This window comes from Cyprinodon tularosa, unplaced genomic scaffold, assembly GCF_016077235.1.
Source record: "Cyprinodon tularosa strain WSP-4 unplaced genomic scaffold, ASM1607723v1 ctg37, whole genome shotgun sequence".
In the NCBI taxonomy this organism is placed as follows: Eukaryota; Metazoa; Chordata; class Actinopteri; order Cyprinodontiformes; family Cyprinodontidae; genus Cyprinodon; species Cyprinodon tularosa.
In genome coordinates, this window is record NW_024039085.1 from 421,163 (window position 1) to 631,885 (window position 210,723).

The 210,723-nt window shown below is 36.9% G+C and overlaps 10 protein-coding genes across 20 annotated transcripts; 4 read left to right on the plus strand and 6 right to left on the minus strand.

Moving 5' to 3' along the window:
* Positions 1-3,414: 3,414 nt before the first annotated feature.
* pyroxd2 (pyridine nucleotide-disulphide oxidoreductase domain 2) lies at positions 3,415-11,246 on the minus strand. 2 transcript variants are annotated; one of them, XM_038296229.1, is made up of 16 exons: positions 10,937-11,244; positions 10,725-10,744; positions 10,543-10,636; positions 10,070-10,143; positions 9,195-9,350; positions 7,805-7,958; positions 7,658-7,719; positions 7,485-7,582; positions 7,271-7,412; positions 7,051-7,185; positions 6,902-6,974; positions 5,191-5,344; positions 4,714-4,865; positions 4,399-4,505; positions 3,963-4,083; positions 3,415-3,750 (listed from the first exon to the last, which is right to left on the minus strand). In XM_038296229.1, the coding sequence occupies exons 1-16, from the start codon at positions 11,052-11,054 to the stop codon at positions 3,671-3,673; spliced, it is 1,740 nt and encodes a 579-aa protein (XP_038152157.1). In that variant the 5' UTR covers positions 11,055-11,244; the 3' UTR covers positions 3,415-3,670. The 2 variants fall into 2 exon arrangements, 1 of the variants encoding a protein (XP_038152157.1); XR_005281748.1 differs by lacking the exon at positions 3,415-3,750 and having other exon boundaries at positions 4,050-4,083; positions 4,689-4,865; positions 10,937-11,246.
* Positions 11,247-21,041: 9,795 nt separating this feature from the next.
* LOC119790712 lies at positions 21,042-22,362 on the minus strand. The gene is made up of 2 exons (XM_038296388.1): positions 21,700-22,362; positions 21,042-21,629 (listed from the first exon to the last, which is right to left on the minus strand). Exons 1-2 carry the CDS (start codon positions 22,310-22,312, stop codon positions 21,541-21,543), a joined length of 702 nt encoding a protein of 233 aa, XP_038152316.1. The 5' UTR covers positions 22,313-22,362; the 3' UTR covers positions 21,042-21,540.
* A 2,930-nt stretch (positions 22,363-25,292) lies between these two features.
* Positions 25,293-34,561, plus strand: slc25a28 (solute carrier family 25 member 28). The gene is made up of 4 exons (XM_038296403.1): positions 25,293-25,802; positions 29,826-30,054; positions 30,515-30,571; positions 33,022-34,561. The coding sequence occupies exons 1-4, from the start codon at positions 25,458-25,460 to the stop codon at positions 33,570-33,572; spliced, it is 1,182 nt and encodes a 393-aa protein (XP_038152331.1). The 5' UTR covers positions 25,293-25,457; the 3' UTR covers positions 33,573-34,561.
* A 12,685-nt stretch (positions 34,562-47,246) lies between these two features.
* nkx3.3 (NK3 homeobox 3) lies at positions 47,247-49,668 on the minus strand. Its single transcript, XM_038296239.1, has 2 exons — positions 49,168-49,668; positions 47,247-48,752 (listed from the first exon to the last, which is right to left on the minus strand). Exons 1-2 carry the CDS (start codon positions 49,463-49,465, stop codon positions 48,223-48,225), a joined length of 828 nt encoding a protein of 275 aa, XP_038152167.1. The 5' UTR covers positions 49,466-49,668; the 3' UTR covers positions 47,247-48,222.
* A 3,136-nt stretch (positions 49,669-52,804) lies between these two features.
* Positions 52,805-55,575, minus strand: nkx2.3 (NK2 homeobox 3). Its single transcript, XM_038296225.1, has 2 exons — positions 54,860-55,575; positions 52,805-53,911 (listed from the first exon to the last, which is right to left on the minus strand). The coding sequence occupies exons 1-2, from the start codon at positions 55,257-55,259 to the stop codon at positions 53,268-53,270; spliced, it is 1,044 nt and encodes a 347-aa protein (XP_038152153.1). The 5' UTR covers positions 55,260-55,575; the 3' UTR covers positions 52,805-53,267.
* Positions 55,576-78,550: 22,975 nt separating this feature from the next.
* got1 (glutamic-oxaloacetic transaminase 1, soluble) lies at positions 78,551-84,085 on the plus strand. Its single transcript, XM_038296401.1, has 9 exons — positions 78,551-78,737; positions 80,230-80,411; positions 80,499-80,622; positions 80,913-81,025; positions 81,103-81,207; positions 81,319-81,469; positions 82,240-82,405; positions 82,513-82,655; positions 82,790-84,085. Exons 1-9 carry the CDS (start codon positions 78,629-78,631, stop codon positions 82,927-82,929), a joined length of 1,233 nt encoding a protein of 410 aa, XP_038152329.1. The 5' UTR covers positions 78,551-78,628; the 3' UTR covers positions 82,930-84,085.
* On the minus strand, positions 84,086-99,742 carry LOC119790717 (metal transporter CNNM1). Its single transcript, XM_038296402.1, has 10 exons — positions 98,287-99,742; positions 93,290-93,433; positions 91,625-91,765; positions 91,340-91,509; positions 91,115-91,214; positions 89,803-89,948; positions 89,080-89,323; positions 87,749-87,853; positions 87,126-87,221; positions 84,086-86,763 (listed from the first exon to the last, which is right to left on the minus strand). The coding sequence occupies exons 1-10, from the start codon at positions 99,701-99,703 to the stop codon at positions 86,684-86,686; spliced, it is 2,643 nt and encodes an 880-aa protein (XP_038152330.1). The 5' UTR covers positions 99,704-99,742; the 3' UTR covers positions 84,086-86,683.
* On the plus strand, positions 98,348-184,775 carry hpse2 (heparanase 2). 4 transcript variants are annotated; one of them, XM_038296399.1, is made up of 13 exons: positions 98,348-99,767; positions 103,274-103,431; positions 104,694-104,848; positions 105,986-106,147; positions 154,370-154,543; positions 157,378-157,549; positions 162,083-162,130; positions 170,266-170,359; positions 171,362-171,468; positions 171,601-171,715; positions 176,329-176,474; positions 179,529-179,675; positions 184,199-184,775. In XM_038296399.1, the coding sequence occupies exons 1-13, from the start codon at positions 99,702-99,704 to the stop codon at positions 184,359-184,361; spliced, it is 1,707 nt and encodes a 568-aa protein (XP_038152327.1). In that variant the 5' UTR covers positions 98,348-99,701; the 3' UTR covers positions 184,362-184,775. The 4 variants fall into 4 exon arrangements, 3 of the variants coding, with proteins under 3 accessions (XP_038152327.1, XP_038152325.1, XP_038152326.1); XR_005281753.1 differs by lacking the exon at positions 98,348-99,767 and having other exon boundaries at positions 102,989-103,431; positions 184,199-184,473; positions 184,561-184,775; XM_038296397.1 differs by lacking the exon at positions 98,348-99,767 and having other exon boundaries at positions 102,989-103,431.
* A 6,561-nt stretch (positions 184,776-191,336) lies between these two features.
* Positions 191,337-201,465, plus strand: hps1 (HPS1 biogenesis of lysosomal organelles complex 3 subunit 1). 2 transcript variants are annotated; one of them, XM_038296436.1, is made up of 18 exons: positions 191,338-191,496; positions 193,884-194,074; positions 194,163-194,285; positions 194,634-194,776; positions 194,865-194,973; positions 195,939-196,099; positions 196,210-196,312; positions 196,387-196,471; positions 196,557-196,612; positions 196,687-196,854; positions 197,211-197,390; positions 197,607-197,683; positions 197,777-197,908; positions 198,051-198,116; positions 199,259-199,403; positions 199,802-199,915; positions 200,713-200,795; positions 200,881-201,465. In XM_038296436.1, exons 2-18 carry the CDS (start codon positions 193,958-193,960, stop codon positions 201,041-201,043), a joined length of 2,025 nt encoding a protein of 674 aa, XP_038152364.1. In that variant the 5' UTR covers positions 191,338-191,496; positions 193,884-193,957; the 3' UTR covers positions 201,044-201,465. The 2 variants fall into 2 exon arrangements, 1 of the variants encoding a protein (XP_038152364.1); XR_005281769.1 differs by lacking the exons at positions 198,051-198,116; positions 199,259-199,403; positions 199,802-199,915; positions 200,713-200,795; positions 200,881-201,465 and having other exon boundaries at positions 191,337-191,496; positions 197,587-197,683; positions 197,777-197,805.
* A 276-nt stretch (positions 201,466-201,741) lies between these two features.
* On the minus strand, positions 201,742-210,410 carry st3gal7 (ST3 beta-galactoside alpha-2,3-sialyltransferase 7). Of its 6 annotated transcripts, none has more exons than XM_038296438.1 (9): positions 210,294-210,410; positions 209,481-209,523; positions 209,066-209,228; positions 206,256-206,382; positions 205,832-206,169; positions 204,256-204,442; positions 203,999-204,139; positions 203,579-203,743; positions 201,742-202,181 (listed from the first exon to the last, which is right to left on the minus strand). In XM_038296438.1, the coding sequence occupies exons 3-9, from the start codon at positions 209,209-209,211 to the stop codon at positions 202,095-202,097; spliced, it is 1,191 nt and encodes a 396-aa protein (XP_038152366.1). In that variant the 5' UTR covers positions 209,212-209,228; positions 209,481-209,523; positions 210,294-210,410; the 3' UTR covers positions 201,742-202,094. The 6 variants fall into 6 exon arrangements, with proteins under 6 accessions (XP_038152366.1, XP_038152370.1, XP_038152367.1 ...); XM_038296442.1 differs by lacking the exons at positions 209,481-209,523; positions 210,294-210,410 and adding exons at positions 209,384-209,412; positions 209,524-209,617; XM_038296439.1 differs by lacking the exon at positions 210,294-210,410 and adding an exon at positions 209,384-209,412 and having other exon boundaries at positions 209,489-209,583.
* Between the last annotated feature and the right edge of the window lie 313 nt (positions 210,411-210,723).

Sequence of the window (210,723 nt, forward strand, 5' to 3'; positions counted from 1 at the left end):
CATGATCCAGGGGTGGAGCTAGATGGGGGGCCATGGCCACCCTTAGCTAATCATTGGCCACCCCTGTGGCAACCCTACCAAAGGCGTAATGACACAATAGGCCCGTAAGCAACATTATCTGGGTGGGCCCCATATAAAGTACAACACCGCCTCCTCACCCATGCTCTCTCCATTCATCTCCTGGTCAAAATCTTCACTGACTGTAGAAGCAACGTCCGCCTCCTCCTCTTTGGTCCTTTGAAAGAATGTGTTTATTTTTAATCGACACTCTGGATTACCCATAATTCCAAGTCATGGTTTAAAAACTAAAATACTCAAATACATCGTTCTTTAAGATCTTTATTGCAGTTTGAAACATATTATATGAGTGTATTTTTTTACCAACCATCTAATGAACTATACAGTTATTAAAATAGTAATTAAAAGCACCACTGTCTGCTTTGCTGTTGGTGTCATGTTTAAACGGATCACCATCCTGTTGAAATCTGGCATGTGTTGAGGTACAAGGTCCGGTCAGTCAAACTAGTATCAGGTGATTACATCTGCAAAGAGATGTCCTAGTCCTAAATTCCATAGGGGGCCAACCAGGTGTCAGTGACGGGGCCCCTAATAGGTCGGGGGGCCCTAAACAAATGCAGTCTCTGCTTACCGATAGTTACGCCATTGAACCCTACCATTTATTTCCCTCTAATACAGATGGTGGCAACAGTAATACTCTCAAGTGGAATATTCAAAACATTTAAATTTTTCATATATTAACAATTACTTGACAACAAAAACACTGTGGTTAATTATGCTCATTAATATACTAACATTAAAGATGATAAATAAAGAATTTAAGCAGAAATAGATTTTGTGTTTTATGGGGTAGAGAAAATTATGTGTCTGCAAGTCATCTAAGAGTCTTCAGGGAAATCATAGATAAATCATCGATTTTAATAAAAATGTATTAAATAATCAAGTCATGTAGATATTAGTACTTGTAAATATCTATTTTATGCAGAATGATTATTGATAAAAGTAGGTAAGTAAAGACAATGGAAATGATTTTCGCTCCATTTTATCCACTATACCTTTTATCTAGAACGCACGGATGTTTGAATATATTCATCTATTTGGTAGCAAAGGCTGTGGAAAAATATAGTTCGTCTTTATTTAGAAAATATGTTTTGCTCATTAATTTTCCTGTTGGAACAGTGTAGATTGACTGTGAGGTTCTGTGCCTATCCACTGTCGGCCACCCCTGAGTGTACATTGGTTATTGCCTGTCCACACTTAAAAAAACACCTACGCCTCTGACATGATCCAAATATATAATTGGCAACGCATTTAATTTCCCTAATTGAATAAAACTTTAACCCCGTGACAGACTTCCATAATTAAGCATTTATTGTAAAATTTGCTCAAATATATTTCAATTTCATGGCAATACTTTTCTCCCAGGTAAGTTAGTCAAAAGCATGAAATATTTCCATAATGGGTTACTGCATTTGCTTTTGCATGCATACAATTTCTCCAGGGAATCATGGCTTTTCCCCACGATACAAATATTTTTGATCTTTCTAATCCTCCTGGGTGTACGCATACATAGATTTTCCCCCTGTGTATTTCTTTGTTGTCGAGCAGTTGATGGGGCCCTCTAGCTCAGCTACTATATAATTTCAAAAATTGACATTGCTGACTTCCTCTGTTAAGTGAATATTGCGTTATTTTTAAATAAATATTTAATTCCATTCAAAAAATACTTCATTGATCCAATAGGAAATCAAATAACCAATACAACAGGAAATCATTTGGAAGGAATTAATGCTTTTAACCCCCATTTTCTTCAATCTTTTTCTTGATCTGTTTATTTTCTATCACCCATCCTACTAATAGGTAACCTTTAAGGTCTAGATAATAAGAGTCTATATAACTCCATATTTCTAAATCCATCCTATTGGTTAAGAATTATTTTCATGCAGAGCTTGAATGTTTGACGCTAAATATAATTTATTCCATCTAAGCAGTCCCAGACAATTGCAACATTTCACACACTGATAAAGTGACGTAATATATTATGCGGCTCTAAATGGAAGCTTTATAGCTGTTAAAGTACCGGACTGATTACTTAATGGCTTGAAACAAGCTCCACTATCACAATCTGAAAGAAAAAAAAAGCAATAACCATAAAACTTCTAACCATACACCAGTTGTAATAATATAAACATTACAAAACCAGTTTCATGTAATTTATTTGTTTACTTATTTCACATACTTTGAAGTTTTGTGATAAATCATTTCCATGATTGAAAAGTCTTACTTTTGTTAAAGATTACCTTAAAAATGTTCTTTGGAAGAACAGTTAAGTTTTGTACCAGTTTTATACATTGAGCTGCAATTTCTATAATAGATCATTAACATTTGAATAGATTGGTACATATCAGTTACATTCTCCAATCAAAATGTGTTTTTCAGAGTTCTAATAATCTATAAAGCAAGACATAGCCCAGGACTGATATGTTAGGGACAAGAGCATTAATCAGAGAAATTCAGGTGGGAGAATCTGTTGATGGGAATATCATCAGTTGAGCTCCCCACAAATCTGATCTTTATGGAAGAATGGCAAGAAGAAATAAGGAGAGACAAAAATATGTGGGAGAAGGTGCTCTGCCTAGATGATAACATTTTAAAATGTTAAGTTACATGCAAAATGCTTCATATCATTCAGAACACGCTCTCTCCACTAAGAATCATGGTGCCGACAGCATCATGTTTGGGGCTGATTCTCGCCAGCAAAGACATCAAAGCAGTTTAGAGTAGGTCTGGGCAATTAATTGCATTTGCAAAATAATTCCAATTGAACAAAATGCAATTTTTGAAATGGCTGAGGCACACATTTTTAATCACACTGTATTTACCAACAGTAAGACAGTAAATGTCACACTCGAGGCCTTTTAGTGGTGGTAAAATGCTTGAAGTGGGTTCGTCGCCACACAGAAAGGTAGAGAGAGTTGCAGCTGTCACGCAGATGCATGCATGCAAGTAGAAGTAAGTAAGTTCTGCAACATTGGACTCTGTGCAAGCAAGCTTTTGAATAATAATAATTCAAACTTTATTGATTTAACATTGGAGAAATGTACCTCTGCATTTAACCCATCCCCTTGTGGAGCAGTGGGCTGCGATCGGGGGAGCAATCGGGGGTAAAGGGTCTTGCTCAGAGACCCAGAGTGGCAGTCTGTAGGAGTGGGGCTTGAACTCAGAACCTCAAAGCTCCAAGCTCTATGCACTAACCACTGGCCCACCACTCCCCAGTAAAGGACCGAAAAGCCTGGGGTGAAACATGTACAAAATCTCTGTTAGTACAATTTTACATAAAATCATAATTTTGGTTAGAAATAATCACAAATTTCAGAAGTTAAAATCAAAGTTCAGAGTTGATGGGAAGATAAATGGAAGGAAATACATAACAATACTGGGGTCACACAGTTATACTCTATGTTGTGTTGTTGTATCAGATAACCTCCCAGTAAATACAGTAAAAAATCCTCGGTGAAGTATTACCAAACTTGAAGTTCAAAGGGTATTAGTACTTATGCAAGACTGACGTTTGTGTTGCAGTTTCATAAAACTGTTTTGCTGACATACGCATACAGTAATGGAAGGGTTTATGAACCCAGCAATAATGCAGTCATATATTTCTGTGATGTTTCAGATCAGATAGAACAGTTAGTGCTGCGTTCCACCCAGAAGAGCCCATCACGCCGCCACCTGGGAATCACCAAACACATAAAAATCACTCACTGTTTAGTCATCTGAGCAAGTAAACAAAGCAACAGTTAAAATGCAGCTTTGAATGACTGAGTAGTTATTTTCTAATACTGTCCAAAAATAAAAACAAAATAATAATGACTATAATTCCACAATATAAAACAACAATAAAGCAGTTTATTATCCCACTAGGAATAAATAAAAAATTCTACCTGGGTGACAGCCACTGCCACACAGATAGAGGCCTTTAACTGGTGAGCGGTAGTCAGAGAGTGAGGGCAAAGGTCGTGCTAGGTAGAGCTGGTCCAAAGACATTGATCCATGGAAGATATTCTGTGAAAACAGGCTCAAAATGTTTGCTATTGTTTGTGATTTTGACCTAAACAGGTACAGAGTTAAAACACAGAAATACACACATACAGTGTCTAGAAACAGATCAGTTAACTAAAAGAGCTGATGTGAACTTTGATTCTGACTCAAAAGTTTGAAATGTGCCTCTAACCATTAACTGCTTAGGCAACAGGCTCTGTGACGGACCAAGATTACTTCCCCCTTCAGCAAAAAGCTGACTGTGTCAAACAAATGAGCTGCGTGTCAACATTCAAATGGCTACTCAGTTTTAGGATGTGTGACGTGTACAGTCTGTACCCCTCCGGTGAGTCCAAAGATCCTTTCCAGGTCTGGGGGTGACAGGATGTCTCTGCCGACGACAGAACTTTTAAACCCTGGGGCATATTGTTCCACCCAGTCAAAAACTACAAAAACAGACAGAGACTTTTTAACTGAAGCTGGTGCAATCAAAAGGTTATCCATATGTCAAACAAACACCTTTGTTTAAGAATTTAAAAGGTCTTTATAATAAACACTTTCTGCCGACTTGTATTCACCAGATTTAAATGTAGTCCGCAAGAGAAAATGTTAGCAAGGCATATTTTTACCATAAATGAAATTTGTGTCTCTAACCAGTGTCTGCAAATGCCTCTCGGTCCTGTTCGGTCCACTCCCTGCCTTCTATGTGGTAGGGGGTAAACTGGGTGAACAGTGACACTACATGGCAGCCAGGGGGAGCTAAAGTGGGGTCCAAAACAGATGGAATGGTCATCTCCAACATAGGTCTATAGGAGAGGAGAACATAATACAGTACAGGTTTTATACAGATTACTCTTCACTAGCTTTTTTAATTAGCTATTTCATATGGTTGGCAGGTGATTTCCAACTATCTACTTATAAAATATTGAATCAGTATGAAATCATATTATATTAATTAATCAATCATACTGCATATATTTTTCACAGAGTAGAAGCAAAAATATTCATCCAATCAAAGGCTAAGCAGGGTAATATTCTGTGTTAAAAGTACCAATTTATGTTTCAGAGTAATAAAGACTTGCAATGAATATGAATGATTCTGAAACAGAAGAATGGAAAAATAGGATATACCTTGCTGAGGGGCGCCCATTCATGGCCTCCTTATACGCTGCCTCTAGTACATCCACATGTTCACAGTTTAGATGTATTGAGCACTGATGATGGGGTCCAGGTTTATTATGTGGGGTGGGTGATGCCAGGAAGTTTGGAAGCTTGTCTACTGCCACTAAAGAGGTAGATGCCCAAAAAGAACAGTTTTGTTTTATAGTTGATGAAAAGGAGAGAACTTCTGCCATTTCTTAAGACATTTTAACAAATCCCAAAGGTTAATAAAATGCAGGAATGAGGCATGCAAACTGCTTCGATAAAACATGTGTAAACTGATCATTAGCTCTTAGGAGCTCGGCAAATTAAAGAGAGAGGTCATATGATGGGATCTAATCTTTCTAATAAATTCAACGGTTACATTCTTTCATCATTAAAGGAGCCAAAACGCAGTGACAGAGAAGAAGGGGGGCAGTGCCTTTTAGGAGGAATAGTGAAAAAGTTGCCAATTTTCTGCAAAGTCACAACCTACAGACCTGCAAATTTCATGTGTGCATCAGAGTTACTCAAGTATAACATGGGAATCAGTGTTCAAAAAGCTGCGTTCAAGTGGAATAAATGAAGTGGTTAGTCCAGTGCAAACATGTTCTGTGGAGGGATAAACAATATCTTTCCATTAGGCAATATGGGTCTGGCAATTGTCAGGTCTTTGTCTGCTCTTCCTCAAGTGTAGAGTTGGGGCAGAAGGGACCTAATGTGAGATCATACCTAGATAAGGGAGTTTGGTGCAGAAGAATTTGATAGGCCTGACCTCCACCCTATAGAACATCTTGGGGATGAATAAGGGGGCGGAGACTGTGAACCAGAGCTTCTGGTTCAAAAATCTATGACAGTGTATTAGTGTAAAGAAAAGAATAAAATGTGGCCAGAGAGGAGCAGTAAATATGCCAATAAACTTTTAAGTTCCTAAATTCAATTAACATGTTAAGAAAAAAAAACATTCAATGTCAAACTGTTGGAAATTTGAAAGATGAAAATTATGATTTTACAATTTTGCAGGCATGAATTTATGGAACTAAACTTAATCTGTGACCCATAGTGCAATGCTTTTATATCAGTCGATTTTGATATGAGCCAGAATTAAAAATGTAACCCAAACCTATTTAATCATAACCTTTAGAATAGGCCAGCCCTTCAGCCAGCCTTGATACGAGTGGCCCTGAGAGGTTGGGAGACTGAATCCTTTTCTCTTACCCTAATTCTCCGTAATGCCATGTAGTTCTGATCACAATATATACCAATACTGTATTATTGCACATCCCTAGGTTAGTTTCAGGTCATCTTTTAACTTTGATGAATAATTTTGTTCTGGAAGTTCACTTATTTTCTTTTTCTACATTAAAATTAGCTAATAATTCTTTAATATTATTCTTGGAATGTGCTGTAAAGGACTGATCAACCTGACTGTCAAAGTAGCTGCGTATTGGCTTCTTTTTCTCCTTCCTTGTTCACATTGCAGTCTCTAAGTAAAACATTTTCACACGTTAGACAGTAACTACAAATTCCTTTAAAGTGAATACATTTCTGTCGGATTCTAAAACCAAATGCAAATAAAAGAAGCCTTACGGAAAATAAGAAGGTACTACACCTTCAACATAACATCCCTTTTAGGATTCTGCTATACTTCAAAATAGGACAGATTACAATGAAGGCTGTAACAGAAGCAGGACAGGCTCACCATTAATCTTCGTAACAGGTGACGTATAGTCTATCTGATCTACAGCTTTCATGAACTCTTCAGAAAGAGCCTCCTAATGAACAGAAGTTAGGGATCAGCCATACAATTTCATGAGCAATGCCAACATAAGATGCAATTCTCAGTATTACCTTCGGCGTCAGGCTCTTAAAGGTAATATAGGGGGTGGCATTTGATAAAACCACTTTACTGTGAATTTCTGTGCCGTCTTTTAGGGATACTCCTTTAGCTGCACCCTCTGAATCAATGAGGATCCGTCCTACATCCTGTCAAAGACGCAGTGGAGAAACATCCAACCAGGTTCCTCAAGCAGAAATTGGAAAATATAATCACTTTTAACAACCACCTTACCTTTTCTGTAAAAATGTCTACTCCGTAAGACTGAGCAGCCTTTGCTATAGCACGGGACACACCTCCCATGCCTCCCTCCACATAACCCCATGCTCCTTTCTCTTTCTCCAGTTCCCCCATTACGTGGTGCAAGAGTACGTACCTTGTTTGAAAGCATTTGGCATTTAATTCTGCTCCGGTACATTTATAATGGTGAGCAAGAGATGTTTCTCACCCACTACCGGGGTTACTAGGACTGGTCATGGCTCCTATAACACCGTCAGTGGCCAATGTTGCTCTCAGTGGCTCTGAATCGAACCACTGAGTGAGAATCTTTGACACAGAAGAGACGAATAATAAAGACACAGTCGAGAAGGTGCGCTTCATTTGATAAAAGATCCAACACACCTTCATTATTGGTGCTGTTATAATCTGATAAAGGTCTGGAATATTTCCTCCAAGTTTGAGACCTTTGGATCCAAAAAGAAACCAGTTAAAGCACTGAAGTTAAAGGAAAATGGAAAACAATCATTTATCATGGATTGGTCCACGAACCACATTTGAGAAAAGGCAGCAGTGTTTTGGCAGCGGTCAGCCTCTTCCTTGGTGATCCAGCAGTAATTCCTCGTATATCTACAGGTGGAGCGTCTAGTAGAGGGTGGATAGCGCTGGCTAACTTTTCAAGGTATGCAGCAAACTCTGGATAATTCTAAAAAACAATGGGGAAAATGTAGGAGAGTAAAGGGAAGCAAAGCAAATGACAGTCTAAGGAGAAATCTAGTGATGGGTCCAGAAACTCCAGTGCGTCGGTGCATACGTCAAGCTCCTAGAGTAAAACCCTGTATCACCGCACGTATCGTTTCAAGAAAGTCCCATGACTGATACAGGAGCTGTTAAGAACTCACTGCGCTACATTTGTTTATAAGTGCATCTGCCAAAAAATTCCTCTGATCTTTTGAGGTTCATTATCAGATTCATGAAAAATATGAAGCAGCCTCAGGAAAAACAGGTTTTAGCTGCCTGGGGCCATTTTGATCGCATTTTTGTTTGAATTTTCTCATTGGACCATTCTTTTCCTCTCATTATCACTCGAGTTATTGGAATTTAAATTAAATTCAAATTGACTTTTAATTTACAGTACTTTACTTATTGTTTTCTATCATAGTCCATATTCTCATTAAGGTCATGGTTTTGGTTCTGTTTAAGTGTTTATTTCCATTTTGTGTTTTTCTGGTATTTTTTGGTTATATTTGAGTTCTTATGCATTTTTTATTTACCCTCTGTTTCCCTCTTGTGTCAGTCTCCTTCTCCTATCTAATTTCTAGCAACTTCTGTCCACACCTGTTCCTCATCTCCTAAGCTAATTTCTCTTCCCATTTTTTCTGTCTCCCTTATATATGCCTCCTGTTTGGTTTCTTAGTTCCTCATGTTTTTCCTGATGCCTCCTGAATTTTTGGTTTTTGGTATTTTTTTTTTTTTTTTTTGTTTTTTGTGGAATTTTGCTTCTGTTTTCCTTTAAATCATTATTAAAGCTGCATCTCTGCCGCCTTCCGTCTCTGCATTTGGGTCCTCAACTAACTTCCACTAAAACTGACAATTCACATGTTCAGCTAAATGTTAATGTGTTCACACCATTTATTGACTGCATCTAAAAATATTAAAGCTATTTTCATTTGAAACGAAGATAAGAAAATATACTATTTAACACAGAATTACTTATTATTGTACTAGTTTATCAAATCAGTGGTAGTTTAGTCTGTCAAATAGGCTGGATGTAGGGATTTTAAAGGTCCAGTAGGTGTCAGTATTGAGTAACATAGAATCAAGGCAGTATCAATACAGTTTTCAATCTTTCATGACGCCTCATCAACTCATCACTAGTTTTCATGCAGCAAAACAGGTCACACACAGCACACAGTCATTTATTAAATATGCTTAAATAAACCTTAGCGTCCTTTTGTGAAAACTTGCCAATCTCATCCTGGTTTTTTGCCAGATCTGAACCCAGGATAAGGGACCTTGGTGGGGCCCCCTTTACACCCTCCTCCAACATGGGGGTGTAAGAATGGGGGTCTCTCATGAATACATTCAGCCCATGTTTCTGCACACAAATAAAAAACAAAGAAATTGAGAAAAACAGGGATATCACTTGTGCATTCATTTTAAGAGTGTAAGACATCAGCAAAATGCAGTTGAAACCAGAATTTTACATAAACTGAATAAAAAAACACTTTTTTTTACATCTGTTATCAGAAGCACTTATAAACAGTATGTCAGCTTTCATACAAAAGGAAAAGCAGAGAGTGTACATTTCCCAGAGAATACAAATTTTAGGTAAAACAAAATTATTTCTCCCTTGACCGTAAGCAAAGTTAGCTCTTAAGATGCTGGCAACCATGGAAATTCCCCCTACAAGGAAGAAGCATTGAAAGTCAAATTTGAGCATGAAAATACACTTATGTATGTTTTTGTAGGCAGGATCTGTCATTTTATCAAACAATTTTTTATTATTTTTATTTATTTATTTTTTTTCCCCTAAAATAATCACAATTACTCATAGGGAAGTGCAGGGGTTTGTTGCATTATGTTGTGCAGCTGCTGGAGAAACTGTTTCCCTTTAAGTTAAATTGCATCAAGAGAAAAGAACATCTTCTCACATTGAGTAAACCAGAAGTAGATATAAAATCTAAACAGGGAATTTAGACTAATTTAATGTCTGTCAGTGACAAATGGAATATCGAGTACACTTTTATACAGTTTATGTAAATATCTGGTTCAGACAGTAAATGAAATGTTTGGAAGTGATTTGGATCTTTATACCTTAAGCTCGAGATCCCTGTAAATGTGAGGTCGTAACAAACTGAGCAAATAAGAACACCTGGAGAAGTGAAAACCTGAAGACAAGAGATTTTCTTTTAGACTGAATGAAAACAGTATAGTAAGTAAAGCGAAAAACAGATAATTGAAAAAAACTAAATATTTTAGCTGTTTTTTCTTTGCTTCTACTTGGAAAGGAAATTAATAAAAATACTTCTTCCAATGTTCATGAATAAAGAACGTGCCATGAAGTGATACCTAGAACTGCCCAATAAGCCACTGCACTGAGTAAGCTTATTACCTCATTCCTTTAGTTTATATTATAAGCTGCAAAATAAAAACTCATGAGCTGATACTATGAACAATTAAAACCTATTGCTTTGTTAGTTCACATAATCAGCTGTTTATTGTAATTGCATGACTCGTTTCTTGTGAACTAGTTACGCAGGTTTGTTTCCTGTTTGGATCCATCCTACCAGGAAATATCTCCTCTGAAACAGCAGCTCCTCCAAGCACATGTCTGCGTTCCAGCACTGCAGTCTTCACACCTCCCTTCTGAAGATAGGCAGCCTGCACACACATAGTACCTTTGATCCCATGCTGGAAGATATACAGGTGTAAAGACTAAACAGGTTAGGAAATAATTGCATGAACTCACTGCCACCAGGCCGTTATGCCCTGCAGAGAAAACAGGTTTTGCATGTGATTACATTTCAATTGCATGAACAAAATAAAAGCTTGGTGTTTAGTTGCATCTGAATTGTGCAGGTTAAAAAGCAGGTAAAATTAGACATGCTGAATTCAGCAAATCCAAATCACAGACATGGCACTCCAAGTTTTAGTTTCCAAAACTTTGTGACTTATTTTCACCTCCTCCGATGATCAGCGCGTCATAGTTTGTTTTTAAAGCGGAGTGATTTGATCTTGATCCTCTCAGTAGCAGAGCCTGGAGCCGACGACCTCGATTCGTCCACACAGCTGCAGCCATGGCAGTACAAGTACCCCTTTCTGTTTGCTGCAGCGATGTGCTTTTCTGGCAGTAGGGAAATGATCATGTTATCTAACATCGATCCCGCCTCTTTTCCTTTTCTGTGCTCGGAAAATTTGGTCCGGGTCTCAAGCTGCAACAGCACCTCGCTCTGTCCACTTTTTTTAATCCCCATCTTTGCCGCTGCAGCCTCTGAAGAATCAACAGTCTTCCGTGTATGGCAAGCCTTTTTAACATAAATTCGGTTTCGTCTGACCATCCATAATATCTTAAGATACATTTTGACAAGAAAAAAAACACACTTTGACAAGTCAGAATGTCAATTTAAGATATCTTTAATGCAAAAAGCTGAATAATTTAAGATATCTTAAATTCATTTAGAGATATCTTAAAAGGAATTTCGAATAGTCGAAATTACAAATCAGGATATCTTTAAATTTCCTAAAATACATTTAAGATATCATAAATCATCGTGGCATTTGAGATATATTTAATTATTATGACTAGTCAAACTGAAATCGAGATATCTTGAAATAACTTTACGACTTGTCGTAATTTAATCGTAGATATCTGAATGTGTATTTCAAATAGTCAGTAATTCATTCTAGATATCTTAAATTGACGTCTCCATACAAGTTAAGGGTAAATCTGACGTCATTTCGACTAGTCTGAATGTTATTAGAGATATCTGGAATAGGTATTTTGACTAGTCAAAATATAATTAGAGATATCTTAAATCGCTAAAACGTCTAGTCTTAAAACAATTACATCTTGAATGGTTGGCCCCCTACGCAAATGTGGACTAGGACGTCTCTTTGCAGATGTGAAGGTGTGAAAAATTCTTCTCAAACCCCTTTGACAAAGTGGTGCCTGACCGGATTTTATTTATACCCTAACACTTAGCAGAATTTAACAGGATGGTGAGCCGTTTAAACACGAAAACAATAGCAAAGCACTATTAATTACTATGTTAATAACTGTGTAAAGTTCATTGGACTGTTGGTAAAAAAAAAACACACCCATATAATATGTTTTAAACCGCAATAAAGATCTTAAAAGAATAATGTATTTGACTATTTTACTTTTCACACTGCGACTTGGAATTATGGGTAATTCAGAGCGTAGATTAAAACCAACCCTTATGTAAAATGTGCGTAATGGTTGGGCGGGGGGGATGGGGTGTTGTACATTATGGGGCCCACCCAGATAATGTTGCTTATGGGCCTATTCTTGTGTCGTTACGCCATAGGTTATTATATAATAACTTCGACGGTGGGCCAAATATTGCCAATTGAAATATTATCTTGCAAAATATTCAGTGGTGGACAAAGTAATCAACAGTAGTACTTGAGTTAATTGATACTGATATTTTTGATATTGATACTGGTAGTCAAATCTTACTCAACTACAAGTAAACGTTACCTGATAAAACATTTACTGAAGTTGAAGTACTGAAGTACTGTCTTTTAAAAATAGTTAAGTAAATTTAAAAGTATTTAAGTATTCCAAAATACAAATCATATTTTGTAATATCAGTACATTTCTGTCTAATTTTAAAGAACCTTGTAACTTTCAGAAACAACCCTGTGTACTGGCCCCTTGAACCACTCTGCCACCATTTCTAAACCACCTGTGAAGAACTTTAGCATATAAATGCCACAAAAACATAAGGACAGCTATTTTGATTAGTATTTCATATTTAGAAACAAACCAAAAAAAAAACAAAACAGGAGTGTCTTGCTTCTCCTCACATTGAGCCTATGGATAGAAGTTTAAGATAGTCTGTTAAAACAAAGAAACTACAACTCTGATTTGAGAACTCCTCCTACTGAACAACTTGGCCCACATGGCAACAACTAACACTGTAATAACATTTATAAACTGCAAATAATATCTGCCCTGAGTTTCTCACATTTGTGGAATGTCATGCTAATCTGTAAAACAGTGGTGTCCAAATTCAGTTCTAAGGGCTACTGTCTTGCATGTTGAAATCGCATTTGAAAAAAAAAAAAAAAGCAACAGTGGATTACAAAGCTAAGCTGAGCCAAAAGTAACAAGTAACTAGCAGCGTTCTCGAATATAGAGGAGTAGAAAGTACAATATTTCACTTTTTTAATGTAGTGGAGTAAAAGTCATACGTACCCCCCTCCCCCACAAACACAAAAAAAAGACTCAAGTAAAGATACTCAAAAAAGTTCTTAACAGTAATCAAGTAAATGTACTTTGTTACTTTCTACCACTGAAAATATTGTATTTGATTATAATACGTTTTACTTACTATAATCTGCTTTACTTACTTACTTACTTTGAAACCAGTAAGTTGATTTTCCTCTAAATTTACATGTTTAATAAATGAAATCCACCTCTGTGTATTAGATTCTCCTTATAAGTCTGACTGATCTGTGAAGATCTTTGGGGTTTTTTTTAGAAATAATTTGTGAAAAAACAGATAAATTATTTTCAAGAAGCAGAGCAGACATGTCATTGGTTAAGCTGTAGAGGTTTTAAACATTGTTTGGTTAAAAATAAAATCCACAAAATTGAAATATGTTAGAGAACACTGTTTTCTCTAGCATAGAAGCCCCAAGACACATGTAATGGGACATACTCGACTCAGATTAGACCAAAATTTACCTAATGGCCTGCAAAAGGTAATGTGCAGTGGAAACTGAACTGAACACATCACCCACAGTAGAGATTGCATTAGGTGCGTACTAGGGGTGTAGGAAATAATCAATTTGGAGAAATATCGTGATTTTCAGCTGCCCGATAGGATATTGATCTTTCAGTTGTTAGTATCAATTTCAAAGAAACAAATACATTTTACCTAAAACAATGAGGGAGTGGCTGTGCAAAGGTAGCCTAGTGATGAGCCCTTTTCCTGTGCAGCACCATATCTGTAGTTAAGGCAATCACAGTGCAAGACATGGACTGCCACAAACCCCAAACAACGTAACTGAAAGATCAATACCTTCTGATAAATATATACAGCACTTGCTTTTTTATGTATTCATTTAAATTCGATAGCTGGGAACAAAGGTGTAACTTAGTAAGGAAAGTTGGTGGGGACACTAAGGGTGGCAGCTGATGAACTTACACTTACTTGACAGAAACGCTTTCAAAAGGGGTTGTTTTTTCCAAAAATTAGCTCAAACATATATACTGATATTTATATTTATAGGTAGTTAAACGTTATTGGAAAAAAAAGGATGTATAACAGCCAATTCTGATGCCAACAGCAATAAATAATGCCTCCCTAGAATGGAAACAATTTCAGTTTCATTCATCCATCAATCCACCCAGAAAAATGTGGATGGATTGACGGATGTTTTCCCTTTCAGCTACATCAGTGATGATCTTCCTTCAAAAGCAGCAAAATTAAATTTAGAAATTTGACCCAAATATTTTTGAGAGCCAAAGTCTATGTATTGAAAATATTGGTGGGGACATGGCAGCACCAGTTCTTCAGAAAGTTACACCCATGGCTGGGAAAAATATCGCAGTGTATACTGTTATTACAATATCATGATAATATCGTATCGTGATCCAAGTATTGTGACATGTATCATATCGCAACACCCATGACAATACTCACCCCTAGTGGGTACCTTAGGGAAGTAGGTCAGAAGACATATAGAACTAGAACCAAGAATACAGTGAAAGAAAACCTGCAAAAGATTGACATTAGGGCACAGGTTCAACCTTCCAGCAGGACAGTGAGCCCAAAGCTGGAGTGACAATGTGTGGTTTAGGTCTACCTGCTGGGCCTAGACCCCAATCTAATTAGAAATATTGGATAAAGATATAGATAAAAGCTGAAATTACAGTTCATAAATAGACTTAATCCAATATGATTTAGCATTAACTATTTTGCAATAAATATACACACACAAAAAAAAAATTCCAGTTTTTGGATGTGAAAAGAGAATTACAACAAAAGTCTGTAGCTTTAATGGAAGGAAAGGATGACTCAGCAAAGCAGACAAAATGATAAATATATGTGCTAAATCATTTTCATTTTTAAGATATGATGAAATACATATATTGCTTTCACCACAAAATCTTACTTAACTAGAAAGCTTCTAAATGTGAACAGTTATAGATCATTTTCTTTGCAAGAGTGCTACTTTTATGATAAATGAAAGCAGTAGATTATGCTGTAAGTATCCAAAAAGACCAAAAGGGGGCAGAGCGGACAAACCTTTAAACCCATTTTAGTTTGACAAATCTCACTAATTTTAGCATAATGTGGAAATAGCTAATAAATAAATAAGGAAAGACCTTCTGCTGATATTCTTGTGAATGTATTAATGATTCACATTTTCATAAAAGTAAAGGGGGAAATAAACAGGAAACATATACAGTACCTGTTTTCCATACTTTCTTCATAATGCAATTCATTTTCTAACACTAACAAATTGCAAACTTCTAAAATACGAAATTTCTTCAAGGCAATCATTTCACAGCTTGTCCGGATGTTCACTCAAGTCATGTCAAGGTATAAGAGCTCACCTTAAGAACTTTTAGAGGGGCTCTTAACGCAAAATGGTTTCCTAGTGCTGCTGTTAAAGGTGTCATCTTGGCCTAGTGGTTCATTTACTATACATTAATGAGGTAAGAGGCCATAGATCATGATGTCCACCTACATAGCTGCAGTCTGTTAGGTCAAGCTGGAGATTGCCTGTCAAAATCTGAAGGAAGAAGTAAATACTTTTATTGGGGGAAAAATAACCAAACACAGCAGAAGATAAGCAAGTTAGAGTCTCATCTGTTCCATATAGTGAGGATTTTGACTGGATTTTGCTTAGGCAGCGTAAAATAATTCCTGAGGTTTACTGAGATTGTGCACTCTCTCCGCAGGAGGGGATGAAATAGGAAGCTACTGTGATCTAGGGTTTCCTAAAAGACTTAACCCCCCCCTTCCTTCACCATATTAGACTAGCATTAGTTTCACGAATGAGAAATGATCCTGATATTGTGTCTGCTTGGTTTTCCTTAAAGGAGCGTCTGCGGCAGCGGCCAATCAACCTTAACTGGATCAGACTATCCAGGCAGGAGATTTTGTTCTTGTAAGCAGAAATTAACACTTCATTCCCCTTTGTCGGCAGAAATTCAACACTGCAGCCGTTGAAGGCTCTCTCAGGCAATAAAGGACCAAAATCTAATTACACTTTAACAGCTCTGCACCAAAACACAATTACCCTTTTTTTAGTTAAAACGAAAAAAAAAAAAAAAGTGGGGGAGGTTGCAGGGGCAGGCAAATACATTCACTGGTGATGTTATGTTTCTGAGCATTTATCAACAGTAGTCAAAAACTATAGTTTCCCAGTGATTCTAAAATGAGCTTAAATAAATGTTCCTTACTTTCTCGGTTCATTTGGATAGATAGTAACCGAAAACCTGGAATGGGCTTCATGTAAACAATTAGTCTCAATTAACAAGTGGACACCGGTCCTTATGGAAGCCTAACGAAAAAATGAATAATGATAAGTTTGAGAGATGCAAATCATACAGGATCTCTTTAACGTCATCGCATATAGAAATTAGAAATGTGGGAATTCCAGCATAGCACCCACCTTTAAGGATAACACTGCAGTAGGAAGGGGTTAGGGCTACTGTCCTAGTGTATAAAACCCTTCGTTTTTCCCTCTTTACTACATATTCTAATTGAGATTTTTTTAAATGATCTTGCGAATTATTCTTTAAGAATAATCGAGATCTCAAATCTTTCTTTATGCGGCTTTTTCACTTGCTTTATATCCACTCCCTGTTTAGTTTGATCTAATATTATTGTTATTTTATTATCTTGTGTTTTTCCACTTGCTTCTGCTATAAAACATACATAAATGACCTGGTAAACTTATGAGAGAAACACGCATATTGTTTATGAATAACAGAGAATTTGGCATAGAAACGCATTTAAATTTGAATTCAAGCCTGGTGGTATACAGTCACAGTTGACTTGGTGATATTCTTAGACTTTTGTTGTCCTTTTGTATACACAAAGTGTATAAAAAATAAAATTTCATTTTGGAAAGCTTTCATGACATTTACATTTCTTAAAGTACAGCACTTACCAAATTGAAACAGTGTGGGAGTAAAACATGGTGCAAAAAAACCGCATTGGTATGGAAGTTCCGAGCATTAAATATATACGGTGCAATCATGCAGAGTTTTGGTTTCATGTTGTCAGTGTGATGCACAGTCTGTGACATGATTTAGAGTGTTTTTTAACAGTTCAGCTGTCTGATGGCGGTGGGGAAGAATCTATTTCAGAATCTGCTAGACCTGCATCAAATGCTGCGAAGCCTCTTCCCAGAGGGCAGCAAGGAGAAGAGTCCATGGTGGGGGTGTGAGGGGTCATTTATGATGTCACGGGCTCAGGACATGCAGCGCTGGGATGAAATGTCTTTAATGGAGAGAAGAGGAGCCCCAATGATCTTCTCTGCTGTTCTCACCACTCGTCTCACTTCCTTCCAGTGTGAGGCGCTGCAGCCTCCACACCACACAGTCTAAAACTATACATAAAAGTCTGATTCCTTATCCTGATCTACCTTAATTTCGGGGTGTGTATGTGCATGATCGTTATTTTGTAACCATTAAGTCTAAATGAAGCAACGGACTCCCTGCTGCCTTAAAGGGATTAAACCTGTAAAGAAAGGTTTCTTTTGGAACTTTAGTAGCATACTTTCACTAAAACATCTGCTTTCGTTATATGGTAATTAGCCTGTATTTATATGGAAGCTGAGCAGCAGCCATCCTGTCTCATTATATTTTTCAGTTTTTAACAGAAAAAAATACACTGAAGAAAATAAATGTTTTATCCATCCATCAATCCGTCAATCTGCATTTGTATATTTACAATTATCATAAAGAAAGATGCAAGTGAAGCTTTTTTTGCTTTGATTTGATACTTTTAAAGTTAAACAGTTTCAATAATTTTCTAATTAAAAATCCACAACATTCTGTGTGAGATTAACGATCAAATATCTTGGTACCACACAAAGGGAGCAGAGTAGTAAGGGAGACAAAAATAACTACAACAACAAATAGAAAAACAAACAAAAAAACAGGGAGCTGCAGGAAAAAAGCTGCAGCAAATTGTCATAGCAACTACTTGAAGGTATCTTTATGCCAACCAGCTGTCTGCAATCTCAGATCACAAACTGCTATCATGTGCTTTGGTCAAATGAGACGCAGCTCTAGCTTTTAGCTAAAAAAAACTCGTGATGGATATATTCTAAAATAAAGAATTATTTTGTGGAAAAGCACCTCATTCCCACTGTGATTTATATAAAGGTCTGTTTCCCTTCTAAAGGCATCAGGGACTTTGTCAAGGTGCAGAAGCACATGGCATCATGCAATCTCTAAATACCAGGATTTAATGAAATATCAGGTGGATTCTAAAAACAAACTAATAAATGGATCGGCAATAGGTCTTTCAACAGGAAAAAGAGCTAAAAATGGCCGAAGCTACACATAGAGTGTTTACAGGCCTTTCCCAAGCCTTTCACAATATTTGAATTGAGATCAAAGGTCACTCTCTTTAAGCTGCAACCTTTTAAATATTATAGAATAGTAGCGTTTGACTGTAAAAAAAAAAGAAAAAAAAAAGGTCAAATTCTCATACTGTGCAAATATTTTTTTTTTGTTTATTTTGTTTTTTGCTATTAAATAGATGCACACAAAATTGAATTGTAGTTGTTTTTTTGCACTGGTGCACTACAACAAAAATAATACCAAAAGGTCAGACCACTTCTTGCATGCTATTAGAGCTAGATACCCTGATTTAGCAGAAATTTCTGAAATTAAATATACATTACTGGAATCTAGTAATACATTACTACAACAAGTATATGTTGTACTTTACTTTTACTTTGTCTTAGCTATTTTAAATTTTAAATATTTCAGAATGTAAAATCAAAGGTTTATTATTTAAACTATTATTTAGCTTTTTTAATTACGTGGGTAGTGAAATGGAGCCTACTTACTTTACTTCAGTAAGTAAGAAAATTACTTTCATGTATATGTATTACTTCGATGTACTTTTTATTATTTATTTATTTATTTATACTTTAGTAATATACTTTCTACTCGAGCAACTCTACCCCAGGGCGGAGCTAGATGGTGGGCCAGGGGTGGCCATGGCCACCCTTAGCCAATCATTGGCCACCCCTACCATTTTTTCCTCTCAAGTAGAATATTCAAAACATTTAATTTTACAATTACTTGTCAACAAAAACGTTGTGGTTAATTATGCACATCAATATACCAACATTAGATCATTAGTACAGAATTCATGCTCTTTCAGAACTAGATTTTGTGTTATATGCTGTAAAGAGAAAATTATGTGTCTCTGCAAGTCATCTAAGAGTCTACAGTGAAATCATAGATACTATAAATAACTATTTTAATAAAAACATATTAAATTATCAATTTAAGTAGATATTAGTAACCATGTCTGTTCTACCACATATAGTCATTAGAATTTCTGGCCCCCATTGGCCCCTGTGTAGAACCAGCCATGGTGAGGAATGATGACACTGTGGCGATGTGCACTGTATGCTGAAGTCCCATGAAAAACAGAAAGCACAACCGATGTTCAAGGATACAAGATTGAAAGTATTGAAAATTGAAAATAAAAGACCAATACTGCTCTGTTTTGTGTTTAAGAAATTACTGTTAAGTAATAAACAGTTGTTGAGAAGTTGCTGGCCTTAAGTGTGTATGTATGGTGCAAGTTGCTGATCTGTTGTACCCGGGGGTCGGGGGGTTAAGCATCTCCCTGAAATGAGTTTTTGGAGCTTGGGATGTCTGTTAGTACTTGTAAATGTCAATTTAATGTAGAATGATATTGATAAAAGTAGGTAAGTAATGACGATGGAAAAGATGTTCGCTCCAGAACTCAAACCAAATAGAATTTTATCCAATATAGCTTTTATCTAGACTGTGATGGACCGAGTTAAAAACACAGGAGGAGTCACAGGATATTAATTAGAAAAATAGGGTTTTTTATTTTAACCCAAAAAATAGATGACAAAAGATAAACTGAGCTCATAAAAGAGGTCAAAGAAACAAAACTGAACTCAGGCAAAAATGTAAACAAACTGGCTGTACAAACAAACATAACTGACCTACAAAGAAATGACAGACAGGGGTATATATACTGGCTGATCAGACCAATTTAGACACAATAGGGGTAACTAAACAGAATACAATTACAAACAAAACAAATAACAGTACAGCTAAGTTTGACTAAACTAAAGACTCACAAAATGAAAATCAAAACCATTAAAGTCCAAATACCAATATTCACCTAAATGCAAAAACTCATCTAAAGAAGGAAACTACACATTCCCCCGCCAGCAAGGACCAGTGGTGCAGTCCAATCAGCATCCAAATTTGCTGAGCCCTGGCCCCCCCATCTTTTGTCAGCTTCAGAGTGTGGCCATGGATTTGGCCATCACACACTCCCCCACTTCCTGATCTTCCCTCTGGCTCCGAGAAAGGTAATCAGCAGTGGTGTTGTCCTTGCCGGGGATGTAGTGAACCTTAAACCGAAATGGCTGCATAGCAAGGTACCATCTGGTGATTCTCCCATTAGTGTCCTTCATTCTTTCCAGCCACTGGAGGGCTCTGTGATCAGTCTGAAGTGTGAATTCTCTTCCTAGCAAATAATATTTGAATGAGTCAAGGGCCCATTTAATAGCCAAGGCTTCCTTCTCCACGGTTGCATAGCGCCCCTCTCTTGGCAGCAGCTTGCGGCTGATGTAGGCAACTGGATGTTGGTCCTCCGGTGGTCCCTGCAGAAGCACTGCCCCAAGGCCTCTTTCAGAAGCATCAGTCTGCAACACAAAGTCTTTTGCAAAATCAGGTGAGTGCAAAACTGGATTCTTACTCAGAGATTGGCTAATGTCCTTAAATGCTGCAATAGCCTCTGCTGTCCACTGAATTTTAGTGGGACTTCTGGAGCCCGTCCTGTCTGTTAGGAATGCTGCTCTAGCTGAAAAATTAGGAATGAATCTGTGGTAGAATGCAGCCATGCCAAGAAAAGACCGCAGCTGTTTCCTGGTTTGTGGGAGCGGACAGGATGCTATCGCATTGATTTTATCAACTTGAGGTTTCAGAGTACCACCTCCAATGGTGTACCCCAAGTACTGTATTTCTGTCCTGGCAAGAGCACACTTTGCTGGATTGATGGTAAGGCCTGCTAAACGCAGCCGATCCAGGACCTCCTTTAGATGGTGAACATGCTCTTCCCAAGTTGCACTGAAAACCACAACATCATCAAGGTATGCACAGGTGAATGCTGAGAGCCCAGAGAGTACCTGATCCATTAGTCTTTGAAATGTTGCTGGGGCCCCATGGAGACCGAATGGCAGGACTGTGAACTCGAACAATCCCCAGGGGGTGCGAAACGCTGTCAGCTCCTGGGACTGTTTAGTGAGAGGCACCTGCCAGTACCCCTTAGACAGATCAATAGTTGTTAAGTATCTTGCTGCCCCCAGGTGCTCAATGAGGTCATCAATACGTGGCATTGGGTAAGAGTCAAATTTTGATATAGAGTTGAGGTACCTGAAGTCAATGCAAAATCTTATTTTGCCATCCTTTTTCGGAACCAACACAACAGGGTTGCACCACTCACTTGTTGAAGGTTGGATGATTCCTAGAGACAGCATGAGGTCCATCTCCTCCTTCAGCTCCACCCGGAAGCGTTCGGGTATCCTGTAACTCATACGCTTTATGGCAGCATCTGGTTTTAAAACAATGCTGTGCTCCACCAGAGTGGTGCGACCTGGACACTCTTGAAATATGTCAGAAGTAATAAGAGGTGTTACCTGAGACTGTTGCTCGCTGGTGAGATGGCTTAGGTCCAGCACAGAGGATGTTACTGAGGGCAAATAGTCATTAACTTCTTCCTCCTCCTCCACTCTGTGAATAAGCAACACCTCAGTTTCATTCTCCTTCCTTGGAACCCACTCCTTGAGAAGGTTAACATGGAGCACTCGACTCCCTCGCTGGAGACCTGGTGTAGAGACTTGATAGGTAGTAGGTCCAGTTTTCCTCAGTACTTCAAAGGGTCCCTGCCATTTTGCTAGCAACTTGCTGTCAGAAGTTGGCAACATTACCAAAACCTTCTGGCCAGGAGCAAAACTTCTGTGGCGAGCTTTCTTGTCAAACCAAACCTTTTGGTGTTTCTGAGCAGCTGCCATGTGACTCTGAGCCAACTCACTCATTTGCTGCAGTTTATCCCTCATATGGAGAACAAATGAAATAATGTTGACTGGATCCTCTTTACTCTGATCTCCCTCCCATGCATCTCTTAGCAGGGTCAGAGGGCCCCTCACATCATGACCATAGAGGAGCTCAAATGGGGAGAAACCAGTGGAAGCCTGAGGAACCTCCCTGTAGGCAAAAAGGAGGTATGGCAACCACTGGTCCCAATCAGAGCCTGTATCATTCACAAACTTACGTAGCATTTGTTTGAGAGTTTGGTTAAAGCGCTCTGTCAGGCCATCCGTCTGTGGGTGGTATGGTGTTGTCCTCATGCTCCTGATGCCCAACAGCTTATAGACCTGTTTCAAGAGTGTGGACATAAAGTTAGTGCCCTGATCGGTTAAAATCTCCTGTGGAAATCCAACCCTTGAGAAAAATTGAACCAGTGAGGAAGCCACATGTTTTGCTTTAACAGTCTTTAGTGGAAAAACTTCAGGATATCTTGTTGCATAGTCTGTGATGACAAGCATGAAGCGATTTCCAGATTTACTTTTTTCCACCGGGCCCACTACATCCATCCCAAGGCGTAGAAAGGGTGTACCAATAATGGGAAGGGGTTGAAGTGGTGCTTTGCTAGGGACTCTCATTGAGGTTTTCTGACACTCAGGGCAGCTTCTGCAAAATAAAGCAACATCTGATCTTAAACCAGGCCAGAAAAAATATCGCTTGATGCGAGCAGTGGTCTTATACTTCCCAAGGTGGCCAGCCCAGGGAATAGAGTGTCCCAAAGTCAGCACTGTTTCACGAGCCTCCTTAGGGACAACTAACTGCTTAAACTGGCCATGTTGATGATATAAAATGCCATCTTGCAGTATATACTGCTCTTTATTTGTGTCAGATCCTACAGAGGCCTCCCTCCTAGCCTTCAGCAACAGGGCAAATAAAGTTGGATCATTCTGCTGCATTTGTCTGATGTTTGTGGGTATTGAAAAACCCAGTGGCATATCTGGAGCCACTTCAACTGAAGTCTCACCCAATGCATGTTGAAATTTCTCACGCCTTCTTTGACTGCGTGGCTTCCGAGACTTCCCAGGTTCCGTCTGCAACTCAGCCTCGAAAAAAGGTAAAGCACCAAGTGTTGCAAAATGCTCATCTTGATTTTTAGCTTGGGCTCTGGTTACAGCCACGTTACAGCTCTGCACATCCCTCAATAAGTCATAGATGACAGGCAGATCCTCCCCCAAAACTACAGGATAGGGTAGGTTATCAGCTACCCCAACCTTCAACAGATAGGGAGCTCCCTGCACCTCAACAAACATATCAGCAGTCAATTTTTCCAATTTAGGATGAGGAAGGTGCACAGACTGACCTGTTGAGCTGAAAGCTGAATCCTCAGGTTGAGATGTTGTTTGAATCTGATCAATTTGAGTTGTAACAGGTGGTGGATCAGTTGATGTGGGCTCAGGGGGCGGGGTTGTCCTGGCCTGTATTTCCATCTGCAAAAGCCAAAACTGATGTTGCAAGCTCCTAAAGCGCTGTTCTTGTTGTGCAGAAACTTCTCTCTGCTTTTTCTCCCGAACTTCCTGTTGTCCCATGAAAGCCTGAAGAATCCCAGCAATATCATGCAGAGTTGGCTCTCTGGGCTCCTCCTCATCAGTGGCTTCAGCTGCTGCTGCTGAAGCTCCTCCTTCCATTTCCTCTCTCTCTGATTGCTGGGAAGCCTCTTTGGTCTCCACCTTATTTCCTTTTCTTGGGCGCAGACCGTTCTGCATGGCTCAAAAAGTTTGTTGGTGGGGGAAAAATTGCTCACACAAAAAAAAAAAAAACAGAAAAAAAATCCTGGCTCCTCAACCCAAAATCCTCACTTCTGACACCACATGTGATGGACCGAGTTAAAAACACAGGAGGAGTCACAGGATATTAATTAGAAAAATAGGGTTTTTTATTTTAACCCAAAAAATAGATGACAAAAGATAAACTGAGCTCATAAAAGAGGTCAAAGAAACAAAACTGAACTCAGGCAAAAATGTAAACAAACTGGCTGTACAAACAAACATAACTGACCTACAAAGAAATGACAGACAGGGGTATATATACTGGCTGATCAGACCAATTTAGACACAATAGGGGTAACTAAACAGAATACAATTACAAACAAAACAAATAACAGTACAGCTAAGTTTGACTAAACTAAAGACTCACAAAATGAAAATCAAAACCATTAAAGTCCAAATACCAATATTCACCTAAATGCAAAAACTCATCTAAAGAAGGAAACTACACATTCCCCCGCCAGCAAGGACCAGTGGTGCAGTCCAATCAGCATCCAAATTTGCTGAGCCCTGGCCCCCCCATCTTTTGTCAGCTTCAGAGTGTGGCCATGGATTTGGCCATCACATAGACGAATGTTTAAATATATGCATCTATTTGTTAGCAAAGGCTGTAGGAAACTATAGTTTGTCTATATTTAAAAATGTGGTAAACAATTGTGCTTGTTCCTGTTGGAACAGTGTAAATTGACCCTAAGGTTCTGGTGCCTATCCACTTTTGGTTATTGCCTGCTGGCCACCCTTATGAAAAGTTTCTGACTATGACTCTGACTCTACCCACCATGCGTAACTTGATCTAATCAAGACTGAATTTATAAGTTTATGTTGAAAATGTTGACTATATCTGATACTGTGAGCCAACAAATTCTAATTAGTCCTTGAGTTGCCATTTTACCAAGTAGTTTGAGATATTTCTCGGACTGCTGCTTTCTATTTTTACTTGCTTACATTTTTTATTTATTTATTAATGTATTTATTTATTGGTCCTCTACCGACCTCTGCTTAAATCTTATGTAGTTTTAAATATTTTTTTTGTTTTTAATGTATTCTGGGGGTGTGCCCTTCAAGTGCGAAGCCATGTGACAAAGTGAAGTTTTCAACAAAACCAGTCATGATTGGCATATGTTTCATCCAATAGCGTGAAAAGGTTAGGTCTCCAATGGGCGATGACGTCTTCATCCCGCCGTCGGTCGGAGCTGGATTTCGGCCTTCCCCGCTGTGCTGTTTGGGAACAGGCTGTAGAGGCGGGGACTAGAGAGTTGTAGTAGGAAGGGAGCTGCGAAGGAACCCCAAGGGAATGTGAAAGTCAAGGCCTGAAATTCCCCACAATAAGACTTCTCATACGGCCTGGTTTCTCATGGAAGCAGATGGATTTGTAAGGAAACGTCGGATGACAGCGGAGAACGCGGGCAGCGATGCCGGGGTTGCAGGAGCCTCTGCAGGGGCAGAAGTTCGATGGTTCGGGGGCAGATTTTGGGGAGTTTCTGAAAGTATTGTGAACAGCTTAACGCCCCGCATCGGAGGGGAATCGCAGCTACAAAGGGTGGATGCAGTCTGTGCACCTCAAGACGCTCTAACGGAGGACTCTGAACCTGACTATGAAGGTCTGCCACAGGGAGCTTCTACTAGCACCCACATGTTGGCTGGAGCCGTTGCTGGTATCATGGAGCACTGCGTTATGTTTCCCGTCGACTGTGTGAAGGTAGCAAGGCTCACTGCTATCAGCTGAATGATAACTTCCTATAAATGTTGAATTTTTCTGCAATGGGGTTCCGTTATGATCTCTGGGCGTTATGTCAGGCAGCTTGTTTGCTAGCATAGCACATTAGCATTCAGGCTAACACGTTGTAGACCTGTGACGAAGGTCAGCTGGCTCGGTTACATTATACAGCCTCGGCTAACTGGTTAGCATGCTATTTTCTTCATATTTTTTAGTTAACGTTTGCTTCTGGTTCTATTTCACAACTTTAAACTTAGTATGAAGTGCATTTTTTTTGTTTCTAAATATTAAATTTAACTTCAGCTGCTGTCAAAACTTAGAAGGAAACTGTTATGCAACTACTTAGACCTAAAGCAAGCTACGGCATCCCGGACGGTCAAAATACTAGCAACTATACTAAACATTTGTAATCTAGTTATGTGAGGTCAAGAGAGTAAATAAGAAAGAACAAGAAAATAGAAAAATGGCAAAATTCTATAAAACAAACATACGGTGATGTTCAAAACACAAACACCTTTTACAGGTTGTTTAGCAATGTAAACAATCTGAGAAAAATGAGATATTTGCATGGTTAAAAACCACTGTTTTTAGTTGTTCATTTTTAATTCTCTCCTCAAATATAACTTTATAGTAAATATTTGTTTTTACATTATTAGACATGTTCCTTTTTTTTTTTTGAATAAATTCAGGTATATAGTGCATCTTAACATTAAAACCATTACATATTTTTCAGATTGTTTTATTTCATTTATTTCTTTTATGATAATTTACACCTATTTCGTAAAAAAAATAAATAATTTGAACTAGAACCATAAAAACGCCTACTGTCAGAATTATTTTAGATTTTTGCCTTTAATATTTCTGCTGCAGTTCTGTCCAACAAATTGTTAGTTGACAATCTTATTTACAACTTTGTAATGTTTTTTGGAGTTGAAAGCAGAATTAACCTTAAAATACATTCTGGTGTAGTATTGTTAAATGCTTTAAATAATTTTGCTTTCTGGTGGCAGCCAAACATTGGTAGGGCATGACTAAAGTCAACATGGATCGAATAAGTTGTGTTTTGGTCTAAAGGGACATTGTGTAACTTTTTATCAAAATTCAAAGGCCAGTTAAAATATTTGATAAAGTTGCACTGATTGAATACAAGAATGTTTCTTAGTAAAGCTTCATAATGGAGAAACATTAAACCCAGAAACAAAAACATTTCAAGAGGATAATCTCAAAACAGATATCAGTGTTAGAAAAGGAGTGAATAGCTCCACCATTCTTGTTGTCCACTTCAGTTGTTTAGGCATACTACTATTAGAGGTATAGGTGTTGAAGAAGGCTTCATGAAGGTGGCAATGTCTTGAAAATTTTTTGCAAGCTTTTCCTTTTTTGTTAGCAAGGGGGAATGGCGTCCTAGTGGTTGGGGCATAGAGCTTAGCCCTACTCTCACAGACTGCCACTCTGGAGCTCTGAGCAAGACCCGTAACCCCCGATTGCTCCCGGGGCACCCCACGATGGCAGTCCACTCCTCCCCAAGAGAATAGATTAAATGCAGAGGTAAATTTTTCCAATGTGAGATCAACAAATTTCAATTAGGCCTATTATTATTATCATCCTGCTGTTTATCTTCAGGTACCCTCTGTAGAGCTAAGATCGGGGTGACACACATAATTCTCCAAAAGTTGGATGTTATTCTCGGGAGGAAGTCCTTGTCAGGCTTGCATTGTGAACTGCAGCCTTGTCCTCTTAAAAAACCCTTGAAAAAGGCCCCCGGTTATGAAGGAAGCCCGTTGCAATATCTCCACATAACTAGCTACTATTTAATAGTCCTGCACCACCTGAAGTTCAGTTTGAAAGATAAAAGCCCCAAACCATGCTTACCTGCACCATGGTGGCACCTATAGATCATCTCAGGGGGATCTCTATGTCATGTCTGTAATATTAGGACCCATCAAGGTTACTTTTTTATTTCATCCTCTCAGTGTCCTATAGTTGGTGCTCTCTGGCAAAGTTTATATTCATAATTTTGTGACATCGAAGCAGATTTTTGAAGCTGTTTCCTCAGGGATGGCGTCTTTTTCTTTGGCGCTTTCGGCAACATCAGTATCCATAATTTAGATCGAGGTCTATCCCGTTTCTTGATGGATAGTAAATTGGATCCTGTGGCTCATCTGTGCTTTTTTTCTCAGGTTTTTTTACTCTTAGGATCTTTTAAGAATTTTGTATTGATCGTGTTACTTAGTCCAATTTCTACCATGATGACACATTATGAGAGGAATTGTTTGTGCAGCTCAACTACCCACCACGTTCAGAGTCTATGAGCTTGTTTATCTTCACCAAACAGGGGTCTAAAGACTGAAAATATTTAACCAAAAAAACATGGAATCCAAGGTTTTGTCCAGATTTTGGCTTTTGAGGGGCAGTGTCTTAAGGTTTAGATCACCTCATTAACAGCCTATTTAATTTAAATTGTTTTCAACAAACTGCCTTTCTGAAAAGCTTTTTTTATTTTTTATTTTGCTCTCTTTTCTTTAACATTGTGAAGCTCTACTTAAAACCTTTTTAAGATCCAGCAGTGCATACAACTGGCCTTTTTAACTGGACTTAAGGTTCAAATTAAGTTTTTATCAACTGTAAAATCAGGTGATTTTTATGAAGCTGATTTCAAAGTATATCAAACATGTTATATTGCTATTCTGAGCAATTGAGAAAGGAAGCATATTAGTATGGGTGCATTTTACCTGCAAGCCTGTTTCTAAAGCCCCTTAAACTCTGCTGTTTATGTAGTTTTCTGCCTTCCACATTGCAGATAAACTGCTGTTTTCCACATTACCAGTGTGGTCCGGTCAGTCAAGCAGTTTTTCACAACAAACCCGATTGTTTGCAGGAGTGTTTAGATCATCAGTCATGCTAACTTTCTGGGTCACTGTCTCTCGTGATTGTACCACATGACTGAGCTTCAAGTGTAGTTTTTATTTCTAGTCAGAAGCCAACAGACCTCTGTTAGGAGTTTCAAAAAACGTGGGTTAAAGTCATTTAAAGAGAGACCAGATAACTTCTAAAGTGACCTCGGATTTCTAAGGCTGTTGGATGGATATTGTAGTGCAGTGCTGCCCCTCCCCCACTCATTGCTGTGCAAACAATAATAGGTTGAAGCATCAGCACCTAATAAATATGTAATTTTTTGTTTTAAACGATTGTGTTGTAAAAATAATAAAAAATCGTAACCAACGTTATCGCACTGTGAGAATCTCATGCTAGTCCGTGCCTTGATTTTAACATGAACTTTAACCCCTAAACACTAATGATGAGCACAGCAGGCCTAGGATGGCTCTGTTGTGGGTTTATGCAAGTTTGACTCTTCAGCTGGAAGTTAGGTTGCTAATCTTCAAAATTCTCTGCTTCAGAGTCTGTTTATCGGTCACCAATTGAAATCAACTGAAGCTAGGAAGCATCACCTTCATGTATGGCAGGGTGCCTTAAGGACCAAGGTTGAAAAACGCTGATCTACGTGCTCAAAATACTTGCAAGAGTAAAAGGGCTGCGGGCTAAATATGTACTCATTTATTGGAGAGTTTCACACCCATGACCTGCAGTATAGCTGGCTTCATACTGATGCGGCGTCCATAGAGCTATGTTGTTAGAACAACCAAAAAAAAGAGTTCAGGTTCTATGTAAAGGAAAAAAGTGTATGTCCTCTCGTGACCCAGAGCTTGTAACAGCACACTTCCTCCTATTCAATCATTCATGTACACAAACATGAACCCCACCCTGTGTCACAAACCTCATTTCCCACATTTGTCCTCTCAGTTGCCCTGAAGGCTATTAATCAAGCACTCGTATTGCAATATTTTGAAAAAAACAGCAACTTTAATCATTCATTCGTAACACAATATTTATATCCAAGGTCAATATGTTAAAAAAAAGTTGTTTTTAAAAAAATCCCTATGGTATGGCATGAAAGGTGGATTTTTTATTTTTTTTTTTACAAATATGACCACCTTTCTTTTGCAGACAAGAATGCAGAGTCTCCAGCCTGACCCCGCTGCCCGCTACAAGAATGTGATGGACGCGCTTCGCCGGATTGTAGCCGCTGAGGGTGTCTGGCGACCGCTAAGAGGCCTGAATGCTACAGCTGTCGGCGCAGGACCCGCACACGCTCTGTATTTTGCCACCTATGAGAAACTGAAAAGGACTCTAAGTGATACCATTCATCCAGGCGCTAACAGTCATTTGGCTAATGGTACCATAAAACACCCCTTTGTATTTATAGAATGGTAAAAAGTTGTACAAGAGTTCAAGACTATTATGAGTTGAAAATTTCAACACGGTGGGTCAAGTCAAAGCTTAGTGCTCTACATGTTCAGGGTAAATTTAGACTATTTGTTTCCAGTTTAGTTAGTGGCTGGGTAAATGGTTTCTCATCTTAAATGCTTCGTTTTAGAGTTTGTCCAAAATGCTTGTCCACCAGGGGTCACTCTTTGCTCAGGTTTGCCCCCATTGGAGGTGTCTCCTATGTTTGTATTTGCAAACTGTGCATCAGTTTTTCAGGGTTAGTGGTTTTGCTGAATTGTAGAGAACTAAACTTTAAGGGGCAGATGCTGTCCATGTTTTGCTGCAAGTGAAATATTTTCATCATTGCTATGTTTTCTTGTTTTCATGTGTGGTAACTGCAGAAGTGTGTCTGTCGGTGTGTGTTTCAGGAGCAGCTGGTTGTGTCGCCACTTTGCTTCACGATGCAGCCATGAACCCAGCTGAGGGTAAGGGCAAAAATCTTTAAAGCACGTTGTCTCTAACTGGGTTTGAGTTTTTTTTTCTTCCTTTCATTAAACAGTAGTTTTGAGTTTCAGAGGAAAGTTGCAGGTGCAGAGGCCCCCTTGAACTGTCCTCCATGTCGGCGTCTAACCGGTGGTCTCGCCCACCTTTTTTCACAGCTTTCTCTGACCCACCTGCCCAAACATGTCACAGGAAGGACACTGGCTGGAGTCCCCTGTGCAGCTGTTGAGTTGGCTGCAGCTGTCTGAGCAAACTGAGTGGAATACTGTTGTTTTCTAAATAACAGAACATCAACTTCTGTTTCTGTGTATTTTATTTAGATGGTATGTCCTAGACCAACACAAACTAAAGGAAGCATGTGATTGGTGTGGAAGGGTTAGGAAGGTTTTTGTGTGAACCACATTCTTATATATATTTCTGGACTTTGCCATTCTACCTCATTAATATCCTTTTATCCAAACAACCAAAGTTTTTTTTCATTTGTTTCTCTGTATTAAAGAGTTTTTATTATCCCATGTACTCTAATGTGCCTCCAAGTCCACATCTGAGGGAAAAGCTTCAGGCAGTTTGATGCTGCCATCATTCTGTTGGGATGGCTTTTTTTTTTAGGATGCTGTGCCGTCTTAGTTTGTAGATTTAGATTCAAGCCAAAGGGTTATATGTGATCTTCTTGACTAGAGATTCTTCCATCATGTTTTCTTTTGCCCTAGATTGCCCTCAATAGTGCCCCTGTCAAAGCTGAGCATGATTTGAGGAGGGGGCTCTGGCTCTTCTCAGCTTATGCTGAAAATAGAGATGTTGTTGAGCTTTCCTGGGCAGTGATGCACTGTTGCTGGACCAGGAGAGATCTTCTTAGATATAAAGACCCAGGAGCTTTGTGCCGCTCAGCCTCTCCACAGCTGCACCGTTGTGTAGAGGAACATACTGTGTGTGAAGTCTCCAGGTCCACAACAATCTCCTTTGTCTTCTCTACATTTTAAAAGAGGCTGTTGGCCCTGCATCATCCTGCCAGGCTTCCCACCTCACTCCTGTCGTTTCTTTTGTCTCTGTCTGATTAGACCCACAGAGACACCTATAAATCTAATGAAGTTGGAGCTATTTGTTAGTGTGAAGTCAGAGGTTAGCAGGTGGAAAAGTAGTGTGCTTTGTGGGCAGGTTCAGAATGAAGGTGCTGCTTTACTGTCACAAAAATCCAACAGCCAGTTGCACAGCGAGGTGCTGAATCCCAGCTGGTCCAGTTTGTTGGTAAGCTGATGGCGGATGATGGTGTTAAACACTGAATTAAAGTCTATGAACAGTATTCCAACATAAGTCTGTTATCTAGAGGTGTGAGGGCTGACCACTTCATCAGGATGGGACTGAGTGACACTCGGTAGTCAAAACATTTAATAGACAAACAGGAGCTGATAACTGCTGCAATGGAGCTCATCCAGTATTGGATAATAAACTAACTAGCCTTCTCTGCTGGGGGGACACGTTAACTTACGCCAAATATAACTTTGCTGTTATATTAAATTACCTTACCTGCCCAGCAAAGAGCCTGTAGTCTCTGGGTCCGTTTTGAAGCCCCTCCCCATTATAAATTGGTTTCTACCTGCTTAAAGCTGCACTGATGTAGACACCTGTATTCCTTTTTTTTTTTTTTTTGGTTTGTTTCTCTTAACCCCTCAGTGGAAAAAGTATGGATGGTCCTTTATTCTAACAGAAAGTGAAAGGTAGAATGGTCTATGGCTGTTTTTGCTTGTTGTAATCTCCCCCACCAACAACACATTATCAGGTACAGGTAAAATATTTAAGGCTGGCAATCTTTGTCCTGTTGGGTGCACCAAAGTGTTAATAAACCACAAATTCTAAGCTATGTGAAACTAAATTAGTTAAACACACCCCTTTAATTCTTAATTATTACCTCCATTCTGCTCATTTGATTGGGTGGAACAGAACCAGTTTGCATGTCTTAACGTTTGCAGCGATCCTTGTCGATCACTCACAACATGCCCACTTATTGCTCGTAGTTAACAGTGTACTCCTAGAGGTCTGGATTCCTTTTTTGTTTTTGGTAGCCTGTTAAATTAAATCCCAATCTTGATGAGACTGATGATAATACTTCTGGACAGTTTCTGACCTGTTTTCCTATTGGTGAGGTGACTATAACTATTATGCTGATTGTTTTTTTTTTTTTTTTTGTTTTTTTTAGTTATCGTACTTTGTGTTGGTCATGAAATCCGAACAAAACACATAGAAAGCATTTTATTGACATAATCAAGTAACATGGTGTTTTACTTGATGCATCTGTGTGATTCTGTTCTTAGGGAAAAATAGGTTTACTTCACATCTAATATTGACTGCATTTGTTTATCTGTTTCCCCTCTGTGCTGTCATGACTGGACCTACCTGGCCCTCTCCTTCATCAACACATCTATCCACGTGCTCCCAGTGGTGAAGCAGCGCATGCAGATGTATAAGTCCCCTTACAGGGGCGTGTTGGACTGTGTTCGCACTGTGTGGCAAAGAGAGGGTCCTGCTGCCTTTTACCGCAGCTACGCCACACAGCTCACCATGAACGTGCCCTTCCAGGCGCTCCACTTCATGACCTACGAGCACCTCCAGGAGCAGCTCAACCCCCACAGACTGTACAATCCGTCATCCCACATGCTGTCAGGAGCCTTGGCCGGAGCAATCGCAGCGGCAGCAACAACGCCACTGGACGTCTGCAAGACCCTCCTCAACACCCAGGAGTTCCACACTCTCCGCTCCCCCGGCCAAAAACAAGGAGCCCACATACGCATCTCAGGCTTGCTCCATGCCTTCAGGACAGTGTACAGGCTGGGCGGCCTGCAGGGCTTCTTTAGAGGAGTCCAAGCTAGGGTCATCTACCAGATGCCCTCCACAGCCATTAGCTGGTCGGTGTACGAGTTCTTTAAATATGGACTTACCAAGCACCAGCACAACAATATGAAAGTTCAGCATATGAAGGCTGAGGTGTAGGTTTCATGTCAGTTTCATCACCTCTTAAACATCTGGCAAGGCTGTGGCCACATACGCACATTAAACTAGACTAAACATGCCTCAGTTGTCCGAACCTTCTCAGACAGGGCAGTTAAGAAAGACACTTGTAGTTTTAAATCCTCTAAACATTTCAGCATAGGAAACAACATTTTCATGGTAGTATATAGCTTCATCATTTAAAAGTAACTGCATTAGAGCAGAAAACACATGCATAACCAGCAGGGGGCAGTCACGTCTGGGCTTTGGTGTCATGAACCTTAATCTTTCTGCTTCAGTTTCATTAAACTAGATCAAGCTGCAAAAAAAAAAAAAAAAAAAAACCTCAGTTGAATCTACAATACAAATTATTCAGTTTTTTGGGACAAGCATCCTAAACCTGAGAAAAAATCCCTCAAATTGTTATATAAGACTAAGTTAAAATCAGTTCTTAATCACTTACCTCAATCAAATACTTTCTTGGAGACTATTATAGAATAACCTACAAATTTATTGATCAGTGAAGGAGATTCCCAGAGCTATTTTGAACAACAGGAATCCACTGTTTGATATGTCAAGCTACAAATTAATCTTTATTTCACCTATTTCTTATGTCATAGTTAAAAAGAAACAACTATGAACAACCTGTTGGAGAAATACCCTTTAAAGTTCAACCTTATGTTTGTTTATTATGGGTAAACATTTGTTTCAAAGCTTAGATTGAATGTATTTTTCCTTTTCCTTACTGCTGTAATGCGTACTGATTGATTTACTTTTCTTTCAGTCTGTAAACTACTGAGGTTAAATGTTTGTTCTCAGCAGCTGTGAGAAAGTTGTGTATTTACTGCAACCTAAAGATGACCCGATCACATAACATTTCACTTTCATAACTTGAAGCTGTTATTCTTACTGGCTGATGTCTGACTTTTTTTTGACACTGAATTGCACAGGCTGAATAAAACCTCAGCAGTGGAGCTCTGCTCAAAGATCAACATAGAGAAATGTTCTCCTTTTTTGTTATTAAATATGATGCATTTATTCTCTGACTTTTCATGGCTGGATATACAGTGCAGATGAAGGCTGGGCCAGAGTACTATGAAAGACACAGTAGTTTATTTATCCATAAAGATATATTTAGCTTAGCTCCATGGGTAATGAACATGTCACACCATGCAAAAGGAAAAATGAAAATATTGTTGAGTGCCAGGTTTTTGAAATTCCATCATCCCACAATCTGTAGTCCTCTTTTCCATGTCTCTATGTACATTATAACTATACAAAAAGATGCATTTTATAACTTAATATTGATTAAGTTTTATCTTAAAACCGAACCTTTATAAAAACAACAAAAAACCCATGGCCCCTTGTGAAGCCTTTAATTTATCTCTATGCTCAAACCCCTTTGATTAATCATCCTAACAAGATTTTATCACAAAAACATTTCCTCATACAAAATAGGAAACCTTACTTGTTCCAAGTTATTGCATTTCTCACCGCAACTGCTGCCTGCATGAGGAGCATGTCAGTGCATGGCATTAAACTAAAAGCAACATGCTAGTCATTACATCAAGTATGCAGTAAATAATTCAAAGTTCCTGTGCAAACAATTAGCATTATTGAAATCTGTTTAACATTAACTTTCAAAGGAACTAGTACAGTAATAGTAATAATACTTTTCAGGCACTAATGAAGATCACTTTGTTACAACTCCTGAATATATTTTATGGCTGCAATTTAAACCAGTTCCTAAAAGAAATTGTTTAAAGATCATAGAAATTTACAGCTCCAGCCCGGTGGAAGCTCCATTTGCTCTAAAGCTGACATTTTGTACCGGTAGTCTGTCTGCAGTCTTTTGTTAATCATTTGAGGCAGGTACAGTTGTTTTGTCTTTAGCACAGGTGCAGATTTCAACTTTGACCCTTTAGACTTAAAAAAAAGGCTCTTGAACCAAAGGGTGCACAGCCTGCATCCAAACAACTGCAAGAGTGATGCTTTGGAATTCTGCAAATGATGCATGACTAAGGACACTTAGATAGGGAGATAAAACTGGGAGTAATGAACTGGAAGGTGTGTTTAAGATAAGATCATAGCCATCTCTGAAAAGATGGCATGGTTTGAAAATCACTTCAAGTTTCAGAGTAACACAATTAATGCTCTTTACAGACTATAGCGAAGAGTGACAGCTCCTCCTAACCTGCCTTTATACACAACATGGCTTCACAGCAATGTTTGTCAAGGAAAACAGCTGTTTAAACAGATAGGACCTGCTCTCACTGTCTGAAAGCATGAAGAGGTTAATTGTAACCCTCTTCTCTTTGAATACACTATTCAACATCAATGAGGAGAAACATTTCTAAGAAAATGTAGAAGGAAAGTACTTTTTGTCTCCCATGATAGTTTCTAGTTTTATCTTTAAAGCTACCTGGTCAGGTATCAGCAGAAAAAAATGCAGATGCACATAAGGAGTCCATAAAGAATTAAGTAAAACTTAAACGTTTTTGGATTAAAAGCAGGATATAAAATGTTAACTTACAATTTACACATTTAAAAGAAATAATTTAATACTGTAAATGTGAAAAACAGATTAGCAGTAAATGTATATATATAAATTTGTTAGAAAATGTGTCTGCCGTACGCAGTAATGACATCACATATAAAAACCTCTGCTGTCATCCTCTGATTTTCTTCTCTGTGTCGATGGAAGGTTGAGCTTCAGGCTTGATATATTTCTGCAAGCAAGGAGGAATATATTCTCCATTAGTTTTGATCTATGTTAAAGCTTTTTTGCCCTTTAAGTATCAATGACTTTGTCTTTTCAACATTGCTTACAATTCCTTAAATCAAACTAAAGCAATCCTAAGCACTATGAAAATGCTCAGACATCCTTTTACTTTTTTAATACACTTCAAAGCAAAAAAATTGATATTGAACAAATAATAAAATGAGTAATTAAGAGTTTTTCTTTTAATCATAATTTCTCTTATACTAAATTATTGTATTTATTCCAGTGATCACTGCTTCAATTTTAGAGTTGTTTTCTCATGCATATTGATATATTTCCAAGACCCTTTTAATTTGGCTTGAGTAGGACAATTATAAATGGTAACACCAAAATGCATACTATTGTTCTTAATCCAATATACTAAGTGTCCCTTTCAGTCCAGCAGTGCCTTAGCCAGTTTTTCCAAAGAACAGGAAACACACGCACACTCCCTGTAGTGTAATATTATAAGCCGGTGTTTTGAATCTCAAGCCTGCATTTAAAGACACTTACAGAAGCACCTGGGTGTTCGCACACAAACACTCTCACTAAGACCTAACAAATGGGACCAAATATCTCCCAGGCACTCCCTTTCTCTCCTCGTTTGTTCATTTTCTCTCCTCCTCTGTGCTTTCTCCTCTTAGATGTATCTTTGTATCTTAGCCTTCCATAACTTATTCTGGGACTGGACCTCTCAGATTAAGTTATGGAGTGAAACATGATTGTGCCAAAAAACTGTTATCCATTTTTCCCAAGGTCAGAAGTTGATGGATTGGGTGTGAATACCAACCATTGACAAGTAGTCAGGGAACTCTCACACATGCCGACTATGATTCTCAGCTCTTTATGGGTACTACTGAATAAAGAAGCTGTCGCTGTAATACCTTAAGCTGCTGTAGTGTAAAACTGAAATTAGATGATCTTTGTGAGGATTTAAAATTGTATGTGCATATTTTAGTTCAAAGTTGATTAAGTCTGATTATGAGACATTTCAAACTGCTTCACAACATCAGAATCGTTATTTTCTTTAGAGAGCATTATGTTCTTGGAGAATCCTTATTATAGCCTAATATTTTTATAGCCTAATACTTAAATTGGATAAAATTCATCCCTGCAAGTGCAGCTTTTCTAGGTAGTGTGCCATTAGATGCAGAGAGCCAGTTTTCTGTGAATAAATTCAACTTTTTATTACACCGATGTTCTGCAGTCACAGAAAATATAGTAGTTTTGTCTAATTCCTTAGTGATGCTTTGGGGGACTGGTGGCCTAGTGGTTAGGGCATAGAGCTTGGAATCCTGAGGTTCTGAGTTCAAGTCCCACTCCCACAGACTGCTGCTCTGGGTCTCTGTTAGCTCCTCTGCTCTTTGCTGTTTTGAAAAACACCATTTTTCATGAACAGAATAACTCCTGTTAGTCTCCCCTCTGCTTTTGCATTAGGATTCACCCAAATGGTTCCAGAAATTCTTCTCTTGCAATACGGTAAGAGATGCCAGCTTTAAAGTTTATTTTCAGAAAAGGCTTTTCTTTGTCCAACCTCTGAGCTCAGGTTGATGACTACATCTTGGTATATTTCACTCCAGGATAAACATTCAGTACTTTAGCTTGTTTTACAAGTTAAGCCTGCTGTAAGGACTTTTTTTTTCTCTGAACAGTGTGGAGAATAAAAAACTGGAGTCACAGTTGTGTAAAATAATGCAGAGGGGAACTTATCTATCCAATACTAATAAAATAAATGTATTACACAGCATTTCCATAAGAGGTACAAAGGAGTACTGAATAAAACATTTTTATTCGTAGAATATTGAAAATATATAAATTGTATTTCCAACCTATACTTGCGTGCTATGTTGTTTTGTTTCTGTATAGATACATATATTAAAGTCTGTCAATTGACTTTGCTGGTTATAACTTAAGGAGGAATGAAAACATTCAAGTGGTGTAAATATTTTGCTAGACTTCTTTCCATACGCCTTTCTTCTGAAAAGCCACAACTTTGCAGTTCTTAAAGATCAAGATGTCGTACATCACGATCGGGTCTCAGTAACTGCATAGCACTGAACTCCTAACTGTGGGAGGAAACTCAAAAAAGATTTAACTAAATCTACATATTGCAAAAAGCTGTCACAATTGCCTTCATTACTGAACTACTTTTACTTAGTTCATTCTAACTGTATTATTAGATTAAAATCCAGTTAGGGTCGTCTTTAAATTGTATAATTATTGGACTTAAGTGACAAAGCCAAGAGGTCTGTTTGCAGTGCTGTATGTTCTGCTATGAGGGATGAGGAACAATGCATAGAACTGGAAACATCTTAGAAAAATATTTTGTTATAACATTTACTATATTGAAGAGTTGAAAGATGATTCTCTGCTGGTTTTTTTATTTTTCATTCTATCGCACTATTGCAGTTGTACTTTAATGTCTCCCACAGTTGTGCTGTGAAGAATTTGGATGTGGGGGAGATTCAGCTCCTGTCATCACTTAAGAGAACAAGCTTGGAGGAGGATTCTTCCCACAAACGCCAAGGATACCAGATGATCACTGACACAATGAATTGTAACTTTGTAAACATGCACACTCATCAAGCCATTTGTCTGTGGGAAAAAGAAGAACAGTGAGTGATGAGATACTAGCGTTTTTATGTAAGATACAGAACTATTTTGAGTTGTTAGGCTGGCTTTGTAAATTATGTTAGCTAGAAGGAAGAATCTTCCTATTTCCTGAGCAATAAAAGATTCTGCAAGACTGAATTGAAATCCTTTATATCCTATATTTATAGCAAGATACCCTAACTAATGAGGCAGAGAAGACAAAACGACATCCAGCACGAACAGTATTCATATTTTCATAATAGCTTCTATTGAGATAAAAAAAAGGGAGAGAAGAAGAGTTCAGAAGCGGGTCTGGATGTACTAAGGCGAAAATATCTTTGTTGCCCGAGGAGCATCCTTCAATTGGAAATTTACTGCATCATGATCAAAGCAAAAGACACAAAAATGTACACAGAGGAACTCCTACAGCCCAAAGCCTGAGGGTGTGAGGCCCTGTCACATTCTGATGAACTGCAGCATTGTTGCTGATAATTACAGGTGTCCAGCACTTTCCCTCCTAGTTTTCATCTGTTGTGACAGTTTCCTTTTAAAGCTATGCGAGGTCACAAAATCATCATAGACATGCTTCCTTTAGTGCATATGCAAATGCAAAGACAGACTTAATGTTTTATACGCCTGTAGCTGGACACCAAAAACCTTAAGATATCTGTCATTGGAGAGATATCTTCCATGCATTTGCAAGCATGCTCTCCTGCGTGGGTGTGTGTGTGTGTGTAAGTGTGTGTTGGGGCACCACAGGTGCAGTCAAGGACACTGAGGAAGAAAAAAATGGCTCCTGCCCTTTGAACTTGATCTTGAAAAGAAAGCTGTCTTTGCTTCCTGTCAAACTTTCCTTAACGACTCATGCCTTCCAGCTCCAGACAGCAAAAACTGGTTACAACAAAACAAAAACATTTAAATAAAATAAAGCACCTATTAAGTAATTAACCCTTTATAGGGCACTCAATGAAATATCTAACTTATTTAGATATTTTTCTTGAATTGAGCAGGTAAGTGAGACACTTTGCAAATGGAATAAGAAATAATTTAAAAGAAGTGCAGTCTCCTATTTCAAGTGCATAATATCAAATAATCTGATTTTAAGAATAAAAATGCTCCATCCACTGGGAGATTTTCCTATTTACCTACTCAAATTAAGGGTAAATACACTTATTTTAAGACATTTTCACTCATTTTTAGATCATTTTTGTAGTGTGTTATTGGAATCCAGGACAATACCTTATTATCTTTGTAACATTCAAAAGGTATCAATCTTTTGATGGGAAAAACTAATGTCAATGTGATAACAAGAAACGCCAACTTGCCGGAATATATTAAGAAAAATAACAGTGTGTTATAATAGTGTTTCTAGAAGAAATTCATGAAAAACACTCTGAGAGTAAAAGAAACAATTTTTTTTGGTACAACATAACCTTAGAGGCTTATTAACACTTTAGATTTACTAACTTTCTAACTTCAATTACCTTTTTACCTTTTTTTCTTGTTATTCTTTTTTCCAACTTAATTTACAGCAGGCAATATATCATTCAAGGGATCATCTAACTGGTCAAATGCCTAAATAAAATGTACAGCCATGTAGCAGTATCTTTGCTGAATAGCTGGATAAAGACCTAGTGCTTCTAGACCTCACTGAGGGACGGAGGGGACTCCATTTCTAAGGGGCATGCAAATGATCAAAAACGGTAACTTGTCCTATAAAGGGTTAAATGAAACTAGCCTGATTGTGCAGCGTTTTAATGTTAATTATTTTAATTCCTGGCTACAGCTAAGAAGAATTATCATTTTTGAACTTTTACGGAATATAAGAAGAAGTAGCAGATTATCTAGAAATCGCTCTTTTAAAAAGTGATTTTATCTTCCAGTGACTTCTCAGAAAAATCTACAGTTTCTACTATATTCTCTCTGTAACAGCATTTCAAAACTTAAACACGCCTTAATCTCAAACTGGAATAGTACTGGTTCCAGGTTGGGGCGCTTTGCTGCTCTCATTGTTACCCTGTAGTTGTTTAGTCATTTGAACTGTTAGTTATCAATGTGGTATTAAAATATGAGGCTAAGTGTTAAACATAAGAGCTTCCTGCTTGATTTTATCCAACCAATAAGTAGGAGACAGGAGAATAAAAAACTGTATTGGTCACTGCTATTTTACACTGCAGTGATAAGTCTCCTGCAGAGGATGTGTAGGAGTTAGAGGGAAGTTCGAGAGGCTGTAAGTGGGGACTGAGTAGCTGCATTATCAGCAGTCTGATAGAAGATGTCTGTGTTTGTATGTGTGGGTCAGAAGGGCTGGGTGCTTTTTCTGCCTCTGCTTATCACCACTAATTAAAACATTTGGATTTCCCTGGCCTGCTCTGGAGGAGTTAGTGTCTGTCTGAGCATGTGTGTGAGAGATGTGAGGCTGATGAGGGGTCAAAGAAAGAAATGCTACAACTTAAATAATTGCTCATCTCCATCTATTGACAGTATAGAAAAAAAATCTCCACACTGTTACACCATTTCTCCACATACTTATTCACCCACATTTTTTTTCTTCATTTTTATGTATCCAAAATTTACATGCCTGGCAATCAGTTTCTGGTCTCAGGTTCAATGACTTCTTCAGTAGGACATCGATCCAAAGCTGAGCAACAAATCCATCTCCTAATCCACCTGGCTTTGTCAAAGTCCCAAATTAAATCCGTAAGAAATGCTGCTGCAAAACCTTGAAAATGGCTGTTCAAGCCTAAACTCCTCCCATGAGCAATGATACATAGATTCTACAAAGAATAGTGGACCACAATTCCTGTGACCTGTTTTAAAGGCAAACAGTCTAATCAAACAGTTGAAGATCAATCAGCTGCTCTTGATGGAAGTAAAATATATAAATTGAGAAAAGAAAAGATTGTTATAAATTGCTCACTTTGTACACTGTTGTTGTTTAATAGAGCTGACATTAACGCCTTTAAAATGACTCATAGTTAAAGTTTTAACAGTCCTTCTTAAAATAAAATAAAATAATAGTAACTATGCACACCATTGGACGAATCATCTTTAACATGAAGCTGGAAGCAGCTGTTTCCAGTAGCCCTTATTCAGCACGAAAAGGAAAGCTGGTCAGAGTTGGTGGGAAAATGGAAATTCTGGGAAAATTCTTGAGGAAAATATGCTTGTGCACCAGTTGTATGGCAGTAAAATCTTATTGAAGTGATAAAAAACGAAGTACAGGTCCCGACCTGAAACCATTTCAGAAGTTGTGACAAGACACTATTTGTCCAGTCCGACTGACAGTTAGCTATCTGTCATAAAAGAATGGGACAAAAAATCCATCTCCATATAGTCAAAGCTGGTAGAAAAACATGTAAAAAATTCTAAATGCAGCAAAAGTGATTCTTATTGATAAAGAACAATAATTTTTTTTTGGATTTTCATTGCTAATAAAGAAAGCCATGGGTCTTTTCAGCCCATTTCGATATGTTGAGCTGCTGTGTGTTTTTTGATCATATGAAAAAAGCATAAATATAATGTTTAATAAAAAAAAAAAAAAAAAACGGGTTTCAATTTAAATACTCTAAAACATAAAAGCTGGTCAAATACGAATCTAACCAGACTCAACTTACTGCACAACCACGCAGAATGCTTCTTCCCTGCAGCATATATTGATGCATTTATTTGAAGTTGTTGGTGGGCTCGTCTCTTTTTCCTCCGATCATTTTTCCTCTATTCTTAGAGAGATATAATCCCTGTGTCTTTAAACGGTGACCAGGACACCTAGTTTTCTGTATCTAATTTAACTTCCCTGATATGAAATGTATTATAAATGATAAAACTCTTTTTACATGGCAGCTGAATTACAGTGAAGCAACATCACCAACATGTCAAACAGGACAATAAGAGCTGATTACATGAAATCCCATTAAATTGTGCAGGAAGGTGGGATGTCTGATTCCTTTTGAAACCAGGAGAGCTTATAAGCGCTGATGTGGTTCGCTGTGTGATGGATGCGTCTCCTCCCTGGGGGGAGTTGATGTCTTTTAGCTTTACTGTAAATGTTTACATTCCGACATTCAGTGACGCTATCTGCTAATAGTTTGTAGAACTAGCCCAGAGAGTTCTCTGGGTGGGATTATATGTGAAGTGTGTGTGTGTGCGTGTGTGTGCATGTATCTGTGGGTCCAAAGGATGCAGATATGACTTTAAACAGAAGTATTTACTGTCACCCCTCTTTTTCCAAAGACTTGGCCTCCATCTGCAGAGGGCCAGCATAGTCACAACAGAAACACTCACTGCTGCACTATATACATTCAAAACATCTATAGGTTTCTGATGCTATGAATTTTAAGTAGTCATAGTTCAAACACTTTTTATGACTAGATTCTTACTCAGTCATGTGAGCTCTTAATCATTTAATTTAGGCTAGCAGCCTTTGCTCTTATGTGTAATCCTACATTAAAATGAGCTCCCTTGAAAATATATTAATGCAACAAAGGGTGCATTGGGAATTAATGCTCTACTGCTGCTCAGGTGACATGTGAGGATACTCAATCAATAGATGTGTATCTTGAAAGTACAGCCAAGCGTGGATTAGGTGGGGAACGTCATTCCTGTGTTGCAGAGCAGAGAGGTCGCCCCACCCTGCAAGCCTTTATCTTAGCTGAGAAATCTTTAGACACACAAAGACAACAGGATATTACTTGTTTCCACTGGTTTTAATACTCATTGTTCAAATCTGCCTTTTAATACTTGTTGTTTTTTATAAGTTGCTCAACCTAGTTTGGAGAATTCAAAGGACCAAAAAAAAACATTTTGTTCAAAGCTTTGCTTTATATCCATATTCCTCTTCTCTCTCTGCTTCCTTGTTACACTGAAAAATGAAGTGCAACGCAAAAATTGTAGACATGAGCTACATACACATTTAAACACAAGCTATGTTTTTTTGAGTACTTGCTGAAGCACATTCCTGTGCAGAGACAGTTAGCGCTGACAGTGCTGTGACCCCTGATGGAATCACAGTAAACCAGCTTAACTGGAATGAAGTTTTACAGTAAGATCTTTTATCTTTGCCAGATTAGATTAAATGAAGCTTAAAGAAAATGTGATGCATTAAAAGGTGTGGTGCATGCTCACCAGTGATGCCTGAACTGATATACAACCTGCAGCTGAATGACTGAGCTCTGAGCACTAAACACTTAATCTTTTATTACATTTTTCAGACTCGTGATAAATAATCTTTTCCCTCTTTTATGGTAAAGATTTGGAAATACCAGTCTCACTCCATTATGATTTACTTTTTAGAGCAAATGATTTGAGTCTCAGTAAGTTTTCATCTTATTCAATTTAATTCAAAAATACTTCTTTAATCACAAAAGTGTATTAAATGTTGGGTATTGAAGGATGTCATTAAAATGTAGGCATCAAGAAGTACTTCATGCAGGCTGGACAAGTGTTCTTCAGCCTTGCCAGCCTATTACCATGCAAATACAATAACAAAGTCAGTGCTATCTGATATCAACCAAGTGACGGTTGTGTTTATAAGCTGGAAGTGCATTTGAATAATTGCATTGCTACAGAGGACAAGCATATGTCATGCATGAAAAACAAAATGATGACAAACACATTTACTTGCAGACTTTCTTATCTTTTGACTCCAAAGACATTTCATGTCAGTCTTCACTCATTCTAAGACCAACATTGCCAATTTAAACGTAATGCTTTGTCAGACTGTTCTTTTGAATCTGGCTACAGAGGGTTGGGGCGGCTAACTTAACAACATATACAAAGGAGTTATAATGGGGTATTAACTGTTGAATTGTCTGTTTTTATTAGTATAGTGCACGTTTTTTTTTATTTGTGTTCTGATATTTTCTTCAGCCCAATGTTTTTGATCTTTACACTGGAATCTGAACTGGAGCTAAAATCAACACAAAAAAGAACAAGGATAAATGCATTAGTGGATCTCGGAATGTCTTATTACTGTTACCTAATTCCTCCAGCCACCAAATATCAATTGTTTAACTTGTATGATAGTTGCACAAATCATATAGACAGAGCTCCTAAATTTTATTTAATTCCTTTTCAAAAAAGGAAAATAAACTGTAATGACACATATACAAGGTTATCGTTTGTTTGCATGCTCAGTAACAGTAAATTGGCACTATGGTGAAACCTTTAAACCCTAAAAATGTCCATGAAATTAATTCTTGTGAAATAAATTCTTCAACTAAAGCAACTAAACATGTAAAAGTAAAATGATAAACAAAGCAGAATACCTAAAGTGTAAAACATATTAAAATTTATGACCTTCCATGCCCTCCTGCCTTTAAAAGCAGATTAATAACCCTCTAAAAACAAACTCTGTCTGCATGCAAAGTGTTGCAAAATATCACGTTGAAGTTAATTCCTTGGTGACAGGTTGACAAACTGCTCTCCCACATGATCCCTTTCTCCTTTGCATTACTGTAATAACTAAATCCCTTTGCTAAAAAAACTTTTAATATCTTCTGCTTCAAAAAATGCAGAGGAATGTTTGCTTTCTCCATGTGTATAAAGTCCTTTGCAAAAAGTATTTCTATCGGTTCAACTTTTTTTCCCATATTGTCACGTTACAACAGACTTCAGTCTGTTTCATGGGGATTTGATATGATAGATGAACAATATTTGATTATCTTTTACAACTAAAACTATACATTCAGTTTATTTTATTCTAATATTCCATCGTAAAAAGTAGTGTAACAAACAGGCAGAAATCAACTAAGTAATCTGTAAAATGTAATTCTTGCCATGGGGCTGTTCTGTGAGGAGCAACATAAGTAACCAAACAGCATTTTAGACAGTTTAGAAAATATTATTTTTTTTAAAAAACACTGAATATATGCATCACATTTCAATCTACATTCGGGGAACAAAATCCAAGAGAGCTTTGATTAGAGAGGAAGCCAAGAGACCAATGAAAACTACGATTGAAAGCTCAGGTGAAAGAAGTAGCTTCAGCCTAATAATTATGTTAAATTATGTAAGGTTATTATATGTTTTATTGTTATTCACAACATTACATTTAACATTAAACATAAAATCCATTGATGTTCTCTTAGTGTTTAATGCAGTTCTCCAAGCTAGTAACAGATGGTGGAAATGCTGAGGCACGTTGATATACTTGAGCATCTATTATCTGGTCCTGAGCTTCTTGGCATAATAAGCAGATATTTAAGGTGGGCAGTTGAATGTCTAGATCAGTCACCAGGAACAAATATTAAGGATGTGTTCTGAGCTCCTAACTTGCAGGAATGCCCAAAGTTGGTCCTGAAGGTCCACTGTCCTGCAGGTTTTAGAGGTTTCCCAGCTTCAGCACAACTGATTCTGATCTTTTCAGCTGTGCTTAAGAAGGGAAACCTCTAAAACCTGCAGGACAGCAGTCATTGAGGACCATCTTTGGGCATAACTAAGGGTTTGTCTGCTTATGCACAACTACTAGCACAGACCAAATTGTTTATTACACAGGGTACATAACTATTGTCATCACTGGTTATAGTCAATCTTGGGAGTAAGTGGGGCAGCAAACAACATTTTGCAGAGGGCTTCAGAAGGTTTATCAATGAGGAGTTTGTCCGAGTTAATATCTCTCGTGATCTGATCTACACCAAAAGATAATAAGATAAAAAACAAAAACAAAAAAAACCACAACTGTTGTCAAAAAAAGCACAGGAACAGATTTACCTTCTCTGAGGCCTAAACAGGAAGGAATTATATCCCACATCTGGTTATATTTTACATGCATGTGCTTTAACCCACTGCTTCTCATCCTGTTTTAGAGCTAAAGGGCCTGTAAACAATAGCAGCCCAACAGGATCCTAAAAATGTTCATCAAAATCACTTATTCCCTTTTTTTCTTTCCTGAAAGAGATCCTTAACATGTGCTGAATCCACAGAAACACATCCATTATCAAGGATGCCTAAAACAGCTTTTCCCACAACTCATTTTCCTCCTCCTTACTGAGAGAGATTCAGAAGCATCAGCAGCAGGTCCTGTTGCAAAATAATAAAATCTACAAAGGCGTTTCACACTTCTCAGTTTTTTTTCTTTGTAAATCAGCTAAAAGTAACATGCATCCTTCACCTTCCACTTCAAAGTGTTGTGCTATATCGTTCTTTCTCTTGAAAAATTCCTAATAAACAAATTGCAGTTTGTTATTGCAATGCAAAATCTGAATAGCTTTGCTGTGTAGGAGTGAAAGACTCTGAAGTAGCTATTTAGGAAAATTATGCAATGTCACAATATCTTACTGAATAACACCTCCTGACTACTAAACAAAACAAGGCTGAGTTCAGGATACACTTTTCCACTTGAGTAGGAATGATGTTTTATTTCCATATCAGTTGTGGTCGTTGTTCCAATTCCTTCAACATGTGGGTATTTTACTGGAAGCCAAACAATGAATAATGTGTGCTTTACAGATAGCGGGGAGCAGAGTGGTGCAACATGGTCTATTTAGCCTGTCTGAATCATCTGAAGCACACAACAGCAGAATAACTAAAATATATAATTTGCACACATTGGGATGTATAAAAAAAAATCATTAAAAGTAAGATTCAAGATAAAGATTGAGTCAGCAAGATATGAATATCAACAACCATTTGGAAACCAAAATCTAAAAATATCAGTCTTTGTTGTTCATGCACAATTTTGTTGGTTTAGAAGAGTCAGAAAAGGGGTTTTACAGAGGACAATTGAGTAAAAACAACAAAACATGATCTTGTATTGTAATGCATAATAATAAATATAAACTGAAGTGTAACCCCTTTACATGGTAAGTTTTATATTATTCATTTTGAGGTAGGTTGCATGGTGATGCAGCTTTTAGCACTGTTGTTTTGCACCAACAATGCTTAAATTCCAGTATTGGGTCTTTCTGCATGGAGTTTGCTTATTGTTGGCATCATTCTCCTGCTCTCTCACACAGTCATGTATATAAGCTCCTTTCAAAGATGGACTGGAAGCTTGTTATCCCTGTTCCTGCTTAGTCACTACATTGTATCTGAATATCTCTTTTTGTTAGAAGCTCTTGGCTAAGGTTTTTCTGCCCTAACATTTCTTTCAGTTTGTCCCTCTGCAGGAATAAAAATGAATAATTATTTCTTAAACAATCTTTGTCCAACTGCATTAAATGCTAAATTAAATGTTCATAATTTTAATTAATACAATGCATTCAATTTGGAGTAGGCTGTCATTTTACAGAAAGGCGTCAAACACACTACAAAATGCACACATCTCTGTGTAATGCATTGATCTTTGTGTTTTATGGGACATCAGAACATTCCTCCACCCAACCTCCTGCCAATGCTGTGTGGCTGGTACCACTGATGTGAGTAGGGGTGGTACTGATAGCCGTGGTATATTGTAACAGTCATGGGAAACTGGGCTCCACTGCCCGGAATCCAATGCTTTTGCTCGTTTCTCATCAGCACTTTAACCGCTACAGTCTTTGGAGAGCTCAGCGCTGTCAGGTCTGTTGCCAACTGGCGCCGTTTCGTTTTGTATCTCCGGTTCTGGAACCAGATTTTCACCTGGGTCTCTGTAAGCTTCAGGGTGCAGGCTAGTTCTGCCCGCTCGGGACCAGAGAGGTACCTCTGGGTGCTGAATCGGTGCTCCAGCTCGTGGATCTGCGTGTGGGAAAAGGCCGCTCTGGAGCGCTTCTTGGCAACCTGCGTGGAGCGGCGCTGCTCGTGGGAGCAGCTGAGCGCCTCTCCGCCGTGGTGGAGGTGGGCCCCTTTTTTTCCTGAATCCACTTGGATCCTCTGCCGCGTATCCTGCTCCACACACTCCGCTTTGGCACACTCTGAGGCACATAATCAACAAACTTTTTATTCCCCCCACATTAAAAAGTGAAAAAAGCAAATAAGCCTATATGAAGCATATATTTAAAAATAAAGTAATACATCTAAATAAAAAAAAAAAAAAAAAAAAAAAAAAAAAAATCACAGTATGCTTTAAAACAACTCATATATTGTGTTTCAAATTTATATTACACACATACTCTATGCATATTTCTCAACATATTTTTTCTGCACATATTAAATCCAAACAAGGGTGTAAACTTAAATGACAAATGCATGCTGTCATGTTTTTTTGTTTTTTGGATTTTAGTATTTTTAACATAGGTACACATATAAGCAAACAATTAAAATTTATATGATTTAAACGCATTTATTTAAAAAAAATAAAATATAGGAAATTGTAAATTTAAACCTTACCTTCTCCAAATTGAGTCACAACCCCTCTCTCTGCCCTGCAGCTGTTGGATAGGTGGCTTTGAGACACGCTTATACCAGGAGAAAGACTTTGCTGTATGGCGCTGTCAAAGCCAGTGCGTAAATTGCGCGCAAGTGCGTGAAGCTCTTCAGTAGCTGTACTGTTGGGTTTCTTAAGAGGAACATCAATGCCAGTAAGAATGTCTTTGATTAAGAATGGTGAAAATTTTGATGCCATGATGCAGTGTAAGAGTGCAAGAACGTATGTCCAAACTCTGCCCCGCGATTCATGTGGTGGCATGAAGAGATCAGCGGTTCCAAAGCGAAGCCAGCTCTCGCTGATTTGATTTTCTGCTTCTTTAAATTATTGGCGGTCAGCTTGATCCATTCCCTTAATAAGCGGACTGAAGAACCAACTGCCAAGAGTTTCAGCGCTCCCAGCTAGAGCTTTAGTGAGATCTTGATAGGTTGTTTCCTTCCCCCGCTCCATCCATGGCGCCGCCCCGTCAGAATCTGCTCTCGGTTGAACTTCCACACAAGCAAAATTTATTCTGCCAACAAAAGAGGCAATTTGGAGTTCGATTTCGTTCAGTTATGTCTTATTAACCCCATGTCAATGTAAGAGCACCACAATGTAATCTGTACAAAAATGAAGATAATACAAATTGTTATAAGAAAAATGTGCTTTAAGCCGACCTGCTGAGCATCCTAAATGCTGTGATGAAACAAAAAAAGAAGGAAAACATATATATATATATATATATATATATATATATATATATATATATATATATATATATATATATATATATATATATATATATATATATATATATATATATATATATATATATATATATATATATATATATAATCTAAAGTTTGTACTGCGTAAAAGACTGCGTAAAGGTGCGACACATTCATCTTTAAATATAGATTGATAAATCTTATTTTAAAAGTTAGTTACTATCATAATACTGTGTATTTTTTTTCTTTTTCTTTTTTCTTTTTTTTTTTTTTTTTACCAATTATTGTTGTTTGTCAATGAAGCTATCTTCCAATAACTTTACATTAGTGTTTCTAGCGCCGCCACGTGGAAAGGATTCTTGGTTTATAAGCTAAGTGCTTCTAAACACCTCAAGGCTTTAGGAAATAAGTGATAACAACCCCATCCCAGATGGACACAGGCTATTACACAATCACCAAACCAAGCTCAAATTAGGAAGATGTGATGACAGATGCAGAGATCTGTCTGCTCCATTGGTCTTTGTGTTCTTCCTCCAACAATCCAGATAAATCTACTTTCCTCAGAGCCAGATCAGCTCAGTGTGTCACAGCCACTGGGTAGAAATTTTGATTATCTCATCATCTTATATTGTTTTGTCTAGATGTTTTGTAGTGGTTGTATTTTAAACCTTATGCGACAATCCTTTTTTTGATTGCTTACATTAGATTCCACTAAAATATGTCATATTGTTTTTGAAAGACATGTTTATGTTTAAGAGAATATACACCCCTGATTTTAATTTTTAAAAATGTAAAAGGAAAAAAAGGATTTTGAGATCAAATCGAAAAAACAAAAATAAAGTTCCAAAGCAAAAAAAAAAATGTCTTTAGAAATAAAATTGTTAAAATGTCAATGAGATCTGTGCCATTTTATACAAATGAAACAAACTGATACCATTTGACCGATTTTTGATAAACTTGTTAACTAAATTAGGCAAAATTATAAAGATAATTTATCATAAATATTATATTCACTTTAGTCTAAGATATAGCAAGTTAATTTTCACACTTTATCAATCAAACAAAATTATATAACAAAACGATAAAAGAGCTTTGTTACATGAAAAGGTTAAATATTGCATAAAATTTATTATCTGCTTTTCTGTTATTATTATTGTTATTGTTAGTATATGGGCTCTATAGCTGGCGTTTGGGTCCAATCAAGCCACGTTTACAAATGTGATGTGACTGTTATAACTGTATCAAGTCATCTTTTCAATGTTTTCATGCTTCTTTATGAGACATCACCAACTGATAGATACAAATTATACACAGTTATATCACGCAAAAGGGAAACAAGAAAAAACTAAATAAAAGCACAATTTAACTGATGTTTAATTTGAAAAGAATGAAAGATAAATGTTTGACTTAAATGCGAATGTTGTCTTTAAAGCCCATTAACCGACTTCCATTCTGACAGCTGCAAAGTCAGGCTATTCATCAGAGATCATTTCCTCATTTTAATCTTATCTAGAAACTGTTTTGAAAAGATCATTTCACTGAAAGCTTTCACATGTTTCATAATAAAGTGTAAACTTTCAAATTCCTATCCTAAATTTTCCTTATTGTCTTAATTTTCGGGAGTATTTATCTTTTTATTTGTATATTCTTGTCAAAATCTCAACACAGAGATAATGACTAATACTTGAGTTTATACTGTATCTGTCATGTGGGCAGTGAAGCTTTATACAGTAAGAAATAATTATTTAAGTTTCCGTATTAAACGAGTTTGCTTTCCCCTCTATATTTGGACCGTGGGTATTTTTTTTCCTGCAGTGGTTGCCATTGGAGACCTTTCTGTTTTGGGAAACTCCGCGTGCGCGCAGCCCAAACGATGAGCAGCTATCTTTGGAGGCGCGCGATAGTGATCGCGGGCGCCTGCCTGTCAGAGCGGCGGTGGCTCAGGCCGCTGCGTCCTCAGGCATCGCCGTCCTGTCGCCAGCTCTATTTACACTAGTGACTCTGCAGCACTTAAAGCTGACACCAGGTATGTCCTACACCGGCAGCGCAGTAGCCAGAGGAAGTGTCCAGGGAGGCCATCAGAGGAGACAAACACTCTGTTTACTTTGCAATTCATCTCCATTAATAGGGTCTGAGCGTCCTGGCATGCCTTGTAGGTAAAGGTATTTGCTGAAGTCCATCTGTGTGTTTATGTGTGTGTTTAGGATGGGTGATGCGTTGTGTTTTTTTTATTTTTATATTTTTTTCCCCATAATTTTTTTTATTATTTGAGCTCTGCTGGTTTACAGGCTGTGGGTGTTCTGATGATGCCTTCTGTCTGGTTAATGTCCATCTCTAAATCCTGACCGGACGTGAGCTCCCTTTTACATTTTCTCTGTTTCTGGTTCGTGTCTCAGACTTTCTCACAGGGGAAAAAAATGCTTTTTTTGCTTGAGAAACTGTTGTAGGCGATGAAAAATGTTGGAATAAAGCTGACTGGATAACAGTTTAGAGGAGGAATCCAAGTTGATAGCGTTCCATTTGGCGCAGAAAGAGACGCATTAAAAAAATCGTATGGCACACTGCAAAAACGATCTAGAAATGAGCAAAAAATTCTTAAATTAAGTCAATTTACCCTGAATTTGATTAAGAAAATAAGATAAGTTGCCAAATGAATGGGTATTTTTACTCTTAAAATAAGATAATTAGATAATATACACTTTAAATAAGACAATGCTATTGTTTTTCCTTATTTTAAATGTAAATTGTCTTTTTTCATTGGCAAAGTGTCTCACTTACCTTCTCAATTTAAGAAAAAAAATACACTTAATGTAAGAAAGAAATGGCTTATTTAGATTTAAATTTTTTGCAGTGCACTATTTAGTTGGATGTTTCATTCAGCCCCCATCAATCATTTATATATCCTGTTAATTGCCATATTTATTGAAGTCAAATACGGTATAGGCTTCATTATCATTCACAACAAGACAGAAAAATAGCATTCAGTTTTAACAACAAGTAAGATGTACAGTAGTAAAATATCAAAACACGTTTTTGTGAAGTCGCACTTTTCAGCGATTGCAGTGCATTTTGTGGTTTTGTTCTGGCTCGAAGCAGGGCTCTTCCATTTCTTCCGACATTTATTCTATTACTTACCCGATATCACACCTAAAAAGCTAATGCTCATTTAGAAATGTACAACTTTTGTGTTATTTTTGGACCACATTTGAATGTTTAAAATTGTCCAATACTGCAGTTTAAAAGTTTTCTTTAAGCAGTCTGTTTTAGGGTTATTTCAGGATACAACCCAAAACATTCTTAGAGTTTGCAAGAATTGCATGCTTGAGGTCCATCCATGAATCCAGGAGAGTCTGCAGCTACCATGCCCGGATACCCTGTAGAGTTCCCTGGCATGGTGGGATCACCGGTGCTTGAGGAGCCTGGTTTTGCGTCTGCGCGCCTAGATTCCCCAAATTCATGAACGCATTAGGAGTACTGCTGCTGGGTGGAAGTGCAGGCAAACTGGAATAAGTACAGGAGTAATTGTTATTGTACACAGAGTTGTTGTAGCTGTAGGATGAGTAGTTATAGGTGTAAGGGGTCGGAGCTGCGACTGTGTAGGGGTTATTATAGTTCTGAGATCCTGCAAGGCAAGGCCTCCCGTCCCGGACCAGGACCGGGACAGCCACCCTCCGTGGTGGAGGTGGATGGTGATGATGATGGTGATGATGATGGTGACCTGCGATCTCCAAAGTCTTGTCCTGCCTCTGTCTCTTACATTTGTACCTCCTGTTCTGGAACCAGATCTTGACCTGGGTGGAGGTGAGTTTCAGGGTGCTGGCCAGGTGCTCCCTCTCCGGGGCGGACAGGTAGCGCTGCTGCTTGAAGCGCCGCTCCAGCTCGAACACCTGAGCCTGAGAGAAAAGGACGCGCGGCTTCCTCCTGGTCCTCTGCTGCTTGGTGACGGGCTTCTCTGGCTCGGTGTCTTCTCCATAGTCGCCTTGCAAAGCGGCGCAGCTATCTGTTTTAAGAACATTAAAAAAATATTAATAAAATAATAATAATAATAATAAAATTAAAAATATAAACAGTGAAAAGGAATAAGAATACGACTTTCATGATTGGACCACATGACTAATTTATTTCTGTTTGTCTTATAAATTTTATTGCTGTGAATCGACGTTATAAAAAAATAGTCCATAAGGTTAGCTGAACCTGCCTAAATAATTAAATTGTATTGGAAAAGTTTAACTACGTTTTTGCATATAGATTTGATAAATTTGCCTTTAGAATACATTTACATAAACTTTGTTGTAAACTGATGCTAAATAAACGAACTGAATTAAGCACTGTGCTTTTAATCCATCCAAGTGTTATATTAATTTATTAATTGATTTGTGTAAAACGGAAATAAAACTAGAAAATAACAAAAAAGCAAAAATTAATTTGCTTAAAAACAAACAAATTTTAAGCCCATTCAACGTGAGTTGATCATAATTATTCAGGTAGATGCAGGTATTTTCTAATGTTGGTAATGGCCCTATTAAAGGTTAGAGCAAGGGTATATAGGTGGACACTAATTATTTTAAAGAGCCACAGAGCATTGTGTTTTAATATGGAAGAGCTGCAGAATCTTGTACATGACATGTACTTTTCTCGGCGTGTTTTTGATGTGTAGAATTATTATTATTTTTTTTTTGTTGTTGAATTGATATGATGTGAGAATCAACACCAAATCAAATAGACATTCATTTTGATTTGATTTGAGCTGCAACAAAATCTTATTTGATCGCATATCGAATGTCACTGTGATTACATATATATATGTATATTTATCACATCTGATAGTATTTCGTATACTTTACAAAATTACCATGCAATTCCAAAAATCTTATGTGATCGCATGTGTTTCCATTCCCTTATGTGTCTATAGAATCGGACACTAATAACCATTGAGCTTTCCACTCACTGCTGTCATGCTCCTCCTGTTCGGTTTCCAGGCGCGGTTCTACGGAGTGAATCGATGCAGCCTCTCCGAACATCTCCCCAGTCAAAACAGAATCAGAAAGTCGCTCCTGGACGCTCAGGGCGCTGAGGTAAGACATCCTCTCCTCGCTCTCCGACAGGCAGGAACTAATGGGGCTGGGGCTGTCCCTTCCCGCCAGCATGCAGGACGGCGGTGACTGAGAGCCGAGCGGCTTGTTTGGGAAGCCTCTCGGCTGTGGCAGCGCGCCGGAGAGGCCGAAGCAGGAGATCAGCTGAAGTTGGTGCTGCTGAGACTGCTGCTGCAGCTCCAGCTTCAGAATGTCCTTCACGGAAAAGGGCGTGGTGGACGCAGCAACAACTGGACTGGGAATCATGTTTAACATAAAGGTGACAAAAAAAAAAGAGCCGCAAAACTCAGAAGCGAGTTGATTTCTATCAGGATTTCGAATGGAGATGGTTAAGAGCCCGTGCGTAAAGCTGGGAAATGGTCGCGCCTTGCTTGCTTTCCACGCAGATCAGAGAAATGCTGGCTTTCTTTCAGCTGTGACATACCTCTCCTCGGACTGTGCGCCCGTGGCTGGAGGGGGGACAGGAGAAAGAGAGAGGTCGATCCTGTTTGGCTGGCTAAATTCAGTTATCTGTAGAAAGAGCTGGGTCAGCCAAGATGCTGCCCTCTCTCTTTCAGTGACGTCCCGGAGCGGGGGGGGGGGGGGGGGGGGGGGGGCAACCCACGGAGATTCTGTGCAGACTGCCCTGTATATCAATGGGTTTATTCCTAATTTATGACATTTTATTGCAACCAACGACTCTTCTCAGAGGAATAATTCATTTTGACGCATCTTATTTTCTCAGCGGACACGCATAAGGATTTCATTTTATTTCTCTGGCATAATTAACTTCTTTCACGAAGGAAAACTCTTGTTTTTGAATCTACTTTGATTAAGTAGCACATTTTTTTTATTTTCATGAATTTTAAAAAATGTGGATCAGAGTTTCTTTGCTCGATGGCCATCCCAGCACTTCCCATCATCACCGTCGTGGTTTGAGATAAGCGGTATCCTCATTTCCTGACGAAAAATAACAAGGATAAGATAATCCATCTGTGGATGGAAACCAGGAGGCCTTTTTGGATACAAATCCAGGACTTAAGAAGGTTTGTTTTCCATAGACCAGTGGTCACGAAATGTTTTCAAATTGAATCAATAAACATAAAATAACTTCCTTCAAATATGTATTTTATGAACTGTGTAAATATGCACATACATTTCCATCTAGTAGAATACCTGTAGACTATAGATATGATATATAGTTCCTTAATTTCTTAGGCTTCCTTTTGTGTCTGATTATTTTGGGAAAATGATTCCTCTGATTTCACTTTGCTTTACTCTGTCGATTTAGACAGAGCATTGTTTGAATTGTAACTTTTCACTATTTATTGTCGAATCCTTAATAAAGATAGAATATTTATAGTAACGCTTCTCATAAATATTTGCATTTATTTGGTCTTTAAATTGTTTTGAAATGCCTGGTAAAGCCCATTAGGAGAAACATATGAATGAGTCGGAATATTTGTTTCCTCCTCTTCAGTTGTTCCATGGTCCTTAAAGAACTGAGTCCTTTGAACATGTAAACAACAGATTTAACCAGTTACTGTTTACATAGATCTTCATAATGATAATAATAAAAATAAAATCCATGCATTATATTTTTGGCATATCTCATTCTCAACTAATGCGTTAGAGGCTACCCTTTTTTTTCAGTTTCACTTTAAGTTTTTCCCATTACTAGTCTACCAATGGCTTACTACTACTGCTACTACTACTAATAATTATAATGTAAATAAATAAACAAATTAATAAAGGTGTTCAATTACGTGTGTCTTTTGTTGCTATTTCATGGACCAGAGACCTGTGCAGGACAACACAGAGATAAGACAGCCTTATCCAAGTCTGCAGGCTTGGATACACTATTATTCTACTTGTCTTTTTCTTTGCATTTATTAATTATCTGCTTATTGCAGTGTTATTAACGTTTTCAAAAATATATATTTTCAATACAGGCATAAATAGGTGCTACTAATATTGTGACTCTAACTACTAATAGTAACAATATTGGTTTATTATTGTTGTTTATTAATTTAAGGAAGAAAAAGTATTTACATCTTAAAGAAAAATCTTGAAAATGTGTGGCGGTGAAACAGGACACCTGTCTCCTGGCCGACTATCTGTAGCCAAGTGCAGGCGCCAGGGTCTGAGGGCCTGTTGCTCTTAAACCGTGTGGAAAGAAAAGGAGAGAATGTCCACATAATCTCATCCGCTCCCCATCAAGGACGATGTTTAGATTAGAGCACTGTCCTGTTTTTTTCTTCACAGTTTTTTCTTTTCTTTTGTTTTTCTCCTCTTCTTTCAGACATTAGTGGCATAATAGTTCAGGTATATACTTAATTTGGTCTCTTATGGCGCCCATACTTTTGATTATGACAGACCTGGGGATATTTTATAGATTTATTTGCGATCTAAATAACTACTAAAGATATCTCGGCGTGTACATGTCCATTAAACGACAAGAAACAGAACATATTTTATGATTAATTCCAAATATAATTTTTTCGGTATTTTTAAGCAGTCTGTAAAATCCTCTTTATGGAATGAAGGGACCCTAAGGCTGAAAAACAACTCATCCTCCCCCTAATACCTCACTTAACAGGCGCGTCTTTGCGCTCAGCCTCTCCACTGACCGTCATCTTCATCACCATCCTCATCATCAGCAGCGCTCCTCGCGTGCCACCGGCAGCCCGAGGTTGCCCAAGCAGAGGCGCGTGTTTACGGAGCGGAAGAGTCTGTTTCCTGCCTGTAACAAAACCCAGACTCTCGGAGAGTGTCAAGGAGCTCCTCGGTGCTGAGTGCGACTCCCCCAATACATCATCTTCATCCCAGAATCAGCGCGATAAGATGGGTAAGGTCAGAGCTGCTGCAGAGGTCAGCCAGCATTTATAGAGGTGTGAGAATAACAACCTCAAGGAGAGATTCAAATAAAACATGTTTTTTAAACCATCTGCTGTATTGCCTTTTATTTTGATTTCCATCTTCTTGATGTTAGTGCTTTGCCAGGTATTGATGAACATGTCTCTTCTTGCCTCTGCTTATCTCTGGAAAGCTAAAAGCTCTTTGCCCCAGAGTGGCAGGTGGATACCAGTACAGCCCCAGAAACCAATCATCTGGGAGATGTAGGGTTGCTTTTTAAACACACAAAACCCCTTGAGCAGAAAATGTAATTGAGAAGACTTGAAAGTGATTGAAATTTTTTTTTTCAAATATGGCTAGTTTACAGCCAGAGACCGTGCCTTGCAAAAAGCATGCATACATGTGTTTATTCTAATACGTCTTGTATTAGAACCACAACATTTATTGTGAAGTGTGAGAAAAATTGGTAAAAAAAAAAAGTTGTGTACATTTTTTTCTGCAAATACAAGTCATAATTTTGTGGGATTGACATAATATCACATCACACTTGATGAAGATTTTTTGCTGTAATGTTCCAGTGTACCCAACATATTTATTTTGGGTTTTTATTTGAAACATGAATAAGCTTTACTCTACACCACTGCAAAAACAAAGCAAACTCCAGATTGGAGTTATGAAAAGCAGCCCGGGCCACAGGCGGCTACGCTCTACTTCTTATATTCATTCAGCTAGCTAATCTAAATCGTTCAATTCCATTTAAAGAGCGAGATCATCTGTGGTAGTAGCACTAGACATCTTCCAGGCATGTGAGTAAAACTAGTAGCAGTTCAGCGGACAGGATGAATGAATGGTAGCCGGCGCGTGCGGATGACATCATACACACTCCGCTTTGTTTTAAAACAATATAAATATAAAAAATATAACCGTGGATGTCTGGGGGACAGTGATTCTCCTACATGTTATGAATGCTGGCGTAGCATAAATGATAAATTATGAAAAGTTTAGTTTGTGCCTTCAAGTTGTTGCCCATAGGAAGACGCTATTTGGATTACAAAACCGAATATCTTCAGAAAAGCTCCAAATGACACAAAACTAATATGGGTGAGTGGAACATGATGTAATAACGTAAAATCAAGGTGCCAATGTAAAAAAAAAGAACGAAAAAAAACGTTTTCCCCCTTTAAGGTTCCCATAAACTTCTAGATCTGCTTTAACATGCAGGAATTACAACATCAGGTGATTATCAAGACCTTGTAAAACATTATGACATGTTGAGGAGCAATTCCAGTATGTTGGACTTAGAAGATGTCAACTGCTGAAGAAAAAACAACCCTACAGCATGATGCTACCATCATCCTGTTTCACAATTTCAATACTGAGTTCAGGATGAGGATCTGTGAATTTTGTTTTTTTTCTTTTACAGCCTAAGAGCAGAATGTGGGGCAACCAGACCAAGTGTCAGAGCAGATCACCTTCTTCAACATTTTTGTTCTAAGTGGTTTCTTCTTACTCTTCTTTTGTAAAACATAGATTTGTTAAGTGCACAACTGATGCAGTAGTTATCCTGCCAAGAGGTCCACCTACTTTAGCTACTGTCTTTGTACCTTTACCACATTACCACGACACTCAATTTAGATTGGTCTTTTTGTTCTCTATGTTGCTTTTTGGTCACTAATGTTGTCTTGTTCTCTACAACCTGCAGACCAACTGTATTCATGCCAACATTAAGCTATAAGGAAAGTAATTGCACAAGGTTGAAACATCTATGAAAATAAACAGATGAAAGTCAGACATCCCTTTGCAGTCATCTTTCAACAGAATAATTAAAGGGAAAAAAAACTTATAAGAGGCCTGGGGAAATATGATGGTATTCTTAGCTTGACATTTTGTTGCACAACCTTTAAAAGCAATTGCTGCAGTGAAATAATTCCTGTAACTTTTAATAAGACTTCTGCACCTCTCACCAGGCATTTTCTCCTGCTCACACAAACCACTCCAGTTGTCTCATGTTTAAAGGCTGCCTGTTGCAGATAGTATGTTTCAGCTCCTTCAAAAGATGCCCAATAGGATTTATGTCAGGACTCATAAGCCCCATTTACACTACCCTTTTGAAACCATACAGAGAATGGTCCGAGCACAGTAACAGAGATAACTGTTGAGTCTAAATAGACTCAACCCAATAGAAAACAACCCAACGGTGCTAAACTAGTACTAGTTCAGCAGCAGGGCTTGGCATGGCTCATCTGTGGCTCGGTTCTCTGATAACAAAGAAGGCATGGGCAGACCGTCTCATCTCTTATTTACAGTCAGCTGACTGATTTTGCGGGTTTCCGCCATGTCGGGCTTTTTAATTCACAGATCTTTTCATCTGTTCACAACACAAACTTCTTCTCAGCCTATAAACAATAAATGGCATCAAGTAGGCAGTAGGATGCTATCAAGGCACATAAGTTCCTGAATGTTATTCACCATTTTTGTGTTCGTAATTCCTGCCTTGAGAATTGTAGCATTTTGGACCGCCGATATGTGGCAAGGAACCATGCTAGCGTGATGTGTAAACTTGGAACAGTTAACTGATCCAAGTTGGTCCGAATTCGGCATGGATCAGAGGGGTAGTGTAAATACGGCAACAGAAGACCACTGCAGATTAGTCCAAGGTTTTCATTTTCATCATTGTTGGGTGTTTTTAGCTGTGTGTTTTGAGTTATTATCCTGTTGAAGACTCATGAACGCCGAATGAGACCAAGCCTTCTGACATTAAGGAGAATATTTCTCTCTAGAATCCCTTGATAGTCTTGAGATTTCGTTGTACCCTGCAGAGATTCAAGACATTCTGTACCAGAGGAAGCAATGCAGTCCTAGAATATAACACAACCTCCTCTATGTTTCACAGTAGGGAGAGGGCTCTTTTCTTTACATGCTTCATTTTCCATCTGCGAACATAGAGCTTATGTGTAATGGGAAAAGCTTCTATTTGTCCATAAGCATCTCATTTGTCCATAGGAAATTCTCCCACAACCTTGTGGCTTGTCAACACGTAGTTTGATAAATTCAGTCGGTTTTTTAAAAGATTAGTTTTCAACAATAGTGTCCTCCTTGGTCATCTCCCTTTAAGTAGAACTTGGCTCAGACAACAACCCGTTGATGCGATCTGACACTGGTATTCCCTGAGCTTTAAGTTCACCTTTAATCTCTTTGTTACCATCCATATTATCAATCTCTTTGTTTTGTTGTCTATTTTCCTGCAGTTGCCATATCCTGGGAGGTTGGCTACACTCCTATTGATCTTACATTTCTGAATATGTGCAACTATAGTCATAGGACATCAAACTGCTTGGAGGCAGGCTTATAGTCTTTACCTTTTACATGCATGTCTACACTTTTCTTTTTATGCTCCTGAGACAACTCTTTCCTTTACTTTCTCTGGGTTATGTTAAGTGTGATATCTCTGAGTCCATTGTGGGTTTTTCTTTCATGAAATGAGTGGTATCAACAATTTTCCATGTGTCTATGCTAGTTTTTGTTCCTGATTTAAAATAAAAAATAAAAAATACTCTAAGGATTGTAAAAAAAAAAAGAAAAAAAGAAGAAAAAAATTAAATTAAAGAAGTATATATAATTGTGAAAAACGGTGTATGCTTGCTCTGTGTTCCTTGTTAGTGAGTGTGGGTACAGTCAACGCAAGTAACAGTTTTAGATTGAATAAGCTGGCTTGAGATATGTAGAAATATGAAATAAAGTCCAATGGGATATTTTACCAGTGGATGAGCCAAATGAAAAGGGTACACAGTCAGTTTTTCCAAATATGGTTCCCCTTATTTAATTATTCTGCAAGGTATAAAAGTTCCTCCTCTGAAAATTGAATAGGAATGCTGAATATAAGTGTTAATGTCCCTGAAAATATCTAAAAGGCAAAACCTCATAACAAGTATTGCTGAACTTTCCTTTTTCCCTTTCCCTTTATTTCATGGTCTTCAGTAAATATGGAACAGGACCAACGTTTTGTGTATCAGCAAAGTCTCAGTTCTTTCAGGTCCCGGAAGTTGAGTCTTATCAGCAGCCCATGTGATGGTGTCAGTAGCCAGAACCCAGGCTTGTTCCATTGTGCCTCTGCCTGGGTCTAAGTGACGGATGACAGCGGCTTCTCCTCGAAGGAAATGAGGAGGCCAGAGGCGAGCCCAGGGCAAGATTTGAATTTTAGCTAAATCTTGTTCTCACTCACTTATCAGCTTTGAAAGTGCCTATATTCCACATTAGGGCCTAGTTTACAGGTTCCTGCAGTCCCTCAGGGCTCATTGAGATAACCAGGTTGGGTAAAAAGAGACACTAATTAGGCAGTTTACTTGAAAGACTGTGAGAGAGTGAACTGGAACCCTGCTCTGTGTAACTCAGAGACCCTGAAAGGAGGAAGTGAGGTCAGGACCGTCTGGGTCTCCTGCCCTTTGCCCTCCCATGGGAATCATAAATTAGGCTGCTGTAATTCTCTCCCAGACGGCCTTGCCCTAGCAGGTGTGTGTTTGTATATATGAACATTAACAGCGGGATGTAAGGGCTGTAATATATGTGATATACGGTGCTGAGACTGTGTTTTAAGAGGAAGCATGCAACTTAAATAATCCCATCCCCTTGCTGCAGTCCCAAAACCCCATAGATAACGATAGTGCTTGGAGTAATCATTAGAACATTGTTGGGGAGTTCAAATGCGCTGTTGTTTGTGGTCAGACTGGGGTCAGTTCCTGCTATAGAGGTATGTCAAGACTGAACAAAAACATAGTTTTAGAACCTCTTAAATTTCACATTACACCATTGTGTAACGTCAAAATAGATGTTTCTGTGCAATGTCAATCAGTTGGCTGAGATAAAGCTACAACTCATCTCTCATGCTCACAAGGAAGACAAATTTAGCTCTTTGAATATAGTTTTAGTAAAAAAAACAAGTGATATTGTAGAAGCCATCAGCACACCACCTTACATTCTTGTTTGTTTAATGGTACAGCTAAGAAGCATCAATCATCATGTCTGTTAAAGAGCTTTGTGCAGTTCCCTCTTGCTTTTCTTACTTATTAAACTAATAAAGGCATTTTACTCAGTGTGCAAAACGATATTTTGTGAGACCCCCTAGTCATGCTTGTTACCCAAGAAATATTTAAACATGCTAAAAAGTTTCATGATAAAATTGCTGTTGGGATTGGCTTAGAATGTCAAAATTCTCCTTAAAGAAAAACAAAATGTGCATGCACAACCCTGACCCGCTCCCAAGAGGGAAAGCTTACTTGCAAAAGCATAATCCCATTTCTGCTCGTGCACGCTCTGTTTAAAAGTTGCTGTTTGCATCGCTCCTACAAGCTTACTTTCCAAAAGAAGAATTCCATTTTTTCACTATGTCATACCTACCACCGGTAAGTGAAAATATGGACGAGCATATAGGACAGCCTTACGTAAACATATCACCAGAATGTTGGACAATTAGGAGGACCACTTATTTAGATGATCCACCCGGGAAAAGAACATCCTCCACTATACCTTTAAGTCCATATGCTAAATGACAATCATACTCGACATCAGAAAGCTGCAATCAACTGCCAAAGTGTTTGAACAGCCTTAACTGAATACAGCAAATCGGTAAGGACTCATAAGCCAAAGTAGAAGTGAGTGTTGTGACTTTCCTATTTGGGGTAAAACCTAAAAGACCTAAAAGGACCTAAAAGGAATCCCACATTCCACTGGTTGACTCATTGTATCAGCAAGGCAATTTCCTGGCATTTAACAGAGTACATCACTATTTCATGTATACTGTGCATGACATATGTTAATGTAGACATTTTCATGTTTTGGACCTGGCTTCCAGGCTTTCAGGGTGCAGCTCTTGAGTGAGAACAACAGAAGCTGAATCCCAAACCGCCTCCTAACCACTAACCCTTAACTATCAAGTGTCACTCACAATGAAGTCACACTCACTGGTGTGGAAGGTGCCTGGATTGTACATGGGGGGTATAAACATGAATGGGACAACCTCTTCCCTCCAGCAGACAGGGAAAGTAGTCATTCCTATTCCAACAAGGTGGCCCTGCATGTGCCTACCTGTAGCTATGTGGCGCAGGTTAACATAACATCAAACATTTGCCATTTTCTTAAGAATAAGAGTATCCAGTCAATTAAAACTACTTCATAGAGGGCCTTCCATTTAGGGATTATTTTATGTCTGTTTTCCTTTTCCTAAGTCAGTGTGACAAAGATGCAGCAAACAAGCAGGACTTACATTTGAATGCACGTGTTTCCTCTGCCACTGGTTCGCCGGTACACCAGCTGTCAAATTTCAGTGGGCCTGCAATGATGCAGACTCATTATTTAATTGCTGAATGGTCCACTCGCCCTACCCACTACATGGTTTGGGACGGGCCTTAATGTGGCAGAGGGTAAGTGCTTATAGTTAGTGTTCAAGTGCCGGTTTGGGATTCAGCAAGACTGTGCAGGAGCCGGGGTAGGCACTAGGTTCTTTTCTGCCCAAGATAAGAATGCCTTATTTTCTAGTTACAGTTAAGCCCCGTTTTTCCTGGTTACTCTTTGCTGCCCCCTATTGCCCCTTTACTATCCCCTTAGCTCCTTCCTAGCTGTTTTATGTCCGCACCTGCTCCCAGTTAACTGATGACGCCATTCATTGTTCTGTCTCACATATAGGGTGTAAAGGGTGTGTTCGATTTCAGCGGTTGCATCCTCTAAGGACCAGGTCTATCTGGACTGGGTCCTTCAAAGTCAGTGAAAAGAAGGAGGAGCTTGACTATGGATTCAAACAGGTCCATCTCCGGCTTTCACCGCCGGTATGCTCTGTCGCCTAGCAACCGTAACAGTTGATACACAAAGCAGGAATTGAATGGATGCCGAACTTCTCACTGTTGTTCTATTTGCTAAGTTCATTTTTGAGGAGCTTCAGCAGCAGTACAGTTGTCACAGATATCAGATTGTAGTCTCCATTTGCACAGGCACAGCTTAAAAACGTTTTAATAAACCAAATATTACCCTCAACATATCTGACTCAATAACAACTTAAAACATATATTTTTATTAATTTCTGATGGAACAATTATATATTCACCACTGTTTGGCGTCAGTTCCCCTTTGCCTCTGAGCAAGTTGCAGGTGGCTTGCTGAAAGAATCTCGCCTTCAGACGACGCAACTACAGAATTTTAATTCTGCAATATACTCCTCCCTCTGCAGTTAATCAGGGCTAGATTCTCTTCTTTTTTTTGCATTTGTTTCTCCCGTGTGTCTCCTAGATTTGCTTCCTGAGTTCTTTGCCTGTATTTTCTGGAATTATGGTTATGTTAACATCTACCTGTTCATCAAATCTACAAGAAACCAACTCTACCTTCCATCTCTACAAACACCCGCTGACCCTGACAAAAACAGCTTTTTTCCATTTTCCTTAAAGTCATAGGGAAGTGGCTATTTCAACCGTTGCATTTCAGAATTCTCCCCAGTGGTGCCTGACTTTACACGAGTGAATAAAGTGAATGTGATTGGTTGTTTATCAAGGGGGCAGGATTGTTGTGGTGGAAGGTTAAAAAACAAGTTTGGTTTCGGACAGTGTGTCGGGAGCATCTTTCTAACCAGTTAGCAATTTAGTGCTAGTAGGTTCCCAATGGGAAAATACATTGGGACCAAGTAACACTTAGAAACAACACTGTCAAGGATCAACGTAACTCAATGTTAAAGTAAGTGATTCTTATTTCAACCTTTTTTTTTATTAGCTGCAATATATGTATCAAGATGCTACTGACCAAAAAAAAATTAATTGACAGATGACCGTTCATATATGATTGGCCGAATTTAGGTGTATAACCTGACATATACCTAACTGGCCTGCATAAAATAACGAAAAAAAACCCCTACAGATTTTAAGACAGGATTCTATTAAAAATCGAAATTTTCTCACTTTTGGGACAATATGGTCTGATAAAGAGTACATTTATATACATGTTTAAGCCAGAATGATTTGAAATTTAAATATGACTTCCCTACGACTTTAAAAATTATCAATTTAATATTAAAGCAACAAGATTTTCAATAGAAGATTCCTTCATTAAGGTCAGAATACAAGGCAAAAATTAACTACTCTGTGGGCCAATACATGGATGAAAAAAAGTCTCCCTAGTTTTTACAGCCCAATATTGGCAAGTAAGAGCTTGCACTCTTCCCAAAAAGAAGTTCAAAAGCAAAACTAAAATATCAATGTTGAGACGAAAACTCTGTAAGGCAAATTCTTAAGAATAAATATAAAATTGAGAGAGAAGTACCCATAGAAAACTAAAAACGTTAAAACTGAAAAGGAATTAAATGTATGCAATATTTAAACATGCATCCATTAAATTTCTATTTTTCATTCTGCAATTTTGCATCCTGTTGAGCAGATGGTGACCCATACGCCGCATCTGCCTGTGTCGCCTGTTAGCAAAGCTGGCCCATGAGCTGAGCGTTTTGTTTTTTTCTCCCAATAAATATTTAATCTGAACTACATAAGAGTAAAATGAGATACATTTCACAGTCATACACACTAAGAAATAGAGGGACAAGAATGGACCAAGAAATTTACTCAGGCTTTGTCGCTCTAGCTGTACCCTAGTGGAGTACAATATTGTACCTATGAACCTTGGAACAAATCTATACCTTATTGTCTGTACCTTTAAAATAACATTTCTGTACCTCTATAGTGACAAATATGTACCTTTATTTACAGGTACAAAACTGGTCCTCTTAAAAAGGTACAGCTGAAGCAACATGGGACATACATTCAAGAGAATAACACAAACCTTTATGTTCAAAACAATCGTATTTATTTATTAAAATGTATTGATTTACAATCAATTCATTCAACTTAAAACAATATAATTAAAACTAAAACCCACCTTTATTCCATTGTAAAATGTATACAAGTGTTTATGAAGAACATCTAAACTAAAGATACAAATTGTCAACAATTTACATGTCAAATGATATTCATCCTTTTAGGCTCCAGGTTTAATCAATATCCACAGACTGTCCGCTCTTACACAATATGTGTGGACAATGCAAGTCAATTGGAAATGGATGCAAAAAAAAAAAAAAAAGAAACAACATGGTGTCAATGTTAAGGGGGTATTTCATCTGTCAAAAAACTGGATGTTTTTTCCTTATGTGCAAGGTCTGCTGTCACCCAAAACAGTGAAAGTACAAAGCTCTCATTATAATACTTTACTCAAATAATACAATGAAATACTGAAATTGCAGTGAAGATGAGTAACGTCCTGCACGTATAACATAGTAAGTCAGCTAGCTAATTAACAGTGCATTGCTAAAAGATTAGGAAATATTTTTATGTTTGAGGACTTAGTATATGAACATAAATAGTGTTATAGTTCTGGTTCTGTTATGTTTTTTCTTTTGGATGTTCAGTTTTGCTTTGCTCCATGTTTTCTATTTTTCTATGGTTAAATTCATATTTTATTGTGTTCTTTGGTTTTTACTCAGTTTCTGTCTTAGTCTTGGTTCCGTTATGTTTTCTTTTGAGTGTTCAGTTTTGCTTTACTCCATGTTTTATAGTCGTAGTGGTTTAATTCTTATTTTGTTGTGTTTTCTGGTTATTTTCAGTTGTCAGGTTTTTATTTGTTGCCCTCTGCTGCCCTCTTGAGTTCTCCTTTTTTCCCTTGCCCCTTTCTTGTTTGTGCTCCACTCACACCTGCTCCTAATCTGCTCGTTAGCTCTCCCTTTGTTTCAGACTCCCATAAATACTCTCTCTGTGCAGTTCTTCAGTGCTGGTTCCTCGTCAAACATGCTACAACTCATTCTCTCTGAGCCTTCCCCCTCTTGATAGTGATTCCCTTGATGTCTCCTTGGTTTCTGGTATGTTTTGACTAGTTTTCATGTTTTGATTTTTGGATTTTTGGACTCCTGGGGCCTGTTTCAGAAAGGAGGTTAAGTGAAAACTCTGAGTTTGTTAACCCTGAAATGAGGGAAACTCTGGGTTTTCTGTTTCAGAAAGGGAGGTAAGTTAAACCTGAGAAAGCAGAGTAAGTCAAGCCCGTTTCTGAAAGAGAGGTAACTTATACTCAGAGTCAGTTACCATGGCAATTTACTCTGTGAACCTAACCTGGTCGGGAGCAGGTTTTCTTCAGAAAATCCAGAGTTTATTTTGGTCTCCTCCCCTTTTTTAAAGAGGAAGTGGTGTTTAAACACCTCATTGATTCTTTGGGGTCATACAGTATTCATTGCACACATTTCAGTCACGTAGAGCGCATCAAAGGGAATGAAATGGCATGTCCTTTAATGGATGATCCTGTTTGTGAAGCCAGGTAGCTACTCTACTCCCATGATGTGCTCAAGGCTTACCTGCTTGAATTTTTTTTTTATATTTCATTTTCAGCTGCTGCCATGTTCTTTTGATGCCTGCAGGATTGCACCTATCCATGAAAACTAAATTAGGTTTAATAAAATACTGTTCTTCCAGTTTCACTTCTGATATTATAACAGTTGGGTAAGTTACTCTAAAATAGTTCTTAATTACTAACTACAAATTTTATCTTCAACAAGTCTAATTAGATTAATGTAATAATTACTGTCTCTAGAAAGTATTGGTCTACTTACTAATTTGTTTTACTTACTTATTAATTACTTTCTAAATCCCAAATCAACCTCAACCACTTGAACAATACAAGGAGAGACAAGAAACTGCACTTCTAATGCTTTCAAATAAACAATATTCAATTGCATGAATTAATCTTAAATTGACCAAGGTGTGTAACTAGAGGGAGAAAGTTCAAATCAAAATATACCATTTAAAATTTGATATTAAATCCACTATTGTTTTATAGTCTTTAATTTAATTACAGTATTTATATGACTTAAGTAACTTAATTCATTACACCCAACACTGTATAAAAGTAATAAAAATGTAAATTTACGCATTGACTCGAGCAGCTATTTTCACCCAAGCTCACTCTCTCTCCTTCGCCGCTGCAGCCGTGTTGCTTTTAAAAAAAATACATGTTCAAATTCTGCATATGCTTGCATAAGCACATCCAGTTCTGCTGGTGAGAAATATGCACACCTTTTTTTGTCTGACGCTGTTGCCATGGTGACTCGTGATATCTGTGCTCCATTGAAATGGCTTTTTATAGTTGTGGTGCACGCGCTTAACTCAGAGTCAGTCAATTTAGAGTTGATTGAACTAACTCATTTCAGCTGTTCTGAAACCCAAAACTCAGAGTTTCCAATCTCAGGATAAGTCAACTCAGAGTTCAAGTTTTAACTCAGAGTTGGTTGAACTTCCTTATTGAAACAGGCCCCTGGTTTCATGTTTGTTTGGACTTTGTTTTCTTTTTGGATTTTTGGATTACCTGCCTCCGTTTTCAGTACACTCATTATTAAATCCACAAGAAATTCACCTCTGCCTCCCCGCCTCTGCTTTTGGGTCAGCTAACCAAAACCAAATCCTGACAAATGGGTGAAATAACTTACCTTGCTTCTTCATAAATTTTCAACTTCAGATATTTTGTGGATATAGTTCATAAAACTGGACAGTCTGCCATTTCACATTTCTGGCACCTTTTCTAGTTCATTTGACAGGTAATACCCAACACTGACTCTGGTACAATTTTGTAACATTTTCCCAAAACATTGCTAATTGCTGTGTTAGATTTTGGCAGCTGCGTTTTCTGAAGGACCCGGCCTACCTGGACTGGGTTCTTCAAAGACCGTTAAAAACTGAGGGGAGACCGGAAGAGTTCGGCTATAGATTCGGACAGGTCGAGCTTTCCCCAGCTTTCACCGCCTCTCACTTAGCGTAAGCTCTGTCGCCTAGCAATCGTTACAGTTGATTCACAAAGCGGGCAAAGAATGGATGCTGAACTTCTTTTTAATGTTCTGTGGACTAATTTAAATCTTCAGGATCTTCAGCAGGGGTACTGTCCTCACAGATATCAGATTTATAGTCCCCATACTGCAAAGATATTGGAGCTTAGTTAAAATACAGCCAAACCCATTTGCAAAGGGACAGATAAAACCTTTTAATAAACCAAACATTATTTGCAACATATCTGACTCACTGACCATTTAAATGAACTGTTTTCATTCATTTTATTCACATAATTGTTTTATAATAATGCTTCCTACAATATTCACAACTGTTCGTTTCCATTTCCCTTCTTCCTCTGAGCACGGAGCAGCTGGCTTGCTTGGACTTGCAACGAGTCACAGCATACTGAGGATACAGGGAACCTGTCCTTCCAACCAGTTGAAAAGTAGGCTGCCTTTTTCAGCTGCATACAAAGAAGTCTTCTTATCCAAAGAGACCATGGCACCTGTGAAGTAATTGGCTGACAAATCTGGCCTTCGGAGGATGCAGCCACCAAATTCCTACAAAGCCGTTGTACCTCTGAAGTAATTCTTTATTATCAGGAAGTCCACAAACTTTAGTTAAAAGCCTTCAGCTGATCCAAAATGCTGCAGCCAGAGTTCTGATGAAAATTCAAAAGAAAGATCATACATCCTCTATCCTAGCTTCTCTTCGTTGGCTTCCTGTTTAACCCAGAAAGGAGTTTAAAATCCTACTTCTCATATATAAAGCCTTAAATGGCCAAGCTCCATTTTATATCAGAAATATGACTGTTCCTTTTGTTCCTACAGAGCACTTCGCTTTAATAGTAGAATGGGAGGCAGATCTTTTAGTTATTAGGCTCCTCTCCTGTGGAACCAACTACCAGTTTTCGTCCGTGAGGAAGACACCCTATCTGCTTTTAAGGGAGGGCTTACAACCTTCCTTTTTGATAAAGCTTATAGTTATAATGGCTTAGGTTATCCTGTGCTATCTCTATAGTTATGCTGCTATAGGCTTGGACTGCTGGAAAACAGAGTCACTTTCTCATCATTCTCCTTCATTCTATCTCTTTCTATTCTATTCTTCCTTTCAGCAGTATTTGTTAGAGAGTTTTTGTATTCACTGTCACTACAAGCATGCTTGGAGTGAGGTATTGAGTCACTGAGTCGATGCAATCAACTAGTTTTCCGTAGGTAGAAAACTTTGAACCAATTTGACTGTATGATCTGGTTGAATTATCTTTAGATCTAAATCTCAAGTGCCTTTAGATGACCCGCTATATCAGTAAACTGGATTGAATTGAACACGATTCCTACTTCATACTTGACTGTGACAGGATAAAAATGTACTTGTATAAGACTATGATGAAAACAAAAGTCAGCTGTACCTTTGAATAAAAGAGGATAACTTCGCTTAGAGTGTTAATTTGGTTAAACAGTGAAACATAAAAATACATCAATATTAGATGCCAGGGTTGACCAACTCAGATAACTAACCTTGAATTCAACCTAAATTTTGTTCAGACAAATAAAAAGTCATATTTTCTATCTTTCTATTTTGGGTAAATATTGTCAATGGTAGGTTGACTTGACAGGGCCACATATAAAAAAACAACAACACATGGTGTTAAAAAGAATATGAAGCAATGCCCTTAACTCCTGCTTGGCCTCTCTATAGAGCAGACGGATATCATGACACCGTTGTGGGTTAATGCACATCTCACACACTAATTGAACATAAAAGAAATGCTGTTAATAATTTGTTGTGTATCTTTGGAGACCATAGAATTGACACCCTAGGTAAAAATTCAGACACAAAACGCACGCTTCCTGTCTTTGTGTCTTAGCATGCATGTTTGTGTGGAACTGCATTGCTTCAGTCAGCCAAAAGACAACATCAATCAGTCAGAGTAGCACAATGTAGTCCTTGTGTTCAAGTTTCCACCCAACCTCATGGCCTGAAGGCCACACCAAAGTGGTCAATGACAAATTCCGTCAGGGAACTGTTGTTGAAATTTCTCTGAACAAAGTCTAATCCCATTATTAGAGATTATTTTTCTCTGTTCTTTCATTTTGCTTTGATATTGTAGCAGCTTCTTTATAATTCCATCTGTCTAAGTCATGTTTTAATTGCTGATGACCATAAAGGCTTAGATAATACAAATTCTGTTTTTTGAAATGGACACCCCCAGTTCTGATGAAACAGTCATTAGTTTTTAAACATAAATCACCAAATACATTTAGATCACTGAGTTGACTTTGAAAGCCACCAGTGCTATAAGTTCAGTTGGAGATTGAGGTTAGATTAAGTTTAGAAGTAGATGAGGTCATAACAACATAAGACATTTGATCACATAATAAAAAAAATGAAGCAAAGGTATTTTACATTCAAAATTGAAGCAGATCTTTATCTAGATTTACTAGCTGGTGTACTGCAATAAATATGGGCCCTTGTCTGGGCCCTTGTTAGAGAATTGATGACACCGTCTTTCAAAACAAACAAAGCGGGAAGCTAAAAAGGTGGTCACTCACCAAAGATCCATGACCCAGAGACACAGGGGCCACAGCAACATGCTAGGTGTGCAGCAAAGACAACCAATCCCCCGCCCCCAAACACACGCCATGGAATGTTCAGCTCTGTTTGAGCACACGCTCTTGTTTGTGTTTCGGTAACACCACAGTTGGAATGTGAGTGTCTTGTGCCTGAATGTTTGCCTTTGTGTGTTTCATAGAATTAGACTTATTTTGCTCAATAGTGCCTTAAAAAAAATGCTTTTTTTATTCCCATTAAATTTTGTCAATGCAAAGATAAATGTTGCATAGAGGGAGCCAAGGAGTGTTTGACAGAGTGACTCAATAATCTGGACCTGACAACCTCCCCCCCTTGGGCACTATCTTGCCAGGGGATAGTCTTGTCACTCCCTGCTCTAACTCAAACTTCACATCACAGCTCTGACTGTGGCCCTGAGGCATCCTCACAGTGTGTACACCAAACCCTGCTGCTGGCCCCAAGCCTTGTTCTGGGAGCTCAAATCCCATAATTGCAGGGTTGACAGTAATAGCTAACATACGAGACACCCTCACCTGGTCATAAAGAATGAAAACATCTACTGTTAGTGTGCAGCTTAGAGATTGGTGGGGGTGGGATCAGCTGTATTGAAAGTGAGAAGGCTAATATTTAAGGACAAAAAGAAGAAAACTGTAACTGTGTTTGGCAATGAGTACTTGGATTATTTGCACATCTTTTGTTAGAAAAACTTTGCTGTGGGTTTATAAGGCTTAAATTATATGTTTGTGACTGATGACATTAACAATTACAGAAATGACAGAACCAATTTTTTTTTTTTCTTGGAAAGCCTTTAATTTAACCTTTATTTAACCAGGAGAAATCCCATTGAGATTAAAAACCTTTTTTTCAAGGGAGTCCTAGCCGGAATGAAATAAATGTCAGAGAGATTCAATATTTGTAAATCCTAACTGGTCACGCTTATTTTTTAATTTATTTTTCTTTTTAGATCATCAAACAAATTTTAATATCTGACAATGACAACCTAAAAAATACAGAACTCTTTCTATAAAAAAAGATATTTGAAAACAAAGGGAACCAAATACTATGAACAGGTAAATATTTCCCAAAAGCCAGCCGCTTTCCCCACTGTTGATGGAAACAACCATTATCAAAGGTTTGCATTGACTATGACTCAACTTTTTCATGTGAAAGAATTTTCTCTTCTTTGCAAAATAGATTTAATTGATCCACATTTTTAAAGTTTTTTTCAGCATGAATTCACTTCAGAAATATATACAGTATTTCAACTCTGACTTTGTCTTGGCTGCTCCGAAGTCTTCATGTTGAAGGTGACTTTGCTGTACAACCTAAGAGTGCTTCAGTTTGAGGAGACAAACGCATGGATTGACATTCTCCATAATGATATTTTGTTTTGGAGCAGAACATGGAAATGTTATAAATCATAAGTTGTTCTTATGCGTAAGAAGCAAACCAACCCAGACTAGCAGACTATCACAAAAGTCAAAGTTATGATCAAACAGCATCATCAGTGGAAGAACACCTAAGGTTGGGACTCCTATTGGATTCAAGTCTGGTGAATGGCACTAAGGGATTTGTTCCAATTATAAAACTAATCGCGAAAGGTGTAGTTTGATATTTAAAGCTGTATTTGAAAAAAGAAAATTAAGGATTATGCTTCCTGTTGTCCATCATAAAAAAAATGTTTTTTAAACTCCCAAAAGCCTAAAAATAAATATGCCCCCTATGTCTTCTCTTAAGTGATCTATTCAAAAAGATTGTTGCTTCCTCACTTATCTGTCTGCACCATCATATGTTATCACTTAGTTTACTCTAATAGTAATAATACTCTAATTGTGCTTTCAAATGTTATCAATTTTATTTCTACTATAATCCGGAAAGGAGGGTACTTACTGCTTTTTATGCCTGAAAGTAGTAATAAGGTAAGTAGTAAGGTTTAATTGAATTCCCCCAGTATTTCATATATCCCACATATATCAACCATTGCATAATGCAACTTTATCTGAATGTTTCCTTATATGTTTGATTAAATAGATTTCAGCACCATTTTGTTAGGATCTTTATTCTTTTACTCTTGCAGTTCACTTGTTTCTCACATTTCTTGCTTGTTTTGTTGACATGTGCAGTCAATTATTTAGGCTTTTGAAAAAGTATGTATGTCTCAATCCTTAAGGTTAGGGATAGTCTAATGTTATCTAGAATGTATGAAAATAATCACTAAGCTGAGAGGAGAACCAGGTGAAAAAAGCAAATTTTTTTAGAGGGATCCACAAATAATTCAACATGTTGGCCTAAATATAATGTACATTTTCTGTTAAATAAAAAAAATGGAATGTGTTAAACATGGAAACTCATAGTTACTTATCAGGTTGACATACAAGTTTTATTTAGATGCGGTTTGGTTTAGACACAAGTTGGTTACTTTTGGATCAGAAAATATGGATCATGCTAAAATAATGCTAAAATAAAATATTCATGTTTGTCGACTATTTAACTTTTTTCCTCAGCAGATAAAAGTTTTAAAAGCTATACTTTTTGGCAATTCAACAACATCAAAAATATTTTTCTTTGGAGATCCAAACTGAAGCGAAGAAATGTACATTTAACCAGGTGATTATCTCTCCCTCCTCATATTTTACAGCTTATTGCCGTTTGCCTCCCTCACAGTTTTTCTGTCACTAACTTCTTTTTTTTGTTAGTGGTCAACATTTTTATGTCCAAAGTGAGTTAGAAAAAGCACCTAAAGCTGAAAATCAAATCTGTACAATATGGTAAATGGCCTGTACTTATACAGTATGGCACTTCACTTATAATGAATTAGCCAAACCTTTCATATTGGCCATTAGAATTCAAACTAAATGCCCTTCTAAAGCATCTAAGTTTGGATAAACCCTTACTGCCATTGAAGGCAGCATTTTCACAAGAAGTTTTCCTTCTAACTACCCTTTTTTTGTTAACCTCCCCAATGCTAACCCTGTGCTCTATTGCTCTGTCTCTAGAAGCTCATATTTTGTAAAAGTTTTCAAAATTAGTATTTTTTCTGGCACAGGAGCTAAATGTTTATAAACCTACTAATGTTTCCTAACATGAGTCAAACCTTTATCCTTGCAAGGATCAGCTGCAAGGATAAAACAGAAAATCTGCCCTTGAATCTTAAAGCACACAAGACCACTACATACAACCCAATACCAAATATATTTTAAGCCTCACCAGAGAAACAGTGAAATAATGTAAACAAAGAAGCAAACTTACAGCTGGTCGAGGCTTAGTCCTGGCAAACCTTACTGTCATTTTTCCATATCTAGTTGCATTTATAATTATGAAACGTCTTCACACAGTTTTGTTGGTAAATCTTTTCAGCTTTGTCTTAGTTAATAAAAGGTTGTTGTTATTGGGTCTTCTAAATAGCTGCCTTAACAGTTTCTGTTCGAAGGGACATGTTCACATTAGTCTGTTTCACAGCTACTTTAATAAGGGTTTATTTGCAACTTATTTCTCTCATTTATCAGATGTAAAAATTAGGGACATTTGTGGAAAACAGGGATGTCTGGTCACCTTAGGTTAGGGCTTACTGGATTTAAACCTACAGAATAAACCCAGGAAGGCTAACGTTACCCGAACTATTTGTGATCTCAGAGCCATCATATATCATAAACAACATGGTGATGTCCGAGTGAGAATATTTTTATTTAGATCTATTAAAACTTAACAGCCTACAGTATTTCTACTTTATTGTATTTACATAGACAATATACATTTCTCACTTAATTTCTATTTTTACAACTAACTGTGGATCCCTTTAAGTTTTGAAATCCTACCATTAAGTTGTTTTTTTTTTGTTGCTCCAATTTATTTACTCAATGTGTAATTCTATCCTGGATTTTAGAATGCTTCTATGGATTTATACAATATGACCTTTTGGGATTAAAAAAAGAAAATTCATTTAAACCTGCTTTAAGTCAAATGTGTTTAATTCAGTTTTTTCATTTTATGTTGACCTTAGTTAGTTCAGTATTGATCATTTTTTCCATGAAAACTTCATCATAAAATTATATGTTTTAGATCTTTCAACATATGATTTTATGTCTTGGTTAAAAGGCACACTATTGAAACAGATTTCACCCACAGCCCCACCCATCCACCCCTATGTAGCTGGCTATGGCCTTCATTTATCAACCACTTCAGCTACTGCAGGCAGCTGTGGGGAGAAAACAGGAGAGCCCATTTGTTTACATGATTCTTAGCCAAGGCCCTCAGGACAAAACAGATGAGGATACTTACACATTGAAACAGAGTTATATGCAGCTGCTAAATTGGCATATAAAGCCAGGGCATACAGCTGTCTGTATCTTTTCTGCTTGAGAAGTACCGGTAGCAACAATTTATGATGGGGTGTCTGGCCTCTCCTTCTAAAAGACTCTAAGCCATCTTACATGGCCTTTGTCTCTCGGATACAATTTATTATTTTTTTGTCTGAAAATTGAAATACATGACAAAGACTGTAAAGTCTTACAGAAGTATTAATGTCTTTTGAACTTTTTTACATTTTGTAATGTCACAGTCACAAACTATATTCAGATGTTATCTGGTAGATCAACACACAGGTTGGGATTATGGGGTGGAAGGCAATATATTGAATATTCTTAATGGGGAAAGCTTAAAAAAAGGGGCTTAAATGCATTCATATTCAGTCCCCATTACTCTGACACACCTAAATAAATCACAACAGGACCAGCACTGTTTAGGGGTCACCTTGTTAGTAAATGGAATCTACATTGTGTTTAATTAATTCCACTTTGGACCCCAAAAAAACATAGAGCTCCTTCTGTCTATCTTAAATAGACGGCAGCGCTTTCTTTTTATTGTCTAAAGAAAAGTAAAATGATGCCCCGAATAAAATTCAGTGCAGCTACCTGTAGAATACACTGTTCTGTTAGAAATCATCTTCAATTTTATGGGAGAACAGCAGTAAATAAAACAGCATCATGAAGGAACAAACCAGCTTGAGCAGGAAAATAACTTCCAGAGAAATTTTAAATCAGCCTAATTTGCCAACATGATACCAAGCTTCAAACATCTCATAAAGCACTGTCAGATGCACCATCTAGAAAAGGAATGAACATAATACATGCTGTGACAACAAATCTCATCTTTAAATGAGACTGAAAAGAAGAATGTCACTGATGAAATAATGTTCTAGGAGGTACCATTTGCACATTACGCTTTCCAATATATGACTTACCAAAGAAAGCATTTAGAAAAGGTGCCCTGCTTAGATAAGAAAAGTAAGTTTTTGACCTATGTTGAAACGTCATGTAGTAGAAATCCTTTTGGCTTTAATCTATCACATTACAGCCCAATAGAATACAATGAAGGATATAATCTTAATTTGGGGTAAAATATGACAGCTGTGAAGGTGTGCGGATACTTTTGCCAGGCACTGTAACTTATGTTGTACTCTACCAAACTGCTCTTTTCCTCAAGCTTGGTCAGAGAATTTTGTGTTTCTCCAGTCACCATGATTCAGTCTTACTGGATCCCATTTTGGCATCCGTACAGTATTTTAGCATTGCTATTATTATCTTTTTAAATACAGATTTTAATTTCTATTTTTTATTCTAGTTTTTCTCTTTTTTGTCTTGTTTGGTGTTGTTGTTTTTTTCAAAATGTGAAAGCCTGTGCTTGTATTTACCTCTCTGTATATCTGCTTAGCCTGTGACACACCTGCGCACTGAGCGACAATAAACGACACTTCTATTCTATTCTATTCTATTCTATTCTATTCTATTCTATTCTATTCTATTCTATTCTATTCTATTCTATTCCAGATGGTTTTAAAAAGAATTAAGAATATTCTGGCACCATCTTGTGGTGGCATATTGTATTGCAACAACAACCCAACCCTAGAATATACATTTAGATTAGTTGTTCATTAGTCGCAGGCTTCGATTGGACAACAGTCCTTTTATTAGAGTACAGCAGCAAATGAAACAAAATCATGAGAACAAAGGAATATGGATAGATAGATAGATAGATAGATAGATAGATAGATAGATAGATAGATAGATAGATAGATAGATAGATAGATAGATAGATAGATAGATAGATAGATTTTTTTAGTATGCAGACATGTAGGCCTATCGGTTTTTATAGGATTGAGACAGAGAGGGTAAGACATGCGCCTAAGGTCAATGGGCCGGGAATCGAACTTCAAACTTTAACCTGCGAGAAATCAATGACGACATACCCAGGACACATTCTTATTGGTTAATCGTCTCACACCCACTGTAACGCTACAGAAAGCCGGGTTGAAGGTGAGACTCATTTTACATCTCCTTAGCTAGCAGCTCAGGTGACAGCTCCCCGCTGCTACAGCCATCTTTAAAGGAAAACATGTCACTGTTTTGTGAGGTTCCGCAGGCAGTCCCCGTTGCTGTCTTTAAACTAACACAGGACTTCAACAACGACCCATTTCCAAATAAGGTGAACCTCGGGGTGGGAGGTAAGCTGTCCGCTGTGAAGCGTTAACCATGGTAACGGTAACCAGGGGCACCGGCTGCCGCTGCGGAGTTAAATGAGGATGTGTCATACCTATTTCTGAGACCCTTTAAACTTGGTTATCTCTATAGGGACGTTTATAAATTTTAAACTAACTTTTTTTTTTTTTCAAATAAATATAAATGAATTGTTACAGAAGTCAATATAATTGAAATTCCAAGAGATTGCCAAATTCATTCTGCTCAGGCAGTATGTTTGGGGAAGTTGTGACTCGGTTGAATCATATCTCCTTCTTTTTTATTTATTTATTTTTTATTTGCTGGCATACTTTAAAGTCTCCTCTCTCTCTGTGATCAACATCTTAGATTGGGGTTTAAATATCCTAACAGTGCTTTTTATTTTATTTATTATTTTTTCTTTATTTCTTTATTAATTTTTTTAGGGCCAATCTATCAATTGAGTCTCCATGATGTTTTTTTTTTTTTATCTCATGAAAATCTTGTTGCAAGATTAAATTCCTCTTTTGTAAATAAGTAGTGTGATAAACATTTGGCTCAGTCATGGCAGGACAAGGCCAGCCGAGTGCCACGATTAGTACTGGAAGCTGAGGCTATATAATCCCCATCCCTGTGCAAGCCACACAGTGCTACAGATGGTCAAAAGCTACTGCGCAGCTGGTCAATGTAGGCCACACAGTGCCTAATGTCACATGCAAAAAGAATCATTTGCAAATCTGAAGCAAGTAAAGTTAAAACAAATTGGAAATGATATATAAACAAAGTATTTTTCTCACAAATGCTGCAGCTTGCTTGATCTATTTTATTATTAAAACATTACTCAAAATTATTAAAAGAAAAAAAAATCAGTATGGGAAGGTTTAGTTGAACCTGATGAATGCTGCCAAGTTGAAAGGTAAGCTGATAATCACTCTTGCTGGGATAAAGATGATCTAGTGTGTTCCACTCCTTATCAGTTGTTTACATGTACTTCATCAGGAAACAAAACACAATAGAAGAAAGTGCGCATATGTGAGAATCTTGCGACAGGTACCAGCTGGGGTTACCTTCATGCGGCTGTTACTTGTTTAGATGGCATGCATAAGGCCATTCAGTTTCATTTATTGTTTAAAATTACAGTATCTCTTATATTATGATGGAAATAACTTATGACAAATAGTCCTTAACCTGTAAAAATAGAAATAGCTAATAATTCTTAAATAAAATTACACTCTAACTTCTGTTATTGTTTAGTCCAATTAGAGCAATGTTTGTTTGTTTTTTTCTTACAGACCTAGGAACCATGAAACGAAATACTTTTCTGTAAAAAAAAAAAGAGAAAAAAAAAGAATAGTTTTTTGTCTTCTCATTAATTAATTTTTAATTTTTCATGTTTTTAGACAGTAATACATAAAGGATATACATGCTAATGTAGGATTTTGGGAGGAAAGATGCTGATGATTATCTGGAATAAAGATAAAGATTTTTTGTTCCCTAAAGCATACAGGACAGATGAAGGAAAGCCATGGGTTTTACCAGTGGTGAAAAAAGTGGAGAAGATCATCGTTCATGACGACAGGCTAAACCATGAGTACCTGCCCATCCTGGGCCTCCCTGAGTTCAGATCATCCTCCTCAAAGATCGTATTGGGAGATGACAGTCCCGCCATTCAGGAGGACAGGGTTTGTGCTTAAGATAAATGTTCAACACTTAAGTTTTGAATCTTTTTACCAAAAAAATGAATGATAATCTCTGTCTGGTTCGATCAGGTGGGGGGTGTCCAGTGTCTCGGTGGTACTGGTGCTTTGAAGATTGGTGCAGAGTTCCTGAGGCGTTTTTACAATGGGAACAACAACACAAAAACACCCGTCTATGTGTCCTCACCTACTTGGGGTATGCCCTGTAATACTATCATATAAACAATGGAGCATCTAAGATTGAAATGAGAATTGAATCTGCTTTATCTCTAGACAAGCCCCTTATTTCAGGACTTTGATTGGCTTACAGGTAGATATTTACACTGAGAGGCACTAGGTCTGCTAATATAATCTCTTATCAGAGATCTTTTTTTATTATCAGTTGCTAGTGAGTAACAGCACTAAATCAATCTTTATTTATCTACAGGAAGCTTTAGCAATAAAATGAACTTGTGTTGTAACAGCTGTATTTAATGTCTGTTTCAGAAAATCATAATGCCGTGTTCAGCAGTGCCGGTTTTGAGGATGTCCGTTCTTACAAATACTGGGATGCAGAGAAGAGAGGTCTTGATCTGTCTGGTTTCCTCAGGGACTTGGAAGTAAGCACATGGATATTACTTAAAGTGGAAATGTGATTGTTATTTTTAATTGTCCGCTCTCACATCTTTCCCTGTAGAGTTGTCCTGAGCGCTCCATCTTTGTTCTGCATGCCTGTGCCCATAATCCCACTGGAACTGACCCCACACAGGAGCAATGGAAGCAAATAGCTGAAGTCATGATGGTATTTCTCTTAAAAACACACATACTTCTAACATTTTTTGTTTGTGCAGTATTGCTCTATGAAGGGTCATTTCCGCTGCTTTTAAATAATGATTTATGTATTTCTCACCAGAGGCGAAAGCTGTTTGCGTTTTTTGACTCGGCCTATCAGGGATTTGCCTCGGGTAACCTTGAGAAGGATGCTTGGGCTGTCCGCTACTTTGTCTCGATGGGTGTGGAAATGTTCTGTGCTCAATCTTTCTCAAAGAACTTCGGGCTCTATAGTAAGTAACCTGCTGCTCAATAAAGCATCCATGCTTTTCCTGATTTTTTTAGATTAAAACCACATACTTCAAAAGGTTTTATTGGTACTTCATAATAGAAATAATATTAGTCATTGTGAAGTAGCATTTGCTGTAATTCCAGCAACAGATTTGTTTCTTTGGACACCAATAGACTAAGATTTTAATTTATTTTTTGAAAATTAACTCAGAATAAATGCAGACCTTGTGTAAAGACTATTTTTCCAGTTTCTAATTAGGTTTAGGCTTTGATTGGTCCATCAATTGATTAAAACAGTTCTATTTTAGCTTCACTATTCCATTTACTATCATTGCTTTGCAAGACAACAGACCTCTGCCCGCCTCTGTAGCCTTTCTTTCATTGTGTAAAAGGTCATTGTTTAAAATGTCTCTGTATCTACAGTCACCCCATTAGAATCAATGCAATCAAGGAATTTGGGCCCACTGTGCATAATGTTTTCCATGTAGCCCAAAATATTCTTCTCATTTTACAGAATAATTCTTTTGGGATTTCTACTTTTGGAGGCAGTTGGTTGCACTTAATTTTACCTAAAAGCGATTCATGTGTTACGTTGTGGTGGATTATCAAATAAAATCCCAATAGAATATAGAACTGAACAAAATTTGAAAAACCTTGAAAGTTAGTAAACTTTTGCATTTGCATTACAACACTTGCCACCTTTTTATCATGCTTGCATTATTTTATAGTATAGACATCACATTTTAAAAGGGAACTTCTGCTCATTCACCAGATGAGCGTGTGGGCAACCTGACAATCGTTGCTCAGGATGCAGATAACCTAAAGAGGGTTCTCTCCCAGATGGAGAAGATCGTCAGGACCACCTGGTCCAACCCACCATCTCAGGGAGCTCGCATCGTTGCGGTCACACTTAGCTCACCAGAGCTATTTTCTGAATGGTCAGTGTGAAACCTTCTCATAGAGTGACTCACCAAGGCTTTTCATGAGTCACAATAGCCACCCGATTTATGTTTGCTTTCAGACTCACCTGTTTTTATTAATTCAGGAAGGATAATGTGAAGACCATAGCTGACAGAGTCTTACTGATGAGGGCTCAGCTTAAAGCCAAGCTTCAGTCTCTTGGAACACCGGGGACCTGGGACCACATCACAGAACAGATAGGCATGTTCAGCTTCACGGGCCTTAACTGTGAGTTCCAGGACGTATACACACAACACTGGGGGTTGGGGTAGCCGAATGTATAGAAGCCTGCTTGGAAACATTCACCACGGGCTCTGCAAAGAGTCAAGTGAGTCAAAACCTCCTGCTCTTTCCCTCTGCAGCTAAACAAGTGGAATACATGATAAAGGAGAAACATATCTATTTGATGGCCAGTGGTCGCATCAACATGTGCGGTTTGACCAGCAAGAACATCGACTATGTGGCCGAGTCCATCCATGAGGCAGTTACCAAGGTCCAGTAGGAAGGTCTCCCAACTTTGGTCACCTCCTGCTGCCCCGCCCTGAGGAGACGACGTTTGTCGCACAGATTTTGTTATTTGCTGACATTTGCAGATGGCTATCTTGAATTTAAATTCACTGTTTAGATAGGTTGAACACATTTTGAACAGAGATACTGATGCAAGTATAGATTGTGTCCCAATACAACTTTTACATTTCCTATATGATACCAATACTGCAGCTTTGAGTATTAACCAATACGGATGTACTAAGCTGATAAGATATTAGCACAAATCATATATGTTTTTCTAACTCACTTTATATTGTGAAATTTTAGCAAAGGGCTGATTTAGTTAAATTATTTAAACAGAGAACAATAATCAACAGCATTGGTTGACCCTGACCCGTGTGTTATTAACCAATGGGTTAAATAGACTTTAAACAGAAGCAGATAGAAGGAACGGAACATCCCAGTTTCATATACCACACATGTGGTAATATATTAATTTTCATACGTTAATTTGAATGTTCTTTCTCCTCCTTTTCTTCTTCTGTTTGTATGAAAATATTAAAACATAAGAGCAGATTTACCGGGACCTGTTTAACTTATAATGCAGCTATTATGAATGACTGTTTTAAAAAGATTCATATCTGAATGACATTTTAAATGTTGTTCTCAGGAATATATTTCAAGTTTACCCATTTAAATGTATTAACCAGTGGAATCTGTAGTTACCTCCCTTGAAAATCTGCATTCATAGTATTTATCTCAAGTCTGAGTCAGCACAAACAGCATCGATTGGTCCTAACGGGTGTCATGACTTCATAGAAATGTGTGCTCAGTGCTACAGGCTCAATGTCTCGATGTTTCCGATCCTGTCAGGTTCTTACTGGTTATTGTTTACCCTTCACAGCACAGACCAGCTCTTGTGTAATAGTGTTGTTCCTGAAAAATAAAAAACTAATGATCTACCAGCCTGCTATCACCTCTCTATGAGCAGCACAGTTATAAACAGACTGATAAGTGATTTAATTTAGGTGGAGAGTCCTGATAAGTAGGCCATTCTCAATAAAAACCCAGTGTTATGTTTGCATTGTTTCTAAATCTGTTAATGAGAGTCTGTCTTTTGCATCTATCTTTACAACCTTCCTGTAAATCAAATAAAAAAATATATCAAAGTTTGCATTTCGAAATCAATTTAATTTAGAAAAAGTAAACAGTGGAAACAAATCAAACTCAACAAGAATAACAGGTCACTACATTTATTAATATATTATTTATTTAATGTCAAATGATATGTTTCTTTGCATCTTCATATAATCCCCTAGTTTTCTCTTTTATAATCCAAAACATGCTACCAGTCCCAACTAATCTGAAAAATCTCTAAATGCATTTGACTTCACACTCAAATCCTCTGAGTCAGCTGTCAAATCAGGAAACTTTCACCCTTGTGTGTCCTGTGTCTGTGGGATCATTCTGAGTAGCTTAGCTGTGCAGGAGCCTTTGTACGTACGCTGTTGTACCAGGCAGAATGAATGAAGTCACAGAACGTCCCTAAACACACAACCTCCGTTTGAAGGGACGGGGCATAGGCTTTTGACGTCAGTGTGTGTTCAATTGCTTTCGTCAGTCAAATCTCTGTCTGCAATGCGTTATGCAGAAATCCAGGCACAATTTCAGAATGCAGATCAGCAAAACTCCAACCTAGATCTCTTATTTTAAAACACTGCATTATTGTAGTAACACAGGATTATGTGAGTAGTTTTACTGACATTTCTTTCAAACAACCTCTGTCCTCTAGTCCCTAATTATGATCTCTTAAAGCAACCTTTAAATCAAGGTTTCTTTGTTACATGAAGGCATTGATTGTTAGCCTGCAGTCTTTGTCAGACTTATAAATTCCACTCCGACTACAGACTGTGCTTTAATAGGGAGTTTCATATCTTTTTACATTAGCATGCATAAGAGAAACAGGACCTTTGTGGGGTCAGTCTTATGGTATATGGAACAAAGACAGACATGCAGGTATACAGTGGTTTCCAAAAGTATTCACAACTCTTTCCCTAAACTTTTTATCAGGCTACAACCCCAAACTCATATATGATTTATTGAGATTTTATCTCTTAAAGCAACAAAAAGTAGTGCACAACTGTGAAGTTGCAGGAAGTCAATATAAATTTTTCAATTTGTGTTAAAAGAAATATGTAGATAGTGTGACAGTCATTGGTATCAAGCCACCTTTTACTTGATACTTCGAAATATAATCAAAAATATAGCCTTAATTGGTCACTTAAACATTAAATAATTAAGTGGATTAAGAATATTAATAACTGAACCAGAAACAGCATGAAGAAATCTATGATGAATCTGGAAGAGTGAAGTGATTCATGTGGGGTTGGATCCACTGAGGTTTAGGTTCACTTTCCAACAGGACGGTGACCCTAAGCATACAGTCAGATCAAACATATTCATATCCAAATCCAAGAATCTCCAACTCAAGGTCTAGACCTATAGAGAATGGTGGACTGCATCTAAAACTTGAAAGGTTTGAGGTATTTAGTGAAAAGGTAAAGTCTTTGCATGTGCAAAGCTGGAAATGCATGTTCCTCTGGTTATATATATGTATATGAAAGCCAGTCTTCCATTTTACAGTTATTCACTTTTTTTATTGAGCTATTTAATAAAATCTGAATAGGTAGAAAGCTTGTGGTTGCACCATGGTAAACTATTAAAAAGTTCAAAGGCTGTGAATACCTTTGATGGCACTGCAGCAGATACTTCTTTAATAATATCTGTGTGGATCCAGAGATCCTTAGCTTATTATTAGCTGGTGTCTACAGCTTGAATGAAAATGATGGGAACATTTAAAACTCCCTTAAAACAGACTATATGCAGGTAAACCAACTGGACTGTTTTATTAAACGTGTTCAAGTTGGTGGAAAGATGATTTTTTTTATGGATAAAAGCTTTGCAGTTCTGCTCATTCGGCTACGATAGACATAATTATTGTGATGGTAAAAACAGAAGAACTTTCAGAAAAGAAAGTTACGTTCATCTGAATCTGTGAGATTAAAACCTCACATTGTTATTTTTGTATCGCATTCATAATTCTGACACTTTCATATAAAATTAGTTAAAAACAATATTCAATTTCACCTCATTTCATTACAGCCAGGCTAAAGTTTGGCAATTTTATGGCTTTTAGAAGCTAAGTAAAAATTGTGCTCCCGTTTTGGCGGCCCCTTCTATCTGCCCTTGTGTGCTCTGCTGTGCTGGCAGTATTTCAGGCCCCTTTTGGTATCATCTGAACAGCTCCTTGTGCAAATATTTTCATAATGTGAGTACTATTGCACAGTTGTTGTAAAGCGAGAGAAAAATAAATGAACCCTGTTTATATTTAAATACTTTGTTGTTCCAGTGTAAGATACTTAAACTACAAATGACAACTTAAATATGGCTATCAACATCAGGAATGTACGGTACCTACCATTAAAAGGAATCATGGACAAGGCTTGCACCGTAAATGTGGATAAAACTGAAAGGGTTTCATGCAGCCCAGTGAAAGACTTCAGTTGTTATATATGCTTTTACAATTTGTCTCACCAAGTTCTAAATTTTAGGCAAACGGGGCAGAATGTGTTGATGGGGTCCTGAGCATTTATAAGTGGCTGAAGAGAAGGTGGATCAAGTCTGAAGAATGTTTAAGTACAAATAGCATCCAGGAAAGGACCAGTAGGAAAGGGGGTGATTCATCCTTCCTTCCTCATGTCGCTGGTCTAGCTTGTTACCGATGGTTGCTCCGAACCCTCCTCCAAACTCTGCTCTCCATCTCGAGACTTTTTTCTCCTCTTGTTACCTAGAAACAGAGGGGAATATGGTAATCTGACTGGCTGACATCACTGTCTTTCTCCATATGCCATCACTCAAATGAAGTATATTCCTTCACTTTAACATTTCTCTCAAATGGTTGAATACAGCTGAAGCAAAAATGGAAAAATAATAAGAAAGCATGAGTCATAAATCTGTGCCAACAAGAACAGCTGCATCTGGAGGAGCCGCTCTGTAGGAAGCAGTGGGCTGCATTATAGAGACACGACACGTCACGTGTTGCTAGGAGACGCTTGGGAACATTGCTGCAGCTGGCAGAAAAGTTCAGGCACATCTGACAGCGTGTGTGTGTGGTAGCTGTGGTATCGCTGCTCATGACGAACTACTCACTCAGTTTATGGAGGAGCTTCTTCCCGATGTTCTCCTCTGAGCTGGACAGAGACAGGGAGCTGATGAAAGGGGAGGTCGACGGCTCTGTAGGCACATCTGTAACAAGCATGAAAGCCGTGACATTATAAACTAAAGTCATACATAGGTCTGAGAACCAAATAATTAGAGTATAGAAACAAATATAACAGAGTACAGAATTAAAAGCCTAATGAATCTTTAAATTAAGAATTGATTTAGAAATATAAAGCAAAACCAAAGCCCCAAAGATCATGAGAGTTAGGCTTTTGCACTCATGTTTTTTTCACAACCATTATTTATAAATTGATATACATTTTTGGACTTCTCATTGAGCATGTGTTGATTAGATTTTACAAAACAGTGTTTCCATTCTGCAATTTGATTTTGGTCCAATGCTATCCGTGTATTAACAAAAATACATTTGGCTGTTTAGTGAATATTGGTTTTAAATTTCAACTTTTTGATTTGTCTATCTGTTCCAACAGATATTAAAAAAAATCTACAAATGAGGCTAATCTCCCCTCACTTAGTGTAAAAGTCATTGAAAAAAAGACATTTTCCACCAGTAGAACACAAGCTGCTTATAGGAGTCAGCAGCATGTTACCATTGTCAGGTGAATTCTCCGGTCGGTCCTCATGGATGTAGGGGATCTCATCCATGCGAAGGAAAACTGTATCATTTGGACTCCTCTGCCCATCAGATTTACTGCCTGTTTGGGGGAAAAATAAGACCAGTTAAACAGGTAGCATGAAAGCAGCAGCTTGTTTGTCCCTCTGCCTGTAGAGGGAGGTAAAGAACCACCTATTTACTCTTAAATTAACTTCTGAGTGGTTGAGTCAAAGATTTAATATGAGAGAACAAGAGTTAGGATTGTAGACTGATCTGAAAGTAGACACTGCAAGTACAAAGGGTTGTATCTCTAAATACTGTAACTTACTGCTTTAACTACTTTCTAGTTAGATGCAGATCTGTCCGATAAACAAGCATCAGCACAGTCCCAGCAACATAGTAGACATATTGAAGGTTAAAATGTTCATGGAAAATTGAAAAACTATAGAAAATGGATCTATACCAAATTTGAAAAAGCCTCCATGAGAATACTTCCCTTTAATCTATATTTCTGCTGAAAAAGAAAACATTTAATTTCTTTGCAACTTCATTACTAGTTTTTTGTTTTGTTTTTCTGCAGGTATTTAATATTATTATCTCCATTATAGATAAGGTAACTGAAATTAAACTCAGTTAAAGGTTATGTGTGCGGATAAAATGATGGTCAGATGGAAGTGACATTTTTTTAAGGGCAAATAATTTCAAAACCATTTTTTTCCATGCATAATTTAACATTTGTTCTGCACAGTTGCAGTGAATAACAACAAATCTCTTAGGAGGAATAAGAAAAAAAATGGAAATGTGGAATAGCCCGGTAGCACAAGGTTAACATTCTTAAACTAATGCTTTGCAGATTCATCTGATTTGTTCCTCAAGCATTTATTATGAATATTCAGTTTAAGTCTGACTGTCCTTTGATTTAACTTACATGTTTTTATATTTTCAAAACATCTTTTTTTATATTTTCTGGAAACATCAACAAGTGATGTCTGTGCAAAATCAACCTGTAGAAACTATCACTCTATTAAAAGTTAAATCATAAATATTGTTGATACAACAGCTTTTATTGAATGTCAAACATTTGTCATAACTATTTCTTTCAGTCCCCAATTTTTTTGTTTGGTTTTATTATTATTGTATTTTTTTTCTCTCTGTTCAATGCTTAAACATTAGTATTTTTATGTTGTTGTATTTCTTCCCGGTTAAGCAATATTTTCCACTTAGTTTAGTTTTTTTCTTATAAAATCCTTATTATCTTTTGTATAAATCAAGAAAACTTTACAGTCAACTCTTTTTGTCAAAGTTTACTTATTGTGAATAACTTACGAACAATGCGGTTTCTCTCATTGAGCTGCGAGGTGCTGTGAAGGCCACCGTATGGATGGAGGCGTGTTAAGCGCCCCAACCCCAGTCGAGTGTGCATGCTCATAAGCGGGAGGGCGATGCTGTTTGAGCGAGCCTCTGGGCCCTTGGGTCTTCCTTTAACGTCAGGACCCATAGTATCCGGGGTCTGAGGAGTGCTGTCCATCCGCGTGGCTGTCATTGCATTCTGGTAATGGTTCCTGGTGATCTGTGGCATTTAATACATTTATCATAATTCTGTTTGCATGCAAGACTTTTGTCATTACTATAAATCAATGCATCCACTAAAATATAGGCCATATTTGCACAACAAGGGTTAGGAGAAAGGGCATATCCACTAGGTGAAGTCAGTACAGTCCTCTTGAAATGGAGCTCAATTATCCTTGGTGATTAGGGGAAGGAGGCTGTGGGGAGGAAAGTCTGAGGCACAGGATGTCTGTGTAAAGTCAAAATCTACGATTCGGACATATCAAAGGCAAAATCTGCACCGGAGAAAGAGTGCACATTATTCAAAATTCAAAGTGTGGTAAAAGTGTGGTTTTCTTGTTTATGGTTGTAAGTTATAGCCCTTAATGTACAGGAAGTTAGAGATTTGAGGTTATAATTACAGGAAAATTAAGGTTTAATTTAGTGAATAATAATAGTGTTTATTTTCCTTTTGTTTCTGTGCATTTAAAGACCCCAAACCTTGATGATCTGCAGGTCTGTGAGCTGCCGTACTGAGTAGTCTGGTAAATAAGCCCCTCCGCCTGCTGTGAGCTGACCCACGCTGCCCCCATTCAGTAACGAGTCTGACTGGTTCAGGCCGCTGCTCCGAGAACTGTATCTCTGGGCTGAAAAGAAAAGTGAAAGAAAACACAGAGTTTGTCTGTGTAAAGTAAATCGCCATTAAAGAACAGCATTACTTTTAAGTTTTTAGGTTTTATTTATCTATTTTTTGTTTTAAGATTGCATTGTCGCGATTAGGATTTGTCTTCCCTGATCAAGCTTGGCAGGCAGCTTCAGGGAGTCCTAAAGAATGACTGATGTGTCTGTTTTTAAGCTCCTAAATCCTACTGAAATATTTCTGCATCATTCTGTTGAGCTGTGAGTTTTATCTGGTAGACTATACCAAATACATTTGTAAATCCTTTATTTAGCTCTAAAATAGGATAGGAATGCATTCTCTTAAATATGGTCCTAAAATAATCAATTCTGTAGACATTGGATCCATCCATGTAGAATCTTATGTGACATACCAATACAAATTAATTACCGGTAAGCAAAAGCAATGGGATACGCTCCCAACTTTGCAATATCTCTGTGCTGTTTATCAAGTAAAATACAAATGAAAGATTTTAAGGAAAAAAGCTTCTGGTTATAATGTGAGTAAATATAAGAAAGGTCAAGATTTATTTTGCTCGGTGCTTAACCACATCTACAATTTTAGTTTGACATAAAACATTTGTGCCAGTTCTATAAAATTATTTTTATAATTCAATGTCCATTGTAATTTCAAAAATGTCTTTAAAAATCCCCCTTTGACTCAAAAAGAGAAGAAAAAATATAAAAGCTACAGTTTTTACCAAATCATATACCAGTTTCTGCTTCAGTGAAATTTTAAACATATAATCTACTAAAATATGACTTTCTGAATATTTAATAGGAGCTTACAAATATATTTCGGCTCAACTTAAGGATCAGATGTTAAAATGAGCCTGCAGAAGAGATCAGAGAGAGAGACTGTATGGCAGGATTCTGCTTGCTCTGCAATCTTAGCTGGATTTCCCATAATCTTGAGCAGGTCAGGCCTCTCCACTGGGAAATTCTCTGAAAAAGCTTCATTTAATTACTTTCTTCTCACGGCTTCTTCCACAGCTCGTGTATCCTGACAGATACCCAGCTGTATTAAGACAGCAATATTGTTCTACTCTACTGCAGCAGTGAAAACCAAAGTCTCCTTTATGCTGCCATCAGCATCCCTTTGACACCAAGTTCCCTGTAACATGTTGATTCTCACCAGTTGGCGGAGGTGGGATGAGTGCTGGCATGCCATAGTAGGAAAAGGCTCCATTTTCAAACCGAAGAGCTTCCTTCCCTATTTCCACCTCCACCCGTCCCTGCATTGAGAACACATTGATATGGATTAAGCTACCTCAGTAGTCCTTATTGATTTTATTACTCATGGAATGAAACATCCTTATTCGACATAAACATCTATATGAAGCAGTGAACTGAAATTGACCTGCAAAATGAGGATGAAGTAGTCAACGGGTTTGTTTCTCTGATAGAGATAGTGTTGAGGAGCATGTTTGTTCTTGGAGTCGAACTTGAGTTCCTGCACGACACTTGGATGTTTGATGAGGCGCAGCAGGATCTTTTCTGAAAGGTGACACAACCTGAAGGGCTCCACTTCTACAAAACAAATTTAGAAAAAACACAAATCCATGAAAACAAGAAGCAGAGACACATTTTTTTTGCACATCTTTTTCTTATCTTTTTTGTGAGGTGTTAACCCAGCTCATATTACCTGTACTCAAGAAGCGATGTGTTGCAAGCAGAATCTGGGGAGAGATCTTCACCTTTAGCTCATTTTCACCAAGTTTGAATATAGAGAAGTCCTGCTGCTTCCTCTCATGGTGGGACACCCTCCTCTTGGTCCGATTGTCAGCTATGAACCAGATATTGGATGCATATTTTTTTTTAAAAGGACGGTATATGCTGCAGATGGAAACTTTTCACTAAAATGCTGCCGTGGTTTATGATTTTAGAGATATAAGGGACAGAAAACGCATTTATGAGTAAAATAGTTGAGTGACAGCCGTTCTGTGTGTACTGATACTGATATCCTTTAAACATTTTAACAACCACAAATTTAAATATCATTTCTAAGTTGCACATTATTGCAAAGTGAAACAAAATATGGTTTCCAATTTTGTTGGATGTAAAATTACTACTGAACATTTTAAAGCATTTTATTACCAAATATCTACGTGGTAAAACAGTGTTTATGATGCCATCATGCTTTTTGATAGTGTTTCTTATAAGGTCTTTATTAATGGTAGGTCGAAGGCATATTTAAAAATACCTGCTTAGATAAATGCAGCGATAAATTGTTTTGTAGAGTATTACCTAAAGTGGACCAAATAATCTTTAGATTTTGATTTGTTAAAACTATGCATTGATTTGTTCCTTATGTATTTGTTAAAACAATTTTGTTATTTTACAAAATAAAATCTCAATAATACAATATGTATGTTGTCAATGGTAAAAACTAGAAAAATTGGCATTAAAACATATGCAAGCACTCTACCTGAGATTAACCCTTGATAATATATCTAATGCTTTTAAACATGGGAGTTTTTCAGCATTACCTGAACAGTTTTTACAGCTGCTGTTAAACTGTAAAAACTGTTCTCATCGTAATGGCAGTGAAGGATGGATTAGATATGAAATTAAGTGTGTTTAGCATTCAAATGCCTCGCTGTCAAGAGCTTATCCAGCCAATTAAAAATGAGCCGCTTATAGTGCTTATCTGTGAGACGTGGTCATTTATTTACGTTAATTAATTGTGCATCAAAAAGGATAAGGGGATGTCAGGCTAGATGATGCAACACCAATAAATTGATTTAAAAAATGAGAGCGTGTGGGGAGAGGATGATTCTGATCTAAGTACTGTCAGGTCCCAAAGGTTGAAATTAATAAGCTTTTGAGAGCGATCCATTGTTTCATAAATAACTGTACGATCTGTAAGACCTGTCTGCATGCTCAGGGGATTTATTTTTTACGTCATGAAAGGGATTGGAACATCTGTTTTGTGTCAATGTTTTAGGCTGGAGTAATCTGTAGTGTAACGATATTAGAGGTATTTATTTTCCACAAACTGGCCCCACTAAAATCAAATCATTGTTGTTTAAACACGACAGCCTACTTGGGTATTGTTGCAAATCATGTCTACCTCTTTATGAGTATATGTAGAGCTATATAAAGAGGAGCTCGCATCATGACAGATTATATGATGCCAAATCAAAACCTTGGAAATGTTTCCTGCACTTCATTAGTGAAAAAATGCTCCAACCTGTTACTAGTAAGGTGTACCTAATAAAGTGAGCATACTTTTGTGATGGAAGTCAGAAACTATAAAACCAAAACAATGACATTGTGATTGTGCTTTATAAAGTGTGAATATACGTACTGTACAAGTCTGTCTCATCCACAATCTCAGACTTGATGATTTCTTCAATCACATCCTCCAGTGTCACAATGCCCATCACTTCATAGAAAGGGTCCCCCTCGCCTTCACTGTTCACCCTCTGCACAACAGCCAGGTGAGACTTCCCTGCATTCATGAGAACAGACAGAGGGAAAGTAAAGCTGAGCTAAAATCTGCTTGTGCAATGTGTTGGAGCGGGACATCACTGGATTAAAAATAGCTCTGAGCAAACAGCCTCCAACTGGTCAAGATGAAAATCAACACAGACTGTTGAGACACCATGAACATTCAAGGGTAAATCTAGCTCAGATGTTGAGCTTTGAATAAAAGCCGTATCAGGATTGTGCTCATGTGTGTTCTTAGGACAAACAATCAGTCTTGAGCAATTTTTGGCAACTGGGAAAACCTGACCCATTACATAAAACACTGAGATTGCAAAGATTTATGATGCCTGCATGTGTCAAATTAACTTAGCAATGCTGCTGTCACCTCCGTAAAAACAAAACATGGCCACTTTGTGCACTCATGAGCAAACCTTCCACTCAGAATGCCCACTCACAACATGTCTTCCAGACCCAGTCACACAACTAGCCCACAGCATCCCTGCATGTAGTCTGCAAACTAAATGTGACAAGAAGTCAATGTTGCCACAACCTTGAATATCACAAAGGGAAACAGGAGAAACGACACACAGCTTTTTTTCATTTCATTTCAAGGAAAAATATTTTAAACATGCAGCTGCAATAATACAGTTTAACACATACCTTTTTTTTTCTCAAGAAACACGTCAGCTTGGTGACTAGTAACGTTACCCAACCAGATTTACGTCATTTGGACACACATTTCATGGAAATAGTCTCCAGTCTTGCATAGAGGCTAAAACTGCAGGAGAGGGGCTGATTTAGGGGATCTCTGCCAGAGGATAAAAAGAATGCTTTAATCCAGTCCGACGAGGAAGGACAAAAATCTGATTGACTGACTGACATGCAGCCATCTTCACATATTAGTCTGTAGCAGAGTGAGTTTAGCTGAGACAGCAAGGCTGTGCCCAGAGCTCAGGTCAGCATGTCTGAATAGCACAGGTGATGCACAGGAGGGTTTGCCATCAGCTGCTGATGCTCCCATGAACTGCATTACATCATTCACGTGTTACATAATGCTCATGCATAGTGACACACACCCAGCACGCTCACAAGTGAAGACACTCTTGCCTGGGGTGAAACTGGGTCCTCTGTGGATGTTCTTTTCACAAATACTTCTGCTCCAGCAGTTTCCCAGACTCCTGTGTTCTATTTTTGAAAATCATCTGTTCTTGTAGGCTGTGCACTTATTTTTGGTTACATTTTCTGCATAAGAATATCCATAAAAAAAATGTTTGTTTAAATATGCAGGAATAGAACAGCTTACGGCAAACATTCAGTTGGAACTGAGTGTTGTCTAGTTATTCATATTTGTATGAATAACTAGACATGGTCAAACTATTTATACACAGATAATAGTTTCACCAAACTAAAATAACAGAATCTAAGTGATTTTTTACACACTGAAGAATTAGTAATTTCAAGCCAGTAACATATGCTGCAAAACTGCAAAATTCTTTAATTCTTTAGGTAACACGTAGAAGCCTGTGTGTTTAATAACAATCCTAGAGAATGAATAATACCCTTCTAAGGTATTTTTCCACTTTTTTAATGAAATAGTTTATTGTTTATTTGATTTTGAATTTGGGGGGATAGCTCTTTTTTAATACAATGGATAAAATCCAATATTACCTGACTTCTGTGGTTCTGGTTTAACAGGATTTTGCATCATTTCATTAGTCACCCAAGGTCCTCTAACAAAGAGATTTGTGAAAATCGTTTTTGACTGTTTTTTTCTGAATGAATTAGAAACTCTATCATTAACAAAACAGCTATCTTGCTATCAAAGTTTCTTTAGATTCCCCCCTTGGTTAAAAAAATGTCTAATTTGTGTTTTTCTAGCAACTGAATGCACCAAAGATTTAAATTTGATAAGAAGACATGATTAGACTGAGACTGCAGACATTTTCTGCAGATCAAACTCAATTAGTACTGCATTTGAGAGAAAACTAAATAAGTTAATAAAAGTTCCTCCGTATGTCTCTTCATTCTGTCCTCGCTTATTCTTTTTTAAATTACTGATGACATTTTCATTCCCCGCTGAAGCTCCAGCCTGACCGAACCCCTGCTCATCACCCCTCTCAGTGAGACATCAGGTCAAGCTTCCAGCTGAGCTTCCTGAACAGCAGGACTGTTAATCCTTGAGAGAACAGAGGGAAGCGGGAAAGAGGGAAAGCAAAAGGTTGGAGTTGAATTTTTCATGATTTACTCTGCAGGCTTAGCAATGAAAAGCGAAAATGAAAGACCCTTAAAGCCTAAGTGGGTTCAGATATATTGGAAATTTAAAGGTGAATCTTGACTTTACCGTTTATAACTCTGACATTCAAACAACAGGAATCAACAAATAGAGAGAGAGATAGATGTATAGATATATATATATAGATGGATAAAGGAAAAAAAAATGTTTTTCCAAAAGTTGAGCTGATCTCTTTCCCCTAAATGCCCACTTGCCAAAGCTTAATGCTGCCGTTATCATTCTCAACAGAAAAAAAATTAAAGTAAAAGCAAAAGAATTAATTTCTGTTGAACGTTTTAATTGCTGCAATGAATTTTAATGTATTTTGTTGGGTTTTTGTGTGACAAAGTGACATGATTATGGAAGAAAAAGTATTTTTTCCCATTTCCATAAATAAAAAACGGAGGTATAGCATGTATACTGTAATTGTTCCGCCTTCAATTAATCAACAAAATGTAGATTCACTCTGGAGCGAACAAACTGGAGACTATGTAACAACATCAATTTTTAAATTTTTCCAAAGATTGCTTGAATTATTCCATATACTGGTTGTATGCTGAGGGTTTTTTTCCCCCTGGAAGATGAACCTCCAGCTCACTCTCAATCCTTTGGAAGCCTTTAAAAGGCTTTCTAGTGTTGCTCTACATTTAACCTCCTCTATTTTCCCATCAACTATTACCAGTTCCCCTCTCCCTGCTAAAGAAAACAATCCCACAGCATGACACAGGCTAAAATATTTAATTTTGAACACATCCGACCGCTTGGCCTCCTCCAAATGAATGCTTCTCTAACTTTGTCTGTAACTGCCTCTAAGTCTATATTGGTTTGAGTTCTCAGACAGTTTCCAGAATGTCTGTATCAGCGTATGAAGGGCTGTATATCATGGCATGCTGCGATTCTCCACATTTTTATTTGAAAACCACCTTATAGAACCATGCAGTCTTTTTTTTTTTTATCTATCTTAGTAAAAGACTGTACTTGGTATTGGGCTTTTATAGAAATTTCAGTACTATATACAGTAACACACTGAAGCCAATATTTATAAAGTTTAATGGGTATCAATAATTTTGCAAGGTACATTGAATTTCAACCCTTAAATAACAGTTATGCCTCATGATTTAAGTTGATTTTATGCTGAAAGTGTAGCAGCATAAACTGTTTAACTCAACATCTACTATACATATCTATACATAACGATATCTTCAAGCCCTGAGACATGTTCTCCCCAAACTGAACAAATGTCATCTTTATAAGAGTCAGAGTCCCACAATCAGTCAGCATAAATTATTAATGGGCAATGCATGTGTGAGTAAGAGGAAGAAGTGAAAAATATAAGTTTGTAAAAGTTGCATTTAAAAAGAAAGTAAAAAGAAAAGAGCTAAAACCAAAAACAGATCTTTGAAACAGTAATTGGTTGTGCTACCCTTAAAGGCAAACGCTGACATAGCATTTATAACTGTCCTTTTATGGCACTTTTGTTCCACTCATCTTTGTAGAATTATCTTAATTTTGTTGCACTGGATGTTTTTGGGGTTTTTTTAAACATGAATAGTCTGTTAATTGTTATGGGACAACATTTCCATCCGATGTAGATTCTGACTTGATTGGGCTACTTTAAGAGACTGACTCAAGAGCTTTAAGGCAGCATATAAAAAAACAATAGCTGGAGGAGCTGCTTCTGGGTGTTCAAAAGTATGGGGTTCTGAGGTGTACAAGCAACCCAGTTCATCCCACTAACAACTCTATAGTTATCTGTACAAATAATGCTTCCTTTTTGCTATATCTCAGATGTGTTTATGGTACGGCACTCACTTCTACGGTCCCTTTATTTCTTATTTTTTCACCAAATATTTTACAGTCATGGAAATTGTCAAGATGATTTTGGCCAATATGGCTTTTGTGTTGCTTTTAATATACAGCAGAGTATAGGACGGCTTGTATGGAAGTGCTCTTTGACCTGTTTCCTGACTGACTGATTTCTTAACATTAATAGCATATATTTTAATGCACTTTATGCAGTTAAACAGATTTAGTATCTCAGTTAAGGAAAGTTTTTTTGTCCAGTGAAGCAAAAGATGTGGTTAGGTACAGTTCAATCTGATTTAAGGTAACAGGATTAGTCTGATGATCTATTTATTTGATGATCAGGAACATTTGAGTGTGTGTGTGTGTGATAAAAAAAGGGACAATAAAAATGAGAAATGGTTTAAAATGAAGTTCAGGGGGCTGTTCACTCATAACAAATTCTTAAGATGTCTCCACTATGGTTCTTGGTATTTTCTAACCCCTGGCTGAACCATATGCACTGTGTGACACTGTCTCACATTTCACATATGGCTTTCAGTGTTCTGGGGATCAAAGTGCTTTACTGGTAGATGAACTTTAAGCCAATGAACTGATGTATACAATGACTTCTGTGGGGAAAATTTAGTTTTTAGAGCACTTCAAAGGACATTGAACTCCTAGGTGGAAGGATGTCTCCAGTGGTTTGCTTCAAACCATGTGGCGCCTCACCCATTTTAAACTGATTTCTCACTCATGTGAAACACAGAGGAATTTCCACAAAAAGACCTCTTGAGTTTTTTTTTTTTTTTTTGGTTTACCTCTCTTGAATTCTTCCAGCATCACATCCAGTTTGGTGTCATTGAAGACGCAGTGCATGGGATGCTTGTAGAACTGCGTGATTGTTTTAAGGGGAGTACAGTCATCCGGATCAACGAACGCCAAGTCTTTAACGAACAGAATGTCCACGATGTTGGACCTGTCGTTCTCGTAGACCGGAATTCGGGTAAATCCGCTTTGCATCACATCGGACATGGTGCAGAAGTCCAGCACTGCGTCTGATGAAAGCATGTAGCAATCTGACAGCGGGGTAAGCACATCCTCCACGGTTTTTGTCCTCAGCTCCAGGGCTCCCTGGATGATGTTTAGCTCCTCCTTGACCAGGTCATGATAAGGGTCGGTGACGCGCAACATAGCCACCAACTTCTCCCTGGTGTAAAAGCTGCTGATCTCTTGGTGCAGCATGATGTCCAGAATCTTGGAGACCGGGTAGGCGATGGGAAAGAACACGAGCATCAGAAAGCGGGTGGCGCACAGAGTTTTGGAGGCGATGGCGAGGCTATGCCTGGACGCAACGGAGTGAGGTAATATTTCCCCGATAAAGAAGATCCCCAAAGTGCATGAGGCCGTTGACAAGGCAGTCATTCCTAAAATCTGACACATCCACACCACAAAACAGGTATTTGTGAGGACGTTACCCAACACCACTGTGCAAAGGATGTAGTTCCCATGTTTACGCACGGATTCTATTTTCCCTGCGTATTTCTGCTCTTTCTCCGTGCCACTGTTCTGCAAGACCCGGAGCTCCACTGGGTCAAGAGCCAGCATGCTGATGTTCAGCCCACTGCACAGGGCTGACAGCGCTAACAAAAGCACAGAGACCCCGGTCTGGAGCCAAACATCTGGCTCCGGAGGTTTCTCCACCACAGCCAACCAGAAGTCTTTGGTCCTGAAGTGCTCCCATTTCACTCCATCAAAGGCGCACATGGAGTAATATTTGATCACCTCATCTCTGCGCAAGTCTTTTACCAGCAGTTCAACCAGAACAGAGTTGTGACTTGAAGCGGATCTAAAGGAGCCCATGAGTTCTATGTCGGAGCTCCGGGAGCTTTCATCCTCACACAGTTTCTCATCGGACCGGAGCCCCTTCCCCGCATCCGCAGCGATGCCGCTCGGTTCTTCTATGAAGGCGATCCACGGAGCGGCAGGTTTCCCGCTGATATTCCCGCTGTTGGGATGCTCGGAGAAGTAAACCCTCAGCATGAAGCGCGTCCCCTCTTTTGCTCTCAAAATCCCGTCCTGCACGGACAGATCCCCGCTCTGAGTGTCTTCGGGCCGAACGCCGAGCAGCGCAGCAACTGGAGCGGGCAGGGATGAGAGAGAGATGGTGAGGAAGAGGAGGGAGAGCCGGCGCGGATGCAGGATGCAGCAATGAGCATCCGCAGCATCCACAGCCATGGTGCTGAATGAGCTGAAGGACGAGGGAGAATTAGGTCACGTGGTGGGACGGATGGAGCAGCTGGTAGGTTGTGTGTGTGTGTGTGTGTGTGTGTTTGGGGTGGGGGGGTGGGGGGGGGGGGGAGTAGGGAAAAACAAATATAAATGACCAATTCTGACGTATGCTCGATTTCTAAAAATAGATTAGAGTAAAAGCCCTGACATACATAATGAATGAAGCCTGAAGCTGGGCTGCAGAAAGTTCATTTGGTGCAGGATTTTATGGGCAAAGATAAAAACTGCAGAACCACAAAAAAGCTCCAGCAGCCCTGAGTATTTAAAAAAGGCTTTAGACAGTCGGAACTTATGTATCTGTTCTGCGGTCACTAGATGGCAGTATTTCCCTTTTTTAAATTTAACTGGAAAATAACGCTGCAATAAATAAATAAATAAAAAAAAAATCAGAATTCAGTTCAAGTGTAAACTGAAGACACTATTGAATTGCAACCTGCTGTGTTTGACATAAAGCATTGCTTCGAATAACTTCAAAATAAAGAAATATGCATTTGCACCCTGCAAATGTATCTTGTTACTAATATTATGAGTGAAGCCAGGATCATGGTCATTAATATTTGACTTCAACAAGAATAACAACATACCAGATAACCTGTAAGAAACATAAGGGCTATGATTATTATTTGTATTCTTTCATATGTTTTTGGAATTATTTATTTCGAAAATACTGAGTTATATGTTCATGTGCACGTTTTACATATATATCTCTAGCTTATCCCGGAAAAAAAGTTTGAGTTTAGGTTTTTCTTTCTTTATGTTCTTTTTATAAAAACAGATCAGTAGCAAATATGACAAGAAGACTCCATGAAAACAGACTTTCATACATTCATAAAAATATGCAACAAATGCGCATCTAGTAATTACATACCAATTAACACCGACATTTATGCTCAAATTATATATAAATATATTTTTAAAAAAGTGTGAGGTAATCCAATGTTCCCCTGCAGCCTGTATCAACCAGGTGAAAATAGGATTCGTATTCCTTAAACAAATGCTCTTCGGGTGTGGCTTTAAGTTGTGAAAATACAGAGAAACAAAAACCTTATGTTTGTTTGAAACCAAGGCCGCTTTATATTGGGGAAGAATATTTTTTGTTGGTTAAAATCTATGTCAGTTTAAGTCTTTTAAAAGTAGAAATATTATATTTTTTTCCATTTTTATAACGGTCGTCATTAAAGAATTTTTTTTATGTTCAAATACCAGCTTTAAGAAGAAACGATAGTTAAGTTTTAAGATTTGTCAGCTCGGGGAAGCAGTTTTTAAAGTTTCTTAAAAAAGAAAAAAGAAAGTTGATTCGGAGCCAGTTTTTGGAGAGATTTAGTTTTTCGCCATGAAAACATCCAGTTTACGAGGAGAGGAAACATAGCGTGTATGGTGCCAATACAAAAATATTTGTCCATCGGAGACATTTCAGTTGGCGGTGGAGTAGCTACTATGCGAACAAAAAGAAAAAGAAAGAAAGAAAAAATAATAATATTGGACTTGATATATAGGTATGCATGAGAATAAGAAAAGCTGCAGACATTTCCATTAAAAGTGTATAAATATAAAATATTGTTTATTTGTAAAAACCGACATTCTCTAAATTTCTTAAAGCAGATTCGAATCTTGCAAGATTTTAAGTGCGAAAGGAAACTTTCAGGGAGAGAATAACATTTTAATCTGATAAAGAAAGGAGGCTTAGAATCGAACTGCCCCAGCACAGCGCGACGCATGAGTAGAAGGCATATCAGATCCAAAATATTGTCATTTGGAAACAGTTAAACTATTTTAATCTGTTTTGAAAATAAAAGCAGACAGTCTGAATGAAGCGCACAAACTTCAGCTCCTGTTTCTGACTTTACAATTAAGTTTATTACATTTGGTTTGATCTGTTAACCTCATCCTTCGCAAGGCCTCTGAAATATCTCCTGCTCTCCTGCGCCGCAGTTATGTTATTGTTCTATCAAAAGACTGGAATAGATCTATAAATGCATGCAATATAAGACAATTTTATGACTAAAACTTTATTTTCAATATTATCTTCAGGACTCTGTTATGAAAGAAGTGAAATATAAATGAGCACACATGTAAAGTTGTTTGAAAAACTGGTTTGGTAAAGTTCTGCCTAACCTTATTTTTTACAGCCATGACCCCAAACCAGCACATCTCCTTGTGATGTCTTTCCTTATTAGAGCGTGGTTCGGTGCGCCTTAGAGAAGTCATCTATACAGTATTTTTTCTATTTATTTCTTTTTTTGCGTGTGTCTGTAGAGAGGGCAGCTGCTCGTGTTTCCGTCTCCATAGAATCCAAAACATGTGTTCTGTTTTCTAACTAATTTGAACCCTTTAGTCAAGATAAAATATGTAGATGAGAAGATTGTTCTGATCGGAATTTCTCATTTTTAATAGTTTCTGATTGATTTCTGTCAGGAAAATTAGATTCTGCTTGAATTTAAATGCAATTTACCATCTTATCTTAATGCCAGCAACCTTGGCGCCTCTATTAGATACTTTTTGGAAGGTGTGATATTAGCTAATTCTAACGCGAGTAATTATTAAGGTTTGTGTGAGTTTGCACAACAGTTAATTAGACAGAAACCTCTCTGGTTCATTCTGATAATATCCTAAATCATACATGTAACGTTTGTAACACTAATAAACTTCCTAAATGTGTTTGATCCGACACTGGAATGATACAATACTATCTAATCGGTTATAAATACATGGGTTAATTCTTAAGTATACCGGGTTTGACTACATCACATTAGGGCTTATTAAGGTTTAAGAAAATGTGATCAGATCACCAAACTCCCAAATTATGTACTTGGAATGAACAAACAAATCTCATCCTAATCCATAAAACGCGCGTAAATGCGCGCATCTTTTTGGACACATTGCCTTCAGATGTTATACCAACTGAACACAGCTGTATTTAAGTTTTTAAACTACACTTTACTTATATATGAGGTAGTTCGAAAAAGCCAGGTGTATTTTTTTATTTATTAATTAATTTTTTTAAACGAAGCACCTCTATATAGTCGCTTTTAACAATATTAGGTCTCTCTTCTTCCCCTCTAATCCACGTAAATGGTAGAAAATTAATCTATTTTCTCAGTCTTATACCTCAGAGAACCTTAGAGGGGCGGTGCTGCTTCCTCTCCTCCTCCCAGTTTCCATCTCTCTCAACCGGGAAGGCTGGCTTGGGGCGTGCGCTCTTGTTGGCAGCTCCCAGAAATACGCAGAGGGGCGGGGGGCAGAGGGGGTGAGAACACCAGACAGGAAGACTGATCCATATCGATGAGAACTAAGTAAAAGTACCGCCATAAAACTCTGTGGCATCATAGCTTTTATTTTTCCAGTCAGCCTTAAACCCTAATTACGCATTCTGATCCCCCCCTCTGTGGCACCGAAAAGATGCCCAAATGTTCACCCTGTGCGTCTCCCTGGTCCTCCCTGTGGCTGACATCTTTTGTTATTTTGGTGGTGCAGTCGGTAATCTCTTCCTCGTACTCTTCCTCCTCCACATACCAGAGAACCGCAGCTGGAGGGAAGCGACCAGGCTTCTTGAGGAGGACGCTGGTTCTTTTGGATGTTAACACCCGCAGTCCGATCAGAGTCCTCAACGACAACTTCTTATCGTTGCAGCTGGACCCCGCGATCATCAGAGACGGCTGGCTGGACTTTCTGAGGTACCAAAACCATCACCATAAGCACCGATCTGCCCGAATCTCCACCTCTGAAATGTCCAACAATAATCTGTAGAAGCCCACGTCCGAAATGCTTCGTTTTTTTCCTCTTTCTGTTGTTTTATATTAGTAACGCGCACAGCCACGTTGTATGAATTGTCATGGAGTGATCAGGCACGTTTCCTGTTTTTCCAAGAATATTCATAATCCTTTTAATAGAGAAACAATAAGCCTGTAGGCCCACTGAAAATCAAAACATGTATTTTTATTTTGTATTATCCCCTGTATGTGCAGCAGTCACATACTAAAATGATTATCAAGTACATAAAACTGTCCCTCTAGTGCGTTTATTTATCTTGCTTACTGGAAAAGTGGCTCCAACTGATACCTGGAGAAACATCAGGGATCTGAGCCCAGAAAGGTGTGTGTGTTCTTTTTTTTTTTTTTTTTTTTTGTCTATGTTTTAAGATGTTAGACCTTTGTTGTGTTATTCACTGGTGAATTTGAGAGACGTAAATGTTTGCATTAGATCACTTACAAAAACCCGTACCGTATAAATCTTTCAAACTTATGCATCCTTCTTTTAAAACGAGGAGCTAAAGCTTTTTCGCTTGTTTACACAATTATTCCGTCACTTAAAGATAAGTTGATATTATATATATATATATATATATATATATATATATATATATATATATATATATATATATATATATATATATATATATACATATATTTATATCTATCTATCTATCTATCTATCTATCTATCTATCTATACATATATATATGTATATATATATATATATATATATATATATATATATATATATATATATATATATATATATATATATATATATATATATATATATATATAGCTACATATGTATATATATTTCTTCTTGAATGTTCCTCCGACACTTTTTCGGCACTGATATCCTCAGTGCCTACTTTTTACGAGGGAAAGTCAAAAGGCTTTGTTACAGACAATATAGTGAAATAAAATAGCCAGGAAAGACATAACGCATATTATTCACTTTTTTTTTTTAAATTATTGCTTTTAAAATTATTATTTAAATTAAACGAGTCTAAAACAGAGCCACATACTGCGCGTCTGCTCCTATCTCTTTCTGTGATTAAAACATGTATGAAACACGCTTTCTGCAGAAGATTGTGACGCACTCCCTCCTTATGAAGTTTTTGTTTGTTTGTTTTTTTCTAAAAATGTTTTTCTTCTTCTTCCTCTGTCTCCTGTCTTTGCAGCTCCAGACGGCTCGTGACCTTGGCGCGCGGCCTGTCTCCTGCGTTTCTGCGCTTCGGCGGAAAACGAACCGACTTCCTGCAGTTCAACAACCAGAAGAACCTTGCCAAGTTCAGGGGCCCCGGTCCAGACTACTACCTGAAGAACTACGAGGACGGTGATTAAATATGGCTTCTCTCCCCTCCTCTCATTTATTAGTTAGTTAGGTTTGTGTTTAGAACATGGCGTCTTTCTCTCGTGTCCACGCTTCACCTCCTCTCACTTCTAGTAGGGAAAAAAGTGTTTAGAGCCAAAACAATTATTCCTTAACTCTGCCCCAATTAAATGGGACTTGGCATCTACCATTAACACTGCGACTATGTTTTTATCTAAATAGATACCGCTTAATATAAGACACGCTGCAGAGAAGAAAAAACAAAACAATATAACACTGTGATGGATAAATTTATTCCCGTTCACGTTCACTCCTTCTTTGAATTAATGCTAGCCCAACATTCATTTAATGAGCTTTCATAAGCCAAGCATAATTCTCTAATTATTTAAGTAAATAATGTCCACTGTGTGAATAATTTCAAAACAAGCTCAGAAAGTCGGGGTCGGATCTCAGCTGTGTTGTAAAACGTCTTGAAATAAGTTTTGCAAATATTATACTTTGCTTTAATTGTGGTTCAAAACACTGACCAATTAATTAACAATGCGTGAGAGTTATTTGTTTCAATTTTGTTTTTGCACTTATTTCAATTTCCTGCCTTTTAGTTAAAGTTGGGAAAATCTGCTGCTCCATGATCTTAAAATTGAATGCAGCTGCGCCACTATTAAAAACATTACAGCAGCAGTGGATAACGCAAAAATACAGTAGAAATACCTTCCTCGTATTTACATTTCATTTAAAAGCACTTTTATTGGTTGTTGTTGCTGATATTACTTATTGAATCCTAATGGGTTATTAAAGTTTGAAAATTATTAAGGGGGCTTTGATAAAATTCCAAGATTGAATGCTCTTAATCCATAATTTTTGTAATTTTCAACCCAATATCTAAGCTTATGAGTCGGTTATTTTGTGGGTAAAAATGTAAGTATTTATTTGGTAACCACTGTACTATTTGTCTTCCCACTCTTGAATATCACCAGATGAAAAATAGATATACAAAAAAACGTGAACAGCAAGCTTTCCCACAATACCAACATTTTATTTTTAATCAAAAATAGAGTATATATATATATATATATATATATATATATATATATATATATATATATATATATTCTAATTTTTATTTTTTATTTTTGGTAGATATAGTGCGTAGTGATATTGCACTGGACAAACAAAAAGGCTGCAAACTGGCCCACCATCCTGACATCATGCTGGAGCTGCAGAGGGAGAAGGCAGCCACCACACAGCTCGTCCTACTGAAGGAGCAGCTGTCCAACATCTACAGCAACATAACAATAACAGGTAGGAGATCAAAAACACAAACTCCCTGTTTTTTGAACACCTACTCATGTGGCAGCATTTTTCGGACTCTGTGGGTCAGGCTTGGGCTCTCACAGAACGCTTAAGACGTGTAAACCATCAGCTTTTAGAATGACAAATGAATTTTCTAAAGGAGGAATGTGGGGATGGTGGGGGTTCTGTAGCAGAGGGTTGTAAACAGTGCATTGACATCTTCACTTGTAACACTTAACAGAGTCTGACTGCTGTAGAAACTGTGGGAGCCCTGATTTTGGGTGGGCTGCATACCTTTTAATGTGATTCAGTAATATTTGAGCAGGAAACTATTTATTTGGAGGCATTAGAAATTCAAGACAATGCATGGTGGCATGCTAGGAACTATGTATTGGAGGGGTTTTGTAAAGCTTAGATTGTCAAATAAAATTCATGTGTTTGGTGAGCTATGGAGCTCAATATAAACTTGAGATATACCCAGTATAATATACTGGTAAAGGTTTAATTTTTCTTCTCTGATGTAATCTTGCCTCTTATCATACCTGCCATCATGAAATGTCAAGGGTGGGAGGTTTTTGTTTAGACAGGAGTTTTATTTCAAAATAGAAACCCACCCCAACCGTAACTCCCAAAAGCCAAAGAGCCATGGAAAAATAATTTTGAGCTTTGGAAATGATTGGCAACTATGTCTTAGAGAATATGTTAATTCAGTTTTGTGATGGAGCCAATATCATTTCTAAAAAAAAACAAAAACCCTTGGCTCTAGATCCAGCACCGTATGAAATATTTGGCCGTGTGCTTTAAAAAAGAGTTGATTAATTATAGAAAAAAAGCTGAATTCATCAGACACATTTTTGGTCTGTAAAAGCCCTGAACCGGTGACCTAGCTTCATTTGGCCTGTGGCGTTATGTTCATGCACTTTGTTGATTCCTATATTCTGGCGCAAAATGACCTTCTCAATGTTGCTGCATAAATGCAAAGAGGAGACATAAGCGTCATAGATCAGATATTTGTTTTTTAAATGGTCTCAAGTGCAACAAAAAAACCTGACCAGGTAGCATTTTTTAAAGTAGGCAAATACAGAAAGAATTCAGACCTTGATAAAGACATTTCTTTGCAGATCTAGTCCAGAATTCATACTTTAGCACATCTATTATCTTTAGTGTCATTAATGCTTTAAGAGAACTTTGATCTTCATGTCTTTAATTCTGTCAGAACTTGGCATGAAAGATATTCCACATGTTCCCAGCATTTTCAATTGGTTTCTGCTTTAATGCTTAGACTTAGCACTTGTAGTAAAATCTCTTTTTAAAGTCACGGCAGCTGTTCTATTTAGCTTCTTTAGAGCAGTCATCAGCAACCTGATAAGTCAGCCCGTTTTTGCCCTCAGTCCTGCCAAAGAAACATTTTATAGAGCTGCGCAATTTACACAAGCCGGTGGTAATAATCTAGGCTATCCCTTTATATGAATGCAGACTGTAGTGAACAATGAATATATTTTTGGAAAAATGTTTACACAAAATGAAAAACACACTTTGGGAAATCTCTCAAATAAAAATTAATAAATGCATTAAAACTAAAATGTTGTAAAATGTTCTGTATATAAATACTTAACAACCTTTGGTGCTCGTTTAAAGGAAAGACTGTGCCCAAACTCATATAACCATCTTGATTTGAATATAAAACTACTATCACTATTAAGATGCAGATGCTTCACCACAGACACAGCAGACATAGAAAGTAGAGCAAGGTTACTTAAAGCCATGTATTTATATTTATAATTTCAGCTAAATGAAAAAGAAAGAAAATTGCTAAAAAAATATTTCTGTTCTCATACGAATCATGCAAATGATTTAAACATTCTACTTCTTCAGTCATCCAGTAGCGGCCAATGCTAAGTGAGTTAAGTTATTGCTTCATAATGTAGAAGTTTCTGTGTCAAACTTACCACCAGCGTGTGAGGTTTCTGTAGGCCCTTACAGAGTAGAATAGCCAAAACATCTATATAGAACATCATGTCTGAACAGCTTGACAAAATTTTTTCTTCATTTAAAAACAGCTGTACAGCAGATGAAATGTATAACCTTAAATAAAGCAGCCTTTGCTCATATAACACGCAGCAGATGGAAAATTGTAGGTGATGTCAATAAATAAAAAGAGCAGTTCTCAAGTATGTTTGTAAAAACAAACAAAACAAATAGCTTTTTAGTTTTTTTTTCTTTAAGGTGCACCATGTGTGATGCAGAATTTTTAATTATATACATTTTGATATAGAGCAGTTGTCAATTCCTTGTAGCCATTTCCAACATTTATGGTTTAATATTTCACATATCTGTTTATTACAATGGAAAAAGTCACAGTGCTCAAAAAGTTATATGCAAGTTTAGCAAATCATTTATAAGTTTTCTTATTTTTCTTTAGTTATTTAAGGTTGGTGTAACGTAATGTAGAAGCCGCCCTAAATCACAGTGGTACAGGGCGATGTAACCAGTGCAGAGAATCCTTACATAAGTAACATGATGAAAAATACTGTTAAACTGCAATTACAATTGGGTCCAATTGTTTTCGTAACCCTAGCAGATGTAGATGTCAAACAATTTTAGTTAAACAAGACGTTTTATCTGTAATGGATGAAAATGGTATTTGTTAGTAATTAAAAAGTAAGATTGCTGTTTTTGTCAAAATTTGAATAAAATGGCTTGTCAAAATTGTTCATATCCCTAAAAAATCAATTCTCTGTATCGGCACTGCATATAATTGCGGACCAGCTTTAACATGTTTCCACCTATATTTGGAAGATTTTCTTTTCCTTATGAGGTCCAGGTTGTGATACAAATGCCTCTTAGAAATAAGGTTATTAATTCAAGGACTTTGGCCACTTTCAAAACATTAAGACTACATCCACCAAAAAGAATTTTTAACTGTATGCTGCAGGAAATCAGTGAAACTACTACTTCAGTGTTGGACAAAATAAACAATAAAATAAAATCAATAAAACAAAAACAGGATTATGTATTTCACAGCAGAATATCTTAATCATTTCCACACTGCAAATATTTACACCTATAATTTTTCCTCCATGTGACAATAATTCAGTCTACACTATATATATCTATACTGCTAGAAAGGTATATTTACAACCAATTCATTGCCACAGTCTACAGCCTCTAAACATATAACATTAGACAATCTCCTGTCAGTTGTCTGCTTTTCTATATTTCCTCTTGAGCAAAACAACCAAACACTATTAAAGTTTTTTTCAATGTATACAATAGTTATATACTATAAATGCAATGCATTAAACCATGTTTATTGTAAAGTATAGCTGCAGATTACCAGTGTTTTCCTAAAGCTCTGTTATATCCATGTACTTTTTGATGGCCCATTTTATGTCGTTTTTTTTTCTGATTTACATTAATTCATCCAATTTACATTAATTTTATCCATAAAAGTCCAAGTATGTACTCTGGATGCTTGAAGAAGTCCTTTTTTTGCTCATTAAAAATTTTTTTTTTCCAAACCAGTGTTGAATTAGGAAACAATAAACATGATACAGCATTTTACAAAAATACAGCTGACGCATACCTTATGATAATAATTCAAATGATTTTTCCGTATTTTTCTTGAATGATAGCCTTTTTCATATGTTGCTCATCTATCTGCTAGTCTCTTCTTTCTCCTTTTCTCAATATTAATCTCGTAGGCCTGACATCTTGCCTAATATGACCGTATTTCACATCAGCCACATGCTTCTTTTACTAAGAAGCAGTGTGGAGGCCAAGCTGCCTCTGTGATACTGAAGCCAAAGAATGAAAAACATAAATAATTTATGGTTGATTAAAACATGCATACTTCCTTGAAGCTCATTGTGGGTTCTGTAATTACTTTAGTTTAAAGGCTAAAATCTAAAAGCAAAAAGTAAATCTGGCTGGACATATCGGGGATGGGGTGGGGGTGCAAGGGATGAAATATAATTTGGAAATATTGATACAGTATAAATAATGTCCAAAATGAATCCCAGCTAATGTTATTCACTCCACACGATGGATGTTTTTTTTAATATTTCACTGATGAATTAAGACCCAAGGGTATTCCTGATGCTGAACTTTTGAATTAATGGTTTAAATTAGGAGGTATGGGATGATGATGAGAGATGGACAGATGTGTCATGCTGCATTTGAATGGCTGCAGTGGATGTTATGAGGCCATCAGACATAAATGGGGAAAACAAGGCAAAGCAGCAGTAGATTTTCTACCAAAACGCGAAAGTATTTGAGAGTCTTTTGGATATTCTCAGTCTTTTATTATAAGCTTCGCTGGGAAATCTTACTCAGAGCTATAAAGAACAAGTTGAATGATGTACGTAATGGTGCAGCTGCTGTTTTCCTTTTACATTGCAAAATGTCTGAGATGGAATTTAACACATATTGCATTAAAGGGAATTCAGAGAAGCACAGATGACACTGAAAAAGTATAAGAAGTGTTCAAATGCTTGAATAATGACCTCACTATTATTCTGAGTTCAATTGAAAGCATGTTGTGTAAACTGGAATCTGTGTAAAGACTTGTCATCTGTGGGGAAGAAGCAGGGGTCCGGAGGCACTGGGGATACGTTTGAAAAATGGTCTGGTAACAATTAGTCAAGATTCTGACTGCGCGGGTGTGTATGTGTCTGTGTGCAAAGGCAGGTGGTGTTTAAAGGACCTTTAACAGTCTTGCTCCATCCTTTTTCACTCACCACTGTCTGGCCTCTGACCTAAGCTTGTTAGAGTCATCAGTAATGGGGCCACTATCAGTCAATGTGCACACATGCATGCAGCAGGGCAGCTAAGTTGAGAAATTCACCTTAACCTCAGACAAGGTCATGGTCAGGATTATTCTATGTATCTCCAAATAAAAAAAAAACATCCCTCCTTTGGATTATACACATTTTTGTTCCCACTTTATTTCCATTATTACCTCAGCACAACCAAACATGTCTTTAGTTTTTATTTCTCTTACTATTGTTTTGATCTAGTCTAACTTAATGTTTATGTTACAGCTCAGAGAATGAGGTCAAAGGTTCGGTTTCAGTTCTTCAAATTTCATTCTTGCTACTTGGGCTCAAAGAGTAAGTAGACGTTGTACTCAAACTAAGTTGAAATTACAGTATATCACATTTCAAGTTTAAAAATAAATATGTAGTCTGTTAGGTTTTTGCAAAAAAACTCAAACTGGGGTGGAAAAGGAAAAAAGAAAGGCTATTATGTAAACTCTCACCATGCACAGGGATGTCATCAATAAAGAGAAAATATTTTTTTATTGATTTGACTTTTCATTCTAACCCAACCCATAATTTACTCAATAGGGAAGTGGAATGGATGTACTTCAAGTTGTGAGATGTAAAACTAACAATAAAAAAAAAATACATTAAATCAAATTGATTGAAAATAAAAATAAAAACACTAAACTTTCCTTTCCTCATTTCCTTATTTGAAGAGGTAATGTAACTCTTTAGATTACCTCTCGGTGGTATAGAGAAAGTTTAGATAATTATCAAATAACAAAAGAAAGGCTGTGGGAGGATGATGATGCTATTATTTATCTGCTTCAACAGTTTGTGATATAATTAAAGATTTGGTTTTGACTGTATTGACTTTGCTTTGGAATTAAGTCAAACAATTGACAAAAGGAAAGAAAATTCTAGGAAAACTGATTTTCGTAATTTTAAACAGATTAATTGATAAACTGATAGATGCTTTAAGCTGATTTAGAATGAACTCCACTACTCTGTTATTTGAAGAATGACACAGCCCAAATAAAGTCATTGTTCAAAATAATATCCAGCATATTCATCACAAAACTCAGTTTTAGTCTCACATCTAACTTAAAACCCTGAGCAATTTAGAAAAAACGTCCTTCAGACTGATGAGGGTAAATCAAAACCTTCTGGCTGCAATGAAAAAGGTGAAGCTCTGAAGGGGAAAAAAATCCCTTTAATTTAATCCAAATATCTGGCACATATGTGTAACTCTAGAACATGTTCTGGGTTTATATGTTGAAAAAAAAATTCTGGTAGAGTGTTGATAAGAATTTCATTATTACTCCTAAATGTCCATCTTTTTTAAAATTGCATAAATGCCTTTCTTATCACTCACTTAGCTAGATAAGGATTATAAATGTATCTCCAAATTCATAACGATGATACTCTACAGAACATTTCCTCTCAAACAGCCCAAATATGATATAACGAGAATTATTGTGTACTGCAAGTTCTTCTTCTCAGATTTTGAAACCCTTAAGCTTGTGAGATTCAAGAGCTGTGTGAAATAGCAAAATTCCTATCTGAATCTTGCTAAAGTGGGAAGATTTAAAAGCACCTACTTGAAACTCAAAAATAAAAAGGATCCAGATCCAACAGCCGTCTTGCTCTGATACTTTAAATGGATCGTTGCATATGCCTGTTGTCTTGTACATATGGCAGTAACAGTTTTAAATGACCAGATCCATTCATTACAGAGAAACCTGCCAGTTTAAATAAACACTGTGAGACAAAGTTAGCAGGTCACTAGGTAGGTTTTTATATCATAAAGTTCAAAATGAAAAGTAGGATTCTACCTTAAAGTTATGGCCCAAACCCTGACATTTAGCTTTTCTTCCTTCTCTGTTCTTTAGTCTGATGTCATATATGCGGTATCATGTGGCAGGGAAGTTTGCATCTTATAAACCCTGTGAAGACTACATTAGACACTAAGACGGGAACCTTCTCTGTTTGAAATGACACAGAGGTGCAGCACATGTATCCAGTAGCAAGAACAATAACAAGACTGACGTTAACAAATACTTATATAGGACATTGTTTTCAGCCGTTAAAAGGTTTTTTGGAAGTCTCTAGAAACCTAATATTTTGCAAATTTAAAAAATCCAAACAAGACTTTATAAGGAAATTCTAGAAGTCAGTGGACAGGGTCACCTGGTTCAGGGCTGAATCTACAGGGACCCTTTCAGTTATAGGATTTATTTAAAGTATTTTTGCTGGTTTAAAGGGATCCTTATGGTTTGACTACATCAGGGTTTGTATTTACTGTACCGGTTAACATCTAGAACATAGAGGCAGAAGCCTTTAGATGTTCCAAGATTTAAAATAAAAAAACTAAACGTCATAATACCTTTGCGTTTGCTTTTGCTTTTATTTGAATCACTTTGCTTTTCTACAAAAAACATCCTAGATGTTATCCAACTAACCTGCTTTTAAAGATTCCTCTACTTCAGAAGCAGCTTAGCTTGATTGCACCATCCATCCATCCATCCATCCATCCATCCATCCATCCATCCATCCATCCATCCATCCATCCATCCATCCATCCATCCATCCATCCATCCATCCATCCATCCATCCAGGTCATGCTGATTATATCCAGCAGCATCTGTTGAGGTGTGGGGTAGCCTAGGCCAGTTCATTGCAGGGCAACACAGACATGCAATCCCACAATATATAAAAGGAATTTTGAGAACCAAATTAAGTGAATCTAAACATCATGGTTTTGAAATTTGGGAGGGGCCGGAGAGAACCCACGTATGTATTGGTTAGGGTTTTATTAGTTTTTATCAGTTTATTGGTAAAAACTCTATACTGAAAGGGTCCAGGCTTGGAATCAACCCAGGACTTTCTTGCTGCAAGGCAACAGTGATACGAACTGAACCACCATACAGTCCAGTATTTCATTATGTTTATGTTAATAATTTTTTTTTTTTTATATAATTTTGTCCGTTTTCTTTTGATGCTGTATAATGTTACAAAATGGAACTCTCTTTTAGCTCATACTGTACTGTAGATATCTGGTAACATTGCCATTACACCAAATGGAAAAATCAGCCTTTATTTGAATGCACTGTACTAATTATTAAAAATATCCCTTTGTGACGCTTATGCATTAGCTACTGACAGGTTAGCTCTTTCTGATGTCAAGGGAACTTTGTAAGGAAAAATACATTTTTGTAGCTGATGACATGAATGCATGTCAGTTTCTGAACGCATGCCAATTTTTGGCAGGCTCTCTGTACATCAGCTTGAGTCAACCCAGACCATTTTGACATTTCCATTAGTGTTACAGATCTAAATAGGCCTGAAATGTCACATCAACAGACTGCTGTTCATTGAGCAGCCATGGGTGTGATCAGCTGTATGTTGGTGGCAGCATGATTGGTAGAAATAAATTAAGTTCAATGAAGTAGTAGTGATAATGTCAATCTACGGATTGTAAAACACACCTCAGTGCAGGGAAAATCAATCCCTCTTAATTCTCAGCAGGAGATTGCAGGAGACAGGAATTGGGGCTAAAGCCATCCGTGACTGAAAGGAATAGGTTTACAATAGACCAGAGTGAGGCAGCAGAGACTGCAACTGAGTGGGGTCTGTGGGACCAATAGAAGAGGGTACGAGACATGTGTCACCAGTGGAACTTCCCGATTAGTCATTCCTACACTCGTGTTTGTACCAGCAGTGTCTGCTTTCTATTCCGGTCAGACAATCTGTGTTTTGCATTCTGATGCTAGGAGATTTCATCTGAACAGTTTCTTCTGTTGCAAATTGCCCCAGCTTCAACTACTTTAACTGAGAGAAAGAAAATACGAGAGGGCCTATCTGAAACTGACTCCAAGGAGCTCAACAGATAGAAAGGATGTGCGTGAGCCCGGGAAGGAACTGACCAAGGTAGCACTGTTTTTGTTGTTGACACAACAAGATTGACAGATTGAAAGAATTAATTAGGTTGCATGGGACTGAACCCCTGCTTTTTATTTCCTCTGGTCTAAATTTCTCGATTGTTAAGTAAATAATAATATGACAGTTGAATAGTCTCCACACAATAACCATCCATACTCAATACAGGCAGATGAAAAGAAACACCTTGCCTGCTAGCTGTTATGGTTCTCCCCTCGTTGGACTTTTGAGTTTTTAGTTTTCATTTTATCCAAGTAATTCTGTTTGGTTGATCTTTGGTTTATTTTCCATTTTGAGTTATATTTGAGCCAGTCTTTATTTACTCTCTGTTTCCCCGTTGTCTCTGTCTCCTTTTCCCTAGCTCCCTTCTAGTCACTTCCATCCACACCTGCTCCAAATAATCTGATTACCCCAGTCTTTGTTATGCCTGCCATATATACTCTCCCTGTGCATTTCTTCAGTGCTGGTTCTCTGTTGTTAGTTGCCTCGTCTCTAGCTCCCCACGTGAGTTTTCCATGATGTTTCTGTTTTTTTGGTTCTTTTTATTTTGGATTTTTGCCTGTTACTTTATTAAACCTGCTAAAGCTCATCTCTGCCATACTCATCTCTGTATTTGGGTCCTCAAGCAACCTTACCCCCCATGCAATGGCAAGGTATTTCAAACATCCTTTGTTAATGATAATGATAAACAGACGTATGTAAGCCTCAAACAATTCAAATTTTGAGACATTAAATGGGAAAACACATTATTGTGTTAATGCTGCTGGATTTTTAGAAACGTCTAACATCTGAAAGAATTATTCCTTCTGTAATACAGTAAAAAAAAGCACCTAAGGGAAGTTCATTCCCCTTACAAAACGTATGAGCAACAGGCTAGGACACACAGGAAGACAGAAGGTGGAAAATCTGAAAAGACAAACATTAGAAGCATGCACATAGAAGAGAATTCCCTAAACATCTGCGAAGAGCTTGAAAATGTTTTCATCAAACAAACTGGCACAGCTGTCCACAGATTGCTTCAAGTTATAACTTTCTGTTTGTACTCACTTCAAAATCGAAGCATATTTTCTTTCAGCTAAGAGAAACATGCTCCGTCTTTCCTATTAGTTCTGCTATGCGATTCCTTCCTCCCTTTTCCTAATGTCCTGTTAAAAACCCTTTCAAGGTCTGACATAGTTCTATGGTGTCTTTCTCTGTTTAAAGTTTTTTTTAGTGATTATGCACTCAAAAGGTGTAAATTTGCAAAGAATTTTTTTTTTTACTTCCAGCTGCCTTAGTGCGGGTATTTCTCCATGTCATTGCTTAATATAACATGCCAAAATATACAGAGTTCTGTGTCGCAGGAAGAATGAGAATGATATGCCCTGATTCAATGATATCTGTAACGATATTATTGATTTGAGCTCTCAGTATAGATTATTGGCAGACTGTGGTAACACAAGGAACATTAAAGGTTGTGCATAGGTTTTACACAGAGTAGACTGCATTGTTTATTACTGGAAGAGGAGAAGCTAGAGTTCTGCTGTGCTGCTTGGCCAGCAACTGAGGCATGTCACAAATACTGTATTGTAATACAAAAACCTTAATCTATGGAGCATTATCAAATAAATAAAAAGATTGAAATCGGCTGTACCAAACAGGCAGCTGGTAACCAGTCTGGGATTTAAACACTAGCCCAGTTTTAGGAAATTCAGAATGATTGTTGTCTTGGGCAGAGCACGGCACTCAGAAAAAATAAAGAAAAAAGAATGATACGGCCTAGGTTTACATAAAGTACTTTTCTTTAAGAATACACTTTTATAAGGTTAATACTTTTAAAAATATTTTTTACAAAACATTTATTTTTCACCATTCTAACATTTAACCTTACAGAATAATAATGGAAAAATTGAAGCACATGAGTGTTTCAAAACCTGAAAAATAATTTTTTTAAATTGTTTTTGCATAACTGTCATGATGTTTAGTATTTTTTTGTAACCCACATGCAGACAATCACATGGAAAACCACTTAGTTTTAAAATTTTATTTTCAAAAGCAGCAAAAACCTGGAAGCGTGGAACTACAGGAAGTCAGTTGAACTTTCTGGTTGTTCTGAGGGGAGAAAACAGATCAGCAAGGAGTTGGTTGATGACAACTGATGAATGATTGATTTGCTTACTTGAGAGATGAAGGGGAGGTAGCATGGACCTGTAGGGGTTTTATTCCTTGCAGATTGTACCCCAGAGGTCCAGGGAATGTGAGTGAGAGCCGAGAGTGTTGGTACTTGCAAGAGACGCCATGCTGGAAAGCAGGCAGGCAGGTGATGAAGACGGGGAACTGCAGCACACAGATAAGACCTTTTCTTAGAAGATTGGAAATTAACTGAGGTTTACTGGTTGTCTGGAACAATAACAGAGTCCACATTAAAAGACATTCAAAAAAGACAAGTATATTCTTGGCTTACCTCTTTGGCAGGAATACCTTCAGGGGTAATCATCTGGTAAAGAGAGATGATCCTTTGCCTGCTTATTTACAAGCTAGTCATCTTGATAGAGAAATTTTCTCAGGTGTGCAGCAACACAGGTCAGTCCAGCCACCAGAAAATGTCCTCTCTGTGACAGGGAGCTCATTTACAGAAAGACAGAACAAAACCCCAGAGGGAATTTTTTTTTGTCCCCACACATTGTTTCATTTGCTATATATAGACTAAACAGGGGTAAATGGCTATTTTCCACACAACATTGTTAAATAAGATTTGACTTTGATCTTTAGCAATAAACTACAACCATTGGTTAAATCTGAAAACTCACATGAAGTGAAAAGAAAATTAAGAGAAATTTATTGATACAATTACTTTGTCTTTGGCACTCAGACCTCGGCAGGAAACATGGCGCTTAATTTTGATAGATATGCATGAACAAGAGCAAAGAATAGGGCTGTTTGCTGTAAGAGTCCAGGAGGAATGACACTCTAATGAAGCTTTAGCTACAAAGGTGGAGGAGGGGCTGGAGATGGGTTGAAACGGTGTAATCTGAATGAGGTCACACAGCGCATTCGCCAATTGCGTGCAGGAGCAGACAGTCCGGATCGAAGGCCTTTAAAGATGAACAGGTGGATGTAGGAGAGCAATGAGTTTCTGCAGTTGAACTTTTGCCTAGGCTTAATTTTCAATATACCAACTACAACATAAATCAAAAAATCACTGCAAATACATTAAAAAGCTTGAACTGTTATAGCTCATTAATGAATTTAGCTAATAAAAACTTTTGTGTTCACTCAGGGGGGAAAAGGGACAGAGGTGGGGATTAAAATCCTTTGTTTTATTCCTAAATCTGTGACTTTCTCTCTGTGATAACTGTGTAACTAAATTCTAATCCATTTAAATTCCGAGAAAGTTCCCTTCAACGGTTATTTAACAAATAAAACCAGAGCAATGTGTCCCAACAAAGCATTTGCGAAACACATTCAACAGCCATCTTTTATTAAAACTGTCAGCGGTTTGCCTGTCTTTATTTATGCATCTCAGTTTAAATTACTTAAAATCTTAAAGATTTTTTTTTCCTGAATAATTATTTACCTTCTTCCCCCCTGCATATATTTTTAAACAGACAACCAAGATCCTGTTACATTTAAAGTTAATTGAAAATATAAGCTATAGACATGTTTAAACTGATATGAGTGCATTATAAAAGCTAAAAATAAAACAAAACAACCAAACTGAAATGTGACCTGTCTTCTTCCACTTTTGTGTTTGTATGTGGTGGGTTTTTCCATTCAGGTAACATGGTTTAGTCCTAGTAAATGCAGAATAAATGTAACAAATTGTCCTGGTTCTTGGGAAAGGTCCTTGTAATGAAAGTGAATCTTATGTGTAGAGAAAAAAAAACCTCATTGACATACAGTTGTGGTTTTATTAGTGAAAACATCAACTGATCCCCTATGTGTAGTTTAATTTTAAAGTTGTGTTAAAAGTCACATTTGTTTTAGGTCCATTTCTAAGAGCAACCATGCTTTGAATAACTTGGTTGATTAGATTACTTATGTTCATGTACACAGTGACAAGGTTTGGCTCCAAAATTAAGCCCTGTGGCTCAACACTAGAGTTTCACACATGGAGGCCCTTACGGTGTAACACTGAGTAGTGTCTTCAGACAAAGGGTCCCTTTTAGAACATGACTACATATAAAATTACATGACCTTCTGTTTAATCTTTGTTTGGCTAAATTTCTTACATGCTGTTTCTTCCTCCTTTCTATACCAGTCAGTATACAATTATCAGGAGTGATGTAATCTCAGTGAAACAAACTCTTGATTGCTGTATCGTCTGTTTTTTCTTTCTTCTTCACTCTTTCCACATGGCCTTCAGAGATCCAGAAGTGTCTGTTTTTCTTTGCATCAAAGAATACCTAGTGTTTAAATCATGCCTGGACATATCATGTACTTCCATGTGTTTGCAATATGCCCGAGACAAGTGCCAGCAACCTGCAAACGAATGTCATTTTAATAGCCTGACGCATGGGAAATGTTTGAAAGCAGCCCTTCCTCTTCTAAGTTTGTTTGGCATGACATTGAACCTCCACATTTTCCCTGAGAACTCCAGAAAGCATACGTTTTGTGTCGGATTTCAAATCGTGAAACTGTGTTCTTGACTACTTCGAGCCAGTTTGGAACTGATGGGACAGATCCGGAGCTGAAATGCCGGTGCCTCTTTAAAAAACTGCGTACATATCCACATAGTGTATGAGTCTTCAAGCTAAGTCCAGATGAAGTTGTTTTTCTAAGAGGAAAACATGCCTCATTCATTAAAAACTGAACAGATTTTATTTCATTTAATTTGACTCATAGGTTCCCATCATTTATTTATAACTTTTAAACATGTTTGTGTGTGTATTTTTGCGCGTTAGAGACTGTTGTGAGAAAAATATGTTCGACAGGGAAAGCTAGTATGAGGCTAGGAAGCTGTTACAACTGTTTGGAGAAGTGATCCGACATGGTGTTTAAGAATGTTACACTAATATTTCTTCTCTCAACAACTTGCAGAGGAATTTAACACACTCATTAGTATCTTACAAAGGTTTGGAGGATTTCTTTGTGTGCATGAAGGTCGAAGTCTGCGTCCCCTTAGTTCAATCTGAAAAACTCACACGAAGAGAAAAGACAATTAGGAGAAATGTATTGATACAATTACTTTGTCTTTGGCGCTCAGACCTCGGCAAGAAACATAGAGCTTAATTTTAATAAATATGCATGAACAGGAGTAAAGAATAGAGCTGTTTACCCCCAGGCCTGAAACTGGTGGTGGAGTGGAGATAGATGTACAAAAGTTGGTCAGACTGTAGCCTGCTGGTTAGCGAGACAGTATACTGAGCTTTATGGGGAGATCCAGTGGATTGCGTGAGCTGATAATAGAGCTCTGTAGACTTTTAGACACTTATACACCAACTTTGATGATTTTGACTTGCGATAGTATAGTATGGAATGAAGGCAATCAGCCTGTGAATTTTTAAGGATGCCCTAGTTGCTTTAATAGCGGCTCCTCTGCATGGCCTAGTGTTGCTCATCATAACACTGTAGGGTTTAGTTAAGGCATGTTTGTTGACTAATCAAGCTATTTATTATCATGGTCTCTTTGAATCACTCTGTAACACTCCAGTCATTTTTCTCCTTAGATTAGGTAAATTTTTTCTAACACAAGGAATGTAACAATTGTAGCCCTTGTCAAGGTATTTCCTTGCATAGTTGTTGTGGAAGCACTGATTCTAATTATTTATGCCTTATGAATCTTCTCCATATTCTGCTGTCCCTTGTTATTTGTGCATCCATTCCTGCGTTTGACATCGGCAGACATCCACTTGCATTGTGTTGTTGACTTTGCAGCACTCCCTTGCTGATCATGCAAGCAGCAACAGTAGAGAGAACTACTTTTGAACAGGAAGGAGCCTCTTATAGGACCAGGTTCAGTGTGAGTGGCCTTTCTCCCTGGCTGACCCGGATTTGAGAAGACGGAGGGAGGCACAAAATGAACCTAGAAGCAATGATGTGCTACTGGCAATGCTTTCTATAATAGAGAAGCTAACGGTGACTCTCACTTCACGGGTGGCAGGAGAAGCCTAGGAAAATATTTTGTTAAGCAGATTAATTCTGAGCTTGTTTTCATGTCAAAACGATGAAAGTGAGAACATGTAACTAGTTACAGTGAAAGTAGAAGCATTGCTATGTCTAGCAGAGAAACGGGTTTAAACACTGAAAAAGAGACGTGACTGTAACATATATTGCATTATGTTTTTGACAACAGGAGGTCAGCTGATGCGTCCCTCCTGGATGGTACCACAACTAAGCAGTGTGCCAGGCCAGATCTCATAGTGGTATAAGAGAGCAGAGGAAAAAGAGGGAAAATAATGTTTTTTTTTTTTTGAGGTGTCAAGTAACTAAACATAAATACTTTATGTTCTTAACTAGCTTTATTCAGTATCTGAACTTGAATATTTATTTCTCTGAGGACCTTTTTTCACTACATTTTAACACAAGTTGGTGTACTTTCTACTCACTACTTCAAAAGTAACTTTTAATACGTATTGATAAGGACTTTAAAGAACAGCTGCATCGTAAAAGAGAGAAACCGAAGAGCACACTAAAAACAACTCATTAGATTTACTTAAAAATATATTGTAAGTATTTGCACACAAATGTTTTAAGTAAAATTTAATGCTGCAATATCAAGTAACACTCACTTGCCAGTATCAAGTGAATTTTATGTAAATGTTATATCCCTGTAATATTTGCTGTTATGGAGTAATTAAGTAGATATTAATTATTTTCTTGTGCTTGACATATTCATTTGCTTTGTTGCATTATGTCACATTATTCACTAATGTTAGGTAATCATTGCCAGTTTTCTTTTGATAAATATGACCAGATAAAATAATTTCATAGTCTATACATGTAATATAAATGTATTTTTCATTTTAAACCATATTACAAAGAAATAAATACCGTATTGTATTAAATTGCCCAATCTTTCATGGGCCAGCCAGAAATTTGACAGTCTTAACTGGCATCCATCCATTTTCTGTCATGCTTAAACCCCGTTGGGGTCACGAGGTGCTGCCTATCAACAGCCGTCTGTGGGCGAGAGGCGAGGCACACCCTGGACAGGTCGACAGTCTATCACAGGGCAACACAGAGACAAACAGGACAAACAACCATTCACGCACACACTCACACCGAAGGAGAATTTTGAGAACCTAATTAACCTAACAGTCATGTTTGTTGGAGGAAGCCAGAGTACCCGGAGAGGGAGCACATGCAGAAAGAATTAAACCCAGACCCTTCATGCTGCAAGGCGGCAGTGCTACTTACTGTGCCACAGTAAGTACAATTCCAGTTGTGCCACAACTGGAATTGTACTTTTCAAATATGTAACCCCCTGAAACTGAGAGTTTCAATATTTGTTACAGAAATATACTCACATGTAAGATCAAGAACATTTGACTTACACAAACATGCTCAAAACAACTTCTGGGTGAGGGTCAGAACAGTCAGTCCTGCTGTGAGCTACAGTGCTCATGCGCCGTGCGTGCGTTTCAAAATGCTAAATTTTTAGAATAAAGTTTATGTATTATTTTTAGGTTTATGTACATACTGCTATGAAACATTTAAATAGTATAAGGAAATCTAAGTAAAATTTACTCATTCCACAAAATTCATGTATTACATTAAAAAGGTTTAATTTTCCTTCAGAAACCCTAGTTTTTACTGAAGCTTAAAAATAAAGATTAGAAATTATGAAAAATTCTTAGTAGAGTTTACTACACCAAAAAGTCCCTTTTTTCAGTGCAGGAAGAGAATCTGTCTAATTGCAGCACAGTTGGTTTTTGAGGACAAACATTTTTAGGTAGAAAAATAGGAAAATTATGAATAGGATCCTGATGTGCAAAACATTCCAATCCCACCTCCCTTTATTATATTTAAAATTACACTCTGACTATAGCCTTTAAAAAAGAAAAAGCTGTGAAGATTGAAAGCAACATAATTTGCTTGGAAAATAAGAAACAGATTTTTGATATATGATGAAGTTTGTTTTTATGTGAATTTATATGTGAGAACAAGAATTTAGGAATTTAATTGGGAGCCAATGAATGGAAGTTAAAATAGAAATATATATATATATATATATATATATATATATATATATATATATATATATATATATATATATATATATATATATATATATATATATTTCTGAACTCTGGCTGCAGCATTTGGGATCAGCTAAAGGCCTTTAATAGCATTTTGTGGACTTCCTCATGGTAAAGAATTGCAACAGACCAGCCTTAAAGTAACAAATGGATGAACTTTTTTTAGCGCCACTCCTGAACGAGATATTTCTATTTCTTTTCAATATTTCAGAGGTGAGAAATAACACCAAATAATTTGTTTTTCAATGTTTTTTTGCTTTCCTTGAGGACAGTGCCATCGCTCACAGGAAAAGTGCCTGCAGCACAACTGGACAGCAATCCTCCTAATGACTGTGCAGGCCATAAAACGGCCTACAGATAACATTCCTGGTTTAAAATTCCTTTTTTATTGGTTTAAATAGTTTGATTTAGAGAGAAATATTTTTTTTTAATCTTAAGTAGCTGTAAGTTATGAACTTCAAAATAAACAGTAATGAACACTTGGAATGCATTTCTGTTTTAAATTAAGCTACAAGATATATTGGTTTTATATTTTGAAACCAATTGGGGATTGAACCACATTTTCAGCTTTGTCTTTGCTTCTGATCTAGTAAAATAAAAAGAAATGGTTCTTTCAAAATTTGCCAGTTCCTGTATAAACAGGAACTCAGATACTAGCAGTCAAATATGATTTTTTTTGTTTTTTTTTTTTTTTTTTAGTGTGGGAAAATATTTAACATAAAAAAACGCCAGGCATTGCAGTTATTCCAAGAGTTGGGACAGTAAACTGTGTCGAAGCCTATCGTATTCTGAAAACCCATTAAAATGTTGCTTGCCCAACAGTTTGGCATGTTTCTCTCCTAGCCACTTCTGAATAGTTTTTAATTTCATGTTATGTTTTTCGTTTTTTTTTCCTTCTTGGAGCATATGGCTGGTTGGATTGTGTTGAACCTTGTCAGAGGCCATCTATCACTCGATGATGTCCCGCTGAGCAGCAGATTCACAGCACAGCTTTCAGCTCTTAAGATGAGAAAACAAGAGCTTGGCTGCACTAAGTGAGATTCAAACAGTTGTGAAGAAAAGAGGAGTGGAAACAGTGAGGAATGTGCAACAGTGTGGCAAAGGGGCAACAAAAGAATTAATATTTCCCTGATAAAAAAGAAAGTTTTAGATTTCTTTTTGTCTTTGTGCTGGGATTTTATACCCACTGATCCAGCCAAAACCTGTTGCGGAAAAACTGCCTAGAAGGTTTAGAAAAAAATAGCAAATACTTATAATACAGTAGCTTCAGAAGACTTCCCAAGCACAAATAACAATGTAAGGCTTCTAATGGCGGAAGAATATTATATAAAGACATTTTATACATCATTTATGTATTTTACAATTTGAAACTTATTTTCAACGATTTTTGTTGATGTTGACATTTTCTTGAAAAATGTAACAAGGCAACATTATAAATAAAAGAGATAGAAAACTTCTCCTACTTTGTTAAACTGTTTAGCAAAAAAAGCTTCTGATCTCAAGACATTGCTGCAAGTTTCTGTGATCACTGACCTTCACATGAAACAAGAACATAGATTTTCCTTGAAAGGAATTTGAGAAAAAGCTGCTTCCTAATTATCCTGAGTTGAAAATGCTGTCTGAAGTGTTTCGTAAAAAAAATAAAAATGTTCCATAACAAAATGTGGGATATGTATGAACATGAAGACATTATTGTTTACAAAAAGACCTTGTTAATAGTTTATCATTTGTAACTTCCTCAGTTTTGAAAGGCTGTGTTTTAATGCAGTCACCTATGTCCATTTAAAATATTGTGCCAGGATAGATTTACTTTGGGTTGGAACAACTATTATTAAGGGGGAGAGAGAATGTTTAACACAGTCACAGTTGCCATATTAACAAATAATATATCCAAGTAAGTTAGGACACCTCCTCATTATCAGGAATAAATGGGCAAATTGCTCAAAGTCAGTTCTTGTTTTATAAAAAGCTGTTGAGGTTAGGAGCAATTTAAAAGTTAATTTGCTCCCTGGTTTTCATATATAGCAACGACTACTTTGATATACTGAATAACCAAAAGAAATGCTTCAAAGTACAAAATATGATCAACAAAATATCTTCACTTTCTGGTGGAATACTTCAGTCAAGTAACTCTTTTACAAGGCTATTGCCAATTTACAAAACTACAAAAAAAACTAAGCACATGTTAATATGAATGATAACTTAATCTTGCATTTCTTAATTCTAAAGTTTTATATTTCTATATCTATGTAAACTGTATGGTCGCTTGTCTAGTTGTATCACCTAATCTTCAAAATAATTTCCTTGCACATGTAGAAACACTTGGCAATAAAGCATATTCTTATTTGCAATGTTAAAAAGGAACTAATAAGTGTATAAGTAATTGGTAAGTAATACAAAGATGCTACAATATTTCAGTTGATTATACATATATTTGTTAAAGAACCCAGGTTCTCTTTGACACACATTTTCTTTTCTCATATAATCAACTTTATTAGTCACTGCAAATATAGATTACAATGAAATTTGATCTCTGCGTTTAACCCATCCTTCAGTGGGCAGCTTGAAGCTACCTTAGGAGAAATATGGGGCCAAGGGTCTTACTTAGGAACAAAGAAATGGAGGCTCTTTGATTTGAACCAGGTACTTTAAATCTTCACAGAACACAAGCACCTTAGGGCACCTCAGTTTTTTATTATAAAAAGCTAACAAAGAGAAAAAACAAACAATAAAATTGTAATGTCTTTAAACAACCAGTTTACAGTGCGAAACAGAAGAGAAAGTACAACAATTTTAATGAATAGTGTGTTTGACAATAAACCATGATGTTATCTGTGGACATGGGGGACTAATGTCCATGCTGATATTTACCGTAATAAATCGTGTAGGAGGATACAGTTTTGCTCTACTGTGGGAGTCTCCTCTCCAATTCCTGCAAACCAGAAACGTCCACAAGACACTTTTACGAGGGCATGTGACCTTGCCCTCACAATGCTTCAGAAAAAGAAAAGTTTGCTGTGAAACTCTCCTGAAAATCAAATGAGTAGATGCCATCATTAAAGGCCCCATGCTAAGGATCCAGATCTGCAGAAGGATAAAAGGCTAGGTGGATCTGGTGGCTAACTTAGGAGCCAAATCACTGCAAAATAGACCATTTGCAGCACTTCTCACTGAGTTACAGGGACTCTTCAGATGACTAAAGGTACTGGAGGTGTGGAGCACCTGAGAGCAAAGTGCTTCTCTGCCATGGGTCTGTTATGCTAAGATACTAAGTGCAGGGTTTGCCGTGCAGGTAGCGCAACAGTTAGCACGCACAACCCATGTACAGTACAAAGGCCTTAGTCCTTGATGCAGCCGACCCGGGTTCGAATATGATCTGTGGTCCTTTGCCGCATGTCTCTCCCCCTCTCTCATACCCCCTTTCCTGTTAGCCTACTGTTTAAAAAACGAGCCAATAGTGCTGCAAAAACTCAAAATATAAATAAATAAAAAAATAACAAATTTGCAGGGTTAAAACACTAATATAATATTAATATGCTCATCAGATTTCATTACCAAAATTTCATCAAAAAGTAATTTAAGATGAATCCCCTCCTATCTGCTCGCTAATAGCGTACCGGTAATCACAGAAGGTTAAGCATCAGTTACCTAAAGGGTATTGCTTTCTGTTAGGTGTGTATTCACAGAATATTTTATGACAGAATATTATGTGATTAAATAACTAAAATTCTGACATCCCTGGGCATCAAAATATTATAGTCTTTCAAAATCATTTGTTGAATTAGAATTTTTGTTTTAAATGACATCACACTGACTGATTGGAAGGACAACTAAGATAGTGGCAAAAAAATAGTGAAACCTTTTATTCTTACTACATTGTTGTAATAAAAAGCAAAATTTTAATCTTTAATAAGATTTTTCATCTGATCTTATGCTTTTATTTTAATGTGATGCTTGAATTACTGCACTTTAAAGCAGAATAGCCTATCCATCACAAAAAAGAGGGATTTGGAATTTGTAACATAGCTGATTTACAGCATATCTCAAAAGAAGGATGTTAGCTCTGTTGGAATTCCCTGCTGGATTCAGAGATGAGGCCATTTAAAAAACGCAATTCACTTTTTTATCACAGTTGCAAATGTTAAATATGTTCTGTGACTCTATTTTGAAGATTTACTTATTCGGTGATTGCAACAAATCTTTTGCACATTTTTTAGAATGAATGTAGATTTCTTCAATGTGGGATTTAGCCAATGGGATTTAGCTAATATGGGATAAAACCAATTGTTATACATCCTTTTTACTACTTATAATCCCCATATTCTCTCCATATAAAGTAATCATTAGGAAAAATGACATGTATGTCTAGTTATACTTTAAAACCCGGTAAGGTAGTTTTTTTTCCCATCATATTGAAATTTGGCCCCAATAGTGCATAAAAACTATGCAGTTGTTAGAGTTGTGGCAGCAGAACACCCACAGCTGCTTTTAAAGAAAACATGACTAGTTTTTCTACCTGGATGAAAACTTCTGGCAAGCTATTTCTGTGAAATAAATGTAATTACAAAAAGATTTTACATTTAAAGGAAACTCTTTTAAATTGCTGATTCACCATATGAATATGCAGCACCATGCACAACTTTAGGTAAGCCACTTAGGTCCATTTATGGTACCAGAAAATACAAAAGCATAATGTTTTGCAGAAACCACAACCTCAAAAACAATTGACTGCACTATAGCCCTGCACTCTTTTTTTTATGTTTTAAGTTGCATAAATATATGTGGTTTGATAGATTTTTGCAGGGTTTGGATTTCTCTATAGTTTAGAAATTAAGCTCTCCTATCTCTCCTACAAGTGTGTGTGGTTTTTCAATGACAATGAGCAAGGTTATACCATTTTAGATTGAATTATGCAAAAAGTAAAATAATTTTTTGCCCACCTGATTTGAATGTCAGAGTCTAGGGATTGCTACAAACTCCACAAGAAACAAAAAGCTTTTTTTTTTTCACTTTCTCAGCTGCAACACCAAAAGAAGATCGCTTGGGCTGGATTGAACATTCAGATATCATTTTAGAAGTGAAAATCTGTACAATGATCTGTGTTACAATGTGATGTGATGAATAGTTTGAGGTATTGCTGGCAAAAGTGGTGAAAAAATACAAACATTAGTATTATACATTTTCTAAGTAATTGAAAGCATTTTGCTCTTCACCTCTGAGTAATGCCTCCTTTCCCTTTGTGTTGCCATTGTGTTTTCTTTTGTGGGTGTGCTGTAAGCTACAGGATATGGGACTGTGGCATGAGTGTGGCAGCCAAGCTTCTCACGAAGTATGAGTTCTTGGGGGCAAAAACAAACTTTTTTCTTGCTCTTGCTACCTCTAGAACAAGATTATATTACCTGGTTCTTGCAGAGTATGTAACCAGTTTAAGTTTAAGTTTTTGTCCAGGATGTGTAGGGTCTGCAGATTTTAGCTGCTGCTTCCCTTACTAGACCTGCAGAAATGTATTGTCTAATGGTCTCTGCAGATCTAATTATATGTTACATTTTAGTTGTGATCTATTTTATTGGGGACTTAAACCACACAGTGGTGAACACATTTCAGACTGAATGATAGCAGCGTAGAAGATGAGTAGCAGCTCTGGTAAAAGGTTTTACTCTCTGAGTTACCACAGGAAATAAAATCTATGCTTGGCCTTCCACCAAAAATGTTTCACATTAAAAGTGCTACATGAGGTCCCTGGAAATGGTGGTTCCTAGGAGTCAAAGTTGATTGACAATAGACGGTGTTGTTGTGAATAAGAAAGGCAGGCAATGTGGGCAAAGTTCTCCAAGATTCTACCATTATTGTCACTACAGGTTGAGCTTTATGTGCCAACTAATGCACCTTCATACGTTATGCAGATTCCAGACCAGGGGTGTGCAGCCTTTAAAATCCAAAGAGCCACATTGCCCTGAGTGAGCTGAGTAAAAGTCGAAATTACAGAACCTTTTAATAAAAGTTGCTGGTGAAGATTCTCAGTCATCTAGATTATAGTAATTCCAAAAAAAGTTTAAAAAGTCAACAAAAAAAACAAAAAAAATTACTGGTCTTTGTTTTTCAAGTTTGAAGATGTTTTGCTTCACATCCAGGAAGCTCTTTCAATTCAGCTTCCAGGATGGGAAGCGAAACATCTTCAAACTTGGAAGCAAAGTCGAGTGGTTTGTTTTTTAACTTTTTTAATAAAAGACAACTTATTATTTTCATTGAATATCTAATATAGGAAGGTTGTCACCATTTTAAATAAACAAAGGTTAATATATTACATTTGATTAAGATGAAGCATGAATTTTCTTCTGTAGGATATTATTTGATGTAAAAAAAGAAAATAATTTCGATGCTATCAAAGAGAAAAGAAAATATATCTAAACACATATTTTTGGTTATTTTAATATCATTGTGTTATTTTCTTAAAAAAAAAAAACATACATTTTCCAAGACTGGTAATATTATCATACTGTACATCCCTTGGTTCTTGATATCATTTTAAGCCCCTATTAAGAATCACTGTGGAGGTATCAAAAAGCCACTTGAAACTGTAGAGCTGCAGGGTGCAGACCCCTGTTCTAGCCCATACTGGATCAGACCAATAACAGTTGGGTCAGACAGATAGCTGGTGATTCAGAGACAGGTGGAAACTAGAACTGTTAGATGCATTGTCCACAGACATCAACTAAGACATTGTCCAATAGTATTGAACGTCACACTGATGTCAACATATGCCAGGAAAACAGGCATGCTTGAATAGTCAAGGTGGTGAAGAATGAAGTGTGTCCACCGGCTGACTGCATCGTCTGTGGACCTGTTTTCCCATTGGCATAAATGCAGGGAGTCCATTGTGGACCTTGAGAAAATAAAATGTTTATTTTTTGTTGAAAATCTAAGACATATTTTAAGTTGGTGTCAGTGGTCTATAACAGTCCACAACGCTGTCCTTACTTCTTGCTGCAGGTAAACTGGAGAGAAAGTAAGACAAATAGCATTGTAATTACGAGTGCGGAATATGTTGAGATGGATTTTTCCAACCCAAAGACCATGTCTAATTTAAGTGAATACATTTTTTCCCATTGTGTTTCCAATTAAACAAATTGGGAACACAATTAAACAAATTGGGAACACGATTAAACAAATTGGGAACACAATTAGACAAATTGATAACACATCCGGAGAAAAAGGTTGTGTGACTATAAAAACAAGTCACAATAAAAAGCAAAAGCTTTTAAAACCATCTTTAGCATAGACAACTTTGCTTATGTTTTATGTCTGACTTTAACAAGCCATTTTTCTGTTTTGGAAAAATTCTTCTTGAGTTTTTAAACATTGCTTTCGGTCACTAAGATTTGCAGGCATGGTATAATTTACCTCTCTATTAACGTTCCATCAAACATTCCACTGAGTTGAGGTCTGCCTTTGACTTGGCCAACACAACACCTTGATTGTTTTCTTTCTCAGCGATTCTGTTAGCATTTTCTCTTTCGATTAGCATGATTCTGGTTTTGCAAAACACATTTAGGGTGAGGCTTTGGCCATTGGGTAGATGGCCTCAATTATAGCTCTAGAATATGTAGGTATACACAAATGTTAAAATCCTTCTTAATTTACAGCTCATGTTGCTCTACAGTCTTACTCCCTCCCGCATATAATATGAGGACCTTGGAAGCTTGGTGGCCATAGTCTTGGTTTTGATTAACAGTGAAACACTGCCGTTTACATCAACACAATCTTGGTGGTCAGAGCAAGATGAAAGTTATACAGAGTGGCGATTGGTGCAGAGGATATCTCTCCATTGTTTCTAACAGAGACTGAGAAAAAATGGGGGAAGAGAGAAAGGTTCTGTGGAGAAGGCCAGAAGCCCTAAGCAATTTGAGTCGCTGGCTCAAAGATTTTTTGTGGCTGCTTCAAAAAAACTGAATAAATTGGCTGAAGTACCTCCTTAGTATGCAATCATGCTCAACGCTGTTATACCTTGAACATGCGTTGAAAATGATCAGATTATTTGACTCAGGTGAGTTGCAGCAGAGACACATCTAAAACTCAGGACACTGTCCCTTAAGGCTGGAGTTGAATGCTCCTTGTATGCTGTAGGGTATTGGTGATGAGATGCTGTGTGTTTTCACAAAACATTGCACTGTTCATGTGGCATTCCAATTAGGGAATAACCGGTTATGATACTGGTTGGATGATAATGGAGTTCTTGCAGTTCATTTGGATTTGTTTTTGGTTAGATCAAGCAGGCTTTCTCTTTTAAACTCTTTTAATCAATTTTTACCTTTTTTATCCTAATTGTGTTAACATGACCTTTAGCATTTTGCAAACAAAGTAAGGTCTGCAGGATTCGACATGAAGCTTCACATTTTACTAGAATTGTCCTGTGGTTTTTACAGTTTGTGCTTGGTGAAGAGTGGTTACTGTCCTAAATGTTATTTGTTAATTAGCTGACTGACTGTAGAACAAGTTAAATTGACTGGAATTGTCTTTTTAATTCCTCCTTCGTTTGATTATCAGCAGCAGTTGCTTGTTCTCTTTTTGCGCATAGTTGTTTAATACCTGGCTGATTCTGAAGATACTTTTTCATTTTCTTCCCACAGAAGAAAAACAAAAAAAGAAAACTTTCACATCAAAAGGTGTTGTGGTTAATTAGACCTGGCAGAGGTTGGGTATGGTTTGTCTATTGAGTGGAAAAAAAACTTTATTTTTTTTTATTGGTAGGTAAACAGTTTTGCTCTGTGAAACTATTAGTTATGTGATGTTTCAGGTGTCAGACTGTTTCTTTGGTTTATTTTCATTAGACATCAGCTTTTTGAATGCAATGTTGCAAATCAGCATCCACTTCTATCCTCCCTTTCAGTTACCTTTATGAAGTAGAATACTGATGCCAAGATGTGATAGATTTGAAAAGATTCGCAACAGAATGGCTGCACTTTTGTGCAACATCTCAAGCAGTCACTTCAAAAAACGGACTGTTTTTGTTTATTTTTAATTTTTAAGTAAGCAAGGTGGATATTGCACATGGAATAAATGACTTCTGATTAAATTGATTTACCTGCTTGAAGGGCTTTAGACCTTCTGCCTGAAGGGCAATGAATGAAGGGAGGGAATAGAAAGATCTTCTGTGATCATATTGTGGTTGCAAGAAATGTTTAGTGCTAAAATACTAGGTAAAAAATGATTACTGATTCAATTAATGATTTATAAAACAGTTGAATACAGTCCTTTTTCATATTAAAAGACTACTGTTAACTCAACAGGTGCAGATGTGCTTTTTCAAAAATGGAGTCAGTGGAATTTTTAAAGTATTAGGTGTAAGATGAACTCCTCCTTGCAATTCAGTGGCACACTCACTCTTGTCCACTCTCCTATGTAACGTTTGCCAGCCGGTTGCCAGGTCTGCTAATTCTGATTCAAACCTTTGGGCAGTAAACGTGTAAATACGGAATCCTCTCTGGCCTCTGAGCCCTTCTTCATTCTTAAATCAGATCAAAGGCTCCAAGCTTAGCAAATGTTCACTCTTGTTCCACCTCTTTTTTTTTTTTTTTTGGTTTTGTTTAATTGTGAAAAATTATAATGCCGAAAAGAAGCCAAGTCACTACTATTTATATGGGTCAGAATCCTGAAGTTGGCATCATTAATGACTTATGCACCCATAAATAACCATAAGTAAATATTTTGATATTTTGACACTTTAAATATAAAGTTAATTTGCATAGAAACTATTTTTGCAATAAAACCGTGTATTTGAAGTGTCAGAGAGACAGAAATAAATTGTAATTGCAGTTTTTTTTTTCTTTCACGACTGCAAAAAGTTTCACCTCCTCAAATTGTTGAGTAGAAGTATCCACACTGAGTCACAAATAAAAAAACCTCTTACATTCTCAGTTTTGCTCACATTGATCTAAAACTATTGTTGCAAAATTATATGTGCATTATAACAATGGTGAGCCAACCCAAAAGGACAGCATGGGATGTTTATTTTAAAAATGTATATCTGGTTCTGCCCCTTGGTGACAGTCCCTGCCAGGTTTTCAGGAGCAGCGGCACATCGTGAACGGCCCAATTGCCAAAAACTATGATACAATAATGTATCTTGAGCTGCTAAAAAAATAAATCAAAAGGATGGCAAGCTTTATAGCACAGTCATCACTGTCAGTATTATGTTTGCACTGTTCCAACATTGCTTATGGAATTATATTTATGACAAGTTTCCATAAATTTCTATCAGTTATTTTTCTGACATAAATTAAGCGATATTTTATAAAAACAAAAAAAAAAATTTGATGTGTGTGGTCATCTCCTTTTTAGAAATGCAGCATTTTTTTCTTTGAAAAACTCCATGCATTGCAGGCACCGGGGCATCATGCCACTGTCTGTCCTATCCAATTATTTAAGGATTCAGGTAGCTTTCACTCAAAAGAGCAGTTTTTTTTCACAATCACACAGGTGCCTACTATGCATTATGTCTTGTCAACAAAACAATGCTGCTGTTCTAATACAGAATGATCACACACATCTGTCAAAATTAATTTTGTAGCACTTGGAGCATAACAGTTGGTCACATGAGCTAACAGGGCCGTGATATCTGCAAATTTAAAAATGGTTACAATAATCAATTCTTCTCTGTTGCAGGAAATGCTGTTGGTATTTACAGAAAACAGAGCAGGGGATTACACCCAACCACTAGGGAGCCCTTTGGTCAAAACCAGCTTATCTGATTTAAAACTGGGCCTGTTGTGGTCTGGTCTGTTAAAAAAACTATGAGTCCATAAAATCATTGATGAGTGATCCTTTAGGTCTAAAATGTGCTGCAGTAAAATGGTGATTTTAACAGGGTAAAAAACAGAAGAGAACACCCTGAATAAAATCCTTGTGTGTGGCTGCAGGGGGTCCAGATGTTGGTTGATGGTGTCTGAAAGCATGAAGGTGGGTTTTTCCACCCCTCATCTTACCTTACAGGCAAATTGGGATGGGTCCAGTTTATACGAAGCAATAATTTTACACTGGTCAAGTTTTCTCCCTACGTTTTCTTAGAAGGGAAAGTTACACCACCAGTCTTTAATTATTTCTGTCTTTCAGGTCGGTATTTTCTTTAAAGGGCGTGATAACAGATTGTTTCTGCTGGTTGGGGCCAGAACAAGAATCTAGAAAATGCTAAAGCAGTCTCATCGACAATCTATGTGACTGACCCAAGTTGTTCTGTAGCACCCTGCCTCTGAAACTTTAAGGGCCAGGCACTGGTGTCATACTTATCAACAAATAGTAGCAATTTGCTCTGGACCCAGTCGGGTTCTCAAGGCCCAGTCACAAAACTGATGCATTACAAATAGGTATTTGAGATGCACTGATCCAATAATTGGCTTCAATAGTGACTAATTATCTAATTAGCTTGATTGGATTTCAGATGAATGACACTTATTTAGCATTATAATATTTTGTTATTGATATCTTACACAGCAATATAGTTAAAGCAATCCAGCAACTGATGATTATGTAATTACAAAGAGCACGAACAGCAGCTTGTGATGATTTAAGGATCACACTATGTGGTCCAAGAACATCAACCAAGACAATTTCCAATAGTTCTGTGAATGGAGTTGAAGTCCACAATCCTCCTAGCATACGCTCCAGGAAAGTCAAGATGGCAAATAATGCGGTGGAGTGCAAGGTTGACTGCATCTGATTCTGATCATCTGCACATTTGATTGCTAAATGGTTTCAACTTTAGCCCTAGAATATTTCTAATGAGTGCAAGAAGCCTCAGTGATCTTGGTGCAAGACAAGCCCACATCATCAACTCTGTGTTTCATCCTCAACCCTATGCTTCATAGTTGGTATTCAGCAGTGGTTTTTCAACTTCAGTCTTTAATGTTCAATATCCTGCAACTTTTACAGTTTGCTTTTTCATAAGTTTTCTTCTGAAGACTGCAGACCTGAATCCAGAAGCTGCTGCAAAGGTCTCATGAGTGGCCCACTTAGCTGACTGTTGCAGTTCTTTAGCCTCATGCCGGTGAACCTGTCCAGGCCAGGGGGTTTGTATGGATTCACTTACAGTGGAATCGATTTCATATTTGACAATAGACATTGAACCAGTTCTCTCTAGACCAAACTGGGTTGATCAAAGTCCTGTTAGACATGTGATACAATACAGATACATACAACACTGCTTTTGGGTAAAAAAAAGAAAAACAAAAAAAATAACCCTTTTTAAAGGAAATACATTTGATTCATCTTCAGTTGTTTCTTCATTTTTCTTTTTGTTGAGTTAGGTAAATAATTTGTCTGAATTAGAATACCTTCATTAGGAAAGTCACAATATTTACTTATTTTGTTGTTTGAAAATGAAATGCCTAGCTCTTACCCATGATAATGCAAAGCAATAATGTAAATATTTGTTCAAACAATATAGATATCACAGAGTGTATCACTCATTTTACTGATGTCACTGTCAGCAAAAGTCTTTCTATTCTGTGATATTTCTACATTTTTTCATATACTATGGTCAGTGTGTCTATAGCTGTTTGTTATTGGAATTTTTTTCTATAAGTCTATAAGTGTGTAATGAAATTTGTTTCGGTCAGAAGAGTGCAGCACGAAAGAGAAAAGTGGAATTAAATTTTCCGAGGAATTTTCCTCCGACCTGCTTTTCCTTAGGGAGCTTAAAAGACGGCTTGAAGTGGCCCAGGCAAAAAGAGGTTGAGTAAAATCTTTGTGAACCTTTGCTGCAAATGGCAGGGGACGACACCTCTAACCAGGAGCAGATGTTTGCCTGGCTTTGGCTCAATCCAATCCCTCTCCTGGCAGAACCTTCATGTTTCTGCCAGCATGCCCTGATATCAAAACTAATAACCTGGTTCTGCAAGCCTCATTGGTCCGGTTAACTTCCTTCAAAATAAATTAGCTCCAAAAAAGACAGGAACAGAGCTGAGATAAAACACTAATATTATTACCATAGCACCTGACCTTTGGAGGTAACAATACCTGATCTCAATTTGTAGATAAAACGAGCCACCCACTTCACTTGCATATTATTAACTGATTTATTTGATCTTTGATTGACTGACCTTAATGAATTACAAATAACTCATTTATATTTATTACAGTAGATAGGTCTATACACACTGTACACCATTATACAATAGAGGTGAGCAAGTTACTTTTCTCTAGCCCCAGAAAATGCATCCTAATTTGTGTAAACAACTTTTTCAACTAGGTTAGGACAAGGTCCTAATGTGCACGCAAGATTAAATTTTTCTGATCTATTTCCTATGTACAGTACTTACCTTTCACTGTTTCAGAGACCCAGAATTAGATGCAGAAAACTGTCTTTTCTGTGCTATTATCCTCTTTAACAGACAGAGCTGCCCTGTCCTCTCCACCACATGGAAAATGATTGGCATGTGTGCAGCCACATCAAGTTTAATTAGCCGCCCCTAAATTTGGGGCACACTCTAGACTCTGATCATTACAGTGCTGTAATGCAAACTGCAGTGCTACTATTTCCTTTCTATGCCTGCAGCGGAGAAGGGGGTGGGAGATGGTGCAGAGGACTGGGACACTGCGGAACTGATTAGTTTAGAAAGTTGCCAGCCATTTAGCTGGGTATCATGTTTATATAGAAAAAGAAATCATAAAAGTGTCTGCCAAGCCTCAAATAAGCTTACTTGTCAGTGGAATGTTAGCTAGAAAGCTTTGCCACGTTTTGTGTGGTCTTCCTTTTTGTGTTTTTTTAAATCACAGCCTCCTTTTCTTTGTCTGGCTTGCAAAACAGAGCTGAAGGCTTTGCACATTATAAAATCACCAAAAGAACAACAACAACCAAACATAAAAGAACCACAATAACCCAGGAAATCATCAACAGATAGACTTGTAAAAATTAAAACGTAGGCTGTCCATGTTTAGTGCAAAGACCCCCAGGTCATTTCAGCCAGTGGGATGCAATAATTCAAAGCAACAGACCTCATTGGATGCTTTCATTTTAGCCTAGGCTGAATAAGTGGAGAAAAGCGTATAATTCTTCTTAATAAATTAGAATAATCACACAATATTAGAGATCTAAGATCTATTTTTCACATGTAGTTCTTTCTTTGTTTCGTACTACATTTTCAGATTAGGGCTTGCCCTTAACACTTAAATTCTAAGACTTCATCTAAGTTATCATCAGTTAAGTTATTATATATATATATATATATATATATATATATATATATATATATATATATATATATATATATATATATAAAAGACTGATGACTAACTTGATAGTTACTCCAATTTTAGCAAATTTTAGACTTTTACAAAATATTCATTAGTAGGGTGCAGTCACTCTGGATATTAGTTAGAAATGTTTACAACAGACTGTTATCAACTTCCTTACTCTTACCTTAGATGAAAATATCGTGTTTTACTACACTAAAGCATAACTTTGCAAGAGACTGTATTTGCAATACAGTGGAGGCTTTTCGTGAATTTTTAAAAGACCCGCCCTCTCCACTTTAAATAAAAAATGCACATGCACAACCCTGTACCCTCTCCTGAGAGGGAACGCCTATTAAACATATGTGAGAGCATGCACAAGCCCATTTCTCCGCTCATATAAGCTTACTTTGCAAAAGAAGATTAGCAATTTTTCCACTATGTCAGACTCACCACCAGGAAGTGAAAATGGAGATGAGTACATATGTAAACATATCACCAGAATGATTGACAGTTTGGAGGACCACTTATTTTGATGATCCACCCAGAAAAAGAATATCCTCCACTATACCTTTAACGTGCCTTATCAGCCAGTAAGTGAAAGCCCTTTGGGAAACTCCTCCAACTCCCATTGTCATTGTGACACAGCACACACAAGTGAACACTGCACACCATGAAATTGCATTTATGCCTCACCCGTGCAAGGGGGCAGCCCTCAATGGCGCCCCAAGGGAGCGGTGTGGCGGGACGGTACCATGCTCAGGGTACCTCAGTCATGGAGGAGGATGGGGGAGAGCGCTGGTTAATTACTCCCCCCACCAACCTGGCGGGTCAGGAGTCGAACTGGTAACCTTTGGGATCCAAGTCTGACACCCTAACCGCTCACCCACGACTGCCCATGCCCAGTAGATGTGTAATACCCATTATCTTCTAATAGTGTTGCATCCAATACATTCAAAGACATTGCTGAATCATTTGAAATTTCTAACAGCTGCAATGGGAGGTTTTTTAAAAGCTGCTAGCCTACCACAATCAGAGGAAATATTTTTTTCACATGCCTGGTAAAATATGGCAAGTACCATCATATTGTAAAAAAAAGCAAGGGAACCTTTTTTTATGCATGCTAATTGCTGGGCATGGTTTGTCACCAGGGACTCTAAAGCACGAAAACAAATCTGAAGAGATAATGAGATAATGACATCTATCACAACTGATCACCTAATTTACATAACATATGTGTTTATACAGTGGAGTGCATAGTGACAATGGACACATGTATGGGATATATACACAACCTATACGTAGAACGAACTGTTGTGTTATGGTTCTAATGGTTCTACCTTCAAGCCAATCTGGTTAAATTGTGCACATCAAATCAATGAAACAATGTAATTGTAAATGAATTTACACTGAAATATGAGCTTACGGAAACAAGTTGACAGATCAGTGTATGTTGAGGTTTTAAATAGAAGTGTAGTAGTGTTTTCTTGTGAAACTAATATGATGTGATCCAAATTGATTTCAAATATCATTATTTGTTTGTTTTTTTAGTGAACTGAAAATGCTACCACAACTTTTAAACAGCCAGAAAATGTTGCCTGTTTTCAGAACCACAAAAATAAATGTCCAATCATTCTGATTTTAAGAGAAATGATAAATAAAACACCTCAAACTGTGACTTGTTTTAGAATCTGGAAAGATATAAGTGTAGGATCTTGCTAAAGTATACATATTGCATTTATTTTTTTCAAATTTAGAGACATTATTTATCAGAATTTTCGGGGGGAGTTCTACAATGACCGATACAAAGCAGTGCCAAAAGGAGACCTGCAAAAACTTTCACAAAGCACTGTGTGGTTTTGTTATTTTATTCAAATTTCTTTTAAAAAGCTTTGGTGACCAACAGACAAGATCTGAAAACACAGCAGCTGTGGCCACACAAGACTGAATAGAAGGCCCTTGGGAGGTATTTGATAAGATGAATGGTTGGAAAAAGTCAGATTCTCTCACTACATAAACATCTGGCCGAACTATTCATCACAGTTTGTCATAACGCGTTGCTGCAAAAAATCAGACGGGACTAACCATCGTTTTGAAGGTGAACTGTTATATTTTCCTTTCTTTTTACAAGAAACCTGATGCTGCAGCGATACGATGAAGCGTAATATCTTTTCCTTTTATAGGCTTAGCGAATAATTGCGTTTTACAGGAAACTAATTCTTTCAAAAGACTAAACCTTTCCATTAGTTAATAGAATAATTGAAGGTAGGCCTACTTGTCAGGCATTAAATAACTTATAAAAGATTTGTGATTTATCTGGCCTTAACTTGGTTGCAAATGTTTAATTATGTTTGTAATAGTATTGCAGTAAAATGATTCAGAAAATATTTAAATTATTAAGTATCCCATCAGTCAATCAATTATGTCTAATTGAATCATTATCAGTCATTATTTTAGAACTGAAAAACAGCAAAGTTTATCCTGGTTAGTTAACGCCGTTATGATTTATAGTCATATGGAGCATTTTACAATATTTCCCACCATCTCAGATTATAAAAGCTCACATACTCTTAAACATTTTTCAATGTGACTCTGTCAGTGTTTAATCTGGCTCTTTACTTTATGCCCATCTGAAGACAGACTCTCATTTTGACTGAAGTGCAAGTAATGTGTGGGGATATAGCTTGAGAGCAGAGGATGATTGCTGTGATTACGGTGATTATTCCATGAGTGAAAAGGAGTCTGGGATCCTGTGTGTTTGCATTGCTGCCCTGCTCGGGATCTGGTCTTCATAAGCCTCATTCATCATAGAGCCTGGGATTAAACATAGCCTTCCTAAACTGCAAATGTAGCAGATGTCCTTTTACTGAAGTCAGTGTTTTGTTTTCCTAAGACTTGATTTGCAAGTCCTTTTTCAATACAGTAAAGTACACGCTGTTGAAAGAGACTGTTGTTAATACCTTGATTAATCCGTAATTCATACTTTTTGCTGCTGAAGCAGGTGTTTTGTGCAAAGAGGATGTTATAAGTACAGAACTCTTTGATGGTTCAGGGTTTTAATGGCCTGGGGTTAGGATCATTTTTAAAGAAGTCTTTTTTTCTTTACAGTGACAAGAAATTCTGCTCACAATTGCAGAATTTCCAGAGGTGTGTGATAAGATGGTGAACCAAGTCAAATCTGGTTTATTATCCTGTGAGAATTATTTAGTTTTATAGCTCAAGTAAAATAATGTTGAAGATGACTCGGCAAAAAGGTAAAAAGCACTCACAAAAATGAATTCCCATGTGCAGAAGTGAACATGAAGATAGCTCTCCTAAATGCAGCTTATGAGTCATTCCATATAATTCTACAGTTTTAAAATAAAAAAAACTCCAAAAAACAAGTGTGGAAAAGGCACATAAAATCTGGTTTCCATCCATAAAAAAAGCTTTTTAGCTAATTGCCAGTGTTACTAATTTTCAATAGTAATAATTTCAGATATGGCACTGAGCTTTTCAAACTCTAACTTGAATCAGTAAAAGACTTTGAAAAAATACAAATATTCTTTGCTTCAGTTTTATTTTTCGCTCTTGTTATTTAGAATGGAGTTAAGAAGCACTCATCAATAGAACACAGATAAAATGATTCAATATTCCTTAAAATTATTCCCCATTGGTTTTCATATTCTGTAGGGGTGGGCCACAGTTTGCGCTGTTAAAGGAGCACAGATTGGTGGGATATCTTCCAAACATTTAGGTCTTAGATTTAAATTTTACATCTAACATGTAAGATAAACATTTAAGGTAAATATTTAGATTTTATATATATTTGGATATACAGGTGCTGGTCATAAAATTAGAATATCATGAAAAAGTAGATTGATTTCAGTAATTCCATTTAAAAAGTGAAACTTGTATATTATATTCATACATTACATACAAACTCATATATTTCAGATGTTTATTTTGTTTAATTTTGATGATTACAAATGACAACAAATGAAAATCTCAAATTCATCATATCAGAAAATTAGAATATTGTGAAAAGGTTCAAAATTGATGGCCCCTGGTGCCACACTCTAATCAGCTAATTAACTCAAACCACCTGCAAAAGCCTTTAAATGGTCTTTCAGTCTAGTTCTATAGGCTACACAATCATGGGGAAGACTGCTGACTTGACAGTTGTCCAAAAGACGACCATCGACACCTTGCACAAGGAGGGCAAGACACAAAAGGTCATCGCTAAAGAGGCTGGCTGTTCACAGAGCTCAGTGTCCAAGCACATTAATAGAGAGGCGAAGGGAAGGAAAAGATGTGGTCGAAAAAAGTGTACAAGCAAGAGAGATAACCGCACCCTGGAGAGGATTGTGAAACAAAACCCATTCAAAAATGTGGGGGAGATTCACAAAGAGTGGACTGCAGCTGGAGTGAGTGCTTCAAGAACCACCACACACAGACGTATGAAAGACATGGGTTTCTGCTGTCGCATTCCTTGTGTCAAGCCACTCTTGAACCACAGACAGCGTCAGAAGCGTCTTGCCTGGGCTAAAGAGAAACAGGACTGGACTGCTGGTGAGTGGTCCAAAGTCATGTTCTCTGATGAAAGTAAATTTTGCATTTCCTTTGGAAATCAAGGTCCCAGAGTCTGGAGGAAAAGAAGAGAGGCACTTCATCCACGTTGCTTGAAGTCCAGTGTAAAGTTTCCACAGTCAGTGATGGTTTGGGGTGCCATGTCATCTGCTGGTGTTGGTCCATTGTGTTTTCTGAGGTCCAGGGTCAACGCAGCCACATACCAGGAAGTTTTAGAGCACTTCATGCTTCCTGCAGCTGACCAACTTTTTGGAGATGCAGATTTCATTTTCCAACAGGACTTGGCACCTGCACACAGTGCCAAAGCTACCAGTACCTGGTTGAAGGACCATGGTATCCCTGTTCTTAATTGGCCAGCAAACTCTCCTGACCTTAACCCCATAGAAAATCTATGGGGTATTGTGAAGAAGAAGATGCAATACACCAGACCCAACAATTCAGAAGAGCTAAAAGCCACTATTAGAGCAACCTGGGCTATCATAACACCTGAGCAGTGCCACAGACTGATCGACTCCATGCCACGCCGCATTGCTGCAGTAATACAGGCCAAAGGAGGCCCAACTAAATACTGAGTGCTGTACATGCTCATACTTTTCATGTTCATACTTTTCAGTTGGCCAACATTTCTATAAATCCTTTGTTTTTATTGGTCTTCAGTAATATTCTAATTTTCTGATATGATGAATTTGAGATTTTCATTTGTTGTCATTTGTAATCATCAAAATTAAACAAAATAAACATCTGAAATATATGAGTTTGTATGTAATGTATGAATATAATATACAAGTTTCACTTTTTAAATGGAATTACTGAAATCAATCTACTTTTTCATGATATTCTAATTTTATGACCAGCACCTGTATGATCTGTTCGGTAGATAAAAGATTTATATGTAAGATATAGATTTAGATATAAATTTAATATTTATAGATAAATATACATTAATAAACAGATTTTTTTATTTGTTTGTTTTGGATTTTTTTGTTTTGATAGGGGGTTTTAGTTAAAAAAACATCAACAAAAAAAAACAGAAATGTTCACAGATGTTTTATAATGTTAAGGTTGGGACTCTGTGCAGACCAGTCTCCACAGCAAACTTTAAGAAATTCCCAAATTTCTTTCATGTACACTCAAACCTTTGGCATTATGTTGTAGTTGCACTTGGCTGCTTTATTTTGTAATCAATGTTGATGGTAAAGTACAATGCTAATAGCTTTTTTGACTGGGATCGGTTTAGGCACCCTTGGAATTTACACCTGGTTCTGATAGATTAAAAAATGATATTTGTTGGGACCAAAACTTCCAGCTATGGAGATATCTGTCCAACACCTACACTCAACTACATTATACTATTTATTGTGATTTTGCACCTACATCACACATTTTTATCGGCCCATCCATGTCTTGTACCATTGCATGTAGTATGTTTGCAAGACATTCCTAACCTTAAGGGTGTGTAAACGTACAGGCTAAGAAAATTGAATTTTAAACGTATATTCAACTTTTTTTTGCATAGGAAAGGTAATCCTATGCAAATTCCAATCTTTTGTTTAATGTATATTTTTACATAGGTGTTACATACTTTACAAAGACAAATCATATTTGTAACATTTTAACTATAAAGTCAACAGATTTGTTACATACTGTAGTTTAGGGCATGTTTGTCCTCAGTTGATTCTAGTATAGTGCACACTATAATAACAGACATTAAAATATAAATACCAACTGTTTGGCATATGATTTTCTGAAATAATGCTATTACCTACCAAATATGTTTACTGTCAAATTATACAAATTAAGAGCTAAAAAGGGCTTCCTTTAGCTATTCCCATCTGCTCTGTAAACAGTTTTTAGAGCCAGACGCCAATCAATGGAAGTGTTCCTGAGGAATCTTAACCCACCCCTGCTGAGCAAAGCTCTCTATTTTAATATTCCTGGGTTTGCATGCTGTAATTACTTATCTTAATACACCCCTAGAGACTTTAGATGGATTTCTGATCAGCAAATTGTAATAGTCACCATAGCTTCTTCCAGAACATGTTGTGAATCCACCATCACTGACTCATCACCATACTGTTCTTCTTTTGTAATTATATTGGTGTACAAATGGTCTCTTGGGATGTTTATTAGCAGGTGACATAATCCCTCTATAATTAAAAGCTTATTAGGCAGTGGTGTGGTATCTTCTTTCCATTCCAGAGCACTCTTTAAGAGATGTGCATGTTAGGAATGGCTGTTTGAATGAACGAATCGAGTGCAACATGCAAAGAAGTTACAGAGGTTTCCAAATACAAAAAAACATTGATAATTAAGGTGTTGATTTATGGCACACAGAATTCTTCAGTTATATTTAATAGTTACTAAACAGCATGTTACTCTGTAATAAAGCCATCATTCATAAAAAGCTTTTGCCCATTTTGCAGCTTGCAGCTGCTAAAATTCTGCATTTGGTTATGTTTGGTCGTGGTTTATAGGTAGCTCCAAAGTGAAGGGAAAAAGGATAAGACACGATGATGTTTCTCTCCTGGGATAGGAATACCTTCGCACACCTTGTTTCTTTACAAGCCAAACACATCGAAGTCATTAGTATCTAAAAAGCGTACTTTTCCCATTAGGGAGTGATAGACAGCGACCACTGCCAAACAGATGTGAAAACCTCTCACACCCCATACACATTTCCTTACACCCTCTTTTCCCAACAAATGGTTTGAGTTATGGAGGCCACAGCTAGTGAAAGACAGTTGATGTTATTTTGTCCACTTCTCTGTCTTTGAGTTGTTGTCTGAAGGCTGTTGCTTAGGCTTGAACACACACACAGACAGTCACAGCGGCACAGACTGGCTGTACTTTACCTCCAGAGCAATGTATGTTAACATACCACTCATCTTACTCACTGATCTTGTCAACTTGCTCCACGTCTCCTGACACAGGGCTCACAGGAGGGGGCCACACACAAGTCTACTCATAGCAAATTCACAGATTGAGGTAATCCCTCGATCACATTCTGTTTTAAATACTCATACACAACATGCGCCCATTCATTGGTCCCCCTCTACCAACTGAATTGAAAACAGGTGCCCACCACATATCTTACATTCTTCAACGGTACAAAAGTGGTTTGATCTGAATGATTTTGCCGGATTCTGAGCCCCTCTGTATCGAAGAAGAGTCCATGTGGAGATGTGTGTGCAAGTAAACATATAGGCATTAGGTTTTGTGTAACATGCCGGTAAAAGAAGCCAAGGCTCGCTCTTTATTGAAAACACATTTCTCTCTCTGCACAATCCGAACATACAGAGTCAAGTTAACGTCTGGATGAGCCGCAGATACACCAAAGCTAAGCTCACAAAAACACCCGATTCTAATAGCTTTTTTTGGAGTAGTAATTGTATCACCGTGTTGGCTCGAATTTTTTCCCCTATATGGATGAAGGAGCGAACTGCGCCCACTGCTCTTTAATAACATTTTGTGACTATCTGCTGAAAGAAGTGCAAATTGGAAACGTGAGGCTTGAGATGACCTTGCCTCAGTCACTGTATCTTTCTCTGCAGCGGCGAAAGAATCTGGTTAGCAGTGGAATCGTTCCAATGAAAAACAGAAGGCAGAGAGTTGCTGGATGATCTGAAGGAGCTAGTTGGGAAAGAGATTGAAACCATAATGGAAGCACTGATGATAAATGTCCTACACTTCACTTTTTCTACGACATATTTTTAGTTTATGTCTAAATCTTATAGTTGGTCTTGGCTATTTTCTGCATGTGATGTTTGTTATAAAAATCCATTGGTTCTCATTTGTCTGGTAAAAACTTAAAATGCCATCATTAGAAATTATACCCAAGTGTATAGTTTGAACAGTTTGATTCATTTATAGTTATTGAGTGGAGCCTCTCAGCTGACCATGCATATTTTACTAAAGCATGTATATGTATATTTTACTGAACGCTGCAAGGATGAGCAATGCAAGTTGACCCAACTGAAAAAAATGCAAGCTTTTCAAAATATTTTCACTTACCTATTCTTTGCTTCATTTTTTAATAAGTTTTTTTATTTAATTTTTTTTTTTATATGAGCTTTGTTTTTTTAGATAATGTTAAAACATGTTGATACCTCCAGTTAAGAGTTCAGGAAATCTAAATGTTCAATATGTGTTTTTTTTTTAGTTATGGAAAGACATGCTGTAGCAGGAAAAAGGGCTCATAATTAATATCTCCAAACGGCTTTCCTTTTTTTGGCTACATGTATCTCATGAGCATTTGGTTTTGATTGGGTTTTTAAAACTACTCGGAGCTCAGCAAAGATTTTTTTCTTATCCATCTATGTGTGTGTGTGTGTGTATGCGCTCCATTTAGAATTTGATGCAACTAAACATTCAAATCGAGGTTTTCCATGGCAGTATGTTGTTTCTGGCCTGAATTCTTTACTTTTTGTACTGAATTAAGCAAGAGAGCAGAACAAAAAGCTTGCTATGTCTTTTTCTCCCAAGGCGTAAGTCGTGATGAACACAGGAGCGAATTAGCAATGCTAAAATCTTATTTCGAAAACCAAAACAGGAATAGTTTTCACAGATCCTCTCAAATTAAGTTTGATTTTTGATGCTCCTTTCTTCCAGCTGGAAAGCTCGTTGTCCTATAATTCCTGAGCACTCCATCTCATATGTCTTTTGCAACTGTTTGGCTCATGCAATTGGCTTTATTTTGTACTTTGCATGGATTATTTCAGTGCTGTTTATTCTGACAGGAATTTACATGTTATGTACATAGTCAGACTTTTAAAACACAATTTAAATCTGTAAAGAGATGTGTTCTATTCTCTGCAGCACCACCATCGACAGAAATCTGCTCTGCATCAAGATTCAAGATTAGCAGACTAATCTGCTCTATATGTGCAAACCACCATTCTTAATCTGTGCAAATGTCACAGTGAAGGATTAAAAAAAATCTGACATTTTAAAATGTATTATTATTTATTATGGATCTTTGATCAGTACAGATGTCAAACAATTGTGAAACTACTCATTAATATTAGTGAAATGCAAGTTGGATTCAGAAATTTGTTTAGTGATTTGTAAAAAAATAAATAAATTAAAAAAAGATTTAAAAAAAAAGTGAAGCACTGTAAAAGTTGCATTCTGGAGGAAAAAATAACTGGTTGTAACTTCTAACTTCTAAACCATCCCTTTAGTTGCATCAACAGAGAATGAACACCTGTCTAATCAACCTACTGTAACTAATTAAGATGGAGCCTGAGCAGCAGATAAAAGTGTGGTTTCGTTTGAAATACAAAATTGGGTATCTGTTTCACTTGGGTGGTATTTGAACCAACAAACAGTGTTTGTGTGAGTGCATGCAAACCCAGCATACATGGATGTGTATGTGTGCCACAGTGTTTAAAGGAATATTCAGAGCTCTAGAAATGAGGCATAGCGCTGACTGATGCAGCGGCCTCTTTACTTCACAGAACTGGCTTTTCTATCAGATGGACAGCTTGACAATATCCAGACCCCACTCTTTCCGCTGCACACAAACACACAAGGGCACGCTAACAGATGCGCACACAAACATGCTCATATACACACAGGGCTTTCTTGGTTTTCATCCGCTTGTTTTTGGCTGTACTGTTTGTAAGATGAAAGAGAAACTTTGAGCTGAGTTAGTACAGTACAGTCTGACCTCTCAGACAGGCCTTCTTTGTGCGCAATTAAGAAATTTTGTGACTAAATTTAGACAATACTGCAATGTAGGATTGTTTTGCATTAAAAGCAGAAGTCAGACTGATCTCTTTTTTTTTTTTAAATAAGTGAATCCTGACCAACCAAGCTCATATTTAAGTTTACCAGAGCTCTATTCTCACCTAAAAACATCTCTCAAATTTATTTTGGGTCATATAAAGCATAATGTATACATTTTTAATGACTTTAACAATCCACTTTGACCTGCAATGACTCATGAGAAATGGTGGTCAATGAAGGATAATCCCGAGTCATCCTTCAAATTCAGGAAAAAAGGAAACCTTTCTTGGCCAGATAATTTTTTTATCCTATTTTATATGTTTTTATCTTTACTATCGGGCAGGTGAATCTGTCACGGTTGGGTGTATTTTATGAGGACCCAAATGCAGAGATCACGAGGCAAAGGTGAGTCTTGAAGGTTTAATAAAGCAACTGAGGCAAAAATCCAAAAATCTGCAATACAAAAATAACCAGAAAACATCAGGGGAAAACTTACGTTGGGAGCCAGAGATGAGAAAGCAGCAAAACAACAACAAGGAATGAGCACTGAGTGACTACAGAGGTGGTGTAGTATATAAGGGGAACAGAAAAAAGGATGGGCTAATGAGCTGAACATGGAGAAGGTGTGAGTTGAACTAACTAGAAGGAAGCCAAGGGGAAAAGAAACAAGCACAAGGGGGCAACTTCTGACCCATCAGGCCATCCCACTGGTTGTAGTTATTACTAGGACACAGAACATCACCGTACAACTCTTGAGATGTAATAGTGTAATATACAGAATATAGCACCAAAGTATTTTGTTTTTATAAGGATATTGCAGGTGTTAAGTTTAGTTTTTTTTTTTTTGTGATGACTGTGATTCAATACATTTTTCACCTTTAGTGGTGACTGTAACATATACCTGTTAACATTATTTAAAGCAATACACACACGTTGATTTCATGCATGTTTCCAAAGTACTAACTTCTAAATGACTGTTTCTCATAAACCAAACATAATGACCTATAAAATTTTGCAATGATTTTAACAACTATATACCACTCTATAAAGTTAATAAGCACTCAAGAAATGAACAAACCATTTGTAAAAAATATTTGATGCCTTAAATTATGAATAAATGAAAGCTAAATAACTGAACAACATATTGTTCTATTAATTGTCTATACCCATTGATATGTGCAGGATCACAGGGGATGTGGTGTCTATCTTTGGTAGTCGTCAGCTCAGGGCTACCACGAGAAACGGAAAAACTGTTAAACCTACTAGACATATTTTTGAGGATTATGTGAGACACCTGGAGAGAAATAGGTGAATGTGCGTCCCCACTTTATATTACCATTTTACAATTCAAAATACTGGTTGATATTGCTAGAATTTCAGTAGGCTACTCAGCAATACAAAAACTACTCTCCTAAATAAATAAAGAATATTTTGTATTTGATCATTGGATGAGTTGTGTGTATGCTCCCTTTAAATAGAGCTGGAAAACGTTATTTGTTAATTTAGGGGAAAAGAAAAGCTCTAAATTACACCAAATTTGTTTAGGAGCAAGGCCAACACAGGCCAAACATTTGGAAGCCACTTCAGTTTGTGTTTCTTAATGCCTTTAATGAAATCTAGCATTACTTTTGGGATGGATTTACTGCGAAATAAGAATTCGCTTTCAGTCATAGACTCCCTTCTCATTATTGTTATCCTAAGGTACATAATTATGTTATCACCATTTTTGGAAAAAAAAAAAGGGAAAACAAGATTAAGACTTCATTTTAGGGTTGATAGATTTTCAACTGCTTCTGAGCAAAATTAAGAAACAAATGTATATTTAACTTACCGGTAAAAGAAAGATATTGCTAACAAACAGAAAATATTAGATGATTTGAGGAAAGAGTGCATTCTTCATATGATGATTTATTTTTGTGCTATGTAAAAAAATTGATCTTAGCTCCAAATCTTCTCTGCAAGACATAGTTATCCTGCATCATAAACTGGTGCCATTATAATGTTTTAAACGTCATTTTTGGATTTAAACCAAATTTTTAGGCTGGCTTGAAAAAAGGGTAAAATCTCCTTAAAAACAATAAAGAAAAAGCATAAAATAATAGAAGCAAACATTAATTCAGTTTCAGCTTCAAAGTAAGTTACTGTCATTAATTTACCAGCAACTATCCAATGGTTTTTTGTCTCTTACCATCATTGTTTACATGAAGCTGGTTAAGCTGAAATTAGCCAAATTTGCATGCTGTACTCTAAGTGAATAGCTGTTTATTGACTACATGCACCCTTCAACAGGGAAAGTGTACCTTTGGCAGAGTAATTTCTCTAATGATGCATTGATTAAACCTTTGCCGGTTTGCTAACTTTGTCTTTCTACAAGACTGGTTGCCTTCTGCTCAGCTCTCAGGTGAGCAAAGGCCTGGAATCACTCATCCTGACAGCCACATCTGGTGCTACTTTCTCTGTCCTGTTGCCCTCGATTCTGCTCCTGCACACAGAAACCTCTTTGGTTAAACCACAGAAGGGAAGGAGTTACAATAATAGCAGTTATGATAATAGCATTATTGTTGGTTATTAATAAGATGGAGAACAGACAGTTTACTCTGGAGAAATATGCTTGTGAACTCTTTCAGCAATAAGCCTTTTCTTGCTGCATACATTTTATTCATGCTTTGTCCTACCGATAGCTGATTAGTACCAGGTGCAACAAGCATCACGCAAGCTGCTGTCTTTTTCTAACAGAGTGGGTCACTCAAATCTAGTGGTCTTTTAGAGATAAACGTAAATAACCAATATTGGAAAAAGGGCCGCTTCAAAATCAGACTTTAGTTTAGAATAAAGCAGTGTTCTCGCTTAAAGCCATTTAGTTGTCTTTTAGAGAAGGAATATTGAATAACTTTGCCATTGTCAGCAGCTTGAAATCTATCTGCCTTTTTTTCTTCCTGTCTTTTAAAACTGCTCGGAGAAGCTATCATTTAGCAAACTCAGATGGTCCTAAGACTTGAATTTTGGATGGATTTTAGCAGCAACCATCAAGAGAGTCTTCATCTGGTTCCTATTGAACCTAGGAAGTGTGGGTCACAGTTCAGGGCAATATTTAGGCTAATGGAATGATCCCAAACAGATTAAATTTCAAAACAAAACTCCAAGGTGTCCGCGAGAACCTTGCAATCACACCTTAGAATATAAACAAATACTTCTGAGACTTGTACATATACCAACAAATGTGGTAGGCTTTCAACCTTTCCTGCTCACGGAGAAGATTGTATTCTAATAGAGACAGCAGACATTAACATGAGTGAGCACTCAGCTGCAGCACATAAACGTCCAGAGCTTGATGCTCTGTGGGGCACAACACCGCAGGAGTCCATGATGGGAAAATCATCCTATGTGGATTCTCACTGAATGTCACAGAGAAAGGATCTTTAGTGGTTTGCTCAGATAAACTTAAACTCACCAAACCAACATTCATTCTTTGGTTAATGATCTGTTTTATATGTTTTTTTTTTCTTTTGATCAACCCTCAAATGTTTCAAATGATCAAACTATGTTATTTTTAAACAAACGTAATCTGAATCAAATGCAAATCTGGAATTATGGGGGGAAATTGCTTGTTAAATAGCAAGTTTGGTTTAATTGCCTGATTTCTGGGGATACTAAGACTGCACTGCAATTAACTAATACCAGATTAGTTGATCTAAGAAATCAATTTTGATATAAAACTCATCAGCTAAACGATTTCAAAAAGGAACACACACTTTCCAAAAAAAAAGAGTTTAAAAAAAGACATTAAAGCTGTTGACATCACTTTCTTTTCAGACTAAAGCAAACCGCTGTGAGCGCCTCTTTCCACAAATGGAAATAACATGAAACAAGAGGAGAATCTTCCCCACTGTTTTATGTTTTTTGTGGCCTGCCTATCAAAACTACCCCAAGAAGTCTCATCCAGATTGTCACAGAAGAAACTAAAAGAGCATCTAAAGCATTGCATTGAAAGCCTTGAATCCTGATGTATCTGCTGTCAAACTAGTGCAGCATTTAGTCAGAACTGACGGTCAAACTTGATGGTTGTAGTTTGACACCTATGGCTGTTTTGCTACTTCATGGTCTGGATAACATGCTATAATTGATGGAAACACAGATTCTGTTCTCTAGCAGAAATTCCTAAAGGAGAGTATCAGAATTGTTAATCACCCATTTGGGATCTTAAGCTCCATCGCATTTGGGCCATGCTGCAAGACAATGATCCAAACAGACCAGCTAGTGTGGGCCAGCATGTCTGAAAATAAAAACAAAACTGTTTTGGAATGGTTTTTCACATCCAGACTTAAATCCACTTGAGGTGCTCTGGCATGTCTTTAAGCAAAGTATTCAAGGTCAAAAACCTTATGCAAAGAAGAGTGGGATAATCTTCCCCCAGAGCAATGTGAAGGTTTGAAGGTGTATTTTAGCAAATGGCAGTTGTTGCTGCCAAAGGTGGTACAACCACTGCTAAAGTATAGAACACCATCCCTTATTGAAAAACTACAGATTTATAAAGTTATATTATATTCTTTTTCAAACAAAACTAACAATTAAAGGTGACCATATCACTTGAAATAATATGAGTTACAGTGAAGTTTCAGAAGTGATAAACCACTAAACACAAATGTTTCCAACATGACTTTTCTGTGTATTAGATATTTTCACTGTTGCTTAAAATCCCAGCCACAAAGTGCTACTCAACAAACCTCTTTCTTTGCAAAGTCTTAAAGTGATAAATTAACATTAGAATCTGAACAGCCTCTCCAGCTAATGTTACATTCTTTACACTCATTTTAGCTCCGCTGCTCTCCTCTTCAAATGACTTGTCTGCAGCCTGGGGCAACTTCACGCAGTGCTTGTTGACACACTGGAGAGGCTGCTGAATGACAGTGCAGACTACTGGAACAACGTGCATATAGGGTTTACAAACACAGACCAAACTATCAACATAAAATACTCCACACTTTCAAATGAATTAGCCACTATAAATGAGCTTGACAGATTACTAGTTTTAGATTTGAAAAAAGACAGATTTTTAAGTTGTGGTCTTAGGTGAGAAACTTATTAGGATGTCTGCCACCCAGATCCAATGTTTTTTTCAGTGAATATAGTCTAAGAATGTCTTTACGTGCTTATCCTTGCAAGGTTATTCTGAAGTAGTTATTGAAAGAGAGGTGGGATTCAGCCTAAACAGGTCACCAGTCTATCCAAGAAATGCAACTGAAAGAAATAAAAGATGAAGTCAGAAATGTATACACTTGTATTTATAGCAAAACAGCAACAAAGATTTTACAGAGATCATACATAAAAAAATGCTATTAAACATTACACAATAAAAGTAATAAAAAAGTATGAGACTACATCTCAAGATAAAAAACTATATATTAATGATATAGTTACGAATATTAATAAATTGTTTCTTAAAAGGAAAAATAAGATATAATAGTTATAAGATATAATTTTTCTTTGAGTTGTTACAGCACTAGTGACTCGTTTTATGAACAGTAGGCTGACAGGAAAGGGAGTATGAGAGACATGCGGGAAAGGACCACAGGCTGGATTCGAACCCGGGTCGCCCACGTCGAGGACTAAAGGGTTGGTTATACTTCCCACAGCATTGTGTCGCAGTGAGCTTGACGCAGACATTTTTTATTTATGCTCAATTTTGAAGTGTGGACTGCGCTATGTTATATATTCCATGCCACAAAGCAAGAGGGGCAATCACAAACTAGCTGTGGGTCTAGATACGGCCGAAGTGGTGAGGAAGTGGGGCAAGTTTGTTTGACAACGGAGGGACATGAGGGCGAAAAAGAGCGGGGATCCAAGAGGAAAAATGGTCCCTCTTCTAGGTCGTCCAAGTTCACTAGTTGTTTTACGCAATTGTTGTCATACAAACAAAAGAAGCCGGAAAGCGGATGTAGATTTGACCAATCGGAGGCCTGCTGTCTGCGGCACTGTCTGCGGTCACCTACAATTTGGGAAAGGTGCTGAGGGGGTTTGCGGAAGGGGGAAGAGGTATTTTTGTTCACTGCTACACCTACGCAGATGACCTAGTTTCGAAGTATAAATCCGCCTTAAGGCCTCCATACATGGGTAATGTGCGCTAACCACCGCACCACCAAAGCACGCCCTGAAAATGTTCATGTTACACAATGGCAAAAAGGTTTCTCTGCCTTTTAAGTCTAAAAGAAAATACTTTAGTTGTTCTTTTTTTTTATCTGACAGATCTAGTTTAAAAACTGAGTCTGATATATCAAGGTCTGTTTTTTTTTTTTTAACAGGATTTAAATAAAGACTTGAAAGGTTTCTACTCATGAAATCTTGTGATTACTAAATTTGTCTCTTGGTACTTTGAGTGATCAAGTGCTTTAGTTTATTTTGTTCATAATCTCTTTATACGTCAGTAAGTGTAATCCAGGTTCATTTTATTTTTTTTATTTAGTGGTGGATGTAAAATAAGAAAGTTGTCAGCAATTGTGATTTCTTATTTTTTATCTTTATTATATTGTGTAGTTGGATGTGTGTATATATTATATAAAACTGTAACTGGAGCGTGTAACAAAAGTAATTACCCTCTGGAATTATTAAAGTATTTCTGATTCTGATTTCTGGTTCTGATTCTGAATTGTGACGTAGTTTTTATGCCAAGAGCACCACTGCTATAAGTGTAGAGCTATAGTCAAGCATAAAGAATCACAGAGATCAAGAACCAGCAAATCCTTAACTTCCATGTGGCTTCTATTATGGTCATATGATTCCAAATGAATCAAAAGAATCAAAGTTACAACTGCTTTGTGGGTTTCTCCCAGCCAGGTCTTTAGACAAACTGTACAACTTTGCCGACTGCGCTGGTCTGCACCTGATCCTGGGGCTCAACGCGCTGCACAGAAACCCAGACAACTCCTGGAACACATCCTCCACACTGAGCCTCCTGAAGTATGGTGCTGGAAAGAAGTATAACATCTCCTGGGAGCTGGGCAACGGTCAGTACAGCAGCATACCACATGCAGCCTTGTCAGTAGTCATTTAACAGATTGTTCTCTGTAGTAAAAAGTAAGTTTTGGGGTTTTTCTTTACCTCATCTACCGAAGAGTTGCTGACTTTGATGTATGGTTTCCAAGTTTCTCTGCTTCTCTTAGTGGCATTTTCTTAGCAATTACATACAAAAGTTTTTTTTTTGTGTGTGTGTATTTTTTTTACTTTGTTTGCTTCTAAATTACATTCTAAATTTCATTACCATCCATCTCCACAAGCATAGTTCTCCAGTGTAGGACAGAGCCCTGTATGATATATACAACTTTACACCAAACAGAACATTTTTACACTTGTTTTATATTTTAGCCAAAAACTTCAGTTTATTAAAATACGATTTTCCTGTATACAGCAACACAAAGCAATCATATCTTACAGACACAGCAAACATGAGGAGTAAGGATGTTTGATCAGATAAAACTGAGGCAGTACAGTAGAAAGTCTAGTGATGATGATAATATTGTGATATAAGCTGTATTGTTTTCCAGTCCATCCTTTCCTCTGTTCTTATCTGTGCTTCAACTCTTTGAACTTTAGCATTTTTAAGCAATGTAGTAATTATTTTCCAGTAAAGGATCTACTGCTCTGTGACTGTTCAGAGACGGAATATAAAATTACCTTGTAAACTGCAAATTCATATCCCTTGAAATACTGAAGGAAATAGTTATTAAAACTCTAAACAGTCTTTGTGATGTGAATATTGCTCACACTGATATTGAGATGACAATAATTACCAAATTTTTTTTGGCATCATTGCAAAACATTTTAGAGTTACCAAAGGGTCAATGTAATACGGCAGATAATTTTAAAATCACCATCAATACCTTGACCAATAAACATAGTAAGGGCAGAATCGTGCTGTGGGGTTCTGTCACTTTGACAGTGGCAGTTAAAGATATAGTGGAGGGTGTTAATTTTACTGGGTGGATCATCTAAATAAGTGGTCCTCCTAATTGTCAATCATTCTGGTGATATGTTTATGTAAGACTGACATAGTGGAAAAATTGCTAATCTTCTTTTGGAAAGTAAGCTTGTATGAGCAATGCAAACAGCAACTTTTAAACAGAACGTGCATCCGAAGAAATGGGCTTGAGCATGCATTCACACGCATTTAATAAGCATTACCTCTTGGGAGCGGGTACAGAGTTGTGCATGTGCTTTTTTTTTTTTTAAGGGAGAGGGCGGGCCTTTTCAAAAATTCATAAAAATCCTCCACTATACCTTTAAGCTGTTTAAAGTTGATGGATGAAGCTGAATGCATGTAAAGGCTGGAAAAAAATTGGTTTGAAAAAAGACTTGAAGATGTTTTTCTACTAGCCAAACACACAGATAAAAAACAATGAGATTATTTTGTTCAAAGAACATGCATGTAATAAATTTTGCCCAGTCGAAGTCCAAGTTTAATTATATTTGCAAATCTGTGGTGTGTTTTTAAAATGCTGAAATTATCTTTTGAATATTACAGAACTTTAGCAATTTGGCAAAGAAGAGTCGGTAAACTATCTCTAGCTGTATAATAATAGAAAAATATTTAGTTACAACTTGACAGTAGCAAAAGATGATTCTACAAGGGATGGTGTTCGAGGGTTGCATACATAAGCACAGCACACCTTTCAGATTAATGTTTTTTTTTTTTTTTTTTTTTTCAAAACCACATAGACTTCACAAACCAGCATTACTTTTTGTTTGTTTATATGCAGGGAGGAAGTGTGAACACAGTTTGAGAAGGCAAATGTTTGTGAAATACTGAGATCGCAGATAAGGTAGCTGTTTGAAAGAGATCTGTATTTTTGTTTATCAGCTGTCCACACTTGTAGTTAAACATTTAAGGAGATGGTAGGGTTTAAGATTCCTCCATTTCCTCTGTCTCTTTCAATGATTCCATGAGGTTAAGATCAGTCGACTTCAGGAGATATTCCATCTGTCCCAGGGCTTCTTTGTCATCAAGATGTAGCTAAACATTTTTGAGCTTGTGCTGTGTTTGGAATTCCTGTCAGGAAGAAAAAATAAATGAAGATCAGATGCCTGTTGGTAGAGATAAAAATCCTATATTTAATTTTGGACTTTCATAGCTCAAATGCACTGAAAAAAAAGATTCTAAATGTAAAATCCAGGAAGCACTGAATGCATAATATGAAAAAGGTTAAAAAGGCATATTTAATGCATCATTTAAACCCAAGTTTCAATAGTTTCATTAGAATAATACATTCAAGGTTTAAAAACTCTGGTTCATTGAAGGATAAAAGAAGAAGTGTTTCACTGTTGCATGACCCATTTTGTTTCTATTAACTTGATAAGCAATAATTCTCCAGTTAGAAACTTTATTTCAGACTTAGCCTTAAAGTATCATGCTAAATCCATTTTTCTGAGCGTTTCTAAAAATTTATGAGAGGACTTGAACCGTAGCGAAAGCAATAATTTTAAGTAAATCGTCCCAGCAATGCAGACAAAGAGACAAATGTACAGAGGATGAATGAACGGTAAAGATAAATTGTCTAAGCGATTAAACAGCAGTGGGTCTGCAAAAGCTTATGAGTCCTCCTTTTTGGGCAAACCTTTTCCTTTGGTGTTTGTTGTAATGAATGTGCAAGGCCACCATGTCTGCTTACACTATTCCCTTGACATTGAATCCATTGGTATTACTGTGAATTGCCCAATTACTCTCCCAACCCCTCTTTTTTCCTTTTACCGCTTGTTGGATTCTCTACAATAGCAGTCTGACTACATCAACAATAGTCCTTTCCCCCTCTCTCTCGTCTTATTGTGCTGCTTTCCCTCTCACCAGAGCCTAATGCCTACCGAAGCATGGTGGGTCGTGCGGTCAACAGCACCCAGTTGGCTCAGGACTATGCCAAGCTGCGGACCCTCCTGCAGTCTGTACGCTACTACAACCGAGCTCATCTTTATGGACCAAATGCCGGACGACCCCGAAAGAATGCTGTTGTCTTGCTGGATGGGTGAGTATAAGAAACCGTTCCTGGCTCAGATTCCATTCCTTGTTAGGCTGCCCTGTAGGTGGAGAGTAATTAGGAAGTGTAGTGGAAAGTATCTTGCAGCAGCTTCAGACTTTATAGAGCTTTACTCATTTTCTCATTTTAACCCCCCACCTAAGCCAACAAAGTGAGGACTAGTAAAAAGTCCTCTCTTTACATCAAGGTCCTCACTTTACTACTAAAATGTGCCAAAAATGTCCTCACTTTGTAGCAAATACAAGTACACACACCCCCACATAAACACACATGGTGTAGACCTGGTGTTTATGAATTTCCACTCTTTGCGCCTCAGGGTATTAGCTCCACTCAAACCACGTCAACCTAAATAAAGTGTCATCTGACTGATAACGTGGCGGCACAATATTCCACCTGCTGGTTTCAGCCAGAAGCCGCAACAGCTTTAGCTTCACGCCAATTGCTTATCCAACAGCACCCTCCCAACTGAAGCCTGCATCAAGAAAATGTAAATACACCACTGGGTCATCTTACTATTAAAAGAAGAAAACACTAGGTTTTAGAGTTCCTGCTTTGAAAAGTCAGTAACACTTGTTTAATATTTTGTTTTATCTTGAAAGGTAAATAAAAGTCAAGATTTTGCAGAGGAGTGAAGTTAACTACTATTAGCTTCACTCTTCTGCTAAAGCTGTGCCCCATTACTGTTGCAAGGAGGATCTTTTATCATCATTTCCCTTTGATATCAGTTTGTTTTACAGAGTAATTCTGCTCTCCCTCCTCTTTTAGTCAAAAAGAACGGTAAAAATAGAGAAAATACTGTAGATCAATGCAGTACAATTAATTGCAGCTCATTGCAGCAATTGACAAATGTAATCCTAAGACAGTTGGAAAACAATTTTATCTTGTTGAAAATAAACCAAGTCATGTTAAATAAAATGAATGAGAATCTCATGCTGTTATTTTTGAAAAAAAAAAAGGTTCTCTAAAGAAAATAAAAATATAATATTTTCCATTTTATTTAAGGGGGAAAAAAATGCTTCTAAAGGGTGCAAATAAGAGGCTTCCTCAGACACTTTAAAATGGGAAAGATGAGAGAACATGCTGCTAAAGCAATGCATTTCTACATAGACATTCATGTGTTAGGAATTTTTTATATACCTCAAGAGTTTATTTTAGTTGGAGCTGTATAAAATATGGGCCGATGCCTATCATGCCTCTAAGTAAAATGCGGTGGAATACAGTATCAGCCATTCAAAATGCCCCCTCCCAGTCAAAAGACAGCCGAATGGCAGCAAAATCCCCTCCAACTTTCAGCCCCTGGCCTTCCCCTGGGCGTGCATTCTTTTTACTCTGACTCCACTGACCAGGAGTTAATGCATTATTTTAGATCTTAATGTCCAAAAACCATGACAGAATAAATATTTTAGATGTTTAAAAGGGAATTGTAGGGGACTAGCCAAGGACCCATTAATGAAAGTGGGGACATTTTGAATGGCTACCTGAAATAATCATTGTTGTTAGAAGCATAGTAAGAAACAAAAATCTTGAAAGCTCACTGCCAGGATTCCATAGCAAAAACTACATTTTAAGGTCATTTTTTGCATGCCTGTATGGAGGAGGTTAATCATTGTGAAGGGGGATGTAGAGTAATGTAATCAAAACAATCCTTTTTTGGTGTAAGCAGTTTTGCATCTGTTTGATGTGCGTTTGAATCCACTTAGCTGCATCGCCATGTGACAGCAACCCACTCTACCTCTTCCTTGACAGTATTTACACTATGGGAAGTCACATTAGCTATAGCATGGAAGATACTTCTTACATCTCAAAACTCATTTTAACAAAACAACTTCAGTTTGTTTAGTCCATCAGGTGACAGTATATTAACATTTCTTTTACTATCCAGAAGTAAAGACTTTGTAAATATTTGCCTTCTGAAATGGAAACAAAATTCACATAATGGATGCATTATTGCTACTGTACGACAAACACAAACTTTGACTCAAGTTAGTTTTTTTTTCCAACCCTATCAGTAATGAACACTCCAAATAAGTAGTTTGTTTAAGGTGAGCTTATATATTTTTTGATTGTATTGAGAGGAAAATTAGGAATTGTATTAAGAAATTTAAACATTAGATTATCCTACTGGTAAAGGAAAAAGTCTTGCTGTTTAAAACAGAAAATACTACCTCCATTTAGACATATTGTTGTACTAGGGGACATCTAAAACTCAAAGACCTGTCTCAACAGATACAAGTGATTTTTTTCTACAGATAAGGATTATTTTCCATGGATAAAGATGCATTGCAGAATTATGTTTAGAGGTATTTAATGAAGGGAGCAATAAAAAAGTCACACACACCTATTTTGAAAGTCTGCAATTAATTGCACAGCAGTAAGCTGATAGTATTTTTAACTTTTCATTCAACAGATATTGTGGTAAACGCACATATTTTTAATAAAGAAGAAGGCAAATTATGCTACAACAATTTTTTTGAGCTTTTGTCATTCTTTTACTGCAGATTCTCACATTATTTAAATAATCAAGAGCCCCATTATAGTTAAAGTATACCAAAGTATAGGGCTGTAACTGACGGTTATATTGCAAATCGATTAATATGTTGATTATTTTTTCAATTAATCGATTAATAATAAGATAGACAAACGTTCCTTTAAGATGACTTTTTGCTAAATTAAACAAGATCCAGAACTCAAGATTTTCTACTCAAGGAGGGAGCATATTGATGGACAAAATGATTTTTATCTTAAATGCTAAATGTTTACATACTTTTTCTTTTGCAGTTTTGATATAATTGCTGCTTAATGTGTGTTGCTCTGTCAACTAAAGGCAGGCTTTAGAGTCTCTGTACTCCAGTTTACGATTAATCAATTACTAAATTAGGTGACAATTATGTCAAAAATCAATTAATCACGATTAATCCGATTGTTTCAGCCATACCACAATATAAAGGTTAAATATTTGTATATAACTTTGAATATATTTTATATTTATAAGACCAAAGATTGAGCCGCAGTCAAATGGTACAGGTTAAATGTAGAATAGGATAAAGCCCAGAGAGCTGGAGTTTCTGCGGGTCACTGGTTTCATATTTAACAAGCGACATTTCTTGTCTGGTTGACACCGTTACGAGGTGGGCAGCTCCAGTGTTTGACAGCATGTGCACTCTGCTGCTTTTAGCAAATAAGATTAATTTGATTCCAAAAGACTTAACAGTCCAAATATCAGAGCCACAAGACTAAACAAGCCACATTGGAGAAAGTTGTGTTATTGTGACAAGCTGTGTAGACACATCTTGGCGTTTTGTTAGCCCCAAATATGGAGCGGTTTTGGTCAGGTAAAAAAAAACACACAGATTTAGAGCCTGAGATGTAGAGAGGAAGATAGCAGGGGGAGCTTTGTTTATATCAGTTTACAGGATAAGTCCTTTTAAAGAAGATGAAATAATATTTTTAAATGTTTGAGGATTATTGATTTAGCAAGGCTCAGAAGCACAGGCTTTAAGATGTTTACTCTTCTATATGAATTATGAATTCTACTTTATAAATCTATAATAAGCAAAATCCTCATTTAAAATAAAAAAAACTGAATTTGAACACTAACAAAGGTAGAATTAAAGTCTCTGTAAACCTTGGACTGGACATTTAAATCTAAATGTATTTTTGATGCATTTACTCTACATATTTATCTTACAATCAAAGCTTTTGAAGCTATAGAAATATGCTCCTGTACAAAAAGCATATTTTGACCACGTGGACAGCAGCAACAAGCTTAATTCCTAAATGTGTTGATTGTGAAACAGATGCTGTCCCCTTGCTTCCCTGAGCTTAAAAGCCAAATTCATGCGAAGAAAATAGAAAAATGGGGAAATCTTTTCTAAACAGAATAGAAGTCAAATATCAGGCAAGCACCATTGAAGACCTCTCCTCTTATCTGGGTATTCATGGGGATATATTTCAGCCTGTGTGTAAACCTTTAGAGTAAAAAAATATGTGTTAAAATAACAATATAGAACAGTTTTTGTTTTTAAAAATCAATATTTCTATGTTGTTTTTCACCAAGGAAAAAGTTGTTAGTGTTGATGATGATTGTGTGAACTTCTGACCAGGACTGTTAAGATTATAGCACTTTTGAGCAGCTTGTGAGTTAAGAGAAATAACCAATGCACTGCAAGAAAAGAAAAAAAGCAACCATTTTTGGCATTTTCTTAATCCTATTTAGTTACTCTAACACAATTATTTTATGTCCTACCATGCTAACAAGAAAAAAAGTGTTACAGTAACTGAATATAATTGAATGCCAAAAACGGTTGCATTTTTTTTCAGTGTGGCAACTGATGTTGATATATTGTTTAATAATATAAAACATTATCAATGATGATATAAAACAACTAACTTTTAGGTCTTTTTAGTTAGTTATAATAATTATATAATACGATAAAATTGATAGCAATACCTTTAAGAATGAGACTCATGTTTTCTTGGTGGATAAAATATATTATAACAGTTTATTTTTCTAAATTCCAGGTTCATGAAGAACAGCGGCTCAGTTATAGATGCAGTTACGTGGCAACAGTAGGTATTTTACCCTTTTTTCTCTATTCTCTTATCAAGCTCATGGAATTAATACATGAACATATGAATGAGTGCATGATGAATGACCTATAGTCTTCTTTAAAAAAACTGTTGAAAGGACACATATTACTTCAGTTTTACATTAGTTTGATGAGTCAGGGTATTAGTTAATAACATTGCTCTCTAGACAGATTGATGCATGATGTTAAGAGTCATTTTGCAAATGAAACCTCTGAAAAGAAGAAGCGTGGAAAATTAGTACCACCTGTCATCGTTTTTTTTTTTTTTTTTTTGGTCCATTTAGGAATGTCTACAGATCTATTTAGTGGGTTTTTCTCTAGGAATTTTTGTAGCATCTACCTGAGGATTTTAGTACGATATTTACAAAAGGAAACACATTCACCTTGTGTTCAGGCGACCCGAAAGTGGCTGTGAGAACTCATCAAGGTGAAGGTCAGATGTAATTAGTAGAAATTTTAAGAAACGGAAGGTGGAGGGGCTGTCAGTAAGACTTGGAAAACACCACCCACAGTGTTAAAATCAAACCATATGCTCTGGCTCATTCCCTCTGTCAATTAGCCCGTTTTACACTCAAGGTCCAGATTCCTATCTAACCATGCTGCGTGACAGAAACTCTGACCTCTATAAAAGAAGCCAACCTAACAAAAAGGGAGCACACTCATTGACATGTCTACAGCGCAGGTTTTACACCACTGCAGCTTGTCTGAAGCTGCTTTTAATCCCATATCAGAGGAAAGAAACCTCACACTTAATTGGAACTGGTTTTGTTAGTGGGATTTATTCATCTTGGTGTGTGGATAACGTCTTATGATGCTTTAGTTTAGCTTTAGATTAGCTTGTTATTAGTTTGAAGGTGACATGTTTTCATACCTCCAGATCATAAATAATAGTTGTTGTTTTTTTACAGTTTTACTGTTGGGTTTTTCCTAACCAGAAAGCTTTTTTCTTTTCAAAATTCTTTGTTGAAACAGGAACTTTGTAAAATTCAAGCCAGTTTAAACTTTGTTATAAATTTAAGACTAATAGTTTTGTACAAATTGTGTTTTTTTTCGAATAATGATTTTCAGGGAAGTCAGAAAAAATGTATCCAATTGAAAATAAGCCAAGTCTTCAAGCTACACTTCGTTAAAAAGAAACATGCTAAGTGGAAAACCATTTCATGGACCCGATGATTGCTTATATTATTAAAATAATGTGCTATGGCACAAATTCATATTCTAAATTAACCTGGGGTGGAAAACATTTACTTACTATTATTATTAGTAAAAACATATTTCTAGATGGCAATAAAACAGTGTAGGCTTTTTTGCAAGGCACAAAAATGACCCATGAAGCTTTTTTAACATCACAACCACAAATTTTAATATCTCTTATTGCCATTTAACACGATACACCAAATTGGATCATAAACAACGCATTGCTTTTAATAATTTTTTTATGATAATAAAACCAAAATGTAATGTCTCTTTAATAATACAGCCCCTTTTAAACAATAAAACACCTTTCACATTGATTCCTTTTTTTCTGAGACCGCAGTCGCGGCTTCTTTCAAAAATAAACGCTTTGATTGAATAGGAATAGCTTTAAATCTGCGATAGCTATAGGTGTTTTTTTTTAGCTATTTGTATTGATATTTGCAGAGTATGATATTATCACCACCGCCATGGCTTATAGCCGGTCACACAATGATACTTTACTTAATGCCACCTTTCTTTTAAAGCCAGATGTGTGTATTGCATGACTTTTCCTGTTATCAGACAGAGGTTTCTGTTGCTTCTTCACATTTGGATTAGACCTCTTAGCAGTTTCCTTTTTTGTTTTATTTTACAATTAATTACAGGTATGGTTCCTTGACACAAAAGGTGTTCTTTTTAAGATCCAATAGTTTTAAAAAGACAAACAAGACGGAAAGAAATGGTAAAGAGTATATACTGAATACATTTCATACAACACATTAACAGGAAAATTAAATAATTTAGCAATAAAACATTAACAGGAATAGTTATCAATGATGTTCTGTCCTTTGTGATTAAAATAGGCTTAAAAGGTATCAGAATAAATCTCCTTAACTGGAGCATCATGTTAGGTGATGTACAGCTGGGTCAGATGTTATTTCCATTTTCTGACTGTGGATTAAAGACATTTCAGTTACATGTTCAAAGCTTCAGATATTGTATTAAAACCTAAGCTTTTTTAAATGCCTCCACATTTTATCTCTGCTGTATTCTTCGCTCTTAATAATTCTTTTTGATGTTTAGTGTTCTCCAAAAACCCTCCGCTTGAATCCCTTTGAAACTGTTCTTTGTACTGACATTAATTGATTGGATTTACAATAAAATGCTCAAACTCCCTTATTATAGCAGCAAAAATTCTTAAAACTGTCTCAATTTCCTCTGTTTCTCTTTATGCTAACCTTTTTGTGTTTCAGTCTTTGCCATATTTCAATAGGTGCATTGGAAAAGAATATGAAAAGGTTTTATGGATGCAAAAACTTCTGCAGGGAAGGTTTTGGTTTTATTTGCTTTACCTAACAAACAGTTTTTCTATTGCAAAAGGACAACTGCCTGTGACACTGGTTAGGAATCCAAACTGGAAGTTTAGATATTTGAAATGCCTCTTTAGCGGTGGTATTTGTATAACCTTAAAAGCAGCAGTGTTGGGCTATCCCTTCGATTCAGGCTGACAAATCTCAACAGCTACATGATAGATTGCTCTGAACCTTTTTGCAAACATGCAGGATCCCCAGAGGATGAATCTTAGTGTTGGTTCCATGACTTCTCCTCCAGCACTACCATAAGGTTGACATTTGTGGTTTTTGACTAACATATACTTCAATCAAACACTTAACTACAGCCAGGCCCTCCAAGCATATATACAGTCAGATCTCTTACCTACAGGGGTTGCTTCATGGTGAGAGATTTCAAACAGCCAAACATGTGTCACCAGGAAGCTGGCTGTGAAAATATGAGTGAGTAAAGGTAATGAGACAAATTTACCCTTTTCCACAAGAGTCACTGTTTAGATGCCCCTAAGCAAAGCACATAATGTTAGCCTAACTGTTCCAGCTGTGAGTATTAGCAGCAGAAACATCTGCATGGGAAGCAGCTTCCTGGTGTTAAAACTCTACCTTAGCAAGAGGTGCACTAAAATGGCCATTGCTGTAAACATGCCAACAACATATTATTTTATAATAATTGCTCCAGGAACACTGTAGGTTTCTGGACATTGACTGGACCTGGTAAAGCAAGTGTGATGTCAGTACTGAGCTATATCAATACATGAATTAAATTGGATGAATATTAATTTAAAAAAAGGGCTGTAGTAAAAACATTGCAGAGATGTGTGTCATTTATAATAGCTTACTTTTAAAGAGATGTTAAAGGTTGGGAAATTTGTATCTGACAGGAGCTCTAAATTTCCGGGTGTCGTTCTGCAGGGAGGCGAAAGGATCAGGTGATTTTTTATTTTTTTTAGTGGATAACACACTGGTACTGTACATAATGTCTGTATTTTACACCCTAATTGTGTTGTCACAGCAGATGGACCTTTCTTGATGCAAAATGTACCCCACAAAATGTTCATGATTTGATGCGTAAGATAAATAAATGTTTGCTTAAATATAAAACATATTTTTTTTCTTTTTATCTTTGTCTATTTTAAATGTAAGACAGACATTTCATTGAATCCCAATCAGTCTAACAGCAAAACAAGGATCTTGGCAAATGCTACAGGAACACAGGAAGTGTTTTTGGTTCTGCTTCAGCTGCCAGATTCAATAAACCAGCAACTTCCCTGTCAGTTCAGGTCAAAACATCAAAACAAATGTATTTATGTACATTTTCTTTTGTGTTATTTACATACAACAAAACATCAGTTTTAAGCTCAAACTTTTTTTTTTTTTTTTAAATCAATTCCCTTTTTTTTTTTCTTTGTTCCCATGTATGATGGGAAATTTCCTTCTCTGGGATCTGGCCTGAAGAATTATTGTGAGCGCCCAGGAAAGATGAAAGGATAGCCACATAACTGGTATGACTTAATCCCTGCATTGTTTACAGTTTGAGGCCAGGAGCTAGGGGCCTTTCCAGTGCTATGAGGAAAATTTCAATGAGTCTTAGCTTGGATTGCAACACTGCTTTACCCAGCATGAACTAAATGCAGCTCTGTTCACATAACTTTCACTCACCTGTTTGTCATTTCCACAGATTTTCCATCACAGGTTTTGTAGGAACCTGTGTTTCCAAGATCGTATTGTCTTGTTGTCTGTTTACTTCCGTATTAAGGAAGAAATAGAGTCCCTGCCCGACCCTAATTTTCTTTTTTGGGGCTAAAGATTGCATTTTTGTTTTTGGTAAACTTTAATGAGTTAAACTTTCTCTCGAAATTTGAGAAAGTTTATATTCAGTAAATGCTTTTAAGATACAAACCCACAACTTGGTAAAAAAAAAAAAAAGATAGTACTATTTAAAACATTTTATGTAGAGATCGTGTAAGGGTTGCACTGAGCAGAGACTTAAAGTATCTCAAAGAAGTAAAAAAAAAACAGTCTAAAACTAAATTGTACATCTTCACAATACTTCAAAATAAATAAAGGATATATCTCATGGCCCAATGTCTTATGGACTACACGCCAATGCAGTCTGACGCCTCTCACTCACACTCTTGTACTTTGGTCCTCTTGCACCTTAGCCCCTGGCTAAAGCAGTCACTCTCTCTTTAGCTTAAAAATCCTGCAGACCTATTTTACATAGATATTTATTAGAGATTCCCCTATTCCTGAATGAAGAAATGCTAGATAGATAGACAGATATTCAAGTTGTATCAATTAATTTTATACCCACATCCTTTGAGCTGTTGACTTGTCATTAGATCACAAGTTCAGTCACTGTGCCTAAATACAAATCCACTACATACTTAACAAATTTCTAAAAAAATATATATGGTTTTCCTTAAACTTTAGCATCTACTGCATTGTGTCAGTCTATCACATAAAATCCCAAATTTTTGGACTTTATATGCCAGCCTTCGTCATACAAAATAGACGCTGTTGTATTTTTATAGTAACTGAAACATGAACTACAGGCTGCGCATAATGCCCCCTTGTTTTCTTTCCTTGAACTTTTGAAACTGATTTTGGAATAGCTTTTGCTCTGCCTGCAGGGAGATCTTACAGAGATCTTTGACTCTAAGTATCAACAAAATTCTCTCTCATCGTGGTCTTTTAACATCATTTTTCATTTTCATTTCTTAGTATGACTTTATCTTGAGACCATTGCAGATGTTTTTTGAATTGTTCATTCTGCTAAAGCACAGGACTTCCAGGTTCTCTGCTCATGCAGTCCAACATTTTGACACAGAACTGGATTGTCAAAGTCCTGAAGCAAAATTGATTATGTCAGTTATGTCAGTGTCTGTTTATACAAGTAAAGTGAGCTGACATGTTTTTATAACAAGTTAAGTCCAACGAGGATGAGACTTTTTTGATTACATTTTAAAGTGCTGCATATGTGAAGTTGCTTTATTTATGCAGAAGAAACGTCACTGACAAACCTTATGAAATGTGATTCCGCGCAAAGGGCCAGCTAGAGGGATAAGCATATTATATTGCTGCTCTGTGGTCCCCCTGCTGGCCTGGAAGACCTACAGACTTTTAAGGTTGGCAAATTCTTTTTCATTTAGACTAAATTAAAGAATTAATCAATAAAAAAAAATGTATAGTTAATTACTTTAATGTTCATTAATTTTTTTGCTTTGTTAGCCCTGCCCCTTTTATGCCCCAAGTGTAAATACTTAACCCACAGATAACATAAATACAGTATTACAAAGCTAAAAATGGAAAGGAATAAATAAAATTAAGTTAAGTTTTTTTTTTTTTTTTTTCCTGATCTTGCTGCTTCACATCATGTAATTATTTCCTCCAGCAGTCTAATTGATAAAAGCAGTGGGCAGGGCTTAGATGATTATCTTGAAGTTTATTGGTTGATTTTGTTTCCAGGTTTACTAATCAGTTTTCATTGTCTACTCGTCAAATTAAAGAAACACCTTTAATTATCCTTTATTGAGCTTCAAACAATTAAAGAAACAGTGAGTAATAATGACACTGATTATTCCTAATTAAAACAACACACAAAAAGATTACCCACACCCCATCCCATTGGAGAGCCTTGTGCAACTTTGCAAGTACATAGAGGTGGACGTGGCACAGTTAAACTGAGGATGATGAGTGAGGAAGATTCAGACACAGTAAGTTGTTGTTGTGAATACTTTTGGAGGATATTAGATATTATTCAGAATATTCCTGGTTCGCTTCTCTATCTGGCTTCCATGTTAGCAGGTTGCTGCTCTTTTGCCAACAAAAAAAACAAATGCTGTGATCAGTTTTGGTAACCATGGGACAGTGGTGTCAAAAGTACACACATTTGTTACTTAAGTAGAAGTATAGATATTGCAGTTTAAAAACACCGGTCAAAGTTGGAGTATCAACTTGACCTCTTCACCCAAGTAAAAGTGAAAAACCATGTGCTCCAAAAACTACTTAAAGTATAAAAGTATAAAGTAACCAATTTTTCGACTATTTCGAAAAATTCCTTTAGATAGGGCCAAGGATGAGGGAGATCTTGTTGGTCTCCATTTCCATCTCCCGATATGCTCTCGCCTGTGTCCTAACTTTCAGACATGTCAACATCTTTTTCTGAATCTGAAATTGTAGCATGGAATAGACAATTCACGTTTGCAGTTTGAAGAACAGCTGCTTGCTTCTGATTATTTCCTTTAACTAACCAATGAGTGTTTGCGTTATGACTCATCCAATTGCACTAGTTTTCACTGATGATGTGGATGGAGCCAATGATCTGCATTTGATGGCACACATGATGTGAAATAAATATTTATAAACATAAAACCAAAGCCAAGAGTAACAAGTAATATTTGTTTTAAAAAATTTAAGGAATAGAAAGTACAGATACTTGTGTGAAAATTTAATGAGTAGAAGTCAGAAGTAGGAAGAAAAATATGTAATTGAGTAAAGTATAGATACCTAAAAAGTGTACTTAAGTTTTTAAGGGAAGTTACTTCATTCCTGAATGACGAATTGGAAAGATTTTGGTTTATTTTACACTGGATTTCTTACTTATTTCTCTCCTAAATAGTTACTTACATTTTTTGTATTTTATTACATACAGTTAATCTGAGTCTTAATTCTCTCATCTTGAAAAAATATTTTTACAATAAAAATATGATTTATTTTACTGTCCCTCTGTGAGGACAGTCAGAGTTAAAGTTGGATTAATACATTATCTCAGTTTTATTTCAATTAACAGATATATTAGAATCTGAATCAAATTAAATAATCAATTTTGTGTATAAAAACAAGGAAACTGGCTTTGGTTTTCTACAGTTCACAATCATATTAACCCAAACTATGTATCTATTGCCATTTTTTATTTAACAGTTCTTACTTTCTTTATTTGATAGTGACCTCTATAATAAAAATGTATGTATGGTATCAATATTCTAATTGTAAACATACAAAAAATCCTCAGAGTTTTAAAATGTGTCATTTAATACTAGTTTTTAAATTGTTAATTTAGCTTGAGTCAGCATGAGTCATTTTGCATTCATAAATGTTGGTTTATTGTTTTTTTTTTTTATGGTTAAATAAATCTTATGTTGTTGAAAACATTTGCATACATTTTGATTTGTTATATGGTATGAGATTATTCAATTCCAGATTAATTTCGTCATCAAATTCAACCATGTCAGCAGTTTTGTCATGTTTGTGTATGGATGCAAGAATAAACGGTATTTATAATAATCTGCAAATTAAAGTGACGTGACAGCTTGTTGAGATACACCATTTTGTGTTTTAACCTAAAAGATATATTATAAACTTATTATAAAAAATATTTACAATAGAATAGAACAGAATAGAATAGAACAGAATTATGGATAAGTTATATAGTTATCGTGGTAAAGAAAGTGACTGCATTTGAAACAATTTAAATAGCTTTTTTAGAATATGTACCTTTGTCATTGCAGTGAAAAAAGTACTTAAACATATTTAATTATTTTTTTAAGGAGGTGTTTCTTTGATGGAGTGTTCTCTGTTTTTTGTCTAGTTACTTCATGGATGGCAGAGTTAAAAAAGCAGAGGACTTCCTCAAGACTCGTCTTCTGGACACACTGACAGAACAGATTACTAAAGTCACCAAGGTACTGCAGTTTCATTAAAAATCCTAATTACTGCTTTTTACATTTTCTTTGTTTAAATACTACACATTTCCATGATGGAATTCATTGTTGTAATGCAAATAGTAGGTCTTTACATATTATTTTATTTAGGTTTTATATAAAACAAGCTAAATCATTTTGTTTATAAATCACCATATGAAACATATGAATTTCACAAATATTTTCTTTAATCAACATGTATTTTTTTGTAAATTAGATTCACAGACCACCTTGAGGGGAAGATATGAAAAAAAAAAAATCCATTTATTTATGAAACACGGTACCATTCCTTTGAAAAAGTCATGGTCAACACGAGCCTCTGTGTCAAATCTACTGATTTGTGAAAAAGAAACATCTCAGAGCCTGGGGGAAATGAAACAGCCATTCCCAGCACCAAAATTCATAACAGTAAAAGGTTTCAGAAGATGTATCCTAACCTGGACCATATTTCTTCTACTAAGACTTGGGGCCAGAGGGCTAAATGATATTCCTAGGCTGAAGCCATTTGTGTTCCTCTTTTTGCCAATCTTGATAATATAAAGAAAGAATGAGTAAGAGTGTGCATATGACAGGTTTGTGCTTCAGGCCATGCATACACTCAGCTCTACATAGCAAACCTAATTTATCCATAACGTCTCTCACAAACATCACTGATAAATCTGTACAGGTTTCATTCACACACACATAAGGAAGAATCCATTTGATTTTATTGAACCTGTAATTCATGCTTTTAATAATTTGTTGTTATTGGCATAAACATAAACTACTTCTTACAGCATATGAGCATTTTGGCTTTAAGTGAGTTGTTTTCCACTCTGTTGATAATCCAGCAACATGTGGTCAGTGACGTGTTACCGGAATGAAAACACACATGTACCATCTGCTAAACCTTTTTGTATTCAGGCTGGCATTCAAAAAACCCCAATTTTAAATAGCTTAAGAAATTTTGATGTATTCACCTGCTTTTTTGGTGGCTCTTTACAGGTTGTTAACACACACACTCCAGGGAAGAAGGTGTGGCTGGGTGGACTTGCCCCAGCATGGGCTGGAGGCATCAACAATCTCTCTGAGACCTTCGCTGCAAGCTTTTTGTAAGTGACTTAACACAAATATAAAAAAGATAATAAGTGGAAGTGATGTATTTATCAGCATTGTGGCATTTGTTCTGAAACTAAATGCATCAGCTAGCTTTCTAATATTCCTGTAATTTCCATCTATTCCAGGTGGATAAACACGCTGGGTGTGGCTGCTGTTCAAGGCATTGATGTGGTTTTGCGGCACTCATTCTTTGACTATGGATACGCACACCTTGTGGATCAGCATTTTAACCCTTTACCTGTAAGTTGTTTTTTTAATCAGCCAGATAAGAATTGAACATAAGACATACAGTTTAGCCTTTATCACAACAACAGGATCTGACCCAACCAGTCCTGGTAGGCTCTGAAACGTTTCTTGTGCATAGCCAGGGCTTTGATAGCACCTCTGGCTCTTTCCCGTGGGAGCTATTAGCTGAGATGAAAGCCGTTTAGTGGCGATGAGTGGTCAGACGTAAGGGCAAAATGCCATGTAACCTTAGCCCTTTATCAGAGCTCAGGACAGTGTCACTGCTCCCCTCTACCTTCATCCTAACTGTGTGCCTCTCTGTGTGGGACAGGCAGCCGGTGAGAGATCTGGAACCTGAGACTCTGATATGCAGGCAAGTTAGTAAAATAGCCTGCAACTCTGTGTGGAAATTAGACGCTTAACACCAACTTTTTTCTGTAATTCGGCCATCCAGGAGGAAAAATACACTTTTTAATATGTAATTGATATTTAATTGCACAATTTAGAAAATATGCAATTAAATATATTCTTAAAATTATGGCTTAAAAATCATTTTAAAAGATGTTGGATTCAGATATATATATTTTTTTTTTATTTCAGCCCCTAAAATCTTAATTTGAAATTCCAAAATCTCTCCAAAACTTTAAATGGTATTATCTATCTCTTAGATCCAACTTATAGCCCATAGTTCAAGCAGAAGTCTGGTTATTTTTCTCTAAAATGTATCAATCAACATGGCCTCATTTTTCCTTGCTCCTCGTTTCCATTATTTTTCTGGGAATGTTGAGCTCCCGCTAGGATCACAATGCTTTTAACATGGCTGGATGTCTGACGGCTGTGCAAGCCTACCTGCTGAGAGAATTCACTGCAGGGCCAACCTGTCCTCTGCATGGGAAATTTATGACTTGGCCTCTTCCCCTATAGGATGACTCTGCCATTGGTAGAATCCACTCAAAGCCCTCAGCCCATTAAAAGACTGAACCACTTCATCTTTTTTCCACACTTTCCTCCTCACCTTCCCTGTCCTTACTGCTTACCCTTCTTTTGTAATCATACTCCCTTTTCCTGTTTTCTTTGTTGATTTTGCTTTTCATGACCAGACTGTCTTTGGAGGTTGGTGTTAAGCTCCTCTTCCAGGCTGACGATGATCTAAGATATATTCTTTAAGGAGCAGACATCTGCTTTTTTGAAGAACATATTGCTCCTGTATGAAGGGTAAAAACATTTATATTACATACCAAGGCAGGTTGAATATTTTCTTTTCTTTATAAAAGTATATCTTACTCTTATTCTTGTATGCAATCTGCAGTTTAAAAAAGTGAAATTATTATTTGTTGAAGAGACCATCTGGAGTCTGAAGGCTGCAGTCTGATACTTCTATTTGGCTCTAAAATATTAATCTGTAGCCCTATAATTAGTTTATGAGTTTCAATAAAATAATAATAATGCATCCCAAAAAGAAAAACAAAGTACAGCATGACCTCTTTTTTTTTTTCAAGTGTTTATCCCTTTCAACTACACCAGTAACAACAACGGGGTTTTACTTTTTGGTTATTTCATCAGTGTTTTAGTTGTGCCCACATGGCTCTCTTGGATTTTGGTTAAAACTGTTTTATGATTGCATTGTTTCGCTCTGGCTGCTCCTGCAGGTAATGTTTGCATTTCTGTTTATCTTCAATGGAAGAGTCTAGACTATGCTGTGATCTATCCAGCAGTTTGACAAGAAATTAGACAAACATGTAAGCTGGAGATTCAGTACCATGGAAAGTATGTCTAAAACCAATATAGAATTATGTCATATCTATAACTGTTTTGTCAACAAATTTGGAGTCGGCTTACACTAAGATGCACATATCTGTTTGTGCTTTAAGCTATATTTGTGAAAATTTTCAAAACATAAAACTAGAGAAGAAAGTCTCCAATAGGCATGATGTACTTACGATAGATCATAAGTCTGACCGGGTATTCATCTGTCAGTCATTGTCAACAATACACCACTCTATACTGTGCTCTGCTTCTTCGATGCCTTGGCAGCAAATTAAGTTAAAGTCTGCGTGGAAAAAAGAAGCCTTTAAATGTTGCCATATGCAGGATTGCATGGGAACTTCCTGAGGAGCACATGTTGTTCTGGGTCTCTTGAAGAGGTGTTGAGTCTGTGTAGGCTGTACAGTGGGATGTAGTATGGTGGACTTCTTAATGAGGATAGCCTCAAACAACAATCTATAATGTAGCATAATGTTTTGTATGAATTTAATATTAAAGGGGTGAATTTTAAAAATGGATCTTGGTTCTGTCAAACTACACCCATGTTTGGGTGTTTTTTAAATCTGACAAATTTCTTTTAAATATGCTTTCTAAATGCATTTTTCATTAAAAGTTAGCAAAATAAAATTTATCTCTACAATCACCAGAATACTTTCTTGCTAGGTTAATTCAAAATGAGGGAAATATTTTTAAATTGCATAAAATAAGAGCTAATCTTTGCACAAAGCAACTGTTTCCAAGAAAAATATGTTAAAATATAAAAAGGCCCTATCAGAATTCAGAAGGTTTAAGCTGTCAACTGCCAATTTCTTTGCTGCCATCACTAATTGTTTCAGTAGCAATATAACTGTCAGATAACAAACATTGTAAAACACTAGTCTACCATAAAAAAAAAAAAATAATAATAATTTTAGTGTTATATTCTTGTGGTTAGCAAGACTGGTATTGGAAAAATAGCAGATGCTCTATCATTTATCTAATTCAGAGAGCATTAATTATTTCTCAACTGTATAATTCTAAATTGCTGCCATTATTTCTAAATCTAACATAGCCCAAGACAGCACAGGCCGACGGTTTAAAGGAATAAAACAGAGCAACTTAGCTGTACCCCTTACAGCGTTTATGTCGTCTGTTGAAGCCTTGCTCTCTCTCACCCTCTCACAGCCTAAGTGAATTGGACATGTTTTGTAATATTTTAGGAATAAATAGCTTCTTAAATCTCTTTTCTTCCTCTGACTGAAATAATATCTCCTTTTCCCCCAAAGGGTGTTATAATCAACTTGTTTTGCTTAGTCAGGGGTCTTTGCTCATTAGAAAAATAAATGATTTTATGAGTTTATTACTGATGGGACTGCATCTCTATTTAAATACAGCAACAGAGTTTACTGGGACCTTGAGTACATATGCAATTTTAGCACTGATAAATGTTTTAATAGAAAAAAAAACAATGGATAAGGATTGGGACAAGCTTTAAAGGGGTCATAGAATAATTATATAGGGTATTTGGTGCTTGTCCTTAAGGTCTCTGAATGGGGTGTGGTTATGAGCCCTAGAATGAAACGACAGGTTTTCTTCCTTTTATGGTATGCTCATGAATATTTAGATGAGCTGTGCACTGATTGGTTGTTTAGGACGAGTGAAGCTGCTGAGCAAAGATGCATCATAGCAACAAGCACTCATTCACTGAAACATCAAATTGTTAATATGGTAGGGTGACCAGACGTCCTCTTTTTCCTGGACATGTCCTACTTTTCATACCCAAAAAAATTTCCGGGGGTAATTTCAAAACCGTCCGGGATTTTGGTCGATTACAGTGCAGCAAAATGGAACCGTCAGCCCCAGGGCTGGTCCGGGAACCCCGGCGGATGGGGCAAGGGCCCAGCGGGGGACGGAGCAGCTGAACCCGACCCGGTGACAGTAGCCTGGACACCGGGGCGGCCCCAGGCAGGCGGGGGAAGCATACAGTTACCGGGTCGGGTTTGCTCTTTCCAAAATAATACTTACAGCTTGTGGTTATGATGGCTTTACGGACGGAATAGACCCACCTTTTAGTAAAAGAAGTTTAGTAAATCCTGCTTTGAACTGTCCAAGATTTTGAAAGCTGTCTTCCAGGAAAATGCTTAGAGCAAATGAACAGCTGAGCATCAAAATATGCAGGGATCTTCTGATACACAAAAATAATCTATGCCTGTTGAGTCTTCAGATCCTTGGGAAGACGGTAAAAATGTTCCCCTTTCTCAGTACAGCCTGGAACACTGCATTTACACCTGGGGTTCTGTCTCATTTTCAATAGAGAAACTGCTTGCTTTGTAATTCTTGTTAAAGTAAACCCAACTGTAGGCTAAACAGCTAAACTAGTGTCTTACATCTACCTCTATTTGTGTTCTTGGGCTAGTGAACCAGTGGGCTTGTCTGTATGTCAATTTCCGGGTGTGACAAAAGTACAGGCCAGAACCAAATAAGGAAAACATCCCCAAGTTGACAAAAATTCGGGGCTTCGTTTGGATTCACCCGTTTCATGGTGGAAGTTTTAAAATTGTGAGATTTGCAGAGAAAGGAGGTGTCAATGGGGTTTGAACTTCTCTGTACGTCAATTTCACCCATTGAACTATTGTTATTCATTAATGACTATGTAAACTTGGTTTTGCATTCTATGACCCCTATAAGCAGCATTTCAAGTTTAAATATAAAAATTGAACTAGTTTCTCTTTTTTAGAAATTGACAAATAAGAAATTCAATATACAGCCTCATGTTTTAGAAGTGCTAAATTCTAAACGATGAAGGCTATATTAGTAAAGTGTTTAATGCTTTAATTTCTGTAAAATACATCTATTTATGTGTACCAATGGCCTTGCTCCTACAGGACTACTGGTTTTCTCTGGTCTTCAAGCGCCTTGTTGGTCCGAAGGTTTTAGCCGTCCGAGTAGCTGGACTGCAGAGGAAGCCCCAACCAGGGCGAGTCATTCGGGACAAGCTACGAATCTATGCTCACTGTACAAGCTACTACAAGTATGTACAAGAAATCATTTGATTTGGACAGCTTTTCTCCATTCTAAGAAAAACCTAGCATTGCTTTGAAGTGTTAGAACAAAGCAGACTTTTGCAGTTAAAACAACCCCCAGTGTCATTGTGCAAATACCAGGAGACTTATTGTCTGTTGGGACGAACAAAATCCCCTGCTGGCTCATTTAGCTTCCCATAAATAAGCAGTTCGTGGACACCCGCTATTTCACAGCTCGGTGTCTATAAAAGTTAACGGGTATCACTTATCAGGTGTGTGAGTTCTGACTCCCTGTCGTCAAAGAGCCGCTGAAAGGTGTGCTAAGCCTTCATCCCATCTCAGATTGGCTGGAGGGGGATATTTGAGGGGGTCGGAGGAGGGACAATAAGGCCGTCTGTGCTGGGAGGAGATAAAGGAGTGCAACCATGGTCTGTTCAAGGTTATCGTCTAACCCTGGCCAGAGGCTGTCAGCACCAAGCTAGACTTACTCTACGGCCTTACCCTAGACTTGGCTCACTTACAGGGGGAGCATCTCAGTAAAGAAAATTTGGTTAAAAGGTGATCAGACAGTCTAATGGTATATTATACATGGCAAGCATGAAGACTCTTGACAGTTTTCAACTTGTTTTTTGCTAAATTTTGAAGTGCAGCGATGTTATCTGCAGAATTTCTGGAGTTGTTTACTTATGATCAAATACTTAGGCCTAAAATCATCCTCTTTCATATGTTAAAGCCCTTCTATTATTTCTGCCACTAATGGTCGTCACAATCAGCATTTGAACAAACGTTGTTGTGTTGGTGGTTTGACTGTACTGTAAGTGTGTCCAGCCGGAAGTTAGGAAGTTCTCTGTAGCTTAGATGTTTGACTTCCTCTACCCTTTTACCTCCTCCTAGTGGTTTGTGTGACATTTTTAGTTCTCTTCCTACTGATGTTCAGACATCAAAGAGGGAGTATATTTATCTAGCTTGGCGCCTCTTCATTTAAGCATGAGAGGTGATAATCAATTCCCTCATCTAATATGGGGTCCATCACTCTCAACCTCACTTCATGTTTCTATAAAACAAGATATTGAGAGTTTAACCTGGAGCCAAACACGCTGTGTTCCCAGGTCCAGAACAGTTTTTTTTTCTGCCCTCCGGTAAATATATTGAATACTTGCTGTCTTGCAGTGATGAAATAAATGGTTCACTCTACGCCCAAAAGAAAGATAAGCATTGAACGCAAAAACAAGTCTGCAGTAAGGTTATGAGATTTTTTTAGGGTAGAGTTTTAACCACCAGACTATTTAGCCTTGACCCCGAACACCACGGCTGACATGTGGTATTCACTACATCTGTGTTGTCTTTGTCCTCATATCTGGGCTCCTAAAAGATTTTATCATGTTTGTTTTATCCGTCTTGCTAAGTTATTTACCTTTGGCTAATAATCCTATCAAACTGTCTCCCTAGAGCAGGACTTAATCACTGTTGTCTGTGTAACTCAAGAATTGTTGTCCTTTTTGTGAGAACACCCTCCATTTGACCCAGAACCAGACAACAGCAGGTTTTGATATTGTATACTGTACAGGCTGATAATACTTAGTTGAATTGAAATCCTAAAGGCTTCAAAATAAAGTTAAACAATGTATTCATGTTAAGCATGTAGTTAAACCCAGATATTCCACTGTGGGGAGAAAAAAAAGTGTTTTAACTTTTTCTCTTGTTGTCTGACATTAAAATCAGACCAAGGATTTTCTATTGTAGGTCATTAATAATAACAAAAATAGCTAAAACAGAGAGAACAGTTTAAAATCATTGTTTGATAACTTTCTTCAAAGTCAGAAGTTTACATACACCAAGGTAACTTTGCATTTAAACTATGTTGAAAATCCCAGATTATTTCATGGCTTTGTAGGTCCTTGTCAATCAATTTACAGCATTTGAATGGCATAGAAGTTCACCTTGGATATATTTTAGATTGACACCACAAACACTGCATCTCTGTAACATCTTAGAAAATCCAAAGAAATCAGCCACAATAGCAAAAAAAGAATTGTAGTCCTCCATGAGTCTAATCTGCCCTCAAGTACTATTTTATTAGGCACAAAGATGCAAACCATAGTTATTATTTAACTATAGTCAGTTAAAAGCCATCATACTATCAAGTAAGGAGACAGGTTCTTTAAAATTTGTTTTTTAAACCCCAGAAAAGCTGACATGGCTTAAAGGGAGGATACAACATAAAAAGTCAGAGTACAGCAAATGTCCTCTGGAACAAAGCCCTACATTTTTTAAGACATGTCCTGTGGTCCAATAAAAAGTTATATATATTTTGGTCATAATGAACACAATTACATTTGGAAGGGAAAGTATAAGCTTGCAAGCCAGAGTTCACTACCCCACCATGAAGTATGATGGTGGCAACATCATCTTTCATTGGCAGTGCCTAAACAAAATTGGAAAACAATCCTTAGTGTGCTGCCACATTTGTTAAATATTGTTCAAAGACAACAAAGCAAATGTCACAGAGAGGTCATCATAAGATCATGATTTCAGCCCCATAGAACATTTGTAGAGGGCTAAAAAGGTGTGTGCATGGTGGCCGACAAACCCAAACCAAGGAACCAGCTCTCAGATGAACTGGACAAAATTTTTTTGAAAACATGCAATGATAATATGTTTAGTATTCCCCTCTGAGCAAACGAAGAAGAGGTTTAGTATAATTTAATGTCAGGCAGTAAAAAGGATTGTGCATCTTTTTATACAGGGTATGTAAATAACTGGTTTCCACTGTAGACGGAGTTCATCTGTTAGACATACTTGACTTTACTTTCTCAATTTTCTGAAAGCTTTTTGATCCAGATAAGATAAATGAGTTATGCTTTTATCCCATAGCTATGTGATAAAAATATCAAAGACTTTCCTTTCTTTGTATTCGTTCTTACTAATAGAACATTTTATCTATAATGGCATATAGTAAATCCCCAGTAGCAGATGTGGAATAGAGTGTTTCTTTTTTTTTTGCTGACAGACATTACTGTCCAAATTTAAAGTAATCTTTTGTTTGATCTTTTATGCATCAGTCCTAACTACATGAGAGGATCCATAACAGTCTACATAATCAATCTACATCGGTCGAGGAAGAAAATCAAGCTGGCAGGAACGTTACGGAACAGGACCGTCCATCAATACCTTCTGCAACCTCACGGCGAGGGTGGACTCAGAGCCAGGTTAATACTTGCCTGTTTCTTTGTTTAGATTTACAGCAAATTATTTACTCTTTAATGATGTGATTTAAGAATGCAACCCACAAAAGGGCAATTATTTTGCACAGTGGTCTAAAGAGCATGGAGCTGAGGAATAAGGAAAATTGGAATTTTATAAACATTTTTTATAAGGTGTTAAACACAGACCCTTTACAGACCTGCATTAAATTTGTTTAGTTTTAAGACCATAAGTTGTGCTGAGCCAGCAAGCTTGTTGAATGACACACAAAGTAACATGCAAACACACACCTTGAGTTAATGCTATTACATCAACACACAATCTTATAACTTTACAGCAAACGCTTTTTCCCCCTATTTGCTCCCCATATATCAGTAGTGTTCTGTTGGAGCTTTAATGGTATTAAAAGGAAATGATCACAGCACAGGCCCATTCAGAAGGTTAAAATAAGTTCAGTTCTGTTTATTTATGCAGCACTAATTAATAACAAAAGTAATCTCAGATTATGTATGAACATGCTTTAATCCCAGTACTGACAGGTAATCCTATTCCATCTGGGTGTAATCTAGATTATTATTTGAGGGTTTGCTTAACCTTTTTCCTTTTTCTTTTCAAATGAAAATACGATAATATTTCGTTTTTTCTACTTATTGAAGCTGTTAGTGCTGTTTTGGCAAATGTTTATCTGTGATTTATTTCACTTAGTGTAATAACCCCATTTAATTCTAATTTCCTTAAAATGTTTCTTAAAATAAATCCATTATAGTTTTAGTCTCTCACTGTCTACTCTAAGCCTCATGGCCTGTTATTTTTTACTTTGTCTTAAGCTCTAAATCCTGAAATAACAACGTAATGACTCACAACTGTGGATGTGTGAGGCTTTCTTTGAGGTATACGATACCTGCATATGGCCTTAATGGAGGCTTACACGTAAACCTTCATAGCAGCATAATGATGAAGGATGTTTTTGGTGTTGGAACAAGATTGTAAGGCAATTAAAAGGCGAGGCAGCTAACGATGTCCCATTATCTATCTTTAAGGTGCTTTCTTTAACCACAGGCACTGCACGAGAACTTAATGATCAATTCAACAGCACCAGATGTCTATAAAGCTTCCCTTGTGGGACTTTTTTTTTTAAGTGTTTAGGCTAATGCGTGTAGAGGGGCAACTTTGAACACTTCAGATCCACTTGTAAATTCTCATTAGAGGGAATAATTTTATTTTAAATTTTATAGAATGTGGTCAGTTCTTGTAAAAGTAACCTCCAGAACACCGTCTTTTATTTCCATTTTATGTTAAACTTTATAACATTAGTGGTTGAGTCAGTTTTAAAAGCTCGAATTTTATAAAACGATGATGCTGTGATGAAAGGTAAAATATTTTAGAAAAGAATTGCAGACAATAAAGTTAATCCTAAATATGCTGTTGATCTAGAGAGAGATCAAGAAATAAATACAAAACCTCATAAACTTTATCATGTTTTTTGGGGGGTTGTTTTTTTATTTTTTATTCTTGGTTTTGTAAAAAAAATCCATTTCATATTTTATCCTCATTCATTCATGAATGTAATTTGCTCTTTTTATAGAAATACCATTGCTGTTCAATTTTTGCTTACTACAAAGAATATAATACAATTTAAATAGGACAAAATGCCCTTCAGATTATCTTAGGTCAAACCCAAAAAACAGTTTAAATTCTCAATTTAAAAAGATTGATTCTAAAGTATTTATGCTGTTTAAAAGAAGTTACTTTACTGTTTTGTTGTTTTTTTTTTATTTCATAGTCATGTTGATTATTATAGCCCTCTGTTGATAAAATAAAAAACATTTCTGTTTTAAGAACACAATTATACTATTTAAATGTTCTAAATATTTATATTAGTGTTGATTTAGAATCCATCATTATTCCATTTTTATGCAAAGGTTTATCTGAAAGGCTTTATCTGCACTGCTGTGAGTGTTAACTTTAAAAAACTGACGCAACAGCGTCCCCAAGTGTCCAACTGCTAGAATCAGTGTTTCAGCTGAAGGTGGAAGTGATTCATCTTCCTCTTAAGCCTTTTGCATTCATTACTGAACCAATGTGATTATGTCTCACAGCGCAGCAAAACAAAACAACGAATGACTGCTGTGTTCTGTACAAGGAATCTTTGCTTTAGAAGACTATGCAGGCTGCACTGTTCAGCATAAAAGGCTAATATTATTCTGTTACATTACAGGGGGATAAAGACAAAGCTTTAATTTTTCTCTGACAGTGCCACAGTTTGAAGAGTGTGAACCTTTATAGTACAGTTAGTAGCGTAACTGTTTGACCTCCACCAATAATAGATATTATAAGATTTACAAGTTTTGTGTAAAAATGAATGAGAAGATCCTCCTTCAGTTAATGGAAATCCAAGACATTTTGAAAATAACATCAAACCTATGGTGGAAGATGTATATGAAAGAAATGCTATCTTACTCTTATTTCAATTATGGGGAAGCTGACTAATGTGACAGATGTCCAGAGGACACCCATTGACAATCTCTATGAGGAGAGCAGGTCAGAAATGGTCATTGCTGTAGAAGCTGGCTATTCACCTGGAGTTGTATCAAAGCACATTGATGGAAAGTTTACTGGATGAAAAAACAGCTGGAAAATCAGGAGATTCACAAGGCATGTTTTTTTGGCTGTGATAGAAGCTAAAGAGCCACCACACACAGATGTGACCAGAGGGGTATTTCATAAAACTGGCTTAGAAAAGCCAGACTTGGACTCTATCTAAGCCCCTTTTCACATGGAAATTAAGTTGGCAGTATTCACAAAGATATTTTGAAATTTCGATTAATCCTTGGTTAATTTTGCTAATGCAAGACAGGTCCAACTAATCGGTGTTGCCATGCACCTAAGCAGACCATGTATTAGATGGCTGATACAAAGACAATGGGAGGACTGCACCCACCCAGCTTTAACCTTCTGGTAAAGAAGCACAGGCCTATGCAGAGTATTTGGGGGGCAGTTGGTGCATAATTAGTGCTGTTTTCTTGCAAAGATTAGGTACAATTAAGGCATTCAAGTAAATTAATTAACCAATCTTCAGAATATCGGTGACATGCATGCAGCAAAGAGTCATGAGGGTGATTTTAATCCATGAAGAAACATGATGCTGAGCTTTCATTTAAGCTGCAGCTCCCTCCTCCATAACCTTATCTATAAGATAGCCCATCTCTGACACACATGCCCAAGTGTGCCTATTATGGCCTTATGCAATTTTATTTTTTTTTATAAGGGAAAGAGACAAAATATTCAGATATTTTGTGTACATGATTTACTAATTCCATTATTGTGTCTATTATGGATGTTTTCAAATAACTGACTCATAAATGGTTTATTAGATAAAATTTGTTACATCTGATTAACAGACGACATCCGCTAATAGGATTTTCTTTCAGTCTTGTAGTCCTAACGGCATCCACTAGAGTGCACAAAGTTTCATTCTTATGTTTGCTGGGTCAATTGCCAGAGTAACCAAAGCAAACAGAGCCAGCCACCTTTATGAAACCCAAATGACAACAAAACAAGTCATATTTGTCCAGATAAGCCTGACTTACGGAATAGGCCAGCTTAATGAAACACCCCTCAGGACAAGGACATATCTGTCACAATCTTTGTTAAAGCACTCCTGAACCTGACAGATATCAATGTATTAATTGGGATAAAGGGAAAAAAAAGATACTATTTAGTGGTCCAAAATTAGCTCTTTAGATGGAAGGAAGGTTTCTGTTTAACTTTTAAATCAAACACACAGAGCCTGGAGAACGAGTGGGGAGGCACAGAATCCAAGTTGATGGAGGGTTCTTGTGAAAGTTCCACGGCGAGTGTTGATTTCTGGTAACGAGTTGCGGGTGGCGTTGGTCAGCTGTGTTTTATCAAGTCCATAATAAGCAAGCCTGCAAGCCTGTCTATTAGACCTTCTTTTTACTCTTTTGCATTTCCTATAGGTCATGGTACCTTTCTATAATCCCATATAAATGTCAATGGAGACCCTGGGGTTGACTTACCAGCAAATTAATCTGAGCTAAATACCCCAGTTTATCATACATAATCTATGATGCGAGACTGTATAAAAAAAAAAAAAAACAGACAAAGAAGCAGCAGTTTTTAAATTTAAAATTAGTTCAATATCAACATTTTTCAGAAAGGTGAATTTTTTGGTTACTGTATCTTTAAGGTTTGTAGCTTTAAGCCAATTATAATATTATGTTGACTGAACACTTGATATATTGAATTCTGTCTGTGTTTATTTAAAAACTTATGAATGTCACACTTTCAATTAAATTATTGTAATAAAAGTAAATATTTGATAAAATTTATTTATACTGAAATGCATCTATAAAGACCATTTTAAGTGTCTCGAATTCTACCGTTTCAGTTCTGTTTAGCAATGTTGGTTGTGATTATGCCAATTTTAAAGGGTCTAAAACTATTTCTGTTCTCAAATAAATAAGGACTGTTGGTCTTTTGTGCACATTTTTTCCTCTTTTTGCAGACATGTTCAACTAAATGGCGAGAAGCTTCTTATGGGTAAAGATGAGACATTCCCAGAGCTGAAGCCTAAGATTCTACGGGCAGGAAGGACAATAGCTATGCCTCCAATGACCATAGGTTTTTATGTCATCAAAAACATTAATGCATACGCTTGTCGGAGATAACAATGACTCTTCATTCCCAAGGGCAGAACCTCCCTGAATTCTCCGGATTCAAAGCCTAAACGCCATATCATCAGAGGTGATGGTGTCGTCCTACATAGGACACCTAAGCAGTGTAAGAGAGACACACCCAAAATTCTCTAGCAGCGAACTAACACTGAGTTTGGTATTTTATCTGGAATGTTTAAACCACTCTTCCCAGTTTCAGATAAAGCTCACATTCAGTCCTCTATTCTAACCAAGACTTTCTCACTATATGATGGACGTCACTGCTGGACACTTTTCTTTTTCACCAGCTGCTCCTCAAAAGCTGCAAGACTTTATGTGATAAGTTATTGTTTTTCGACTGTGATGGCATTTTCATTGTTTGGTGCACAAAATGGCAAAATTATTCTATTTCAGTGTCTTTTTTTCTGTTTAATCTATCAAAAATTGAAGGAAAACACAAATGCAGCATTTCTTATAGAGACAACTGCTCTGGCGTACGTATCTCAGCCTGTACGGTGCGTTTATATGCTTTTTAAAATATGAAATTGAACAAGCTACTGATGTGTCTATTAAAGCATTTGTTCCCTTGGTTTTCCAAAGGCTTACGTTAAAAGTGTGATCTTGCTAATTTTGTGGGGGTTTTTTGTTTTAGTGATGCAAGGTTTCATTTATTCCGGTAGAGTTTGACATTAGTAATGCTGTTCCGACTTTTCCTGAGAAAAAGCTGAAATATGAAGTACGTTTAAAACTGGATTAAATCCCAGTTTTCAGGTACATTTTTATGCTTTTTTTTTTTTTTTTTTCATTTATTTTAGATTTTATAACCCATACTCCGTTAATGCTGCTAGGTCACTTTTGTACGGAATACATCTTTGTACAAATTTAAATTAGAAACTTTAGATCAACTAATGTACATAAAAAAATAAATGAATATAAGCTCTATTTGTTAGATTCAGTAAACATTTAATTTATGAGGTCTATTACGTTTCTAATATTGAATGTCCAGTTGTCTTGTTGCTCGGAAGGCTTTTATTTTTAAAGAAAACTCATAATAATGAGTTATGTAAAACCATTGATGCCTATTTTCATGATTTTTCCCATAAAAACCCCCACAACCCAACATACAGTCATTTTCGATAAATAAAAAAATCAATATTAAAAAAATTCCCAAAAATATTTAATAAATACTGTTCATTATGTCAATATTTTTATATGAACCTTTTTATTATTGTCTTGAAAAAATATTAAATTTTTAAATATTGTTAAGGGTAAAATCCTTATAAAACTATGTCTTTTTGTTGGTAATCTTGTATGATGTGTTTTATTTAGTTAATGATAATTAGAAAACTTTCCAAAAATGTTCTAATTTATTGAAAATCATTGTAATTTATAGGGATTTTACATCATAGACCAACGAAATTGACACATAATTGTAAAGTAGAAGGAAAATGAAAATATTTAAAAACGCATCTTCCTTTATGTTTACCTTGACCTATAAAAGGCATGTGGTAAATACAGAGGATTACTGCTTTCTTTAAAAAATTCAACATTGTTGCATCCCTCTAAAGCGTACATGAACATGTAGTTCATTTAATCGAATGAGCTCTAAGTTTATTTAGTTCCATTGTATTTAATTTAAAGATAAACAAGGGGCTATATATATATATATATATATGTATATATATATATATATATATATATATGTATATATATATATATATATATATATATATATATATATGTATATATATATATATATATATGTGTATATATATATATATATATATATGTGTATATATATATATGTGTATATATATATATATGTATATATGTGTATATACATATGTATATATATATGTATGTATATCCATGCATTGTTTTTCTTATACTTCACTTTTACAATCAAAATTATGTTGGTTTGTGAGGGGGGGGGAAGTGCATCTAAGCATTTCTTTATAACATATGTATGAAACAGTTTAACTTTTTTAAGGAACGGATTTGAGAGTTAAATTTAATATTGTCCTGTAAATAAATGATAGTCGGTCTTATGATAGACTTATTTTCACCAACTTGTTTCAACCTTGAGTCTGTGTTTGTTTGACTAAGGCTTTGCACCGTTCATTTACTGCTTCATGATTAACAATAGCAGTTCAAAACAGATTAATCGCTGAGCAAGAAATGGTTCAGTGTTCAGATATGTTAAATAGAAAAGGGTTTGCCTCTGAATGTGTTTATACGTAATGTAGAGATGTTCATATTTTTTGGAGAGCATTATTTTAATACTGAAAGTCTGCCTATATTATTTTATGTTAATATAAAAGTTTACATTGATAATAAAAACCCGCAGCTACTTATCAAGTTTGAAGTTTTCTTTGTGTTCTGTTTTTTTCCCCAAAATACGGATGTGTATTAAACACTGGAAAAGATCAGACTCTACTGAACTTTGCCTGTAAACATGAGTGAAGACAAAGGAAGGTTTTGATTTAAACTGGTACAGGAGCACAAAGATGAGAGCAGATAAACCCTCTTCAGGAGAGATAATAAATACAGACTGTAACTTTCTTGCAGCATCCTTTCATGAAGGTTGTCCGGTTTTTAAGCTGCGCCTTCTAATGCACTCACTCACTCACTCACTCACTCACTCACTCACTCACTCACTCCTACAAAGTGCTACATACTACAGGCCCAGATGTGGAAGCAGCTGGAGCGGGCCTTTGTAGTGGTGTCTTGTCACTGAGAATGGGAAACATGGAGCCAGGACAGGCCCAAAGTGAAGATGCCAAACCTGAACCACACGTGGCTCACAGTTTGCTGATGCACAGATAACCAGGATCCGCTTGATGCTTTTATTTTAATCTTTGGTTTCTTCTCTGAAAGTCTGGCACAGGAAAAAATCTCCACGCTTGTGATTTTTGTGCTGATGTCTTATGTCTGTGTGCCGTTAGCACAGAGAGTCCATGATCCAAAGCATGTACCTTTAATTACATTCTGTTTGAGTTTTCATAAACTTGAAATTGGCTCCTGCTTTTATGTGAGGAAGGAAATGTTTTCTCCTAATAGCCTTTCTATCGCATGTGGTTTACTTTAAACAAGCCGAGTCTTTTGACAAGTAGGAGTCAACGCAGGATTGTTAACACTTGGCCATATTCCCATATAGTGGTACTCATTATGCTGTTAGCCACATATAATTTCTGATTCAGATTAATATTTACACATAGCTTATTTCTTTATCCCAGTGACAGAAAGCAGACATTAACAGAATTATGCTGCAGTTACTCAAAAAGTGCTGCTGACAACTTTGACAACTTGAGTAAATAAATATGAGCCGCACCATTTTTTTCTACATCTACAATCTCTGAAGAAAAATGAATGAATTATCATAAGAAGGTTAATTTGAACAATAAGGAAGCACTAGATGAGCCTCCTGATAACGCTGAACATCACTTATGGCTGTACCTAATTGTGTTGCGATTTCAGGGGACTGTGCTGTTTCTGGCCCCTTGTGCGTGACAGACTCTCCTCAGTGGAGGTAGCTGTTGCTCAGGCCCAGCTAACACTGTTTATACACGTCGATCCATTTTGAGGCATGCAAGGACCCCCTGCCCTGTTAGCAAACACTGAGGATTTCATGATGTTTACTCTGTATATACAGGAGTCAGCCTAAATAAGATTGCCATGAACACCAGGTCTCCACAAAACTGATGGACTAGATTAGACTCTGGCCCCAAACGCCCACTACCTGACATTTGGAACTATTTTGACCCACGTCGGGTTATTAAAACATAAATATTTATGTTTCTTTGCCTGACTTAAAGGCCTAGAACAGAGTCTGTGAAGAATATTATGATACAAGACAGATTTGTTGAAGGCATCAGACTTTTTCTTTCTGGGAAAGAGCCTGATTGGTGGTTGTGTCTTTCAAAAGTTACATGGAATGGGCAGAAAATAAAGTTGTTTAACAACAGCCAATGACATTGACAGGCAAATTCGATGACTAATCTTAGCTGCGCTAATTTCCTCTCAGCCTTCATGCTGACAGTTTACAAATGTCTGCTCCAGGTTCCTTGGTTTCAATACAAATTAAAATGTGTGCAAACCTCCAAAGTTCCAAATTAATCCCCATATTTAAACCTAATCCTGGACAAAAACTGCCTTAGTTAAAAATGCTTTTTCACCTCAAATTAAGTTAACTGTTTGATGAAATAGACTCTTTGTATTTGTGCTCTTTCTATTTCTATGATCTGCAGAAAACCCTCATAAGATGGAAAGGATCTTATCAAAAGGTGTCCGTCAGGAAAAATAAGAAACGTATTGCACCCTGGTCAGGTTCAAAATGGTTCAAAAAGACATTTATTTTTTGCAAAAAAAGCCCTCTGTACTGTCAAAAGTACATCATACCAATCATAAAGTATGACGGTGGTAGTATCATGTACAATTGACTAGCTGTGCACATGAAACGATTTCTGAAAAGCTTTAATTGTATCTTGAAAGATGTTTGGACAACTTGCAACAATCACGTTATTTCAGTAATTAGTTTGACATTCGTCAGGTTTCTAATATTTAGACTGGATTGTTTACAAATGTGTGGGTTGGGTATGCATAGATGACTTGTGTGTTTTATTTTTTTTTACAAAGGGGAAAAATTGAGGATTATTTTATTCATGCCCTCCCCAAACCATTTTTCTTCATAAAATGTCATCTGAAAATCAAAGGGTCCAATATAATCTAAATCTGGAAGCTGCATTCCATGAATACTAACCTATTATCTGAAACACTCGGTCCGTCATGTGCTTTACTCCACTCATTGGCACATGACTTTTTCTGGGCTCACTGATCATCCAGCTCCTGGAAGGCTCCTGAAAAAACAGTTCACTGAAATAAGGGATTCAGGAACTAGGATATGGTAGGCTATCATAACATACAATCAAACCACAAGGCCATATATATAACTGATTTTCATATATAACTATTAAGGCTCTCGTCGTCAAAATTAAGTTTTTAACATAAATTAATACACCAAAAAAATATCAAGGTACGGAGAAGCCTGCAAAGCTTTGGGATTACTCTCATTTGATTCATTATTTTTTTTTTTTTTTTGTTTGTTTGGAAAAGTGGATCTCTATAAATCATATTGTAAGTTTGTGAAAGCTTTTATCTTTTCCACAATCAACTGTGTATGTAACTCCAGTGTTATTCTTTCATTAGCAAAATTGTACTCTTCCTTACCAATGTGTTTTGCAATGCAGACTAAAGAATCTTCTAGTTTATTTTTTATGCTGAATGGATATTGTAGATATCTAAGATTAATTTCAAAATTAAAAACATATTAAATGTTGAAAAGCAACTTCCAACAGGTTCCATTAATGCTTATTTGGCATCAGGGGATTTTTGAATAAACTGTAATGGAACAGATCTTCAAAAATAAATGTTAACGATACATTATTTACCAAAGCACCAACTTTAAGGTACCCTCTGAATTTTTTTTTTTCTGTCCTGTTGCCAGTAGAGCTCTGGGAAAAGACGGCCAAGAGGTAAATGACAGCTCAACAGATTTTGCTTTCACAAGCAGACCATCATTTCAATCAGGACCTTCCATTCAGGGAGAAATTATGTCTTTTTTTTCTTTTTCTTAACTTACGATTTTCTGTCATATGATTCTGTCTTATGATTTTCCGAATGATGAAGATGCAGCAAAAAAGCGGAACTTACATTTGAATGCCAGTGTTTCCCCCACTAGCTGTTACACCCACTGCCAAATTCTTGCAAGCATGCACTAATGCAGACTCGCTATTTAAGGGCTCAGTCCTCCACCCACCCTAGCCACTATGTGGTTTGGGACGGTCCTTAATATTGCAGAAAGCGCAAACAAAGGTTTACTGCTTAGGGTTAGTGTTTAGGAGCCTGTTTGAGATTGGGCCTATGTCTTGGGCTCAGTAGATGCAGCCTTAACTCCAACAGTAAGTCCTTTTTCCTAGACTTTTGGAATATTTGACAGTTTAAATTTATTCATGGTGTTCTGAAGCAGGGAAACAGAAAAATGTACCTATTATCATTTTCCAATTCCGAAATGAAAATGCAAAAGTAAAAACACATTAAGACATCCTCTCTCATTTCATCTCCCTCCCTCATCAGAGCACACACCACTATGGACGTGGTAAAACATATTCATACAATCTCATCCCCTGGTCACTTATAAACCTCCCTCATTATTATTATTCCTAATAATCAAATATTTTGGTCATCTGCACTACAACGATGGGCATACATGACAAGGACTCCCAGCTATTTTGTAAACAGTAACTCTCTGGAACAAGAAGTAAAGTAAGAGTCTCAGGGCAGTCCATCAGATCTTAATAGCTTTTTCATTTCAATACAATGTATTTATGTATTGACAATGAAATCAGAAAACTGCCAATAACTATGAATACAATAGTTCTGACAAAAATGAATGGTGCAACGTCTCTCTATGTTGGTGCTACGACTGCTTCTGGATCACTACCAAAATAAAACAGAGAGAGGAGTTGAGCAGAGAGCTGAATCAGTAAAAAATGTATTTTTTTAACTTTTGTTTTTCAATTTGGATTTGTAAAATGGATAAAGGGTTGTGATGTTTTTTTTGGACCTGGGATTTCAAAAGGACAAAAAAGGGATGGGCTTGTTATTTTTATTTTATTTTTTATTTTTTTGGAAATCAGGAAACAATTCATTTTCAGATTTCTATTTCTCATTAAAAAATAAAAATTGAATGGTCATTATATACTTTGAGCTCCATATAATAACTATATAATTGAAAGTATAATTAGCACTTTTTTCTGCTTTTCAGAAACCAATGGCACGTTTAAATAATTAATGCATCAATTAAAAATAATTTAGTTATTTATTTATTTTTTAGGCCTACATAGGTACGCGTCACCCTCCATAGAGAAGAGCCTCCATGATTATATGACTAAATGCATTGCCATACAGGCCCTCCTCGCTCTGAGAGGTTTCTGTCACATGATTCCTGAGCCGCGGTGGAAAAAGTGCGGAAGAAAGTAATGAACCCGAGAAATACCTGCAGAAAGAAACGAAGAAATCTGGACTTCATTGCAGCAGAGAAGAAGAACGGAGATGCCAGAATTACACAATGAACTGAGCTGAGAAGCCCTGAGTGAGTCTGAATTAAAAGTCTCTGTTTGGTGCAAAGATGTGGGTTATGGAATGGAGGAAGTTGAAGTTTGGTAACAAACATGCTTTATAATGTACGGATTAAAACATCTAAACGCTTAATCAGTGAGATTAATTTGCTATGAAGATGCATATGATCCGTGTTTGCAGGGAAACTGTGAACTTTAATCTGAGTCAATAAAAGAGCAGCAGTTTTAGTCTCATTTCTGCTTGCAGAGCGGATGACGCGCCTTTCTACTGAGGAAGTGCTTTTACTAAACTTTAGGTCTGCAAATTCCAAGTCATTCATCACTAAGTTTATTCATTATTGTTATTTACAATATATAAATTTAATTGCATAATTCCATAGTTAAAAAGGTGCAGATGATATTTACTAAAAGGCTGGAAATAAGGGTGAAAAATAGCTGCTATTGTGAGTAAAATAAATAAAAGTTGTATCTCTGAAAATGTCTTCCGTGCAACGTAAAGGCCTTGTAACTTTCTCATGAAACTCTAATTCTTGTTTATTATATTTCCTTATTTTACTTCCCTTTTTCAAAAATTTTACCTAAATGTTCTTAATTCATATCAGGTTAAAATATTCAGACACTGAGCTGCAGTGTCTGATGCTGCAAAGCTTTCAATATCATTGTCTTTCACTTTAGTAGATAAAACCAGATAGAAACTTGGTCAACAATATGTTTATGTAAAGGTGAGCATTAAAAGGGATTTTATTTTGTCATGCAGCATGTTAACCAAGGACTCACTCAAGCTTTATTTATAAAGCACATTTAAAACAACCGGGGTTGACCAAAGTGCTGCACAGGAATCATATTTGCAGAGCAAAAGATAAAAAGTGAAAGCTAAAATACATAAACACAATGCAAAAAGAAAAATTGAATGGAGATAAAATATAATAAGATAAATGTTTCAATTTAAATACAATAAAAGGAGGACTGATGAAAGGACTTGGCATATATAAAAAAAAATGTAAATCCCTTAATTGTCCCACAATGGGGGAAATTCACTCTCTGCATTTAACCCATCCCGTTAGGGAGCAGAGGGCTGCCATTGTGAGGCACCCGGAGAGCAGTGGTCAAACCACCTGGTAACCTCCACTAGGCCAACACGCCCCCTATTAAAAGTTATGTCAAGGCCTGCTGTCTGGGTTAATATTACAGGACTTTTCTCTGCATCTTGGCTGCTTCCTTATCCAATCAACAGTGCCGTGGGGATTTCAGACAGATTTACATCAACTATTGTTTTCATTTAACCAATAAGTTGGAGGAAAATGAGACAAGTAAAAGTGTGATTTAAAATATATAAATATATGCAAAAAAAATTTTCATTTATGTTTTATTTATGCCATCTTTACCCCTCATTATTATTAATGGAAAAATCCCCTTTAACTTAACAGCTTTCTTAGAAGTGCTGAGCAGATTCTGGCACGTTTCCACTGCATGATTTATTTTCCATGATGAGCTCCAAGTCTTTGAGGTCAGAAGGGCAGGGTAGGCCTTACTCTAACTGATTGAAGTCAGGCTTCTGGCTGGTCCAGAACGTTAATATTACTCCCAGTCAGAAGAAACATGTTGAGTGAATTGAAAATGTTACTTTTAACCTAAATCTGCCAGCAGTTGGAGGTATTTAGGCTTCCTACATCTATAACATTTAGAATTTATAAGTAGTAACTAATTTCTTTTTTCGGCTTTCTTTTAAACCTCTTAACATCAGTGACCTGTACATTTCAAAACCAGAGTATCATGATTTATTTATTTGTTTAAATTATTTCCACTGTTGAGCCAAAATGGCTGCAAGCATCACTTCTTTTGATTAACAGTACTACTCAGGTGAAATAAATGTTAACTGTACTAGAGAGCAAGTTTCTGCATGTGCTCCAAATGGTTGAAGAACAGCATTCTATTACTAATGGCTTACATTTACAGGCACATACCTAAAACTGCTTTTAAAACAATTTTTGGGTAAAACTTTTTGGTTTTACTGCCCATTTAAAACATATTTTACCCATTTGTTTTTTTTTTTTCTATGGGTGGATTATGTTTTTTTTTTTTTATGTTGTAATTCTAGACCTTTCTCTGATTTCATCTGTATTTAATTTAAGTAAAAATGAAATTATAAACATTAAAAATATATCATTAATGTTTGTGGCTTTTTTTTTTTTTATAGAGACATAAAACTGGACTCTCAAAAGATATTACAACACCAGAAAATTTGACTTTTCTTATACCCAAACCTGGACAAATGTGAATTTGTTTCCAGCTTAACTGATTTTCTGTCAAAAGCAACAAATTTGACATCAATTTTCCTACTGTTCCCTCACGTCTGCTTTAAGTCTTTACGCTTAACTTAGTTTTTCTTTTTTCTTTCCAGTATTTTTTTTTACAGCTCCAAGGTTTCAGAGCCTATTGTTAGAAAAGAAGAACAGGAAAGCTTCTCTTGTCCAGATGAGGTGTTTGTTGATAGCCAGCGAGAGCGCTGAGGTGCTCTTCCACTGGAATGACCGGGAATATCGGCAGAATATTCAGCAGAAGTATGGTGTTTCTCAGGAGGGAGGCGAGGGGGTAAGGAGGAGCGGAAAAAAATGACTTCTTCCTTCCTTCTTGGTAGAACTCTTAGCAGCAGCCTTTCATCTCCTGCTCTTTGTTATAGCTCCCTGCCTTTGAGGACATCTTGAGCACTTTGTTTGCTCCCATCATTATCTCCTGCAGCACCTTGGAGGACAGTTACACTACCTTCACTACTGAGAACAACCATGTCTATGTTCTACACCAGGTACGATCTGCTCGTCATATGTGGCACAGTTCTTAGAAAATAAAATGCCTCCAACCTGTGAGCTCTTTATGACCTAGTTCTGAAATGTTAGACAGTAGAGCACATTTGTACTGCAGTGACCTGAATGAGGGCCTCTCTCTCTGGGCGAGGCGTCATATTTGTCATGTGAGGGGAGTTATAGAATCAAGCCCTTCTTTGTTTTGTCTGCAGCACATGATGGCGTCAAAACCTTTTTATCGTTTAAAAAAGAAATCAAAGCAGAACAATGTTAAAAGCAGCTCTGATTCACATTTGATGTATTTGTGCTCATAATATGAGACCCATCTGTGTAATATTGTGCCTGTTCAGTTTGATGAGTGTCTCTACATTGCTGTGAACGGGGATGGCGGAGAAAAAGAGGACGACCTCAGGAGAAAAATATACGTGCTGAAAAAGATGATCGAGGTCATGTTCGGCATGGTCACGCTCAGCGGGAACCTCCTGAGGAAAGAGTAAGATTCTTCTGTCGCTTTCATGAGCGCTCTGGGCTCCGTAAAGCAGATGTATGGCTGACGCCTGATCCGCTTGGTCCGCCTTCAGGCTGCGACCTCAGGACACGGAGCAGAGAGCCAGGCTCTGGAAGTATCTCCACAGCCTGCTGGACACCTACAGCCTCCTCCGGGAGAACGACCAGAGCTTCTTAGTGGAGGTGCAGCTTTTCTTCTTCGATAAACAAGACGTAATTTAAGAACAGAATGTGGATTTTCCAGATAATGAATAAAGCTAGAATAAGACCTGTTCAGGAATTACGGAGAAGTCAGCCTAAAAAGTAAATATAAGCTTAGTTTTTTTTTTTCTGCATTCTGCTCACAAATGCAAAATCCTTCAACCCTTTCCTTTCCAAATGAATCCCTGCAGTCAACCAATTTTCTCTTGCTTTTAAATTAAATATAAATTGTTTCTTAAAGTATATCTATATATATTAAACCTCAAACTATAAAATATGAATTGGTTTGGTTGTTTTCTGTCCGTTTCTGCAGATTTAGGCTCAGGATTTTAACTCAGCCTTCCTATAAGAAAAAACTACAGTTTCATTTTCATAGCTTTTCTTTCCATCCTCAATTCAAAACTCTGTTGAGAAAATAAAACTATACAAATTTCTAAAAATTTAATCTTTTATTTTATGATTACAAATAATTTAGGCCCTAATATAACATAATATGGCCTCAACATCATAAGCTGCCGCCCCCACTGTGTTTTGGATTTGCTATTATTTCCTAACCTAAAATGTTTGTTTCACTTGTTAATTATTCTGAAATAAGGTGAAAAACTTAAAGCCAAATATAAGATCTAAAACTGATGATCAAAATAAAAAGCTTAGCAAAAACACAGTCATATTAAAATGTGAATAAGTCATATAAAGGTCTGTAATGCAGCCCTTAAGTACCCATCCTCACTGCAGCATTTTATTATATTTAAATTACAATTGTGTTTACTTTAAGCAGAAGGACCTACTGTTAATGTTATCCTACAGAATAATCTTTTGTATAATTATCTAAATAAGTATCAGGGTCACAATTGAAAACTGAAGCTTTATTTTAGGTTATTGCAACATTTATACAGAAATAAACTCTTCCCCTAACAGGTTTCCTTAAATGCCTCCTTCTCTCTCAGGCAGTAGAGAGGTTAATTCACCCCCAGCTCTGCGAACTGTGCATAGAGTTCCTGGAGCGCCGCTTAGTCCAGCAGCTCAACAGCAGTGTGGAGCGAGCAGGAGAAGAAGTTCTGCACGCCTTTGTCCTGGTTCACACCAAGCTGCTCGCCTTCTACTCCAGGTTTTATATAAACATCCCAGTTATTCTACAATCTGTACAGTTTACTATATCTGACTCCTGTTAATCACATTTATATCAAAAATTGTCAACATCTCTGCTTGTTGCTGCAGTCGCAATGCGAGCATCCTCACCCCCTCAGACCTGCTGGCCCTCATTGTCATGGCACAGGACATGTATCCCAGTAATATCGATCTAGACGACACGAGTCCTGAGGTATCTAAAACTAAACTGCTAAAACTTGTTTCTGTTCCTTTCTATATCTAATAATTGTCTGTTTGTCTGTGAAGGATGTTGAAAGTACATCTGGTTCCGGTCCAGAAAGTTTTTACACCCCAGAACCGTCCCCGTCCAGTAGAGGGTCCAGCGGCTCAGGTGGAAAATTGTTTAAAGTCAAATTATTTGTGAAATACATTGTTTCTGTCTGTTTTTTCTGAAGATTTACATTTTGGTTCACCAGAGAAGGCTGGGCGAGGAGAAACTCCTGTGTTTGAGTTTGTGGACCCAGAAATCCAGGTCAGAATATTACCGCTGGAAGTTGGTAATGTGCAAATAAAAAGTGACACTTTTAACCGTCGTCATGTCTTCAGATGGCAGAAGACAGCTTGCACACTTTGGAAATTAGCCCACTGGACCCTTCAAGCCCTCGAAGAGTTTTCCTTGAGGTTTCGCACAAAGACGGGCTATATCCCATGATGCCCCACTCCATGTACTGCCTCTCGCTGTGGCCCGGTATCACACTAGTGCTGCTCACTAAGGTTTGTGGTTATATTTAAGAAAGTATTTTCTCCTTTTTCTTATTTCCACTTCTCTCCTTGTGACACATAGCAGATAGTTTAGCTGTTACCTTTCCTTATACGTTAAAAGGCAAATGGTTTGACCGATGTTTTGTTTTGTTTCGTTTAATTTTTTTAGGATGTCATCCTTAGTTGGGCTGTAAAAACACATTGCATGATTCCTAGATTGTAAAAATTCAATGTAGCAACCTCTTTGCGGGTGTTTAAAATACTTTTCTGTATTGGAAACTTTGAGTAAAAACCATCATTATAGAAAGTTACTGTTTTGAATAAACTTTTTCATGCAAATTTATTGAATATGATCATATCCATGTCAGATTCCCACCAGTTCAGTGGCCATGTCGGTGTATAAGTATCTGGAGGACTTTGACAAGCTAGAAAAACGTTTACATGAAGGCCATGGAGGTCCCCCATCAGCAAGAAGTCCTCTCAATATGCAAGATATACGCACCAAAATGGATAAATTCATCAAGGCTTTGGGGACCAGTGAGTTACAGGTAGTTGTTTGTTTTTTTTTATTTGATACCAGCTTTGGTACTGAGCTTAGAGGCTGTCAGGCTTTATGCTAACTAGTTTTATTATAATTATTGTATGTTGTAATCCAGCTTGAGTAAACCTCCTAAGATTCTTTACATATTTGAAGGAATCACGTTTTAAATGTTGGATATTTATTCTTTGGACTTCAACCAATAGATTTTCTAAATCTCTCCCAGTCTGCACACTTACAAAATGTCTGGGTAGAGTTTAAGACCCGAGCATACACTAAAGGAGGCCCCGGGTTCAACAAAGAGTAAGTCCTCTGCTGCCCTCTGGTGGCCACACATCACCTCAGCAGAAGGTGTCTGAAGCTTCTTTGAATGATCTCTTACGTGTTCCTTTCTAGGCTAATCCCGTGGTGTAAGAACATGAAGACCCAGCTGTGTGGCATATACAGACAGTGTTTTCTGTCTGATTCTGCAGATCTTACTCAGCGTCTCTCCGCAGGTCTGCAGGAGCGAGCCCAGGCTATGGTTCGGTGCGTATCAGTCAACTGAGAAATCTCTATTTGTTGTTACAACACAATCACTAAATGTCTTTAAAGCACTTTTTAATGTCCTTTTATTCTCTCTAACCTTGATTTATTTTATCTTAAATATTTGCTACTTTGCTTCTCATAGAGAGAAACTGATGGACTGGAAAGACTTCCTGTTGGTTAAAAGCAAGAGGAACATAACCATGGTGTCATATCCTTTTTTCAAAATTGCCCCAGCCCCTATATGGGCCCCTGAGCTGCAGACGGCTATGTTGCGTTATCAACAAAAGATAATTTTATACATTGAATCACAGATTATAGGAATGTGCCGCTTATATAAAAGATGGTTAACTCACTAAAGAATGCTAATGCAAATCAATTTTTATGCTTTTTACATTTTTTTTCGTTAAACTGCTTCTCCAACATCATCATCAGACATGCTCAGAGCAGTCCAGCAAAATATGGTTAAACCATTATTATCTGCATTTTAGTTGTTTCTTTCTTTAGATTACGCATTATATACCATAAGGTTAACATGAAATGAAAACATAAAACTCAAACAGACTAGATTTATGTTTAAATGCAAAGCCGGAAAAGTTAGCCACTGGAAGTAGCGTAGGATCCCATTTCCGGATGCATTTACGGATGCAGATCGGACAGAGACAAGTGATAAAACAGAAAGGATTTTAAGGCATTTATTTTCTCAGGAAATTAACCTTTAACACAGTATATTTTAGTATGTTTACTATTTTTCGGGAGGGAAAACGTCATTTAGGTATTTCTAACAAAATAAAATCGAGGACGACCTGGATGTATATCTGGATGCGCATGCACAAATTAGCTGATAGCGCAGAACGGATCGTGCTTCCGGATGGATCGGGTAGTGACACTCCAGGGTGAAGTCAGAGTAGTTCTAAAGTAGTTTACTGCTGGTTTTCTACACAGATATCCAGCAGGTTAAAAACATCTTACAGTCATATGGGTCTTGGGCACCTAGAAAAAGTTAAAATAATATCATTGGATATGAACTTTTTTGAAGTCTGGAGAAGTATCAAAAAGGTAAAGATTAAAAACATTTTTATTTCCATACTATATCTCAATGCCACTTTATTACAGGTGTGGCTTGTACTTTATTCTTTGTATTTTTATGTTATTCTTCCCCCTTTCCAACTGTGGAGTTTGTACTTTAGTGAAACAAAGGAACAGGGACAGGAGAAATTGAGCCTAGAAAAGTTTGATATTTCAACATTGTACCCTTGAATTTCCTGGGAAACCATTTTTGTAGCACTTCTATTTCAAAAAGCTTCCAAAATGAAACCCTCTTTGTATGGCTCTTGACCAAGCTGATCTCACTTACCTGGAGGATTTCCCGGGCCTCGTCCATTTTATCTGCGTGGACCGGTCGACTGGCCAAATGATCGCTCCGTCACTCAGCATCACGGAGCGCACTACGTCTGAGCTGGGGAAGGGGCCTGTGGCCAATTACATTAAAAACAAGGTCAGACAGCCTCTGCCTGGTCGTAGAACTTGACTGTTTTATGTGGGAAAATAAAATGTGATCATTTAGAATGAAGAATTTAAAAAGAGCTACGAAGCTACGAGCTTATGACTACGAAAGTAGTCATGAAGATGTAGTAAACTGGTAATAGCTGCTCAACATATTTTTATTGTTTCAGCTTAAATGTGCAGCATGATTACAGTAGTGTTTAAACTAAGTGCAGGATGTCAGCCTGTGGTATGTGACGTTAGAAAGAGGCATTTAAGATGGTGCTCAATTGTTGCAGATTTCTTTTTCTTTGCTGGATAAAAAAATAATAACTCTAATTTTTGTCTTTGTCAAAATCACAGTATTTTTCATCTTTTTTTTTCTTTATTGCCGTCTCATTTATCCTGAAGGTATGGGCCCTCGTCAGGACAACCCGCCGCTATCTTCAGAAAGGTTATTCTACTGTTACACTGCGTGATGGAGATTTCTACTTCTGCTACTTCCTCTGGTTTGAGAATGAAACTGTAAGTTATCCTCATTGCATGCAGCACCGTCCACAATCATTATCAGTTCTATAGATCTTCATAAAAACTTTTATATAATCTTATTTTGTCAGATTTGGTGACCTAAACACATTCCTGCAGTTTTTATTTTTATTTTTGTTTGGTTTTTTTTACCTCCCTTATCTTCCATTGTGTGTAGCTGTAAAAATGTCTGTCTAACTCATCATCTAGATTTGTTTGTCACAATTGCGACCGTTTTAAACTTTGTATTATTGTTCTGGCTGTAGATGCATGGCAGCAAATATTTTCTGTAGTCACTACTTAGAGACTTAGAGAAACTGGCCTCTTCCATTAAGGAGGAGCTATTTTCTTGAATTCATCTCTTTTCTTCTGGAAATTAAAGTATATAAACTACTAAATGTTCTTCCGTATTTTATGGAGTACCTAGGAAATATTACCCTCAGCGTGATCTCTTTTCTATACCCCATTGAAACAAAGTCATTTACTAAATATACATTGGATATGCCTGTGTACATTTTCAGTCCTGTTACTTATCCAAGAGTCTTTTGTCAATTTTGTTGTCTCATACTTAATCCAAAAGATAAATGCTTTATTTATTTAGTTTAATGAGTATTCTTGTGCCAATAAATGTACAACTGAAGATTCTATCAATAATTACAGTTTATCTGTTTGTTTGTTTGTTTGCTATAGATAATTTTACCAAAATTAAGAATGGTTTGTTTCCATTCTGAGATTATTACCCTGCAATAAACAATTTTTATTTTGCTGCTTATTATAAATAATGTCTGATCAATCAGGGGTATAAGTTGCAGCCAGTGGACATACCGGTTCTACCCGATGACTCTCCACCCATTGGGATGCTTGCCTGTGATTACTACAAGTAAGTAACAATACTTTAGAATGATTATTTAAGAAAAAAAAGAAAAGCCATTGTTTACTGTTAATATAAGCTACATTTCTAATAGGAGGCTCCTGCGATACTACAGCAAGAACCATAAGGGGGAGACGGTGAAGTGCTACGAGCTGCTCACCGTTCACCTGGGGGTCATCCCCACAGAGATCATCCTCCAGCACTGTAGACAGCTGGCAAGCAAACTGTGGGAGCCTTCACGCAACCTGCTGCTGTAGAACAAACATCATCCTCAAACAGGGAGTCCAGAAAGTGTCCATCTTTTTGTTTCATTAGGAGCCAACAGGAAAAACGGCTTCCACCTGTGAGCCAGGTGGAGGCCTCTCTCAGGTTTCTATTTCTTTTTTCCTGATGTTTTTGTGTAAAAATGCTGAAATAATTTATAAGAAACAAATGCTCAAATTAGCACAATCAACCGACCCGGTGAATTAACACAGTGTCTTTCATCAACCCCCTCAACCTCAAATCACACTCTGCATCCTTGAAGATTTGTTTCCTATTTATTAGCAATGCACATGTATATATAATTTATGTAAATGTTTCACCATTTTAAAGTTAGCAGGATTTGTATTTTTAAAAGTGAACATACTGTATATTTTAACTTTCAGCATTAATTACATAAAGGATCTAAGCAAGTAAATGCTCCGTCTCTTTCTTTATGAGAGTTTAAACTATAGAGGAATTAAATCTTGCCCTTTCCTTCATCTGCGTTCCCGCCATCATGAACATGTGGGTTTGTGGAAACGGGGATTGGCACAAGTAAAAGTTTCCACCTTTATCTTACTGGATGTTTTTCATCAGAGGCTGTGAAATCCACACAAGAAGCATCTTGGCGACAAAGAGCGACAAAATTGACAATTTTCAATAAAAATCTCTTTCTGATAATTTTTTTTCTCTCTAAATAAGAATAGCAGTGTTCTTAGATTTCTTTTATTAAGTGTTTGTAAATAACAAGAAAACATGAAACCATTCATTTACTAAACATCAAGGGTATCAGTGTTCTATCGTAATTCAAATGAAATATATCTTTGTTATTCATACTGTGTTTTTTTATTTTCGAAATTCAGCTTGAATTTAAATGAAATGAAATTCCTTAAGTTAGTTTTTGCAGCCTTTTAACATTTACAGTCCTTGCTTTGGCATTCAGGCTTGGAGCGTTTAAAGGTCAGTCCTTGCTGTTGGGTGGGCTGTGCACACAGCTGATATTAGAGGACTCTGCAGCAACTCACACCCAGAAGGGGAGCACAATGCGGAGTTCAGTGGATTCACTTAAAGAGCTCCCGTGAGGTCGGTCACCACGCCTGCAGCCACCAGGTCCCCCAGGAAGAGTTTTTCAGCACTAACATCGTGCACCACCTGGAAGATTTTGAAAAAGAAATCACAGCAACAAAAAATATATAAGACGAGAGTCAGCCTAATCCTGATGGGGTGGATTTAGACAAATCTCTGAGGCACCCTGGAAAATATGTCAAAAGAAACCTTAAAATATAATCAAATTAAGCCTTTATTGCTTTAGTACAATCTCACACACCAAAAATATTTGTTTGGTTTGGAAAAAATATCACATCTGAAAAAATATTGAATAATAGCTGTTGATAAAAACAACTCATCTATTAGCATTCCCAACAATATCTTAGAATATTTTTTATCTTAATTGCATTTTATAGCTTTGATATTTTCATTTCATCAAAATTTCCCCCAATTCTAGTTTTTAATTTAGAACTTTCTGTGTCTGTGGAGCATAAAAATGACACAGAATGCCCTATATTTTAGCTCCTGGGGCCACCGTACCCAGAGACCAGGGTAGTAAGGGAAGAGAAAAAATCTCCAAAGGTCATTGGCAGAGAACTGAACCAAAAAGCCTCATGGTTGGGTCACTAAATATAAATAATAATTTGATTCCTACCTGGACATTTATGTTTGTGTGAATTTTGTTCAAGGTTGTAGATAATGAATGATCTCTGTGAGTACAACATTTTCATGGGCTCTTATGTCACGCTTTGTTTTTTCTATTTTGTCACCAGGCTATTGTATATTATTTGATAGTGCCTAATAAGACACTTTAAAAATCAATCAATCAACCTACTTGCCAACCAATTTTTTTTGAGAGCAGTTCCTTAAAAATTTTTTCTAAAATTACAAATAAATAAAATGAATATAAGCCTCTTAATTGCTCACATAAGACTGAAATTGGAATTTTGAGGGGGATTTAATGGTAATCATGCAAAAACTCATTCACCATCTCTGCTAAGTACAACATAGGAGCTGTGCTGCTGTGGGCCTTTTTCTCTAGTAAACTCAGAGGATATTTTTCTATAGCACATTTGCACAAAAAGTGTACAATGTATCTTTAAAAAAGAGTAAAGGACACATGAACAACACAACTTTTAGCTAGACAGACAGTACAGCAACCACAGCCATCTAAGCCCTCAGATCTGCAGGGAAGAGTGTTAAAGAAACAGATTCTGGATGATCTAAAATAATATGTCAGGAAAGGAGTATTTAACAGTCTAAGCACACCATGTAAAACGTTGCAGGAGAAGATAGAGCTAGCATGACAGGATTCCCGGCAGGGGTACCAATAATCCCTTCAGAGACTGTCTCAGCAATCATTTGGTGACAGCGTTTTTTAACCGTGAGATTATGCTAGTGCAATAAAGGATCAAATTCAATAAAGGATCAAATTTTTCAGTACTTGTTACACCAGTGGTACCAACTAGTACCCCAACATCCCTACATCATTGTGAGCTTACTTGAGCTTTCATGGTTTCCATGCGCACCGCCCCGTAGTAGTGCAGCCTGGCCTTTAGGTGCTGCATGTTGTATCCAAGCCCTGCGAGGCTGACCTGGTCACACAGCTGCAGGGCCATCACCACAGCACTGGCACCTGATGTTGGCCAGCGTCTGCCACCTGACGTCTTGATTAAAAAGAGAAAATGACCCTTTGTTTAATGTCGTAAAGCAAAACGAGATCCTCATATATTAATCGGTTACTCCATAGTTACTGCATAATTTCATAAAATCAGAAATTAGTGTCATTGTTCTTTTATAATTTGTTGGTATTTACTCATCTCAGTTAAATTCTTGGATGACCTATACATAAAATCTAGCTTTGTGTTTTAAACAAATGCAGTTTTTTCAATAGAAAACAGATGAATTATTTAGGGACTTACGTTTCCCTGTTTCTGGGCATATTTCTGTAAGACTTGCTCCGTCTTATGAATGATATCTGGGTGGAGGATCCTGAAGCTTTCTGGTTTCAGCGGGATATCATCTACTACCTCCCTCCAGAACCACATTTTGGACCAGAAACTCTAAATACATGAAGAATAAGTTCAATTACAGCATTTTATGATGAATAGATGGGGAAACTTGTAGCTTATATTGCAGAGAAGGCCTAATGCTAACTATAATTCTGATGCTGGTTTACCAGAGGCTGCTTGGTGATGACAGAGGTCAGCCAATCCAAGTCCAAGTTTTTAAAGACCACCAGCGCTATCATGGCTGTGTTTTTGTACTCATCAGCTGAATGAGGCGCTGCCTCTGGGTACATTAGGCGGATGGTGGTGAGTGATCCAGCATCTCTCTCAAATCCATGCACAGGGGCATTGTTCAGCCTGGAAATTAGGTTGAAACCAAAAAAGGTTAAGAGTTGCTTCAAATGATTTTTTTTTTCACAACAAACACAAGGATTATTTTAAAAAAGTTTGAATATGATTTAAAAGATCATGTTTTGGCTGATTACATTGGACAGACATTAGATCTTTAACTTCCTCCACTTATACTATATCACATTAAAAGTTAAATTCTTACTGAACTTCTAAAAATCTTGAAGATCACTTCCAGTCAGGAGAAATAATCTACAAGGCTTTTGAAAGTGTGACATCCCTTAGTCGGGCCAAGGATTGATGTGGCTTTTAAAATAATATTGAGCTGCCCCACACTGCAGAGCGAGCTGATTCAGATAAACACCTTTTCTCTAATTTTGTATTAGCATAGGAGTTTTTAGAGGCCAATTTACATCTAAATTTAAAAATCTAGCCTTGACACAATGTATATTTCTTTCATGGTTCATGTTGTTTTTTCATTATATCCCCAAAATTATAGACCTTGCTTTTGTTAAAGAAAATTTCTTCATTAAGACCTGAAATGATTGGTTCCATTGTTCCTTGTTTCATTAAAGAAAACATTTAATTTGTGCTATATTGCAGGTAAAGAATATATATATATATATATATATATATATATATATATATATATATATATATATATATATATATATATATATATATGTATATATATATATATATATTATGACATTGATACTCTTTAACTTCATTCAGCTTTTTTATAATCATTTAATCATGAGATAAGTAATATAAAATTAAAACAGTTTAACTTGGATTGGATATGTATATGTAGGGTGATTCTTTGGAGAGAAAATGCTTCAAATATGTCAACATGAATCCCACTGGAGGGAGTGTTGTCGTAGCAGTTGTTTATGATGGTGTAAAAGTTAAAAGTATAACTATTAAGAGGGCTCTGCTTTAGCGGTGTGGGTTAATGACACTTTTAACCTTTCCATAGCCTAAGAGTGTTTAAGCTTATTTGTAAATATGTATTTATGGATTTTAAGGTTTAGTGAAATTCGTAATTAAACACCTTTCTAAAGGAGATTGAAGAATTTAAATTCTTAAGAATTTAGACTTTGAGTTAAAAGTTTAATGCTGAAAAGAAATTTGAATTTGCTGGAGCAATTTGTGTAAAGGCTTTCCAAGGATTACTTAGGATTAAATCACTGTTATGGTTAGTAAGTAAGTAAACCTATTTTAAAACATTTACAGGCTGCAAAAATACCGTACTAGCCTTAACTTTATAGTTCTCCTTTAATCGGATTACTGCATTTACTGTCATTTGTTTAGAACTGCTCTTTACTATAGACAACTAAATATACAATTTATTACAATATCTTTTATATTACATTTGACTGATTCATAACCACATACCTGATAATGACATCATACTGATCTATGTGAGATCCAAGATGGCTACCATGAAGAACACCTCCACTCCCCACCACCACACAGCGCCTGCACCTGCCTTCTTTACTCAGAGATAGAGGCAGTCCGGGCTGAGGCATAGAGGCAAGGGCCAGGGCCAAATGTTCTTCAGCCCCTTGGAACCCCCCAGGAGGGGCCTCATTCCATGTCCCAGGTCTGTGCTCTTGTACAAAAACCGGGAGGTTCACAAGGCCCTTAGAACAGGCAAGCATCTCGAGGTGGTCCAGACCCAGGCGAGGTTGACAGGGTTGTGAAAGCAGGAGTGCTGATCGATTAAATAAGAGCTGAGGACAGAGGGGCATGCTAAAATATGTTCTTCTGCTAAATTTAATAAAGATCCTGCTAACGTGATATTACATAAATTTTTTACCAGATCTTTGGGATCCTGGTAGTCATTGTCGTCTGATGACACATTATTTGAGGGGAAATATGCAGGAAACAGAATCACAGAGTAGCATCCGATCAAAAGTAGCAGGCTCAAGGTGTAATTCTCCTTCCTGAACAGAAGATAAAAGACAAATCATCAATGACATGCTAACTGTCTATAGACGTAGACTAAGACTTCCTTTATTGTCATTGCACAAAAAAACACAGGGTAAAATGTTGGCAACGAAATGTCGATTACTTGGCTACCAGTGTAATAGAGCTAAGAACTTATTCCTGCACAATAAATATGTTTTCTATAACTAAGAGCTAGCTATATACAGGGTAAAGAAGTGTATAAAAAAAAAACTGTTTTCTCACCCCTCGTGGGGTGGTATGTGTCATCCTCAAGTTTGGTCCTCTACCAGAGGCCTGGGAGTTTGAGAGTTCTGCGCAGTATCTTAGCTGTTCCTAGGACTGCGCTCTTCTGGACAGAGACCTCTGATGTTTTACCTGGAATCTGCTGTAGCCACTCTCCCAGTTTGGGGGTCACAGCCCCAGTGCTCCAGTTACCACTGGTACCACTGCTGCTCTTACTTTCCACATCTTTTCTAGCTCCTCTTTCAGTCCTTGGTATTTCTCAAGCTTCTCGTGTTCTTTCTTCTTGATGTTGCTGTCGCTTGGGATTACCACATCTATCACTACTGCCTTCTTCTGCTGTTTGTCGATCAACATGATGTCTGGTTGGTTAGCCATCACCTGTTTGTCAGTCTGGATCTTGAAGTCCCATAGGATCTCAGCTCGGTCATTCTCAACTACCTTAGGAGGTGTCTTCCATTTTGACCTTGGGACTTCCAGCCCATACTCATGGCAGATGTTTCTGTACACTATGACAGCTACCTGGTTGTGGCGTTCCATGTATGCACTTCCTGCCTGCATTTTACACCCTGCTGTTATGTGCTGTATTGTTTCAGAGGCATCTTTGCACAGTCTGCATCGGGGGTCCTGCCTGGTGTGGTAGACCCCGGCCTCTATTGATCTTGTACTGAGTGGTTAAAAGATCAATAGAGGCCGGGATCTACCACACCAGGCAGGACCCCCGGTGCAAATATATATATATATATATATATATATATATATATATATATATATATATATATATATATATATATATATATATATATATATATATATATATATATATATATATTGCACTGAGTTATTGAAGAAGTAACATCAATAAATAGTGCACTAAGTTATTGCTAAACAAAACATTAGATTGAAGACAAAACTAAACTAAGGTACGTGTATTGTGCATGTCCATGGGGGTGGTTTTATATTTTTATACATCTGAAGACCAAACATCAGAGCTCATCGTCAGTCATAAACTAAGCATAACTTTTAAAAATTACCTTGAGAATCTATGTTTGTGTTTAATTATAGATATTTGCAAAGATATGTATCCTCCTTGAAGCTTTAATTTGCATTATTTTGCATGCAATAGACCAGCAAAAAGCAAACATTTCATAATTTAGATATTTTTTCCATTTAACCTGCCTTGAATCAATACTTTATAGAACTTTCTTCTTTTACTATTAAAACGCTCAGTCTTCTGATCTATATCTATACTAGATTTGCATATCTAGATACTAAGTGATTATCCGAAGTTCTTTACAAAACAGCTCAAGTTTAGTTAGATTATACATCATAGAATACAGACCTTGTGAACCCAGTTTTAACATCCTGGCAAAGATTCTCAATTTGATTCATTCCCAGATTTAGACTTTCTCATTCTAACCAGTATCCTTTGGTCAAACCCACTGTTTTAGGTCTATTGATTATTTAGGGTTGTTGTCCTATTGGAAGGGGGACTTTGGTGCCAGCTTCAATATTTCTGCAACCTCTAATAGGTTTCTGTTAGGATTAGCCTAAATGTTATTTGCGCCATCTGCCCTTCAGGTCTGACCAGTTTCTCTACAGCTACTAAACAAACGCATCTCTACAGCGTGACGCTGTCACCATGGGGATGTTATGTTTAGGTGTTGGACAAAATGTTAAAGCTATGTCCCCCAACCGATCAGGACACTTTCCTTCAGATATTTGCCGTGTCCCCTACATTGCCTTGTGCCAATTGCTAAACCAATCGTTTTTTTTGTCTACAGATTCTCCCACTTGAATTTTCTACTCTTGCTGCTCCTCTGTAATAACTCTGGTCTCCTTAACTTCCTTCTTTCTAAATGTTTCTATGGCATTTATATGCTATTCAAATTGCACAAAGGCTTTATTTACAAAGTCAATTGTTTGTTCATTTGCTTTATTTATGTGGTTTTAGATTAAAATAGTTAAAATGAAAATGCATGCCACACTTTTCAGATTTTTTTGGTGAATTTTATAGTTCCAATTTGTGTAAGCCTGTGACTTGAAATCCCCTTAAAGTCACAGCTGTGTTGTGAAAAAGAGGAAAATTATTTAAAGGGTGTGAATATCAAGAAGCACAGTTTACCACAACCATAATAAATTATTTTTAATTGTGACTGACTTCAAGTTCTTATATTGTTGTTTATAAAATTTGAACTAGTGTAGAGAAAGAGAGAATAGAGAAATGCATAGAATCACAGACAAAATCTTTAGTTGTTTTTTCCTTCTGTTCATCAAGATAAACATGATAAAAGTGATGAACAGTAACAATAGGTCTCCTTTTCTAGAACATTCTTGTGAGAAATCGAAGCATATATGTCAGTTCTATCATATTGCATGGTTCTTTTAACACTGTTTAGAAACAGAAGGCATGTAGAAGTCTTTGTAATAATAATTTACCTGCTTAGGAAAAAGTCTCTTCCAGTCTTTAAAGCGGCTTTCTGATGGTGACGCACAGGTGTAGGTGTCATTGTCTCTGCAGCCACAGGAAGCAGAGGAGCGCCACCATCTGGATCTTCTACACTTAAATGGTTTAGGGTTACCATGGCATTATTTCCTCCACCTGAAACACACACAGACACAGATATACTAGCTGAGGTGGCCCAAATAATTTTAATGGTAACCATGATGTAAAGGAATAATTCCTTTCTACATTCTAGATGCAGGTTCTGAAAAATATCACATGATTTATGGATGACAGTGAGAGTGTCATGTTACCTATTTTGTAGTCAAATGCGGACAAACGCCTAAAGCATAATGGCGAGAATCAGTTTTAAAAAAAACATATAAGAACAAAGAGTAACACACAAAATACCTCAGGACCTTGTCTGCTGATTATTCCCGTTCTTGCTCCATACCTGAAATTTAAGCAGGGAAATGTGCGGTCAAAATGGCTGAAGTTCCTTTTTCTATCTGACTGAACTCTGTCTCTTCCTTCAATAACCCTGGTTGATCATTAACATGTCAGGCAGTCCCACTACAGCTGGCAGGGAGATGAATAAGTATGTGTGTGTGTATGTGTGTGTGTGTCATCAGCTGTCTATTCAATAGAATGCAGTAATTAAATGTCAACACCAATGAAAAGTTTGTTTAGATATGGTGCTGAGAAATATCTAATATACATACATACAGTAGAGTATATATATATATATATATATATATATATATATATATATATATATATATATATATATATATATATATATATATATATATATATATATATATATATATATATATATATATATATATATATACAGTTTTTAGATGAGTATGTTTCTTTGTTTCACTTGTTAAATCATAAAAAAAACATTGAATAACTGGATTTTTTGTGTTCAGTTTCAGTAGCCACACATAGACATAATAAATGCCTGATCTGTTGAACCTATAAAATCCAATGAAAAGAAAAAATATAAAAAGAGATGACAAACATAACCCTTCACATCTAGCACAATATGCAAACTAGGGAGCCAATCACCTCCTACAAATAGAGAAAGAATGTAACAGCGGTGAACCTTCTCACGAATGGTTAATCCACCCAAATAACTAAAAGAGCTGAATAACAGCTAAGACAAGAGACCACAAAAGAAGCCAGAACAACAACTGAAGCACCGCAGGCTCAACTTACCTCAGTTAAAGTGTGTTTGAATGTAGATTTGCATACATATCACCTGGTTGCCTTAGATATGGTTGCTTATGTTGCAGTGGCACAGAGGAAGTTGTGCAATAGTATTTTTTAAAAGTGTGATTTTAATTTTCAAAATGCTTTAGAAGAAATTCTGAGCCTCCGTTTCCCTCAAAGACCCAATGACTCAATAATTGTGTCGATTCATGACTAAGCTGATTCTTATCCACCTCCAGAGAATAGACAAAACGAGCTGCACTAACTCTGAACACTCAGGTTTTCACACAACTATTGTCTATATAGCCACATACTGTATATTTGGGTAAACGTACGTTGCTTTTAAAATGATTTTTTTAAACACTTTGCTTGACAAACAGGATCAGTAAGAATAGGCTGTTCTCTTGACAAACTAAGGTCACACTATTTGTTTGAC

Excerpts from the sequence above, each read along its gene's own strand:
- pyroxd2 (XM_038296229.1), bottom strand. The coding sequence starts at position 11,054 with ATGGCTGCAGCTGTGTGGACGAATCGAGGTCGTCGGCTCCAGGCTCTG. Across the intron at positions 5,345-6,901 it reads ACCTGTTACGAAGATTAATG|TGGCAGTAGACAAGCTTCCA; the intron begins GTGAGCCTGTCC and ends CTACCTCTTTAG. Across the intron at positions 4,866-5,190 it reads AATGGGCGCCCCTCAGCAAG|ACCTATGTTGGAGATGACCA; the intron begins GTATATCCTATT and ends CCTCTCCTATAG.
- LOC119790712 (XM_038296388.1), bottom strand. The coding sequence starts at position 22,312 with ATGAGGGATAAACTGCAGCAAATGAGTGAGTTGGCTCAGAGTCACATG. Across the intron at positions 21,630-21,699 it reads AATCATCCAACCTTCAACAA|GTACCTCAACTCTATATCAA; the intron begins GTGAGTGGTGCA and ends CATTGACTTCAG.
- slc25a28 (XM_038296403.1), top strand. The coding sequence starts at position 25,458 with ATGGAAGCAGATGGATTTGTAAGGAAACGTCGGATGACAGCGGAGAAC. Across the intron at positions 25,803-29,825 it reads TTCCCGTCGACTGTGTGAAG|ACAAGAATGCAGAGTCTCCA; the intron begins GTAGCAAGGCTC and ends TTTCTTTTGCAG. Across the intron at positions 30,572-33,021 it reads AGCCATGAACCCAGCTGAGG|TGGTGAAGCAGCGCATGCAG; the intron begins GTAAGGGCAAAA and ends ACGTGCTCCCAG.
- nkx3.3 (XM_038296239.1), bottom strand. The coding sequence starts at position 49,465 with ATGCCACCACATGAATCGCGGGGCAGAGTTTGGACATACGTTCTTGCA. Across the intron at positions 48,753-49,167 it reads TGTGACTCAATTTGGAGAAG|AGTGTGCCAAAGCGGAGTGT; the intron begins GTAAGGTTTAAA and ends TATGTGCCTCAG.
- nkx2.3 (XM_038296225.1), bottom strand. The coding sequence starts at position 55,259 with ATGTTAAACATGATTCCCAGTCCAGTTGTTGCTGCGTCCACCACGCCC. Across the intron at positions 53,912-54,859 it reads ACAGGAGGAGCATGACAGCA|ATAGCTGCGCCGCTTTGCAA; the intron begins GTGAGTGGAAAG and ends TTCTTAAAACAG.
- got1 (XM_038296401.1), top strand. The coding sequence starts at position 78,629 with ATGTCACTGTTTTGTGAGGTTCCGCAGGCAGTCCCCGTTGCTGTCTTT. Across the intron at positions 81,026-81,102 it reads GTTTCCTCAGGGACTTGGAA|AGTTGTCCTGAGCGCTCCAT; the intron begins GTAAGCACATGG and ends CTTTCCCTGTAG. Across the intron at positions 81,208-81,318 it reads AAATAGCTGAAGTCATGATG|AGGCGAAAGCTGTTTGCGTT; the intron begins GTATTTCTCTTA and ends ATTTCTCACCAG.
- LOC119790717 (XM_038296402.1), bottom strand. The coding sequence starts at position 99,703 with ATGGCTGTGGATGCTGCGGATGCTCATTGCTGCATCCTGCATCCGCGC. Across the intron at positions 91,766-93,289 it reads GGATGAGACAGACTTGTACA|CTGACAATCGGACCAAGAGG; the intron begins GTACGTATATTC and ends TCTGGTTCATAG. Across the intron at positions 87,854-89,079 it reads TGAGAGAAACCGCATTGTTC|GCAGTAAATCTGATGGGCAG; the intron begins GTAAGTTATTCA and ends TCCCCCAAACAG.
- hpse2 (XM_038296397.1), top strand. The coding sequence starts at position 103,157 with ATGCCCAAATGTTCACCCTGTGCGTCTCCCTGGTCCTCCCTGTGGCTG. Across the intron at positions 103,432-104,693 it reads GGCTGGCTGGACTTTCTGAG|CTCCAGACGGCTCGTGACCT; the intron begins GTACCAAAACCA and ends CTGTCTTTGCAG. Across the intron at positions 170,360-171,361 it reads AGATTACTAAAGTCACCAAG|GTTGTTAACACACACACTCC; the intron begins GTACTGCAGTTT and ends GGCTCTTTACAG.
- hps1 (XM_038296436.1), top strand. The coding sequence starts at position 193,958 with ATGAGGTGTTTGTTGATAGCCAGCGAGAGCGCTGAGGTGCTCTTCCAC. Across the intron at positions 196,100-196,209 it reads CTGCTCGCCTTCTACTCCAG|TCGCAATGCGAGCATCCTCA; the intron begins GTTTTATATAAA and ends TTGTTGCTGCAG. Across the intron at positions 199,916-200,712 it reads TCTGGTTTGAGAATGAAACT|GGGTATAAGTTGCAGCCAGT; the intron begins GTAAGTTATCCT and ends CTGATCAATCAG.
- st3gal7 (XM_038296438.1), bottom strand. The coding sequence starts at position 209,211 with ATGGTAACCCTAAACCATTTAAGTGTAGAAGATCCAGATGGTGGCGCT. Across the intron at positions 206,383-209,065 it reads AGAGACTTTTTCCTAAGCAG|GAAGGAGAATTACACCTTGA; the intron begins GTAAATTATTAT and ends TCTTCTGTTCAG. Across the intron at positions 202,182-203,578 it reads TGGAAACCATGAAAGCTCAA|GTGGTGCACGATGTTAGTGC; the intron begins GTAAGCTCACAA and ends AAAATCTTCCAG.